Consider the following 274,909-nt stretch of genomic DNA (forward strand, 5'->3'; position numbering starts at 1 on the left):
CCCCATTTTAGCAATAATAGTTGATTTTCGTGACAAAGTAGGGTTGAGCTTGATTATTGTCTGCACTTCAAGCCCTGCTGTCAATCATGGATCACGGAAAATTGAGGTTTGTTCAAATTCTGCTACACAATAGTGCAATAGCACCGACCACTATAGCCACTATTTGATGACATTTTGTACCGATGGAGAACATTAACAATTTGTTTACTTTCCGCTACGCTATAGCGCTATAGGGCCATTGACAACACCAACTTCAAGTCAAGAGGACGTATGAGAGGGTGTGTTAAATATGCCCATTGTTTTATCTTTTCTACTCAATATCGTAAGCTTTTCCTTTAAAAATAATAGCTTAAGCTTTCAGTATAGTTGATTCATATCACTTGCATTTCACCCATGGTTGGAGAGGAATTACTTTAAATTTCAATTTTTGAGAAAATGTGCATTTCTTAGTTTGCTATGTTAAACATGCATCTCTAACTTGACCTGCATAAGATTGGTTTTGACTAATAACAATATACCTCCTCTAGTCATTATTATAAGCAAAAATCCATATTTTAGATTTATTCAATAAATGATGTATGTGAATTATATTATAAATCACATACTTAATTTATTCAATGAATCTAAAAATTCATATTTATATTAGTGATTGGAGGGTGTATAATATTGTGGTTGTTTTGTTCTTTGTCATCCATCACTTTTTTAATGGAAAATAAAATTTATGTCTTTGCATTCTTGCGGTATATCCTCGCTGTGCTTGCTCGTTTCTCAATTGAAAATTTCTTTTTAAAGTGAAGATCTATATTGGTCGTTCACAATATTTGTGCGGGACAATTTAGTCCATAAAAAAATAAACTCAAAATAGTCCTCAACAATTTTATACCGAAGACAAACTAATCTCTTTGTTCTACTGAGTCAGGATAATTTGTCATTAAAATATAATTATTAAGGACTGCATACATCATTTATTCATTCCTGCATACATCATTTATTCATTCTTTTAGGAGTGAACTTTTTCTGAAAAAGGTCAAAGTAATCTGAAATGGTTGAAAGGAGTAAAATTCATATTTTTAATGGTTTGTAGGAATGAAAATTTAAATGTAAGATTTTTTCTTTTCTTTTCAATTTCTTCATTCTTCTAGATAATTCTACTTTTGCTTGTTGGGCCGGGCTATCTCTTCTGTTCTATAAAACTTGCAGGCTTTAATTTAAGACTATTACTTTTTCCATCCTGTGGCAATCTCACGCACCCTGTAAAATTTTCAAATTTACCTTTTGAAGTTCGGATTTTATAATCCGGACGAGTTTGGATTTCATAATCCAAACTATGCTTATGTATAACCAGCAATCATAATCTCTCCCATTTCAGCAATTTTGAATTTTGCTTTTAAAAACAACCAAAAAAGGGTCTATCCATGTCAAATAAAATAATAAAAACACAAGGATGGGAGTTAGGAAGATTAATATTGTCCTTAAAATGGCTATCCATGCTACAAACATGTTCAGGATTGGTGCTGATGCAGTTTGGATTACGTAATCCGAATTGCATTAGCACCATGAAAAAAGGGTCTAAACGATGGAATTTTAGATTTTGAGGGGCAGAGTCCCGTAAGAAGTCCCTTCTAAGGGAGTCTTGATCATAAAAACACAATGATGAGAGTTAGGAAGATTAATATTGTCCTTAAAATGACTGTCCATGTTAGAAACATGTTCAGAATTGGTGCTGGTGCAGTTTGGATTACGTAATCCGAACTGCATCAACACCATGAAAAGAGGGTGTTTAGGTGGTTTTCGAATTCTATAATATGAAAAAATCAAATAGCGCTCCCTATTTTTTGAGATTTTCGGATCTTAAAATCCGAATTGGTAAAAAACTCATTTTTTCACCCTATAACAAAGGAAAACACCTGTTCGGATTTTAAAATCCGAAAATCTGAAGGACATTTTTGGAAAAGAAAATAGGGCGCGTGAGAAATAGATGAGATGGAAAAAGTAATAGTATTAATTTAAACACATATCGGACTTTTCTCATATCATTGTTATTGATTTTTTATGGGTTTATTGATTTTATTTATACTATCATATTTTTTAATTATTTTAATATATAGTTGGAATAAATATAATTTTTTTCGTAGGATCTTATGTTTTACGATCTTGCAATTTACAATTTTCTTATATCCAAACGATTGTAGGTGGGATCTCGAGTTTGACAATCATGCTCCAAGTCACTTATGAACTTCTCTCATAATCCAACTTATTATAACCTATGGTTTGACGAAGGTTATCAACTCCCTGTATCAGAAGTTTGTTTGACAATGTTGTCAAGAGGTGTGTTTCGTTGGAGAAATTCTTTCTTGGTCACAAACACAGGAAAAAATTGTTTAGACACACACACATAATTGAACAAAATTAAAGAGAAAATAATTGTATGATATGACTAAATTCTTTTTCATTTATTTTTCTCTATTTGTGTGAGTGTGTCCAAACCTTTTTTATTTGTATTTGTGCTCAAGCAAGTCTTCCTCGTTTCGTTGATATTGAGTGCTAATGATGGTGTAAGTGTATATCAATGAAAAACTTCAGCTTCAAGGGGAGTAATTAATCCCAAATGAATAGATTGATTCACACGAGGGTAAGATTGTTAGTATGTCAAGCGTAAGCGAGAGTTTCCACATTGGATGGAAAAGTGGATGTTGATCATTATATAAGTGAGAGAACTCTTATATTCATTTCCGGAATATTTTGGGTTAAGATGTTATATACAAGTCACTTATGTGCTTGCTCAAAATTCAATGCAATGATTTATCATACTCCCTCACAACCCAACAAAGCTTAGTTTTTATTCTTGATTTTGGGTTTGTTTGTGAATGATGGTTAGTGTTTGACTTGTTAACTATATGGTAAAATGAAAATCTGAAGCATGTTAAAGATGGGAATGGTTGATGCCATGATGTTTATGGATGGCAATTAATAAGGGTGGGAAGGGGCACCTCTCTCTCTGTCATAGTCCTCACTGTGATACCTTTTGGTTGAGTTTAACTTCAAAACAAAAATCTCCTGAATAACTTATGTTTGTTGGATATTTTCTTGTTTTTTTTTTTTTTTTGAATAAGTGGATATTTCCTTGTTGATCCTTTATTCCTTTTTTACCACAAAAACTGAGGATATAACTTCAATAACAGCACTATTCATTAACTTACTGTTTTCATATGTCCTCTTGTACAATTATACAGCTGAGTTATTAATATGACACATCACTAATATTGAAAGTTAGCTCAACCAATAAGATTGAATTTCATTTATGCAAAACCATCAGGTTTGTTTCTTGATGTATGTCGGCTGTTTTATTATTTCACTATATTTAGCCTTTGTCAAATCATATTTGGAATATAAAAATGTTTCCCTTCACCTCTAAAAAAAACAAAAAACGTTTCCCTTAAAAAAATGTGGGCCAAGATAGTTAACAGGGTGGGTGTTGGTGTTTTTTTGAATGTGGAAGTAGGAGTTGTTTTCATTTTTGCTATTTCTTTAATACACTGCGCATAGTTTGGTTTTATGTTGTGTCAATATTGATTTTACTTCTTTATATATCAAAGGTGATTGTTTGGTTAGTAGGGGTGGGGATATGATTAAAAAATTTAGATATTTTAAATTGCTTTCAAATAATAAGTTTCGATCGACTATTTTTATGTGTAAAATTCGATTGGATTATAACTTCTGACCGGTTTTTTTAGATAAGGTGAAAAATTGTAGGGTGCCTAAAGAGCAACCATAAAAAAATTCAAGGCTGAGACTTGTAGTCTTTCAATGACTTATTTCTAAGTATGAATGACCTTTTCAAGATTTGGATGTGATTTTTATTTTTATTTTTGCATGGATAACACTTGGCTTTGTTACATGCATTCCTCTTGACACTTGACTTGTTGCATGTATTCATGAGTCATAACACTTGGTTTATTGCATGAGTAACACTTTGCTTGCTGAATGCATTCCTATTGACACTTGGTTGATTGCATGTATATCTCGTGAGTCATTACACTTGGTTTATTGCATGGATAACACTTAACTTGTTACATGTGTTCCTCTTGACACTTGACTTGTTGCATGTATTCATGAGTCATGACATTTGATTTATGAGAAATGATATTTGTATAACCATTTTGGTACAACTTTTGTACAACTTTCTCTCTCATACTCACATTATGATTTTATTCTCTCTCTTCATTTTTCTCTCTCTATTGTTTTTGACCAATGAAAAGAGAGAACAACAAAGTTGTCTCAAAGGTTGTAACAAAATGGTTGTCAAAATATCACTACTCTTGATTTATTGCATGAGTAACACAGTTGACTTGTTGCATGTATTCCTCATGAGTCATGACACTTGGTTTATTGCATGGGTAACACTTGACTTGCTGCATGTATTCCTTTTGACACTTCGAATGCATTTTAGACTCCCAAGAGTACAAATTGCATTTTTTTTTGCCAAAGGATAAAGAAGGGTATGATTGTCATTTTGTTATTTTAAGAAATCTGCATTTGAACGCCTAAGGAAAACCATTTCGGTAAAATGGATTGTGGTTGACATAGGGTTTTGCTAGGGTTTATGGACACAACTTTCTTCCATAGCTTATTTGTTTGAATAGTATATAAACCTTTTACCAACATGTGGTTGGTCCAAGTAATAATAGACTTGAACATCATAAGCATGTGGTTAGTTTTGAATTTGTGACTCATGCATATAAAAAAACTTGATTGAGAAGAGATAACTCTTCTTGTGTGTTGAACAATTTTTTCGAAAAAGATTAGTCATTATTAAAAGCGCAAGATACTTCCTAATTATAACATGGTTATTTTAAAAAATAGTACAAAAAGTTTATAACGTTGGAAAAAAGTTACTGTAATTCTTACTCTTTTTAAAATAGGTTTAATTAAAGTTTTGAGAATATAAACGTTTTTTTTCTTTGCTGATTTGGTTCGATTTGTTAGAAAAAAAACTACAAAAATTAAATCTCAGCGGTTATTTTTAATTGGTTTGTATTTTTCTCTCTCCAAAACCAAGGCAGGCCCTAATGTAATAAATCTAGGAAGAACAACGTACTCCGGCACTTTTGGATTCCTTTTTGTTGTTGAGCCCTTATATGTTTCATTTGATTCTTTTTGTGGAAAATGTTTCATTTGATTCTTGTTTGGCAACGTGTGAAATGTTATTAAATGCTACTAAATGTTGCATCAATGTTTCCTATAGGTTAAACTTCTACAGTGACGTGGACTTGTTTTGACGTGTTTTTTTTTATTAATAAATAAATTTGCAAATAGAGTTAAAATTTGTTTATATTACCATTTGCAAATTTACTTATATCATCACTAATGCTCATTAGTTGTTAGCTAAATTACCCAAAATTATTTAAAACTAATCTAAACTTCAAGATTTTGAGCTGTTGTTCTTGTAGGGAGAAAAAAGAAACATATCATGAGATTGAGAAATATCACCATCCTTCTCGTTTTTCCTACTATACAACAGTAAGGTTATTCATTTCTAATTTTCTAGAGATTTTAATCCTAGCTCAGTAATGGTACATTAAGTAGGTGAAATATTAATCAATTAATCAATAAAAATTGTACTGAAGTACAGACAATAAGCCTTTCTGAATTCACGTAGGTAAATCTGTTTTTTTATTGGGAATAAATTCTTTCTTCAATTGAAATTTTTTCAATTTTTCCAATTGTTGCATTTTACTATTAAACATGTGAAAGAAAATGAGAAATAAAATTACAAAAAAAGTAAAGATTAACTTTGATGGTTGAGATACAACAATTAAAAAAAATAAATTAGAGAGAATTCCAACTGACATAATTCATTCCCCTTTTTATTTCAATGCAATAACGTACAAAAGACTTTGTTTCATGCACCATTATACAACTTACTACACTCTATCAATCCTAAATTATAGTAGCTTTGAAAAAAAAAATTGTCCAAAATTATAAGCCATTTTATAATATCAATGAACCATTAATTTTACTTTTCTTATTATACCCTTAACTATTTATTACTCTTTATTCTTTCAATTCTTTAATTTATCTCTTTCCCATGTAAAATTAATTACATTTCTTAATACGATTGAAATGCTCAAAACATCATTCTAGCATTATAAATGTCGTTTAATCGTATTAAGAACATTTATAATACATGGATCAAAACGTTGTCTTTTAAAAGCTCCAGGGTGTCAAAACGTTACGTTTAATCGTCACAAATGATCATTCTAGCATTATAAATGTCGTTTAATAGTGCTAGAAAGGCATTTGTTGTTGTAAATAGTTGTCTTTCTAACACTATAAATGATTATTTGTGACCATTAAACGTACCATTTTGACACCCTCGAGCTTTTAAAAGGTAGCGTTTTGATCCAAGTCTACAACTTAACGGCTACATCAACATCAGTTAAACGGAGACTGACAACGGGGGTAATGGTGAAATAGTTTATCAACTAAAAGGATTTATTTGAAACTTTTGAAACGTAAATGACTAACTTGAGAATTCTGTCAAACTAAAAAAACCTAATTGAAACTTTCGAAACTTAAATGACTAATTTGAGAATTCTATCAAACTAAAAGGACCAAAAGTAGTATTTAGCGTAAAAATAATAATTTTGTTTCATCTTCCTTCAATAAATAATAAAAACATGCCATCCCTTCCACCCATGCTTAGAGCCACCCCAACAAGAAAACGTGATTTGCTTTATGAGGTTGAATCTCTCTTTCCTTTGTTAAATTTGACTATTTTCATATTTAGTTGATATTTCAACTCTATGACGTAAACTTTTTTTTATTAGATGGCGGAAACATACATGTGAAATTTCATCACCATTATTAAGGTAAGACAATTTTTAAAGATAAATATATTTTTGTTTTGTTCAAATTTCACATCTATTTTAAACATAGATGTGTTTATTAGTAGTGAATATGTATGAGAGTTTCAATTCATGTGAAGACGGGGGACAAAGTTACTGACGATTTTCTCATAATCATAATAATTGGATTGCATCAGAGTCAACCTTAAGCTCTTATTTTTATTTTTACTTTAGTTTTAGATGTACTTATGACACATACCTAAGAACTAACACCAAGATATGTGCTTTTTTGCAAATGATGTAATCTTACTTTGATGTGAGGCAAGAATTAAATGGAAGGTTGTAGATCATTTGGAGAGAAGTCATAGAAGTGCATGACTCTCCATGAGTAGAAGAAAGACATATTATATATAGTGTAAAGGTTAAATTACATCAGGGGTCTTTTAAGTTTGAGGTTTGTAACAGATTGATCCTTTAAGTTATTTTTGTCACACATAAGTCCTTTAAGTTTGAGGTTTGTAACAGATTGATCTTTTAAGTTATTTTGGTCCCACATAAGTCTTTTAAGTTTGTAAACGTTTTTGATTTAGTCCTTCAATCACATCATCTTAAAGGATCAATCTGTTACAAATCTCAAACTTAAAGGAATTATGTGTGACTGAAATAACTTAAAGGACCAATCTGTTACAAACCTTAAACTTAAAGAACTTATGCGTGACCTAAATAACTTAAAGGACCAATCTATTACAAACCTCAAACTTAAAGGACCCCGGGTGTAATTTAGCCTTTCAGTAAAATGTCAAAGATCTATTGCACTTCGTGATACCAAGTTATCACTATCACACCACCCATATCACGCACCGAATGTATGGTCCACTCGGGTCACACTTCGAGTGTCCGGTCCTCAATGTGATCAGGGTTGTGTTTTGAGAGAGAGAGAGTCTCAAAATATGTTTATTAATGGCATAGGTGGAGACACCACCCGGCGAGCCAGGGCACTCGCCCGGGCTCAATCGATACTTTCTTTATACTAGGTCCAACCCAATAGCCCATTAACCCACTTAAAAAAAATAAAAAATTGGGAAAACTCTTGTTCAAAAAAAAAAAATTGGGCAAACTCAAATATTTTTCACATGCGAACAACAAAAATCACTTGATGATGTTGATATTATTCGAACATTCACCGCAAAGAGGTCTTGGAAAGGCCATTTACCTCCTAATTTTTTTTAGCACACTATTGGTAGGTTATATTTCATCTCACTTATTTCAAATTGTACTTTTATTGACAAAATGACAAACCTCTTTATTTCTATTTATGACTATTTATCTATACTATGACTATTTCAAATAATAACATAAATAATATCAAAATAGTTGGTTTTTTCTTTTCCAATTATACTCTATAACAAATTTCGTTATAAGAATACCATATTTTTAGGGTCATTCAAAAAGATAAGAATTTATGTTATATGTTATTATATTTGTTTCATTGTTGGTGTCATTGAAATATATGTTAGGTTTTTTTAATAAGAAAAAGATATGCATAGTTTGTTACAATATAAAGGTGCAAAATATATATAAATATAATATTTTTAGGCATTTATACTTGTATTTTTAATTAAAAACAAAATTTTATAAAAATAATTATACGCATTGTGCAACACTAAAAAAAAATTATACGCATTAGCGTAACAAAAAAAAAGACAAACGGACATAAAGTATTACTCTAAACGCATCCCTAATATGTGTGTGTGTGTATATATTTCATAAAAAAGTATCGTTTATAACTTTTAAACGTTAGCGCAATAAAAAAAGCGGAAAATGGACACGTGCCCGTCTTTTCGTTAGTATATATTATGTCACATGTGAAATTCCTGGCTCTGCCACTAATTAATGGTGTATATTCTTTATCTTACAAACCAGTTTTGTAATATTTGAGTTAGACACAACATAAATTCTTACATGCATGTTTCCCTCAACTCTCAATGCCATAATGCAGTAAAAATTATAATGACCAAAAAAACAAGAATTACAAATGATGGAATGAATGCCCTTCAAAAAAAAAAATATTATGGAATGAATGTGTTGGTTACATGAAGAAGTTAGATTATTTTTTAATGGGTGTCATGTAGTGTGAGTTGTGTCTTTGCAGGTCATCGTACTGGGTTTGGAAATTATATATCAAATAACACACAGAGCTGGTTGCATTCTAGAAGTGGATGGTGGTTGTTTGGTTTCATTAAAATCTACTAGAACTAAAACGTATAGCATGTGCAGAACGTGTGAAGGTAATGACATAAATTTTCCTCTAGTCTTTTCCAAATTAATTCTTCTGCATAGTACTATTGTGGTTCCTTTGGTTTTAGGGTTTTGTCATTTGTAATTGCAACTGTGGCTTTTAGGTGTCTGGTGCGAAATTTATTTTGCTTTCAAAACTCTATTTGATTAGGAGCAATAAAAAGTTACTTTTGTGTTAGATTAAAAATTTATACTAAACTTTCCTTCGAACTTGTACTGAAAGTAAATTAATTCAGAAAAAAAATATTTTATTTTGAATTTGTTTTCGATCAAATTAGTTTTATATTTGAATGTTTAGTAATACATGTTATGAAGTTTGTGTACATTTTCCCCTTGATTTTGTGGACGGTTATGGCCGCCACAAACCCTCTTTGTATGTTGTTTCTTCTTTTGTTGCACGTCTCTCTGTTGGTTTGTTGGTTTCTCTCTTTGGTTGTTGCTCCTGTATTTTAGTTCATCTATTTGACTACTACTATCTTTATTGGTTCATATTTGGTTGTTGCTCATTCTTTGGTTGCTCTTCTTGTTGATAATGAGACTCAGGGCCGGACCCTAGGGGGCGCAAGCAGCGCTATTGAACCGGGCCTCCAAAATTTAGGGGCCCAATATTTTTTTTTTATTTGTAACATGAATGTAAAATAGACATATATATTAATAACGCTGTTAAAATTACAATGGTGTAGAAGCGGCCTAGTGGTAGTGCGTTGTGTAAGAAGCCTTGAGGTCAATGGGTTCAACTCTCTTCATTTAATTTTTTTTTACCTCTTTCATTAATTTTTTTCCCAACATATAATACAGCCAAAATACTCATATGTCCTCTATATTCTCTATTATCTCCTTAATCCAGTTCACTGCTCAACCTATTAAACTACATCTTTACAAATAAAAACACAATATTTTTTTATTATTTTAGAGCACTTGTAATTTTGGGCACATAATTATCGTATAAAATAGCAAAGTTTAACAGCAAACATTATAATTATCCTCTCAAAAAATAAAATAAAACAAATAATATAATTTTTTTTCTCTTTTTAAAAAATACATATTTTTAATAGGGGCCTCTCTTGTTTATGAGAACCGAGCCTCCATTTTCCTAGGAACGGCCCTGATGAGACTAGTAGGTTTCATTTGATCTCTTATTTTCAAGACTAATTTAAAACAAGCTTAAACCTTGGAAGACTTTAAATTGAGGTGGAGTGTTAGAATATTATATGTTTTTTTTTTGTAGAAATATGTCAGATAATATGCTAACTTGTTATAGCTAGATTAAGAAGGTTTTTTTTTTCTAGATTACTCTCTCTTGTTTAGAGGGTATTTACCCCCTCATGATATCAACCAATCAAAATGTAATATACATTGGCAACATTAAATGTCAAATAAATGAGTCAATTTTTTCTAAAAGAAAATCATAAGGTAACTTTTAATACTTTTAATTTTTATTTAATTATAGACAAGATTATAGTAGAGGTCCTTTATCTTTATTTTTTTCCGTTTAGGTCTTTTATCTCTCATAAAAGCACATATACATCCTTTTTCTCATTTTTTTTAACAAAAACTACATAATTTTATTTTTTAAAATATATTTTTATTAAAAATGAAAAAAAAACCCAGAAATATGATGAAGATGTTCATCATCTTCATCTTCTTCCATTGAATCTTTATCATCTTCATTGAATCAAAAAAATTTCTACACCAATATATATCAAAATATCATGAATTAACGTTATGTTCACCTTAAATCTTCTTTTAAACACAAAAATTAAAACCCTATAGAGAAAGAGATTTAGTTTCATCACCAAAAAAAAAAAGATTTAGTTATATAAATTGTCACACCGTATATTATTATTATTATTATTATTATTATTATTATTATTATTATTATTATTATTATTATTATTATTATTATTATTATTATTATTATTTTCTAACTCAATATTCAAACACAACATAAAAATAACCCCAAAATTGAGAGCAGCTTTGCACATCAATTTTGTTGTTTCCAAAGCAATCTTAACTTTCGTAAAGCCCATCACTTCCGCCAGTGACTAAGCCTCCACCACCCGCCTTGCAACATTTGTGAAATTAAGGTTTTGATTTTTGCGTTTAAAAGAAGATTTCAGGTGAATATAACATTAATTCACGATATTTGGAGATATATTTTAGTAGAATTTTTGTTGATTTAAAGAAGATGATGAAGATGAAGATGATGAACATCTTCATCATATTTCTGGATTTTTTTTTCATTTTTAATAAAAATATATTCTTTTTAAAAAAATTATGTATTTTTTAATAAAAAATGAGAAAAAAGATGCATACGTGCTTTTAAGAGAGATAAAGGACCTAAACGGGAAAAAATAAAGATAAAGGACCAAAGTGTTACAAATAAATAAGATAAAGGACCCCTAATGTAATCTTGCCTTAATTATATTTAGGTGTTCAATCTTAATTAATTTACACTACATGACTGGCTTAGAACAATTAAACTTTCACATCAAATTTCTTTCATCTGAATGTCCTTAAATTTTTCAGTTACATTCATAAAATTTCTTCTTTCCATTTTGATTGTTCAATTTTGTCATTCCAAATTGCCGCATTTTTCAATTTTCGTGAGAATCGTCGTCGTTCGTTTGATTTCAAATATCAATGAGAATTGCCGTTATTTCCATAACCACGTCAGGTATAGTGACTTGATTTTTCATTTTGATTTGATTTTTCTTGGTTGTGAGGTAGTTAATTATAACAATTGGGTAAGTCATCCGTTGTACTTTGAGGACTGGTAGCAGGTGTTGCTGTTGGGATGTTGTGGGAGTTTGTTAGCATATTTTTCGGTTGCTGCTGAAATGGTTATGTCATGAGGCTTTTGTTCTTTTGTTTGGACTTAAAGGCTTTGGCTGATAGTGAGGCAGGTCTATGCGTGTTAGCAGATTTTATTAGGTTGGCTGCTTAAATAAGAAAAATCAAGTCACGATACCTGACGCGGTTCTAGAAATAATGACAATTCTCACTATAATTGGAAACAGCGGCAGTTTGAAACGACAAAATTGAACAATCAAAATGGGAAGAAGAATGAAAAAGAAACAAGAATTGATCAATATGGTAGAATAAAGAAGAAGAAATTTGAATGAAGGAGATGTTTTTGTTCTCACGTTCGGGGTTCTGGAATGGAAGAAATTTTATGAATGTAAGTGATGAATTTAAGGACATATGAAAGAAATTTGATGTAAAATTTTATTTGTTAGAAGCCTTGTAGTGTAAATTAATTAAGATTGAACAGCTTAATAAAATTTAACAAAAATTAAAAGTTTTTTTTTTTAAGAATACTATTAATTTTTATTTAATTAAAAGTAAAAAGTAAAAGTATTAAAAGTTACCTTATGATTAACTCTTCTATTTTTAGAAAAAATTTACTCATTTATTTGACATTTAATGTTGTCTATATATATTACATTTTGATTGGTTGAAATGAGAGGGTAATTACCCTCTAAACAAGAGAGGGTAACCCAGGCCTCACCGATTAAGAATAGTCTAGTGTTCCCGTGAGCATAACTCAGTTGGTAGATTGTTATATGCATGGACACATTATTTAAACTGTAGCCTCTATTATTAACATGCATGTACAATGGTTCAAATCCAAAGTGTTGCATTTTTTCGCCATATTTGATATTTAATACATTAAAACTAAATCACGGATAAAAAACTGCTGGGCGCCATTAGGCCATTTCCATCCTTGTATTAGTTATACAAAGTTACATCAATTAACAAGCAATTTTTCTCTGATTAAAAAAAAAAAAAAGCAGTTTTCCAAATATATACTTTGAAAATTTCTCACATTCTCACTGCCATAATGTAAAAAATATACAGATAATAAATGATGGAATGAATGTGTTTGTTATATGAAGTTAATTAGATCGTTCTTAATGGGTGGTGTGTGCGCAATATAAGGTCCGTGTATTAGGGTTATTGTTTCATACGCATAGCTGGTTGCATACTAGAAGTGGATGGTAGTTGTTTCATAAAATTTACTAGAACGTGCACAAAGTGTCCTTGGGGTGCACCGTGTGTGTGTGTGTGTGAGAATAATGAGACAAAATTTCCTAGGTCGTTAGTTTTTTCCTAATTAATTCTTCTGCTCATAGGTTGGTTTTGGTTGTGTCAATATTGATTTTACCTCTTTATGTCAATGGTGAATGTTTGGTTAGCGTGTAAAAAGTACCGATGATTTTGATTTACGTACGATCATAAAAAGTGTCATCATAAATCATAAATCACATTACAATACAATACAATAAGTAACTTTGGTTTTTACAGGTCCATCCATGCCCATTGAACCCTGAGTTGTGCATGTACTACACCGACCAACTTTAAGGGATTCAATGCTATAAAAACCCTAAAACAACTTGGTTGAATTCTTCAATATAGAAAGAAATACAGTTGGGTGGGAGTTTTTTTTTTTTAATTTTTTTTTTAATAAGGTGACACAGAATAAACTAGCTTTTATTCGTGGATTATACACATAAGTTTCTAGATTTACTCTTGGTTGATTATTGTTGCATGGATTGTTTGGTTGCTGGTTGTCATTATTGTTTTTATTATTGGTTTGAATTCACAACATTATCAATATGGTCCGAATAACCATATATTTTGCACATCCTTACCCTTCATCTTACAAGTTGATTTTGTAACAATGTGTTATGCTCAGTTTAAAAATCTAATATGTTATGAGAGATATCGAATATCGATCGAGCTATACACCATTTATATCCATGCACCTAGTCCAATAATGTGGAACTTCGGGGACCGTATTGAAAAAAAAATTCTATATTAAACAAAGATAAGGGCATACCGATCGAGTCATTCATCAATTTACCACCATTTATATCAACACACCAGACACAATAGAGTTGAACACGAGATGGTGTCTTGAGAAAAGTTCATGTTTCACATTGAACAAAGATAAAGCATGATGAAATGAGTTTATAAAAAGTGACACCACTCCCCTTACAAGTTTTTTTTTTTTTTATATATTTTTTTATTTTTTTACGAGGATTAGTTAAATCCAGTGTTAAGACATAAGGAAAATAATGTAGATGCATTTCTTTAGATGATTTTGGTATTGTTCCTAACTAAACTACTCATGATTTTTTCAAATTCACAATTTTCTTAAAGTTTGTTACAGCCACAAAATGTGTTTTTAGTTAAGAACCATAGGAAAAACAGATAGTGTGATCCAATGTGTAACTGCGTCATTTTTCAACGGCAACGGATCCTGATCCATATATGTATAAGACCAATAGTGCCGTGTGAGTGTATTGTTAGATAAAATTCAAGTCTCATATTGGTTAGAGATATTAAGAGCTTATAAATTTTGGAAATCAGTGAAAATCGGTAAAGCTTAAACATTTCTCACACCAAACCCAAATTTTGAGTACATGAACTAAATTTAGAACGAGAGAAATGAGGGAAAAATATCTTCAATGTCACTATCATAAGGGCAACTTCAATTTTATTTGCTGTTCATCAAATCTTGACTAGGATAGTGAAGAAATTTGTATTAGATATGGTCCCATTTGTCGTTTCGTTGACAAATTTTGGCCCGGAAAGTCAGCAAAAACTTTGCAACTCAGACATTAATTTAGTACTACACATGATGTCAGTGACGTAGGGAATTTTACTGGTGATGATGCACAAAATTAAGCTCAAGAAAAGATTCTACTACCATTGTTAGAAGAAAACTCTGGTCGGAGCTTTCTTCATTGTACTTTTCTAAATAGAGATTTTCTTTTCTTTTTCTTAGATATGTTCATATTTATTTAGATACCTCACACACTTGGTTGAGTCTCATACTATACGTACTTTATGATTTATGAAGAGAGAAAAAAAAAATAACAAATGTAAATTAGTTTTACATCAACATTTAATCAAAATAAAACACGCGTTAGTTATTTTAAAAAGAATTTAATTAGTATATCATATTCATTAATTGATGTGACAACACATCATTAAATACATTAAATACATGTATAAAATAAGTGTATGGTGACATATCATACTAATTAAACTCTTTTAAAAAACAATTACAAAATAGATTCACATGACAAAATGATGAGTTTCCATTTTATGACAGTATAGTCCTCGTGAGTTTAACTAAGTTGTTATGGACAATGCATAACATATGTAAGATTGTGGTTCAAATCCCGGCAAAAAAAATAAAAACTTGTTCATTAACATTTGAATGCATTTGCTTGAGTTTAGGATACTTTTGTCTTTACATCCCACGAAGACATATACACATCAATAATTTCTTTCTCTTGACAAAATTTTGTTTAAATGCACTGAAATTTAGAAAACTCAAATGCAGAGAATCAAATTTTAGTCTTTTAGTTGTTGTGTTTTCATGACCTGAACTCGAGATACCCATTCAAAACTTAAAATGACAGAGACCTATGTCATCAAAACTAAGTGCTTTTGAGTTATCAATAATATAATGATTGTGCGTATATACATTTTTTTTTTGTCTTAGGTTTCTTCGACGGAAATTCAAACCTTAGTTCATCACGTTGTGGAGGTCTAGCATTTTTCACTAGATTCAACCCCAATCAATCTATTATCTTTAGTTTCTTGTACCTCATATCAAATATCTTGATGAATACTATTATTTTTATGAGGTGTGTTATTTGAACACCTATTTTTGTGACAACTTTTGAGACAACCATAAATTTATAAAGAAAAGTAGGCACCGACACCGAAACTAAAACAATAGAAAGAGAAGTAAAAACATAATGTAAGTACGATAGATAAAGTTGTTACAAAATTTGTCTCAAAATAATTGTACAAATATCAATTCTTTATTTTTATTATTTTGATTTCCTGTAGATTCTCTCCATCGGAGGTAATCTTCTTATAATGAGTGTCAGAAACTAAACGTGGATACCTCTCGCAACCGAAATTTAAATTGTTTAGTTCACCACGTTATAGAGTTTAACCCTTACCACTAGATTAAATCACCGTTGGCTAGAAGATGGTTTATTGACAAACTACTTAAAAAAACTTAAATGCTGTCTGTTACTCTTAATTAAGAAGAAAAAGATCCAACTTGAATGAATATGATCAGAGTTCATGGTGTTGGCCTATCTGTAATTATCTCATTACGTATGTTATTATATTTATGGGCATGCTTGTTTGTTACAACCAATGGTTTTAACAGTCATGAATATTTAATTTCTAAATAACTGACAACTTGACATTATTGATAAGAATCTTATGCTCAATAGCTATGAAGAAGGTTGCGTTATACGAGTTTGCAAGATTCATAATAATAAGAATAAGAATATTTTGTTCCTTATTCATTTCAATAACTTAACCAACACCAAGTCTTCCCCTTTTGTGCCTTGTTCGATTCACTAACTCGACCAACACCAATTTTTATAATTCATATATTCTTATCACGTAGAATATTTTCGCACGATCATACATCAAGAAAAAAAAAATATAAATACTGTGGAAGAGAGACCATAAATTGATAGACATTAATATGTTTATTTTTAAAAAATACTAAGGGAACTATCAATCATTTAACTAACATACATTTAAAGTAAACTATAAAACAAAAGTTGCCTCGTTAGCATCTTATTCACGAGAAGAAAAAATTATTGTTAATAAGATATAAATTGATGTAGACTTTTTTGTGTTCATACTTTTATTCCTTGAACCATATATACTAAGATTTTGAAGGAAAAAAATAATAATCTACTTTGCTTATATCCTCACTTTCTCAAAGAAGAATATATTTTTCCCTCTAATAAAGAATTTCATAGATGGAGTATAGAGTTCTATTGAAAGAAGGATGCCAATCAAATCCATGTGTAGATGCTTGCATACTTGTGGTGACGCTTGTTTGCTTAACCAAAGGGTATGCTTATTTTCATAAAAGTTATGATTAATTATACAATAAAGAACCTTTTTCTTCTTTCTTTGGGTGCCTCCTTTTATTACTATTATTATTATTATTATTTTGAGGGGAAAATATAATAATTAATATTATTTTTCATTGATTTCGTTAATGACTAATCTTTATCGGTAATCTGATTGACCACATTTAGTTGAAGCCTCCTGTCTCAATCAGGAACGATGAAACCTTACTTAAGGAATCCGAACTACCATTATTTTGGTCATAAAAAACCATTTGCCTTTTGATCCTAATTGAAAGCTCTAAGCAACAATCAGCATCACTTGGAACAAAGATGTTTCACCCACACAACAATTATTCTCAATTTGACAAAAACAAATAATGTACATAATTAGTAAAGGACACTGTCTAAATTTTAACTAGTTGCTTACTAGTATTATTCAAATGAGTCCAAGCACAAACCTCAATTCCTGAAAACTAGAAAGATAAAACATGTTTTTTTGTCCATAGGACTTACAACTAAATTCTTTAAACTAAAAAAAAATATGATGGATGTATCACAACTATTCTAAACTCAAAGAAATGAAACATGAGTTCATGGAGAGGGAGGAGGGGCAGAGACACTTGCATCTTCCATGGTGAAATCAATCACTGTTGGTGTGGGGGCTTTCTTCTCAGCTTTTGCCACCTTCATCTTAAATATCCGATAGGCACCTACAGCTGAGTACACCTACATTAATTTGAGTTCAAAATTCAGTGACTATAGTAACTGATTAATAAACAAACAACACAAAAAAATGAACCACTTTTTGCATAAAACTAGCATGATTTTCAGCTGAAAATACCAAAACACATTATTACTTCAAAAAAAGTCCTCATAGTGATAGCAATACTTCGAGTTTAATTAGTATACTTTGTCAGTATACGATTATTTTACGCATCATCTGATGCATACCTTAGTTTGATGAAAAATTGTACCGATGACAAATTCATGCATCCTCCATTGTGTCATCAGAGCTTGACTTCCTCCTTGCATTCTCCAGTAAACAAATGTGTTCTTTCTCGCAATCAATTGATTGTTTGAAAGAGCAAACTCCTCGTTCCTCTCATATATTCTCCATTCACCATTTCCAGCTCTTCTTGCATCCATATTTTCGAACCTACGGTTCCTGATATCAAAGAAATAGTACCTCATATGCTTTGAAGAGGTCCTATTATCTGCAGAAAACAAATTAGATTGTCTAAAACACAATGTTCATTCACAAGATTAATTAAAATCCATCATAAGATTAATTAAAGGGTTTCAAAGAACACAAGGAAAATTTTAAAAGGGTCATGTAAAAATTTGATTTTTATTGATAAAACACTATGATCATAAGAAAAAGAATGAAGGGCTATAATTTCACAAACCTTTTGGCAGCTTCCATGGCTCAGTTTGAAATACATCGAATTCTGACAGGACATTTGGAAGAGGTTGGTTACAGACTTTCCTCGTCAGATAATAATCTACAAGCTCATGATCAGTTGGATCAAACCTGAATCCAACAGGTAGTTTCATACCATCTTCCAAAACTAGCTCACTATGCTTTTCATCAGCAGCCATGGTTGTCACCAAAAGTTCTTAGCAAGTGAAGAAAGAGTTGTGTGGATGAATCTCAAGCAAAAGCATTGTCTTCAATTTATAGGTAGAAGACATGCATTGTCTTGAATGAGAGAGAGAAAGAGAGAGACTAGGATGTAGAGAGAGAAAATGTTTATATTTGACTTAAGTTTTTTTTTTTTTTTCCTTCACATATCTAATGGAGAAATTATATTTTTTTTTGTATTTATCTCTTTCATGTTCATACTTATCTTATATTTTTACTTTCTATCCTTTTTTTTTACTGTTGGTTTTTTTTTATTTTTAAATAAAGGGTGAAAAAAGGATATCTAAAAAATTGTTAAAAAAAATGGTCATGGAAATATCATTTCTATATCTAATGTATGTATTAGATTGAGATAATGATATTTATACAACAATTTCTGTATAACTTTTTTTCTTGGACAAAAACAATAGAGAGACAAATAATAGAAAGGATAAGAATACAATATAAGTTTAAGATAGATTTGTTTAAAAAATGATTTTTAAATGGTTGAACAAATATCATTTCTCTTCTTTTAATGCTATAAGTAACAAAAAATAAATTTAATTTATAAACTTGCAAAAAAATTATTAATTTTACTTTTGATTAATGCAATCGGTGATCTTTTGATTTACTTAGTGGTTCAGTTTTTTTTTTTTTTTTGTTACAAATACTAGATAAGTTTAATACTATATTTCACCTAAAAAATGTTTAATACTAAAATATTTATATTTATATTTCACTTAATGATTTTGTACTATCTATCTGCATCAATTTTTGTGTGAATGAAAAGTTCATATTTAATTTATCACTTACTCTCTCCGGTCACATTATAAGCAAAATTTCACTTTTTAGATACATTGCATAATTAATGTATCTGTACGAATTAAATATAATTTTTAGGGAAATGCTAACTTGTGCGATTAAGGCATAAGTTAATGATTCAAATATAGAAATAATTTATTGGAATGTGCACACGCATTTAATATTTAACTTTTTAATAAATTGAATGTACAAAATTTTAGAAAATATTTCTTCTTTTGAGTTTTTTAACATGTGCCTTAAGAGCACAAGTTAGCACTATCCAAATTTTTAAGTGTTAGTAATTTAAAAATTCATATTTAATTTATCCCTTGTTAAAAATATTTAAACTTTTTAAGAGACATTTCTATAATGTATTAAATATGACTATTAAGAAGTACTCTCCCTCCGTCCCTATATCTAAACTTTTGCATTTTTCACATTTTTTAAGAAAAGTTGTTAGTGCAATTAATGTGTCTATTTTGTGTGTTAATATTACCAAATTGTTCTTTGATTGTATGTGTATTAAATTTGACTTTTCATATTTCAAGACAAGTTAGTAGTAGTATTAATTAGACGTATGTTTAGGAAAAATAATAATAAATACATCTAGTAATTTGAAAAGGAGTTTACATTTTGGGAGCAAAATAAAGTTAAATGGATGCTTAGATATATGGACGGAGGGAGTACATCAAAATTTTGAAGGAAGCGCATAAATTTACTTAAATGCATGGACCAAAAGTTATGATGAAAAATCAATTTTAGAGACCCAAAATTTGATGAAAAAATTTAGAGGGAGCAAAAACTTATTTTCCCCTAAAAAATATAGTCAAAGGAAGTACTTAACTTATTTACTTTATTAGTTGACCGTTTCTACCATTAAAAATATTGTCTCTCATTATTTAATAAGGTGTAAAGACCAAACGTTAGATCTTGACCAAAAAAGAAATCAAACGTTAGATGAGTAACACAAAAAGTAAAATGCATTTGGTCTAAATTTAGATCAAATACATTTGACTTTTCACTTTATTTATTTTGTATATATTTAGTTTATTTGTTTTTATTTTTAGGTTAGATTTTAGTTTTATTATTTTATTTTATTTTTAAATTTCGTTAGATTAGGATTAGGTTTAGATTTTTATTTTTAGATTAGTTTTTATTTACACCACCAAAAAAAAGATGAGTTTTTATTTTCATTTTATTTAGGGTAGATTTGTTTTAATATATTTAAATAATGTATGTATTAGTTTAAAAAAGATGATATTTATATAACCATTTTGGTACACTCTTTGGGCCAACATTTTCTTTTCTTCAACAATATAATCTTACTGTTGAGTAGAACGGCGGGGGGGTATATATTTGTGGACACTCCGACGTTCAAGTTAATGTTAAGTGAGAATGAGGGGTAGAGAGAGTTAAGAGATTCTAACCTTGGGAACTGCTCATAGTCCCTTTTATATATAGTGTGGATGTTGCAGGGTCGTTGTGTCTCGGCGGTTACAGATTCGTGGGAATTGTAACCACGGAGCGAGATTTGAGGGAGTCATGAGGGAGATGTTACTATTCAGTTTGAACGAGTCTCCGTTGCTCCATGCACCCCCTCCTGGGGTCGCGGTGTGTTGCGAGTAAAATTGTCCAAATGCACGATTTGGGCTAGTTGGTATTGGACTTATGTTAATGGGCCTTTGAGCATTTACTCGATCCAAAACAATGATTTTTTTAAAATATTTTATTTTCCCACCCTCTAGGTTTCTCACACATCCTACAACATTTCAGATTTTATAATTCAAACAGTGTAAAAACACGTTAATAACATCCTACAATATTTCAGATTTTATAATCCGAACCAGGTGAGAAGGGTGGGAAAAGAAACTCTCTGTTTTTTTTTAATGGAGAGAGTATATGTAAAACAAAAAAAATTCCCAGTTATGTCATGCGTCATATTTTAATCAGTATTTACTCTGTTTCATCTTAATTGTTATTTAAGATGATGTACACATCTTAAATATTTTTTTTAAAATTATACTAAATTTCAATACAAAATAATATCGTAGGATGCAAAAATCCTTGAAACTACTCAAATGATAAAGGGTAACACTGGAAACAGACAATAAATGTTTATTAGTATTTTAAAATGACAAATAATATGAGATAATGAAATTTTCAAATGCGGTATTTAATATAGACAAAGGAACCAATAATACATTGGTTAAAGTGGCAGAGTGACTAAGCGACTTGGGGAAAACTTTGTGGCATGAGACTTTTAATAAAGTTGAAACTTCGTACCAAATAACATGATAATTCTACCAATAAAAATAAATGGGTTAAATATGTTCTTCATCTCTACAAAATTTTCAAATTTATGTCTTAATTTTTCTAAAAAAATTCACGATTTTTTAAGCGCTAAAACATAAAAATTCATATTTAATTTATCCTCGTTAAACATGCAAGGCATTTTGATAACTCATCTTATATTTTTTTGTATTCAACAAAGAAGAAGAACAATAGCTTTTTTTTTCTTTTTCTTTCAAGATAGGCTCTTATGCCAAACTAAACAAGGACTCTATGAGTAAAATAAACACCGACACAATCATGCCATAAGAGGTTAACACACCCCTTCACTAGACGACTAAGAACCCGTAGATAGATGGAGGGTATAACATGTAAGCTAGTCAACGACTTGGTTTGCTTGCCTATAAATGTTTGAGAGAAACCTCCCATTCTTGTATCCTAAGGGGATTGATGAGGGTAATGATTGAGTACATTGTTGACGTTGATGACGGGTAACATTTTGGTGACATTGTGGTTAGTGATATTGGTGACCAACCACAATGTCACAAGTAACTTTCTTCTTTCTCTTTCACACTTATGACAATGTGGTTGATCAATATCACCAATACCACCAGCCACAATGTCACCCAAGTATTATCCCATTGATGACACCCCTTCACAATAATATCTAATATAACCACTGAGTCGGATTCAATCAAATTGCGTATATCCTTTATGTGTAGCAATTTGACGAGCCAAATCCTCCATAGCACTGAGTGGCTCCCAAAGTTCCTCGTAAAACCACCCAATCAAACACCTGATTAAACTCTAAATAGGAGACCCAAAGATAGTCTTTAATTATGTGAAGTTACTGATCTACGTATTTGTGTTGCATTTGATCCAACCACGCCTTGGGAACACCCAACAAACACTACAAGAAAAGTTTCAAATACCCATGGATATATACCGAGTAAATAGTCAATTACCCTCCTAAAATTGTAAGTTTCGTCAATTACCCCTGAAATTAACGTTGTGCAATTTCAGGAGGGTAATTGAAGTTTTGTTAATTTCAGGAGGGTAAATTGACGAAACTTACAATTTCAAGGGGGTAATTGACTATTTACTCGATATATACCCATGACTCATTTCCGTGAGTAATAAGTACCCCTGACAAATCCCTGTGTAATGTAAAAATAAAATAAAAAACATATAAAATTTTCGTATAACCAAGTCGTGAGTAATATATAAACTAAATTTATCCATGGTAAAATCACGGATATGAAAATAGAGAGTTTGTTTCCATCTTCTTTTTAAACAAAATAATTTGCGGTCCTATAAGTCATAGCTCAACTGGCAAAAATGTCGAAATTGTTAAATCGGACATCATGACCGAGGTTCGGACCTCGATGCCTCTACTTTGTGTGTGTGAGTTTATATGGTTTTGTCATCTCATCTATCTACCAAAAAAAAAAAAGAATTCGTGAATAAAGACATTTCCCCCAAGAAGGTAATTCAACGCCTAACACTAAAAATCTATTCATGGTTCAGCTGTGGGTAGTTCTAAAATAAAATTTATTTATTTAATTTTTATCTATTTTTTTTATTTTAGTACCAATAACAAAATAAAAAAGAACACTCCTTCAAAAATAAAAATAATAAATAACACATAACAAAGAAAAAAAAATAGTACTTATAACAAAAGAAAAAAAATAACGAGTAGTGCTAGCACCAATCTCTTTTGAACACTCCTTTTTGCATGTTGAAATAGTAGAAGAATTTTCTATGGTATAAGAATTATGTTCGCGAAAAATGGAGGCCTTTTGAAGTCTTTGGATGGGGTGGATTTGTTTTGAAGGAGAACTTGAAAATGATTAAAGGTTAGTTTGCGGGAATGACATTAGTTTTATAACTTTAATATTGATGGTAAAATTAAAGAGGTTAAGGAAAGATTGTTACATCTTAATAATAAAAGGGATGCGGTAGATTCAGATGACAATGATCGAGAGGATGTGTGGTCTACCTCTGCAATGGTGCTTTCTCTTGCAAAAGTTAAGTGTAGTATGCAATGGTAAAAGGCTCATATTTTGTGGTTTAAAGAGGGATATGCTAACTCAAAATTCTTCCATGAGTGATGTCTAGGAGAAGAAGGAGTAGTGTGATTATTGGTGTCCTTATTAATGGTTAAAGGATTGAAGGGGTGAATAATCCTAGAGAGAATAATGTTAGAAATATCGTTTTTTCTCACTTTTCAAATCACTTTAAGGCGGTTCCTTTAGAGAAACCAAGTGTGGAAAATTTCCCTTTTAAAACTCTAAGCTTTGTAGATGCAGGCCTTCTTGAAGTTGCTTTTGCAGAAGTCGAGGTTAAGCAGGCATTGTGGGACTATGCTAGTTTCAAGAGTCCTAGTCTGGATGGTATTTATTTTGGTTTTGTTAAGGAATTCTTAGACAACTTTACCTATGACATATGACATATGATTTCTAGTTTCACATTTTTAGCTCTAATCCCTAAAGTAAGTAACCCTCGGAAGTTATCTGATTTTCATATGATTTCCTTAGTCGGGTGTATGTACAAAATTTTAACAAAGATGTCGGCGAACTGTTTAAAGTAGGTTATTGACAGTGTGATCTCCGAAGCTCAAACATCTTTTGTTAAAGGTAGATTGATTCTGGAAGGTGTAGCCATTATAAACGAGGTGGTGGACGATGCTAAGAAAAGGAAAAAGGAGCTTGTTATGTTCAAAGTGAATTTCGAGAAGGCTTACGATTCTGTCGAGTGAGGATACCTACAGACGGTTATGAGTAAAATGGGGTTTCATATGCGATGGCGGAAATGGATTATGGAATGTGTAAGTACAACTACTCCATTGGTTAATGGTAGTGCTACTAACAAGTTTTCGATACGCATGGGCTTGCATTAAGGCGATCCTTTGTTGCCTTTTTTGCTTCTCATGGAGGCAGAGGGTTTAAACGTGATACTTAATTCCTCTTTTGAGGCTGGTCTGTTCGTTGGTAATAATGTGGTGTTATGTCTTGCCCTTAAAAATTTTCATCTCCAATTTGTAGACGATACATTGATTTTGGGAGATAAGAGTTATGGTAATATTAGAGCTCTGTAGGATAACTTGATTCTTTTTGAGTTTATTTCAGAGCAAAAAGTGAATTTCCATAAGAGTATACTTGTTGGCGTTAGTTAATGTGCTTGAGCCATGGTTAGGAGAAGCGGCATTGGTTCTAGATTGTAAAATTGGTGATATCCCTTTTGTGTATTTGGGTCTTTCGAGTGGAGAGAATCCTCATCGTCTATATTGTTGGGCAACTGTTACTTGACAATATTAAAAAAAAAATTATCGTTATGGAAGAGTAAAAACCTATATATGGATGGCCGGCTTGTGTTTATTAAATATGTCTTGTCATCGCTACCAGTTTATTTTCTTTCCTTCTTAAAAGCTCTCGTAGGTATTGTTCCTCTGATTGGAGAGAATCCTCGTCGTCTATATTTTTGAGCAACTGTTACTTGACAATATTAAAAAAAAAATTGTATTGTTATGGAAGAGTAAGAACCTGTATATGGATTGTCGAATTGTGTTTATTAAATATGTCTTGTCATCGCTACCAATTTGTTTCCTTCTTAAAAGCTCTGGTAGGTATTGTTCCTCTGATTGAATCGCTTTTAAATCTTTTTTTATTGGGGTGTGGGGTTGGGGGGGCTCACTAATATTCATTGGATTAATTGGGACAAGGTGTGTTCGATTAGGGAGTCAGGGGGGTTTGGTGATTATGAGAATTATGGAGTTTGATTTGTCGTTGTTGGGGAAGTGGTGTTGGAGATTTTTTGTGGATGTCATGCCTCTTGTTTTTCAAATTTTTTTGTCTTTTAGTTTTTGTCATGCCACTTGCAGTGGCCGAGACAGAACGAGGCCCCCATGTGATCTGAAAATTGCGAAAAAATAACCAAAATGGCTCTCAAGGTGAATCAAACATTTGATTTCACAACACAACAATATGAGCTAGCGAACGCTTGTGTTATCTTTTTCCATCGAATAATATAAATATTAACATTCAAAAAAATATTTCAACCAGGTTTTTTTTTTTTTTCTGTATTCCTTTATTTTAATGGGGGTGTGTAACGTGGACCACCCTTTTTTTTTCTTTTTGTTTTTTTAATATTATTCTTATCCAAAAAAAATAAAAATAGGAGATTTGATAATTTTAATTGGATTTTTTTTATAAATAAAACAAAAAAATTATTTTCGTAAAAAAAACCAATCTAGTAAAACTAGGACTTTTTTTTATGGATAACAAGAGGGCCTAAGTTCAACAAATAAAAAAAACTACCGCCTAACATGACGCAGAGTAAAAATATTAACTAAATGAAATAAAAATAACATATTAATCTCAGCAGACAATGGTCATATAATATCAAAGTGAAAGAAACCTCTATCACAAGTTATATTTACAAGCGTCGACACAATTAACTTCTATGTACGAATGACAAATTCGAACCTCCTAATTCATATCTAACAACCAGTCTAATATTATGCAATAAACTCCAAGTTGTTTCCATTCCCGCTTTTGAGGAATAGAGAGTAGTGGTCATTACCCAAGAATCAAACATGAAGCTCTGCTCTATTAAAACCACGAGTTCTAGCAAACTTCAAACCTTGAACGTTCCCTAAAGCACAACTACATACACATCACAACTCCCTAGTCTTTTTGACAAACCGCAAATCCACTCCCCATTTTTACCCTGCAACACTCCTCTACAACCATCTATATATCCCTCTTTAGACGCGCCATTGGTATTGAGACGGATCCATCCTATCTCTACTGGCTTCAAGAAATATTCTCCACCACTCTCCTACTAGTAGCGATCAGAGGATGATTATATTGATAGTCCATTAACAATTAACCCTCATTGTAATCTCCTTCCATGAGTTAAGAGACATCATAGCTTCACTATCATGACTCAACTTGTTTCTCCAAGACCACAAGGCATGACACTCCATCGCCCAATACTCGGCCCAACAACCTGTATCATCCATGCCCAACTCCATGTTCATATTTAAGCCAATCCAATGCTGCAAATCTGCTTCAAAAAGTTCTCTCTTTGATTAATACTAACTGTATTCAACCATACCCACCGCAAGCGGACAATCTCGAAGGACATCCAAGGTATTTTCAACAATATCTCCACAATGAGACGGTTATGTTGTAGCAGCCACATCAAACAAAGGAATTCATTCTGCAACCCGGAGCTTCCATACACGAGACCAGCAATGATCACCACCAATTCGGTTGAAACATCAGGTCCGCTATCTGTGCGAGGAGGAGGAATTGCTCTCATCCAGTAACAGTTCCGATGAAACTTTTTGCCTCCAGCTTTGTTTTTGTCAGTGGCGTTTGGTTTTATTTTTTATCATTATTTTCTTTTTTGGGTTTTCCCTTTTTTTAAATATCAATGTGAATGCCTGACTCTATCTATGTTAGGGAGTCTTGATTTGGAAAAAGAAGGCAGCAGAAGTATTGCTAGCAAGTGGACTTCCATACACAGTACAATCACATGAAATCTATTGCTAGCTTGTAGTGTTTTTAAGAATTTAGGAATTACCACTAGTGCACAAAATCATATTTATCTGATACTTATTCTTGAGTATTTGAAAACTATTGTAGCTTTTTTCATTATAACTCATAGTTTATGAATTAAGGTCATTGGAGCTGTAGACTTGCAAATTTGTTTAATAATGGATACTGGTTCTTAATTATAGCTGCTGCCATTCAATTTATCTGACTCAAGGAGATGCATGCTCTCAGCCTTTATGATGTGGAACTGCAAAGAAAAAGGTATTTTACGCACTTCCAATCTTTAAGAATAATTAATAATGCATAATAGTATTATAGTATTTATAAATACTAACTTCTGTAGGGTATTAATATCCGAGTATGCTTAAAAATGGGCTAGAAAAGGTTGACATCATCATATTTTTTGCTAAATCATTTCATAGAAAGTTCCTAAAGTTTTTTATATGCCCCCACGATCTTGATGGTATTGCATTACTTATTTTAATTGCAATTGGCATATAGTTGGAAGCAATATGTTAGATATTTATGCAGCTAAGTCGTGTAGGTTCTGTACACAACCCAAGGTTATTAAAATCGGGACTTTACTTCAAGTCGAAAGGGAGTAGAAAAATCGGGACTCGTAAAATCGCAATCAAAATCGAAGGATTTTACTCGAGGACTTTTGTAGAATCGATATAGAATAGCAAAGTCGAGACTCGTAAAATCGCAATCAAAATCGAGGATTCTACCAAAACAAAAATAATGTTAAATATATGTTATATGAGTAATATTAATAATACAAACCCAAGGACTTTAATCAACTAATTGCAATCACTAGAGTAACTCCTGCCTACCCGACTATAATCTGGATTTCCTACAGAGTATCTCATTCCCAAAGAACTTTGCTGCTCAAGAATCCGGCTTTAACAAGTACGCTGAGTCTCATGCAAAAATCCTGACTTCATTTGAATTGACTCCGTCTTCTTAAATATCATGACTCACCTGAATACTTTAACTTCTCTCCGAACCCCTTTTGGACGAAATGTATTTGCCGCTGCTGACCAATTACACACGGAGGAATGACTTTGCATCATTTCATACAAAGTATGAGGATTTTTTTTATAAATATCACCCTAAGAGGATATTACATTACAATCCTATATCAATTCAAGAGTACAACGATATCTTGATTAACGATTGATATACAACATGATCTAATTACTCTCCTTTGAGAGGATATACAATGAAGTTCTACGTACATTCATTTTCATGAATTTTTCAATGACGATTCTTTGCATATACGAACATAGCCTTTTTCATTCTATTTTTCTTTTGAACTTAATGTTAATGATTTTTTGTGATTGACACTGGGTTCTTTTTATTTTTAATCTCTCATGGTTGTGAGTAGATTCTGCAAACTTGTATTCATATCATTTTCTTTACTTCTATTGTTGGTGTTTCTTCACACCTTTTCACATGAAGCTCAGGACTTTACTTTTTTATTTGATACGTTTCTATGGTACACTATGTTCATAATGTATTTTTGATTGATTAAGCTCTTGGTGTCTATTCAACACATACAATTTCACACATGTTGGCGTAGTTACATATACCACTATATTTTACTGACCGTGCAATCACACACACACACACATCAACACAAAGTTTGTTAAATTGAGAGAACAATATTGTATATTACTATCCATAATTACTCTAAATTCAGCGATGTCTACCTTGCTTCGGTTGAATTAGTCTGCTACCCGCTTCGATTCGACTTCAAAGTTCAAAATCAACATTTTATAGCCTTAAATTATGTATCCACCGAATAATAATACAAACCCAATGCCTCACCTACATCCACTGGACATACAGGGGTCAACCACAACGTTTTTGCGCGTACAAAATGCTCCTCTTCGTCACGGATGCACATACCTATACTCAGGCTATTTGTGGAGGTCGAAAATGAAGCATCGACGTTGCATTTGAGCGCGCCTTCCACGCATTGGCTTCTTCCATCTCTGTCCAACATTCCTCTTGGCCGAGCCTTGTCCGGCTGTTTGTAGCGTGACAGCAGCTGCATTACCAGACTGTATGTGTTGCGACTGTTGCTTCTTGTTGGCGTTCCTCCGAAGCTCAAGCGTGTGTTTAGCTCTTGCAACAATATTGCTATTATTCTCTGTCACTTGCTGCCACAAATTAAGGTTTCTACTCTTCCAAATACTCCACCATATCGTAGCAATTAATTCTGCTTGCATCGCTGTTACATGCTCCAACAAATGGAAGATAATCTCCGGCGCATCATCTATTAGGAAAGAAGAGAAATGAGAGTAAAATGATTTGTTATTGATGAATTGATCATTACAACTGGTATATATACAAAACTGTAAGTGCATGGTAACCTATCATAAGCATGCAATATATGATAAGAACCCTAACAGCTGTAACTTGCTCAGCAAGGAATTGTAAACTAAGTGATATTATGATCACTGAGTAATATCCCCCCACAAGTTGGAGGTTGATAGATGTTAATCAAGCCCAACTTGGATAATAAGGCATGAAATGTCTTTGGAAGTAAAGCTTTTGTAAAGAAATCAGCTACTTGGTCTTGTGAAGAAACTGGTAGCAGCTTAAGTATGCCAGAATGCAGCTTCTCTCTGATCAAATGGCAATCAATTTCTAAATGTTTTGTGCGCTCATGAAACACAGGGTTAGAGGCAATGTGAATGGCACTCTGATTGTCACAATAAAGCACAGGGAGCTTGGTACAAGAGACATGCAAATCTCTGAGAAGATACAGAATCCACTGAAGCTCACAAGTAGCAGATGCAAGAGCTCTATATTCAGCCTCAGAAGAAGATCTGGATACAGTGATCTGCTTCTTTGTCCTCCATGAAATGAGAGAGCTTCCTAAAAAGAAACACTGACCAGAAATTGATTTTCTAGTGTCAAGACAGCCAGCCCAATCTGCATCTGAAAATCCTTGGAGGGCAAGAGAAGTGTTTCTGGGAAAGAACAAACCATTGCCTGGACAACCCTTGAGGTACTTTAAGACTCTGAGAGCTGCATGGTGATGAACTTGAGTTGGTTTAGAGAGAAATTGACTCAGTTGCTGGGTGATGAAAGTAATGTCTGGCCTGGTAGTGTTAAGATATAGCAGTCTACCTACTAATCTCCTATATGCAGGAATATCATCATAGAGAGGGCCAGAATCATGATGAAGCTTAACTGATGAATCTGAAGGAGTGGATACAGGTTTGGAACCTATAGTACCTGAATCATCAAGTAAGTCCAAGCAATATTTTCTCTGACATAGAGAAATACCTGATTTGGAATGTGCAACTTCAATGCCTAAGAAGTATTTTAACTGGCCCAAATCCTTGATTTTAAACAATGAATCCAAAACACATTTGATGTGAGTGAATTCCTGAAGAGAATTGCCTGCAAGGATGATGTCATCCACATAAACTAAAAGAATAGTAAATGAGGATGATGTTTTCTTCACAAACAAGGAATGATCAGAGGCTGCCTGAATGTAATCATGTTGCATGAGAGTGGAAGTTAATCTTTCATACCACTTCCTACTGGCCTGTTTCAAACCATACAAGGACTTCTGCAATTTACAAACTTGGTTTGGTTTATCAGTCTGAATGCCAGGTGGAACTATCATGTATACATCTTCTTGAAGTTCACCATGAAGAAAGGCATTATTAACATCAAGCTGATGAATGTGCCAGTTATGAATTGAAGATAAAGCAATGACCAATCTCACAGTTGTAAGCTTGGCAACTGGAGAATATGTGTCAAAGTAATCCAAGCCTTCAATCTGATTGTATCCTTTGGCCACAAGCCTAGCTTTGTATCTCTCAATTGAACCATCAGCATGAAACTTGATTTTATATATCCATCTGCAACCAATAGGCTTGACATTGGGAGGTAAATCCACAAGCTTCCAAGTACCAGTTTTCTCAAGAGCTTGAAGTTCAGCTTGCATAGCATTCTTCCAACAATCAAATTTACTTGCCTCAGCATATGATGTGGGCTCAGATTGAGAGTGAAGGGACATAACAAAAGAAGAATGAGTGTTAGATAACATATGATGAGAAACATAATGTGAAATGGGATATGTGGATGCATGAATGTTATTGCAAACATAATCTTGCAAATAAGAAGGAGTAGTAATATTTCTGGTAGAATGTCTGGGAACAAAGGGAACAACAGTTGAAGAGGAAGGGACAGATTCAACAATGGGAGAAGGCTGTGAAGAAGAAGTAGTAGTAGGTGGAGAAACAATGTCATCAAAAATGGGAGGTTGTGAAGGAGAAGTATCAATAGAAGGAGAAGGAGAATGATGAGAGAAATACTCCCAATCAGGTGAAGTAGAAGAGGGTGAATGAGGATAAGGGATATGATTTTCATGGAAAGTCACATGCCTAGAAACAAAAATTTCTCTGGAATGGAGATCATATAATGTGAAACCTTTATAACCTGTCTTGTAACCCAAGAAAATGGATTTTCTAGCTCTAGGCTGTAACTTTGTTCTATGAGATTGTAAGGTGGAAGCATAACAAAGGCATCCAAAAACTTTAAACAAAGAAATGTTAGGAAGTTTATGATGAAGCATGAAATAAGGTGAGTGATTTTGTAATATAGGTGTAGGAACTCTATTAATAAGGAAAACTGCATGATGAATAGCATAAGACCAAAAAGAGGGTGGAAGTTTGGATTGATACAATAAGGCTCTTCCAACATTTAAAATATGTTGATGTTTTCTTTCAACCCTACCATTTTGTTGTGGGGTTTCAACACAAGATTTTTGATGAATAATACCATGAGATGCATAAAATGAAGGTAAATTGAATTCAGGACCATTATCAGATCTTATGAACTTGGGGGTTGTATGAAAATGATTTTTGATCATGAGAATGAAGTTCTGGACATGACTAGATACTTCAGATTTGGTTTTAAGAAGAATAACCCAAAGGAATCTGCTATGGTCATCTAAAATGGTAAGAAAGTACCTATGTCCATGCACAGAAGTGACAGATAAAGGACCCCAAATGTCCATATGTATAAGCTCAAAATTGGTAGAAGCATATGAAGAACTAGAGATAAAAGGTAAATGCTTATGCTTGGCAAAGTGACAAAGATCACAAGTATCTTTATTATTGAAAGTAATATCAGGATACAAAAGAGACATTTTGGAAAGTCTTTGATTAGACAGATGACCAAGTCTAAAGTGCCATAAGGCATCATTGGGTACAAAATGATCATTTTTATTACAACTGAAAGGTAAAATAACATTGCAAGAAGCACTAGAAACAGAAGGTGACTCAATATTTGAAGCCTTGCATGTAGGATAAAACTTGTACAAGCCATCCACTTGTTTAGCCAAACCAATCATCTTCAAAGACTGTGTGTCCTGTATGATACATTTGTCAAGATAAAATTGAAAGAAACAAGACAATGATTCACATAATTTGGCTACAGAAATGAGATTGAGTTTAAAATGAGGGGAATAAAGAACATGATGCAAGGTAAACTTGGAATTGAAAGAGACAGTACCAGCATGATAAGCTAATACCAAATTACCATTAGGTAAAGAGACATACATAGGTTTGATTCTATAAAATGAACTGAAATATGAAAGATCACAACAAATATGCTCATTTGCACCTGAGTCAATGAGCCAAAAGGAAGGTTTACTTGTGGAAGAAGAAACAGAAGCAGATATACCTGCAGAAGCATCAGGTGTTGCAATGCTGGTGGAAGTGACATGATTTGAAGTAGCTTGTGAAGGAGGAGATGCTGAAACAACTAAATTTGATTGTTGTAGCATGGATACAAGCTGAGCAAGCTGCTCTTGAGAGAAACCAGCAGATGAAGAACTTGCAGAAGCACCTGAACTAGGAGAAGATGAAGTACCAGTTTCCACATCTTCTTGACAAGCAGCATTTGCATTGGCACGAGGCATGGATCTATTGTTAACATTGGGGTAACCATGCTTCATGTAACAAAAATCCACAGTATGATTTGTACGGTTGCAGAAAGTACAAAACCTAGTTGGTTTATTACCATAGGAACCTTTACCACGCCCTTGAGGTTTCCTTGATTCAGAAGCATTAATTTGAACAGAGGAATCTTCAGAAACACTTAATGAAGTGAGAGAAGCATGATTACTCTCTTCTTGAACAACCAAAGAGTAAACCTTGTTCAAAGAAGGAAGAGGATCAAGAAGAAGAACTTGAGTTCTCACCACAGAAAACTGATCATTCAAACCAGTTAAAAACTGCATTATTTGATCTTCATTTCTATGATACTTAGCAGTTCTTGAAGCAACGCAACGACAGGGATGAACACAAACACAATTAGGGATTGGTCTGTGTGAAGATAACTCTTCCCAAAGTGATTTCATTTCAGTGAAATACTCTAAAACACTCTTAGAACCTTGCTTCAAGTTGTTAATTGATGAACGCAAATTTGCAATACGAATACGATCAATTTTGGAAAATCTTTCTTTCAGATCAAGCCATACCTCAAGAGCAGTGTCACAAAACACAATAGTTGGTGCAATAGATTCTGACACCGAATTGATGAGCCAAGATTGAACCAGATGATTACAACGTTCCCAAGCTGAACGGTTCAAATCATCTTCATCAGGAATTGGAATTGAACCATTGATGAAACCTAATTTGTTCTTCGTTCCTAAAGAGCGCTCAACAGTGCGGCTCCATGCAATGTAATTAGAACCAGTGAGCTTAGGAGTAATAGAAAGAGAATTAGGATTCTCACTAGGATGAACGAAGTAAACAGATTCAGTATCAGGAGATGAATTACGAGGCGCCATGGAAATTCAGAGAAGAATTTAAGTTGCAGAAAAACAGAGTATGAAGAAGCTTCAATGAAGAAGATGAAGAGAAGCAAGAAATTGGTGCAACTGTGAAAATCAACGGCGTAACAAGGTTGAAACAACCACAAGAAGCAAAAATCACGGTGGAAAACAAGAATCAACACCAGAAAGAACAAGAATCAACGATCAAAATGATGATCGGAGAAGAAAATGCAGCGGAGAAAAACGGTTACAAAACCGTTATTGGATCGTAACAACCTTTCTCCTATGGAGAAGAGGCGCATGATACCATATTAGGAAAGAAGAGAAATGAGAGTAAAATGATTTGTTATTGATGAATTGATCATTACAACTGGTATATATACAAAACTGTAAGTGCATGGTAACCTATCATAAGCATGCAATATATGATAAGAACCCTAACAGCTGTAACTTGCTCAGCAAGGAATTGTAAACTAAGTGATATTATGATCACTGAGTAATATCATCAAACCTATTTATCAACGGCTCAATTAAGGACCACAGATCGACCTGCTGTGCGCCACACACCTACTGCCGCACAAGCTCTTCGTTCCACTTTTGTGTGTCTTGGTGACGGGAGGTGTACTAGAGCTAGCACCCAACCAAGGATCCTACTCTCTATCGCGCGCCATGACCAACAACCAATTTTGCGCTAAAAATATTCCACCAAACAAAATTAGGATTATGTTCTAACTTTGAATCAAGGTAATTATTATGAGGATAATACCTTGCCTTAAACACCTTAGCAACGAGAGTATCCGGTTCAGTTTGAAGCTTCCATCCTTGTTTCCCAAGCACTGCCCGCATACGTATAATATCAGTTATACTTTGTTGGAGTTGCTGCTGGAGATTTCGGCTATAATATATCTCAGATTTGGGAAGCTGGAGACTCTATCTTGTTTAGCATCTGCTTCCAACACACTTGAGCATACAATTTGTGGACAAATTAACTGTTTATTTGCTTTGTTATCGTCAAAATATCAACTAAATATTGCATCTTGAACCAACTTGATTCTTAAACTCTCCATTACGTAGAAGAGGAAAATACGAAAAAAGGAGCCATGCCATCATGATTGAAATGTGAAATTATCTGATATGTGTCATGTTTGTTCTTTAATGTTTGATTCCTTACACTCCTGCATTAATAAAATTTGGTTGGACGGAGAGAACTCACTTTGTGTGTCACCATTGACTCACTGACACCGAATAATATGGTAATCCAGTCAATAAAAAAATGCAGATATATAAAGTACTTATCTCGTCATTTAATACGGCGTAAAGGTCAAACGTCAGATGAGTAACACTAAAGTAAAATGTATTTGGTTCGAATTCAGATAAATACATTTGACTAACTACTTAAGAAAGTGGACATATGTTTGATTCCTTACACTCGTGCATGAATAAAATTTGGTTGGAAGGAGAGAACTCACTTTGTGTGTCACCATTGACTCGCCGACACCGAATAATATGGTAATCAAGTCAATAAAAAAATACATACAAATGGAGTACTTTTTTTTTTGAAGGAGTACTTATCTCTCATTATTTAATAGGACGTAAAGGTCAAAGGTCACAAGAGTAACACTAAAGTAAAATATATTTGGTTTGAATTCACATCAAATACATTTGACTAACTCCTTAAGAAAGTGGACATATGTTTGATTCCTTACCCTCGTGCATGAATAAAATTGAGTTAATTGTTTAAATTGACCCAGTAAAATACACGATGTCTGAAAAATGATCTTGTAAAATAAAAAATACATATTCTAACTCTGTAAATTGAGATTCTTCTTATTTTTGACAATATACATGTGGTCCAAAAAAGTGATCTAGAGATTGAATTTTTTAGGCATCTTTAGGATGTTCAAACACGACTTTACACAAAAAAAAATAGATTTTTCCAACTGGGGACGAATTTATTAAAAAAAATTATTCCCCATAATTATGATTTTTTTAAACAATTCGCAATTAATATGTATCTCGTTTAAAAACTCCAAAATTTCATGGTGAAGGTTCTTATGATGTTCTAAACATGCCTACGAAATTAGAGAACGGAATTTGACCCGTGAGTATACGTTTACTCAGAACAAAATTTCAATTTCACATGTTTTGGTTGAAAAATTAAAATAAATTGAAACGTCTTTGAAATGCTACGAAACTTTGTAGATCCCTTTTTATGTATTTTTATAGATGTCTCTACAAACAATCAGCTCAAAATTCAATTTTTAGGTTGGGGTTTTCGTTGTTTAATTTTTTAGTTTTTGGCGCTTTAAAAATTCATTATCAATTCGTACTTAGTTGAAATTTTTTAATTTTTTGTGTAAAGCCTTATTTTAACGTTCTAAAAATGGCTGAAAAAAATCATGAATAAATTCAATCTTTAAGTAGCTTTGTTGGACTTCACATATGAAAAAAATCATGAAAAAATAATAAGAATCTCAAATTACATGGTTAGAATATGGGCTATTTATTTTACAGAGTCATTTTTCAGACTTCACATATATTATAGGGTCAATTTCAAAAATTAACCCAATAAAATTTGGTTGGAAGGATATGAATCACTTTGTGTCTCACCATTGACTCACCGACACCGAATAATATGGTAATCCAGTCAGTAAAAAAATACAGACAAATGAAGTATTTATCTCTCATCATTTAATACGGCGTAAATGTCAAACGTTAGATGAGTAACACTAAAAGTAAAATGTATTTGGTTCGAATTCAGATCAAATACATTTGACTATTTATTTATATTTAATTTAAGACCCAATTGAATTGCATCATTTTTTCTTCAAATGTTGATATTTAATTGTCACAATAAGTAATTATAAAAATATTTTTTTTTGAAAGGAATTATAAAAATATATATAATACAAGTTTATACATATTTTATTTATATTTAAAAAAATGGAATTATAAAATTGATGTAATTATAAAATTTCTCCATAAAGTTAAATGTAATTATGAAATCTTAGTATTTTCAATGTTGATTCCTTACTCTCGTGCAAGAATAAAATTTGGTTGGAAGTAGAGAATTCACTTTCTATGTCGCCATTGACTCACTGATACCGACACTGACAGTTATTAGTAACTGCTAAACAGTGGTGGAAACTTCATACCAAATAATATGGTAATTCAGTCAATAAAAAACACAGACAAATGAAGTACTTGTGTCTCATTATTTAATAGGGTGTAGAGGTCAAACGTCAGATAAGTAACACTAAAATAAAATGTATTTGGTTCGAATTCATATCAAATACATTTGATTATTTATTTATATTTAATTTAAGACCCAATTGAATAGCATCTTTTTTTCTTCCAATGTTGATATTTAATTGTCACAATATGTAATTATCAAAATATATATAATATAAGTTTATACATAATTTATTTATATATTTTTAAATAATGGAATTATAAAATTGATGTAATTATAAAATTTCTTCATAAAAATAAATGTAATTATAAAATCTCAGAATTTCCAATGTTGATTCCTTACTCTCGTGCATGAATAAAATTTGGTTGGAAGTAGAAAACTCACTTTCTATGTCACCATTGACTCACCGACACCGACAGATATTAGTAATTGCTAAACAGTGGTGGAAACTTCATACCAAATAATATGGTAATTCAATCAATAAAAAATACAAACAAATGAAGTACTTATCTCTCATTATTTAAAAGAGTGTAAAGGTTAAACGTCAGATGAGTAACACTAAATGTAAAATGTATTTGGTTCGAATTCAGATCAAATTTGATTATTTATTTATATTTAATTTAAGACCCGATTGAATAGCATTTTTTTCCTTCCAATGTTGATATTTAATTGTCACAATATGTAATTATGAAAAAATATATAAATACGTTTATACATAACTGACATCGACACTGACATCGACACTGACAGATGTTCGTAACTACTTCAATATGTTGATATTTAATTGAAGTAGAGAACTCACTTTCTGTGTCACCATTGACTCACCGATATCGTCACTGACAGATGTTCGTAACTGCTAAACAGTGGTGGAAACTTCATACTAAATAATATGGTAATTCAGTCAATAAAAAATACAGACAAATGAAATACTTAATGAAATACTTATCTCTCATTATTTAATAGGATGTAAAGGTCAAACATTAGATTTGTTGTCTAAGAAACTTGTCGAGTTACGTAATTTTGATGAAGCTGTGTAATTGCTGATGCCAGTCTCTGATTTATTTGTCATTATCTGATCAGTTTTAATGCATAATTTCCTTGAATTTAAATTTGTGATGTTTCACGTGTAGGATATATAATCTGATGTTTACAAGATGGAAGACACTTGCATCAATGAAATACTGAGATTTAGTGGCCATTATCTCAACAGTTTTTATGAGTAGGATTAAATGTTTCATTTTAGGTTATAATAAGTGTCCAACCTCCACTCTGAATTTGGTGGAGACACAGGAATAAGGGATTTGAATTGTGTTAACTATTTTCCTTCAATTTTTAGTCCCTCAAAAATTTTCCATCTTCACTTTTGGTCCCTCCTTTAAAGTAAACTCATATGTAGAATTGATATTTTTGAATAAAATTTTGCAGAAAAATTTATAATATTATAAGAATCTCTCCCAAAAAAAATTAGAATTTTTTAATAAAACATGAATTTAATATGAATTTTTATATTTTTTATGGTTAAAAATTCATATTAAATTTATGTTTTGTTAAAAAAAATTATTTTTTTTTGGAAATATTTTTACAATATTCTACACATTTCTTCATAATTTTATTAAAAAAATACTAAAATTAACTTAAAAATAGGGACCAAAAGTAGTGATTGAAAATTTTATAGGGACTAAAAGTTGAAGGAAAATTTTAGAGGGACTAAAACGAAAAGTTGATATATTTATAGGGACCAAAAACATATTTAACCCTAAATTAAATTAATGAATCTTTTGAAGAATTTTGCCTATATCGTAGTTATGGATCTAGTTGCACATATTCAATAAAGGGCACAAAACTAACCTATTTTCCTAATCTAAATAAACAATTAGCAAGAAAAAATAATGAGAAATGAAAGCTTAAAAACCCTTGCTAATATAGAGGTTCTTGTCATTTATCAAGAGTAACTCGTATGTATGTACTATGCTCATTTTAAATCCATTTTATGCAGCAATATTCTTTAAAATTAGAGAATAAGACTACTCGTATCAAATATACAACAAAAAAGTATTAAATAAAAATTGAGTTGTGTGTGTAATTTGTCAAAAAATCACATAGGTTATGCTTGGGATTTTAGGTGTTTATGTGTGTTAAAGTGATGATGGGTGTTGCAATTCATTTTTAATTCAACAACAATACAATCATGCTTTTTAAAGATATATATCGGGTAATTTGACAATGTGGGAATCATATTTTTTTTTGTCAAGTATCATGCTTACGGGGATTGAGATTCATACTTCATCATGTTAATCGAATGTTTGAAATTCCCATGCATTCACAGAATATGCTTGTTTGAGGGTTGCTCTTGTAGTTTCTGGTTTTAAAAATAAGGTATAATATGACAGATATGTTTTTGGTATAATATGACAGATATGTTTTTGGTAAAAGCATTGGTTTGCAGATCACATGTGGTTTGAATTCCACATATTTACAAATTAAATTCTTGTCATATAACCTAGTAACTTTTCGTTAGATAAATACGTTTATGATTTTAACTTCGAAGGTAGATATATGTAATATATATATCAGAGTTAAATTTGAATTAATTAAGTGAAAAGATCTAGTTACTTTAAATGTGAATCAATGACTAGATATCTTGCATATGTTTTGTGTTGTACATGTGATATATTGTTTTTTTTTTTTTTTGAACAAGTACATGTGATATATTGTTATATACACTATACAGTGTTGTGTGCAATTGTATAGGCCAAAGTGAATTGATGTTTATTTAACTGTGACTAACAAGTACCTGCCATGCAACAACTTTGATATTGTATTAAGTTGGTTTTAATTATATCTATCTGTTTAAATGCTAGAATAGTTAAGTTGTTAGTCAAAAATGGCAAACAGTACCAGTTTTTTGCATCGGTTGTAAAATGCACCAATGGTATAGCTTTATATTCCTAATCGAGTGTTTACTTCCCCCAATGTGGCACCTACATATCTCACATTGGCTTTATTCACAATTGATGCGAAACCTTTTTTTTCTTAATCTATTCATATTGTTGTTGCTGCATATAAAAAAACATATCATGATTCATGACGAATCTTAGAAATGATGGCAACCAGTCAAGTTAACTATCTAATTCAACATGTTATGCTCATCCTTACCAAATAGACTAAAAAACCATGCCCAAAATTCTTCCCAAGAGAAATAACAAGCAATATCAACAAGCCAAGAGTAAATAACTTACACAGAACGAGTCTTACATAATTACACTTTACTTTTCAAAATTAGAAAACTTGACGTTTCTTGTGCCATTAAATTGGGCATAAAGGCGTAAAGGCCAAATACATTAAGGTCAAATACATTTGACTATTTATTTATAATTAATTATGATTCAATTCATTGTAGCATCTATTTTCCTCAAATGTTGATATTTAATTGTCACAAAATGTAATTAAACAATGGGAGTCTTTTGTTTGAAAAAAAATACAATGGATAACATATAAGCTAGCACATAGATTATAACTAATATCTGATAGTTTATTGCCGATGGCTATAAAGATTAAAGATGTTTATTGTCCATAAGACTTACAAAGAAATTGTTTAAACTAAAGATGGATCTATTAAAACTATTCTAAACCCTAGGAAATGAAACATGAGTTCATGGAGAGGGAGGAGGGGCAGAAACACTTGCATCCTCCATTAGTGTGGTGGCCTTCTTCTCAGTTTTGCCACCTTCATATCTTAAAGATCCGATAGGCACCAACAGCTGACACCTACATTAATTTGAGAGTTCAAAATTCAGTGAATATATATAGTTCCTGAATAATATAAACAAGACAAAAATGAACCAAAGTTTACATAAAACTAGCATGATTTTCAGCTGAAAAAGTCCTCAAATTTTTTGATATTGATAGTGGTCAATATTGTATTCCTTACCCTAGTTGGATCAAAAATTCTACCGATGACAAATTCATGCATCCACCATCGGGTCATCAGAGCTCGATTTCCTTGCCCACTCCAGTAAACAAATGTGCTCTTTCTCACAATCAATTGATTGTTTGAATGAGCATACTCCTTGTTCTTTTCAACTACTCTCCATTCACCATTTCCAGCTCGTCTTGCGTCCATATTTTCGAACCGACTGTTCCTGAGATCAAAGAAATAATACTTCCTATGCTCCAAAGAGTACCTATTACCTGCAACATATAAAAACAAATTGAAATGACCCAAAATGAATAAATTAAATTTTGTTAAATTGTTAATTACCCACATAAAATTAAACATCATATAACCATTTCATGGGACATAAAAATATTGAATTTTTAAGTCTCCTCCCCTCCAATTGCATGTCTAAGACACAACGTTCATTCTCAAGATCGATGAAAATCCATCAAAGAACACTAAGAAAATTTGATTTTTATTGATAAAACACACAATGGTCATAAAGAAAGAGAATAAAGGGCTAAAAAAAACATTAGAAAAATAACTTTTGTTTTCTTTCACAAACCTCCTGGCAGCCTCCATGGCTCAGTTTGAAATATATCAAATTCAGACATGACATTTGGAAAAGGTTGGTTGCAGATTTTCTTCGTCAGGTAGCACTCAACAAGTTGACGATCGGTCGGATCAAACCTGAATCCAGCAGGTAGATCAAGCTCAGCATTAGCTACAGCCATGATTGACACCAAAAGTTTTTTTTTTTTTTTGGAAGAGGACACCAAAAGTTCTTGGCAAGTGAAGAAAGAGTTCTTTGGATGAATCTCAAGCTAAAGCATTGTCTTGAATTTATAGGTGTAAGAAGACATGCATTGTCTTGAGTTTATGGTAAAATTACACTTTTAATCCTTTAACTTTTTCAGGTAATCATTTCATATGAATTTTTAAGTTAAAGGACTAAAAAGACAAAATTGAAATGAAAAAAAGATAAATGACCAAATTTTTACCTAAAATTAAGTTAAAGGACCAAAATTGTAATTTTGCCAAATATTATTCTTAAATGATTGCACAAATATTATTTCTCTTATTTTAATGATGTATGAAACAAACAAATAATTTAATTTATAAACTTGCAAGACAAATATTAATATAACTTTTTGATTTATGCAATTGGTGATATTTTGATTTACTTAGTGGCTAAGTTGTTTTTTTGGACATAGTGGCTAAGTTTAATACTTAAATAAATAAGGGTAACATTGGAAACATACAATAAATATGTAATGGTATTTTAAATGGATAAATAATACTATGAGATGATGAAATTTCCAATTAAGATATTTAATATAGACAAAGGAATTAATAATATATTGGTCTAAGTGGTAAGAGACTTGAACTCCTTAAGAAAGTGAACATATGTTTGATTCCTTATACTCGTGCATTGATAAAATTTGGTTGCACGGTATTACCAAAAAAAAAAATTGGTTGGACGGAGAGAACTCACTATGTGTGTCACCATTGACTCACTGACACCGAATAATATGGTAATCCAGTCAATAAGAAAATACAGACAAATAAAGTACTTATCTCTCGTTATTTAATATGGCGTAAAGGTCAAACGTCAGATGAGTAACACTAAAGTAAAATATATTTGGTCCGAATTCAGATCAAATACATTTGACTAACTCCTTAAGAGAGTGGACATATGTTTGATTCCGTACACTCGTGCATTAATAAAATTTGGTTGGAGGGAGAGAATTCACTTTGTGCGTCACCATTGACTTACTGACACCAAATAATATGGTAATCCAATCAATAAAAAAAATACAGACAAATAAAGTACTTATCTCTCGTTATTTAGTACGGCGTAAGGGTATCTTTCTTTCAAAAAAAAAAAAAATTACGGCGTAAAGGTCAAACGTCAGATGAGTAACACTAAAGTAAAATGTATTTGGTCCGAATTCAAATCAAATACATTTGACTAACTCCTTAAGAAAGGAGACATATGTTTGATTCCTTACACTCGTGCATGAATAAAATTTGGTTGGAAGGAGAGAATTCACTTTGCGTGTCACCATTGACTCACCGACACCGAATAATATGCAAATCAAGTCAATAAAAACAATACATACAAATGAAGTACTTATCTCACATTATTTAATACGACGTAAAGGTCAAACGTCAGAAGAGTAACATTAAAGTAAAATGTATTTGGTCCGAATTCAGATCAATACATTTGACTAACTCCTTAACAAAGTGGACATATGTTTGATTCCTTACACTCGTGCATGAATAAAATTTGGTTGGAAGGATAGAACTCACTTTGTGTGTCACCATTGACTCACCGACACCGAATAATATGGTAATCAAGTCAATAAAAAAATACATACAAATGAAGTACTTATCTCTCCTTATTTAATAGGACGTAAATGTCCAACGTCAGAAGAGTAACACTAAATTAGAATGTATTTGGTCCGAATTCAGATCAAATACATTTGACTAACTCCTTAAGAAAGTGGACATATGTTTGATTCCTTACACTCGTGCATGAATAAAATTGAGTTAATTGCTTAAATTGACCGTGTAAAATACACGATGTCTGAAAAATGACCATGTAAAATAAAAAATACATATTATAACCATGTAAAAATGAGATTCTTCTTATTTTTGACCTTGTAATATACACGTGGTCCAAATAAGTGATCTAGAGATTGAATTTTTTTAGGCATCTTTAGGATGTTCAAACACGGCTTTACACAAAAAATTAGATTTTTCCGAATTGGGACGAATTTATTATGAATTTTTATTCCCCATAATTATGATTTTCTTAAACAATTCGTAATTAATTTGTATCTCATTTAAAAACTCCAAAATTTTATGGTGAAGGTTCTTATGATGTTCTAAACATGCCTACCAAATTAGAGAACAGAATTTAAATTTCACATGTTTTGACCCGTGAGTATACGTTTACTCGGAACAAAATTTCAATTTCACATGTTTTGATTGAAAAATTAAAATAAATTGAAACGTCTTTGAAATGCTACGGAACTTTGCCGATCCTTTTTATGTATTTTTATAGTTGTCTCTACAAACAATCAACTCAAAATTCAATTTTTAGGTTGGGGTTTTCGTTGTTTATTTTTTAATTTTTGGCGCTTTAAAAATTCATAATTGATTCTCACTTAGTTGAAAAATTCTAATTTTTTGTGTAAAGCCATATTTTAACGTCCTAAAAATGGCTGAAAAAATCATGAAAAATTTCAACCTTTAAGTAGCTTTGTTGAACTTCAACTATATTATAGGGTAAAAAATAATAAGAATCTCAAATTACATGGTTGGAATATGTGCTATTTATTTTACAGGGTCATTTGTTAGACTTCACATATATTATAGGGTCAATTTCAATAATTAACGCAATAAAATTTGTTGGAAGGATATGACTCACTTTGTGTGTCACCATTGACTCACCGACACCCAATAATATGGTAATCCTGTCAATACAAAAATACTGACAAATAAAGTATTTATCTCTCATTATTTAATACGGCGTAAATATCAAACTCCAGATGAGCAACACTAAAAGTAAAATGTATTTGGTTCGAATTCAGATAAATACATTTGACAATTTATTTATATTTAATTTAAGACCCAATTGAATAGCATTTTTTCTTCAAATGTTGATATTTAATTGTTACAATAAGTAATTATAAAAATCTATACAATATAAGTTTATACATATTTTATTTATATTTTAAAAAAATGGAATTATAAAATTGATGTAATTATAAAATTTCTTCATAAAAATAAATGTAATTATAAAATCTCAATATTTCTAATGTTGATTCCTTACTCTCGCGCATGAATAAAATTTGGTTGGAAGTAGAGAACTCACTTTCTATGTCACCATGGACTCACCGACACGGACAGATATTAGTAATTGTTGGTGGAAACTTCATACCAAATAATATGGTAATTCAGTCAATAAAAAATACAGACAAATGAAGTACTTATCTCTCATTATTTAAAAGAGTGTAAAGGTCAAACGTCAAATGAGTAACACTAAAAGTAAAATGTATTTGGTTCGAATTCAGATCAAATACATTTGATTATTTATTTATATTTAATTTAAGACCCAATTGAATTGCATTTTTTTCTTCCAATGTTGATATTTAATTGTCACAATATGTAATTATGAAAAAATATGTAATATAAGTTTATACATAATTTATTTATATTTTTAAATAAGGGAATTATAAAATTGATGTAATTATAAAATTTCTTCTAAAAATAAATGTAATTATAAAATCTCAGTATTTCCAATGTTTCATTCCTTACTTTAGTGCATGAATAAAATTTGGTTGGAAGTAGAGAACTCACTTTCTGTGTCACCATTGACTCACCGATACCGACACTGACAGATATTAGTAAATGCTAAACAGTGGTGGAAACTTCATACCAAATAATATGGTTATTTTGTCAATAAAAAATACCAACATATGAAGTACTTATCTCTCATTATTTAATCGGGTGTAGATGTCAAACGTCAGATGAGTAACACTAAAAGTAAAATGTATTTGGTTCGAATTCAGATCAAATACATTTGATTATTTATTTATATTTAATTTAAGACCCAATTGAATAGCATCTTTTTTTCTTCCAATGTTGATATTTAATTGTCACAATATATAATTATGAAAATATATATAATATAAGTTTATACATAATTTATTTATATATTTTTAAATAGTTACATTTATTTTTAAATAAATGTAACTATAAAATCTCACTATTTCCAATGTTGATTCCTTACTCTCGTGCATGAATAAAATTTGGTTGGAAATAGAGAACTCACTTTCTGTGTCACCATTGACTCACTGACGTACACTGACATCGACGGATATTAGTAATTGCTAAACATTGGCGGAAACTTCATACCAAATAATATGGTAATTCACAAATGAAGTATTTATCTCTCATTATTTAATAGGGCGTAAAAGTCAAACGTTAGATTTGTTATCTAGGAAACTTTTCGAGTTACGTAGTTTTGATGAAGCTGCGTAATTGCTGATGCCAGTCTCTGATTTATTTGTCATTATCTGATCAGTTTTAATTCCCTTGAATTTAAATTTGTGATGGTTCACTTGTAGGATATATCATCTGATGTTTGCAAGATGGAAGACACTTGCATCAATAAAATACTGAGATTCAGTGGCCATTATCTAATCAGTTTTTATGAGTAGGATTAAATGTTTCATTTTAGGTTATAGTACGTGTCCAACCTCCACTCTGAATTGTGTTAACTATTTTAATATCTTTTCGTCAAGACATAAATATGAAAACTCTTTTTCATAACAACTTTTTCCACACACATTGTTTATCAAATCATTTTACTTCATTTGATGACACAATTAAGATTGAGTGAAACTAGAAAGAAATTGTGTATAAAAAGTAAAGATATAATGAAAGAAAGAAAGACAAGGAATGGTATACTAGTTCACACTCTACCTGGCTACTACCTAGTCAAGGACTTAGTCCACTCATTTATTTGTCATTATCGGATCAGTTTTAATGCGTAGTTCCTTGAATATAAATTTGTGATGGTTCACTTGTAGGATATATCATCTGATGTTTGCAAGATGGAAGACACTTTGCATCAATAAAATACTGAGATTTAGTGGCCATTATCTCAACAGTTTTTATGAGTAGGATTAAATGTTTCATTTTAGGTAATTATAATAAGCGTCCAACCTCCAATCTGAATGTGTTGGAAACACAGGAATGAGGGGTTTGAATTGTGTCAAGTATTTTAATATATTTTTGCCAAGACATAAATATGTAAACTCTTTTTCATAACAACGTTTTCCACTCATATTGTTCTTCATTTGATAACACAATAAAGATTTAGTGATATTGTTCTTCATGTGAATTGACTCCGTCTTCTCAAATATCATGACTCACCTGAATACTTTAACATCACTTCGAACCCCTTTAAGATGAAATGTGTTTGTCGTTGCTAACCTATTACACTTAGAGGAATGACTTTGCATCATGGTCATTCAAAGTATGAGGATTTTTAATAAATTTCATCATAAGAGGATATCACATTAAAATCTATATCAATTCAAGAGTACAACGATATCTTGATTGATATACAACATGATCTAATTACTCTCCTTTTAGAGGATATACAATGAAGTTCTACATTCATTTTCATGAATTTTTCAGTGACGATTCTTTGTATATACGAACGTAGCCTTTTTATTTTTCTTTTGAACCTAATGTTAATTATTTTCTATGATTGTAACTTTGTTGGTCTTTGGTCTTCAGTGACTCATTTATCATCTTGTGATCAGCGCGACTAAACAATCATTAACAAACACTGGTTTCACTAGAGTGAGCTTGTGACGGTGTAGGTTTCAAACAATGCTTTTGTTTTAGATTAGATGAAATTGCTTTGGTGATAGCGTTGATTTGCTTTCCAGGATTCTTTTTCATTTCCAGACAATAGACTTGATTCTATATTGGAATATAACCTCTTACAACGTTCTATTATCTTGTTTAGCATTTACGTCCAACACTTGAGCATACAATTTGTAGACAAATTAATTGTTTCTTTGCTTTATTATCATCAAAAAACAAAAAGATAAAATACGAATCCAAAATGTTAAATGTGTTAGTTAATGAACCTTTTGCATAATTTTGCCTAATTGCAATCTAGTTGCACATATTCAATTAAAGGCACAAATCTAACTTATAATAATCTAAAAAATTCTAAAAAATGGTATTCGGTCTAATTTAGGTCAAATACATTTGACTATTCATTTATATTTAATTTAAGACCCAATTCAATGTAGCGTCTATTTTCCTCAAATGTTGATATTTAATTGTCACAAAATGTATTTAAAAAATTGGAGCCTTTTGTTAGTAAAAAAATGCGTTGGATTACACTCATAGATTATAACTAATAGTTGACGGTTTATGGTTTATGACTGATAGCAAATAAACTAATTAAATTTGATAAAACTAGTGTTCAATTAGTTGATAAATGTAAAATGACACAAAAAGACATTCTTAATTTTAATAAAAAATTATCTATTAATATTTAAGATACTCAGTAATTTAAATTTATTAAGTGTGTGTGTGTCTATATATATATATATATATATATATATATATATATATATATATATATATATATATATATATATATATATATTACCATACATATATTATTTAATTGGTATTTTTTACTAAAATTTGATTTCAACTAATATTTATGTTTGATTTCTTAGGATCAGCTTGATCGTTGACGGAACAGATAATTAGCATAGGACACTGTCTAAAATTTAAATAGTTGCTTACTTCAATGAGTCCATAAGACTTACAAAACTCAATTCCTAAAAACTATGCATATTAAAGATTGTTTATTGTCCCCGTGAGTTTAACTCAGTTGGTAGGGACAATGCATAAAATATGCATGGTTCGGGGTTCGAATCCCGGTCAACAAAAAAAAAAAGACCTACAAATAAATTCTTTAAACTAAAGATGGATCTATTAAAACTATTCTAAACCCAAGCAAATGAAACATATGATATATGTGGTATTATATTAGAGTTAAATTTGAATTAAGTGCAAAGATCTAGTTACTTTAAATATGCACCAATGACTAGATATCTTACATATGTATTGTGTTGGTAATGGATTGATTCAAAAATCATAAAGTCCACTTTGTACATGGACGGACATACCAGCGGATACATGAAATATGAGTGCTACGTGAAAATAGAAATGATAATAAGACATGTGTTGTGTGCAATTGTATAGACCAAAGTGAATTGGTGTTTATTTAACTGTGATTAACACAAGTACATGAGCAAGTACCCTGCCATGCAATGCAACTACTTTGGTATTGTATAAGTTGATTTTATATGTATTTGTTTACATGTAAGAATAGTTAAGTTGTTAGTCGAGAATGGCAAACAGTCGAACTCAGAGTCAACTGAATTTCCTTTAGTTGAATGAAGGATAATCGAATTTAAGATTGTCGAATACCAAGTTGGCAATTCTTAACAAGTCGATAAAGATTCACGCAGACTATGAGAGTGGCATAAACAGTCAAAGACACATGAAACTTGACAATTCATCAATTTCCTTATGTTTTGTGTTTAATTATAACGCCATCAATCGAAACAACTATCTTCACATAGATCATTTAAAATAATGTAGCACATGTGGATAAGGAAACAAAAAAAGATGTGAGATACATGAAACATGCCAAATGTTTGTCATAAAAGGATCCAACTTTGCATAAAACGAGAATGAGTTTCAACCCAAAATACTACTTTGCTTATATCCTCAAGCTTTCACTAAGAAGAATATGTTTTTCCCTCTTATAAAAGAATTTCATACATGGAGTATTGAGTTATATTGAAAAGCATGTCAATCAAATTTTTGGGCAGATATGTTTGCTTACCGGTGGTGATGCATGTTTGCTTAACCAATTTGAATAAAGGTTATCACTTTTTGTTTTGTTCAATTAAGAGCAAGACATAAAAAAGAATACGAGACATCCTGACTATATATGTTCTTTTTCGTATCGATGTATTTTCCACCGATGTGATATTCATATTCCTAATCGAGTGTTTACTTCCTCCAAGGTGATACCTACATATCTCACATTGGCTTTAGTCACCATCGATGCGAAACCTGATCTTTTTTGTTAATTTATTCATTTCGTTGTTGCTGCATATAAAAAAACAATCAAAGCATATAAAAAAAATCATGATGAATCCTAGAAATGATGGCAACCAGCCAAGCTAAATATTTGATTCTACACGTTAAGCTCTCCTTGCCAAATGGACTAAAAGACCATGTTCAAAATTCTTCCCAAGAGAAATAACAAGAAATCTAGCAGCCAAAAGAAAATAACTTACACAAAATGTGTCTTACAAAATTACACTTTACTTTTCAAAATAAAACTATTCTAAACCCTAGGAAATGAAACATGAGTTCATGGAGAGGGAGGAGGGGCAGAAACACTTGCATCCTCCATTAGTGTGGTGGCCTTCTTCTCATCTTTTGCCACCTTCATATCTTAAAGATCCGATAGGCAGCTATAGGTGACCCCTACATTTAATTTGAGTTCAAAATTCAGTGACTATATGAAACAAGTTTACATAAAACTAGCATGATTTTCAGCTGAAAATACAAAAAAACATTATTACTTTAAAAAAAGTCCTCAAAAATTTTGATAGTGATAGTGGTCTATATTGTATTCCTTACCCTAGTTGGATCAGAAATTCTACCGATGACAAATTCATGCATCCACCATCTTGTCATCAGAGCTTGATTTCCTTGCCCTATCCAGTAAACATATCTGTTCTTTCTCACAATCAGTTGATTGTTTGAATGAGCAAACTCCTCATTCCTTTGAACTATTCGCCATTCACCATTTCCAGCTCTTCTTGCATCCATATTCTCGAACCTACGGTTCCTGAGATCAAAGAAATAGTACTTCCTATTCTCCAAAGAGTATCTATTTTCTGCAACAAAAAAAAAATAACAAATTGAAATGACCCAAAATGAATAAATCAATTTGTGTTAATTACCCACATAAAAACATCATATAAGCATTTCATGGAATTTTTAAGTCTCCTCCCCTCCAATTGCATGTCTAAGACACAACGTTCATTCTCAAGATCAATGAAAATCCATCAAAGAACACTAAGAAAATTTGATTTTTATTGATAAAACACACAATGGTCATAAAGAAAGAGAATAAAGGGCTAAAAACACATTAGAAAAATAACTTTTGTTTTCTTTCACAAACCTCCTGGCAGCCTCCATGGCTCAGTTTGAAATATATCAAATTCTGACATGACATTTGGAAAAGGTTGGTTGTATATTTTCTTCGTCAGGTAGCACTCAACAAGTACGCGATCGGTTGGATCAAACCTGAATCCAGCAGGTAGATCAACCTCAGCATTAGCTACCGCCATGATTGACACCAAAAGTTTTTTTTTTTTTTTTTGAAGAGGACACCAAAAGTTCTTGGCCAGTGAAGAAAGAGTTCTTTGGATGAATCTCAAGCTAAAGCATTGTCTTGAATTTATAGGTGTAAGGAGGTATGCATTGTATTGAATGAGAGAGAGAAAGAGAAACTAGATGTAGAGAGAGAAAATGTGTGATTTACAACAATAAAGAAAATGGTATTAGGCACTTGTTAATGAGACAAAAATGAAAACAATTGATAAATGGTAGGAAAAAAATTTCAAACGTTGTCTCTATATATTTTTTTTTTATTGCGTGAAATTAATACGAAGCTCAAACTTTGAAAAGAGTAAGAACATAACGAGAGTCTGAAAGAACTATTCAAAATATTATGAGAAATTACACTTTTAGTCTTTTAACTTAATTTTATGTTATAATATTTGGTCTTTTATCTTTTTTTTTTATTTCAATTTTGTCCTTTTGGTCCATTTTCATATGAATTTTCAAGCTTCAAATCTAATATTCTTATGTAAACATAGATGAAGACCATAAATTTGAAGATTGAAATGTCATATATAAATAAAACCATGAACTTGAAGCTTGAAAATTCTTATGCAAATGGACCAAAAGAACAAAACTGAAATGAAAAAAAGATAAAGGATCAAATTATTACCAAAAATTATAATTTTGCCAAATATTATTCTTAAATGATTGCACAAATATTATTTATCTTATTTTAATGATGGATGAAACAAACAATTAATTTAATTTATAAACTTGCAAGAGAATTATTAATTTAACTTTTTGATCTATGCAATTGGTGATATTTTGATTTACTTAGTGATTAATTTTTATTTTTTTTGCACTTAGTGGCTAAGTTTAATACATAAATAAATAAGGGTAACATTGGAAACATACAATAAATATGTATTGGTATTTTAAAGGCATTAATAATATAAGAGACATGAACTCTTTAAGGAAGTGGAAATATATGTTTGATTGCTCACACTCGTACATTAAAAAAAATTGGTTGGAAGGGCGAACTCCCTTTGTGTCACCATTGACTCACCGACACCGAATAATATGGTAATTCAGTCAATAAAAAAATACAGACAAATGAAGTACTTATCTCTCATTATTTAATACGACGTAAAGGTCAAACGTCATATGAGTAACACAAAAGTAAAGTGTATTTTGTCCGAATTCAGATCAAATATCCTTAAGGAAAGTCGATATATGTTTGATTCCTTACAATCGGGCATGAATAAAATTTGGTTGGAAGGAAGAACTCACTTTGTGTGTCACCATTGACTCACCAACACTGAATAATATGGTAATCCAGTCAATAAAACAATACAGACAAATGAAGTACTTATCTCTCATTATTTAATACGGCGTAAAGGTCAAACGTCGTATGAGTAACACTAAAGTAAAATGTATTTGGTCCGAATTCAGATCAAATACATTTGACTAACTCCTTAAGAAAGTGGACATATGTTTGATTCCTTACACTCGTGCATGAATAAAATTTGGTTGGAATGAAAGAACTCACTTTGTGTGTCACCATTGACTCACTAAGATCGAATAATACGGTAATCCAATCAATAGACAAATACGGACAAATGAAGTACTTATCTCTCATTATTTAATACAGAGTAAAGGTCAAACGCCATATGAGTAACACTAAATTAAAATGTATTTGGTTCGAATTCAGATCAAATACATTTGTCTAACTCCTTAAGAAAGTGGACATATGTTTGATCCTTACAATCATGCATGAATAAAATTTGGTTGGAAGGAGAGAACTCATCACTTTGTGTGTCACCATTGACTCACCGACACTGAATAATATGGTAATCCAGTCAATAAAATAAATACAGACAAATGAAGTACTTATCTCTTATTTTTTAATATGGTGTAAATGTCAAACGTCATATGAGTAACACTGAAGTAAAATGTATTTGCTCCGAATTCAGGTCAAATACAGTTGACTAACTCATTATGAAAGTGGACTTATGTTTGATTCCTTATACTCGTGCATGAATAAAGTTTGGTTGGAAGGAGACATCACTTTGTGTGTCACCATTGACTCACCGACACCGAATAATATGGTAATCCAGTCAATAAAGAAATACAGACAAATGAAGTACTTATCTCTCATATTTAATACGGCGTAATGGTCAAACGTCATATGAGTAACACTAAAGTAAAACGTATTTGATCCGAATTCAGATCAAATTCATTTGACTATTTATTTATATTTAATTTAAGACCCAATTGAATAGCTTTAATTTTTCATCCAATGTTGTATTATGTTATTCTTCTGTCTTAGTTATTTTCCTGAACATGATGTTACTATAGGTTACATATGTTGCAACTGCTTTGGTGGATTCTAAACTCTGCAGAAGAGCGTAATGATCTATTTGATTTGTTGATGGTGCACAATTGTTGATGCCAGCCTCTTTTGCAATGACAGTACGTTCAGGTTACTCAATTGTGCCCTCATTTGTAGGATATATCATCTGATGTTTGCCCTCATTTGTAGGATATATCATCTGATGTTTGCAAGAAGGAAGAGGCTTGCATCAATGAAATAATGAGATTTAGGGACCATTATCTGATCAGTTTTAAGACCCCGGATCTCCATATCCAAAAAGAATGTGTCTATTCTGATTTCTCAAGTAATTTTCCAGCTGTAAATGTCATTTTATTGTTTCCATCAAAGATAAAGCCGAAGTTCTTGCAGTTCTTGCAGTTGATAAGGTATAATATCAATATGTGATCGATATATGGTTTGATGAATACCACATATTTACAAATTAAATTCTTATCATATAACCTTGTAACTTTTCGTTAGATAAATACGTTTATGATTAAATTTAAACTTCGAAGGTAGATATATGTGGTATATATTAGAGTTAAATTTGAATTAAGTGAGAAGATCTAGTTATTTTAAATATGCATCAATGACTAGATATCTTACATATATGTATAGTGTTGGTAATTCATTGATTCAAACAAAAATCATAAAGTCCACTTTGTACATGGACATACCAGCAGATACATGAAATAGGAGTGCTACATGAAAATAGAAACGATGATAAGACATGATATGATGATTTGTTTGATCATGCAAATAAAAAAACTACTTGCTGGAATTTAAATAAAAAGGGGAAATAGGATAAAATACTAATCAACGATTGATATATCGTTATATACGGTGGTGTGTGCAATTGTATAGACCAAAGTGGATTGGTTTTTATTTAACTGGGATTAACACAAGTATGTGTTTATAACGCCATGGAACTTGACAATTCATCAATTTTCTCATGTTATATGTTTATAACGCCATCAACCAAAACAACTATCTTCACCGAGACCATTTGAAATAATGTAGCACACGTGTGGATAAGGAAACAAACAAAAAAAGATGTGAGTTGCTGGAAACAAGCCAAATGTTTGTCATAAAAGGATCCAATTTTACATAAAACGAGAATGAGTTTCAACCCGACATGCTACTTTGCTTATATCCTCGAGCTTTCACCAGGAAGAATATGTTTTTCCCTCTTATAAAAGAATTTCATACATGGAGTATTGAGTTATATTGAAAAGTATATCAATCAAATTTTTGTGTAGATATGCTTTTTAACTGGTGGTGATGCTTGTTTGCTTAACCAATTTGAATAAAGGTTATCATTTTTTGTTTTGTTCAATTAAGAGCAAAATGACATTAAAAAGGATACGAGACTTCCTAACTATGGTCTTTTTTGTATCGGCGTATTTTTCACCGATGTGATATTCTTATTCCTAATCGAGTGTTTACTTCCCCCAATGTGATACCTAAATATCTCACATTGGCTTTATTCACCATCGATGCAAAACCGGATTTTTTTTTAATCTATTCATTTGTTGTTGCTACATAAAAAAAAAAAAAAAAAAAATCATGATGAATCCTAGAAATGATGACAACCAGCCAAGCTAATTATCTGATTCTAGATGTTAAGCTAATCCTTACCAAATGGACTAAAATATCATGCTCGAAATTCTTCCCAAGAGAAATAACAAGCAATCTAACAGCCAAAAGGAAATATCTTATACAGAATGAGTCTTACAAAATTACACTTTACTTTTTAAAATTAGAAAACTTGATGTTTCTTGTGCCATTAAATTGGGTATAAAGGTGTAAAAGCCTTAAAAATCTTATCATTATTTAATAGGGCGTAAACGTCAAACGTCAGTTAACTAATACAAAAAGTAAAATATATTTGGTCTTTTTAGGTCAAATACATTTGACTATTTATTTATAACAAACGTCAAAAAAAATTATTTATATTTAATTTATGACTATATTTTTTTTTTGAAGAAATATTTTACTACATATATTATTAAATTGGTATTTTTTACTAAAATTTGATTTCAACTAATATTTTTATTTGATTTCAACTAATATTTTTATTTGATTTCTTAGGATTGACTTGATCGTTGACGGAACAAATAATTAGTAAAGAACACTATTTAAATTTTAAATAGTAGGGTGTAAAATCCAAACTTTAGTTGACTAACACAAAAAGTAAAATGTTTTTTTTTTGAGGTATCACAAAAAGTAAAATGATTTTGGTCTAATTTAGGTTAAATACATTTGACTATTTATTATTTAATTTATGGCTACATTTTTTTCAGAAATATTTTGCTACATATATTATTAAATTGGTATTTTTTACTAAAATTTGATTTCAACTAATATTTGTATTTGATTTCTTAGGATTGACTTGATCGTTGACGGAACAAATAATTAGTAAAAAACACTGTTTAAATTTTAAATACTAGGGCATAAAGGTCAGACGTTAGTTGACTAACACAAAAATAAAATGTATTTGGTCTAATTTAGATCAAATACATTTTACTATTTATTTATATTTAATTTATGACTACATTTTTTTAAGAAATATTTTACTACATATATTATTAAATTGGTATTTTTTTACTAAAATTTGATTTCAACTAATATTTGTGTTTGATTTCATAGGATTGACTTGATCGTTGACGGAACAAATAATTAGTAAAGAACACTGTCTAAATTTTAAATAGTTTCTTATTAGTATTATTCAAATGAGTACAAATATTCCTATATACTACACAGATTAAAGATGTTTATTGTCCATAAGACTTACAAATAAATTCTTTAAACTAAAGATGGATCTATTAAAACTATTCTAAACCCAAGCAAATGAAACTTATGATCCATGGAGAGGGAGGAGGGCCTTCTTCTCAGTTTTGTCACCTTCATACCTTAAATATCCGATAGGCACCTACAGCTGTCTCCTACATTGATTTGAGTTCAAAATTCAGTGACTATATATAGTTCCTGATTATAAATAAACAAGATAAAAACGAACCAAGTTTACATAAAAACTAGCATGATTTTTAGCTGAAAATACCATAAGTCCAAAACACATTACTTAAAAAAAAAATCCTCAAAAGTTTTTTGATAGTGATAGTGGTCAATATTGTATTCATTACCCTAGCTGGATGATGAATTGTACTGATGATGAAGAATTCATGCATCCACCATTGTGTCATCAGAGCTTGATTTCCTTGCCCTATCCAGTAAACAAATGTGTTCTTTCTCCCAATCAATAGATTGTGTGAAAGAGCAAAATCCTCATTCCATTCAACTATTCTCCATTCACCATCTCCAGCTCTTCTTGCATCCATATTCTCGAATCTACGGTTCCTGATATCAAAGAAATAGTACTTCCTATGCTCCAAAGAAAACCTATCATCTGCAAAAAAAAAAAAAAAAAAAAATTGAATTGACCCAAAATGAATAAATCAAATTGTGTTAATTACCCACATGAAAACATCATATAAACATTTCATGGGACATAAAAAAAAAAAAATGACTTTTTAAGTCTCCTCCCTTCCAACTGCATGTCTAAGACACACGTTCATTCTCAAGATTAATGAAAATCCATCAAAAGATTAATTAAATGGTTCAAAGAACACTACAAAAATTTAAAATTTAAATGGCTCTTGTAAAAATTTGATTTCTATTGATAAGACACAATGGTCGTAAGAAAAAGAATATAAACATTAAAAAAAGAGCATTTATTATTCTATCAAAAACTGAAATTTCACAAACCTCTTGGCAGCCTCCATGGCTCAGTTTGAAACACATCGAATTCAAACAAGTGAGTTGGAAGAGGTAGGTTGAGAATTTTCCCCGTCAGGTAGTACTCAACAAGCTCGTGATCAGTTGGATCAAACTTGTATCCAACAGGTAGAAGAAGCTCAGCATTAGCTACAGCCATGATTGACACCAAAAGTTCTTAGCAAAGTTAAGAAAGAGTTCTTTGGATGAATCTGAAGCAAAAGCATTGTATTGAATTTATAGGTTTAAGCATACATGCATTGTCTTATTTTAATGTGTGAAAATGAGAGAGAAAATTGGTAGGATTTTTTTTTTAAAAAAAAAAAAAAAAACATATCTTATTTAATTTATAAGTTACCATCTCTATGGTAGACCAACATTTTTGTGTTCCACTTTAGACATTTAAATTTAAAGTTAACATGGAGAGACCTTTTTGACGAGAGACCTTTTTGACTAACGGAGCAAAAGAGAGACCAAAATGTTGCTTTTACAAGTTATAGGACCAAAATGTAAACTGGAAATTACATAAGGGACCAAAAGATCAATTAAACCTTATATATTTTTCTTATTTTACGTTGTTATGGATATTCATGTGTTGTTTAACTTCCTTCAAAATAACTTGAGTGATCTCATTCCTTTCTCATGATAATAAATTTATGATGTTGAGATATCTATATATACTTTAGATACCTTAATATCATATATGTGTTGTTGCAGAAAAGAAAAATATCATTTGTGTTATTTTGAAAGGAAGTCGAGCAAGATACAAATACCTATGACAAGTAAAACAAGAAAAGTTAGAATTTCAACTCATGTTTGTGTTTGATTTCTTTGAATTGGCTTGAACATGGGAGCATGTGTGCTACCAAAACTATGAAAATGGATTCATGTTATGTGATTTAGGAAAGGAGGATTATAAACTTGTTTCATCAAAATATGATGTGTTTGGTAACAAATTTCTTTGATGAGTTTATAGTTTTTCTTGAGATACTATTTCAAGTAGTTTTTGAACTTAAAGCTTATAGTTTCTTACATTTTCTTTCAATTTTAACCTTCAATATTATTTTATTTTTTTGGTAGAAACCTTCAATATTATTATATTATTTTTACTATATTTTACGATTTTTTATAAAAATTAAACAATTCCCACTAAAAAAACCACCCACGTTATTAGAAAAGTAACAGCACTACATTTCGTTCAATTTTTATGGGTGCACTACTTTCTTTTTGTTACGCATTAATAAGGCGTAAATGTCAAACAATGCAAAGACTCTCTTTGATTTTTATACATAGTGACATTGTTTTCATTTTTCTTATTGATTTTTTTTTTTTGAAGGAATTTTTCTTATTGATTGTACAAGGCATATTCATGAATCATATTCTTAATGTCAATAGAGTTTCCTGGTTTTGACGGAGAAGGATAACCCTAATTTAATGAGTGTAATGTCATTCTTATTGTTTTAGTAGCACACATGATGTTTTCATTCTTATGTTGTCATGGATATTTCCATTTTCATGTATTGTTTAACTTCCTTCAAAATAATTCAATGGTCTCATTCCATTTCTGTGGCAACAAATTTATGTTGTTGAGGTAACAAAATACGCCTTAGATATGCTTCACCGTCGTAAATATGTTGTCATATATATTTGTGTTGTTTTGAAAAGATCAAAAGAAGTTAAACAATATATGAATATCTAAGATAAAGCAAAACAAGAAAAGTTAGAATTGCCACTAATCTATGTGTTCCATTTCATGGGATTGGGTTGATCATTAATGAAGCCGGAATGCTACCAAAATAATGAGAATGGATTCATGTTATTTAACTTAGTTTATTTAGTTCATATTCTTGGACAAATCTTCTTGATTCACATATGTTGATTGTCCTATTATTCGTCAAATGATGACATATTCTCAAAATTTATGATTTTTGAAACATATCTCATTAATGTTGTTGATGCCGCCATTGTTTATGATATTGTGGATGAACCAAGAGTTCAATGCCCGATGTGTGATTGTTATAATTAGATTGTTTACATAAATAATAAATTTATAAAATTGTTAGACAAATGAAAAAAAAAATGATTTAGTTGGTCACCATATATAGTTTTCACTTTTCACGCTGGTGGTCATTGCTATTGTTTATGATGTAAACGTTTCAATTGAAGCAATGAAATATTAAGAAAATCTAAATTTATTTAACGATGTTGAGGTATTTAAAACGCTTTCACTATTTTAAGAATTACATATCCAATGTGAAGTCCTAAAAAAGAAAAAATGAAGTATTTAGATAGCGTTGTGTGTGAATTTGTTAATGCCTCTAGAGCTCTTGGAAAATACTAAGAAAGTGGCGTTCGAGTCGGTGTGGAAAAGTCCGGCGCCTTCTAAAGTGGTGGTTTTCTCTTGGCAATTACTCCTCAATCGCATCCCGACAAAAGATAACCTCTTGAGACGGCGTATCCTAGCACCGGTGTCCTTGGGGAGGTGTGAGTTTTGTGACCAAGTGGGTGAAACAGCGGCTCATCTTTTCCTACATTGCGAGTGGATGTTCAAAGTGTGGTCGAAGGTTGGTGGTTGGTTGGGGATTAATTTCATTACACCTCAATCTCTTTTTCAACATTTTGAGTGTTGGAATGGGGAGATTGGGATGCGCAAGCTTCGTAAAGGTTTTTGGATGATTTGGCATGCGGTTTTATGGACGATTTGGAAAGCGAGGAATGATAGGATTTTCAATACTCTAGTGAAAGATTTTGGTGAAATTGTTGATGAAATTAAGATGCTTTCGTGGAATTGGGCGATTTCTAGACTTAAGAGTCTTCCTTGCCTCTATTACGAGCGATGTTAGAACCCCAAGGAATGTTTATTGAGATAGGCGGGGTAGTTTTAGAGGTGTCCGGGACTTTTGCCGTCGTTAGTTGCTGGTTTCGGTTGTGCCTTCTGGCTTCTGTTTTACTGCAGTAGTTGTCTTTTGGCTGCTGGTTTTTCTGCTATAATGGGTTGTTCAGGGGTTTTTTGTTTTTTTGGCTGTGTGCTGGTTGGCTGCTGCTACCAGCAGTGTTACAACTTCAGCAGCACCATTTTTCTGTTTTGGCGTTTTTGCCGTCGCCTTGTATTTGTACTTCTCGTATAAGTTGGTGATAATAATATAAGCTGTTTCAAAAAAAAAAAATAGTGTTGTGAAACACCTTGGATAAATCATTGAATCTCTTGGATAAATCATAGAAACTATGGTTTGTTCTAGCTTGTTGGAGGCCAACTTCTTGTAACCTTTGTATCTTTTAGTAAGAAACTCTTTGATTGAAGAAATATCTTTCCTCCAAACTTAGATCAAATTTAGGTCAAACTGGGTGAACAAACATAATTGTGTTTTTTCTTCTTCTCCTTTATTTTCGCTATCGGGCATTCAAAAAAGACATGCATACCATCTTCGCTATCTTCTTTAGCCTTGTCGAAATACAACCTCTACAAATACGCCAAAGAAAATGTGGAGTTTTTTCAGGCTCTTCCAAATTCCATTTCAATCACCTTCAACATGAACTCGTTAACCTCGAAACATATCCCTTATAATTAAGTTATGTCCAGATTTCGCCGAATAGCATCCTTTCCTTTCTTCCAACTAAATTAATTTGTCTTGTTGAATCTCCAAAATACGTATTTTAATAACATCCCAGACTCCACTTATTTACAACCCTTTAAAGATAAAAAAAATGTTAGAAGCATTCCCTCAACAAAACAAAAAAATTAATAATTTTAGTAGCAAGAAAAATGTTAGTAGCAAGAATTAATCTGCGGACCTCCTAAGAATTAGTTGCAGTTTTTTTAAAAATAATTTTAAAGTATTTCATCTTTTGTTATAAGATAAAGTTGATAGGAGGAACTTAAAAATAAGTCTTCGGAGATTAAAAATAAGTATTCCATATGTCTTACATATTTATGTCTTTGTTTGAAGTTTTTTTTTTTTTTTTTGAAGTGTATTCTATTTGTAACTTAAAGAATCTGGTGCACATTTTATGTTATCCTCATTATATTTTGCTTTCAAGAAGCAGATTCTGATTCTGGTTGTAATTGCATATATAAATTGAGGTTGCTTAGAGATGAAGGAACAAATGATTCAATAAGCAAATCATAGGCCCAAATTCACCAATCCAAAGTAACTCTTAATTCAATAACATTAACTTTTCATATAACCAAATATGTATATGTAGTCTTGAATCTCCAAAGGCATGCCAATCCTTAAACATCAAAAGATATATGCTCCATATTGATTCATGTTTTTGACGGATTTTTGACGGATGGGGTAGAGACTGAGATCATCCCTTATGAGCATTCTTCTTCGTAAGTTTTTATCTATATATATAACAACGCCTCGATAGAAACACTTTGATTTTGCATAGGATCTTCAATTCTTCATATCCATTTTCACAATTCTGTGATATTGATACTGAGATATTAGATAGACTTTGATTACTTGATTCCCTAATGATAGTAACTTAGTAAGACTCTGTGATGTAAGAATTGGTGTAAGGCAAGAATATCAACGTATCCTTCCCTTTTGTGACTCTAAATGGAATGTGCTATACCCCATTTTCTATTTCCTTTGGGAGAAAACTTCTCACCTTATTGATATCCCTTTTGTAATGATTCTTCATTCTCCTATTATCCAAATCCATGCGTCTTTCAATCTCCTATCGTTGCAATCCCAGGAAGTTCCCTTTGCCTCCAAGAAATCCTCAAATCATTTGACCTAGTATGCATAAAAAAAAAAAAATGACCCTTTCCATTATACTTATCCATGCCGCTTTGCTGAGAAAGTTGTGCTCATATGAACAATATCTCTAAGCCTATAGCAGCTGAATGGGATTTTAGGTCTAAAAGTGTTATTAATGAGTGAAACATTTGTGAAATATCGACCACTCCTAACTCCAGACATATCCAGAAATATCAACAATCGATGCAGGATCGTAGAAAATGGAGTAAAAAACCAAACAAAACAAACAAGACGTATTAAAGATTAATAACCTTGCTGTGAATACAATATACTGCCTCAAATTGTTAAATTAGTTCTCTGTGCTAAATTGTCATAAAAAGGCAGACCCTCTCATCCTTGCAGAACTATTTTGTTCAGCTGAGCAGTGTGCTCACCTCAAGCATGCACACTGATAAAAATGCACGGAAACTAAAAGACAAATATGAAGGAAAAAGAAAACAAAAAGCAGAATCAAATTGACAAAATAAATTGGAAAATTTCTTGAATTGTATGTGTCATCCTTTTGCCCTTTTGCATAGAGGCCGATGGTTTTCCTCAAGTCATCCACCAGACTGTGTTGTTCTAATTTTAACGGAACGGAAAAGAATGGTTGAGCGACGAGATAGAACCAGGAAATAACTTCAATACTTTTTACACAATGCAATAAAAGACGAGAATGTCACACATGTAATTTGTGCATAAATGAGAGCATCTATCAATAAATTTCAAATATATTTCATTTCAATAGAGGGGCCTCCAAGCTAATTTTCATACATAATCACCATTTCCTTCATCCTCAAGTGAAAAGAAGAAAATCTATATGTACAAATGATTAAGCATTCATGGTACTGTCCCCAAATTCTACTATGTGTCTAATAAAAGAGTTAATGTAAAAGGAGAGGATTAAAGCTCCTAAACTATCATCAGTGTTCCCCAAATCAAATTAAAACCCATCTCTTCTTCTTTAAAGCAATAGCAATTGTGGAATGAGCTTGTAAAGAAAAGAAAGCTCCTGCTGGGAAAATTGAGGCTTTGAGTTCTTCCCAATCCCTTCAGCCAAACCCTCTTCCTCCCCAATCTTTGCTGGCTTCATCATATCCGCAACCGCCTCTGTTATTTCTTGCACAAAATCTACTATCACCCCATCAATCCCCATTAGGTGCTGCATGTAAACCGCTTCTGGAACATTACTGTCATCATGACCAAAACAGCAAATATCAGTATCAAAAACATTACATTCAACACAATTATGGAAAAAACAATTGGACCAAAAAAGACCAATAACATGTAACATGAGAGTGGAAAAGACCAAACATACTTTAATTTTCCATATGTTAGAAGAGAGAGATTGGACTCCTTGATCTTGCTTACAGCTCCAGGATTCCTAAATATCCCTTTAATCTCAGAAACAATTCCTTTCAATCCATTCTCCAAACTGAGTTTCAAAGCCTCCTCCAAAGAGTTCCTTCTCAAATCTTCATAGATTTCACACCCTCCATTAGTTAAAAAGAAAACCTGCCACCAAAAAATCACCAACCCATGTTAGAAGAATCTCACATAATAACCAAAAAAACAACTTCCTCATAGTTTTTTTTTGAACAAACAACAACTTCTCATAGTTAAATTTGTTCTAAACAAAAAGGCGGAAAAACTCACCGGATATGTGCTTTGCAATTTATGAACAAGTATCGCTGCATCAGGCTGAAAAGTTGAGAATATAATAGGCCTATCCTTAGCATAATCAGTAACAACCTGTCCCAAAACATTCATCAAGTTAAAAACTTACAAATACCAAACATAATAATCGAATTACCACATCACAATTTCATCAAGAATGGTACTACAAATAGCAATTTTATTTACCTTTAAAATGGCTTGAAGGACATGAGTGAGATAAGCTTGTTCATAAACAATATGGTCATCAAATTTCAACTCAATGTTAAAACCCAAAGAAGGTTCAACTTTGAGAAATGCTTCTTGAAGGGTACAAAGTGTGTCATCTTGTTCAACTTCCCAATTATATATCTTTCCATCTTTTGTTTTTCTCACCAAAACTTTTCCTTCCATTCCTGCCTCTCTTTGAAGCCCATAGGAAAGAAACTCTGATAAACACAACTCAGGTATTCTCTTCCCAAACACATTACCCTGCAAAAACCCCAAAATGCCCTCACAATTAACTCAAAGCAATCAAATAATAATAACATGGTCAACAGATCACAATCAGTTAGGGTTACACCATCAACAAATCACAATCATCATATGTGTGACGTTAGAAATAATTATAATAACATCTACAACTATCTGACGATTATGACCAATTGACGGTGTAAAAAACATTAATGACGGTGTATAATAGTAATGAGAAGAAAAGGAGCTTACATTGTCTTGAGAGTAGATGTAATCATCGTGGAAAATGACTGGGCAGTCATCTTTGGTCACCTACAAAAAACCACACGATGCACTTTTGCTTTAACTTTTTTGTTCTGTCTTCATTCACCTTCAAACTTTTTTAATCCAAAAACTATTTTTTTTTTCTTTCATTTTTTAAAAAATTCCAAACCCAAAAGGAAAAAAATTAACAGATCAGTATTGATTCAATTGAGAAAACCAAACCACAGAAAAACCCTTAAACCCCAAACTTATTTACGACAAACACCATTGGGGTAAAATAGGAAACCCGGAAAAAGCGGCATATGTTCAGATCAGATACGCGGCGACCGAAACTGGAAAAAGAACATGTGTGTGCGTGCATCTAAATCTAATCTAATAATTTTCGTGTTTTTCGGATAATGATTTTTATTAAAAAAAATAAAATGAAATTATTGTGAAAGAAAGAAAATAGAAAGAAAGATGAAAGAATTGAAATATACCTGAACATCAAATTCAATGAAATCAAGAGGAAAAGAAGAAGCAGCATTAAAAGACATAATGGAGTTTTCTTTGATGGCTCTCATTCTCCGATCCGTAGATTGTAACACATTCATACCGTTTCCTCTATGTCCAATTACAACGAACTTTGGCATCTTTAATCCATCACCATTGCTCATCTCCAAACCTGATCAAAAAACAAAATCATATCAAATAACAATATTTTACGTTGCAGTTGCATGCAGAGGATATCTGATACGTGATAAATAAAATAAGAACGTGCATGGATGAATGTTAATGTAATGGTATGGTACGTACCGCTAGGAAAACGGGGGGAGAGGAGGGAAAGGGAGGGATTTTCAGGGACAAGATCGAGGGAAGGGACATCGGAGACGTGGACGGCTTTGAGAGCCATGTTAGGTGAAAGAGAGAAAGAAAAAGAGAGAGATTTTGGTAATGAATTAAGATTGGGTTTGTGATGATGATGATGATGATGAAGATGAAGGTGGGAGAGAAACCTTGGGGTATTTATTTGAGGGAATTTGGAAATATCCATTGTGAGAAAAAGATAATGAAATGCCAACGGGATCTCCGCAAGGAATATTCTTGTTATATGTCATATGCTTTTGGATATTCCTGCTTTTAGTATTTGTTTGTTCAATCAACTTTGGTTGACACTTGACACGGATACAACTCATGCGTTTATGGATTAGAGTCAACCTTATGATATGATTTATCCAATCACAACATCTTATTGTTTTTGCTCAAAAAAAAAACATCTTATTGTTTCTTATTCAGCAATTAATCTCATCTTGTTTGAAAGAAAGGAAAAATATTTACATATATGGATCATGCTAATGTGTGCTCAAAGTAAATATTTATTGTAAAAAAATAATTTTTAAAATTTTGAGAATCTCGTCTTGCTAATGTGTTTGATTCAGATTACCAGATCAGTATCTATTTATAGGTGTTTCTTCAGTTCAGATTATCAAATTAGTTTTAATTCAATACAGATTTAATAAATGACTTGGATGTTATCAACGTTGTAGAGATGGTTATTTCGAAGACTTGAATAATACTCCCTCCGGTCATTATTATAAGCAAAAATTGACTTTTTAGGTTTATTCAATAAATGATGTATGTGGTCTATATATAGACTACATACATTATTTATTGAATGAATCTAAAAAGTGAAATTTTGCTTATAATAGTGACCGGAGGGAGTAGTTATATTTTTTTTTATTAAGAAGAAATGATAAAAACAAAAACAAACTACAATCTCATGCGAGCAACACCAAGAGCATCATCCAGAAGGGAATGATGCAGTTGAGGAGGACAAACAATCCAAGTCTTAAAAGCATCCGAAGAAGAAGCACCATGCTTAGCAAGCCAATCCGCACACTCGTTGCCTTGACGGAGTGTACTTTGTATGCGTGTGTACTTTGTTGTTTTATGTTATGAACATAGATGATGTGAGTGTGAGTCTGTTCGTAGATTCATCTTTTTTTTTTTACTAAATTAAGAGCACACTTTATCAATACACTCTTTCACTTAATTTCAATTACTAAATTAAGACAATAATTACAATTGATAACATTATGTTAATTCTTTCACTTAATTTCCCTTAATGCTAATTATTTCATTTATTTATTAGTCAAAGAACCAAATCAATTTCTTTTAAGTGGTCATGCGTTTTGTCTCATGTTACACCCAGCACTAATTTAATTTACATTGATTCAACCTTAATTCTCATTTCCTAAAGTGAATTTTTCTACCTTAAATTTACGGCCAAGAATAAGTTTCATATGCCTCTCCTTTGTCTTCCACAAGGCCACATATTTTCTAGCACATAATCATCTGCCTCACGCCCTCATCATCATCAATATCGTCCTTTGTTTATTTAATCTCTTACAATTTCATTCACGCCACCAACGTCTGTAGCAACTCTTAAGGCTCATGTAGTTTCTCCTTAGTAGTTTCTCCTTAGGATGAAGAAGCGGCCTAAGGTAAGGGCTTTTTCCCCATACGTTCTTACTAAGTGTTAGGACAGTGTTAATAAATAGTGGTAGAAATTCTTGTCTTTTAAAAAGAAAAATAATTAAAATATATAATTAAAGGTAACTTTTCCACGACCCATATGATATTTTTGTACGAGAATGTGTTGTAGATTTTTATTATGTTTTATGGGCTTTGTGATGCTTGAGAATAAAAAGAAGTCATTTGTTTAAGACTTAATTATGTGGATGCCTTAGTGGCTGGATTTTATTTTGCATTTGCCTAAGTGGCTAGAATATATATTTTTGAAATAATTATCATGACATGGCATATGCATAGCTTGTGTGGCTTGTTTCATTATCATGACATTTGCATAGCCTGTGTGGCTCGTTCTTAGCCTGTGTGACTCGTTTTAGCCTGTGTGGCTCGTTCTTAGCCTGTGTGGCTTGTTTATATCTGGATCATGTAGTGATTAAGAGCATGCATCTAATGCATAAATTCATTTGAGTTCTTTTCTTAAAATATGGCTTGAGTGTATTTTTATTTATTTCTGATCGATAAGTTTTATACTATCTATTTTGGACATTGTTTCTTGTGTTTTGAGTATGAACCTATTTGGATAAGGAAATTGACCCTTACATTAATATAATGTTCTAGGTACAAAAGTTTGATATATGAAGGTTGACGTGTGATTGAAGCGTACTCGGGGGACAAAAATGGGTTTATTAAAAGTATTTTTGAAGTGTATTATTTTCTTATAATGGAAAATAATGAATTGTAAATAGAAATTTTCTAACAATTTATTTAAACAGCTTATCTTTCTATTAGTTTCATTTCTATAGTTTTTTTTTTAAAAAAAAAAATACCAGTATCATATTTTTTAAAGAAAATGAATATTTTTAAATAATGTCTTGGATGAAAATCCGCGGCGTTACAATACCCCTATTTAAATGTTATGGTGTTAGAACCAAAACAATAGTACCCCTATTTAAATCAAACATCAATCAAAGCCAACCACACTATTGGTTCCAACTTCAAGTATTGATTTCATGTCAATATTTTTAAAATAATCATTAGTTTTCAAAATTTATGTATATCAACTTTCACATATCGATATATATAAAATTTGATTTTTGAGATATAAGCACATAAAATCTGCAACGAGTGCGGTACAAATATTTAACGATATCTGGTATATAAAATAAAAAATATTTAATAGAAGCATTATATTAATGTTGATATTTTGAAAATAGTCACGAGTTTTCAAAATTTTATCATATTAATTATCGCATATTTGTACAATAAAATTTGATGATGCATATATATAAGCATTTAAAATTTTCAACAAGTGCAGTGCAAATGTTTTTTTAAAGGAAGTGCAGTGCAAATCTTTAACGGTGTTTAAAATATAAAATAAAAATTTATTTAATAGAAACCCTATATTAATGTTGATATTTAAAAATAATCATGAGTTTCTAAAATTTTATCATATCGATTTTCTCATATGTGTATGTAAAAATGTGTTTATGCATCTAAAACACATAAAATTTGCAACGGGTGCAGTGCAAACATTGAACGGTGTAACGGGTGCGGTGCAAACATTGAACGGTGTTTTGCATGTGAAATAAAACATTATTTAATAGAAACACTACATTAATGTTTATATATATTTTGAAAAAATAGAACCATTACATTAATGTTTAAGTTTTAAAAATAGTCAGGAGTTACCAATATTTTACCGTATCGACTTTCTCGTATGTGTTTATAAAAAAAATCGTAGATAACAACATATAAAATATGCAACGAGAGGAGTGCAAACATTGAACGGTGTTTTGCATATAAAATAAAAAGTTTTTAAAAGAAACACTACATTAATTTTGATATTTTGAGAATAGTCATGAGTTTTCAAAATTTTATCATATTGACTTTTTCATATTTGTACACAAAAATTTATTTTCGCATATATAAGCAAATAAAATTCACAATTGTGTGATTCAACTATTTATTATACGCATGATCACGCCTTCAAAAAAACAAAAAATAGATGCATGATCACCTTAATTTTATATGCTTAATACTAGTCATTTAATAAAAATTTAAAACCAATTTGTTTCTTATATTTTCTCTTTATTATCCAATTCCCTTAAATATAAGAAGAAAAAAAAACAATGTATTATAATATAAATATAGAGAAAAACAATTATTCTATTCTTTTTACCATAAATTATTAAATATAAGAAAATGATTTATTCTCATCTCTTTTAATATCTGTAATACAATAAAATAAAAGGAAAATAAGGAGATATCTAGTTTTTTTTTTTTTGTTGACAAAAGGAGATATCTAGTTAAGTTTAAATAGATAAATTAAAAAATGAGTAATGATATTTTGACATCCATTTGATGACAACTTTGTTGACAACCTTGTTTTTCTCACTTCTTATTGGTCAAAAACAATGGAGAGAGAAAAAGGAAGAGAGAGGATAACAATATCATGTGAGTATGAGAGAGAAAGTTGCTTAAAAATTATCAAAAAATGGTAGTCAAAATATCATTTCTCTTAAAAAAATAGTGGTGTGAACTGATTTGGCAAGCATGAGTAACGGGGAAGGGATAGGTGCTGTGTCATAGATGACGGTGCTTTTTATTTTGGTGGTTGGTGACAACTTTCTTTGTGATATCATAGAAGGAATACTTAACCATTGACCTGATAATAAATATACACAGGGATGAACGTTTTGGTCACAGGCCCACATCATGGTGGAACGTCCAAGCATTCTGGAAGCTGTTCCCCCTTGACCAAATACTCCATCCTCCCTTTCTTGTATACAAATCATGGTTATTTTACACAATTTAACAAGAGAAATGATATTGGGTCAAAAAATTAAAATAATATTTGTACAACATAATTTTTGAAAACTCTCTTTTACTCTAATTGTGTTTTTACCTTTGATGTTTTTGCTCCAAAAGAAAAAGAAAAATATATATGTTAGTTGATATCTCAGTAAGGATTTAGCTCATATCATATCATATAAAGATCTTAGTTAGAATCATGTTGCTTATATGAAAATTTTGTAGGTGGATAACAGGTAACTATTTTCCTTCAAAATAAAAAATAAAATAAAAAGAACATGTCACTATTTATATGCAAGCAATTACTCTGTTATAATCTCATAGGTCGGGTTTTCTGTGACATAGTGAATCCATGAGACTGAACTTGCTTGAATCTTTTCTTAAAAATAATTAATAATTTTTTTAAAATTTTAATTTGATTTCTCAAAATCAGCATTAACTTTCTTTAGGAAGTTTTCTCTCAAACAAAACAAAAAGCTTTCTTTAGAAAATGGGTTGAGGATTTATTTTAATTGATGTATATTAATTATACACTTCCTCAACAAAAAAAAAATAATTATACACTTCGTTTGTTATTATTGATTGATTTTTAAACTGAATCTCTTTTATGGGTGACTCTGCAATAAAGTGCATGCATTACGAGAAATAGAATATTGCTATAATGACGTGGTGACACAACTGCACCTACACGGTGAGTACTGATTGGATAAGCTAAGGAGAGGATTTTAGATTTTTTTAGTTACAAAAGGAATTGTTCTAACTTCATATTTGGAAACACATGGATAGCATGGTTAATATTAATCATATAATAAAACATTTTAATAATATATATGATATGATCATGATTTGCTTCAAGATCAAATAGATTTTAAAGAAATTTATTGTTTTTTTTTCCCTTAACCCTTCGATGTCAGAGAAAAAAGGCCTACTAATCCGAAGTTCGATCAAAAAATAAGTAAAATCTAAATGATCGTTATTTAGTGAAGCTCATTAACCACTTGATTGTTTGGTTAAATTATTGTAATTTGATAGTGTAGGAACCTTTTTCCTTTCTTGTTACCAAATCCACTTGTGATGCACATCATCATCATTTTTTAAAAACGAAATTGTATTATATTTGTATAATAAATGCTGCCCTGTTTGATTGGTGTGGGGATGAGTTGGATCCACAATGCAGTTATAATTGCTGAGGATTTGGGTCATGGACGTGTCTGGCAATTTGGTGAAGAAAAATCTGAATGATACGTATATAACACCAAAAATTATTGGATAACAGCAACTACTCCTTTGTTGTTTTTGTGCTGTCAATTACTTGTTTGATTGGATGCGAAACAGGACATAAAATAAACTATTTTATTTTGTATTGGGCAAAGGCTCAATCCGTGTAATGATTCCGTCCAACTTGCTTGACGGATCATCATATGGACACGCCTAAAATCTCACTGGATAATGGTTCAATTTAGTCTAATTCGGATCCCATGTTGTGAATCCGTCCAGATCATTATAGTTGCCCCTGAGGGACAACAGTCTAGGAAAACCATATTTACTTCCTATATATACAGCAACGTTGGATCATATATGTCACATTTTACCCTAAAGTTGTCTCACTCTCATGGTATCTCACCGGCTTAAGTGTCAGAGCACGTGCATGCACATCCTCTCCGATGGAGAATGACTTGTTGCGGACTACGGCGGAAACTTCCATGTCAACATCTTCTATCAACTCACAGACCATTTGACTTAGGTCCGAAAGTATCAAAAACAAATTGTGGAGAAAAGGAATTTTTTTATTTATTTAGCTGAATAAGGAAAAGTAAATAATTTATATTCTCGATGGATAAGAAAATTCACTTTATATTCTTTTTTATATTCCTACTAAAATCTCATAAGAATTTTTTTATTTATTTAGCTGAATAAGAAAAAGAAAACATTTACTATAAGTAATTTATATTCTTATCACTGTTAGTAGTGAATTTTGCATGTTATTTGACAAAGGATGGGAGACTTAATGGGCCTTGGAGCCAGTGGTGAACTAAGAAGACTTAAGAATGCTATTTTTCTTATAAAAAGAACTAAAGAAATTTTAGACATCAAATTAGTGCAATTTTAACAATTGTAATACAGAAGGTCAGTAGGTTAGCCACAGGATCAACAATTTTTGATTGCATATCAATTGATAGAGCAATGTAAGAATAAAAGAGTAACTGAAAGGAAAAAAAATCATCAATAGAGCTTTAATCCGATTACAATGAATATACACGAGTTTTATTCGATTCTGTAACATTGTTTCAGTTACTCAGTTGTTGGTATTCAGCTAGATATTCTTGTATTATCTTTTCTAAGAAATACATGAGCTTTTTATTCAATTCTACCCCAATATAGTATCAAATTTCCTCTTCATTGAGTCAAAATCTACATTATTATATCCAGCTGCAAACCATGTAAGATAAACCGAACCATTAATGATTCACCCGGAAACAAACTATCATAACAGTACGGTGAACTGGTTCAGTTTTTGAACTGAACCAAAATCAGATCCGAACCATTGACAGTTTGCTTCTGAACCAAACTGGCTTTTTCTTCATATATCAGTAACAATACATATATCAGCAATGACATAAACACAGTCGCCGGGATCATGAAAGTTTGACAAAAATACTGAACCAGTTCACCGTACCAGTTTGGTTTCTATGATTCTTTAGAAGTAACCAAAGCAGCATGCAAATGTAGATGCTCATTGTAGAACACCTTCAGAATAATTAACTTGAACCAAATTATCCCCAAATCAAAGAGAAATTGTGAAGAAAAAAAAATGTCAAAAAAAATTTGGACCATTTCTCGATTTGTGCGTGTCATCCTTGCGCAGGGGCCATGCTAATCTTCTCTGTATCGTTCCAATTTTATCGGATGTCCCCGAAGGGACAAGCCGTCTGGTTCGCTTGTAGTATATAAACGCCGAAATATTTTCTGTTTCAGTCGATGTGGGACTAAAAAGCAAGTGTAATAATAGTAACATGCAAATCCTTCTCAACTTTCACCTGAAGCAAGCCACTGGGATGCATCTTCCTCTCAGTGAGTTGTGTTTTATTTCAGATTAAACCAAAGTTTGTAGCAGTACATGTTGTCTTTGCAAAATGAACAAGTGATACAATCATCACATCCCAAAAGGATGTGGTGAATTTAAGACCAATTACCTCATGAGTCATCATTCCCAAGCCAGGAGCAGCACCTTTTTCCACCATCATCTGCACCCAATTAAATGCCTCATTAATCATTTAAGCTAGGCATATTCCAAAAACAACATCATTGTAAACTGACTCTGCAAGTGTAGATCTCATTGATAGCTCATTTGCTTCTTCAAATAACCCAAGTTTAGCTAAATCAATATAAGAGGTAAAGGAAGATAATACTTCAATTAAAACAGCTAACACATGAACTTTGGCTCTCAACTGTTCCACTCTAGCCAGTCTTGAGTCAACAGTGCTAAAATATTGGTTTGAATTTAGACTCGTTCTCAATATGATGAAAATATTGTCCTATAACAATTACATGCTTAGAACTCAATACATTGGTCAGCTCAATTTTGACTTGATTGGATACCCCACCAACATAGCATGACACCTAGTGCATGATTTAAGAACAAAAGACATTACAAATGAATTATGACCAATCATTATCTTAACCTCATTTGTTGTTTCAACCAATATGAATGTTACTCTCATAGCCAACTCTTTGATTGAAACATCCCCAATTATAACCCAGTGAAGCAATAGATTCCAATGACCACAACCCTTCCAAATATTTGTAGTATTGGATGAGATACAACACATTTTCACCATCGACCTAACAAATTCATCTCTAGAGGCCATATTTTGAAAGGACTTTGAGGAATGCACTTGAATTGCTTCACCCTTTGATTTAAAAATTGTATTGAACAGACACAAGACCTTCCTCAACCATACACATCTGTATGTTTTTAACACCAACTAGATTTCTCAACATTATACAATTGCACAGCAAGGCAAGGATATCACCATGATCAGAAACAGCCCAAGCATAGGCTAAATTCTTAGAAAACTTCATCAAACACATAACAGGCACAACTTTTCTACGTACATTCCCATATATCAAAACCAGAATTTGTGGGACAAAAACGCTAATACCAACTAAATCCCCTTTATAGCAGTCAAAAATTGAAACTCTATAAACCACTATAGCATTTTCCTCTTCCTCATAACCCATACAATGTAATACTTGTACATCATCTGAAACATTATCCTCGACCACAACCAATGCCGAATGAAATTTGGAAATGTCATGTATTCTATCATTTAACATTAGTGTAAGGATTTTATGTGTGTGAGGACGAAGGAAATCAAGCAAGGATGCCAAGGAGTCAATGATTCGAAACATACCGTTAACACTGACATTTTTCCAAACAGGTAGTGGGCAAACTGCTCTTTCCAAACAAGAAAGCGAAAGTATGGAGTTCACCGCTCTGGGATTGGAATCAGGTTGGTGTGGCGGTGGTCGAAGCATGGTGAGATTCTTTTATCTTTAGGAATGTGAAAGTCTACTGGTTGTGCTGGAAATAGTATATCATACAATACATAAAGGGCTTATATGTATCCTTTTCAATTAGAAATAGAAGTATCCAGAAATTCCAAAGAAAAAAAATGTCAAAAAAAATTTAGTAAGAAAAAAAATGTCAAAAAAAATTTGAACCATTTCTCGATTTGTGCGTGTCATCCTTGCGCAGGGGCCATGCTAATCTTCTCTGTATCGTTCCAATTTTATCGGATGTCCCCGAAGGGACAAGCCTTCTAGTTAGCTTGCAGTATATAAACGTTGAAATATTATCTGTTTCAGTCGATGTGGGACTAAAAAGCAAGTATAATAGTAACATGCACAATGCACATCCTTCTCAACTTACACCTGAAGCAAGCAAGTGATATCTTTCTCGCAGTGGGTTGAGTTTTATTTCAGATTGAACCAAAGTTTGTCATAACATATACTAACTGTAATACAAAGCAAATTGTACTATGCTCATTACCCTATTGATCACTATAACGGATATCGATTCCCTGTTGTCAAGTAACCACACATCCGTGCGGTCAGTGAATATATATCATCTGATTTCACACAAATCTTTAATTCAAGAGAAAGATGCGATTCATCAAACGGAATAAATTAATTAACGACGTGAAAGCATGATCTCTACTATCTAGACAGCTAGATTTCTATAAAAAGAGCCAAAGTATGTTAATTGTACAGGAAGATATTTAAGGATGAAATTGATGCAGTTTACCACAACAGCTGCATCAGATTTTACACTGACCCTTTGAAGTTTTAGTCATTTGCTTTTAGGAATCACCATCTCAGTCCCAATGCTTCAGCAAGCACAGCTTCAACTGTCATAGGCTCCCAATGGGGTTAGCTCCATGGTGCTTGAAGACAACATGATTTCTAGCTTTCGACAGGATTATACAGAATAGTTGAGTTGCATCTGAGTCTGCACATGTTAACCATTTCATTTCAGTGAACCAAAATTCAAATCCATGAAATGGAGAACATGGTGATCCAACACCGTAATTCTATAAATAATTATACTAGCAACACACTCATCTTCTATAATTATATTCGCTCTTTAACAAATACAGGCTTGATGCATTGACCTAGATACGATTACCGCCAAAAAGTTGCAATAATAAATCAACGGGGAATTAGTCACTTTAGTCCCTGAATCGGAAGGGATTCGTCACTTTAGTCCCTGAATGCAGATAAATTGCAAAATAGTCCCTGAATGTAGACTTTGTTAGTCAATTTAGTCCCTGAATGCAAACTTCGTTAGTCAATTTAGTCCCTGAATGTAGACTCCGTTAGTCACTTTAGTCCCTGAAATTGACCATGCAGGGACTGTTTTGCAATTTCTCTTCATTCAGGGACTAAAGTGACGAATCCTCTCCCATTCAGGGACTAAAGTGACTAATTCCCCTAAATCAACATTGGAGTAACTAATTATACAGTAATCTTAACCCTTTGATTTAAAAATTGTATTGAACATAGACACAAGACCTTCCTCAACCATAAACATCTGTATGTTTTTAACACCAACTAGATTTGTCAACATTATACAATTGCACAGCAAGGTAAGAATGGCTTATCTGTATCCATCTGTATCCTTTTCAATTAGAAATAGAAGTATCCAAACCAGCATGCAAATGAAGATGCTCATTGTAGAAGACCTACAGAATAAATAACTTGAACCAAATCCAAATTATCCCCAAATCAAAGAGAAATTCTGAAGAAAAAAATGTCAAAAAAAAATTGGACATGCAAATGAAGATGCTCATTGTAGAAGACCTTCAGAATAAATAACTTGAACCAAATCCAAATTATCCCCAAATCAAAGAGAAATTCTGAAGAAAAAAATGTCAAAAAAAATTTGGACCATTTCTCGATTTGTGCGTGTCATCCTTGCGCAGGGGCCATGCTAATCTTCTCTGTATCGTTCCAATTTTATCGGATGTCCCCGAAGGGACAAGCCTTCAGGTTCGCTTGAAGTATATACACATTGAGATATTTTCTGTTTCAGTCGATGTGGGACTAAAAAGCAAGTATAATAGTAACATGCACATCCTTCTCAACTTACACCTGAAGCAAGCAAGTGACTCAGATGTATCTTTCTCGCAGTGAGTTGAGTTTTATTTCAGATTGAACCAAAGTTTGTCATAACATATACTAACTGTAATACAAAGCAAATTGTACTATGCTCATTACCCTATTGGTCACTATAACGGATATTGATTCCTTGTTGTCAAGTAACCACACATTTGTGTGGTCAGTGAATTTATATCATCTGATTACACAGAAATCTTTAATTCAAGAGAACGATGCAATTCAGAGATCATCAGACGGAATAAATTAATTAACGAGATTAAATAGGCAAGTTACTAGATTAAATATCCACTAAAACAAAATCTTACACATTCATAAGAGTGTTCATCTTTCACATATGAATTACCTTCTAATTACATCTCCAGCTGCATTAGATTTTACACCGACTCTTTGGAGTTTTAAGTCCTTTGCTTTTAGGAATCACCATCTCACTCCCATTGCTTCAGCAAGCACAGCTTCAACTGTCATAGGCTCCCAATGGAGTTAGCTCCATGGTGCTTGAAGACAACATGATTTCTAGCTTTCGACAGGATTACGCACAATAGTTGAGTTACATCTGAGTCTGCACATGTAAACCATTTCATTTCAGTGAACCAAAATTCAAATCCATGAAATGGAGAACATGGTGATCCAACACCGTAATTCTATAAATAATTATGCTAGCAATACACTCATCTTTTATAATTATATTAGCTCTTCAACTAATACAGGCTTGATACAATGACCAAAATACGACCGACTACCACCAAATAGTTGCAATAATAAATCTTGGAGTAACTAATTATACAGTAATCTTAACCAAGACCAAGCATTGGATATACAATGAAATTCCTAACTAACCACCATGAATAGCTAAATACTAAGTACAATTTCCCAACAGAAGTAATAATACCGTAAGAATAATAGTCACTCATTACTTAGCAACCGCCCTATTAACCAAATCAATAGAGACTATAAACAAGGGTTCCGGCATTATGATTAACAATCGATTTCCTGGAACATCCAGGTGCTGCCATTGACAGAATAGAAGTGTTTTGATCACAACAAAGTTATGATATGAATGTTTTAAGGATTAAATATGGCTCTAGTCTCAACAAAATATATTTCATCTATGAGATATTTTATTTACATTTAGTCTCTCATTTGATAATTTTAGTGAGAATTTTCATCTATGTTTAGTAGCTGAAATCATCAATCAGTAGATTAAACATAAAATGATTTTTATGTAAAACTTGAATCCAAACAGCTGTTCATATAGCCACATGAATCAGCAGTCTTTTAATATTATTAATATTAATGCATGTAGGCTGTAGCATCAATGTAAGATCGGAAATGAAACTATGCAAAAAAAATGATAGAATAAAATTTTGTAGACATCTTAAACCAAATCAGACTATACATAATACATTTAGAATCAGCAAAAATAAAAATAAACAAGGAAATGTGCTGTAATACTTTCCTAAGACACCCCCAGTTTCAAAAGTGACATAAAAACCTAACCTGGAAAACAAAATGCAGAAAGAAGACACCTACCCGAACTCAGAAAGAAAAAAAAATTTTGGACCATTTCTCGATTTGTGCGTGTCATCCTTGCGCAGGGGCCATGCTAATCTTCTCTGTATCGTTCCAATTTTATCGGATGTCCCCGAAGGGACAAGCCTTCTGGTTCGCTTGCAGTATATAAATGCCTAGATATTTTGTGTTTCAGTCGATGTGGGACTAAAAGCAAGTGTAATATAACATAACATACAAGTCCTTCTCAACCTTCACCTTAAGCAAGCGACTGAGATGCATCTTCCTCTCAGTGAGTTGTGTTTTATTTCAGATTAAACCAAAGTTTGTATCTCACTCTCCAACCATGTTTACAAACATGGATACTAGTATTTTATTTTATTTTTTATTTAAGTTCCTGAGCGTATAGATAGCTACCTCTAGTGTAGCCTTTTATCGATACTCTTGCAGACTTTTCATAGCATGTCACGTCAATTCATTTCTACTAGTACTATTTTACTACTTTATATAATATAAATTACTTTTTTTTTAACCAGTTTTACATAAGAGGTGTGTTATTTGAACAATCAATTAATTGACTACCATAAATTTACAAAGAAAAAATAGGTTTTAGTTTCAAAATCAAAGTAATAGAGAGATAAAATTAAAATATAAATGATTATAAGAGAGAAAGTTATCACAAATTATAAGATTATTTAAAAAAAAAATTGTTTTTAAATATAAGATCATTTACAAATTTTGTAACGAATATATATTTTTAGACAAATTTAATACTTTAACAACTTTTTTTGATACGGCTGATTTTTGTAAAGTACTCGTATACCAAGAGAGTGGGACTATATTGTGTTTCTTTTTCTTATGAAAATTACCATTAGTTTCCTTATTTCTTTTACTTCTTCCATAGTGTCCCATACTCTGATGCCTACCATTATTGGATTCCGTATGTTTGATATATCACATTAAGTAGGATAAAATTATGGTAGTAATATGTTAGAATTATTATGGTAATCCGCAGTGATTTTTTGCAGAAACTATGTAGTGTAGCTTTGAAAAATCACAATGGATTACAGGAATTCGAATACATCCACATTGACATCAAAGTTTCATTTTCGGTAGCATCAGCATTTGAGATTATAGCAGTATTTCAGAAGTACTTTGGTACAGGTATTGACATTCAAATTCACAAAATAAAATTGGCATTTACATCATCAAATTTTATAAAAGTAGTAGGGAAATGATAATCCATATTATTTTGGATGATCGCTTCAAAACAAATAACCCAGAATTGAATTTTTCATATATTTGATTTCAAGACACGGGCTTTTTCTTAACAATTTTTTGTTTTTAAAATGAGCTATTATATTTTAATTAATGAACCCTAAATCCATTGGATGTGTCGTTACTACATGGTAGACACAATCTTCTTGAATATCAACAATGCTAAAATGGTAGAGGAACAAAAGAAAAGATAGTGAGGTTTTAAAGTTCTTGACAGGTTTATTATCCTACACACCAATTACATTTCAACAATTCAAGCACCAGATATAAGTTGGCAATAATAATTTCATTTGACAAAGTTCACCCATGATAGACTCTCAATAATACTCCTTGCCAATGGCATCCAGCAGCAGCAACTTCCCAGGAAGTAAAGGCTAATTGATTGGTAAGCATAAATACAACAACATCAAGCAAACCAGAACAAAGCTCACACTCACAACACTCCAAACAATTCCTTCTGATAAGCAGAAAAGGCTAAAACAACACTTACAATACAAACACACTGCATTTACCTACAGCCCTCCATTTTGCACATACAATACATTTGTTGTATATTTACCACATGAAAATGGTAAACTTTTTTTTTTTTTTTTTTACCATAAAATCAAATCCTCATGTCCCTTTTGGCCAGGCAATTTGCTGCAACGGCTGCTTAAGACTGATCTCGCGTACTACTACTGTTACCTTCACCGGCACGATTTTGCTCCCCAACCCTGGCTGCCAAGGCTAACACTTCGGGAGACATTTCCCAGCTTCCACTTTTTCTTCCCCAGCTAGATCGCCTAGGATGAATTCCAACACGGTCAACTGCTTCATCTACTGTCGTCCTAATTTCAGAAGATAACTCGCCATCTTTTATAGTCACACGATCATTGTTTAATTGACTATCCGATTCATCCATTCCGGCATTCATCTCCCATACTGCTTTCCTTCCCATTTCTATGTCATCCCCAGATTTTCCCAAACTTTGGTTCATATATCCTCCACTCACTGATCGAGCAAGTAATGCCGGTTCATTTGGCACCATTGCCCTGAATTTGTTCTTTGAGGGGGCTATGCTGATGCAGAATATCTCTTTGAAATTATTCAACACTCCTTTGTTGTATGGGTTTGCTCGTCGATCATATCGGTATCTGAAGTTCTCATAAGTAGTCTGCCAGAACAACAGAACATACATCAAGTAATTTGTAGATACATTAAGCTAGATTAAAATTTGAAGCATGTGGATTAAAAAAAATCTTACCTGATTTGTACTAATCAGGTATAAATGGAAGGCAGTAAGGCCACCAACAAACCACATTGATATGAAGGTGTAAATTATTAAAACTATGGAGGCTGGGGTTTTGATCATTGCCTTCCAAATATTTGTTTCCTCTGCGTCCATAATTTTTCTGATATAGATCCAACAAAATGCAAAAACATATACACAAAGTAGTGTAGTTGTGAAGACAAACATGAAGAAGAAGCGATAGTTACGCTGCATAACAATTGTCCAAGCATTAACATACATATCAAGTATCCAAGAGTGTCTTGAACTGGAAAGTAATCAGAAGAAAAAATAATGAAAAATGAAGAATTCGTTAAAAAGAGAAAATTTGCGAAAGATCCAACTTACCAGCCCAATACACTGGCCAACCCATGGACAGTGATGATCAAACCGTTCCACACAGTTATTACAGATTGAGCAGTGTGAGCATCGAGGAGGCCTATAAAGCATGCAAGTATCACAATACTTGACCTTGACAACAACGCCATTGACCTCAACCTCCTTAATCCGTGGCAACCGCAATTGAGGAGTCTGACCGGCACCAACATCTGTATTACTATCGAAACCTTCTGGTTCAGGAGGGTGTGCGTTGCGTGGTATTATGCCAGGATCTCGACCAGATGTTAACAAAAGAAGAACCAAGTCCTGAAAAGATGGTAGCATCAGCATTTGTGTGGAAAGAATATTTTTAGTGTGCATACTGCATAGCAATGGAAAATGGTGAATTAATGTCCCCGTCTTTTCGTGATAGGGTCATCACCACTAACTACACAATAAAAAAGAGCAAACTGGTGCTGTAAAGCTCTCGTCTAGGCAGGGTCTAGGGAAGGGTCAGATCCATTGTAAGCAGCCATACCTTGCATTTGCAAGAGGCTGATTCCAAAACATGGACCTACGACCTCCTAGACAAACATAGGTTACGCGGCAGCAATTTCAACTTTTGCGCCAAGGCTTCCCTTCACCAGTAATTAAGGAATAAAAAATAAATAACAGGAAACCGAACTTCATTTTGACAATTAGTAAGCCAAACACCAAAATAAAGAATTAGCATGAAACACCAAAATTAACCTTTCAAAATTAAATTCTTTACATGTACAATTTTAAACTGGAAACATAGATAAAAATAACATAACCCAACTGTAGCATAACATATCACTTTGCATTAGGTAGAGTGAATATCATCCAAGCCAATGTCATTATTAATCTTCTATTATTTGCTCAAATTAACCCCCTAAACCCTGTGATTTTATAATTTTCCAGACATATGAGTCAAGTATAAACACTTAGAGTTGCAGAAAAAACTGTTATCCTATTGCTAAAAACAAATACAATCAGTTATACAGAAGATATGGCTGAAAGTATGGTCTTTGACCATAAGATCAAGGTTATTTAACAGATTGGACATAAAGTATTTTGAATCAAGATTAGAAGGATTAAACAAGAAAGTAAACAATTAGAACAACCAAAGATGACGTCAAGAAAATGAAATCTTGTTGGCGGGAATGAGAAGAGGCCAGACAGAATGTCCAGCGGAATTTGCAAGGATATTTCTAGATAACAGTGGAACGTTTGAGACTGTCGAAATATCCAGGAAGAAACACAAGAACATGGCAAGTGTGAATCTCAAGGGAGAAGCGAAGGGGGGATCACAAATTAAAAGAATCCCAACAGTCTTAGAGGGTACTTGAGCTACCGAATGCAAGGAAGTTCCTGGCAGGGAAGGGGTCTTCAAACGAAATGGAGCTGTGGATTTTGACATGCAGCGGAGAGTCCCCCGCTGGAGTAACTTAGCTGTGGCACTCGCAACACGTTAGCCGCCGTTTTGTGGGTGGGTGAATCAAGGAGGTTTGTTGTTTCAGAATTGCAAAATCTTCAAGTGGCATCATACCATGGTAGGCAAGCTTCCGCCACCAAACCCTTCACATGGTACAATGACCGTGGAAAGTCTCATGACTGAGATGTATGGACAGTGGATTGTGGTGTCACTCTCACGTAACATGGTAAAGAGCAGAGTGCAAAATTTGGAACAGGGTCTTGGCCATAAAACCAACTTGTCATCCTAGTGAATCAGGCACATACGATGGCCAAATGGTCACAAACCCAAAATAATTAGACGAGTTTAATTTTTAGTCTGGATAAATGGTCCACAGCAGTTTGATTGACACAAACCATTTGACTATAAGGTGCGGTTCAAGGTGAGTGTTTCGGGGAGGAGTATTGATAGATAACCTTTGTTAGTTGGTTACTTATGAGATAATTTGGGAGTCAATTAGGATAAGGGAGATAAAGCATGTTGCCTATAAATGAGATGAGAGATTTAAAGAGCGAGGTATTTTTCAATTGTATAGACTCGAGGACCATTAAGGTATTTTTCAATTGATTCCTATCAGAATCATATCTTGACTTGTCCAGCAAGACACACACTCAAGCTCAAGGGGAATCAAACGGAAGAATGTACCAAACCAGGCATGCACTTATGTTCCAGTTTCCCTCTGTCACTAGAGCTTGCAAAATTTGCTATTGCAAGGGTGTAAAATATCAGTTTTTAACTAGATATTAACAAACTCATGTACCAAATGAAAAAATAAATTGCATATAATCTATGCAACTTCATCTTAGCAATTAAATTATAAGGTTTTCGTAACCGGAATCCATCAACAAATCCTAGCGGCTCAAGGTCAAAAGTCACATTTCCAAGCAAGATCCACATACACATTGCTCTTCCCATGTTCCCCTGTTCTTAAGGCTTTCTTAAAAAATGCCTATCTAAAAGGCCATGCCTATTCCTCCCCTGTATCACCTTTGTTTTCTACAGTCTGCAATGCATCAATCTCCCATTCAAAATTTATTGCCAAAAAAACTCCAAGGTTTCTTAAAATCTTCATATTTTCCGGTACTTCATTTAAAAAGGAAATCTTATGCTAAAACCCCTGTAGCTTTTGGTTGATTACTTGATTGTATTCATTTAACATCTAACTTCGGTAAGTGGATGTCGACCATGGATTCATTTGATATAATTTGTTTGTCCTTCTCTGAATAGAAAAACATTTCACCTTTAGAAGTAGAAAAGGACACTCTGGAAATTCAAAACTGCCTCATAAATTAAAATCCTACATATGGATAGCAAAACTCTGTAGACTTGCTTGGAGCATTTTATCTTCATAGGCTTTGGCAAGGAGTTTTTTTTATTTTTTATTGCAGCATGCTACTATAAAATGTTATCATTTAAAGTTTCTAATTAACTGAATATTCGGATATTTTAGGGGAAACATCTATCTGTAGACTTACTATGGATAAATTTGTTCCCATGGCTTCACATTGGTCCATGGAATTTTTCTAGAGAGATCCACTCATAATAGCTACGGAGCAGAGGATGTTCATATCCCTTTCCTGAACAAATTATCACCCTTTCATATTAAAACGGACAAGGACAAGAACCCGTGCTATGGCATAAGATGACCATGGAATCCACTTACTACTTATGCTTAGGATTGTACGATTGTGTTCGCTGCGTGTATAGCATATTAGTTTGCAATAGCTACAGCTAGTTTTGTTTTTGTAATTATACCAAAATGAACATGTTAACAGAATAGCTCAATACTAACATATCATCTGTTTCGTGAGGTTGAAAGCAATGCTTCTCATTCTTCTAATCACCATGGATTATCAATGCAGTAAAACAAAAACAAAAAAAAACTTGTAGCATATAAAGGTAAAAGACTCACATAAATTGTGAAAATAACTGCAACAGCCATTATGGATACCCCCCAATGGTCAGAAAAATCATCCAATAGTTTACTGGCAACAAAGACACAAAAAACTGCGACAGGAGCAACAATGAGTAAAATTGTAAGCCCCAATGATCTCACATCTGGTCCAAATATGAACCTACCCTGAAGAAAAAATTTCTGCAAGAAAAAGATAAAAGCAACAAATAAGAATCTCCATATTTATGATAGATCAGAATCACCTATAATCCAAAACATAACTGAGATGGCAGATAAAGACATAACAGCAAGTAAAGAAGTGTTTTTTTAATACTGAAGATTCTCTACAGTTTCAAAAAACTGTAGAAAATTTTGATCCTTTCCCATCATGTCCAAACTCCAAAGCAAGTATAGCTTTCAAACTATTTCAGTAAGAGTTAAAAGCAAAACAACAAAACAGAAAAAACACCTTCAAATATATGAATCATAATAAATCAATTCATTGGCTAAGCAATATCCAATATTCATCCATTTTCTTTGTAAACATTATTTCTCTTAATAAAAATACATAAACTCTTTCCCCTAACATATGTTATGTACACAATACATCTGTAACACTGACACTTTTGATTGAAGTTTTGTCTGGTGTCAGACTATGACACCGACACGACACATGTACTTACATTGAAATTGAATTGTTATTTTTTCAAATTTTTATCAGTGTCGACGTGTGTCGTGTATGTGCTTCATAGCACAACACTAGCATAAAGTAAATTCACAGTTACACACACACAAGTTCAACAAAAGAAAAGCTACTTAAAATCAAAAAGCATAACAAATAATTGCAAAAAAAAAAAATGTGAGAATTTTCTGAGAGCTGAATTATGACAAACCAATAGCAAATTCAATAAGCAATTAATAAAAGTAAAATGGGTGAATCAAATAACAACAAAAAGAAAACAAAATCCAGAATGAGAACTAACATTGCTTCCTTTCCATGCTTGATAAACCCGCAAACCATCGGATCCTGAACCCGGATCAGATCGTTGAGGCGGAGGCACCACGTACATACCGCTCAAAGTTCAAAAACCCTCAAAAATTTCAAAGATTCAGCACCCAAAATAGCTCAAAAAGGTGACAGTAAAGGTGAAAACTTGAAGAGTCTCTAAGGTTGAGAATTGAGAGCCATGAGTGAATTGGGTGACCCTTTTGAGCAAAGTTTCCGGCGAAGTTGATGGGTTGCGCCGGTGAGGCGACAACGCATGAGGGGTTAGTCGGGACAGAACAGAAGGTGCTGCTGCAGTAATGTAATAATAATGCAAGTAATGTGAGTCTATAATCTAAAGAGTTTTCTTTTTCCTTTTTTTTTTTCTCTCTGTGGTGACTAGTGATTGGGGTGTGTGTGAGAGAGCTGGTTTTGTACTTTTGTTTGTGTGGAAAAGGCAATTGCAATTTGTAAGGGATTTCCTTCACAATAGTTTTTTTTGGTAGTATTTGGACAATTGCATTTTATTTTATTTTTTAAAAAATATAATAGAGTATATTGATATAATACAAATTTAAAGTCGTTAAAAAAATTATGCATTTGCGAAACAACTGACATCATTTATGTTAATGGTTTAGAACAAAAAAGTACATGCCTACAAACATGATGATTATATTCAAGTTTTTTAAACATTCATGTCTCTAAATCTGCAATGTTGACGGCATCAAAATTATTGATGAGATATGCACTTGATCAAAGTTAATATTTCAACATGAATCAAATAAACAACACACTATGACGGAAAAAAAAAAAACATACCGAACAAAGACGAGAAATCAAAACAAACAATGGTGTGCTAAGACGAAGAAATCACAAAAATAAATGAAAGAAGACTGAAAATATGTGGAAACCGCTTATTTGACTAAAAGAAAGAAAAACAATTTAGAGGAGTAATTTTGGGTCAAAATTAACTATAAATTATCCATCTTCGATAGATCGAGAAGAAGAAGAAAAGTGATGGGCGCTAGGGTTTAAGAAAGAGAAAAGAGAGAAAGTTTATACGACAATTACATTTTTAATTATCATGTTATATTATATATATTAGCATATAGTATTAATACTTCATTTTTAAAAGTATTTTTTGAAAACTTGTTAAACACACGATGGGTAACATCCTCTATATTTTTTCCCAACGTTTCAGTTGGAAGTTTTGTTCTCAAAGAAGTTAGAGATTAATAGTTTGAAATTTTGAGATTTATGACACATTTTTTATCATGTAATCTTCCACATGTGTTAGCCATAGATCGAACATGTGACGACATGCTTAAAAAATTTAGTTATCTGTCGATCATACTATGTTGATAATGTTACTAAAAAATAGAGAACTATGTGTTGTTTCTGTATGAACCGTGGTTGGGTGGGGTTGTTTTAAAGGATCGATTCAGTAAGTTGTTTGCTTTAGCATTGAATAAAAAAGTGTTTGTGGAGGATATGGTGTATGAGTGTGGTTTAGAGGGTGGATCTTGGAGTTTGAGGAGAAGAATTAATTTGCTTAGGACGTAGAGCTAGTGGAGGAGTGTAGGACTTTGTTATCTAACATTACTTTTTAGGATGATGCAGAAGATGTATGGATTTGGGATATTAATTTTGGCGGTCTATTTTTCATAAAGAAAAGTTTGTGTTGAATTTAATTAAAATGTGAAGATGCATTTGATTGTCCTCTGTTTAGATTCAGGATCGTATTCAAAGTAGGAGGAAGAGCGTGAATGCTTAAAGAGAAAGAGGAAAAATGGTTCCAGCAGCACCTTCTTCGGTGAGCACGATTCATGTACTATTATTCTATTTGTTTTGTCACATTATTTTATCATATAATGTTGTCGCAAAAACATGCATTTAGTAGTGAAAAAAGGAAGAAAAAAATGAGCGTTAGAATTAACATAATCACAAATAGAGCAATAGATAAATTTGTATGTAAGCAAGTTAAAGAGTCTTTGAATAATGATGGATTTGTCGTAGATGAAGATAATCTTGACCAATATAATGAAAATTTGAATGATGGCAATCTTATCAATTTACAACGAAAATGATAATGTTCTTCAAATGTCAAATGTTGATCTATGCATCGATAACTACTTTATCCCTTCTTTAGGTATCTATGATCCTATAAATTGGGGTACTCTTGATGCTAAAATTATAGACATTTTTATTGAAAAATGACATGTTAGAGAATTTAATTCACATTTCCTATAGACAAACTTTCTAGGCTTTTTTTATATTCTTATTTTTCCAAAAAGTTGGGTAATAGAGAGACTTTCAAAAGAAAATGGTCAGTTTGTTTCAAACATGTGGATAAAGTATATTGTTTTTGTTTTAAATTGTTTAATTCTCAAAATAACAGCCACATGAGTCATCTAGCTATTTTATGTATTGAGAAAGATATGATAAATCATAAATATATTGATGTAGACATAGTTATTAGTGACTTTCTAGAAATACTCATAAGAATTGTTTTGTATGAGAATTTGAATATTAAATAAAAACATAATGTTTTTTGTATGAAGTCTGATGTTTTTATTAGATTATTTCTTAACGTAATAAAAACTATCATCTTTGAGCAAATTATTTTCACAATTTATGAATTCAAATTTGTTATATACTTTTTAGTTAGGGTCCAAGTTGTAGATCCACCCTTAGGCCATCAAATCTTGGAAACTAGCATGTTTAGAGTTACTCGAAATAATTTGGCTCCATCAAAGATTTCGTTGTTTGCTTCGAGATTACTTAATAATCGCCTTCCAACTAGAACTAATTTAATCCAAAAAGGGGTGCAAAATGTAGCATCCCCTTTGTGGGTGGAAGGGTGTAATGTGAATGAAACATCCAAACATTTGTTTTTCTATTGTTTTGTTATTGGTAAATTATGGTTGGATGTGCTATCTTGGTTAGGAATTCACTGTGCATTGACAAACGATAGTTTTGTCATGTGATGCAATTTATAGATTTGGTGTTTCCTGGAAAGCAAGTAAAGGATTATCTTCATTCAATTCGGTTAGCTTGTGTGTGGTCAATCTGAAAGCATCGTAACCGTGTGATTTTCGGTAGTTAGGAACGTCTTTCATGATCACCTATTATTGGTATGGTCATGAATTAGGTCTAAAGTTAAAGGTTTTTCATATGATTACTATCAATGAACATTTGACCACTCAAACATTTATGAGCGGTTTTACGGTGATGTTGTTTTGACTCCTTTTATATAACCTTTGAATTTTGTATTTTTTCAATCTCAGTACTCCTTATGTTTTTACTGAGTTGTTTTATTATATCATTTTTTGGCTTTTTTATTTAAAAAAAAAACATGTTGATAACATGTTCTATATTTTTAAAAGAAATACAGACTTTTATTACTATAATTTTGATATATAAAATCTTTATACTTTTAGAAACTTGTTTTTATATAAGTAAATTGTGTTATTGTATCCATTTCGAGCAATGCTATACATCAAGAAAGATTTTATCAAGAAAGCTTCAAGAATGACATGGCAGAATAACCACCCTTAGATTTTATCAAGAAATTGTTCCGAAATTAATGTTAGCCAATAAAATCTCAGCCTGGCCGGAAATCATGGGATGATGGGTGTTATGTATTTTTTTTCCTGAAATCTAAGGGTGATTATTCTGCCATGTCATTCTTGAATCTTTCTTGATAAAATCATTCTTGATATCTAGCATTTTCCATTTCCCAATCCCAAATTCATTTTACAAATTCGAATAATCTAAACTCGCATGAATTGACTCCATTTAATGTATCTTTTGATATTTAAATTTTATTACCCTTAAATGTTATTTAAATAAGGGTCTTGTTAACGAGTGCCCCTGAGGCATTCTTTAAGCATCCTAAAATTAGTAATTATTCTTTTAAAAAGTCAACTATTACAATTTTCAATGCATTCAATACACAACTTTTCATTAAAAACTTGCTATTTAAAGTGTTTAAAGAGTGCCTCGAGGGCACTCGTTAACATTTTCCTTTAAATAATATAAAAATAATGTATTCTAGAAGGTTATTATACCATCTACAAAGAGTCATTTTTCTATTTCGCACCATACTAAATATACGGAATTCTGCTCTTTACCCAAACAGTTCTGCTCATTCCCAAAGTAAAATACAAATATACCCCTACACAACTTAACTTGCGCTAGTGTATTTTGTACGCATGTTAAGTCACGCTACGTGACTCAACATGCGTTAGTGTAATATGAACGTGACTTAAGTCACGTACCACTTAGCACTAGCGCAAGTTAACTCACGCTAGTTGGCCGGTGAAGAACAAACGTTTTTCCAACTTTGGTCAGCTTTTCAACATTCAATGTACACGTTTTTTACCACTTTCACACGTTTTTTTTGACTACATTTATGTTAGATACAACCTAGGTTCACATTTCTACCTATAAATACCCTCACATACTTCCCATATTCCTCACATTATCTCCTCCCACTCTCTCCCTCTAATTCTCTTCTTTCTTTGTTTTTTTTTTTCAATATTCTCTTTGGGGTAAAAAGGGATCAAAATTCGTCGGGAAAAATAGTGAGTAGCCGACTTGGGAAAGTGATCGACCGTTGGGATAATTATAAATCTGCTTTTTTAACCGCAAAAACTTTTTACCGTGGGTAAAAGAACTTCTTGTGGTAAAAAAAAAAACCAGATTTAAATTTAGCCCAAGGGTTGATGATGTATTTTCCCCAAGAAGGCTGCTCACTATTTTACCCCACGAAGATTGATTACTTTTTACCCCAAAAAGGAGAAAATAAGTAGATTTAGTGAATAAGTTCAACATTATTGTATGACAATTGTTGTAATGTACGAATTATTAATAAAATAAAATATTGTTATATTTACTTTTATTTATATTTAGTCCATTTGCTTTTATTTATATTTAGTCCATTTGCTTTTATTTATATTTGTATTTATTTAAAGAATAATATCGAATCAATAATTTAGAATAATGTTAACAAAATAATTTCGGAATAATGTTAATAAAATAATTTAGAATAATGTTAAGAAAATAATTTAGATTAATGTAAGCAAAATAATTTAGAATAAAGTTAATAAATTAATTTAGATTAATGTGCACAAACTAATTTACAATAATGTTAAAAAAATATTTCAGAATAATGTTAATAAAATAATTTAGTATAAAGTTAAGAAAATAATTTAGAATAATGTAAACAAAATATTTTAGAATAAAGTTAATAAATTAATTTAGAATATAGGCCTTAAATGTAACCAAAAAAAAATGAAGGCCTAATTGAAAATTGTTTAGTGCATAGGTTTTATATGCACTAAATTCAGTCAAAAACAGTAAAAAAAAACGTGTAAAACACAATAAAACCATGGTTGAATAACCGACCAAAGTCCAACACGTGTTCTTGAGTTGTGACCACCGGCCTAACTAGCGTGAGTTAACTCACGCTAGTGTTAACCTGTGCGTGAGTTAACTCACGCTAGTGTATATCCTGGGCGTGAGTTACAATCTCCCCCTATAAATACACTCCTAAACTTCCTCATTTCCTCACACCATCTCTCATTCTCACTCTCTCCCCCTATGAATCTTCTTCCTTTCCTTATTTTATTTTTTTATATTTATTTTATGATTGCGTATTGAATTAATAAATTGTATTGAATTAATAAATTCAAATAAAGGAAATTAGAATAAAAATTGCGATAGCGTGAATTCGAATAAATATTGCATATCGAATAAGTAAATTATAATAAGTACACAACATTAATTCAAATAAAAATGGCGTATTGAATAAATAAATTCGATAAGTACACAACATTAATTCTTAGACAATTTTATTTAGATATAATTTCATTTACGTTAAATTACATTGTGGTATCATTACATTACATTACGTAAAAGACATGTACGTCAACTATCATTACATTACATTCGGAAATGTACCTTCCAACTACAACAATTATCTTACCACTGAATGGGGTCAATTCAAACTAGCTAAAAAGCAGGACTCCGACATTCGTCCAGAAGTGCTTCTGTTCCATTCCAAATGTTAAATTCTTGTTGGTCTTGGTTTAAAATGATAGTATCTAAGTGCCAACGGAATGAAGTCCAGACCTTGACACTTCGATACCATCATTTAAACGAAGCCAACAAGAAATTAACACTTAGAATGGAACAAAAACACTCCCGGACGAATGCCGGTGTCCTGCCATTTAACTAGTTTGAATGACCCCATCCAAAGGAAGACAATTGTTGTAGTTGGAATGTGCATTCCAACTACAACAATTGTCTTACCTCTGAAATGGGGTAAATTCAAACTTGCCAAACAACAGGACTCAAGCATTTCGCTCAGCATTCATGCCTTCCTTTGAAAAGAATAAATTTTTGTTAGGCTTGATTTAAATGAATGTATTCCAGTGCCACCGAAATAAGGTCCATTCCTTGACACTTAATACCTTCATCTAAACCAGCCAAACAAAAATTTAATCTTTTCAAAGGAAAAACATAAATGCTGAGCGAAATGCTTGAGTCCTCGCCGTTTGGCAAGTTTGAATTACCCCATTTCAGAGGTGAGACAAATGTTGTAGTTTGAATGCACCTTACCCTAACTAATGACGATCTTCTGGCGGAATCAAGCTGTTGATGATATCTTCAGTTGATCTCAGCAACGTCACCCGCATATCGATCCACTGGAACTTGGTGTGCTCCCAAAACATACTCGTCACGTTTTCGTCGTTCTTTAAATCCACCCAAGTGAATGATATGTTCCCCTCGTCGAGCTTTGGACGTTTATACAAAATATTTTGCACCCTCCTTGTGTCTGTGGGGTTGACTCCTTGGTAGAATTCATTCAGTTGATCCTTGAGACCTCTTAACGTTACATCAAGGCACCGAACCTTCAACCTCTGAGTTTCTCCGCCGTTGAATTTTGCATGAACGTCGATCCACCCGGCCATTGCTTCAAATCTACACAATTACAAATTAAACACAATCAATGAAAAACTCATTCAAACATTTCATCAAACACTTGGAGTGCAAATTATACATAAACCCTAAAAATGATAACTACAACATAAACATGCAAAGATCAAAATAATTAAGCAATATTACTCATTTGCATGTAACATTGTATCATATATTGCAAAAAACAAAATAACCAAAAAAACAAACCCTAAATCTAAAAAAATCTAATCTAAGTGTAAAAAATCTAACATAATCATGCAAACATCTAAACATCATAAGAATTAAACACTATAAGTCATTTGCATGTAGCATTCTATAATTTCTTGCAAAAAAATTTAAAATTTTAACAAAACAATAAACCTAAAAAATTCTAGATTAAGTGAATTTTTTTATCATAACAAGATAGTTTAAGTGAAAGCTTACTTGTTCTTGTTGTTGTAGTGTTGTTTGATTTGAAGTTGAAGGAATTTTGAAGTTGGGAAATTTGAGAGAAAATTGAGAAGTGTGTGTGTTGTTTGATGAAAATGAGGCAGAATGAGGTTCTGCCTGGGTTAATAATATCACGTAGCGCAACTTAAGTCACGTAGCGTGACTTAAGTTGCGTAAACATTGAAACTAGCATAAGTTAACTTACGTAACGCATGTTAACATGCGTAGGAGTATATTTGTATTTTACTTTGGGAGTGAGTAAAACTGTTTGGGTAAAGAGCAGGATTCAAATATACGCTCCTATTGTAACACCAACCGTTTGGATGCCCAAAAAGATGAGTGTTTGGACCTTCTCTTTCCTATTTAGTTGTGGATCCCACTCACACGTTTGTTTTGAAAAAGCTAAGTTAGTTCATCCTAATTGACATCGGGGAGAATCGAACCCAGACCTTGAGGAGGAGCACACGAATCGAACCCGGGATCTTAAGGAGGAGCACACTTCAAAGTATCAATCCAACACCACCAGACCAACCTAAGTGGGTTATCCCTTAACTGTGTATTGTTAATAAAATAGGCACATCCACAATTTGAATAACTGATGTATATGGTCTTCAATAAAATTTAGAAAGGGTTTTTCGCTTATAATATTGACCGGAAGGAGTATACATTAAAATGTTTGGTTTTTTCTTATAAATAGGACTAAAATAATTTTTGAAAATTTTCTTATCATAAAGGACTCGAGAGAGTATTTACCTAATAGATACTCCAACCTATTAAACACATTCATTGAAAGAAGAAAAATGGGATATCTATTAGTCTCTCTGATGACAAACGAATCACACAATTATGAATGAATATAGGTGAAAGTTGATTCCACAATCGAAATGTAATGACTTAAAATTGTTAATGAGAACCATTTAATTGGTTTTTTAGAGGTGTTGGTTTGTCGAAAAAAAGTATTTTAATTAAAAAAATTATAAATAAGTGATGTGTATATGTGAAATTTATTTAATAATTATTTTTTGCTTACTATCATTGTGGAGCTCTTAATAATATGTATGTCGATTTATAAGAATAATAATACATATATACATACATATGTCAGATTAATTATTTAAACATGTTAATATGAATTAGATCTTTTTGTACCCAAAAAAAAATATGAATTAGATCTTTAAATAGATTAATATGTACCCTAAAAAAAAGATTAATATATTATATAAAACTTTTTAAAATGTTGAATTTAGACTTAATAATAGTCCTATGACATGATACAGATTAAGCCTAGGCATTGAATTTTCTGAAGATGTCAAATTTAAACCTTATAAAATTTAACTAAGTCAGGTTTGTTTTCACCCCACCTATATGTACGCATGGCAATGAGGTGGGGTGGGGACGGATTTTACATTCTCTGTCTCCATATCCGATTTTCATATACTTATCTGTTACCCTACCCATATCCAACAGGGATGAGAAATTTAACCTCATTCCCGTCTCCGATGGGTTCGAGTTCCCCGCCCCATCCCCGTTCTCGCATTGAATAATTTTTTTTTTAATAAAAAATAGAAGTTTTTTTGCAACTCCAAGAGAAATGTTTTAATGCATTATCTAGCAATATGTTCACTTTAACATTTGTTACACTGATTAATTTAGTTGTTCTTTTATATATCAATGATAGTTTGTATAACACGGCAATTATCAAACAAAATAACATGACATATCAACATAAAGTAATTTTCTGCATTCGGGACGGGTTTGAGTATGGGTTCGGACAGTGACGGACCCAGGAATTTTAAGTAGTGTAGGCCACATAAATATAAGTAAATAATTATTGGAAAATGTTAACCGGTGCCCCGGGGCACTGATTAAGGAAGCAAATGTAAAAGCTTTTGCATTGAAAATTGTGTAATCAAGGCTTCAAAAGTCAAAAAAGTGTCTTTTTATTTAATACTCCATCCGTTTCAAAATGAGTGTCGTTTTAGGTGTTTACACACATATTAAGAAATGCAATGATTAAGAGAAAGAGAATAGTTATTTTACCAAATTATCCTTATTAACTATTGGTTAGTTTTAAAAGTAAAACTTTGGAAGTAGTGTGCAGAGTATTAATTGAAGGGTACAATTGAAAAGAAAAAGTTATTATTGCATTGGAAACTGAAAGCGACACTCATTTTGAAACATTTTTTTTTTTTGCTAAAGCGACACTCATTTTGAAACGGAGGGAGTATTTCCTTTTTTAGATACTTTAACCAGTGCCCCTGGGGCACCGGTTAACACAACCCATAATTATTTAACCATTAACCATTCATCTTCCATGCAATTTTGCATCCAATTTAATAAAAAAAATTATTTCATTAGTTGCAGTTGACATGTTTTCTAGTGGATTGGGGTTTGCAATTTGGGAATTGAGATATACACTATTTGGTTTTTAATTTATTGTAAAATTACATAGTTCATCTCTTAATTTAATTTTTTCGTCCTTCATCTTTTTTCGTCTCAATTTAGTCCTTTATGTTATAAAACGACAACACCTTATCAATTTTTATGATATTTTTCAACATAATCTGATTTTCTAGGTTTGCATGATGAAGATTTGAATTTGTTTATGAATTTGATTATGCGTTTGATAAATTCTTTTGTAGTTTTTAATTATTTTTTTCCCATATAAAAGGACAATTATGTTGATATTTTATAACATAAAGAACTAAATCAGAACTAAAATGTTACCTAAAAATTAAGTTAAGGAGCAAATTTTGTGTAATTTTGTTTTAGTTTATTAAATGTAAGCCTTTTATCATTCATCAATTTATTCATTAATGTAGTAGTATATATAAGTAAAAAAATGTTGAAAAAGTTGTGAGGGCCTTGGCCCTCCATGTGTTTGACGTGGGTCCGTCCTTGGGTTCGGAGTAGGTACCTATATACCTGTTATCCGTCCCAAATCTGTATTTTGAAATTGGGAAAAACTCAAACTCATATCCAAACCCAATAAAAACGGGAAAAACCTGTCAAATTAAGTTTAATTTGGACGGTTTGATTTGGACGGGTAACCACAGATATGAGTTTTGTTATCATGCCTAACTACCAACCTGTATAAGAAAAACAAATGTCCCGCCATAGATTTGAAGATTAATCCAAAAACAAGTCAAAAATACTTCAACCATATCTTAGAACGTCGGTGAAGTGTCAAAAACTCTTATCACATGTAGTTAGGAAAAAAAATGACTCAAAAGGATTTATTTTAGAAAGATTTTCTTTCTTCTCAAAGTTATAAAACCGAGAATGAGGTACAATCAATGTAAGTAAGGACTCTCATGCAGATATTTGTGAAAGATTTGAGATGAACATTGAGTGGGGCTCTTTCTACTTTGTACTCCAACTGAGTTAGATCGCCATCGTTTAACTAACCTGTCCCTCGTCACTGTTCTCAATGATCTAGTATATCAATACCAATGAAAATGAAATTTCATTTAGGTAACCTATTGGCGTTTTTTTTGTTTTTTGGTTACATGAGAAAAAGAAAAAAGGAAAAGAAAACAAAAAAAAAAGAGGAAGGAAAAAAAAAACTAGGTCCTTGGAAAGGACACACCTAAGGCATCAACCATTAAAGCAAATGATAAACAGGAGGGAGGCTCATGGACCGTGACAAGATGATCTGAACTATTAGCTCTCAACTTAGCGAGAACGTCTGCACATGAATTTCCTTCTCGAAGGATATGGTGAATAGTAATTGTCCAATCCTTAGCAAGATAGAAAAAGCTTATGTGTTACTCTGACTCTCTTCATGTGGTACAATTGGTGTCGAAGGATACTCCACGTTTCTATCACTATGCAAATATCTTGAAACTCATCCGAAACCTATTGGCGTTGTTTATTTTGCCATTTAGAATAGAAAAAGAAAAGAGAATTATCCTTGCATTCAACTACTATTCATTTTTAGGAAATAGGAGTATAATGATTGTCCAACAATTGTTAAGAAAATAAATTTAGAAATTTTGTCTTTAAAAATTAAAAGTAGTGTAGTCAACAAGTCAACTTTTTGAAAATGCAAAAAATGTTATATTTCTAATTTAAAATTTTCTTCTTTAAAAACATTGGTAAGCATGACCCTTTATTTTTTTACTAGCAACCTTTTTTTTACAAATGTAGTAACCATAATTAGAGATATTATTTTGATTTTTTGGCAGAATATTTTATTTTGATTCTTTATAATTAACTTTGTATATTAAATTATACTTATGAAGTTTCATAAAAAAAAAAAACGCTTTAATTTGGAGGTAAAACTAATGGAAGTGATGGAAGTGTGCATGATTCAGTTTTGATGTTTAGAGATGATGCGATGTGATGTGTGCGATATGAAGCATAACGCATAACTAATTTTACACTGACGTTATTGTACACTAACAGAGTATACTAATTAAATTCTTCTTAAAAAGCGGTTATAATATAGGAATACATGACAACCTTCTTATAGGATGGTGGTAAAAAAACTATTTAAATTGTCGATGCATCTCTATTAACCTAATACACAAATAAAAAGATTGTGTGTGATTGGTACAAATTGTTTTTCATTTTTTAAAAAAATAAATGGTTTTTGTTATCAAAATTCGGATTAATATTTTTGTTTTATTAGATTTCCATCCAGATAAACTTCCCCCTAGGTATACTTTATTTTCACAAATAGTTTATTTAATCAATACTCATTTTTTTCAATAAATATTGTAACAATTTTTTTTTTCATAGTTCCTTTTTTTCTTATTGGTACAAAACTATTTTTCATAGTTCTAAAAGTTTATACTCTTGTATTGTTAAATTTTTTTGTTATATAATATTCTCTTAAAAAAAAGTTTTAAGGTTGCTATGTTAGGCAAGCAAACCTGCAAATTTCAAACTGATGATGATAGTCTTGTGTGTCGCTTGTTTGAGGCTCGTTATTTTCCATGCATTGATTTCTTTGGTGCGAAAATAGGAACAAACCCAAGTTATGTTTGACGAAGTATCTTTAGTGCAAAGGATGTGGTGAAATGAAGCCCTAGATAGTGCATTGGTACATGTACACATATCTTGTTAAGGGATCCTCCTTGGTTAACAACATGAGAGAGTATCTCGCCAACTCAGTGAGCCAACACGCAATTTTGCTCCATTTGTGTGAGTGAACTAATTGATCAAACTACCAAGACGTGGAAAGGTTCCTTTGTCTCTCATCTGTTTGATATGTATGCTAAATATTTGATCCTAAATACTCCCATTTTCCCCAAGTTACTAATGATATATTGGTGTGGAAGGGAGAAAAGAACGGGTGGTATTATGTTCGTAGTGCTTATCAAATTTGTGCAGAATCCATTCAAGATACTACTCATTTACACAGGCCAGGAAGTTGGAATTCTATATGGAAAATCGAAGCACCACCAAAGATGAAAAATCTTCTTTGGAGAGTATGTGTGATTGCTTTCCTACTTGTGCTCGTCTTCTGGGTAGAGGTGTTACATGTCCCTCTGAGTGTGTTATGTGCAGTGATAGTATTGAAGATACTTTACACGCTCTTTTTACTTGTCCCCGATCAATTCAGGTATGGCGCGCAACACACTTTTGGGCTGATGTAGAGCAAGCCTTAATGGATTTTGCAACCATCACATACTGCTTTCTTTTTAATTGTTCTCTGGAGCCTCTGGAAGCGTCGAAATATGAAATTATGACAACAAGTAGATGAAACGAATACCCAAGTTTTCGAATGTGTTGTGCATATGATAGAAGATTGGAAGCTTGCACAAAAGTTGTGTAGAATCGCAAGAACAACAACTACCGTTGTTCCACCAGGACCAGACAATATTCACAGCGCACGATGGCAGGGACCCGCCCCAGGTAGACTTAAATGTAATCTCGATGCATCCTTCTCCTCTATTGATAATAAGGCTGGCATCGACATGTTTATTCACGATGTTGAAGGGTGCTTTGTGTTAGCAAAAATCATCTGGTTCTTCGCATTGTGTTCGGTTGATGTCGGTGAAGCGTTAGGACTCTCTCAAGCACTGTAGTGGGTGGTTGATTTGGGTTTCGATAACACGAATTTTTCTCTTGATTCGAAGAATGTCGTCAATGCTTTTAATGGTGACAACAATAATAACAACGAGTTCGACAGGATCATTCACCATTGTAGGTAGTTGTTCAACGCATCTTTTAACAACTCAAAGGTTGTGTTTAGCCGGAGGCAAGTAAAAGAGGTCACTCATGAATTACCACATGCAACCCCATTAAAAGTTAGCTTTAAGCTATTTATTGATGTACCACCTTGTATTAACGTTTTATTATCTAATGAAATAGGATGAATGTTTTTTCCTAAAAAAAAAAAGCTTGAATTAGTCAAGAAAAATAAGCTTTAAGTACATAAAAGAGGCGAAAAAATCTGGCAAATTTTCTATTTTCAAAAAACATATGTCCCCAAAAGAAGCAGAGTTAAATTGAACCCATACCATAAACTTGTGGGTATGCTAAAATACACATGTCCTGATCCAAATTTGTAGAGCTCTTTCTGTTACCCAACAATGAATAGTATAAAACAAATTCCAATAAAAAAAACTCATCATTTTATTAACATAGTTTGCATTCCTTCAAAAAAAAAAAATTAACATAGTTTGCATGGCTCCACCAAGTGGCATAATTTATATCCACTAGTCAAGGAAAATTGGCAAGATGCAGGAAAAAGACCCGAAAATTTTTAAGTTCAACCTGTTAATATAAACACTCAATATTCATTGCATGTGTTTGATTCTATTTTACTCTATTTAAAATACAAAATGGTGTATTTTTAGCCCTACCAAATGACTGAAAAATGTGTAAATAAATTATTTGTAGGACTAAAGTTGAGCTATAATAATTTTATAAGAACAAAACATATTTAACTCTACTATCTGAACATTTTTTAAATGTTACTGAAAAGTTGAAATCAACAATGATACAGATGCATAGGAGCAAGGATATTTTTGTGAATATCCACTACCATGGTCTCTCTATAGTTGAATAGAACTTCAGCTGGAAATTTCAACTTTAGCTTAAATGTCTCATCATATTAACATGAGTGAAACTCGGTAATATAATGCCATCAATTTGCTATCTATTTCATGTTAAAGATGAAGAAAAAAAATTGTGTTTTCCTAAGTACTATTATGTTGGAAGTTGGAACATAGAAATATTAAGAAAAAAAAATCATATTTCATGTTAAATAAATACTAAAAAACCTCATGTCAAAACATGTAAAATTGAACCTCTAGTTCACAAGTGCCTAAACAACACATCTAAAAATAAAAAATTGAACCTCATATTTGTCAAAAAAAAAAAAAAAAAAAATAGCTGGCCACCAACCTATTTTATTTAGCTTCAATTAAACTTTGAAGATTGTTCACATTTTTCTTATACCTTTATTGACACCAGCCACTTCTAATCTGCATCAAATGACTACTTTTACCTCCTTATTATTTCCTCAGGACTATTTTGGCCACTTTGTTTTCTCTTTTCTCTCCATGTCTCCCCCCACTGTTTGGCCTCTGCAAGAGCTTGCTCTCTTAGTGAGTCTTTAGCCAAAATCAATGTTGTTTCATTGGGGGATTCGTCGTGCTCCATCTCTCCTGGGCTAACTATTTCGGATGCTTTTGGAACATATTTCTTGGATGACAAGTAATCTAGGGCGAGTACTATATCGCCTGCAGAAGGCCGGAGACGTGGATCTTCTCGAAGACACATGCGTGCCATTTCAAGGGCCATCCTTAGACCTGATATAGGGTAGTGACCTTGCAAATGTGGGTCTACTAATTTCGGAAAATTCCTTTTGTCTCTGAACAATGGGCGTGCCTATACGCATTAGGAAACCGAGTTTTGTTAACAATGTTAGTTTTGCAATTAAAAGCGAAAACATAAAATAAAAACATAAACCGATTTTTGAAAGTAAGTTTTGCTTATAGCTGATTAACGCAGCAATTCAAGAAATAATATATTCATATCACTCAAATTTTGAGAAAATGTTTGCTATTAAACAAGGCCAAAAATGGAAAATTATAAACATATATGTAATTACCCAATCAACAAGATGCTTGTCATGGGCGCGAGTTTCATCATACGCTCTACGTCCAGTAATTAGCTCCAATAACACAACTCCAAAACTATAGATGTCAGATCTCATTGTTAATTTTCCAGTAGTTGCATACTCAGGTGCGCAATAACCATGTGTTCCCATGACTCTAGTAGCAACGTATGATTGATCTCCAGTTGGACCGAATTTCGCAAGGCCAAAATCAGAAAGCTTTGGATAGAATCCTTCATCCAATAATATGTTGGATGACTTCAAATCTCTATATATAACAGAAGGCTCCGCTTCATGGTGAAGATAATTTAGTCCTCTTGCGGCCCCTACAGCTATCCTCATTCTTGTATTCCAATCAAGTGGTTCATTATCTGGCAAAAGATCTGCAAATGACCGCAACAAAATTGTAACTACTACAGTATAATATAAGTGGAAAGGCCTTCAAATAAATTTCCTTTCATTTTGATTTGTGAGGGGATTGAGTAAGCGTAGATAGATGGAGAACTAGTAATAAGTAACATTTTGATGTAAAAAAAAAGCTAAATGTTGCATTACATTACCATGGAGATGAGATTCTAAGGATCCCATAGGCATGTATTCATAGACAAGAAGACGTTGATCTCCTTCCGCGCAGTAACCAATCATACTAACAAGGTTGGGATGGTGTAGAAGAGAGAGCATGAGAACCTCCACTAAAAATTCTTTCTCACCTTGGAAACCAGTTGTATCAAGTCTTTTAACAGCTACAACCTGATCATATGTTTCAAACCTTTTATTTTGGTAAAAAAGTTAAACAACGTTGCGGATCAATTTATAAGCATTTCAAATAAGAAGCATGTAAAAAACCATCCATCCTTTGAATTATACCTGACTAGTTCTATCTAGTTTTCCTTTGTAAACAGTTCCAAATCCACCTTGGCCAATAAAGGTTTCATCCCTAAAATTCTTTGTTGCCGTCGCAAGTTCTCTGAATGTAAATATTTGAGCCTTATTAGAAATGTCGGTATTCTCTGCTGTAGTTGCTTCTGATCTTCGTTCTGTATCAAACCATGTTATGTCAACTCCAATACATGTGTGTATAACTTTTCAAATTCAATCAAGCCCGCGATTGTCTAAGAATGAAAATTACATACACCTCTAAAGTCTAAACTACTGCAACAAAAGTCTAAACATGCTATTCCTCCTTCAATGCAAAGATAAATCATATCAACTGTTATAAAAAGGAAAGATAACTTGATAATCTAAATCGACATAAGATGTTTAAACTTTAAACCACTATTCTGCAACTGGACAAATTATATGTAATGTGTCCACATATCTCGGTGACACTTTTTGGAAGCAAAATATATATTAGCTTTAAGTAAAATTGAAAATCCCTAATCAATTTGTATTATTAAGTAGACATTTAAAATACATAACATCTAGAACCAGATATAGCTGCAGGGGCGAGGGGTAGAAAATATGCAGAATATATCGTTGGAGTTGTCTTTCACCTCAAAACAAGCACTATATATGATTATCTTCGGAAAATGATCATGTGAAAGAATGACAGTAAAGAAATGTAACTAGAGCAAAGCAATGATAAACTCGGCAGAGGAAATTGAGAATTGAAGCAACCAATGAGTTTCCACATTAAGCAAACAAACAATTAAGCAATTCAAATGACAAAGTTTCCTTCAGAATTGATAAAAGGCATGAAAGTCGAGGAGCTATAAAAGAAGGAATTTCTGATAATGAGTTGAAGCAAATATGTGCTCAATCACTAGGAGGACTATATTGAAAAGATTTCAAAAATGTACCTATGACTTTAGAGCCATTGAAAAGATTTCAAAAATTCGCAAGGACTATTTTATTTTAAAACGAGAAGCGAAAAATACATTATTGTAGAGATGTGTTATTTGAACATCAAAATACTAACACTGTTTGTTTCTATCTCTATCTTTCTCTAACTTTTCGTCCAGTATAACTTACACACATTTCAAAAATACACAAAAATCAAAGGACGCCGTATTTGACATCAAAATTTTGATGTTAAAACATCATTTCTTTAATTTTATCCTGAAAAGTGTCAAATGTTGTGTGATGATTCACCTTCCCATAAAGCGAAAACAATTTCGAAAGACCATCAGAACACTACTACCGCTTCTAGAACTTGATATTATGCTAATGCTTCCTTTAAATTGGAGTCAAAAGAGCATGTTAACCCAAAAGGAAGCCTTTTAAGTGGTATGAAATTGGAACCTAAACCCTAATTTGTTAATTTGTGTATATGTATATTCTTTTGCAAAATGTGTGCTTTATCAACTCTAAACAAAAAATTACCCTAAGATAACAACAACCAAGACCATTTAAGAACTATAAACACAAAATGTCATTTTTCCTATTACTCAAACTTAACAAGCCAATTTGTCTAAAATATTAACATATTAACATAGTAGATATATGATGGAACACGCATAAAAATTGGAATTAATGAAGGATAATCTAACATAATAAACAGTTTAAACCTAAACCCATCAAAATGAAATTAAAAACAATTATAAACAAAATGAACATAATAATTAAACATATTCTGAAAAATGTACCTAAAGATCTTCCAGAAACAGAAACAGTACTCGCAACAGATTTAAGGTTCTTTTCATCTTCCTGATCATTGAGGTTCTTCCCTTTTCCCTTCTTTCTAGACCCAAAACATGGGCAACGACCCATCACCTCTAATCACTAGAATTCAGCACAAAATTAAAACAAAACTTTTTCTTGTGTTATTATGAAACAATGCCACAAATGTGAAACCATGAAGATACCAAACTCTGATCAGAGGTTAAAACATCATTGATGGTGTTGAATGTGACATTGTAACAACACATTATCATTACCATAACAATGTATGATATTCGTATGTGTTTGTGTTTTGGTTAATGTGGTTGTTTGTAAAAAAGAGAAGAAATTGTAGATTATGATGAGATTATTTGTAGAAATAGCAAATTTTTTTGGATTTGGATAACAAGGATTTGAGAAAATATTTAGGATTAAATTAACTGTGATGATGATGTGCATGCTCTCTAATTGTTTCGTGTCTCGTAATTTGTTTCCAAATCTGTCTTGTTATAGGTACCATATTTGTCTCTTTTAGTTGTTGATCTTCATTGCTGAAATTAAGGTTGGTGACGTATCATATTTCCAACATGTTTTTTTACTGGAAAATAGTAATGTTGTTAATATATCTTCTGTTAATTTGTTAAAAGTATGTTGTTATCTTTTGTTATTTGTTAGAAGTAAGCTGTTATTTTGTTAATTTGTTAAAATAAATATGTTGTTAATATAACAAAAGTGGTTTCTTTTACACTACCAAAAAAAAAGTGGTTTCTTTTATAAAAAAAAAAATAAAAAATAGTTTCCTCTAAAAAAAACTAAAAAAAATGCACCATAAATAAACTTGATTTTGGTTCTATTTTAATTTATAATTTATCTTATTTTTAAGGTCTTGCTAACGAGTGTCATATGACACTAATGACTTTTAATAAAGAAATCATTCTTTAAAAAAGTCAAGAATTTCAATTTCCAAGACAATAAATACTTAGATTTTGATAAAATTTTACAACTTTTTTTTTCTTTTCTCCAAAAGAGTGCAAAACTCAAATAGAAAGAAAACTACTCCCTCCGTTTTAAAATGAGTGTCACTTTAGCTAAAAAAAATTGTTTCAAAATGAGTGTCGCTTTCAGATTCCAATGCAATAATAACTTTTTCTTTTCAATTGTACCCTCCAATTAATACTCTGCACACAACTTCCAAAGTATTACTTTTATAACTAACCAATAGTTAATAAGGATAATTTGGTAAAATAACCATTCTCTTTCTCTTAATCATTGCATTTCTTAATATGTGTGTAAACACCTAAAACGACACTCATTTTGAAACGGAGGGTAAGAAATTAAACGGATGTTCCTAGACATGTAAGCTCCAAAAATATGTCACCTAATTTTTGCAAATTCACCGTGAATCTAAATATGTACGAAGTAATTGCTTATATGTTTAAAAGTGGGTATAATTCCTTCAAAAAAAGTGTGTATAACATATATTTCAATTTATATCAATTAATTAGTGGGGATCTCGATTGACCCATTTCGGGTCCCGTTAGCAGAAAATTTTCCTTGCAGGAATGAGGATGAGGGAGAAAATCCCTCTGATAGTCGTTTGAAGACTAAGACAGATATATCTCCCTCGCCCAACGAAGACCCCGTCCCTTGTTTATTTTTTTAGCAACCCAATCCCTGATTTTAATAAAACAATCTTTAAAATGTTTATATTCAAGCATTTTCTATGTTATAGTATTTAAGAAACTTTTAAACAAGTATTTATTAAAAGTCGATCTTCATTGATGAATTTAAGGGTAACATATGATAGTACGAAGTATTAAACATGTTTTTTTTACCGGAAAACGTGTCGATATGGATGATTTATTTCTCAATGTTGATATTGCTACATTTTATATGAATAATTGTGTTGAATTCTTAATCTTCCAATTATATACTCCACCCGGTCACATTTATAAGCAAAAAAGTATTTTTCAAATTCATTCAATACTTAATGTATTTGGTCAATATATAGACCAAATACATTATGTATTCAATGAACCTAAAAAGTACATTTTTGCTTATAAATCTGACCGGAGGGAGTATGAGTTTTTAAGTGGTGTTTGTCGCTACGTCTACAGAAAATTAAACTCTAATAAGTAGGTTATTTATTAAAAGAATACAGTTGTATACTTGTATTACAAAAATTACTCAAATGATATTTTTATTAAATATTAATCTATACTTAAAGCATTTGAAAAAATAAACAACATAAATTTTTATCAAAAAGAACAAATAGAAACTAATTTTTTCTAAAAGGTAATAGAATAGCTTACCAAAATAATATTTTAGAAGTTGATTTCACTATTCATTTAAAATAAAATAAAAAAAATTGGTTTCACTCAAAATAATGACAAAAAGGTAACTCCAAGGGTTTGAACTTTGAAGTTATGGCATAGCTTAGACATATGTTTAGAATGCGAGCCCGCTAATATCTACACCCTCCGGTCACTATTATAAGCAAAAAACAATATTGTAGGTTCATTCATTTAATGATGTATGTGGTCTTTATTATAGACCACATACGTCATTAAATGAATGAATCTAGAATGTTGATTTTTGCTTATAATAGTGACCGGAGGGTGTATGGAGAAAGACATGTAAATTCATTTTTAAGTGCTATTTGAGCTAAAATTCTTTGTTGTTTTGATATGGAGTTTTAAGAATTACTCTTTGCAGTTGTGCACACAAAATATCTGGCTCTATTGATGAATAGTATAATATCACTATCGTTGGAATAAATCTCACTATTATATCAAATTAGATATGACAGGAGTTATGATAGATCAATAAATCTCAGTTCTCGTGAGTTTAATTCAGTTGGTAGTGACAATGCATAATATATGCAAGGTATGAGGTTCAAACCCCAACCACCACCAAAAAATATCAATAAATCTCACTATTATATCAAAGATATAACCGGAGTTATTTATCCAATAATAAAAAACAATGCAAAATACAAAATTATTTTACTAGACAAAACTGAAAGATAATGCTTGTAGATACATCGAGTATTTACAATGCAATGAACCCAATTTTTATGTCTTTCACTCTTGTTTTCGATCACTATTTGGATTGCTATATCAGGTCAATGTTGTCCTAGTGAGCTTAGCTCAGTTGGTAAGGACAGTGCATAAAATATGCAAGGTCCAGGGTTCGAAGGATACCACCAAAAAAAATATGAGGCCAATGTTCTATGTGTTAGCAACATCATTATGTAAATTGCTACGCTTCTTTTGTTTTCTCATTAATTCTTGTGGTTTGGCATGTTCTTATTAGAATTTATATAGTTTAATAGTTTTGATGCTTCTGCTTACTGCTTCCTTTTCTTACAAGTTATTGCTCCAAAGTTTTCTTTTGGATAGGTCCATGTGATTTTAAGCATGTTCTTATTAGAATTTATTTAGTTTAATAGTTTCGATGCTTCTGCTTGGGTACTGCTTCCTTTTCTTACAAGTTATTGCTCCAAAGTTTTCTTTTGGATAGGTCCATGTGATTTTAAATAACTATAGTTGGACTGCAATCTACAAAGATTAAAGTTTTTTAATTTTTCTGTTGCTTTCTCAGACCTTGCCTTTGAATATAAAAATGCATTAGCCTCAGCGTTGTTTCTTTATTCCTGTGGCAAAGGACCCAAAACAATACGTACAGGAGAGAGGAACATAAAAGCATGGATGTGTATATTATTATTTCCCATATTATTATTATATTATAAAAACTTATTCGCACTTCACAATTCATTTTGATATATTATAGAAACTTATAACACTTTGCTCTGTCAATATCAATTTTGATTTTCCTATTACATCAGTAAAATCACATAGCAGATCCTGCAAGCTCAAAACTACAAAATCCATTAAAGATCAAGATGCTGAATAAGTATTGAAATTATAATTACAATAACTATAATAAAGAAAACTGAATGAGAAGAGTAAAACATTTTGTGTGTATGTTTACACAACGAAAACAAAGCAAACACACGTCCAGTCTCACTACAATTGGTAGCTTCAGGAAATGCGCGGCAGAGAATCATCAGGACGCGAGATTTGGAGTCCAAACAACTGTTTAGTAAACCACAAACATGGAGGAAAAAACATTGACAACTTAGAAGAGGTAGCGAATACAGGGTTGAGCTAGGACAACCCAATGGTGAGTGAGTTAGCAAAAGAGGAGCATAGGTCCTCCAAGCCCAATGATGAGTTGATCAGGTTTAGGTTGGGAGCCCAAATACGCTAGTTTGTATGAAAGTCTAAACTGAAAGGAAGAAATGTGTCGAGGTGGATGAGAGTTAACTGATAATGTGGCAAGTGTGATGAGATGGTTAGAGGAGTGTTGGTTTAACGACTCAGCAAGTTTATAGGTAGAAATGGAGAAAGTTTATAGTCAGTTGATAATGTGGCAAGTTTAGTTACTAATGAAAATTCATCTAAATCACTTTCCAAGAAAGAATCAAATCAATAAATCAATCCTGACAGAATTCCTCATTAAAACTAGAACCTGTTATATATATAATATTATAGGTATACACATACAAGGGAAATGCCATGGGATGAGGTTTCTTGGAAGGAACTCATCCTTCTTGAATATCATCAGTTGCCTTAACAAATCGCCCTCTCACTCTCTTTCTCGTATCAGCCCTAGCTTTCCTTGATTCATAGCGAATGTGCTTGTCAAACCTGTGCAAAGTTTGATGCCACAAAATAAGCACATAAGTAAGCATATTCCAAGTGTATTATTATTTTCAACTTGGGGTTCAATTTTATATTATATTTTTTATTTTTTGTAGTTGGCCCCCCCAATCATTCAATTTTGGATAAGTAATCGTATAGGTTTCTATACATATTCATTTGTATTTGCTTATGAGGTTTCATCTAGTACATGAAATAGTACCTTCGAGTTTTCTTCTTCTCCTTGTACCGTAACATGGCATCCCCTCTATTCCTTGTGTGCTCTTCCAAGCCAATCTTGGCATTTATGTTGCTAACATTTTCACTGCCACTCAAAAGATGTTCCATAACTGGTACACTGTCGGCGCCACTGTATGTTATGGATTCAATCAATTTGGACTCAGAAGACAACCCATCTCTAGTTTTCTTGTTGCTTTCTACTTTCTTCTTCACATGGCTTGATGATGACTGATCCGATTGATTCTGCAAATTTTGCAAAGACAAACAATTGGTCAAGCATTGGTTCCCTATAGATAAACCAAGCATGACAGCAATATATGACAATGTAGTAAATAAAGGCCAAATCATATGGAAATAGTGCTTATAATAATATAATATGTTATCTAATACTTAACAGTGCAGTTGATGTAGCTTTAATGTTGAACTAGGTACAACTAAAGTTGGAAGATTTGCTATGAATCTTGGGCAATAAAATCTTGCCGACCTCTATTGTCCCTCCCCACCCCATGTGAACTCTGTACATTGAATCAAAGCAATGTAGGCCCACAGTTTTTTCTGTATGTATAGGTTTCCTTTTCCAAGCTATTAAACCCACGCAACTTTCTTTTTCAAAATTGGTTTTTTTAAAAAAAGAAAAATTCAAGATTTCATTATAATAAAAATGTTTAGAACCTCATACTAGTATATTACTGTAATAGAATAGAACATTTGAATATTCCATCAAAGTCCTTACATTAAAGAGCTTGAATCAATCATGCAGAGTCACTACTATGCCTTTGCATCATCCACTCAACCATTTAAATCACATTTCCTTAAACAGTTTGCAATTCAATGACTCTCACTTTACAGCAATTGACAAGTAGTAGGGTAGTATTAATTCCTTGGTAGACTTTTGGTGATTCCTAATACATTAAGCACAGAGATGCACATAAAAAGAGAGCACATATGCAGCCTTGTACCATATTAAAAGTTGAATTAATGCCAGAAAAATTGTTAAGTGTGTTAGAATTTCAGACGCCAAAATTTGAGATTATTTTTTCTGTCAGAAATTGCAGCTCGCAGTTCAACTTTTTCTACATTATAAATTGGCACGAATTGAAAAACTAAAATCTACAAAGAATGGCTTACATTTCTTGATAGAATATCATCACCAAATGTTGAGCAATTCATATTGTACACATCTTGCAATGATTTTGGAATCGATAAGGAAGCATTTTCCACACCATCATATGTCATATCTCTTGATTTCTGTAATTGAAAATCCCAGACCTGCACAAACGTACAAAGACTAATTATAACATATATCATGATGTTAGTTGAAGCAGTACACCGTAATAAACTCAATTAATGCAGAGTGAAAAATTCAATGACCTTAAATGGCCCTAACTTAAGGACAGGCAAAAATATTTCAAAAGAAGGTACAAGGGTAAGATAAACAAAACAACATTTTCCAAGATCTCAACTGAGATTTTACATTGAGAATAATGCTCTTCCTGCATATGTTGGTTTGCTTCAATCACGCAATCACAGAAAGCTGCAAATAAGATGGTTATCAAAATGATAATGCAAGATAACAACACATTAGGCTAAAAAATGACCAATTTCATTGTCAAGTAGGAGTATTATATTTTTCAAGAGATTGACGCAGCCCTACATCACCCTTTAACCAATTAAAATTAACAATCTTAATAAAAAAGTAAGACTAAACGCAAGTACCAGATAGAGAGGAAGGGAAACTAGCAAAGAATGGTAAGGAGGTGCAATGGTCCTAGTAACCGAAACTAATGAGAAAAATTCATTCCAGTAAAATTAAAAGCCTATTAACAAGAGTAAAAGTTCAGAACAAAATCATACATTATTAATCTATAATCACAAGAAAATAAACCAAATTTTCATGTCAATGCTACCTCATTCACCTAGTAACCAACAATGCAGCCTAGTTTACTCAAATTCATTATTTACCCATCAGTCATTAAAAATGTAATTAAACAATTTTCCTAGAGATTCCCTCCACCAGAGGTAATAACATTCAAGGCACCGTGGGACAATAAATATGAATATCTGTGTTAAAATTTGAAGTTTTCTATCTCGATGCAACGACCACAGATATGCCGACCTTGTGAATGTGTAAAATATTTGACTGGCAATCCAGGTCTCCTCTCCTGACAAGGATTGAACCTTTGTTTGCCACGCAGTCTAACCCCTTCCTCTATATCTAACTCCATCGAACCTTGGTAATGTAACTAAACCTTTTTTTAGATAGACGAAAATCGACGAAATGACAATCACGTTTGGAAACTCACACACACAAGTGGGGAAACCAGGGGGTTCAAACCCTCGTCACATCGTCTAGCCTAGCCATTTCGGCATTTTTGCCAATTGAGCTAGGACTTCCGTCTTAATGCAATTAAACTTTAACCACAATGAAAGGAACAAAACTTCATTTATCATAGCAAAATCTATATTTGCTTCTAGAAGCTTCTAATTAAAATATATTCTCGATTTATAAAAAAATAAATAATACTCCCTCCGTCCCTTAATGTAACCACCCATTTGATTTTATTTTTGTCCCTAAATGTAACCCCCTTTTCAAATTACTAGATGCATTTATTACTTTTTTCCTAAACATACCCCTAATTAATACTACTAACTTGTCTTGAAATATGAATAGTCAAATTTAATACACATACAAACAAAGGATAATTTGGTAATATTAATACACAAAACAGACACATTAATTACACTGACAACTTTTCTTAAGAAATGTGAAAAATGCAAAGGGGGTTACATTAAGGGACGGAGAGAGTAATTCTTATAAAATTACACTTATCGCTTAATTTTAACAATTATCCCTTTTCAACTACTTATCTTCCTCTAAAAAAAACTACTATTATCTAAAAAAAAACATTTTTTTTGAGGGAATCTTAAAAAAAACATATATTTATAAGAAAGATTATAATATATCTTAAGTTGATTAATCTAAAAAGGTTAACGTAAATACAAATTAACAGATGTAACAAAAAAAAAAAGAAAAACACAAATTAACAAACCTGGGGAGGCTGATACGTGGGATTACGATCCCAAAGAAGAAGACCAGATTCATTTCCATAATCATTACTATTTCTCTTAGCACCAACATCAAATTCAGACGAAAAATTAAGCAAAGAAGTAAACGGAGTTTGCTGAAGCAACAACAAATCATCAACATCATTACAACAATCATTGAATCTCAGTTCATTTTCATCTTCCTCCAAATTCCTCTTCCTCTTCGCAACTTCCACCACCTGTTCATACACCTCATCCCTATTCTTCACAACCGGAACCACCGGACCTTCAAATTCCGCTACGAAAACGGAGTCATTCGGCTTCAAATCAAGTCCCAAAGTAGAAACGATCTCGTGAACGGAAGGACAACCGGTGAGACCTTCTATACGGCGGCGGTTGTGGTGGTGGAAAGATGAAGAGGTGGGGTTGTCGTCGTCGCCGCCGTGAGAGTTCCAATCGCAGCGGTGACATTGAACTAGGTTTTCGGTGAAGCAACGAACTGAAGCGGCGTCGTTTTTGCAGTTTTGGCAAATTTGGAAACGCACGTGCTTGAGTGCGAGTGCGTTTGCGGAGTGCACGTGCTGGTCGCAAACTAAACAGAGTTTCGCGGAGTCTGGTTTGCAATATAGCACTGCGTTTCTTGTGTCGCAATAGTCACACGGAAACGACATCGTTTTAAGAGAATACTTTGGTTGTAAGAAAGAAGGATGAAGAAGATTTTAATTTAGTATAGTGAAGTTAGTTAGATTTATTTATTTATTTTATGTGTGTATGAAGATGCATAAGCATGGCACATGATAAGCATGAGGAAAGTGAGTAATGTAATGTAGGTAGGACTAGTGTGTAGTGGGGACAAGGGTAAAAGATATTTTGGTCACTTTTTGGATATGATTTGATGATGAAGTGGAGTAGTAGTGAATCTTTGATTGCATGTGCGTTTTCTTACTATTGCTACTTGCTTCATGTACAGAAGAGATTCAGTGTTGTCTGTGTGGTTTTGTTTTGTTTGTTGGATTGAGTGACAGTGTGACAGTTTTTGGGACTTTGGGCCTTTTGGAAGGGAGTTGGTACTTCTTGGTGTTTGGGCTGCCCGAAACTGTTTGGACAGGTGGTCGTAGTTAGACGTATGAGCGTTGATGACTGCTCACATTCTGAGAGCAACCACATCCATGCCACCCAAATGGATGGTATAAATGGGACCCACATACTCCCTCCGGTCCTATATATATAAGAAAAGATTCTTTTTTTAGATACATTTAATAATCAATGTATCTAGTCTTCATTGTAAACGAGATACATTAATTATTCAATGTATCTAAAAAAAGAATCTTTTCTTATATATAGGACCGGAGGGAGTAATATATTATATTACTTTACACTTTCCAATTATTTAAACCACTCAACTATATTTTCTAAATATCCATACCACCCCTCTAAAACTCTAAAATGGGTCCACTTATCTTACAATAACAATATAATACCCTCCGTCCCGGAATAACTGACCCATTTTCTAAAAAAAGTATCCCAAAATAACTGACTCATTTCAATTTTCAATACAACTTTCACAATTCCCAATAAAATATAACACTAAATAATACTACTTTTATCATTCTCAATACAATATATTCCACTTTCCCCTTTATTTATACATTTTTCTTAATATGTGTGAAAAACAAAAACAAAATTGTGTCAATTAAATTGGGACGGAGGTACTAATTAATAATCTCACTTATCAATTGTTAACTGTGTTTGGTTGAGATGATTTTGAAAAGAGAGAAACAAAAGAGAGAGAAAGAGGGAAGAAAGAGGTGACTTCTCTTGTTTGGTTGAGCAAAGAAAAAGAGAAGAGAGAATAAAATCGGTGGACCCCACCAACTTTTTGGTTCTCTCCTCAACAGCGAAGAAAGTCCAAGAAGTGAACATTTTTCTTTCACTTTCCATTTTTACCCTTGCCTTCTTGATTTTCTTGTGTTGATGTACCATTTTTTTTTTGCCAAAAAGAAGTGTTGGGAGACGCGCCATTTCTTTTATTTTCGGTAATTGGAGGCTCACCATTTGAGCACTGAGAAAAATGTGAAAGTTTATTTTAATTAAATTTCTTCTTTTTTTTTTGGTTCAATTGAATAATTAAGTTAATATGACTAAAAAAATTAAGTTGTTTAACTTTTTATATCTAAGGGTAGTTTTGTACTTTTTGAAACAATCAACACTTCTTTCTTTTCAATTTCTCTTATCTTTCTCTTATACCAAACAACCTATCAAATCTACTCTATTTCTCATCTATTTCTCTCTTCTAGTTCTCTTTCTCATCTCTTTCTCTCTTTCCACTTTCTCTTTGCTGCCAAACACACCCTAAAAATAATCAAAAGTAATACTTTGTCGGTTAAAAGTTGATGGTAATGCATTGCTACTATGCTAAGCTTTGCTACTTGCTTTCATGCCAAATATCAATTGCTTTCTGACACATATTCATTTTGCTCAGTAATACCACGGTGATTTTGCACCGATAATCATGCTCTTAGACCTCTAGTCCAAAAGAGAAATGATATTTGTACAACCACTTTTGTACAACTTTCTCTCTCATACTTACATTATCTTCTTATTCTCTCTCTTTCTTTTTCTTTCTCCATTGTTTTTGACCAATGAGAAGAGAGAACAATAAGATTGTCCCAAAAGTTGTATCAAAATAGTTGTTCAAATATCATTACTCAATCCCAAACGGATGAATCTCACCTATTAATGTGAGGTGTTGGATTTGAGAGATTGAATATCTACATCTATTATTATTAAGAGGAGTGTTATTTGAACAACCATTTGGTTGACAACTTTTGGGACAATCATAATTTACAAAGAAAAAGTTGGTATGTGCACGAAAACCAAAGCAATATAGAGATAAAGTAAAAAGTAATGTGAGTATGAGAGAGAAAGTTGTCACAAAAGTTGTCATAAAATGGATGTTCAAATATCATTTCTCTATTATTAAAAAGGGTCTTGCTAACCAGTGCCCTAAGGGAAATGGTTAAGGATTCCATTAATAGAAACTTTGTCTTGAAAATACAAGTCTTTACTTTTTTCTTATCAATGATTACACCACTTTTCGATGTAAACTTATTTATTTTAGTACTTTAACCAATGCCCCAAGGGCAATGGTTAACATTTCTCTATTAAAAATTATAAATGAGTGATGTATATGCATGAGACTCAATTAAGTATAAAAAATAGATATGTTCATTGTATATGCTCTTAAATTCGAACCAAAATCAAATCATTGAGGCAAAATTATAAATATGTTTTTATTATTGATTTTTATGGTATTGCATTGTTGATTTTTAGTGGTGAAGATTATCTTTTTATTATTAATTTTTATAATGCCAATTAAACAAATTAATACACGAGACAAAATAAACGTTTCATTAAAAATAAAACTTAATACAATATCAAAATAATATGAAGATAAAATTACATTAAATTAAATAAACAAACATAAGATAAGTTAACGGTAGAGACTTGTTATAATCTACTCAAATGTAACGTGCAAAAAAGTTGTTCTACTTCAAACTATTGTTCTGTATGCATGTCTTGTACTCCCTCCGGTCCTTATTATAAGAAAAAGTTGACTTTTTAGGTTCATTTAGTAAGTGATGTATCTAGTCTATATTTATAACAAAATACATTAATTATTCTATGAACCAAAAAAGTCAATTGTTTCTTATAATAAGGACCGGAGGGAGTACAATGGTAACCGACATATATGTAGGTTATTATCTTACATCTGTCTTTCATTATATGTGATCCTCAAGTGCATGCAAAGCCTATTTATCTTTTATTTAGTTTAATTAGTCTTTTATTGTTTTAAGAATCTTTATTTCAGTTTTTTTTTATGTTTATTTGAGTTTTATGAACATTTTATACTTTCTAGTGTTAGTTTGAATGACATGTCGTGTGAAGATATTCAAAGATATAACGTTGTGAAGAATGCTAACGATGTAAGAAGATGCAACGCTGGAAATGAGTCTGGAGCACTAACGTTCGAGATCTCTCGGTACGGGTCATACAATGTACGACCTTGGGTCCATTGTTTGTAAGTCTTAAAGACTAAATTTGCATGAGTTGGTTCCAATGAATGTCGTAAGAGGAAGAATGAATATGTTGATTCCAATAGATAAGGCCGACAGCTCGTAGGAGAAAGCACTGAATGACACATCTTGACAATGTAGGAAGCTACAACGCTGCGACATATAAGACTTAGTTTTTATTAGATGTGCACTAAGTGGGCCCAAAACATCTTGCGCTTGGAGAGGAAGACTAGGGAATCTCAAATAGTACACCAAATGAATAAGGTGGATTTTTTTTTTTTTTTGAGAGAAAATGAATAAGGTGTATTGATATGCTTAATGGTTAAGGCAAAGACCATCACATGGAAAAGACCAAAAAGACACTAAGGATAAGAAATGACTTGTACAATAAAAGGACAACATGCCTTCATTTGCAAAAGTGTGCAAGTGGTTTAATGTGTTCAATAGAATAGAGATTGGAGGCAGCAGCCTCCATTCAACCTTACCCATCATCTTTAGAGATTCAAATTATCCCTCTTCATTTCATACCTTCATCCATTTCATATAAAAAGCATGGTAGTTAAGTCTTAGAGTTTTAGAGTCATTGAAGTAAATTGTTGAATGAGTACTGCAAAGACTCGCCTTCATCCTTAAAAGATTTTAATTTCTCTTTTGTAAACTCTAATCTCGTCTAATGATTTATGCAATTATGTTTTTACCTCTTATCTTATCCATTTATATTTTTGTGTTTATGTTCATTATAAACTAAACCACTTTTGTGGTTACAGAATGGTTGTGTGATAATTATGTTGGCAAGTTCAATTAGTTACAACCTTTAAAGGATCTTTTAAACAAACTATTTTAATGATAATCTTTGTAATCAAAACTTGGCTACTTTTATATTCATTGCCAAATTTCTTAAGACCGAGAAGAGACAGGAATAACATTGTTTGTTTAATATGAGTTACATGCCTAAGTACCGAGAGGAGATGGGAACAAGAAAGACTGCTTGAATGCAAACTATATCTTGGAAGAGACTGGAACCACTGAGATCTAACAAGGATTGATCTTGTCATAGGTCAAGGCTCGGTCTCTCCCAAGATGGAGAGCTATTGATGACCAACCTATTGATGTTGCATGTTAAGTACTGTGTTTGTACCCCGAAATGTGTGTTTTCACATGCTTAACATGATGGCTAAGTTGAGAGACCCCAAAGGCCACCTCATAAAGTTTTGCGAAGCTATAACTCTCTACATTTTTCATCAGGAAGTTGTACAAAACTGTAACTTCTATCTCAGAGTTGTAGCTTTCTAAATTTTACAAACCTCTATTTTTATTAAGTTAATTCCTTAACCACACTTTTTTCACTTGAATCTCTAAATCCTTTTTACATGCTATCTACTTATGCATTCTAATTTAGTATCTTAAACCTTATCTTTGTTATTTGTAATTTGGGATCTTAAATAACTAAACTTAGCATTTAGAAACACTTAGAACTTATCCACTCTAATTCTCGTGGGATAGGTACTTTATGTACTCTTTATTACTTGTTGCGATAATTTATACTTGCACTCTAAACGACAAAAAAAGAAAAGAAAAAGACCCTAACTAAGGTGTTTTGATAAATAAATGTCAAATTGGGTCAGACAAATATTTTTTTGTTCAAGGGGCAAAAAAAAAAAACATACAAGCAAGCTGTACTTAAAAGCGCATTGATTCTCCCTTGTTATCTTTGTGTTCATGGGGTAACACAAAGCTGTACTTTGATTCTCCCTTGTGCCATGTGGTTGGCCAATATCATCAATATCACCAACTACAATGTCACCCAAGTGATATCCGTGTTCATGATACATCCCACCCACAAACTTTCAGCGTCTCCTCTCATCTTCTTTTGGCCAATTTTTTTCTAAAGAAAAAAAGTTTCTTATCATCATTTCTCAAATGAAGTTTCAAATACAAACAATGTTCAAACCACATTCTACCACCCCAATTCTTTAATTACACACAATTGTATCTCAAAACCCACCACAACTTTTTGTTTTGTTTTTTCACCTTTGTTATTCTTCAAAATTCTTTTCCCCCCTCTTAACAACACTATAGAAACCAACCACAAATGGTTTGTCGAAACAACAATGACTTTTAATGTTTCAAACATCTAAAACAATAAACCCTAGAGTCATTTACTGTAATAGATGCCTTCACGACATTGGAAACCACAAATGCACTTATTACAATAAACAACCGTTAACTTGTTTTAGGCGTTTGAAACACTAAAAGTCCTTGAAATTTCGACCTACGGTTATGGCCATTTGTAGTTGTTTTTCTATAATATAGTTAAGAGAAAGAGAAGAAAAATTTGAAGAATAACAAAGGTAAAATGACAAAGAAAATAAATTATGGTGTGAGTTTTAAAATACACATGTATGTATTTAAGGAATGATGAAGGTAGATGTGATGCTGAACCTTGTTTGGATTTTAAACTTCATTTGGGTATTGATGTTAAAAGACTTTATTTTATTTTTTACAAAAAAAAAATGACGTCAAAGGGAGAAGAAAAAATTAAGAAAATTTGGTCTATTAAAGCGTATACAATATAATGATGATATTTAGTCAACATTTCAACAAGGCATAATATAATTCTTTAAAAAAAAAATGCATAATATAGCGGTAATAAAATAAAATTTTACGTCCCTCAAAAAAAAAAAAATTTACTATAAATTCATAAAAGAAATTTAAAAAACTAAAAGAGAAATAAGCATAACAAAAAGTGAAATCTATTTTTATTTATAAAAAATAAACCTATTTTGTGTTTGTGTATCATGATAAAATTCACTTTTTAAAAAAAAATTTGTTTGGATATACGATATAAAAATGATTTTTTTTTTTTATAAAATAATCTTCACCTTTTGACATTTATTTTCTCTTTGCTAAAAAAATTTATTTTGTGAGAAATTGCTCTTAACAACTTATCATTTAAAGTTGTTTTTTGAATTTTTTTTAAAGTCATAACTAACAAATGCAATATTCTTGAAAGTGATTTTTTTTTCTTAAAAAAGTTATAGCAAATGATCTCTCAGTTAGGCTTGACTCTCTAAATATCCTTTCATGGAAGTCGCGAGTAGTCACGACTTAATATTCGAGGGTTGTTCAATAACAACTAAATCGTCACCATGCCTTCAGGTATCTCTCCTCTATTAAATCTATTTTAAATTGATTTTTTTTTTTGGTGGTGGGGGGGGGGGGGGGGGGGGGGGGGGGGGCAAGGAAAATAACTTGGGTTGATTGAAACTCTGTTTGTTTGAGAAAGGAGGTTGGTGGTTTGGGGGTAAGGAGAATTGGGAAGTTTAGCAATGCTTTATTAGGGAAGTGGTGTTGGTGGATAAGGAGAGTTTATGGTATAGGGTGATGTTGGCGAGGTATGGTGCGGAGGGAGGGCGGTTGTTAGATGGTGGGATGGATGCTTCGGCTTGGTGGCGCGACATCGCTGCCTTGCGTAGGGAGGAGTGGTTTAGTGATCATGTTTGTCGCCTTGTGGGGAACAAGAAACATACCTTTTTTTGATCGGATGTGTGGGTAGGTGGTGTGTCTCTTAAGGAAAAATTCAGTTGATTGTTTGAGTTGCTGGTGTCTAAATGGATGTCGGTGTTTGATACGTATCAGTTGGGGTGGGGGGAGGACGGTGGGGCGTGGAAGTGGAGGCGGATGTTGTTTGCGTGGGAGGAGGAGCAGGTGGGGGAACTTAGGTTATTACTCCAAACTATGACTTTGCAGGTTGACAAGGAGGACACGTGGCTTTGGAATTTGGAAATATCTAATGCCTTTTATGTTTGTAGTGCATATATTTTTCTGACTGTTCAGCCTATTGTTGACACTTTGGTGGATGTGAAGTTGCTTTGGCATAAGGATGTCCCTTTGAAGGTTGTGATTTTTGCTTGGCGGCTGTTTTGTAATAGGTTGCCAACAAAGGATAACCTGAATCAGCGGTGTTATATATGATGATTCTTGTCTGTGTGCTAGTGGGTGTGGCTCTCTGGAGAATGCCGCTCATTTATTTTTACATTGTTGTTTTTTTGGTTCTGTTTGGCACTTTATTCTTTGTTGGGTTGGTATCTCTTCGGTCCTCTCGTATGGTGCAACAGATCATTTCACTCATTTTAGTTTTGGCGGTGGTGGCTCTAAGGTGCGGTAATCTATCTTGCATGTTATTTGGTTTGCTACTATTTGGGAAATATGGAAAGAAATAAATAACAAGACTTTCAACGGTAAAGAATGCTCGATAATGCGATTAGTGGATAAAATTAAGTTACTTTCCTTCTCATGGTTGAAGGCGAAATTTATTCATTTTCCCTTCAATTACCATGGATGGTGGCTTAGTCCACTCGCAGGCTAGTTGTTATTTCTTTGGTTGTTTATTTGTCGTTTTTTTGTCCATTTTCTGTTTTGTAAATATTGTTCAGACTTTTATGTTGTTCCTTGGCATGTCACACCTTGTGTTAGGAAGAACATTTTGATTTGATAATATATTCAATTTTAACATCTTTAGAAAAAACTAAGTCGTCACCAAATTTATTAAAATGAGTTACTTGTGGCTATCCAATAAAATTGTTGATAGAAAAGAAAATTGGTGCAGGGCTCAAATAGATAAATGCAAGACAATAATTTAGTTTGAACCACCTAAAGTTTTGGTCCAAGTTGGACCACTTTTTTTTTACCATTAGATTTGACCATCCACCATATCTTATTATGGTTCACCCACACAAAATACAAGCCATCAACCTATTCTCTCTCATAGTCTCATTGCAAACACTCTTTCTTTCATCTCTTCCTGCTCTCTATGGTGTTCTTCACAACATGTTTTTCTTTCACCAACCATTATAAAATTAAATGTGTAATGGTATAATGTAACACCCCGTTCTCCCAACACACGTAATATTAATTATTATAATCAGAGTAATCACACAACGGAGTGTCACACTACTTTTCAAAAATTCATAAATAGAAAATATCTATTTATTTAAGGCCAACATAAAGAATCTTAATAAACTGCAGCGGAATAATTCTTTAAAATATAATTTCAACCAAAATTCAACATTAATGAAAATCTTGGCACAAAGGCCCCAACATAATTCAACTTTATTTTCAACAACGATAAACTCTAATAGCAAGTCTTTTCCAAAATATGTGATACACAAAAGAATGAGAAGACATTCGCAACGATTTCCCCATCCTAGTATGTATCAGAGCCCTAGACACTTGAGCCGACCAAACCTACAAGTCATCAGTACCTGCACATTACCCACGGTCGAGGCAACATATACGCAGAAGGGGTGAGAAACTTATCCAATAATAATAATATATAATTCATCAAATTAATGAAAACAACAAAGCATATCACAACAGGCATCATTAATAATGTATTTAAATAAACACATAAGCAACGACATAATTATTTTCAGCAACAAGGTACAGCAACAACGACAACAACAACATTATCCACAACGACACCGACAACTCGACAATGCGACAACGACAACAACTCGACAATGCTACAACGACAACACAACCCAACAATGCTACGACAACAACAACTAATGCATCATGCAGGTGGTACCAATCTACGCGCGTTGAATGCTAAGCATTCCAGGGCATAAGCCCCCAACGATTTGGATGGTTAAAGCATCCCAGGGCATAAGCCCCCAACAGGTGAATGATAAACATTCCAGGGCATAAGCCCCCAACGGGTTGAATGATGAACATTCCAGGGCATAAGCCCCCAACAGATGTGAGTATGCAAATGGACTCAACTTGTGTATATCAACATACAACTTCAACAGCGACTACAACAACAACATATGTGCCTAAAACAATTATGACACACTCCCCAACTTTGACATTAGATGATGCAACAACGTCAACAACGGAAATCAACAACATAGCATATATATAAATCAATTACATTCATCTCAAAGTCTAAAACATCCCCCAAAAGCAATTAAGTTTTGATCAATAGAACATAAGTCAAATATCCATAAAACACCTCAACTAAATCCCTAACACTTAAGTTTGAAGTTGGAAAACCAACCATAAGTTTTTTGGACTAACTAGAGATTAGTTATGCTAAGTTTTCTTAAAATTTTCTGAAGACCCACCTGAACTATTTTTATCATAACTCAAAATCTACAAATCTTTTCCACTCCAAACCAAGGCCATTATAAAGCTAACTTAATTATCTACAACTTTCATGTTTACACCGAAAGCTAATTCAACACAGAAACGGGTGAAAATCAGTGAACAATCGAGGAAAAAGTTTGCAGAAAACGTGTCACGATTTTGGAAAACGTGCCACGTTTTTACGACCAGAAAAACCCAACTTTCGACATTTTAAAATCGTGCCACGATGCCCAAAACGTGCCACGTTTTTGACAGTACCAAGTCAAAAAAACAGCTTTTCAAAAGTGCGATTTCAACATAGTTTCACCCAAAAATCCCATCTTTGATCCCTTAATCACCCAAATTGTCTTAGAAACATGTTTACAGGTTTAGTATACAACATAGGGAACAAAACAACATATAATTATGCAATTCAACAACAAGTTTCATCATCTATCATAACTTCTCAAACCCTAGAAACCAAGAACAACAAATTCATCAATTTTCAAATTATATATCACGATTATTGAAAGGAATCCCACCCTTGCCTTAATTCAGCAAAAATGAACGAATAGCTACAACAATCGATTCCTTCCTAGCTCTCTCTTGGTTCTTCTCCTCTTCCTCTCCAAAACCAGTTGTTTCTCAATTGTACGTGAAAATGTTTCTGTTCTCACTTTTCTTTCTTTTACTCTCAAAAATATAACTCTTTCCTTTTCTCACTTAACTCCCCCTAAACTCTCATAATTATTTACTTAATTCTCATTAACTAAAATAAATACTATTTCTACCTATTTCTATTTCTCCTATTATTTCAACAAATAATAAGACAATATTCATTCAAATAAAACACAACTCTATAAATCATATAATAAAATAGCATCACACCATATATCACATAAAATCACCCAAAACACATATTTCACATAAAATCATATATTTAACAAATAATTCATATAAAAATACTCACACATCTACTAAAAATAATTAAATAAAAATGGGGTGTTACAACTCTCCCCAACTTATAGAATTTCGTCCTCGAAATATTACCTCAAGCAAACAACTCAGGATATGACTCCTGCATCTTACTCTCCAACTCCCAAGTAAGACTTTCACCAGTTGCTCCTCCCCAAACAACTCTCACTAGAGGTATATCTTTGCCTCTCAACGTCTTCACCTTGCGATCATCAATCCTCAAAGGTAAAGTCTCCACCGTAAGGTTGTCTCTAACTTGCACATCATCTCTAGGAATAACATGTGAAGGATCCGCTACATACTTCCGAAGTTGCGACACATGAAACACATCATGCAAGTTCGAAAGATGTGGTGGCAACCCGACTCTATAAGCCACCGTGCCAATTCTCTCAGATATTTGATAAGGACCAATAAATTTTGGAGTTAACTTCTTGGACTTCAATGCATGACCCACACCGGTCATAGGAGTGACTCTCAAGAACACATGGTCACCCTCTTGAAACTCAAGGTCTTTCCTACGCTTGTCATGATAACTCTTCTGTCGACTCTGCGACTCTTTCATATGCTCTCTTATCATCTTGACTTTCTCTGTAGTCTGCTGAACTATTTCAGGTCCCAACACAATACTTTCACCCGACTCAAACCAACATAAAGGAGTCCTACACCTTCGACCATATAAAGCTTCGAAAGGTGCCATACCAATACTCGAATGGTAACTATTGTTGTACGTGAACTCTATCAATGGTAGGTGACTGTCCCAAGCTCCACCTTGCTCAAGTACACACACCCTCAACAAGTCTTCTAATGATTGAATCATTCTTTCTGACTGACCATCTGTTTGCGGATGATACGCTGAACTCAACTTCAGCTGAGAGCCCAAAGCTTCTTGCAAGCCCTTCCAAAATCTCGAAGCAAACCTCGGATATCTATCCGACACAATACTCGACGGGACACCATGCAACTTCACAATATTATGAATATAAATCTCCGCCAACTGAGCTACCGAATAAGTGATATTAATTGGAATAAAATGTGCCGACTTCGTCAATCTATCGACAACAACCCAAATGGCATCATGCCCTCTTTGAGTGTTTGGTAAACTAGTCACAAAATCCATGGAGATGCTATCCCATTTCCATTCAGGCACATCTAAAGGCGTCAACAAACCAGCAGGCTTCTGATGTTCAACTTTCGATTTCTGACAAGTCAAACAAGCATATACAAATTGTGCGACATCTCGCTTCAACCCAGACCACCAAAACAGTTTCTTCAAGTCGTGGTACATCTTTGTAGCTCCCGGATGGATACTCAAGTTGCTTCTGTGACTTTCTTCTAAAATCAACTTTTTCAATTCATTATTATCAGGAATACAAATCCTACCTCGGAATCTCAACACTCCTTGATTATCAACCTGAAAATCACCATCTGCATTCTGATTACTAGCACTCATCAAGTCTACAAATTTCACATCAACCTCCTGGGCTTCTTTGATACTCTTCAAGAAATCATTATTAATTTTTAGCATTCCCAACTGCACACTCTGAGGTGCCAATTCACAAACAAGACTTAAGTCTCTAAACTGTTCCAGCAATTCAAATTCTTTCACCATCATAGCCGACATGTGCAACGTCTTCCGACTCAAGGCATCTGCAACCACATTAGCTTTACCCGGATGATAATTCAAACCAAAATCATAATCTTTCAACAACTCTAGCCACCTTCTCTGTCTCATATTCAACTCCTTTTGATCAAATAAATATTTCAAACTTTTATGATCACTAAACACTTCAAATCTGGAACCATATAAATAATGTCTCCAAATTTTCAACACAAAAACCACAGCAGCCAACTCTAAATCATGTGTAGGATAATTCTTCTCATGAATTCTCAACTGTCTAGAAGCATAAGCCACTACCTTACCATATTGCATCAGCACACCACCCAAGCCCAACTTGGACGCATCAAAATAAACAACAAAAGGTTTATCTGGCTCTAGCAAAATCAAAATTGGAGCCGTCGTCAATCTTCGCTTCAACTCATTGAAATTACTCTCACACTGAGCATCCCACACAAAAGCTTTACCTTTACAGGTCAACTGAGTCAATGGAAGTGCCAACCTCGAAAATCCTTCGATAAATCTACGGTAATAACCAGCCAAACCAAGAAAACTTCTAATCTCCGTAACTGACTTAGGAGTCTCCCACTGTGATACCGCTTCAACCTTCGATGGGTCCACTGCAATACCACTACCAGAAATAATATGGCCAAGGAAACTTACTTCACTTAACCAGAACTCGCACTTTGACAATTTTGCATACAACTTCTTTTCTTTCAGCACCTGCAACACAATCTTCAGATGTTCTGCATGCTCTTCTTCAGTCTTAGAATAAATCAAGATATCATCAATAAATACAACAACAAACTTATCCAGAAAAACATGAAAAATTCTGTTCATATACTCCATGAACACACCTGGCGCATTAGTGACACCGAAGGGCATCACTTTATACTCATAATGGCCATACCGTGTCCTAAAGGCCGTCTTCTGCATATCTTCATCCTTCACCTTAATCTGATGGTAACCTGACCTCAAATCAATTTTACTAAACACGCGAGCACCCACTAATTGATCCATCAAGTCGTCAATTCTCGGAAGTGGATACCTGTTCTTTATCGTCACTTTATTAAGCTGACGGTAATCTATGCACAATCTCATGCTACCATCCTTCCTCTTCACCAACAATACCGGCGCTCCCCAAGGTGAGACACTCGGTCTTATAAACTTCTTATCAAGCAATTCTTCCAACTGCTTCTTCAATTCTGCCAACTCGGAGGCTGACATACGGTAAGGAGCCATCGACACAGGCTTCGTACCCGGTACAAGATCAATCGAAAATTCAACCTCCCTCTCTGGTGGCACATCTGGAATCTCATCAGGAAAAACTTCAGGAAATTCATTCACCACGGGCAATCTATCAATTATCGACTGACTCTCTACAGACAAATACGCCATCAAGGAAAACATTAAGTTTCCATCATGCTCTAACCGCTTCAGCTGCTTGGTAGATAAAAATTCTGCTCCACTCTCTTCTTCAGCAGAAGAAAAGTACACCGTCTTTCTAAAACAATTAATATGCACATGGTTGTATTCCAACCAGTTCATACCAAGGATCACATCCATACCCGTCAATGGCAAACATACAAGATCAACTTCAAAATCTCTACCATACATGGATATAGGGCAACTCTGACAAATAAACGATGTGGTTACTGAACCCTTAGCTGGAGTTTCAACAACCATTTCCACAGGCATACTTGACATAACTAAACCCAACTTATTTGCACAATCAACAGCAATGAAACAATGTGTAGCACCAGTATCAATAATAGCAATTAAAGGAGTACCATTAAAGAAACAAGTACCTCTGATAAGTCGATCTTCATTAGCCGTTTGTGTACCGGCCAATGCAAACACCTTCCCACTAGTCTGAGTCTTCTTAGGCTTCTTGCACTGAGAACTAAGATGACCCTCTTCATCACAATTGAAGCAAACCATGTCACCACGCTTGCACTCAGCCATGATATGCCCTTTCTTGCCACAACGATGACACTTCTTCTCATCCCGTTGAGTACATGCATTACTCTTGTGGCCTTTCTCACCACACTTGTAGCAAACTATCTCAGCTTGAACATCTCTTCCCATCCTCTGTTTGCCCTTGTCAGCAGGGGCACTGTAAGGCTTCGGATGACTCTGTTGTCCCTTACCCCTACGGTCACTCATCACCTTGTAGTGAGCTTTGGTATCATCTTCATAGATTCTGCATCTGCTCACCAAAGCAGAAAAGTCACGGATCTGCTGGTAACCAATGGCCCGCTTAATATCAGCACGCAGACCATTCTCAAACTTTATGCACTTGGAAAACTCAGCATTATCTCCAGTATAGTGTGGATATAACTGAGCCAGCTCCACAAACTTGGCTGCATACTCTGTCACCGACATGTTTCCTTGCTTCAACTCAAGGAACTCAATCTCTTTTCTTCCGCGAACATCCTCAGGGAAATATCTGTTTAGGAACTCTCTCCTAAACACAGCCCAAGTCACAACTGCATCACCTTGCTCTAATTCAGGTAAGAGACTCACCCACCAGTCATCAGCTTCCTCAGCTAGCATGTGCGTACCAAAACGCACCTTCTGGTCATCAGTACATTGCATAACCCTGAAAACTCTTTCAACTTCTTTGAGCCATGTCTGTGCTCCATCAGGGTCGTACCTTCCTTTGAAAGTAGGAGGATGATTCCTTAGAAAGGCCTCCAACATTCTTACATCAGCATTAACACCAGCACCAACATTCTGTTGTTGTTCTATAGCTAGGGCTACATCTTCCAACGCAGCAGCCACCGCAGCATCGTTTCTTCCAGCCATTCTATTTCTCTTGTAACAGATAATATTCGCAGCCTCCAGGTCTTTACTCTACATAACAACAAAAATCAGCACAACTAAGACAATATAAATTGTCAAACAACTCTACATGGCTCGACACGACTCTACTAATTGGCCGGACGGACCGACCTGCTCTGATACCAATTGTAACACCCCGTTCTCCCAACACACGTAATATTAATTATTATAATCAGAGTAATCACACAACGGAGTGTCACACTACTTTTCAAAAATTCATAAATAGAAAATATCTATTTATTTAAGGCCAACATAAAGAATCTTAATAAACTGCAGCGGAATAATTCTTTAAAATATAATTTCAACCAAAATTCAACATTCATGAAAATCTTGGCACAAAGGCCCCAACATAATTCAACTTTATTTTCAACAACGATAAACTCTAATAGCAAGTCTTTTCCAAAATATGTGATACACAAAAGAATGAGAAGACATTCGCAACGATTTCCCCATCCTAGTATGTATCAGAGCCCTAGACACTTGAGCCGACCAAACCTACAAGTCATCAGTACCTGCACATACCCACGGTCGAGACAACATATACGCAGAAGGGGTGAGAAACTTATCCAATAATAATAATATATAATTCATCAAATTAATGAAAACAACAAAGCATATCACAACAGGCATCATTAATAATGTATTTAAATAAACACATAAGCAACGACATAATTATTTTCAGCAACAAGGTACAGCAACAACGACAACAACAACATTATCCACAACGACACCGACAACTCGACAATGCGACAACGACAACAACTCGACAATGCTACAACGACAACACAACCCAACAATGCTACGACAACAACAACTAATGCATCATGCAGGTGGTACCAATCTACGCGCGTTGAATGCTAAGCATTCCAGGGCATAAGCCCCCAACGATTTGGATGGTTAAAGCATCCCAGGGCATAAGCCCCCAACAGGTGAATGATAAACATTCCAGGGCATAAGCCCCCAACGGGTTGAATGATGAACATTCCAGGGCATAAGCCCCCAACAAATGTGAGTATGCAAATGGACTCAACTTGTGTATATCAACATACAACTTCAACAGCGACTACAACAACAACATATGTGCCTAAAACAATTATGACACACTCCCCAACTTTGACATTAGATGATGCAACAACGTCAACAACGGAAATCAACAACATAGCATATATATAAATCAATTACATTCATCTCAAAGTCTAAAACATCCCCCAAAAGCAATTAAGTTTTGATCAATAGAACATAAGTCAAATATCCATAAAACACCTCAACTAAATCCCTAACACTTAAGTTTGAAGTTGGAAAACCAACCATAAGTTTTTTGGACTAACTAGAGATTAGTTATGCTAAGTTTTCTTAAAATTTTCTGAAGACCCACCTGAACTATTTTTATCATAACTCAAAATCTACAAATCTTTTCCACTCCAAACCAAGGCCATTATAAAGCTAACTTAATTATCTACAACTTTCATGTTTACACCGAAAGCTAATTCAACACAGAAACGGGTGAAAATCAGTGAACAATCGAGGAAAAAGTTTGCAGAAAACGTGTCACGATTTTGGAAAACGTGCCACGTTTTTACGACCAGAAAAACCCAACTTTCGACATTTTAAAATCGTGCCACGATGCCCAAAACGTGCCACGTTTTTGACAGTACCAAGTCAAAAAAACAGCTTTTCAAAAGTGCGATTTCAACATAGTTTCACCCAAAAATCCCATCTTTGATCCCTTAATCACCCAAATTGTCTTAGAAACATGTTTACAGGTTTAGTATACAACATAGGGAACAAAACAACATATAATTATGCAATTCAACAACAAGTTTCATCATCTATCATAACTTCTCAAACCCTAGAAACCAAGAACAACAAATTCATCAATTTTCAAATTATATATCACGATTATTGAAAGGAATCCCACCCTTACCTTAATTCAACAAAAATGAACGAATAGCTACAACAATCGATTCCTTCCTAGCTCTCTCTTGGTTCTTCTCCTCTTCCTCTCCAAAACCAGTTGTTTCTCGATTGTATGTGAAAATGTTTCTGTTCTCACTTTTCTTTCTTTTACTCTCAAAAATATAACTCTTTCCTTTTCTCACTTAACTCCCCCTAAACTCTCATAATTATTTACTTAATTCTCATTAACTAAAATAAATACTATTTCTACCTATTTCTATTTCTCCTATTATTTCCACAAATAATAAGACAATATTCATTCAAATAAAACACAACTCTATAAATCATATAATAAAATAGCATCACACCATATATCACATAAAATCACCCAAAACACATATTTCACATAAAATCATCTATTTAACAAATAATTCATATAAAAATACTCACACATCTACTAAAAATAATTAAATAAAAATGGGGTGTTACATATAACTTAGAGGTTTTAGCACTCAATTAAAAGTGTAAAATCTAATTGTGAGAGGAAGCACTCAAGTAATCTAATTAGATGTAAAATCTCCTTGATTAATTAATAATTTGTTTCTTTTGGTTCATCAACAACAACAAATTTGTTTTTTTGTTCTTGGTAATGTAGGAAGACATATAATCTTAAAAGAAAAAGAAAATATTGAAGTATAAACATCCATTTTAGACATCCTTGCCATTGTTTGATCACTAGAAACATAAGCTAGTCAATATATTGATTCTCAAGTTAGCAATGAACTGGAAATTTCTGAAATTTAATCCAATATATTGTTGATTCCTTTCTGTCACACCAACAAAGCTAAATAAGAAGAAGGAACAAAAAGAAATCGTTTGCATTTTTTGAACCATTGTTGAGGAAAGAAAAAAAAAACCACCATTGTTGAAGAAGCTCAAAGGAGAGAGAAGAATGGAAAAGTGAGGAGTTCATTTTGGTTCAGGAGAGAGAGTTGCAGTGAGAGAGATGGAGTTAATGAGTTTGATTTGGTGTGGATGGACCATAGCAAGATTTTGTGGTATAATCTAATCTAACCATAAAAAAATATAGTCCAAGTTGAACCCATCTAATTGGTGGTGCAAACTAAATGCACCCAAGGAGTAATAATAATTAGATAATTTGCTCAAAAAAATAATAATTAGATAACGAATTTTTATTCTCCCTAAAAAAAAACTAGGGGAAAAAAAGGGACTCAATAGCCCTTTATCGATTTTATTTTTCTTCAGAAAACACAGGAGAATGGAGGGTGGTGATGATTTTCTTTGTGGGTTGCAGTGATTGAAAATTGAAACAGTATATGTGATAATGGAGTTTCATGGTGGTGGTTTACATATGAGTGAAACTGGAGTGGTGATGTGTGTAGCTAGAGGTCTATGACTTTTCTACATTTACTCCTCTTTTTCTTATCTCTTCCCCTCTAAATTTTTATGGTTCTCTTCTCTTCCCTCTTTTTAGCCTCCTCTCTTTTATGATTTTGCGGTTCATATTTATAATTAAAATCAGTCAAGGTACATTGTAACCAAAGGCTAAACCAATTTAATTGACGATTTTGTTTGTTTGTTGCTTGAAGAGCAGTGAAACATTGAAGAGGAAAGAAACTAATTCAATTCAAGGATGGTGCTAAGTCAAATTATCTAATTTTCTCAAAAAAAATAACTACTTCCCCTTAGAGGAAAGCCTTAACCAAATATAATGAAGGGCCGGATCCCAATAGCAAGTGGGGATTAGTCTTTGATGGTGCTGTCAATGCTTACGGTAAGGGGATTGGAGCCATTATTGTAACTCCGCAGGGGCACCACATTCCCTTCACTGCTCGAATAACTTTTGAATGCACGAACAACATACCTGAATATGAAGCATGCATCTTGGGCATTGAAGAAGCCATTGACCTGAGAATTAAGCACCTTGATGTCTATGGAGATTCAGCGCTTGTTATTAATCAGATAAAAGGTGAATGGGAGACTCATCATGAGAAGCTGATCCCTTACCGTGACTATGCAAGACGTCTGTTGACATATTTCACCAAAGTTGAGCTGCACCATATCCCTCGGGATGAGAATCAGATGGCTGATGCTCTTGCTACCTTGTCTTTCATGTTTCGTGTGAATCACTGGAATGATGTGCCCGTAATCAAGGTGCAGCGTCTCGATAGACCCGCTCATGTTTTACTATTGAAAATATGCCAGATCAGGCTGATGAAAATGTGAATGACAGAAAACCTTGGTATTATAATATCAAACAGTTCTTGCAGAATCATGAATATCCACCTGGTGCTTCCAACAGGGATAAAAAGACCCTGAGAAGATGGGCTAGCAGATTCCTTCTGGACGGAGAAATCCTATACAAGAGGAACTATGCCATGGTCTTGTTGAGATGTGTTGATAAACAAGAAGCTGAGAAATTGATGCATAATGTACATGATGGTACTTTTGGGACCCATGCTACAGGTCACACCATGTCAAGAAAACTGTTAAGAGCTGGCTATTACTGGATAACTATGGAGCGTGACTGCCACAGACATGCCAAGAGATGCCACAAATGTAAAATTTATGCTGACAAGATCCATGTGCCTTCGCATGCCCTCAATGTTATCTCTTCCCCATGGCCTTTCTCCATGTGGGGCATTGACATGATCGGAAGAATTGAGCCAAAAGCTTCTAATGGACATCGTTTCATTCTAGTGGCGATTGACTATTTCACCAAGTGGGTTAAAGCTGCTTCCTATGCAAATGTAACCAAGCAAGTGGTAGTAAAGTTTATCAAGAATAACATCATCTGTCGATATGGTGTTCCCAACAAGATCATCACTGACAATGGTTCCAATCTGAACAATAGCATGATGCAAGCTTTATGTGAAGAATTCAAAATTGAACATCACAACTCTTCTCCTTATAGACCTCAGATGAATGGTGCAGTTGAGGCCGCTAACAAGAATATCAAGAAGATTGTTCAAAAGATGGTCACTACTTACAAAGACTGGCATGAGATGCTACCTTTCGCCTTGCATGGTTACCGTACTATAGTACGCAGTTCAACCGGGGCAACACCTTTTTCTCTGGTATATGGTATGGAAGCAATTCTCCCTCTGGAAGTGGAGATTCCGTCTCTTCCAGTGATCATGGAAGCAAAATTAACTGAGGCTGAATGGTGTCAAAGTCGGTATGATCAGTTGAATTTGATTGAAAAGAAACACATGGATGCCATGGCTCATGGGCAGTTGTATCAAGTACGAATGAAGAATGCTTTTGATAAGAAGGTCCGACCTCGAGAATTCAAGGAAGGCGAACTTGTATTGAAAAGAAGGATAAGTCAGCAACCTGACCCAAGGGGCAAGTGAACACCTAACTATGAAGGTCCTTATGTTGTCAAGAAGGCTTTCTCTGGTGGTGCTCTGATCCTTACACACATGGATGGTGTTGAACTCCCAAATCCTGTTAATGCCGATGTAGTCAAGAAATACTTTGTCTAAAAAGAAAAGAACAGCGTGGTAGGTCGAAAACCCGAAAGGGCGGCCTAGGCAAAAATGCGCTTCCCGGTGGATCGAAAACCCGAAAGGGCGATCCAGGCAAAAGTTAGGGACAAAAAAATGAATATGAAAAAGCTCGCTGAGATTGTGCACAACTCAGGCAAGAATGAGCGTCTCGATGAGCCGAAAACCCGAAAGGGCGGTTCATGCAAAAATGAGATTGATAATAAAAGACAGGTAACTATATCTGGCAAATCACCATCACTCCTTGGGGCATCTGCAACTGTCAATGATCGTCTTCATCAGAAGCTTCTGTACTTGTGAATTCAAAATTTCTATGAAATGTAGCGGTCATCGTGTTCAATGTACCACCAACCAATAAAATTACCATTTTCCAAGCTTTGTAAATCCGTGGAGTTATGCCTTTGGCTGACCCTCACTCTTCTACATCAATTTGAGCCTGTGCTATTGTTTGAAACTCTACTCTCTTTCTACTTTCAATGCTATATACAAAATATTTTCTTTCTATTTGATAATGTCAATGTCTGAAACAAACATTTTTGAAAATTGAAAAATCTTTTTGTCTATTTTGAAAGCAAACCTGAGCAATAGAGTGTATTCCAGCGAAGCATGCATGAATAAACGAGCGTCAATGTTTATTCCAATACGTGTTACAAGCAGGTTGTTCCCCCAGGATGATCTGTGGTCAATGGCAAGAATGAAAAAACAAAATGAAAAAAAATACAAATGAAAAGCTCGCTAAGTTGAAAACCCGAAAGGGCGACTTAGGCAAAAATGAGCACCCCGCTGATTGACAACCTATGAAGGCAATTCAAGCAAAAATGGGGCAGTGAAAAGAATCTATTCCCGGTGAATCGAAAACCCGAAAGGGCGGTTCAGGCAAAAATGGGATTGAAGAATAAAAATGAAAGAACGAAAGAATGAAAAGCATTGACCACAGATGCGAACATCCAATGTTTACCCAGCACTGACACGCCTAACAACAGGCAACTTGTATCCAAGAATCTTCCAAGGGTCCCTCCTCTACAAGTTTTTATTGCCCTCAGCCATGGGTTTGATACGTCTTTCAACGCTGGTCTCTCCAAAGAGGATTTCTATATGTATATATTACAGCACGAGCCACTACGTGCCCAATCTTCCAATGTTTCGACTGTCTCTGTGAAACTTCCCTGTCAAACTACAGACCAATCATGCATTTCAGGCATTCATACATGCATAATCATGCATTTTATGTGCTCATACATTTAATAATCTTGTTATACCATACATACATGTCGCATTCCCAATCTCAACTTTCAATTTAACTCAATCTTCACTTTCAATCCAGTTTAATCTCAGCTTTCAACTCAATTCAATTTCAATTTTCAATTCAACTCAATTACAATCTCCAATTCAACTCAATTTCAACTCTCCAATTCGATGTCTATATCTCTGATTATTTTCAACTTTCAATGTCTCCCTCAATATCAACTTTCAATGCAATTCAATGTCTGAATCAATGCTAATTCACTCTCAATTTGCTTTTGGGCCAACAATAATGGTCATGTCTATCTTCAAATCAAATCAATCTCAGTCTACCCTCAATTTGTATCTTGTTAAATCAAACTTTCAATGTATCTTGCAATATGTCTTGTTATGGATCATTTTACTGACTTTAACTTATTCCCCTCCTCTTAAATAGAGTGTCTAAAATCAAATATTTTATACAATACAAGAATAAAAAAAAATAATGTATTTGCGTAGGACTAAAGAAATACAAAAATTTACAACAATAAAAGCAAAAAAGAGTATATTTGCAGATATAAGAAACTAATTAAGAAATTTATCATTTATTGAAAGAATTTTTGTATATAAGAATTTAACTCTTATGAAAAATCACAGATATAAGAAACTAATATGTATATTTCTTGACAGTCTTTAATAGTTTAACCCTTTCATTTATAAATTTTCTAAAAAAAACCTTTTCATTTATGAATTTAACATTCAAATTAATTGAATTTTGACTAAAAAAATCAATTTGATTGCTATTTACATATAAGGGTATTTATGTTTTTTGCTAGAAAAATTAATGTAATTAGAATCTGTCACCCAATTGGCTCTAAAATGTATCTCGAAAAATTTATATCCTTTAAATTGTTTTTTATACTAATACATGCTCAATTGTTTTCTTTGGGTCTTAACCCTTCGGGGGATGATATTTTAGTGATTAAGAGTTGGACCGTGAGTTAAGTAAAATCTAACCGATGACTATTTCAATCAAGATTCGAAATTTTAGTTTTCTCAATGATTTGTTCTTGACTAAAGTTGACAAATATCACATCACATTTGTAAAAAACAAAATTTTCCAGAGTTAATGTTATTTTTTAGTTTTTATGGAATATTATTACTCTTTGAATTGCACCATTGATACGTATGTAAAAAATTTGTCCATAGTGAATGCCACATTTCTTCTTCTTCTCTGAATTGTATCATTTAATCAATATCATGTGCATCACTCCCTTTGTAAAAAATTGTTAATCACTCTCAAACTATTAATCACTTACATTTATATTTTGACCAAATATTTCATTTTATATTTATGATAATAATTGTTACTTTTTTTTCTTTCACAATTGCATCGAGCATACGGTAGAAATATTCGTTTGCACTCAAATCACTTGGATGAGAATTAAGTAACTGAACTCAAATGATTAATACAAATCGTTCAAGAGAATCCCAGTATAATTCTTATTGAGAATAATTCTTAAATATATTTTAGTTACTTTTTAATCGAACTTCCAATTGCTAGAGATTTTTCCTTAGAAATCAGATGGTTAACACAAAAAAGAAAAACCCCGAATGAGATGATAATATGGTAAACATGTCTATACAGTTGCGCGCGGAGTACACTTAATTACATGCTTAGTTGTTTGCACCTATAATACGAACCCTAGTGGTGGAAGTATTTGTCTTAGGATCACAACTTTATAATACACCACACATCAAAATAACACTCCCACGAGATCTCCTCTCTCTCTTTCTCCCTCATTGACTCTTCATCTCTCTCTCTCTCTCTCTCTCTCTCTCTCTCTCTCTCTCTGCGAGTATCAATGGCGGATCCAATCTCCAAACCTCTGATCGCATTTCTCCTCATAGCTTCCTTCTTGCTATGCTCGCAAGCTTCTTCCGATGTCCCCTTCATCGTCGCTCACAAGAAAGCCTCTCTCAACAGGCTCAAGACTGGCGCTGAAAGAGTCTCTGTCACCATCGATATCTACAACCAAGGAACCTCGTATGCTCCGATCTATAACCCTTTATCGTTTTTTCTTTTCAATTTTTCGATTTCAGATCCCAATTTTCTCATCTGCATGCATGTCTTGATTATTCATTTCTGTATCTGATTTTGCTTGAATTAGGTTTTTGAGGATTTTACTCAATTTCGTATATGTTTCTATGGTTGCTGTGTTTATGCTGTTTGGATGCTGATTAGATGTTGGTATAGATGAGAAATCTTTGCTGGATCTTAATTTTTTGATTTAGATTTACTAGTGACATTGAAAATTAGGTAAAATGGTTATCTTTGATCATGTGGGTATGAGATGAATTGATAAAAATGTTCAATTTTGACTACTGATTTTTCTTGCTTGCATGCATTAGTAATTGGAAGGAAATGAGTTTGATGCTAGAGTTCTTGCTTGTTTGAATTTGATCTTGTTGAGAAGAGATGTGGATTTAAAAGTTTCTGTGTGATTTGGTGATACATGAACTTGATGTGGAGAATTGAACATTTCAAAGTTAATGCTACCTCTGATTTCACACGCAGGTGATTCGATTTGTGAATTGCATTTGCATTGCTTGTTTTACTTGTTATAAGAAATGGTTTGAGGGTAGTTCCAAAATGTAAAATTGAGTTTAGTTATTGACATTGATTATGGTAGGCTAGTAGTTGAGGGTGTAAATCGTTAACATACGACTTTGTGTGCTGTTCTTGTGTTGAATTGAATAATGATTTTGTTTCCCAATTGTCTCAGAACATGAGAGGTTAACAAGCCTTATAATTTATTGTCTTACTTGTTAAGTTTTTGCATTTAGTATTGTATGTTATTCAAAAACAACTTAAATTTTTGTGGTGTATTTTCATTTGGTAACCTTCTATGTTTTGCAATTGATATTCACTTATCATTTTTCTTACTCTTTTTTAAAGGACGGCATATGACGTGAGTCTGTCAGATGATAGTTGGACAAGTGACCTTTTCAGTATTATCAGTGGTACCACTTCAAAGACATGGGAAAAGCTTGACGCGTGAGTTTCCTATTATTCGCTTTAACAATTTTTTGCCACTCTTCAATTACCACTCTGCTGCATTTTTGTTTATTTATTTTTACTAACAAATCATATTGTTTGCAGTGGCGGCGTCCTCTCCCACACATTTGAGCTCGAGGCAAAATCAAAGGGAGTATTTGCCGGTGAACCAGCTATCATCAAGTTCCGTGTCCCCACAAGCGCTGCTTTACAGGTTTAATTTGTTGGCATTGTTGTATATTGTCCGTTTTCTTTCTAGTGAGTGAACTTTTTCCCCTCATAATTGTTTGTTGCTTTTAGGAGGCATACTCAACTCCCATATTGCCTTTAGATGTTCTTGCTGATAGGGCTCCTGAGAAGAAGTTTGAATGGGTATGTTTCTTGTTTACTTGACATTTACATGGATCAATCTAAATTGCCTGCATTGACTGACATATTACTTTTTTGTTTTCATGTATATTAATATTTGGTTGGATTGGCTTTCGCAGGCTAAGGTATGGACAATTATTATATACTCTGTAATTTCAAATTTTGAATTTTTTTGTTGATTATATAAAATTGAGTTTAGCATGAGGGCTGCCTATTTCGGCAGTTGATTTTGTAAGTTACCGGTCAAGCATGATGACTAGGACAAAGTGGGTCTCATGCACATTGCTGTTGCAAGTTTTTATATTCATGAGAAACGGAGTACTGATGCGAAAAATAAGGGTCTGTTTGGTTTCAGGAAACATATATTGTTTTCACTTTTAAAGCGAGAATTGGAATTAGAAAACCTTTTTTTCTTTGCAAACACCCTAAACTTCATCTTTATTTTTACAACTGTACCATATATGATTTGAACACCACAAATGATCACCCTAAACTTCATCTGTGTTTTGCTTACCAACCTTTCTCTCCTAATGGGTTTCACAAGGAAATAACGCCACAGCTTAAGATCTTCTCCATGATGCGTTTTTTTAACTGCTTTCTGGATGTATCATCCATCATAGTATAATTTCTTTCCCTTAATGTCAAAATGTTATTGTCTACAGAGGTTGCTGGCTAAATATGGATCTCTAATCTCGGTGATCAGCATTATCGTCATGTTTGTGTACCTGGTAGCTACACCATCAAAATCAGGTGCAAAAGGAAGCAAGAAGAAGCGTTAATCTTTGACAAATCAGTACCTTTACAATCAAACATCAGAGACTAGAGTGTGATATTCTGCCAGCGGTCAGTTTTCACCTAGATAGAACACATGTTATTGAACTTTTTGAATGAATGGTTAAATGAGTTAGTGAGAGAACAATTTTAATTTCTTGACGGCATAGCCTGAACAGTTGTTTTCAGTTTTTTACATGAATGGTATGGATCTTAGTTAGCAAAAGTATATCAATTGATCATGTGATCTCATAGCTATTTTGTACTGATTTCCATTTATTATTATGTTCTAATGATCCTCCAATCCATGGGTGAAAAATTAGCCACTTTACCAAGTCAATTATCTACAAGTTAGTACTCTGAAGTTTATCATGTCAATTAAAAGCTTGTAGATAGAGGAGACAGACTCTGGAGTTTGTCTTCATCGCGTATCTCCGTTTGCTTCTTGCTCCCACCTTAGATATGAACATCATTCTTGTTCACATTTTGACTAGTAGTTAAAACTTAAAAATATCTCCTTCGCTTTTCCATTCCATAACTTGCTGTCCAAAAAAGTTGTGTTGTTTTTGTTGGCTGTCCAAAGAAAAATCACAAAATCTTGATTTAAGAAAAACTAACAACCTGCGTTTGCGAGTATCCTTTTGTTCTGGGATTATTTGATTATTTGCTTATAGAACTGATCTTTGGTCCAATCAGTTTTATCTTAAATTTGTTTCCCATTGTGTATGTGTATGCACAGAAAACCTGATATGAATGTAACCAAAAAAAGAAAACCTGATATGAAAATCTTACATGTGAGTCCAGCTTACTTGGTTGAAAATCAACATTTTGAATAACTTTAAATAAATAAAATCTACTGTTATAAATTATTTTCGATTGTTCATTTGTGCCTTTTATTGTGAAATTGGTTTGGTCGAAAAATTTAGTGGTTTTTAGTAACAGTTTACGAATTTGCTTACAATATTTTTAGGATGCTATTTTCAACATCTGAATTCTAAATAGATCAAAGAACGCTTGATTGCAATTGCACCAAGTCCCTTGATTAATATCACATCTTTAGTTATCTATTACTAACACTTGTAAAAATCGATGTTTTAAAAACATTCATTGAGACATATTAAACATCTTATATACCAACGTTTGTCTTCATACATTAGTAAAAAAAGTAGATTATGTGAATAGTGAACATGATCAAACTATCTCAATTAATATGAGACGAGGGTATTATTAGAAAGCTATACTACTAATCAAGGGATGTTCATGCGATTTTCTCCATCATGCTCGAAGTTTTTTTTCTTCTTACATTGGGTTGGTGACACTGGTGACATTGACCAACCACAATGTCACAAGTGGTTTTCTTCTTTCTCTTTCACAAGGTTATTTTGTTCTTTTGTACACTTGTGACATTGTGGTTGGTCAATGTTACCAATGTTACCCACCACAATGTCACCCAAGTATTATCCGTAATGTAACCTGCCAAATTTTTGAACATGAAATATGGGTTGGCAAATTTGTTAGTTTTATCCATTGTTTCTAATCTTGCAAATTTTTCTTCTGTTTTTTCGGTGCCATGATGGTAAAATGATTGATACAAACTGGTTCCAACTTCAACAACTTAATAAAACACTAATGAAAACTAAAAAAAAAAAAACTATAATTGTTATAAATATTAATAGTGGATGTCCAAATAGCAAATTGGTTAATGGGCCATACCACTAGGTTATTGGGCTTAGTTCTTATGCTACTCTATTTCCCTATAAATAGAGTTCATTGTAACATTCATAAAGACATGAGTGAATAAGAATACTACTCCTTATTCTCTCTTCTTCTCCTTCTCTATATTTCTGTCTCTATTTACTTATATTCATAACACGTTTTTTTTTTGGATATCATGTAGTTGTGTATATACGTGAATAGGATCATTAGAATTTGATTTTTTTTTCTTTTGGTTGTCGACAAGTGTATAACCATGATATCTATGTGCTTATTTAATTGTTGTGATAATTATACTCTTGTATCGATGATTATAGGTGACTATTATAATTCCATCAAATGGAATCAGTACCTTATAGATACACACAATTTTTGTTATGCAAATTATAGTGTTTATTTATTTTAATTCAAAATTCATGCATCTTTGAAGGATCGCTTAAAAATAAATAAAGAAACTCTAATGAATTCTTGAAGAATTCAATACTAATGCATCCCGGAAGGATTGCACATGCATAATTTTCTTAATGAATTCCTGAAGAATTCAACAGTAGTACTAATGCAAAATTTTCTTAATGAATTCCTGAAGAATTCAACAGTATATTAATGCATCCCTGAAGGATTGCACATACAAAATTTTCTTAATGAATTCCTGAAGAATTCAACACTATACTAATGCATCCCTGAAGGATTGCACATACAATTTTTTTTAATAAATGCCTGGAGAATTCAACACTATACTAATGCATCCTTGAAGGATTGCACATATAAATTTATTTTTAATGAATTCATGAAGAATTCAATACTAGTGCATCCTTGAAGGATCACTTAAAAATCATTTTTTTATTAATGAATTCAACGTTGATCAATCCCTGAAGGATTGGGCAAATGATTTATCAAACTTAGTAGGGTTAAATATGTTTTTAGTCCCTACATTTTGCGCTCCTTTGAAAAATAGTCCCTACATTTCATTAAATGTTTTTAAAATCCTCACATTTTACTCCGTTAGTGACATTTGGTCCCTGCCGTCTAATTTTGCTGATTTGGCAAACGGAGGATGCCATGTAGACGCCACATCAGACGCCATGTGACCTCATTAATGACGTGGCATGCCACATATTAAAAAGATTCAAATTAAAATTTTAAATTTTATTTTATTTATTTTGTTTTGAGGAAAAAAATTATTTTATTTTATTTTATTTATTTTTTTTGCAATATACTACTTCATCTAACATTTGCCAAAGGTTAGTTGATCAAATCAGTGAACTTCCTTCTAGGAATATAACAACAATTGAAGAACTCAAACTATAAAATCAAAGCTTCCATTCTTTTATCATAAAAAAAAATATAAATAAAAAGGAAAATATCTAGACAGCCTACCCCAAAACACTCAATTCAAGGTTACAACATTATACCATCTCATTTTTGCCTCTTCTATCCTCATACTACGAAGGAGAAAATGAAAATTACTCCACCATTGCATCAGTTGAAATTTCTGCGGCAGGAACATCAGATTCTTTTGTTCTTCCCTTTGCCCTTGAGCTGTTTATGTTTGAAGCCCTTTTTTTCAAGTGAAATTTAGCTGAAGATGCAGCACTCTTATCTTTGGTTTCCGCTTCTGCAACAGCCATTTGAACATCTTCCATGCTAACCAAGCCACTCTCTACAACATCTTTTTGTTCACGAAGCCATTGTTTGAAGAGCTTGCGCTTGCGTTTGCCGGATAGATTAACGGGCTGCTTCCTAATCTTAAGCTTGCCGCTGGTAGCGAAGAAAAAGAAATTGGATAAGCTTAGATTTGGGTTGGAGAGATAGCAAATGGAGGAAGAGGAAGATATGACGTGAATTTAGGGATTGGAATCCAAATTGAAATGGGTTGGATCCATGTGGGACGGGTTATTTTACCCATTTTGTTTGACCCAATCCGTTTAAAAGGACAAAAAAAAATTAAAAAATGCCACATCAGCATTCCGTTTGGTGACTGGATGGAAATTGACGGCAGGGACTAATTATGGTAACGGAGAAAAAATGTGAGGATTTTAAAAACATTTAATGAAATGTAAGGACTATTCTTCAAAGCCACGTAAAATGTAGGGACTAAAAACATATTTAACCTATAGTTCTTAGAGCATCCACAATGGTAGATTCATAACAAGGACTCCTTAAATGGACCCCACGTGACACATCATTTATTTATAATTTTTTAATAAAAGTACCTATTAAGGACTCAATGACTCCAATGACAATACACTAATAAGGACTCCAATGAAAAGTACTTAAATATGTCCCACAATCTTTACATATTAAACAAAAATAATTTATCTATTACTCATTTTTACAAGTGGGACCAAGTAGTACACATTTTATTACTCCCTCCGTCTCTAAATAATAGTCGTTTAAGGTTTATGCACGATTATTAAGGAAATGATTAATTGTGTTGATTTTGATGGTAAAAGTAGTGTCATTTACTAAAACACCCTTATTAATTGTAGTTAGTGGAGTAATTAAGTTGGATGAAATTCAATAAATAAGGGTATAATAATGGAAAATAATAATAAATGCTGCATTGGTATTCTAAAGTGACAATTATTTTGAGAAAAAGAAAAATTGGTAAAGAGACAATTATTGTGAGACGGAGGGAGTATTTCTTTATGCAAGTGGGACCAAGTAGTACACATTTTATTACTTCTTTATGCAAGTGGGACCAAGTAGTACACATTTTATTACTTTTTTAAACGTGGGACCCGTTAGTTACCCAGGAGAGAGAGGATCCTTATATAGTTGCCCGTTCCTTAACGGGGACTCAATTTTTCTTTCTCCAATGGAGGGTCCTTAACGGGGAGTGGTCCTTATTAAGTAAGGACCCCCCATTGGAGATGCTCTTAGAGCATCCACAATGGTAGTTCCCTAACAAGGACTCTTTAAATGGATCCCACGTGACACATCACTTATTTATAATCTTTTAATAAAGGTACCTATTAAGGACTCAATGACTCCAATGACAATACACTAATAAGGACTCCAATGAAAAGTACTTAAATATGTCCCACTATCTTTACATATTAAACAAAAATAATTTATCTATTACTCATTTTTACAAGTGGGACCAAGTAGTACACATTTTATTACTTCTTTATGCAAGTGGGACCAAGTAGTACACATTTTATTACTTCTTTATGCAAGTGGGACCAAGTAGTACACATTTTATTACTTTTTTAAACGTGGGACCCGTTAGTTACCCAGGAGAGAGAGGGTCCTTATATAGTTGCCCGTTCCTTAACGGGGACCCAATTTTTCTTCCTCCAATAGAGGGTCCTTAACGGGGAGTGGTCCTTGTTAAGCAAGGACCCCCATTGGAGATGCTCTTATAGAACTCAAATATTTAATAAATATACATCCGTGAAGGATTGCAAAAGTACTACCATTTTCATTATTATTATCATCGTACAATTGTCCTTGATATTATATTTGATCATTTATTTTGTGATGAATTTTGAATATGCATAGATAACTGCCATTGTAAAATCTAATGGTTATTATACTATGCCGGTTGCATGAGTAATTGAATTCTCGTATGATAATATGAGTAACAGATTGAAATTTTTCTTTGATAAGCATGAGACAATAAAGTTAACGCGTGTATCATTTTCTCAACTAATTATGAGAATTATACTTCTCAATTTTTTTTTCAAAAAAAGGACATGTAGTCATTCCTGCATTTATCACGTAAGAAGTGTTTATCTCATATTCTTGCATCACTTATTTTTTTAGTAATTATATTATAAATTAATTAATATTAACTCAAGAAGTGTTTATCAATAGTAATGATAGGAACAAAACAACAAACAGTTTTTTTATGGAACAAATTAACATACTATTACACGTAATTAGTATACAGGAGAGACACCTAATACAACACATATTTAGGAAAAATCAGCATTATTTTTGCAAACCGATGGCTGTATATCTAACACAAAATTTTGCATGGTTATATAACACAGATTAGCATTCTCTTTCATTTCACAGCGTGTCGATCTTGCCAACCTTTTATTTACTTTGATACAATCTTGCCAATAGTTCAACTACAAATAAGCATGATAAATGTACTTAATTTTCTTTCCTATTAATGTTGTACTCATTATATTTAAACTAACTTGATTAATCTTATAATTTGATGATAGTAGTAAGAATGTCAAATCTCTCAAAACTCCACTTTGAGGCCCTTAACATTTCTGGAGACAACTATTTGACTTGGGCCGTAGATGCTGAAATGTACTTAGCTGCTGAAGGAAATGGAGATGCCATAAAAGAAGGAAATATGGCATCCGAGCAACAAAAAGCAAAAGCATTGATATTCCTTCGTCACCATATTAATGAAGCACTTAAGAATGAATACCTCACTGTGAAAGATCCACTTGTGCTCTGGAATAAACTAAAAGAAAGATACGAGCACTTGAAAGCCATTATCCTCCCAAAAGCTAGGTATGATTGGATGCACTTGCGCTTACAGGACTTTAAATCTGTAACTGCCTATAATTCTGAAGTATACAAAATTACTTCTCAATTAGAATTGTGTGGTGAAAAGGTAACAGATGCGGATCTGTTAGAGAAAACATTTTCAACCTTTCATGCATCCAATATGCTCCTGCAGCAGCAATACCGTGAAAAGGGGTTTCAAAAATACTCGGAATTAATTTCTTGTCTTCTGGTTGCTGAACAGAATAATGAGCTATTAATGAAAAATCATGAAGCTCGCCCTGCTGGTGTAGCTTCATTCCCTGAAGTGAATGCATCACAACACAATCATTTTGGAAAAGCTCGTGCTCGTGGACGCGGTCGTGGTCATGCCCACAATCCTAATGGAAATTTCAAAAACCCATTTTTCCACCAGAAGTGGAAAAATAATGAAAAGAATGAAAAGGAAAAAGGTGGACAAAGTAGTAAAACAAATGAAAATATCTGCTATCAATGTGGGGGCAAAGGTCATTGGTCTCGTACATGTCGTACTCCAAAGCATTTGGTTGACCTTTATCAGCAATCACTGAAAAACAAAGGAAAAAAGGTTGAAACTCATTATGTTTATAATGATGGTGATGATGCTGATTATGATATTTATGGTGACATGGATACTACTCCTTTGGATATTGGTGATTTCTTTGAAGATCCAAATGGAAAAATTGATCACCTTATTGGAGATGGAACCGTGAAGAAGTAGTTTTTTTTATGATAGTAATAAAGTCTTATGTTTTAGTGTGTTTTGAATTTCTCCATGTTAAGTGTGTTTTTGAATTTCTCAATGTTATTGACAATGTCATTTTATGATAATAAAAGTTATTTCCTCGTCGTTTAAATAATTACTTATCATTCTCATTCTTCTTGTTTATGTATTTTTTTTTCTTTCTATTTTTTATAGAATTAGTAGCTGTGAAGCCCGGATACGAGATACGATACGGATACGATACTGCACCGATACGCCGATACTGAAAAATTTCAAAAATCAAGATACGATACGGCTGGGATACGTTAATAAAAAAAATTATATAATTAAATGTACAATATAATTATAACCATTTTTTTAATATGCAAATATATTAACAAACACAAGAAACCAGGCTCGTAGCACATTAACATAAATATAAATAATATTGACGATTAAGAGAGTGGTCATTAGTCAATTACATACGCAATATATACCAAAGTCGTCCGATACCAAGACTTCGACGGTGACCAAAGTGGACGGCGACCACTTTGGAAGAAAAAGTTGAAACCCTAATTTCTTAGAAAGGGAAAGATGCAATTGTTTGTGTGGTGTGGTGTGGGTCATACTGGCACCAAAGAAAGATAAAGGAAACGTGTATATATATATATATATATATATATATATATATATATATATATATTATAGTAATATAATGTTTTTATTCTTATTTTTTACAAAAAAAAAACAGAAATCAAAATAATATAAAAAAACACAAGTATCCGTGTGTATCGGGACGTATCGGAAAGTATCCGATAATTAATTTTTAAAAAAATAAAATTTAATATTTGGATACTCTCCGAATACGTATCGGGAAGTATCGGGCAGGTATCGGTGCAGGATACGCAGGGGATACGGTACGTCATCCATTTTGAAGTATAGGGGCTTCACAGATGAGTAGCTACGGTGAAATGTGTCTCGCTGATAGTGCAACTACCCACACAATTCTCAAAGATAAAAAATATTTTTCTTACCTATTAAAAGGAGAATCGAACGTTAATACCATATCTGGTACTACTAAGATAATTGAAGGCTCCGGAAGAGCTAATATATCATTATGTGGAGGGACAAAATTATATATTAAGAATGCGTTGTACTCACCTAAGTCCCATAGAAATTTATTAACTTTCAAAGATATTCGCCTAAATGGATACCATCTCGAAACAAGAAACGAAGAAAGTGTTGAATATCTTTGCATTACAAAACATGACTTAGATAAAACACGTGTATTGGAAAAACTACCTGCTTTTTCCTCTGGATTGTACTACACTTACATTAGTACAATTGAAGTAAATGTAATTGTAAACCAGAAGTTTACAAATCATGATAACTTTGTGGTTTGGCATGAACGGTTGGGCCATCCCGGATCTATAATGATGCGAAAAATAATTGAAAATTCATGTGGTCATCAATTGAAGAGCCGGGAGATTCTTCAATCTAATAAATTTTCATGCACTTCTTGTTCACAAGGGAAGTTAATAACTCGACCATCACCAACAAAAATTGGAAATGAATCTCTAAATTTTTTAGAACGTATACATGGTGATATTTGTGGGCCAATACACCCACCATGTGGACCATTTAGATATTTTATGGTTTTAATCGATGCATCAACTAGATGGTCACATGTTTGTTTATTGTCAGCACGCAACCAGGCGTTTGCGAGATTGCTAGCTCAATTAATTCGAATAAGAGCTCACTTCCCTGATTATCCTGTAAAGAAAATACGTCTTGATAATGCTTCTGAGTTTTCATCTCAAGCATTCAATGAGTATTGCATGTCCATTGGAATTGACATTGAACATCCTGTAGCACATGTTCATACACAAAATGGACTTGCAGAATCATTTATTAAGCGCTTAAAGTTAATTGCAAGACCACTTCTGATGAGATGTAAACTCCCAATTTCCACTTGGGGACATGCAATTCTGCATGCTGCAACATTGATTCGCATCAGGCCAACCAGTTATCATGACTCTTCCCCTTTGAAATTGGTTTTTGGTCAAGAACCTAATATTTCCCATCTACGAATTTTTGGATGTGCGGTGTATGTTCCAATTTCTCCACCACAACGCACTAAGATGGGTCCTCAAAAAAGGTTGGGAATATACGTTGGATATGAATCTCCATCAATTATAAAGTATCTCGAGCCCACAACAGGAGATTTATTTACAACTAGATTTGTTGATTGTCACTTTGATGAATCAAATTTCCCAACATTAGGGGGAGAGAAAATGCAGCTGAAAAAGGAGATCAGTTGGAATGAACTTTCATTGTCTCATCTTGATCCTCGAACTAAACAATGTGAACTAGAAGTTCAAAAGATAATTCATTTCCAAAGCTTAGCAAACCAATTGCCAAATGCATTCACTGATCCAAAAGGTGTGACTAAATCATACATACCAGCTGCTAATGCTCCAATAAAAATGGATGTTCCTGTTGGACTATCTCATATTGCAAACGAGTCTCAAGCACGCATGAAGCGTGGTAGACCAGTCGGTTCCAAAGATAAAAATCCTCGAGCAAGAAAAGGAGCTAAAAGAAAAGATGGTCCAAACGAGGATATAGAAACTTTAAAAGATCCTTTTGACATAATCAATATTTCAGAAGAAGCTGATCAGGTACCTGAAATACATGAAAATCAAGAGATCTCAATAAATTATGTCACTAATGGAATACAATGGAACCGACATGAAGTCAACGTTGACGATATTTTTGCATATAATATAGCGCTAAATATGATGAATGATAACGAGGATCATGAACCTAGGTCTATTAAAGATTGTAGACAAAGCGAGAATTGGCCAAAATGGAAAGATGCAATTGAAGCAGAATTAAACTCGCTCAACAAGAGAAAAGTCTTTGGACCTGTCGTCCGAACACCTAAAGGAGTGAAACCAGTTGGGTATAAATGGGTGTTTGTGCGAAAACGTAACGAGAATGGTGAAATTGCAAGATATAAAGCAAGACTCGTTGCTCAAGGATTTTCGCAAAGACCTGGGATTGACTTTAATGAGACATATTCACCTGTAGTTTATGCAACTACTTTTAGATATTTAATTAGTCTTATAGCTCATGAAGGGCTAAATTTGCACATGATGAATGTGGTTACTGCCTACTTGTATGGCTCACTTGATAGTGACATCTACATGAAGATCCCTGAAGGATTTAACTTACCTAATGCAAATAGTTCAGGATCTAGGGAAGATTACTCCATAAAATTAAATAAGTCTCTCTATGGGCTAAAACAATCTGAACGCATGTGGTATAATCGCCTCAGTGAATATTTGCTAAAGGAGGGATACAAAAGTGACTCTGTTTGTCCATGTATTTATATGAAAAGATCTGAAAATGAATTTGCTATAATTGCTGTCTATGTTAATGACATAAACATTATTGGGACTCCCGAAGAGCTTCTAAAAGCCATAGATTGCCTGAAGAAAGAATTCGAAATGACAGACTTGGGAAAGACAAAGTTTTGTCTAGGATTACAAATCGAACATTTAAATAATGGAATTTTTGTGCATCAAGAAACTTACATAGCAAAAGTGTTAAAACGTTTCTACATGGACAAATCTCATCCATTGCCTACTCCAATGGTTGTTAGATCACTAGATGTGGAGAAAGATCCTTTTAGACCTCGAGAAGATGGTGAAGAACTACTTGGTCCTGAAGTACCATATCTTAGTGCAATAGGAGCACTAATGTACCTTGCTAATTATACGCGTCCAGATATATCATTTTCTGTCAACCTATTATCAAGATACAATTCTTCACCTACACAAAGACATTGGAATGGAGTCAAGCATGTATTTCGTTATCTTCGAGGTACAATGGATATGGGTTTGTTTTATCCTAAAGTACCCAAACTAGAATTAATTGGTTATGCAGATGCAGGTTATTTGTCAGATCCTCATCATGGTAGATCACAAACAGGTTATTTGTTTACAAGTGGAGATACAACAATTTCATGGAGATCTGTGAAACAGACAATAACAGCAACATAATCAAATCATGCGGAACTTTTAGCATTACATGAGGCAAGTAGAGAATGTGTTTGGTTAAGATCCATGATTGAGCACATAAAAAAGAATTGTGGTTTATCCTCCGGAAAAATGGATGCAACTATTATTTACGAAGATAACACGGCATGCATCACTTAGTTGAAAGAAGGATACATTAAAGGAGACCGAACAAAACATATTTCTCCAAAATTCTTTTTCACTCATGATCTTCAGAAGAATGGTGATATCAGCATTCAACAAATTCGGTCGTGTGATAATCTTGCTGATGTTTTTACAAAGTCACTCCCATGTAAAGTTTTTGAGAAACTTGTACTAAAAATTGGTCTTCGTCGTTTAAGAGATATTTGTCTTCATGAGGGGGAGAAATAAATGTGTTCTGCACTCTTTTTCCCTTCACCTAGGCTTTATCCCATCGGGTTTTCCTGGTAAGGTTTTTAATGAGGCAGCTCACACTCAAAAGGATATTGTACTCTTTTTCCTTCATTAAATTTTTTTTTCCACTGGGTTTTTATTTTAGTAAGGTTTTAATGAGGCATATCCTCAATGGACATCCAAGGGGGAGTGTTATAAATATTAATAGTGGATGTCCAAATAGCAAATTGGTTAATGGGCCATACCACTAGGTTATTGGGCTTAGTTCTTATGCTACTCTATTTCCCTATAAATAGAGCTCATTGTAACATTCATAAAGACATGAGTGAATAAGAATACTTCTCCTTATTCTCTTTTCTTCTCCTTCTCTATATTTCTGGCTCTATTTACTTATATTCATAACAATAATGAAAAAATTTAGTGTAGCTCGTAGGAATGTAAATGGATATCCACGGCACCTATAGCATTACATCCATATTCATTATGCGGGTAATGCAAGAATAAGAAAAGAGTGATTTGAAGTGCTAATAACTCATAAGTTGTTCGAGGTCATAAAATAGCTTCTGAATTCTTCAAAAAAAATTGCTTCTACATTCTGATCAACGAGTAATATTTAAATTTTTAAATCAACAAAACATATATTTTATAAATAAATTTTATATAGTGTTGCAAAATAATTGGTGTTGAAACACTATCAATAAACTTTAAGAAATAATATAAGTTAACGTGTTCTTTTACGGAAGAAATAATTATAAGTCACATCAAAAATCTCCAAACCAACCCCAACTTACCTTGCCAAACCAACCCCAAATTCAACCTCCATTCTCAGCTAGAATAGAAAAAAGACATCCAACTAACTCCACTTCTACCTTTTTCTTTCTTTCTTTCTACAGTTGAAACTCTTTAAATTAATACTCGGTAAATTAATAAACTCTTTAAAATAATAAATTTGTCCGGTCCCGACTTGGGCCAATGTAAAAAATTGAAAAACTCGATAAAATAATAAGATAATAATTTTTGGAGAGATCTCTTTATAATTTTCGGTCCCAAGAAAATCATAAATTAATAATTCATAGAAACTGAAAAATATATATTAAGAATACATTGAACACATTTGTTCATCTTGTTTACATTTATTGTACTTCAAAAGTCATTATTGATTTCCAATGCATATGAACACAGTAGTTACTAATTTACGTTGAGACCCAAGGTTCGCTGCAACGTAATTCTAAGAGGCATAGACTAATATGCCTTTTTGTTTGGTATGTACATTATAATTACTTAAAAACTCTTTAAATTAATAATTATTAATTTATCGATAAATTAATAACTCTCTAAATTAATAAATTTCTCCGGTCCTAACATTATTAATTTATAGAGTTTTAACTGTACTTACCCATTTATATAATTAAAAATGGTGTGAGTAATGTAATTGCAGATGTCTTTGCAAGAGTATGGACACTGTTACGTGCATGCCGTCTAACAAACAAAACTTAAAACTTGTTCTCCAAAAATAAGATGGTCCTACAACAAGAGATAAGCAACTTATTTACTATCTATGGAATCATAATCCAGTCAATATCATAGAAACGATCTCATTTTAAGCTTGAATTGCCCCAAGCCTCACCCTATGTTGTAGTTTGGCACCAAGTCGAATATGAACTTCAAAATGGCTGTTAATTCCGAATACAAGCACTCAAACTAACCCTTCAAGAAAAAAACTACGAAGTAAATTATAGTATATCAATTAACTATTATATTTTTGTCATAGACAAATGTCAATGAAGTTAGTTAGTGATTATATGTTAATTTTTAAGGTTTGAACCAAATAATCGAACTAGTGGTATGATCTGATCATATCCACAGTAGGTAACACTCTTGAACTTGCCCCCTGTCCCATTATTTACTTACTGGCTATTGGCTAAACATTCAAACGAAATTCGGTCAAATAACTCAAATCAAACTTCTGTTTATGAATGTAAATGTAGTATGAGTGAGTGAGTATCCCACAACCCTTCCCTCTTGGTTTCTTTGTATTGTTGGAGAAAACCTACACAAACAAAGGATGTCCATGGATCTTTGAAAAACATGCACACCTACTCTCTCTATAACATGGTTAGGGATGCTCAACTCTTCACATGATCACCCCAAAAGTGGGGATATCTTATCTTTTCGCAAGTCTCTCTATTTATAGGAAAGAGACGCAACTCACAATCATGATCATGAATATGACAAAATAAGCAAACATTAGTTGTTCCACCCCTCTTCATGAGTGCCGAGAGTGTCAAAATACATTCATCCATCTATTTCTTAAACCCTAAGCAATTATCTATCTAACCAATGACAAAATGTAAATTATATTTAGTTAGAGCATTGCAATGAAATTGACTTTTGCAAGTTGGAGCATACAAGTAACTGAAAAGTAAAATTGCAATAACACCTTAGAGGAAGAAATGATACAGAACATATATCAATATTAACTGTGGAGTAATGAAATTTAACATACATGTCCCTACATAATTTACATAATCAACTACTGATTCAAGCATAAAATACAAAATTATACCCTTTCAAACAAGAAATTAAAACAATCACAAACACATTCCAAGAGAAATGGGGAAAATTCCAGCTTGAAGAACTAGTTAGTCGTTGGTACGGCTACGCCGGGCGCAACAAAATGTGAGATGCCTTCCGATAGGTTCTTTACTGCTTTATCATAATTAACAAAACCCATGAACCAAAAATCATGCCCGTCAACTGTCACAATCTGGATATACTTCTCTGATTGATTCTCCCTCATGATCACAGGATTAACTGTTCCAATCTTCGCTAAAGGCACCATCACCTATTACACAATATAACAAGTCAAATTTCATACACCATATCAAACATTCATTTCAATTTTCATAGTTTAAGGCTCTTTACCAAAAGGTGTAATAGAAATTTTACAGAATCATGTATTTATGTTTTATATTATGGCTATTTGTTGAGTATGACTCACATATTGACACAAAAGAGGGACAAGGGGTGGTGAGCTAGCATAGCGTAGCGAAGCTGGTATTGTTGTAATCTGGACCGTAGTACTACATATATGACGTGTAACACTGTAAACCCTAATCCACTCAAGTAATTTACGGAACTATAGCTGCTCTATAGTCGCAAAGGTAGACACAATTGGCAGAATTGCGTAAACAAACGATCGTGTTTCATTGCTTGCAATTTACATTTTATGCTAACAATATTGCTGGTAAGATACTTCAAAAATAGCAAATCCAGTTTTGAAGTTAGAAAATGAACACATGAGAGAACGGGATTAATCACCGAATTCGGCCAATTATGTCTACCAACAACAAATTGACTATTGTACTTTACTATTATGCATTGAACTAGAGTTACAAAGTACAAAACACTAATAATACTATGCTCGTTAGTCGTAGACTTTCAGCTCCACTTGTTCCATTATACTACCCTCAGGTGTCTACCTACTTATCAATGCTCGATATATAATCATTAAACTCTATATAGTTATCCCTCTAATGCTCTATTGAACAAATTTTGACAAGGACTGTTCATAAATATAATAAACGGAGTACCTTGTAGTAGCTCCAAGTCACTTGGCCGGAGGGTGCAGTGAAACTCAAAGGGCGATCACTGCAAAATGCTAGATGAATATCTGATAAGTAAAGGGTTCCTGCAACAGGCCCTGTTGTTGTTGAAAGGTAACAAGCAAATGTCTTTTTCAGCTTCTCATTTGGATAAGTAGTGAATATTTGTTTGTAAAGTGACTCAAATCCACCCTCTGATATCGCTTTTACAGTCAGATTCATCTTCCCCATTGCAGCTGAAGACAATGAAGGCCCTGTTTTAACTGCAAATCACAGTAGTAACAAAAACATCATATAAAAATCGAAGATTTAGCCGCCCTTCATGTGTATGTTAGGCAAAATCACATTGACACTATAATTTTGTCGAAGCTCGAAACTATAATTTTTATTAAAAAAATTGTGGTGGCTCAATGACATCAAAGTTCTGATAATATCCACGGTGGATCGAATCATGCTCTAAGGCTTACCCAAAAACTCTCATAGATATATAGTAAGGAGCTTAGGATATACAATTTAATGACTGAAGTAAAATAATTTACCAACTTAGTATAAAATATGAAAATAGTTTTGGAAACTGAAAATACTAGTAGATCTTAGTTCTAGATGATAATTTCAATATTAAATTGACTCACGCAAAAAACTAACTTAATATATTGACAATTTTTAATTTCAAATACTATTTTATAATTATTAATTTCAATACCAAATTATGAGATGCTAGACTATTAGGTTCCTATCTGGATAAACAAACTTAATTTGCAGCTTATAGCATAAACACTTATTAGTATAAGGTATTTCTATAACAAAACATAAAATTCAATTAAATTGTTTTTTGCATAAGTTATCCTCATAAAATTCAATTAAATTATTTTTTGCATAAGTTATCCTAGAGAGCTTATGAAAGTAAGCTGAAAACAATTTTCATAAAATATCACAAACGATCTCACAAGTGCTTCTGTGAGTAGAAAAGATCAAATAAGTCAATCCTTCTAGAAGTAAGGAGGGTTATTAATTAAAATCAGTCTATCAATCTATCTAAATATAGAGGAATGAATAAAAATTAGTCACTCACGATTGTGCCAGATGTTATTGGCGGTAGCTTCAGCTTTTTTACTCCAAGAATCAAACATATGAAGAATTGATTCCATAGGACTACCGCTAGGCTTATCAACAGGACTGTGTTGCACGTAAGGATGATCTTGCTGGTAGTAATGAACCTGAGGTTGTCCTTGTCCATCAGCAGAAGCAGTTTGTAAAGCTGCTTTTTTGTTGTCTGGATGACTACTTGGTACAGCTGGTGCTCCCATCATATGTGTTCCCCAGTTCTCAGTTGTTGCATGATTTTGTGGTGGAACAGATGATGATGATGATGATGGTGGTGGTGCTGGTGATGCAAATGGGTTTTCATCAGGTGATGATTGGTTTTGGTTGTTGTTCATGTTTGTATGTAAGAGGAAGAGATAAAAGTGATAAAAGTTTGTGATGAGAGAGAGATTCAGAACAAGGTTGAATGAATTATGTAGGAAACAGAAATGGTTGGATTTGAAGGGTATATATGTAACATGTTACGTGTTTTTAAGGAGACAATACACTGTTGTTGGAACAGAGTTCAAGCAATTGATCCACACCGACTATGCTTCTTTGCTTAACCGCGTTATCATCATATTTTTTTAATGAAAAATAATTGTCAAAATAGGTACGTATTCTGGTTGTAGCAAATCTCTCCTCAAGATGACATCATGTGATGAATAAGTGTTTTCTTCCAATGGTTCACCAAAAGTCCACAATGTTCTATTTCATGGCTATGTAGTTTGAAATTTAGTAAATCTTTAGATTGAGGTGAGTTTGTTAAGATGATGGTCGTAGCAGATTGTGATTTTTTTTAGTTTAGCTCAATTGGTTGCGCATTACATTTTTCAAGTAGAAGTTGGAGTTTGAACTCTGGACACCATATTTTTTCACATTTAAAATGCGTGAGTTATAACCACTAGTTTGTTTGACAAAAAAAAAACGCATACATTTGCTGTGGAATTTAAGTTGACGCAAAGTTGACTTAAAAAATATTGGATTTACGGCGAAACCATTCCACTGTAAACACTGAGGGGAAATTTTTTTAATTTGTGTTGAACTAAAAGCCACACAAATGTCCTGCTTGGTCTAAAAAAAATGGGATCTGCAGCAGAAAAAATCCACCGCAAAGGCTGAGTGGGAGAAAACTGGGTCGGGATGATGACCAACACAAATGTCCAAGTTGATAAAGAAATTTTTGATTTGCGTCGGTCCTTACCGACGAAGATGTCCAACTAGCTGAAAACTTTTTTGCTCTATATATAGGCTCACTCAACAATCACTTTTACATCTCTTCTCTCTCCTTCATTCTTTCTACCACCTTCTCCTCTCTGTATCTTAATATTTTTAGCTCTCTATATATACCTTAAAAAAATGTTAGAGATAAAAATCTTAGATATATTTAATTTAAAAGTATATTTTGTTTTAGATTAAATATGTTTTAAATCCTTATAAATATGTTAACTTTTCGTTTTAGTCCCTCTAAAAATTTTCTTCAATTCTTAATCCCTCAAAACTTTTTTATCTTCACTTTTGGTCCTTACTTTAAAGTAAATTCATATGTACAATTCATATTTTTGAATAAAATTTTGCTGAAAAATATATAGTATTATAAGAATCTCTCCAAAAAAATTAGAATTTTTTAACAAAATATGAATTAAATATGAATTTTTTTGTGGTTAAAAATTCATATTTAATTTATGTTTTGTTAAAAAATTCTATTTTTTTGAGAGAGATTTTTACAATATTCAACACATTTATGCACAATTTCATTAAAAATACAAAAATTAATGTAAAAATAGGGACCAAAAGTAATGATTGAAAATTTTATAGGGACGAATAGTTGAAGAAATTTTTTAGAGGGACTAAAATGAAAAGTCGGTATATTTATAGGACCAAAAACATATTTAACCATTTTGTTTTTGAACGAATATCCAAGTTAAAGTATGTTAAAGACAAAAATTTATAATCAATAAAGAATTATTTATTAATGTTATTAATGAAATAGTTTTTAGCATTTTTTTTTTGACAGAAAATAGTTTTTAGTATTTAAATATACATTTTGAATAGTATCTAATGGAATAGTTTTTATTTAAGACAGTTATTTTTTTAAAAATAAAATTATTAAAATTAATTATATATATATTTCATATATCTTTTTGAAATATCGTTAGAATTTGTGTCGACCTTTTTTTTGCCGCTAATATTGGATAGCATTTGCGGCCGTCCTCATTCCGACGCAAAGGAAAAAGGAAAAAGGAAAAAACTGAACATGTTGGACTTTGCATTGGCTTTTAGTCCGCCACTATGGTTCCTTGGAATTTGTAGCAATCTCAATTCCGCCGCAATCAATTGCGAGACGCTTATTTGCATGGGATAAATATCCATCACAATTTTGCCGTTTTGTTGCCTTTTTTTTACACTTGCGTGGGCATTTGGCACATGCAAATTCATTGAATTCTTGTAGTGAACGTCTTAAAATTGATGGAACAATAGTTGAAAAAATAGTTCAAAACATTATTTTCGGTCACCGAAAAGATTACTAGGTTGAATCGCAGACTTGGTCGCTCTCTTTAAGACGTTTCGTGACACTGTCTAAAATTATGTAATCAGACTATCAAGCACGACGTCTAGAGAATAAAACAACCCAACAATGGTATCATAGTCTTACCGCACTATATGATCCATTCTAGAAATATACCTTTAATATGGCACATGACCACTTGAATGTGGTACCGTGGCCATTTAAATAAAATGGAAGGGAAAAAACAATCTAAAGAGATGAATTTGGAGAAAAAAATTAACCCAAAACAAAAAAAAAGAGGTTGTGCGGATGCTAGCACTAATGAAGTTCATATTAAAAATTTGGTAGTCAATCTCATATTTTCTTGTACTGGAGCACCGAACCAAAACAATTTGGTTTACTTTATTTTTATACTGTTTTGAACCGGATCAAAGAAGGTTGGGTAAATTTTATGTTTGATTTATTTTTTTGGTTTAATAATTTTTGTCCAAGCCCTTTCCATCCTATAAATGATGCTACAAAAACTTTGACTTAGTAAAGATTAAAAATTATGATTATAAAAGCTAGGTCTTTGTTTTTTTTTTTTTTGACTGAATCATCAAAGCTAAAATTAATTTTTTGACTAGAGTAAACAAAACTTAAATAAAAAGTTACTTTTATGAAAATGCATACAAGCTTTAACTCCACCACCTTTCTATATAAACTGTTCTCCAATACCACAATAGTACAATAAACCTCCATCATAATTCCTAGCTAAGAGCAAAGAGATACTTAGCATGGGAATTAGATACTTAGGCTTTGCAATATTGGTGTTTGCTACAAGCATCTTAGTGTTAGGGATCACTGCGTCTGATGTTGATAAAAAAGGATGCTCATATCGTACTAGGGCAGCCATTTTGCTGCAATGTGCTGAATACATCCAAATCTTAGGGCCAGAAATTCCACCTTCGTCAGCGTGTTGTGCGGTCATGAAAACTGCTGATATCCCTTGCCTCTGCAAACATATACCCAGAAATATTGAGGTTATTATCAGCATGAAAAAATTTGTGGATGCTGCTCATACTTGTGGAAGTGAAATTCCTCCACCAGGAGGCATGTGTGGAAGTAAGTTAAATTTCTATTTTTATATTGCATTGCATACACTACAACAACAAAAATTATTGATCGATTTAGTGATCAAAATTTTTTAATTTAAATACTCATAGAAAAATGGTTTGTTATACTATTTCAGGTTATACTATTCCTCCTTCTTCTCCTGAGGAACCACCGGTTCAACCTTCACCTCCGCCACCAGAATCCGAGTCTCCTCCGTCTCCTGAAGAACCTTCTCCTCCTGAGGAACCACCAGTTCAACATTCACCTCCGCCACCAGTTTCTGAGTCTCCTCCGTCTCCGGTTGAACCTTCTCCTCCTAAGGCACCTGTAGTTCAACATTCTCCTCCGCCACCGGTTCATAATTCTCCTCCATCTCCTGTTAGTCGTTCTCCTCCTACGTCCCCGGTCCGTCCACCTATTAGTCGTTCTCCTCCTAAGTCCCCGGTCCGTCCACCTATTAGTCGTTCTCCTCCTAAGTCCCCTGTAAGTCCACCTATTAGTCGTTCTCCTCCTACGTCCCCTGTCCGTCCACCTATTAGTCGTTCTCCTCCTAAGTCCCCTGTAAGTCCACCTATTAGTCGTTCTCCTCCTGCGTCCCCCGTCCGTCCACCTATTAGTCGTTCTCCTCCTAAGTCCCCTGTAAGTCCACCTATTAGTCGTTCTCCTCCTACGTCCCCGGTCCGTCCACCTATTAGTCGTTCTCCTCCTAAGTCCCCGGTCCGTCCACCTATTAGTCGTTCTCCTCCTAAGTCCCCTGTCCGTCCACCTGTTCGTCGTCATCCTCCATCTTCTCGTCGCTCTCCTCACATACCTTGAACGATAATATTCAAGGCACACAACTTGATCAATTAGTTTTGGCATCCATTTATATATAACAGTGAATAAATTGATCATAGTTTAAATAATAAAATGTAATAATCTTTTATGTTTTTTAAAAAATGAATAAATAAATTGATCATACATATGTGTGCGTCTTTTGTCAAAAAAATGTGTTCGTCTTTTTAATTTTCCTTTTTACCTTTTTAAATTGGTTTGTATAATTACGAGGTTGGACTCGAGTTCAATCACTAATATTTTCATAAATGTTGATGTTTTAAAAAAGTTATATATCTATTAATTAATGATATATATTAAACTTTGGTTTAAGATCTCTCATTCAACCCATAAAATGATGAAAAAAGTTTGGATGAAATAAGCATATAAATGAATTTGAGATTGAGATAATAAAGTAATACTAATCAAAACTCAGCCACCCCTGTTGCTAAATTTTAAACAAATGTCCAAACCAATAACTGCACTTGAAGCACTCATACAACACACCAAAACAATCCTTAATTCATAATTCAAGCCCAACCCATGCAGATTAATTAACAGTAATTTGACAATGAACAACAAAAAATGCATCTGATGATGAACAAGCAATCTGTGAATTAACAATGCATAGCACCAGCTCCCGCTAAGACAACTTCGATGTAACCTTTTCTACCTTTTCCGATATCAAGGCTCCCCCATTATTCAATCTTTATTCCAAAACATTCCAGGGGTTTTAAAGACCTTTGATTAAAAATGTAGATGAACCCCTGCAGCTTGCTAGATAACCATTTTCATGACAGTAATTTAATTTCTTCAAACCAAGTCTTCGGCGATCCATTTTTGTCTTTGAATGTTTTTCATTGCGACCAGTTGACTCTGAGCTCTATCCTCACTCTTCCGCAATGTTTTTTGAAGAATGATATATATATATATATATATATATATATATATATATATATATATATATATATATATATATATTTAACCAATTTAAAATTTGCTGCCAAACCTATTCTCCTCCTTTCCACATCCAAACGAACATAACTTTTGTGATTTGATCAAAATTCCTCTTTTAACTATTCTATTTTGCATTATTCTCCACACCAAAACTGAAACTTTTAGAGGTATCAAACCATTCCAAACAAACCAGCATTCGCCGGTTTAAACCCCATCAAGGTCTTTTTAATAATTTTTTTTTTTAAAAAGCATATGAAATTAAAACAAGTTGCAGACAAGAGTCAAACATGGTACATGAAGCATGGGGAATCTTGGCCTAACCGCTAAAACATGCTACGGAATTATGATTTCTAGCACAAGATAACATATATAATATAACTTCATATTCTAATAGGTGTATATATACTTATTAAAAATGATTTTTTTAAAGCTTGGGTGGGTTATGGTTCACCGTAGCCCATGAGTGGCTCCGCCACTGCAAACAACCGCAAGCTCACTTCAACCTTCTGCCACATATCCTTCTGCAATCGATGAATACACTTCTTTTATCGAGTATCCAATTCGAGATCAAACCCACCTCTCTTCCTCATCTTCTTTATAGTGAATCCTCTGTAGCTTTTCTATTATTTCCAACTCTAATATTTTTTTCTTCTTCCATCAAACTCATCCTCCACCTAAATGAGCCATGTCGTCTCCCCACTCCTCCTTGCATAATAGTATTGAGCTAAAGTCAACTGACTTTTGTTATTATAATAAAGCTGTAGGTTGCTTAACTCCTTTATAAAAATATATAAAGTATAAACCGCATATTCAATTTGTCAAAAGAGAGAAATATTTATATGGTTACAAAGCCAAAATTATTTAAGAACATTTGGTTTAATTGTAACAAAAATACATTTTATTAAATTGTTTTTTATGGCACCTTTTTCAAGTTTGTGTGACTATCTAAATGAATTATATATAGAGTTGTAACTGTTCATCTCCCAAACATAAAAAATAAAACATGAGGAAGCTGCTACTAATAATCAATTGCAATCCAAACCTAAAAAATAAAACACGAGGAAGCTGCTACTAATAATCAATTGCAATTTATCTATATAAAAAATTCACATCAAAAGTTGGTGTGTCCACCTTTATTTATTTGTATAGTATAAATAATTAAACATCTCTTTGCCTAACATTATTGATTTCAATTCTATTCACAAGTCAATGGCAGCTCAACTCTCAGGACACCTTGAGCCATGGCACAAGCTTGATGACAAAGTCGTGTTGGTAACCGGCGCTTCCTCCGGCCTCGGCCGTGAGTTCTGCCTCGATCTCGCAAAAGCCGGCTGCAGGATCGTCGCTGCTGCTCGCCGCCTTGACCGTCTTCACTCCATCTGCCACCAAATAAATAGTCTATATGGAACCCTCCGTGCGGTGGCCGTTGAACTCGACGTCTCTGCAGATGCCAGCACCATCGATAAGTCTGTGCAGAAGGCATGGGATGCCTTTGGCCATATTGATACTTTGATTAACAATGCTGGTATAAGAGGTATAATAAAGATAATTTTCAACTAAGCAAATTATTTTTCCACCCTCTCTGATCCTATTTATAAAAGACATTTGGGTTAACCGATGTTGATGTATCTGGTTCAAAATTTGAACTAAATAAATCAGCTTTTATTGACTCAAATATCTCTTATCAATTTGACCGGATAAAGTATTTTCTAGCAAACCTCCAACAAGCTTGTCTTGTTTTGTTTGTGTAGGAAGTGTTAATTCTCCATTGAATTTGTCTGAAGATGAATGGGATAATGTTTTCAAAACAAACTTAACTGGTTGTTGGTTGGTGTCAAAATATGTATGCAAACGCATGTCTGATGCAAAGCAAAAGGGATCAGTTATTAATATTGGTTCAACTTCTGGTTTAGATCGGACTCAACAACGTGGAGCAGTTGCATATACAACTTCAAAGGCAGGCCTCAACATGCTCACAATGGTAATATTATTTGACGCGTCTGATTTTTATTTTCTTTTAAATAAGAAGAACATCGTTTTAAATTTTCTCCGTGATCCACTTAAAAATCATTCTCATTATGATCCACTTAAAAATCAAATATCACACCTCTCCTGTAAAGCGACCTACAAAACAAGCGGTCCTCGGGAAACAAGAAATTAATAGAAAGTGAAAGAAAGAACAAGAAAATTAGAGAAAATATGAAAGAATTCTCGTTAACTAGCAATGTAAGCAACTACAAGTATATATAATTGGTTAGTGAAGGATCATAGTAAACTACTGTGATCTCCACTTCACTTGATTATAACAAACTATTATTACAGCTTAGCAAGTTAGTTACAATTAGTAACTAACTCTAAACTAACTCAGCTCTAATAGCTTGTGTCACAAGTAACTAAAGTCTATGGTGTTCATCTTCTTCATTATTGAGTAAACTTGTTTCTATTCTTTGTGTATTATGTTTCAACACACGTCAAGATTTTCGAGACACCAAACACAATCCGAGCTAACCCCTTACAACAAAACTCTCCTTATCAAAATTAAATAATATCATTTTGTGCGGATATTTGACAGGTCTTGGCTTTGGAATTGGGGGTTTACAAAATAAGAGTGAATTCAATATCCCCAGGAATTTTCAAATCTGAAATTACGGAAACTTTAATGCAAAAAGCTTGGCTGAATAATGTGATCGCAAAAATAACCCCTTTGAGAAGTTTGGTTATGTCGGATCCTCTGCATTAATATCTTTGGCTCGTTACCTAATTCACGAATCATCTGAATATGTCACCGGCAATAATTTTATGGAAAATGATAACATGTGCCCCAAGGGCATATGATAAGAAATTTAAAATAGAAACAATTGTCTTAAAAGTTGTGCATTCAACTTTATTCAACTTTTAAAAGTCAAAATTTTGTTGTTTTCTATGTAAAGTTTCTAATTTTGAATTCCTTAACTTGTGCCCTAAGAGCATCCACAATGGTGAGGTCTTCACCATTTAAGACCTAGTACCTAATAGGTACCCCCATTGTGGAAAAAAAAATTGAGGGTCTTAAAAGGTGCAAGGTCTAAATTAAGACCTCATGCTTAAATGGACCCACATATCACCTTTTTATTAAAATAATAATTTTTATGGTTTGTTTTTATTAAAAGATGACCGTTGCAATTTGTACCGTTGCACCATTGCTCTGCACTGTAGACATATATATATTCATTCCTCTCCGTACAGTACACATACTTGTCTTGTTTAATTCCTGCAAAATATATTCCTCCGTATTGTACAATTTCTACAATGAATCCAAACCAAAATAATTTCTACAATTTCATGTCTAATTTTCAATCTCCTCCTAATCCAAATTTTCAAAATACTCCAAATTTTCAAAATCCACCCTTTAATTCAAATTCACAAAACAACCTAAATATTGGCAACTTTCCATTTTGTACACCTCCATATCAAATTCCTATGTTTCAATCCTCACCTTCTATCCCCACATTTGATCAGGGAACTTCAATGAGTATTGCTACAGAACAAGAAACAACATCTCAAGCGTCTCAACAAATTCAAAATCCATCATTTTCCTCTCAAGTTGGGTTAGATAATATTGAGGTTAATGATGAAGAAGAACCAACAGCTCAGATTTCTTCAAAAGAAACAAAAACAAAGGAGAAAATATATAGAGAAAGGTTTACCACGGAGGAAGATACACTTCTTATCCAATCATGGTTAAATATTTCTAAGGATCCAATTGTGGGGGCAAACCAAAGAGCAAGTTCTTTTTGGAAGAGAATTACAGATAATTATAATCAATACCGTGGTCATTTGAAAGAGAGAGAGTTGAATCAAATTAAATGTCGATGGTCAAAGGTGAATTTGATGGTTCATAAATTTGCAACTTGCTACAAACAAGCCTATTCAAGAAAGAAAAGTGGTAGCTCTGAAGACGACATTATGCAAGATGCATTGGCAATTTATGCTCATGATAAGCGTTCACGTTTTATGTTAGTGCCAGCATGGAAATTGCTAAAAGATGAACCTAAATGGTCATGCCAATTTACTGAAGAATCCAACAAGAGAACAAAGAATTCTGCTTCAGGAGCCTACACATCCTCTTCTAATCCGGACACGCCTACAAGTGGTGACCCCGGACAATACAACTCAAGTGAAAGTAGAGTGGTTCGTCCGATTGGGACAAAAGCAGCTAAAAGAAAGGGAAAAACAAAAGCAAATGAAACACCTACTGTTCATGTGGATCTAACTAGGATGGAAGATGCACAACAATCAAAAGCTCTAGCTTTAGAAGATATTGCACGTGGTGTGCATGAAGGTAACAAGTTGAAGGAAAAAGAATTGCAAATTAAGGAAAGAAATGATGAGCTTCACTATCTCTTGATGGATACATCTAGGATGACAGAGGAACAAGTGCAAGCTCACAAAGTGTTGTGTAAAATTATTAGAGAAAAATATGAACTTGTGTAAAATTATTAGAGGAACAAGTCCAACTAAGTCCAACTAGCCGTTTCATCATAAAAAGAAGTCCAACTAGCCGTTAGAGGAATAGTGTAGAATTCTTATTAATTAATGATGTTTATTTAATTCCAACTAGCCGTTATGCCACACTAGCCGTTATGTAATTTCAATTTAATCAATGATGTTTATCTTTTAATCGTTGTGGTCTATCTCTATATATATTCTTCACATGCTGATTCATTTCCTCACCTCTCAATTATCCCAATTTTTCCACAAAGTTTCATTACTTTTATGACAGAACATAGACTTTTATTACTACCTCTTAAAAATTATCCTTCATCCCAAATTCTTCACAAACTTTTGTTACTGTTTCGATAGAACAGAAACCTTTACTACCTCTTGAAAGTTATCCTTCAAATGGACAATCTTGATTGGGAGCAATTTCAAGATTTGATAAATGACGAGGAAGAAGACCAGTATATGAAGATTGTCATGGAGCAGCTACAACAACAACGAGTCTCCGTGCGTTCACGAACTTACATTGAAAGGAATCGTGAAGAAGGACATGCTCGATTATTCAATGACTACTTCTCTGACAATCCGGTATACACAGAGGAGCAATTTCGTCGAAGATTTCGAATGAGGAAGGATGTTTTCCTTCGCATTGTAGAAGCTCTTGGCAATCATGATGCATATTTCCTAATGAGATCTGATGCAACCGGAAGAATGGGACTTTCCCCGCTGCAAAAATGCACTGCTGCTATACGTATCTTGGCATATGGATCACCGGCTGATAGCGTGGATGACTATGTACGAATTGGTGAAAGTACGGCAATGGAATGCTTAGATAAGTTTGTAAGGGGTGTCCATCAAATATATGGAGCTGAATACTTAAGAAAACCCAACAACAATGACATTCAACGTCTACTACAAATAGGGGAGGCACGTGGTTTTCCAGGTATGTTAGGTAGCATTGATTGTATGCACTGGGAATGGAAAAATTGTCCAGTGGCGTGGAAAGGTCAATTTTGTCGCGGTGATCATGGAAAACCTACAATAATGCTTGAAGCAGTGACTTCACAAGATTTATGGATTTGGCATGCTTTTTTTGGGGTTGCGGGGTCTAACAATGATATCAATGTGTTAAACCAATCTGATGTATTTGCAAGTGTTTTAGAGGGACAATCCCCTAATGTGCAATATACGGTAAATACAACCCAATATAATATGGGGTATTATTTAGCTGATGGTATTTATCCGGAATGGGCTACACTTGTCAAGACCATTCCTTTGCCACAAGGAGATAAAAGAAAATTGTTTGCACAACATCAAGAAGCGGCAAGAAAGGATGTCGAGCGTGCATTTGGAGTGCTTCAATCTCGATTTGCGATTATACGTGGCCCTGCGCGTAATTGGCACATGGATACAATTAAACATATATTATATGCATGTATCATATTGCATAACATGATTGTGGAAGACGAACGACACACATATGCCGGTCATTTTAATTATTCTTATGATCAACATCCCAACAATGATTATTCTACAAGTGACATATATAACGGTCCTCATCCAAGTCTTGCACCATACCTACAAAGGAGATCACAAATTCAAGATAGGCAAACTCATCTTCAACTTCAACATGATCTTGTGGAGCATATTTGGCAACGTTTTGGACATGATAATCAACCAAATTAGTTTGAGAGCAAATTAGTTATTATTTTAATTATGTAATTTTAGATTTTAGAAAATTAGTTATTGTTTGTTTTAATTACGTAATTTTAGATTTTAGAAAACTTGTTATTGTTTTAATTATGTAATTTTATCATCATTTTAAATAATTTGTAATTTTTAATATTTGGCAATATTATTATTAATTATTTTTCAAACTTTAATTATTTTTCAATCTTTTAATAGACTACGGTTCATATAAACTTTGTAACTTAACATTTTAATCAATTTAATATGATAAAATAGATAATAATGTATTAAATAAATAATTATTGATGGGACCCATTTAAGACATTTTGTTAGAGGGTCTCCATTGGAGTGGTTGAGTACCTATTAGGTACTATTATTAAAAAACAATAAAAAAGTGATGTGTCAACGTGGGACCCGTTTAAGACCTCACAATTGAGTGTCTCCATTGTGGATGCTCTAAGGGCACAAGATAACAAGACCCTAATTTTATTGTTGATTGCGGGTTAACTTTACCCGGTTTGCCGATTTATTCTTCTTTGTGAATAACAAGGAATTTTGTTATTATTTACTTCCGTTGTAATTATTTAGTGATTTTATGTAGTCGAAAAATCCGTTGTAATTATTTAGTGATTTTATGTAGTCGAAAAATATGTGTTCTATGTAACACTAGGGTTGGGGTCAAACCTTAATGTTTAATTCTATGAAGTTTAAGTCTTGTGAAACTTTATGTTATTTTCCACAATAAATGTTGAGGATCAAACCAAGTAGTTTGGGCTCCAATGGCAAGGAGCTCCTTCCAAGGACGTACCCGGTGAATACCAGGTTCGATTCCCAGGGGGACAACGCTTGGCCAGTGCGCATGCCTCTACGCACGAGCCGGATTAGTCGCCCACCTTTGGTGGGTCGGAAACCGGTGCGAAAGCAAAAAAAATTGTTGAGGATCATATTCTTTTATTTATGAAATATTTTGAAGTATTCTCCACTGCTGAAATACGAGGCATTATTTATTTATTTAATGATAGATTAATGAGTATGTGTAACATCTTTTTATTTAAATATATTCTTATTATTTTATTTATTTTTTGGTACAAGAGAGGGCCGAAGCCCAAATATATTCTTATTATTTAATAAATGAACGTCGGGAATTAAGGTGTTACAATACTCGTCATCTTATGTCCCCTCGTATGAAGAAGAAAGAATTCCATAATGGGTAGTTTAGATAAATTAGATCAAGAAAGGAAGGGTCGATCTTTAGCTGATTTTGCCCAAACGCCTACTCCAACAAAGGTTATTATCCTTGTGAGATGGTTCAAAAAAATATTTGAACTAACTTATTAGGTTGTTAATATGTATAATATATTAACAAGTAGAACATGACCAAATTAATGAACAACATTAAAACAAAACAATACAAGATTCATACCTGCAATCAAAATAAGTCTAATTGTTGTTGTTTTAGATCGATCACCATCATGCGAAACCATTGCATTTTGTCCTCCACCTAATTGTTCATAAAAATTCGGCCAAGTAATGCATTGCCTCCATTGGGAGTTGGTCCCAGTAGATTATGGCTTATAACATCTTGATTCAGCTTTGGGTACATATTTTTGGCCAAAACTTTTCTATTTTTAGAATTGTGTGGTTTTGGAGGGTTTTTTGTTGTTTTTCTTGTTTGCAGTGTTTCTTGTGTTTAGTTGTTGATTAATCCTTGTTTGGTTTAATAGATTAGCTAAGCTATAAGTTGTTTTTATAATAAAAGATGAAATAAGTCAATCCATTTTCATATAAGTTATAAGCTGTTTTAATAAGTCATTATGGAGAGTTTATGGAAATAAGCTGAAAACGGCAAATAGATATGTCATAAGCTCTTCCAAACCGTCCCACAAATGCTCTATCCACAGATAAGATCAAATAAGTCTTTTTCATTAGCTATCCTAGAGAGTTTATGCTAAAAACAACAAATATTCCATAGGCTAATTCCATAAGCTCTCCCATGGTAAACTAGTTGATGTTACATTTGAGCAAAGATCTTTTGTTAGACAACATACCATCAAGCAGCGTGCATTATGAACTTGGTCTTGATAAAGGATTTGAATATTAAGTTACCTATGGAATAAGTCAGTTATTTTTGTATATTTTCTGCTATCCTGATTTATGACTAGAAGAATTGATTTGAATTTCCTCTTAAGTCCTTAACAATACTAATATCCTTGGACTGCTTGAAATTAACTTTTATTCACATTGTATGTTTTACAATTCATTTGCCATTACATATTTTAATTCGTTGATTGATTTATTAACTAACTAAAGTACCATTGTTTAAAGAATCATGTTACATTAAATATGTATTGAGAATTTGAAATTCATAGGTATCATAATACCAACACCTAGACTCCACCATATTACTAACAAACACAAATCCTACAAATTTAATTTATACCATATTGAATTGAGAGAAGAAAGAGTGATTTATCTGAATATACCTCCAAGGCTTTCCATTAATGTTAAAATGTGATTACAAATTATGAATTGGGAAAGATAACCCAAGAGTAACACGAGAAATCCTAACTAACACATCTAAAAAGAATGAAACTAACCAAACTGAATAACAAATTCAAGGGAGAAGATTCCCTCCAATGAAATCATCTACCGTTTTCTCCGATCAAGGATTCAAACCATTAAATACACTATCTCTTTTAATTTTAACATTTAATTGCTCATGTGTATTTATTATTCAATGGTTAGGATTACACTGCATCCTCCAAAGAGGATCCTTTCCCACATATCCAATACCCTATTTTTTTTAAGGTCACGTCAACATTTTATGATCGTTTGATCTCAATCAAACAACTAAAAAACACATTTTGATTTTCTCAAAAGGTAAAATTATCAACTTTAAATCTAAACCGTTCAATCTCAAGTTGACGACCTCTAATTCATAATTTACGTTTCATTTTCTTATACCTATCCTCCAACCATATACAGAGAGGCAAGAAGAGGTACCCACAGAGGCCTTCCCTTCCCTTCTCTGAATCCCTAATCCCACAAAAATGAGCGACTACCAGAGAGCACCGCAAGACCCATACCCTCCACAATACGGGACTCCGTATCCACCACCACAAGGCTACCCTATAACACAACCGCCACCGGGTTACCCATCTGCACCACCGCCACCTTCCTATGAAGGCTACCCTCCTCCACCACCACCTGGATACGCAACCTACCCACCGCAACATCCTCCTCAATATCAAAGCTACCAGGGCTATTTCAATGATGGATATCCTCCTCCACCTCCTCCTCCAAATTATCATTGCCATCATGTTCAGCATCATTGTCATGATAATGATCATGGCTCCGGTTGTACTTCTTTCTTCCAAGGCTGGTATGTTTTTTCTCACCATTCAATTCAATTATGTTTATTTTTTTTTTTCTTTCAATTTGATTTATTTTGGGAATTATTTTTGTATGTTGATTCGTTTGATATTTGATTTTGATAGCGTGTGCTTAGGGTTTTTGTTTAATTGTCATGGAATATTATTATATTTCATAGATTAGTAAATATTTCAGAGAAATGATGAGACATTTGGTTTGATTTACATATAAATATTTGTGATTGATTGGTTATACCTACATGGCTGTGAAATTAATTCATAGGATAGAATTGTGGAGTTTATGGCTTTGGCTACCGAAATCGAGTTAATTTGATTAAAAATTGGTTTGTGTAAATTTGGGTAGGACTCGTATAGACTTGCATTGCATAGAATTTTAAGTTTATGGTCGATTGAATCGATCCATTAAAACGGTAGGCATGTAGGATACAAATAAATGAAACAAACAGAAAGAACAAAGCTAACTTCTTACCCAACACAAAGTTTGTTAATTATAAATGCCTTAGATACAATGTGAAGTCAAAGATCATGATATAATATAGAAGGCAGCTCATCAAAAAACCATTGACAGTAGCAATTGAGGAAGCGAAAAGCTAGAGCTAATAAGAAAAGATAGGGATTCTATTTTTGTTTGTTGGCCAAGGAAAAGTAAAGAAATATTGAGCGAAGTAATTTTGCAGTAATTAAAAAAATTTAGAGCTAACACAATTTTCTCAAATCCTAAGTAATGAATAAGAAAAATAGGATGGCGAGCTTCTAGTTTGGAGAAAGTACTCCTATTATGAGCTTCTAGGATGGCAATGATAAACTACCCAAGAAACATGTGAAGTCAAGGATTATAATATCGAACCACGATGATAGCATGTAACTAATAGAAGGTAGCAACAATGTAATCAGTAGCACTCAATAGTGGCGACACAAAGTGGCACCACGGGACGTGCAATAGCGGAGCTGTTTGGTGTAGTGCCACGCCATACTAAGAGGCCCAAAAACATGGACGAAGGAAATTATTATTTTTTTTTGTGGGGGGGGGGGGGGGGGGATCAATGACCAACACTGATGTGATTGTCATTGCCTGGTCAACACTCTGGTGGCAATCAACTATTAACGTTCAAGCGAATGTAGTAGGATTCCACTGACCACAGTGCTTGTGTTTCAGTTTGAAAGAGTTAACATACATTTTAGCCAAACCACCAAGACAGACATGAGTTTGAGTTCTTTCAAACTGAAACCCACTAGTCATTCATGTAGGAAGAAGCAATGTCCCAAGGGGTGTCTAAAGAACACACAAATTGGTAATAGCATGTGGGGTCACATCTGATATTTGATTGCTGCAAAATTTTGCAGCAGGGAAAAGAAGGGCACCTAACCCAGTTGCAGAGTACCTTTCGGAAAAACTGATAACTTCAACAACTTCCTTTTGTTGTTTGGGAAGGTGCTTCTGTTTGGGAAATTTGTCAAGGGCACGAAAATTGTGGGCAGGAACAATAGTGCAGTAGCTGGATCAAAAGTTAGACCCTGATATACGATCTGGTGCAAAACAACAATCCAAGGTTACTCCTCTGGCTACAGTTTCAGAGACCATCTTTATAGTAAATGAAATCCCGATATAACCAAATATAAACTGGTGTCAGTGGTTTAATAATGGTTTATTTACAGACCGAATATAACCAAACATCATAATATGATACCTTTTGTTTATTGGAATGAGATAGAATAAAATCTCCAAATAGCAAATAATCTTGAATTAAAAACCCTATATTCAAAATTAAATCTGAATTAAAATTCAAAAACTACTTCCCATTTTACATTACTCGCCTTGGAATGGATGCCAACATGAAATGAAACATGTTAAACATATACCATCAATTGGGTAAATATTAACTTAAGCTGCCAACTCATTCCTAACTTAAGAACTGTGCGGGAACTTCTGAATGTGTAACCATTGTTGTTTTGGGAGAACAGCAGTGGATAAAGTATATGTCACCATATACTGTTAACTGGAGTCTGCATTAGTGAGGCAAAAACAGCTTCCTAGACCACTTGAAATGGCTTTCTTAATTAATGTTAACATCAATCATGACTGAATTCTTATTTCTAACTGTATAGGAAACAAGGTAACTTGTAGCCTTGTAGATTAGCGTAAAATAAAACTCACTGGCTGGATCAATGTCAGCCATTCTGTACTACTTCAGGTAGACCATAGATATATCCCCTCACGTTCACCTCCCATCACCAAGGAATAATAACTTTTAGAGGTCCACTTAACAAATCTTTGATTGGGTAAAATTTGATAACATTAAAATAAAACTGGGTAATATTACTTGAGATTCTCTAGATAAATACTGCAAAATTTGATAACATATAAGTAAACCATAAGTAACATTACTTTAGATACCATTTGCTACCTTTTACTGTATCGCATGTTGCTCAGAGTTTTATTTTTCTTGATTTTATTAATGTCTAGTAAACCTATAGCTTCTGGGAATGCTTTGGTAGGTACCATAATTTCTACTCAAGAAATATGGAGTACAACCCCGTCCCAATATGAGATTAAGCTCAGAACTACAAAGAAAGGAAAGAAGAAGAACCTACAGACTTAGGGTTGGTAACCTCCCTAGCCAAACGACTCCCAACCTTTTGCCTACCCTTTTCTCCTCCTTCCCACTATTTTTAATCATCATATATTCTTCTCCTAACTAACTTGCCATGTGACTAGTTTTGTACCAAAACCACCCTATCCTCTCTCAGCGCAACCAAGTGTCTATCAATACTCCCTCGAAAAGTTTCACATTGTCTTCAAGGTGAATGATTACGTTAGTGTCCACTAGGGTTCCATAATTTGAAACGGAGTGACAAAGTAATTTGTGAAACATGAGGACTTATGCCTAGATCATATACTCTGTTGCTGGTGGGTTTTTTTGGCCCAAAATTCGAGTATGACTGCAGTAGGTCTTGTCTCCACCAAAGCCCACTTAGGTGCCCCTTTACCATCCAAAATCAAGACAATCCCCAATTGATTAGTATCTAAGCACTTGGGAATCCTTCCTTAAAGTTTGTTATCAAGGGGGAAGAATCAAGTCACTTAAATACACCCCAAGCATCCCATACTAATTGATGTAGGATTTGGGCACCCCCATAATTCCCAAGTCTCTGTCAAAGCACCGCCTGTGAGAGCCGACGTCCTGGTGGCTGGTACTACGACACTTTAGTCGTCTTTTCCGGTCATCCCCTTCGTAGGTACTAGGTAGCCATTTTCGAACCACTGGAAACTAGCTTTAGTATCAATTGATAAAGTATCTAAGCATTTGGGGAAGGGAACTCTCCCTTAAAAGCTAGCTATCAAGGGGGAAGAACTAGGCCACTTAAATATACCATCGAGCATTCCATACGACTCGATGTGGGACTTGGACACCGCATAATTATGCCCAGGTCTATATCATTTTTCAAGCAAATATCTAGTTTCTGTAAGAAATTTGATAAAGAGTAGAATGAGTAGAGTCAGATTCTCTTTATTCACTGATGAAGTCAGCTTCATCTATTGTCTTCAGTAATTTCATGTTTCACTTCAGATTTTTTTTTATCAATTGTTTCACTTCAGATTTGGGTGACATGAACAATTATATCAAAAAAATGAAGGGTCAAATATAGCTAAAAAGTTGATTTTCCAGATGAGACTGGCTCTTCTTTTCTAAAAATTATGCAAATTTTGCTCTATTAGTTTAATTGAGAATTTATATTTGAGTCATTTGTTCAAATTTATGACAAGCTTTGATTCGGCAACTCTGATTAACAATTGGTTTAACAAACAATCTATCAAATTATAGGGAAAAATATTGTCTCGCTACAAGCTTTCCTTAAATGTGCATAATCAGTTTGTTTCTCTAATGTGTGATTAAGCAAGAATATTCTATGGAGTTGTTTTATTTCAGCTTCAAACATCAACTTTTAATTAAATAAAAGTCACATGAAATCTTTTTAGCTTCATTTTCATATTATTTATCCTTTTTAAACCTTCATGAGGTAAATTCAAGAGTATGATTTCTTTGTTCGTTTATATGTGCAGCTTGACAGCGCTTTGCTGCTGTTGTCTGCTAGAGGAGTGTTTTTGATGATCACATTGAAAGCTGTGTCTTCTTCAGTTTGGTTCACTTGGTTGGTTATAGCTCTCTGGGTAAATGTTGCTCAAATGTAATGTCTTGCTTGATTTGTGCGGGATATGGGTCAGTAGTGTTATTCATTCTTGTAACCCTTGGTTTTTACCCTTGCCCTTTTTTGGGTTGTTCATAGTTTTTGTGGTGTGGTGGTCTTTGTGAATCTACGTGAATGGACGTTTATTATCTATTGGAAACTGTAAACAACAGTTGCTGTGTGGAATTGCAACCTAAATTTTTAATAAACCTTGATATCTTCTGTAAACACCACTTTTTTCTTTCTGACTAGATCATTTGGATAACCTTCGGATCTTCTCCATTCAATTATCTCAATTATCTACTAAAAAATGAGTGCGTGTGATAATTCAGAAGGGTAGACTTCATCAATAATGAAAACGTCGGTAGAGGAAAGAGTATAGTATAATTCAGATAAGTTTTGGTCGACCGTACACCAATTTATGGTAACCATTTATATATTAAATAAATATTGGTTATTTTGTATATCGATTTTATTAGAAACTTAGGATATAAGCTACTATTCCTTTTCTCAAAAAAAAAAAAAAAAACAACTATTCCTTTGTAGACCAAAACTTATTGAAAAATCACAAGGTTTATCTTGAAAAATCAAGACACATGTTTATCACAAGGTTTATACTATTCAAGCGTGTTTTACCTTTATGTGATATATGTAAGTTTTTGTTCTTTACAGTGTTCTTTACAGTGGGATAACATGTGAATCTTTCTCATGAAATCGAGCATTTATCACTCCCCACTGGGCAGTTCTTGGCCACTATTATGTGAAACTAGGAACTTTCCGTCGATTGATTTTAAATTTTCAAATGAATTGTAGATGAAAATCACTGCAGCTATGCACCAACGCAAACAAGAATAAGATGCTAGGACGAACTTATAAAAGTGGATTAGAATAGAAGATGTATATGGAGAGATGAATGATCATCAATTTCATGTGAAATATATATATATATATATATATATATATATGGGTAATGCTACAACACACCCACCAATTTTGATGAAGGTGTGTTTTAGCATTGAACACCTTCTTGTTTGGACTAAAAAACCACAACCTTCCTTTTTAAAAACAAGTAAAGTTGAAGGACAAATATGTAATTCACACTTCATTATTAATTAAGGGATTTGCTAGAACACACCCACTAGTTTTTATGTGGGTGTGTTTTAGCAAGCTACACCTTAGGGTGTATTTAACTACTTTTTAGTTATAACTTGCTAAAACACACCTTCTAAAAAATAAGTGGGTGTATTCTAGCAAATGCCTATAGGAGTTGCTAACATACACCCACTTATTTTTTAGAAGGAGTGTTTTAGCAACATTCACCTTAAGGTGTATTTAACAACTTTTTAGTTATATCTTTGCTAAAACACACCTTAATAAAAACTAGTGGGTGTATCCTATCAAACCCCATATATATATATATATATATATATATATATATATATATATATATATATATATATATATATATATATATATATATATATATAAGAGATTTAGAAAGTCTCTTTGAAGAAAATTTCTATACAAGCATAAAAATGGTAAAACATCAAATATCATCCAAAAACTAGTTAATAACGTGGGCAAAGAACTTGTCCTTTGCATGAAGAGTGACACTTGCAAAGTTGGTCATCGAGGCAATGCCTGTTTATTGTATGATGATTACTACTATACCTCAAAGCATCTTGTTGGATGTCCAACATTTACAGCGTAACTTCATTTGGGGTCTAACTACCATGAATAGTGCTTGTTTAATGAAGATGGGTTGGGAGATGAAGGAAAGGTAAATGTAGCTTCTGGTGCAGTGTTTTGAAAGGTAAATATGGGTGTGGGATGATTGATTATGCTTCCATTATTGCTAAATGTAGCTATTCGGTCTTATATCACTCTTTTTGAAGAGTGGGCTATCGGTGATGGGTGCTCGGTCAAGGCTTGTAATGACAGGTGGTTGGGAGACTCAACTTGCTTAGCTGATAGCATGGAGAAAATTCATCACGGCGTGATCCATTGCAAAGTGCCTGATTTGGTTGATATTGATGGTAATTGGAAGGTGAACACTTTGTTGAACGTGCTACTGTCGGCTCTGGTTGAGAGGCTTATTTTAATCCCTCCACCTAGTAGCGATGATGGTGTGGATGTTGAGTGTGGCCGGGAAATATGCCTGGTAATTTTCAGTCTCGAGTGACTACAATATGCTTCAAGGTCATCATCCGAGCTCTTCGAACCCGGGTTGGAAGTGTGTGTGGAAGATAGATGTTCCGGAGAGAGTCGGTGTTTATTTGGCAATTGATGCATGGAAAGCTGCATGCGAATAAGTTGTGCGGCAAGTGGGATCATGGAACAACTTATAGTGATCAATGTGTGGGAGTGGAGGAGACTATGTTACATGTCCTTTGAGATTGTAGAGTGGCGAATAAGTTTTGTTTGGAATCATTTGGTTCCTCTTCATGGTAGGTTGGATTTCTACTCAGGTATCTTTGAGTGGATTATCAAAGAACATTGGTGCTAATGTGTCCTTGGACGGAAGGCTTGCATAGCGTGTTGTGTAGATAGTTATGTGTTATCACCTTTATGATATGGAGGAATAAAGGTAAGTTTGATCTTTATTTTGCAAGTTCAGTATTCCGTTATCGTAGCATTTTGCAGTAAATGAGCTCATGAAGGATAAGGTGAGTATTGGTTTGGTGATGTAAAATCCTTGTGTATGTGTTCAAGCGAGTTGGCAGCCACCAGAGGGCAGGATTTGCATTAAAGGATTTGCATTAACGCCGATGGTGCTTCACATGTATGAAGCACGTTTGCTGGTTGTGGAAGTGTGATGAAATGAATATGGGAAATAGTTGGGAGGTTTCGCTAAAAATATTGGTTCACCGGGTGCTTATATAGCTCGGGCTAAAAGTTACGCTATTGTGGAATTGCATATGGATTCGTTGGTGATGGTTAAAAGTTTCGGAGGGGGAGATATTTGAAGCATGATTGGTAGAAGTCTGATTAGAAAGATTCGGTGTCTGCCTCTGAAGGATTGGCATGTTAGAATTAGCCATATTTACGAAGAGCGATCAGGTTAGCTAATACCTCGGAATGCACTGTGGATGGGATTATCTTCATGAATAATCCTACTTTTCATATTGAGCAGTTGTGTATTGTTGATCTATGTTTTTCTTCGAGTTTATTAGATTTGCTTCTTGTTTTTTTTGTAGTGGCCGGGGTTTGAACCCCGGACCTTGCATATTTTATGCATTGTCCCAACCATCTGAGCTAAGCTCACGATGACAGATTTGCTTCTTGTAATCACTCTCTCGTGTTGTCCTAGAACATCTTGAAAGTCCCCGCAAGTTATCACAGCATTAAGTTAACTTAACACGCATATTAACTCCTCAAGAAAGCAAGTTTTCATTACTTTATGTGGCCCAACAATCTTAGTTAAATGTACAAAAAGTGAGCTCAATTATGAAACTGTCCATACTTTTACAGACTTGATATTTGGTATTCCCAAAATATAGAGTCGCCAGCGATGATGTTGTATACAATTACTACACACAGAATCTCAATAAAACAGGCATATTTCGCACAATCCACACAATTGTTTGTAAAGGTGGATTCTTGAGCATTCACTCAGAAGACTTCACTACTGGTTTTGGAAAAGCAAGCCAGCTTGTCTCATCATATGCTTCAGTTCAACAAACAAGATGAACGGAGAAGATAGAATAGAATAGCATTAGAGAGCTCTTGCATCATCAATCATGGATAAAAAGAACACATTAGCATATTAATGAAGTGAAGTGGCGTCTAATATTTATGTATAAAAACTAGTAAAGTGCAAGAATACAACAAAGTAAAAACCACTAAATATCCGGAGGGACTAAAATTGCATTAATCAGTCAGCCTAAACAAAGTACAAACAGCTTAATAATAAGAAAAATTAAATAAAACTGAACCTAAAATGCACCTACAGAGTCCATACATAGTCGGGTGCATCTTCCCTTTTCCCAGCCACTGTACGATACAAATACATCTTCTCCACTCTCTGCCCATCTTCCACATAACAATCTGCCTGTTCACTTTCACTGAAGATCTCCACATTCAACCTCGGCATCTTCTTAGCTAATGTCTTGCATGCTTCTACAGTCACCTCGCACGACGACATCCAAAGGGATCGCATTGTTTCATACTTCCCTATGTCTGTTAGAAGCGCCGTGTCTCCGAATGGACAGTCTCTAATCTCAAGCTTGCGAATCTTTTTGCATCCGTTCAATACATAGAGCATTCCCTTGTCACTCTCGCCAGCAAATGCAATAGACAACATTTCAAGCTGCTCAGCGTACATTCCAATGTAAAGGAAGACCTGGTCCGTCAACTGACCTGAGAGTGATAGCCGCCTCAGTCGCTTGCAAGACTGCACGATTGCCCCAAAACCTTCATCTAGCGGCTGCATTGTGTCAGGGTCAGGTTTTGTTGCGTCAAGGATACATAACCTGAATCGGATAAAATTTGGGCAGTTTTTGGCTACTGTTATGAGAGCAGCATTGGTCATCTGGTGACAGAAGTAGAGTAATGAGTGGAGCTTAGGACATCCCATTGATATCGCTACAAGTCCTTTTTCGGTAACAGCTGCTTGGTTTCCAAATGGAGCTGATGGGAAAACCCTTAATTCTTGCAATTCTTTACATGTGCTAGCTACAACACCTAGTCCCAAGTCTCCAATGCGATCCATTATCTGCAACATTAATTATTGTTGTCAATAATACCCTTGAGTATTTACTGGAGAGAGAGCAATAAGTGGATTGGAACGATAAATTATTAAGATTATTAGAAGATAAAAACGATAATTTCATCAAATCAAGAGTTGCAAATTTATATTAATTGGTATGTGTAAATAACCTAAAACAAGTAAACGACAACTAAAACTGAATGGATGCTGTAACAAGTAAAAGGAAATGACTTTAAGCTTGATATAGTTACCCATAAGCGCTGTAGTTTCCCGCAGTGGCGAATAAGTTTTATCAGCTCGATGCCCAGAATGCCTGCTGCATAGCTCAAGTTCAAGGATGTTAAGTTCTGGCAAATTGGATAAATAGCTGCAAGGCTAAAAGGAGCCACTTCCAAAAACCCTGACAGACTGGTTATTGACTTGCACTTAAGAATGGTGGCCTTAAACTTAGCATAGGCATCTGAATTGAGATCATGGAAAAACGATCCAATTCCCAAATCCATTAGTTGAGGTGCTCGCATTAGTATCCTTTGCAATGCATCGACAGGCACAGATCTGTTTAACCTTAGACTCTTAAGGTTAGGAGATCTTGCCACAAGTCTCTCAAGTGCTCCCAAATTAATATCGCCTTTAAGGCAAGCGAAATTAAGAGAGACAAGTGATGTGCAGCTTTCTGGAAAGCAACTTAGCCACTGTCCTTTGTGATCTTCAACTTCATTCTCTTGCAGGTCTAGCTCCCTAAGAGACCTACATTTCAACAAAAGCACAAGCCATTCGATATGGGAGGTCAAGAACACATTCTCAACATGCTACAGAAAACTCTCAATCAGCAAAACAAAACATTTCTCAACACAATTATCCCTGACCAGATATTTTTCACATACAAACAAGATAATCCCTAGGAACACATTTTCCAACTAAAACTGCAAGTCATAAATCATTCACAGCTTGATAATAAATTGAAGAATTATCGATCAAAATTTCAAGATACTCCCTCTGAAATGTAACACAAGCAAAAAAAAAAAGCACATCTATTTGGTCTTAAAAATAGTACTTTTTATTTCATTCTAAATGGAGAACATTACAAATGCCTACAAAACTAGACATAGGGTAAAAGTTAAGTCCAAAGTCATCCAACCATTTTGCTGAACTAAGTGTACTTTTATTCTCTAACTGGATGTCACAGAAATCACAAGCCAACAAAAATCCATCAAAAAATAGAAATTTGATAGTACAAGAAGATAAAAACAACACTAATCAGAACTTAACTGCAATATACTTTGAACCGTACAGCTATCCTAAAAATAAAAACCATCAAATCAAATTGTACGGATAAATCCAAACACCATATGGTAAAAACAAAGTCAATAAAACCAAAAACAAATTCTTAAACATACTTAACATCAAAACAGTCATAATTAGAAATTAGAAACACTAACAACACAAGATTTATAATTTCTAACCTGCAATTAGCAGCAACAGCAGCAAGGCCATCAGTAGTGAACCCTTCACAGCTAACAAGAACTAAAGACTTAAAATTCACAAAAGAACGAGAAAGTAGCTCAAGGCTCTCATCTGACACAACCATCCTCTTCAACCTAAGTTCCTCCAAACCAACCTTATTCTTAGCAAGTGCTTCAATCCATGGATAAACAAAACCACCCCAACCATGAGGAACCAAACTAAAATCAGCAAAATGAGGTTTTCCCTTCAAAGTTAAAGATTTCAGATCAGGAAACCTCTCCACCAACCTCTCAGGACTAATAGAGTAACAGTTTCCTATGAAAACTCTTTGTCTTGTAAATCTCTCTATTCTATACCAACTTTTGCATACCAAAGACAAAGAGTTTCTGTCACTATGTGAAACCACATAGTCAAAAACATGTTCTATTACCTCGTCTGGGAAATAATTCATGTTTTTTTCTCTCTCACTCACTCAAGAGATCCAAATTTCACAACCTTTGTGGAAAATTTTCATTCTCTCAACAATAAAAAACAAAGATAGAAAACACGTGGAATTAACCAAGATCTAAACAAACACAGAGATACCCTTTTGAAATTGAAGTGGAAAAAACGGATCTTTACTCAAATCTAGAACATGATGAAAGATCTAGAAGAAAAAAAGTGAAAATAATTTAAAGGGGCAAAAGGGTACTAATAAAAATTGTAAAAATTACATTTTTCAGCGTGGATCTGCATGTTAGTTCCCAAATTAACGCAAATTTTCTCGAGAAAATACGGTTGCAGATGAAAAAAATTAAAAATTAAAAATTGAGATGATGAAATTGGATTTCTGAAAGATGCAATTGAACTTGGATAGAATATAGATCTAAGAAAATCTAAGCTTTTGCAGAAACAATAATTACATTATAGAACAAAAACCAGAAGATGAGATGAGTTCAGAGAGTGAGAAAAAGAAGAAAAGCACTTGCTTTTTAGAGAGAGAGAGAGAGAGAGATGCGAAAATGGTGGAGTGAAGAATTATTTAACTAACCATGGTTAGGGTTATAGAACTAGGTTAAAAGAAAGAATGATAGAGAGATGAATCGAACGGTGGAGATGGATTATAATGATGGGATACAGAGAGAATCTTGACCGTTGAGTGGATGAACATGCATGTGTCTTTGTCACTGCTTTCGAAGTGAGCCACCCCTCTGCCAAAAGTATAGCACTCTGTTGCGAAAAGAGAGTTTTCAAAGAGAGAGATTAGGAAAAATTATAGCAACAGACAAATAGAAAACGATTGTTGGATTATAAATTATTTTCTTGTTACTTGAAAATATTTTGATGTTGAATTTTGTGGTGGTCGAGGTTCGAATCCGGACTTTGCATATTTTATGTATCATACCAACTAAATTATGTTTACCAGGGCATTTTGATGTTGAATTTAATATACTACCGTATGAGTTAGAATGTTTCTATTTTCCCTTTCCATTGTTATAGTTTTGATATATTCAATAATTGGACATCAATCAATATAATAGACAAAATGAAAAGAAAAAAAAGGGTAAAAAATGGAGAAGATCGGCTAGAGTTAGAGATGTCAAAAATAGGTCGGATTAATGGCTCATTAGCCCGCATTTTGGGTCGGATCATACCTCAAAATGCACTTGGTTTTTTTTTGTTCCTAGCTCATTTGGTCCATATAAAAACCGGGTCAGTTCGGGTTTGCTCATCGGACTTCAAGTTGGCCGCTATCAATATTTTCATGAGTATTATTTTTCTCACCCTATGTTATTCTCGCGCGCCCTATTTTTTTCCACTTTTACCCCTGGTCTGGATTTAGTTTTCCGAACTGATTGTTAATATTTTCCAGATTTATTTAAAATCCGGAACGATCTTTTTCCAGAATTTTTTCATTTTAAGCTTTCAAATTCGTAAAATAACTACAAATAGAAATATAAAACAGAAATGAAAAGAACACAAAGATAAAAAGAAGTCATTTTATTAATATACGAATAATACATTACAAATGTTGAAACTTTTTACATAAGAACCTAAACCTATTTTGAATCTTATTACATAAGAACCTAAAACTATTTCTAAGGGGGAGGGGGTAAGCTATACCAGTGGCTCCAGCCACTGGTGGAGAGGAAAGAGGGGTGGAGGAAAGAGGGAGGATGGGAAGAAGAAAACAACGCTACTGATAGGACATACCAATAGCTTTGCTGTTGAAAGGGAAACAGAGGGGCCACAAAGGGCCTCCAGGGAGCAAGAGACCATGATGGTCAAACTTACACCGAGACAGACCAACTTCTGACCCAGACTGACCCCTTCCTCGTTGACCGATCATATAACCCCTGATGGATTTCCAAATAGGCCTCTTTCTATGAAAGTCCAACGATAGAAACACATCGTTGTAGAAGGAAGAGGAGAAGAGGGTGTGGGAAATTGTGATGAAATGAAGGCTATTTATAGGGAGGAAGGGTTAAAAAAAAGGTGGGAAAGCCATAATTACAGTCAAAAACGTGCAAAAACACGTTTTTCAACTTGACCACCGCTGAAAACGTTTGAAAAACGTTTTCTTTGTGGTGCAGACCACCGGCCAAAAGCTTATGATGCAGTCCGGAATATGTAATCCAAAATTCATACGTGGATTCCGGATTATATTTTCCGAAAAAATACGATCATGGTGAAACAAAGGGAAACTTGGCCTTTCTGTAGGGTGATGGATGGTTCAAATTTTGAAATCCGGAAAGCATCAACATTGGATTCTTTTGTGTGATCCACATTGCACCAAGAGTTTATGTGGTCCACAACGCCCAGATAACTTTATAAATAGGGGTCCCTGTTTTCATTACAAGTAAACTACACCTGAAAAAAAATCATGGAATTCCTTGGCTTTGATCCGAACACCAAGCTAGCGGCAGTCTACTACACCGGGGGAAAACAACCCCATTTGTTTAGGATTCGCAACGATGTCACCCTCTCAAGGCTGAAGGATAAGCTTGATCAAATCAACCGTCAACTCAACCACAGAGACACTAGGAATGTGGTCAGTGTTGAATATCGATGTCCATTCTCCGACTCAACCGGATCTTTTCGGTTCAGCCGGATGAAACTCACAAACTACGACGACGTGAGAACCATGTTCTCTGTCTTTGGTCAGCACAGTACTAGAGGACTGATCGAGTTGGACGCCTCGTTGGTTAGATCTGCTGAACAAATTCTGAAAAGTTTGAACCAGACCAAGAACTTCAAAGAGATCAGGGCTCTGTTGGAGGGACCAGATGAAGAAATCAGTTTAGATGATCTGTGATAATGTGTCATGTTTTAATTAATCATGTGGTTTATGTTGTTTTAATTGTGTGTTAGTTATGTGTTGTTGAATTATGTTGTTGCATTATGTTTTGAATAATATATATATATATATATATATATATATATATATATATATATATATATATTATTTAAACTTTCATTATATTTTAATTTACGTCAAAGATATCGATAAAATAACCAATGATATGCAGTCCGGATTATGAACTCCAGATTCCCATAGGGCGTAAGTGAATTCCGGATTACTAAATCTGGAATACTTCAGCATAGGATCATTTTGTATGGACCACATTGCACCAAGAGTTTATGTGGTCCACAACATCCAAGGACCTCTATAAATAAGTGATCTCCGGTTTTCAACTTCGATACCATCAAAACACACAACCACACCAAAGAAAACCATGTAATTTTTTGTCATTAAGCTGAGGATCTTTCTCACGGGGTCGCAAATAGATAGCTCTCTATTTGACCGCATCCGCATGATGAAGATCCTCCGCATGCTGGCAAAAATATATAGATACAAAGAGGTTGCTCTATATTTGAATATCAAGAGGTTTCTATGAGATAGATCCTGTTGCCTGCCAGATGAATATGTCATTTGGCAAGGCAGCAGGATCTAACTCAAATAAATCCTCTTGAAACACCTCGCCTTTCTTCATTATGTTGCAGATCTAAAAGATTCATCATTTCTGTTATTATGGTTTTTTTAACTTTTTATTTGTCTTATGTTACTTCTATTTATGTTATGTACCTTTGTTCTATTTTTTTCCATGCCATTCGCCACGAAAACAAGGGCCTGATGCAGTCTGGATAATAAAATCCGGACACACTTCATGCATTCCGGAATATAAACTCCGGAATACCTCAGTTACATTTTGGCCGATGACGTTTCTCCAAAGGTTTGGACGGTTAGTGGGGTGTTTAATGATTTTTGCCTGGTTTAAGTTGTGAAACTTGTTTTATTTGACTGTAATTAAGACCAATGACTGATTCAAGGCTATAAAAAGGCTTGGATCTTCACCAATTTCCTTCATTCTTCTTCACCTCCTTTCTTACATTTTCTTTAAAAAAAAATAGTTTTTTAGGTAGCTTTTAGGTGTGTTTGTGGTGTCATGGTCATTGTTGACCGTTCATACGACCCCTGCAATTGCATTGCAGCTTATGCGGGGGTTATATGACGGTCAACAGATACCTTTGACATCAAAGAAAGACGCAAAATTTTATATTGTATTCGTCCATATTTTATTTTTCGGAAACACTAACAATATGGTTCGGAAAACTAAATCCGAACCAAGGGTATTTTTGAAATTTTTGCAGGGCGCGCAAGAAGGCAGCAGGGTGGAAAAAGTAATACTCTATTTTCATTTGATTTTTGTTAAAAAATATTATACTTTTTGAAAAAATTATCAACTAATTTAAAATTTATTAATAAAATTAAATAAATAAAATATACTTAATAAAAATGGATGAGTTTCTTGACAAAAAAAAAATGGATGAGTTTAGCTCAGAGAAGACAAAATATCTATATATTTTAAATGATATAAGAATTATTCATTTAATACCCATGTTTGTTTTAAGAGTCAAGATGATTCGAGGATGTTCATCAAACCACAGCGATATGTAGGAACTCTAGGAGGACATGGAGAAATCATATCATTAACTAATTTAGCTCATCTTGTCAAAAAAAAAAAATGAGGGTAATTTTGTCCATATACCAAATGATTTATTTTATCCTTTCTTCCCTCCCCTCCCAAAAATTCCAATTTCGAGGGGAGTAAAAATTGATGCTAGGAGAGATCTGCCCCCCTTCATTCCCCTCCCCTCATAATAATTGAACCAAAAACAAAAAATTAAAATGCTCCCTTCTATTTCCTCTCCTCCAAAACACCCGAACTAAATAATTAAGGTACAAAGAGGTTTATTAGAGAATATAATGGGTGAGGGTTTAGGTATATTAAATAGGGATGTTATATGATCTCTAGCTTGCAAGACCACTAAATTGTGTTTCTTTTGAAGGAACTAAATTGTGTTTTTGTATACCGTTTTGGAGAAGGCAAATTAGAATAATTTTAATGTGTTAGACAATCTCTAATGATGTGTCGATAATTTGAATACCATGTTTATTATGGTGTTTGCATGTGTGTTCATGTTAATTCTCGGATGTTGCTATAAAGTTGTAATTTGATGCTTTTAATGTATGAAATTTGTGCTATACATTTGATGTGTCGTGAATAAGTTGGATATCGATTATGTTGCTGACGTTTGGGTTTATGTTTAGATTCAACAATATACAATGTAACAAACTATTCAGGGTTACACTCTTTGAGATTTTATGATATTTCAAAATCTTACTCTTATACTTGCACCGTCGTTGTTACAAGCACCGATGTGACACAACGCATGACCACCACTGTCAGAAAAACTTTCGATACAAGAAGTTGATTAAACTCTTGTCGAATAATCATATATAATACTGTTGTTGGATCACGAGTAGAGCTCGGGGGTTATCCACATTAGACCAAGAACAACTACACAAGTGACTTGAATTTCACATATTAACCCAAAATATATAAGGTTTTGGATAGAGATGTGTCGTCTCGCTTGTTTGCGGTTGTAGAGCATTGACTTGTTGTTGCCTTCGATGCCCCCAGCTGAGACTACCAAACAAGTGGCATCATGCCCCAATTTGACTCTATGGGGAACAAGAGAGAATTCTTAGGTTGGATGAAGAACGTAGAGAGTTTCACACTTAAGGAAGAGATGTTGTAATATGTCAAAGTGTGTGAGTTAAACTCTCACATTAGATGAAAGATTTTTTTTTTTTGGTTACACATTAGATGAAAGAGTTGAGGTTGAACAACATATATGCCTCGTTTGTTTAAGATTTTTTTTTTTAAAAAAAAAATCACTTTTTTCATTTTTAAGTGTTTGTTTAGGATTCTTAGAAAAATCATTTTAGAAAAAAAAAATATATTTTGATCCTAAAATGAAAAGCTATTAGGATTAGTTTTTCTCAAAATCTATTTTTTTTTCAACAATAAGGAGGTAACACATATACAAGTTAAAACTCATTTTAAAAAAAAAAAAAATTATGGATGGTAGACAAACAAAAATAACTTTAATTTTTTTTTAAATTTCTAAAAAAAATCTCTAGATTCTTTTTATCATAAAATCTATTTTTTTTTAAAGTTGAAACAAAAGCATCCATAATGAGAGCTCACCGTAAATCCAATTATGGTTTTAAATAAGGGTCATGTTAACTTGTGCCCTAAGGGCACATGTTAAGGAACCTAAAAAGATCAACTTTGCATTAGAAATCATAATATTTTGACTTTTCAAAAGTTGAATGCACGACTTTTGATACGTATAATTCTATACTTCCTCTGTCCCATATTAGATGACCTAGTTGACTCTGACACACATACCAATGCATATGTTTTATCTTTAATATCTTCAATTCTCTACTAAATAAAATTAAGAAAATTTAATATTTTAAAAATATTCATCGAGACGAATCCAACGACATTTTACATGATATTATTTATCTTTGTGAATTAGTAGAAAAATATGGTCAAAGTATGTTAAGTCAATGATGTATATTGTCAACTAGGTCATGTATTATAGGACGGAGGGAGTAATAAGTTCCTTAACATGTGTCCTTGAGGGCACAAGTTAACATTTGTCTTTAAATAAAGATGTTATACAATTCACTTATGGTTTTTTCGTATTCTAACATGACTGGTCAACTTAAAAAGACTCTTCTTCATGGTCCAACAACTATAATTATTATTGCATGATCAGAATTCAGAGCTATTTAATCATAAAAAAAAGTCTTTGAAACTAAAGACTTTAGGTTATTATTTTTCTTCTCTAAAATAAAAAGGTTATTTTTCTCATACAGCAGTATCCTTATTTATTAATTTTGTTACGTCTGCAGCAACTTAACCTAATTTTTTTCCGCTCATTTGCTTTATTAGGTTTGCAATTATTTAACCTAACAAATTTCATCTAAAAAAATACATTGCACACCAATTTCATTCCTATCCGCTTGCCTTTTTTTTTTTTAAGAAAATATTTTCTATCATATCAATGATCACGTATGATCCTTCTATTTTATTTTATTTTTTGGTCAAGAATTTTACACTTTTTTTTTGGATTTTTTTTTTAATTTCATGCCTTTTTTTTGACATCCTTATTTATTAATTTTGTTACGTCTGCAGCAACTTAACCTAATTTTTTCCCGCTCATTTGCTTTATTAGGTTTGCAATTATTTAACCTAACAAATTCTATCTAAAAAAAATGCATTGCACACCAATTTCATTCCTATCCGTTTGCCTTTTTTTTTTAAGAAAATATTTTCTACCATATCAATGATCACGTATGATCCTTTTATTTTATACTTTTTTTTTGTCAAGAATTTTACACTTTTTTTTTTATTTTTTTTTTAATTTCATGCCTTTTTTTTTGACATCCTTATCCTTATTTATTAATCTTAATTACTAAAGCTTAACCCTTCAAGCTATTGTTGCCCTAATATTTTCCCCCCATTTTCCCTCCACTTTTCTGAGCCATTGGATCTAAGACATTTAGGCGCCATTCAATTTTAGCCATTGATCATCTTACTTAATGCCAGCCGAATTTTGTTATCAAGTCTGCTATAATTTGGCCATCCGAATCCTTATTTTTTAACCTAACAAATTTCATTTATATCCTCCTTTTTTTTTTGAATCAAATATTTTCTACACTTTTAGGTTTGCAATTATTTAACATAACAAATTCCATCTAAAAAAATGCATCGCACCAATTTTATTCCTATCCTCTTGCCTTTTTTTTTTTATGAAGCAAATATTTTCTACCCTAACTTACTAAAGCTTAACCCCTCAAGCTATTGTTGCCCTAATATTTTCCCCCCCATTTTTCCCTCCACTTTTCTGAGCCATTGGATCTTGCACATTTAGGCGCGCCATTCAATTTTAGCCATTGATCATCTTACTTAATGCCAGCCGATTTTTTTTTATCAAGTTTGCTATAATTTTGGCCAGCCGAATCCTTATTTTTTAACCTAACAAATTTCATTCATATCCTCCTTTTTTTTTGAATCAAATATTTTCTACACTTTTAGGTTTGCAATTATTTAACATAATGAATTCCATCTAAAAAAATGCATCGCACCAATTTCATGCCCACTAATTTCATGCTTTTTATCCTTATTTATCCTTATTTATTAATTTTATTAGGTCTGCAGCAACTTAACCTAATAATTTCCCTCTAAAATTCTGCATTAGATTAGCAGCAATTTATCCTAACAAATTCCATCTAAAATGCAGCGCACCAATTTAAACTAACAAATTCCTTCTAAAATGAAGCAATCCCTAATATTTCTCCTCGCTGATAAGCTTTTTATTCATATCCTGTTGTGTCATCGTTTGTATATATCTATTGTTTCTGTAGATTTTTTTTTTGACAAGTTGTTGTACACTTATTAATGATATTTTTTTTGTTACAATCTTATTTACTAAAGCTTAACCCGTAAAGCTAACCCTAAACCTAATTTTTTTTCCCCCATTTTTTCCTCCACTTTTCTAATCCATTGGATCTTGCACATTTAGGCGCCATTCAATTTTAGCCATCGATCATATTTCATATTTATCTCTTCTATTTTCCGAAACAACTATTTCATATTTATCTCTTCTATTTTCCGAAACAACAATTTCATATTTATCTCTACTTCCGAAACAAATTGGCCATACAACTATTTCATATTTATCCATAGCCCTATTTTTCCGAAACAACTATTTTATATTTATCTCTTCTGTTTTCCGAAACAACTATTTCATAAAGCTATCCCTAACCCTAATATTCCCCCCCCCCCCCCCCCATTTTTCCCTCCACTTTTCTGAGCCATTGGATCTTGCACATTTAGGCATCATTCAATTTTAGCCATTGATCATCTTGCTTAATGTCAGCCGAATTTTGTTATCAAGTTTGCTATAATTTTGGCCAGCCGAATTTTGTTATGAAGTTTGCTATAATTTTGGCCGAATTTTGTTATCAAGATTATCAATCTCCACACATCCCTCTATTCTATAGTGCGCTTCTTCCACAATTTAGAATTTTGTATGACATCTCAATTTCACTCTTTCATATTCCGAGGCATCTCAACAGTTTCTACTGAAGTTTCAATAGACCCTTCTTTCTCTCAGTAACCCATCGTGAGTTGAAAACAATGGATGAGAGGACAACCTGCTGCAACCCTAAACCCATATTTTCTATTCCTGAAAATTCCACTTTTCCATGGCCACCCTTGATATGCATACAATCTCTTCTGTACACTCATGCCAAGTCTTGATTATCCTATCTATGAAGTTGTGCACATCACTAAGGCTTCCTCTCAAGCTTTCTCATTAGATGTAGTTTAGATTCGGAAACTTGAGAAACATGAGTAATATTTTTTTTGCTCATCTTCAAATTCTGATTTAGAGTAAGTTTTTTGGTTCAATTTCTTCTCCTTTTACATGTTTGATGAAACGTCTCGTTGGATTTCACCACTCACGTTAGTTTTGGGTTAAAAATGTGTGTTTTATTAAATTTAGGCTTTGAAATCATCTCCACTACTGTCACATTCTGCATTGATGTCTTTTCTTTTCTCTCCATTTAGAATTGTTCACGGCAATATGTATGATTTTTATGTTCTATGTATTCAACCAAATAAGGTATAGAAACAATGAAATTTTGTGGTTTTTTATTTATTTAAGAATTGTATTTACTTTACTAATTTCGTTTTGTGTTTTCCTTTCAGATTTGGTGCTGCAATTTTGTTCATTTCTATGAGACTTAGATGACTAATAACATAATAATAAGCTATGTTATCTTAATTGTTGTGCCACTGTATTGTTGTTTGGTTCTTTTCATAACTACATATTGATCATAGCAAGTTATGGTATTGGTATCTAAGCCATATTGTTGTGCCACCATAAAGCAAGTTTTGTTTCTCTTTTTTTTAACTTCGATGTTCATCTCTTTTTCTTCATATGTCACAATCTATATTCTTGGCACTGATATTTTTTTTTTGTTGCATTTTTCAGCTTTTTTTTCCTTCAAATGTTTATTGATATTACATACATATGCTTATTGATGCTTATTCACATTCTTACTTAGAAGCTAAAATATGTTCTGTGTAATTTTGGTGTCGGTGTTGCGGTGGTTTGAGGTGTTGTGTTCCCATGGTTTTATTTCCCACAGAAGTTTTTGATAAGTTGTATTAGTATGGTTTCATTTGTTTCATTAACACCCCTGTAACAAATTAAAAAAAATCTGATGCTGGTTATGAAAGATATTGAATTTTTCCATGTCCTAATGAAAGCAAATCAAATGGTTGATTGTCTAGCAAAGGAAGGATCTTCGATGACAAGACGCGGGTGGTGTGATTTGTGAATCAAGCTTTGTTTGGTTTCTGCAATGCTGTTGTTGATATGTTTGCAGGAGGTTTTCAGGTTATTGTTTTCTATCATATGTTTCGGATAACCAAGAATGTTGGTAGGTGTCAGTTTGTGTGTATTATTTTTTGGTTTTGGTGCAGCAAACATATCTGCCGACTGCCATGCTGCTAATTTTCTGGTTTTGGTGGTGTTTTGGTGCAGCAGAAAGTTCAGCTTTGCTTTTATTTTTGTTTGTTTGAGTCCTTGGGTGTGTACATGGTTGCTTTATGGTTCATGTATTGGTCTTTATGGCATATCTTTGGCAGAAAATTTTGGTATTTTATTTGCTCGCCTTGCCATTGGTTGACTTTGTGTGGTGTATTGTTCCTTTCGAGCACATGATCGTGTGAGCCCTTTGTAACCCTTCATATAAGGTGGTAGACGACTAGACGTGTCTTTCTATGATGCATGAGGCAGAGTTTTTATTAATATTTTAATTCATTCAAAAAATATATTGTTTTGAATTTCAAGTTACCCTTTGTCTTAGGTTTCTCTTATCATATCATTTTCTTTTCATTCCTTCAATTTGACATGATTGGATGGAATTATAGGTTTTTTTTTTATGGGCTTTTACTTTACCTTTCAAAATTAATAGGTAGTCAATTATTGTATTTATAGGATCGAATGATATTTGTTTTTCGTTCAGGCACAATCGACTTCATTGTCTCTATGGAGTGAATTTGCTGAAAAACTAAATTCCTATTTTGCAACGCATGTATGTTGTCCCCTGTAATCTTAATCCTTCAGTTCTGCAAGTTGAGAAATTATTTAGGTACGTACCAAGCATGTGTTTTACTTTTTTTTTCTTTTTTCGAGCAAATGTGTTTTCCTAAATATGCAGTAACTTTGTTTATCATGAAGGATTTATTAAAAACTAATACGTTGAATCTTCTGTATGTGTTTTAGGTGCTATGGGTGTTTCAAATTCCTTTTTTGGTTCAAAAGTCATGATAAATGGTAATTTACCTAAAGTTGAGGACTATAAGAATAGGTACAATCAATCATGATATCCACCGTTAGTTTTACAATCTTGCTGTTTTCTATAAGAAAAATAAATTGATATTTCTTTCATAACCTTTCATATATGGTAGGATGAACAATGGAGACATTGAATTGACTCAGGGAATCAATCAGATGTATGCACAATAATACAGTAAAAAAAAACGTGTTAGGTTCAAGCTGCACATAATAGACGATAATGGATCAACAACTTTTGTGCTTTTTGCTCAATACAAATGAGAAGGTAATTGATACCGATATTTTTTCCTTTAATATGATTAAGTTATATTATTATAAAATATTAATACGATGATTCTCATAGCTAATATATGTTGTTTACGATTGTACCTTATTTTTAGACAAATCCACAAGGTGACTATCCATTGTTTTTTGGACAAGGAAGTGATTTTTAGAGTGGAGGTTAGCAAAGGCAATGTACACAATAAATGGCGTAATTATGTAGTCAAAAAGGCTATGACTAACATCTATATTATTCAGAAATATAAATCTATATGTGAAATAAAATTTACAATGAAAAGTCGTTGGAGACTATTTTATAGAATTTCTAATAAGAGATAATGCCTTTTTGTGTGTTTTTCATGATGTTAATGCTCGATTGTTAATTTTTGATTTGAGAAATTTTGAGCTTTAGTTAGAAATAGGTAAAGAACTAAATGAGGTTGTTAATTTCTGTTTTATAGAATTTCTAATAAGAGATAATGCGTTTTGTGTGTTTTTTATGTTGTTAAGCTTTGTACTTTACTTTTTTTTTTTGTTACTTATGCTGGTTATTTTAGTTTCTGTTCTAATAATGGCAAATAATTTGAGTCTGGTATTGCAAAGTGAGCTTGAAAATCTATAGAAAGATGCTATGAGAACATTGAACTCACTTCCTTTTTTTATTTTTCTTAAGAGTTTGGTTTTCTATGTTTAAACATTTTAAAACCACTACCATATTATGAAGCCGGAGTTTTAGAATCAAATGTTGTTTGATAAGAAGACATCTTTGTAGTCAAAGACAACTTATCTGATGCCACTGCGTTTGCTGTTATTTTATTTTATTTTACTTTATCAGATTCTATGATTAATTGTTTCCTTCCAATTTTTATTATTGAAAATTGCAATCTCTGTTTGTTGATTCTCAAATCTAAAGTCTGCTCCTGTGCACAACAAGAATTTTGCTAATTGAATCTGCTAGATAATTATTCATCTAACTCACTGGCTGTTCACTCCTTTTTCCTAGGAGTCGGTTCACTCCTTTTTCTCCCAACTATAACAATATATGTACCGATCCTCTTTCTCTCTGCAACTCACTGGATGTTTTCATCTATTATTTTTCTTTCTTCCTTTGGTCGATTTATTTTCCAAAATGATTTTTGTTCTCTCATGTTTACTTCTCTAAGGTATTTGTTTTCTTTTTCTTTGTTGTTGTTTTAAATTTGTTCAAATGTATTGTTGATGTTTCAGTGAATCTTACATGTCTGATTCAAATTCATGACACTGCTTTATATTTGAAATCGTTGGAATAAATTATTTTGGTATTACTAAATTACCAGATTTTGAATTGGCAAGTTATCCCGCCTTTAACAGGGCTTTATCATCATATCCACATTCATTACATTGGTATATCATTGCTTACTCTCTTCTTTCATTGAATTTTATTCTTTGTGTGAGGTTTCCTAAAAGTGCAGGTAAGGTAATGTGGGTTTGTGAGTTATTTTTTTAATGACTTATCTTGCCAATCACACAAGATTTGGAGTTTATTTACGATTGGCAGTTCACATAGTCATGTCTTCACTCATCAGTTAATTTTGGATTGGATTACGTACTTTTTGGTTGATTTCTTGATATGCAGACGATGTTTCAGTTCCTATTGTCCTATCACTGCTTGACATCTGATTTCACTATCTTTGATTAGTTTTTAACACTTTATGATGTTACAGGTCCTTTGGTGAACAATCCTGATTCAGACATGGGCAAGCCATCATTTATGCTGCATTAAATTCATCCAATGTAATTTTGAAGTTTTAATGTACATTCTAAATCTAAAACTAATTGCAAATAGTAAATGATTGATATAACTCAGGTAATGTTTGATCAGATGTGATGTAAAGAATTGGTAAATCATCCCAAACCTCTCTTTTCTATTGCAATTTTGTTGTTGTCATGGAAGCACCAATCAGATGTTGTAATTTCTAAACTTAAGAGAAGTTTGGATTTCCATTAAATTGTATGTTTTTTGTGTACCTGAGTTTCATAAGGTTTATTTTCTATGAAACTATTAAAAGTGCATTACTATTGTTTGAAAATTTCATCCATCATGTTCTTCGTTTGTTTTCTTTTCTCCTTAGCTTCATTATGAGATTGTTGTTTTTAAATGATATATATCTGTTTAAAAGGTAGATTCTAAGACGGAGAAGATTACAGGAAAGAAAATTCCAAAGCAGGAGTGGGCTAAAAGTGATTGCAAAATTTAGAGCAGAAGCTAAATGAAGGGTTATTCTCTGTATAGGTAAACAAGGTCCTTCACACTATATCTTACCTTAATCCCTTTTCTATAACTTTTTTCTTTTGATATTAGCCCATCAGTAGAATATGAGTAATGGTTTCTGTTCAAAATTAAGTTGACTTAGTATACTATTTAACCCTTATTGCAGGAGAAATTACTTATGGATTAACTGGAGCATTTAAGCAAATGATGCATTCTGCAAGGCTACATGTTTTTGAGTATTTATTGATAAGATATCAACTTTCATTCAATGTATATATGTTAACTCCTACCTTGGAGGAAATATGGCGAGCATGTTAACAAGATTTCAACTTCTGTGGTTGCAGAGTATTATTATTTTATTTTTTTTAAGATGGTTGTGAGTATTTGTTAATAAGATATCAACTTCCATTTATTTTTGTTAGGTTTGTGTTTTCTCAATAGGAGGTAGATTCGTCCAATGGTTTTTTTGCCACAAATGTGAATGTTATCCAAAGAATATACACGCCTCCGTTAAGAGGTCCTCCACAATAGTCATGACACAATCTGAAAATGAGCATCCCAACCATTCAATGAACGGAAGAGAGACATACTCGCTGGACTCAAGAGCTTAATTGATCATAGAAACAGTCTACCTAGCTCTGCCAGAGACACTATTGATTTTTTTAGGTTTGACTCAGTTTACTGATAAGTATAGGCAAGTTGCTCGAGTTGAGCTTCTCTGATAAATTGTACTATGTAAACATTAAGTGACTAATACAAATGTACTTTCTTTTCGCACAATTGGCCGAACTTTGTGATCCAATATAATGTGTTTTCTTTTTGCAATTTTCGTAGATGTTTTGTTTTTATCATGGGCAAAGTATGTTTGGTTTATCTTCTCTATTTTAAGATCCATAATGTAATCTCACTTCCTTTTTAAAGTAATCTTTGAATGTTTTGGATGAGCTAGCTATTTCTGTTTTTGTTGTACTTATAATTTATATTATACTAATCTTCATAGCTATTGATTACTAAGTAGATCTAAGCGGAGCATACGTATAAATTCAAAAGTCACCGCAACACCAAGCAATGGTGTGGGATGGTTCAAAGTCTAACAAGCCACTAGCGTACCAATTTGGAGGTAAACCGAACAGGAACAACGGACAAACATCGAAGACACAAAGTCAACAATGAAAAATGATCAGGATCATATGCAAACCGTTCAAAGCCAAAGCATTGAGCCAGCAAGCACAAACATCCACGCTACCACTCACATGCCCTCGCGTCTGCAAGAACCAACATCGCAGAACATCCCACACCCCACAATGCCAAGGCACGCAGGCATATGGAAGCATCCAACAACGCCGACTCCGCTTCACTAAGCATGAAAATTAAAGAGACGCACAAGTTTTTCTGATGAGGGACCAACACGGCTATGTTTATTGACCTGCACTGCTAGTAAGCAAATGCTAGTCGCCCCGCAGCGTTACAAGGGCACAAGTTTTTCCGAGGAGGGACCAACACGGCTATGTTTATTGACCGGCACCGCTAGTAAGCAAATGCTAGTCGCCCCGCAGCGTTACAAGGGCACAAGTTTTTCCGAGGAGGGACCAACACGGCTATGTTTATTGACCCGCACCGCTAGTAAGCAAATGCTACTTGTTTATTAAGATGCGACTGTGTTTTGCCAAAAACAACACCACTGTTTGTCACAATGGTTCTTTAGATGACATTGATGATAAATCTAAATTAGGTGTACGTCCCTTGGTTAGTTATTTATTATAGTATTCTAAATTACAGTCACAAGAATATGCTAAACAAAAAAATTAAATGGTCACATTCCTTTGTTGCACGGTCTCTAAACATTGATTTTTTGAAATCATATTAATTATTTCAAATCTATCCATGCTTTTTCAATTTTTAGAAAAATACTATCATTTTAAATCTAAATGACTCATGTATTACAACTCATAAGACCCGTGCGGCGCACGGGTCATCAGTCTAGTTATTAATGATATATTTGTACTATATTTATAAACAATAGAGGATTTTAGGCTGACTTTTGTTATTCAAACTATACCTTAAACAATTTTGTTTGTTACATTTGAAATTCATAAATATTTATGCTTATAATTTTAATCTATATAAACTTTTTTATATAAAATATGGTTCATAATCTATATGTCTTAGCGTAATAAAAAAAACGAAAAGACGGCTATGTGAATGCCCGTCTTTCCACACGTTGACATAATGTAAATCAATATTTTTCTAAATTAAAAATAAATCAAATTATTACGTGGTATATCCCGTGAAAATAAAACTATCACATACCTCCCTAAAAACAAAAGAAACAAAAAACTATCACATTCCTTAAAAAAACAAAAAAAAAAACTATCACATGCTTGAAAAATTCTATAAAAATCCTAACGAATCTTTTTCATTTTTATAAATGAACGAATATATATATATATAAAGGTTAGATATTCTCCAATCAACCTTAATTAACCCTAATCCCGCCCTTTTTGGCGGGTCTAAATATATTTTTTTTTAAAAATTGTTTTGCAAGGAATTGAACCAACTACCCATAACAACACCTTAGAGCTTTTACCACTAGACCACTAACATTTTTATTGAAATATAGTTGCTTCTAAAATGGATATGTAATCTTAAAGGCCTTTTTTTTAAGCCACTAACACTCATTTTTATTGTGTTTATTTTCATGTTTGATTAATTTCACATAATTTAATTTATTACTTTTATTCCATGTTCATTTTTGTTGATGCAAACTAATGTTATAATTTTCTTTTTTGAGATTTTGCATGTCGATCACTCTCAAACATCACTTAGTTTCATTGTTTCTATTACTTTGAATGTAACTCTAAAATTAATAATATAGTCACTTTGATGCTTATATAAGAAACTCTACAAAACCCGTACATCGTACGGGTTAGAGTCTAGTTTTGTTAAGTATGCAGCAACTTAACCTAATTTTTTCCCGCTCATTTGCAAATTAGGTTTGCAATTATTTAACCTAACAAATTCCATCTAAAAAAATGCATCGCACCAATTTCATTCCTATCCTCTGGCTTTTTTTTTGGAAGCAAATATTTTCTACACTTTTAGGTTTGCAATTATTTAACCTAACAAATCCTTATTTATTAATTTTGTCAAGTCTGCAGCAACTTAACTGTATTTTCTCACGGACAGTTGGTGTATGTTGCTGTTTCAAGAGTTACATCCTGAGAAGGACTAAAGATATTGATCACCGATGAAGATGATGAAGATATCAATCTAACGTCTAATGTCGTATATGAGGAAGTATTTCGCAATGTGTGATGAAACTACATGCCAATGTACTAAATATTTCATATTTCTTTTACTGAATTATTGATAGGATTACCGAATTTTCTTTTATAATATTTTTAGATTTCATACATTTTATGAAGTGTTTTATTTTGTCTACTATAAATTAACACGTGTTATTTTTTTCACCCTTACAAATTATATATTGCATTTTATTATTCGTATATCAATTTCTTTCCAGTAAACCCGAGCGGAGCACGGGTCAAAAATCTAGTTTATTTGCAAAGAAAGGAAAATGAGTTTTTTTTTTAAAAAAAAAGGGAAAATGAGTTGATTTTGTTTAAGTGGATAGGTTTCTTTTTACGCAAAATGTTCCTCTTCTCTCAAATGAATTCCTCTAAAAAAAGTATGGAAAATGTTAACGAGTGTCCCCGGGTAGGGGTGGGAACAGGCCAGACCGTCCGACAGGGGCCTATGGCCTAGCCTATTTAAAGCCTAGCTCGGCCCAGCTCGTTTACTAACAAGGTCAGGCTCAAGCTTTTTATAAAGCCTATTTAATTAAATAGGCCAGGCTAAGGCTTACAAAAGAGCCTATTAAGCCCGTCGGGCCGGCCTATTAAGCTTTTTATGTATAATATATCTTCCATTATTAATATCGTTGAAGTTTTTTTTCTCATAAACTCAAGCCTTCATAAGATTAGTTATTTAGTAGCACATATATTGTTGTGATTATACCTTCATAAGATTTCATTATTTAGTTGCAGATATATTCATGTGCTTTAGGCCTTCGTAAATTTTGGCCTATTTAGTAGTAGGCTTACATGTGTTGCTAGGCTTTGGTGTAAAATAGGCTTTTAAATAGACTTTCAGGCTTCATCGGGCCTTTAAATAGGCCAGACCAGGCCTCAAAAATGAGCCTATGACGGGTAATAGGCCAGGCTCAGGCCTATAATTTTTGAAGTAGGCCAGGCTTAGGCCTTACAAAGCCTGGCCCGGCCTAGCCTATTTCCACCCCTATCCCCGGGGGAAGCTAAAAGAAGAAAGTAAAAGTAAAAAAAAAAAACACTTTTTAATCTTTTTATGCATTGGTTACACAACTTTCAAGACAAATATTACTATATTTGCTTCCTTAACCAGTGCCCCGGGGCACCAGTTAACAAGACCCAAAAAGTATTGAGTGAAAATAATTTTTTTTTGATGAAGACTTCAATTTACCCTCCAAAATTGACCTCAATAAAATTTGAGATGAACACACTTTAAAGTTTAAAACCAACACAACTAGACCAACTAAAGTGGATGGTGAAAATAAATATCTTAATGTTACTGTTTTGAAATGATAATTTAAAGATAAATATGTTTTGAAAGAATTTAAAGATAAATATTAAATTGGTAAAAAAAATAGATTCCGATTAAAAACTATTTTTGCAAACTTTAAAATCATTGTTTTTACTGGAACTTTTAAAATACCGTAACAACTTGTTAAGTTCTTTTTCGAATGATTAGAAAATTAAAAAAATTAAAAAAAATGATTAGAAAATTGGTATAAAAAATTAATAAGGACGTGTTTATATGTATATAATGTCATATTTTTCTTTTAGGGGATATATAATGTCATCTTTTTCTTTTGGTACAAATAATGACATATTTTTAATGGCAAAAATAAGGACGTGTATGATGTTGTTGATGTTGACAATGACAAAATCTATATACATCAGTCGCTAGTTGGTTTTTGCATGAATGCCAAGTAGTAAATGACAATATTAATTGCTAGTTACAGATCAATAAATATGTTAACACTGCGCTCCTTCACATGATTTCTTGTTCCTATGTATTTTATTTGCCTATTGAGTCGAAAAAAATGTGTTTTCATCTATAGGATCCTTTGATTATTCATTGTGTTATGGTACAACGTACCCATTGTAACAGGTCCACGTAATTAGTTACATCACTGGTTGAATTCTCAGTCCAAGTCCATGATATGATAGAGACCATATAGAACCACACCACAGAGGATGTATGAGGAGAGAGAGACTGTGCATTTGTTCGTTTGTGATTGGCCAATCCATAAAAAACGAATTGTTTTAGAATAATACGGCAATGATAGTAGAAAAATAAAGAGGGCAAAAGGTCAAAAAATGGGAATGCTTGATGAGGAGTGTTAGGGAGTGTTTGTTTCTCGAGAAAAGGCATTGCGGAATATTTCCACTTCATGTTTTTTCTTAGCAAATGATGATTACACTATGTTTAGGGCTTAATGAGTTAAAGGTGCTAGCCTTGACATAGGTCACATATTCCACACATTTAGTTTAGTTTAGAGATAGTTGAATAAAGATATGACGATTTCGATGTTAAACTCAGTTAAATTTTAGAGTCTCAAGGGGTCAAAATGGACTCTATGTTTTGTTAGAATTAATTATGTCTTCGTAATTGATTCTACTAAAAGTTAAAATTTGTAACTTTTGATTAGAATTGATTTTTACATCAAAGTTTATAATTCGACTCACTTTTACAATTTAAGCATAAATGACAATACTTTCAACTTACTTTTAGTTTGAATCTATGAAGCTCCGATACGGATACGGATACGGGTACGATACGATACGGGTACGCGAATACGTCAAAAATTTCAAATTTAGGATACGATACGGCTTGGATACGTTTACAATTTTTTTTTAATATATATATATATATATATATATATATATATATATTAGACATAAACGCACAAAAAATAAATAGCGTGAAATCTTAAAACTAATTACACCAAGTCAAAATACAATGGACCATTCACCAACTAAGATATCCTTTAAACCAAAACATACCATATAAACAACCTGCACTATGATGATACCAAGGTAGTATGAAGATAGTCACCCTTTTCAAGTAATGGCCAATATAATGATCCCAATTTACAAAAATTAATACTTGTGATCAAAATACAAAGAAAAATTTTAAATAAAAATTAAATTAAATCATTCGGATACTTCTGGGATACGTATCCGGGAGTATCCTTAACGTATCCTTAAGGTATCCAATATATTTTTAAATAAAAATTAAATTAAATCATTCGGATACTTCTGGGATACGTATCCGCAGAGTATCGGTATCCGATACGTATCCGACACGGGTACGGCACCATTTTGGAGTATCCGGGCTTCATAGGTTTGAATCAATCATGGTCACCACATAAATCTTAAATACCCCAAGTTGTTTGATTTTGATTCAACAATTTAGTGTGTGTTTGATCCGGATAATTTAGTGTGTGTTCGAAACAAATGATTATGGGTTCAATTTATGACTTTTATGTATCGAGAAAATCCAATTGAGAAATGAGAACCCACTTCATGCATTCTGCACATTTCTAGACGTAGATTAGTTATAGTTAAATGACGGTAATAACTTCGTATCAATACCATGCATCAGTAACATGGAAAAAAACTACAATCAAACACTTAAATATCTATCTATAATAACATGACTTTTCTTCAAACTTTTCCCTTCTCTTAAAATCCAACACAGTATGTGTTAAATATAAGGGTCTTGCTAACAAGTGCCCTAAGGGCATTGTTTAAAGAACCCAAAAAAAGAAACAATGTCTTGAAAATACAAGTCAAACACTTTTTAGAGTCATAACCGTACAATTTTCAATGCAAAAATTGCTACTTTTAGATACTTAAACAATGCCCTGTTTACGTTGGATTTTCGTAAACAACCGCTGGTTTACACATGGTAACTTGCAAGATCAACCAGTAAATCTTAGGACATATTGTGTTTGTTCTTGTTGTTAGAAATTCTGTGTTTTGGTGTCGAAAATATAAGAAATACAATAAAAACAATCGAATTCAATCCACTTGAACTCAATCGAACTTAACAAAGTAAAGTGCAAGAACACTTAAAGAAAAAAGGGTAAATTGCATTGATTAAATAAGAGTTGGTACACAGATTCATACATTGCAACTTGTGACTCGTTTCTCGCTTCCATACGGATACTTTGAATGTAAGTTTGTATGATGGAATTGTGACCCGTCTTTCCTATGAAAAACTATTATTTATACTAAGTCTAGAAATAACTACACTTCTTTGAAATTCAAACTACAACTGCCACAAGTCGACAGTTTTACTTATTTGAAAACAAACTTAAAATACAAACTGACTTAAAGAATAACCGTTGATAACCACCTTCGAAAACTGCTTTATCGAAGTCTTCTACCATCTTCGAACCCATATTTGCTTTCAATACAACACTCTGTTCGAATCTTCTTTAAATCTAGGTCAACTATACTTTGACCACATTTATTACAGCTAGTAAAATATATTGGCTAACAAATTGCCCCCCAGAAACGCCATTTTCGATTTCACCGAAGAAGAAAAAGACGTTTTTGAAAAAATAACTAACATTCTCCATCGAAATGAATGATGTCAGTATTTAATTCAAAACTAATTCAAATTTCCTTTAAATACTGACCCCACAATCTTAGTTAGTGGGCCACGTTCTCTAACATTGGAAAAGACAACACTTTAATGGTAAAAACTGTCAAAATAAGATCTTGACATGTGTCATGATCAAAGGTCCATATAAAAACAAACTCACCTTTACTCTTCTCACTTTTCACCATTTCATTTTCACTTTCACTGTTCCTCTTCTCCGCCAAAAATTTTCTCGAAGAAAACACTTTGAATTTTCTGCAACTTCTATCTTTAACCACGAAATCTTCACTATTCATCAAATTCTCACAAAAACACTTAAACAATGACGAACGCAGCAGGAACTTCTCATGTGAATCGCGAAGAACCCATTGATTTTACTAAAGAAATCGCCAGTGCTGCTCCTGCTTTTATGAATGAACCAGAGATCAATGAAGCTGAAAAAGCTATCTGGAAAACCCAGGTAATCATCCCTTGTACTGATACTCCACATGCATTCTTAGGCCCCATTTCTCTAGAACCTGAAACTCCAGAGATTAACTCTCTTTTCCCATGCATCGAAACTCAACCTCCTTTAATTTTCACAAAAGGTCCTTTTGACCTAAGTTTTGTAAAATCCAAAATTAGGACTGAACCAAAAACTTATCCAGAATACATTGCTTGGTTAGACAAAGTTCAAAAACAAAAGGGACAATTCTGGAAGGAGAAAGGGATTTTTGATCTCATCCAAATATCTCGATATGGTCCAAAATACCATAATGAATTGATATTTGCTGCTTTACATTTTTGGAACCCATCGAACAACAGCCTTCACTTGAAATGTGGAATGCTCACTCCTACCCTTTTAGATGTGGCTGGACTTACTAGCTTAAAACCAACTGGATACACCTTTAATCCAGATGTTACCACCTCTCAATACTCAGTAAATTTCGATAGCCCTGCCTATGGTTTGTTTATAGCTAACAACCATGATACCGAATGTGCTGAAGTATCTGCAGATGAACATGTAGCTTTCTTGACCTACTGGTTATCTATGCATGTTTTTTGCTCAAGGTCAGTACAAGTCCCTAAGAAATTCATGTGTCTAGCTAGTCAATTACATGAAGGAACAGATATCTGTTTAAGCAAACTGATTCTAGGTTCTTTGTATGAAACCCTTAACCATACAACTAATAATCTTAGAGATTATCCCCAAACTGGTGGGAATTTAGTTGTATCAGGACCCATATGGTTGTTCCAACTATGGCTTTTAGCCATTTTTGGATCAAAACTTGCTTCGATCCTACCTTCCTCTTACACATCAGCATACTCAGACAAGACCACTGAAGGTATAGGCTTAGCTATGTTTCACCTCGATGGGAATAAGTCTTCACAACAACTTTTTGAGAATGCTTATGAAACCCTGCTTGATTGTCCCATTTTCACCCCTATGATGGCACCATTTACCACTAGGAAATATGGACCTAACTGGTTCAAAGAGGACTTTCCCACTACTTCGAAAGCAGCCAACAAAACAGAAATCAATGCTATATGGGAAGCTTATTTGACCCCTACCTATCTATCTAGCAGACTTACACCTGGTAGTCCTTATGGAGTATATGGTTATCAACCTAACCATGTAGCTAGACAGTTTGGTATGGTTCAATCGAAACCCAGCTCTTTGTTCAAAAGTATAAGTGAATGGAAAATTCCTCTGATCGAACCTGTGTGGAAATCCATAATTCAAGCCAGGAAAACAACTGTGTTCGAGCCTACATATTTCTCAACATCATTTGCATGCTCTGAAGCATTCTTTCGATGGTGGCGAAATTATTACACACGCCAATCCAATCGAGGGAATCCTGATGAATTGCTGCCTCAACTGACCAGTACTTTTCACACTTTGCAGAACAAAGACAAGAAGACTAGAGGTACGCACATTAAAGAAATTCAGCAATTTCAAAGATATTATCAAACAACATATGACCCTTTACATCCAAAGAGGACAGTATATTATGCTGCTCAAACTCTGAGAGATAAAGTTCGAGAAAAAATTCCAGAAACAATTTTTCCCCCTGGAACACCCAATAAATATCTTTATGTTTTAGAAAAGAAAATGAAACTAGCAAAACTTCCATCTTGTAATCTTGCTTTGGCCTTTAGGCCACCATACCCAAAATGGTTACTTTATAATTTCAAATTCCCACAAAATAATTTAGTAACCTATGCTAAATGCCATTTATACCAATATAATGGTGAACTTGGCTATGAATTATCCCAAGTTCGAATCGAAACTCCCAGTATCATGGGTATGATTTTTCTTTTACTAAAATATATTAATACTATTTTTAGAAGAAATAGTACTTATCTGTATAATCACATATTTCAGCTTTGCCTTTAACTCCAGGAGAAGCAAAGCTCGATGATGCCAGCACCCAGAACACTTCGAAAAGCAAGTCTGACAAGAAGAAAAAGAAAGCTTCCCAAACTAAAGAAGTTGAATCGAAGAAATCTGAGACTGCATCAAAGGAACCTTCTAAATCAAAGGAACCCAAAGTGAAAACAACTTCATCAAAAAGATCTTCTAGATCAAAGAACAAGAAAGAACAAGCAACTGTCGATCTCTCTGATGATGATAGCGAGGTAGAGATAACTAAAGAACAGATTGAAGCTTCCAAAGTAACACTTCCCAAAGTCCATACTGAAGGAAGAAGGAAAAGAAAACAAGAACAAATTTCACTTGTCCAAGAAAAGGAAGTCGAAGTGGAAGCTTCTGAAGGTTCTCCCCCCATCTCACCATCTAAACCATTCAAACGTCTTCGAAAGACTTCTCATTCTAGTGCTCATTCACATGTTAGTGATAATGGTTCGAAGGTATTTTATCAAAACCATATTTTATACGCAATGTTTCTAAGTATCTTGTTTTAAGCATTGATCTTATTCTTTTTAGGGTATCGAACAAGAACAAACTAATCCATCACAACATGGGCAAGTTCTTCCTTCTTCGAAGACCACTTCACCAATTGCTGAAGACAAAGAAGATGAGCATGATGATGCTAGCAGTCCAGAAGGTCTTAAAGTGGATCCTCCTCAACAACAACAAACAGAAACACCCACTGATGACTTGGTAAATGATGAATCACTCAACAATGATCAATCTTATTCTGCACCCACCCTTGGAGATAATGTATCAAACTTTGCTACTGAAGATACAAACATAACTACTCGACAAAATGCTCCTGGTGATGCAGAAATGATTGCTCAACAAGATACCCCTATGATCGATCTAGAAGAAATCGATCGATTGGCCAAAGATGATCCTTTCAATGCCTTTGCCTTGATAGCTAAGAGTAATACTCTTTTCTCAACTAGCACTGGCCAAACTTCTGATTCATCCAAGGGAAATCCCTCTGAGACTTCAAAGAACAACCTGCTAGCAGAATTTCAAAAGAAGATCATCGAAGCCAACTTGCTAGAGTTGATTGAAAAAGATGCTGGAGCTCTTGCTGAAATCAGGAGTTTATTTGAAAAACTTGGTGCTCTCCCAACTGGTTGGAAATTTCGAAACCTGTTTAATTATCTTGAACCAATGTTGGAGAGTGCTAATCAAAACTTCCAGAAGAGGAAAACTGATCAAGCTCAAATGGCAGAGAAGAAAGCGCATCATGATCAAATTGTAATCGAACTGTCATCCTTCCAAGAGAAATTTAAAACTCTTCAGCAAGAAAGAAACAATGCGAAGCAGCAAGTGGTTGACATCGATGCCAAAATTAAAGAACTGGAAGCTCAAAAAGCTGAAATTTTGGCTAAGGATGAAGCCAGAAATCGAGAAGCCAATGAAGCTATTAACAAATTCAAGCTCTCCAAGGAACTAGAGTCTACCATTGCTCAACTTGCAAGTGACAACCATGCTCTCGATACTCAACTGGCTGAATACAAGAGCCAAATCGAGAAACTCATCTCATCATTTGAGATTTAGTTCTGTTTCTATTTTATTCTCTAAGACTTTTATTTTATTTCAGCCTTATCGAATATCTTGGTCTGTAATGTCTTTATAACAATTCGTGGACCATTTTCTATTTCGAACGACAATTTCTTTTCAATCATCGAAATTCCTTTCTTATTTTCTTATATCGAATTTAAATTTTATTTAAATCCAAATAAGATTGGAACAATTTCCAAGACATTTTAATGATGAGGAAACAAAAAAGTAACTTTTTTGTTTAACCCAACAAGTTAAACTTGCCTAGGAAGTTGAAAAGAAATAAAACAAATAAATGACCTTTTAACACAGATTAATCCTTTTTTTTTTTAAAAAAAAAAACCTTTAAAACTTCCCTCAGGTTACGAAGTTAAGTAACCATTGGCCATCGGAATAACTGTTCCCACGTGTCATCATCTTCAAAGCAAGAAGAACCGTTTGATTGAGCCACTTCTTTCAACTTCCCTCCACTATAAATATGATTTTCCTTTTTATAAAAATCACTCTTTTCTTTGTTTCGTCTTCGTCTGAAAAATCCTTCTTACTCAAAGCTTTTTCTTTCTTAAATCATCATGACCACCATTGATAATCTGAGTGATGATCTTTTAGTCAAGATTGCTGCAAAGATTGCTGCTCAAAGCAGGAAAGATCTTTTCGCTTTTCGCCATACCAATAGCAGGCATTGGCGCGTCAGTGAGGATTCTGAAGTTTCTAGGGCTTTTGGAAATGATGTCCTCTACTTCCTCTACGACCCCAATGAATGGTACAACAATGCTATGGTGGCTCATTCTAAGTTTGCTTTTAAACTTAGACTCTGGAATCATGGCAACGCCATGTTCTGTATTCTTCGAAGCACTCAACACATGTTGGATGCTAATCCAAACATTGAAGAAATAAAACGCCTCCTTACTACTGCTATCAACGCCACTGGCTCTCTGAGTGCAAGGTACTACCTTCTTCTCATCAATGCGCTCTCCATGCCTATGCCAGAAAACATCCTCGAAAACTTCGAAGATCTTGCATGGACACATCGATTGGCAGAATTTCGAAGCGACATTTTGGGAGGAACTTCAACTTATCGATTTCGCTGTCCTTGGTGGAATAGGCCCATGCCTATTTGGCTTACTAGGCGTCGTTTTTGCAACAACTACCACAACTGTGCAGGAGATGGGAGAATTGGAGGTTGGTATTCACTTCTACCTGGGCCAGATCATGAATACTACTTGGTCAATGCTTGCTTCAAGTGTCGTCTCGATACAGAAATTCGCTGGTTTCTCGATCGTTTTGGGATTGTAACTGAATGGTGAAAACCATCTTTAAATGCTTTTAGTCTTTAAGTACTTTGTGTTTTCTTTTGTAATGGTTTTTCCATTTTAAGCATTTCGATGTAACCAGCCCATCAGTTGGCATTTTTAAATTAATGCCAAGTTTTTATTTCGAATCAAATTACTCTTGTGTAATTTTAATTTCTTGTAACATCGGTCTATATTTTTTCAAATATTTACCGTTTATGCGTATAATTCTCTGATCTTCTTGTAATTCTTCGATCTCATACGCATTATTCGAAAAAACTCTTAGAATTTTCCATGGTCCTTCCCAACTAGGAGACCATTTTCCTAAACATCGATCCTTTTTATCCATCGGCAAGATAACTTTCCAAACTAAGTCCCCTTGCAGGAATAATTTCGATTTAACTCTTTTGTTATAGGCTTTTGCTATTCTTTCTTTTTGCTTTGTAAGCACTTCTAAAGCCATTAATCTTTCTTCATCAATATCTACTAATTCATCCAACATCATATCCAAATATTGATTTGTTGGAATTTCGATTTGTCTTTGAATTCGAGTAGATTGAAGTAAGATTTCTGTTGGCAATACAGCATCATGGCCAAATGTTAATCGAAAAGGAGTAGTATTTATAGATTCTTTAGGAGAAGTTCGAACTGCCCATAAAGCTTCATAAAGAAACTCATGCCATTCTTTGGGTTTTTTCTTTTGGCTAGCTTTTCTTTTGATTATAGTAATCAAATTCTTATTTGCTGCTTCTACCTGACCATTTGCCTGAGCATAATATGGTGTTGAAGTCAACAACTTATATCCTATTTCTTCAGCAAATTTTACCATCTTTCGACCAGTAAATACAGATCCTTGATCCGTAGTAATAGTTTCTGGTATGCCAAATCTATAAATAATAAATTTTTGAATGAAGTTTATAACTTCATCTTGAGTAACATCTTTTAGTGGAACAGCTTCTATCCATTTAGTGAAATAATCTATTCCAACCAAAATATATTTGTAGCCTTTGGATGACTTAGGTTTGATTTCCCCAATTACATCTAAAGCCCATCCTCTGAATGGCCAAGGTTTCACTATTGAATGTAATTCACTAGCTGGTACTTTTTGAATTCCAGCATGTTCTTGACATTCTTTACAACCTTTAGCAAAATTTATGCAATCTTTTAACATGGTTGGCCAATAAACACCTTGTCGAAACAAAAGCCATTTTATTTTATGGCCTGCTTGATGTGTACCACAAGCACCACTATGAGTATTCGATACAGCCAAATATGCTTCTGCTTCACTAAGGCATTTAAGTAAAACTCCTTCTGGAGTCTTTTTAAATAATTCATTGCCTATTATCACATAACTCAAGGCTCTATACTTGACTTTCCTACAAGTTGTGCCATCTGGATCTTCCAAAAAATTGACTATGGGTTTTCGCCAATCATTATCATCCAAATTGTTAATGACCAAAATTTCAGAAAATTTTTCACTCTGAAGGTATCCTTGAGATGCTTCCATGCCCCCAAGTTTTGGTCTTAACAATTTGTTAGGCACAATATCTATCGAATTACGCTTTGTTTTAATTTCAATAACCTCTTGCTCTTGTTCCTTCGAAAGTTTGTACCCAGAAGCCAATTGAGCTAAATCATTAGCTTCTTGATTTTCTGCTCTAGGAACATGTTGAACTTCAATTTGAGCAAAATGTTTAAGTAATGCATTAACTATAGTGTAATACATTATCAAAGTTTCTTTGAGGCATTTATATTCTTTTGTTATTTGCTTTATTACTAATTCAGAATCACCTCTAATAATTAAACATTTCGCCCCCAGTTCGAGCAAAATCTCTAAACCATTTATTAAGGCTTCATATTCTGCCTCATTATTCGAACAATATTGGCTAATTCGAAATTTATATTTGGTTACCTCATTTGTTGGTGAAACAATAACTATACCTATTCCAGAACCATTTTTATGACTAGACCCGTCGAAATATAATGTCCATGGAAATGTTTCGATGCCCCCAGTCACAGGTTCTTCAATGGAATGATCAGCAATAAAGTCAGCCACTATTTGGCCTTTCACAGTTTTCAAAGATTGATAAGTTAAAGAATATTCTGTGAGTGCCAAAGCCCATTTACCAACTCTACTATGCAGAATAGGTTTAGATAACATGTGCTTAATAATATCGAAATGGGAATAAACATAAACATCAAAAGGCTTTATATAATGCTTAAGTTTCATACATGAAAAATATAAACAAAGACATAATTTCTCACTAGGATGATATCTTGTTTCAACATCACTTAAAACTCTACTAAGATAATAAATGGCTCTTTCTACACCATTTTCATCCTTTTGTGCTAACATACTCCCTATAGTTCTTTCAGATGATGCTATGTATAACTTCATCTTTTTGTCTTTCAACAAAGGTGAAAGAATAGGAGGATTAGATAAATATGACTTTATGTCTTCAAATGCCTTTTGGTGTTCAGGCTCCCATCTAAAAATTTCCTCTTTCTTTAATCGAAGTAATGACGAGAATGCTTGCGCTCTGCCACTTAGATTAGATATAAATCTTCTGAGGAAATTTATTTTGCCTAATAAAGACTGCAACTCTTTTTTGGTAGAGGGTGCTTTAGCCTCCATTATAGCTTTAGTCTTATTTTGATTGATTTCGATGCCCTTTTTATGGACAACAAATCCTAAAAAATCACCTGCACAAACACCAAACGCACATTTTAATGGATTCATTTTTAATCCATATTGTCTCATCCTTTCGAATGATAAACGTAAATGTTCTAAGTGTTTGTTTTCAGAAGATGATTTCACAACAATATCATCAATGTAAATTTGCATAAAATCTTCAATAAAATCATGAAACATTGAATTCATTGCTCTTTGATATATAGCACCAGCATTTTTAAGACCAAATGGCATTACTATCCACTCATAACATCCTAATGCCCCTGGGCATCGAAATGCTGTTTTAGAAACATCTTCTTCAGCAATAAATATTTGATTATAACCTGAATAACCATCAAGCATACTCAAATATTCGAAACCTGCTGCAGAATCTACCAACATTTCTGCTACTGGCATAGGATATTCATCTTTAGGAGTGGCGAGATTTAAATCTCTAAAATCAATACAAACTCTTATACTTCCATTTTTCTTTTTAACAGGAACTACATTAGCTAACCAATCAACATACCTTGCAGGTCTGATGAAGCCACATTTGAGGAGTCTTTCGATCTCTTCTTTTATTTTTGGTAGAATCTCTGGTGCAAACCTTCTTGGAATTTGCTTCACTGGTTTCTTGTCTGTCCTGATTGGCAATTGCAACTCTACTACCTTTCTACTCAAACCAGGCATTTCATGATAATCCCAAGCAAAGCAATCCTTGTAATTTTTCAACAGCGCCACAATTCGATCTCTGAAGCTCTTAGGAATCTTTGAACTTATGTATGTTGGTCTTTTTACAGAACCATCTCCTATATCCACTTCTTCAAGAGGATCTTGGGCCTTCATTTTTATTGTAGATCCCATTGGATCTTCTTCAAAACCCAAAGGTTCATCATCATAAATACAGTCTAATTTTTTATCATCAATGAGGTCATCAGAATTATTTTCTACTGAAGCATCGAAGACCTCTTCTTCTTTGGCTGTTTCAGCCAAATCGAAGTTTTTCTCGGCTACATAAGCCGTAATCTTTTCCCATATGCTGGGCTCAACCATCGATCAATTATTGATATCCCACCCAGTTGGTGAGATTCCATTTGCTGAATATTCTTGGTCATCAGTAACCCTCTTGTACGAAGTACTTCTTGTCTTCAGCAAATCTTTTTCCTTTACAGGTATCTTCTCATGGCAATCTTCATTGTTCACCACTACGAAGTCATCATCGAATGCAGTTTTCCAACGAAAACCCCATTCTGGTGCAAGTTTTACAAAGAATTTTTCTTCTTTAGTCATAGAACTTGATGCATCATTTTCCATGAATGGTGCAATATATTGAAGCTGTTTGTCAAAGTTCTTTTTGTTGATATCTTGATTATCAACTTCAGCTTTGAAATAATAACTCTGATCAGCCTCAATATTCTCTACCAAACCATCTTTCCTCCAAATCACAATCCTTTGATGCATTGTAGAAGGAACTGCACCTACAGCATGGATCCATTCCCTTCCTAATAATGCATTGAAATTGGCTTTAGAAGGAACTACCAAAAACACAGTTGCTCTGGTTATGCTTCCTACTACCAATTCTAATTCGATAGCACCAAGAGATTGTCCAGTAGAGCCCTCATAATTAGTGAGCACTACATTATGTGGTTTCAAATCACATTCAGAAATACCAAGTTTCCTTAGAAAAGATTGTGGTAGGAGATTAACAGTAGCACCACCATCTACTAACACTTTGTTAATTCCAACACCATTTAACTTAGCTTGAATAAACAAAGGCTTTAAATGAAGCTTCATGCTATCATCAGGTTTCTCGAACACTGCATGTTGATCTTCGATGCAGCCATTATTCATAACATAATAACACAGAGGCCTATGACGAGCCATTTCCTCAGTGAAATCACATTCATCATCATGATTGGTCTTCGAAGATACATCATACTCATATTCAATTGGTAGTACAGAAACCACACATATAATGTCAAGACTTGGTTCAGAATCTGAAAAAGTAGAAGTTAGAATATCATCATCCCCTTTGGGGATGTTTAAAGCAGAAGATAATGGCGGGAAAATTCTTTCAGTAGCTGGTTTTTTAACCATTTCGAAAACTATCGGTTGTTTTCCCTTACTTTTGTCATCATTAGTGACATCTTTCAAAACTCCTTCCTTTTTCTGGCGTTGAAAACGGCGCCATTGAGTTCTAGTCATAGGATTCTTACCTTTATAGTTATTTTTGTAAGCATACTTGTTAGGATTAGAACTCTCCGGTTGGTCCGGAACTTTGACAGCTCTTTTTACCCATTTTGTTGGTGGTGCTGGAGGCGCAGAATGACCAGTTTTCTTGCCCCCAGAGAAAACCCAAGTATCAATAGGAGACTTCGATGAAGGAACGAACGTCTTCTTATGATTCTTCACTTGATACTTCTCTGAAGTTTTCATCTTGTAAGGAACACCTCTTTTGTTAAAGCCAAATTTAGAACGGTTCTCGAACCACCCTCCTTTACGTTTTGTTTGAGGTTGATATCCTTCAACTGCTTTTGCAGCTTCTTTATCGAACACTGCACTGCATCGAGGACAAAGCATAGCATTGGTGTTAGATATTTTACATCGGTTTAAAAAATCAACCAAATCTTCTTCAGCCTTTGGATATGCTTTCTCCATTTCCTTGGCCAATTGATCTTCAGTAACCACTGGCTCTTCAATTTGATGGTCCTCAGTAACCATTTTTGTATCAATATTATCTGAAATTTCCACCATATTGATAGAAATACCAGCAAACATGGATTCTGCCACATTGGCAGAAACATCAGCAAACATGGACTCTGCCTTTTTCATAGGATCTCCATCCACTTGCTGTTTTGATTTCTCTCCAAATTTCAGCCTCCCTTCGTCAAGAGCTTTTTGTACAGAATCCCTGAAACGAGTACATCGAGATAAGTTATGACCTAAAAAACCATGGAATTTACAAAATCCTCTTTTCTTCCTTTGTTCCAAAGGAGGCAACTTCATATTAGGTGGCACTAATATTATGCCATCATTAACTAAAAGATCAAAGATTTCATCACTTTTAGTAATATCAAAAGTATAAGTTTTAGAAGGATATTTGTCACTCTTGGGATCTTCAGGATTTTTTCCATTGGATGGCCTCAACATTTTACAAGCATATGGAGGTCCATCTTTTAATTCTGCTAGGTTTATATCATTGTCTTCAATGATATCTAAACCCCAATCGAATTCGGATTCACTATCTCCTGTTTCTATATAGGCAATTTTTTCCTTTTTAGGAAATTTGTTATGAGTTCTAGTTTTTTCAGCTTTAAGTCTTTCAACTTGTCGAACTCTGTCTGCCAATTGGGCCATGTCTCTTAGGTACTGGGTATCTAATTTCTTTCGAACAGAATAATCGAGGCCACCAGCAGCCATTTCGACCAATTCATATTCTGGAACAGAAGTAAAACATCTAGCCTTAAGGAGACGAAACCTATTGAGATAATCATCGATTGTCTCATGACTTTTACGTCGAACACTGGCCAATTCTTTCAAACTAATCTTAGATTGACCCATGTAAAATTGTTCATGAAAGGCTTTTTCTAATTGGTTCCAACTATAAATTGAGTGAGGAGGTAAAGTTGTAAACCAAGTAAAAGCATTTTTTGTCAAAGAACTTGGGAAATATTTCATTCTCAAATTTTCATTTTCTGCAATATTTCCTGCTTCCATGAGAAACCTAGCAATGTGTTCGACAGTAGATTCATTAGTTTCTCCAGCAAATTTGGTAAACTTCGGAATTTTCCAATTTCTAGGCAATTCAGCGTCTAAAACATACTCAGACAAAGGAGACACAAAATTTGGTCTATGTAAACCCATATTCAAACCATTTTGGGCTAACAAAGCCTCGACAATACCCGCTATATTATTCTGACCATCGAAATTGTTTCGACGGGCTTGTAAAACCACTTGATCGGCATCTTGGTTTCTGTTAACCAAAATGGGTTGTCTTTCAGGTTCTGCCTGAACTTGTGGTTGTACTACTTGTGGTTGGACAATATTTTCATGATTTCGAACCACTGGTTCATCAGCAATTATTTCAATTGCCCTCAAATTTCGATTTTGAGGCAATTGGGTATTTTGGATTGGTGGAGCGCCAAAGAAATTGGCAATTCTTTCCATTTGATCAGACAACCGTTGATAACTAGTATTGGTGTCTCGAATTAAAGGATTTATGACAGTACCAATTTGTTGGGTCATCATATTAACCATATCATGATTAGTTTCTTCCATAGTTTGCCTAATGGCAGCCATAGAAGCGTTGGTTAAATTTTGTTGGGAACTTCTATATGTTGTAGATATCCCAGGACCAAAAAGTTGTGGTAATGATACATTTAAATTCTCTGAAAACATATTACCACTAGTTTGTAAGCCTTGCATCAATGATGATGGCATACCATATGGCATTGATCTATGATCCCAAACTCCTTGAATAGAAATATTATTTGGATAATCATGGGAAGTTTGGGTAACCATCGAAGGTATGGCTTGAGAAATTACTGTGGCCATCGAAGGCATGGCCTGAGACGATGTTTGAGTGACTGTATTACTAATCGGAACAGCCTGTGATGTTCTAACATTCCCTGGGGATGAAACATCATCTTCAACCGTCACTTGATCCACATCTTCATTTGAAGATGTTGGATTTGTTTTCTTTTGGTTGTTAGCGCGTGTCATATTAAGAAGCAATTTCTTGTTTCTTAATTGCATACACAACAAAACAAACCAGAATTAAAAGAAACTCCAACAAAAACTATAAACACAAAAAAAAAAAAAAACACAAACAGTCCCACTGGGCGTGCCAATTTGTTTACGTTGGATTTTCGTAAACAACCGCTGGTTTACACATGGTAACTTGCAAGATCAACCAGTAAATCTTAGGACATATTGTGTTTGTTCTTGTTGTTAGAAATTCTGTGTTTTGGTGTCGAAAATATAAGAAATACAATAAAAACAATCGAATTCAATCCACTTGAACTCAATCGAACTTAACAAAGTAAAGTGCAAGAACACTTAAAGAAAAAAGGGTAAATTGCATTGATTAAATAAGAGTTGGTACACAGATTCATACATTGCAACTTGTGACTCGTTTCTCGCTTCCATACGGATACTTTGAGTGTAAGTTTGTATGATGGAATTGTGACCCGTCTTTCCTATGAAAAACTATTATTTATACTAAGTCTAGAAATAACTACACTTCTTTGAAATTCAAACTACAACTGCCACAAGTCGACAGTTTTACTTATTTGAAAACAAACTTAAAATACAAACTGACTTAAAGAATAACCGTTGATAACCACCTTCGAAAACTGCTTTATCGAAGTCTTCTACCATCTTCGAACCCATATTTGCTTTCAATACAACACTTTGTTCGAATCTTCTTTAAATCTAGGTCAACTATACTTTGACCACATTTATTACAGCTAGTAAAATATATTGGCTAACATGCCCTTAGGGCACTTGTTAGCATTTTCCTAAATATAAAAATGTTTCCTCTCAAAAATATATACAAATGTTTTTTTATTACACAAATATAAAAGATTTACTCCATTCGTCCTAAATTATAAAAGATTTACTCCATTCGTCCTAAATTATACTAGTACGACATTTCTATTATATCGTACAGATTAAGACATATAATTAATGTTATATGAGAAAGAAAAATTGTAAGTCATTTTACAAAATTATTCTTTATTAATGATACATGAAAGATAAATTAAAAAATTAAAAGAAGAGGGGGTAATAAATATTTGAGGGTATAATAAGAAAAGTAGCATCTAGTATTTTATTAGTATTGTAAAACGACTTATAATATGAGATAATCTTTTTCTACAAAACGATTTATGATTTGAGACGAAGGGAGTATTATATTAGAAGTTATATACTTAACTTTTTATACTCAATGTATTGTACTATATATAGAGGGAGCAAGGGTAGTTTGGTTTAATAAAAAATATTAATCATACTATATATTGAAAATTACATAAAAATGGAAAACAAATGTAAAAAAAATGCGTCACTAATTCTTTCTAGATTACAAAATTAATCCTTTTAAAATAACATTTATGGATGTGAGAGACACAACAATGTTACTCCCTCCGGTCCTATTTATAAGAGAAATTTTGGTTAACAAAAGTTAATGTATTTGGTTAAAAAATTGGACCAAATACATTCACTTTTATTGACCCAAATTTCTCTTATAAATAGGATCGGAGGGAGTATTATACATGAGTTTTTGAACTTTTTGTAGAATATTAACAACCCAAAGTGTTAAGAAGGCAAAAATGTCAAACCAAATGGTAAAAAACATGTTGATTGTAAAAATACTATGTCATATTTGATCACTTTGTTTCAAACGGCTTTGAAGGTTGTTCCCACAATAAAAACCTCGATCTTCAATCTCACAAGTGAGAAACCTCAGTTAAATCCACACATACAAATTTATCTCTCACCCATGCGTAGATAGTACACCAAAACATCAACTAATCTAAGAACTCGTACAAAATTTCTTGAAATTATATAAATTATCCTATTCAAAAGAAATTCCATTTTTAATTAAACACATGTAGTTGGATCCTTAATTAATTTGTAACCTATATGGAGTACCTCCCACGTCAAACCTCTTATTACCCCCTCTTTGTTCATGTTAATTTTTGTTTTTGTAATGTTCCATTGGGTGCGCCACTAATCTATATCATTCGCTAAAGCTTTTTTCAAAGTCACGAAGGTATTCTCTATAATTAATTAATCATTCCTCGATTAAGCAAATCTGTACTTGTAACAATTCTTTTATCGCTGATTTTTTATCGTTTGTGTGTATAATCATGGACCAAAACAATATTGTCCAAATGTATAATTGCTGCTCTCCCTTTTGAATTCAATCTCAATGCCACGTCAAATTATGCTTCATTATTATGGTTCAAGCAAGCCAAATGCCCCGCTTTCCTACTAGGCTATCTTATATAGTTTAATATTAAGTTCGATGTAACACATTTAAGTTGGTCTAAAGAAGGTGTTGACTTAAAACTTTATAGTATGTTCCTCTGCTCAAAGTCTCAAGTTTGATTATTTTTATTGTTAATTTAAGTGGGTTATTTAATTTCTTAAAAAACAATATATTATGTATGTTTAATGTGTAAACTATTGAAAAAAGTATTTCCAAAATCAACATGTCGTATAATTTATCAAAGATGAATTGTTCTAACTTTGACAAATATATGTACAAAACAAAATATAAATATTATAAAAAAAAATAATAGTCGATCACAAGTATCTTTATCTTTTTGGTGGTGGTCGGGGTTTGAACCCCAAATCTTACATATATTATGCATTGTTCCTACCAACTGAGCTAAGTTTACGAGGACACAAGTACCTTTATATGTGGTTAGACTAATAGGCACCAAAGGAGTGTTAAGGAGCTTTTTTAGAAGCAAAAGAATTTATTGATACTAGGAGAAAGACAATTAGTTGTACGTATTCTATCGTGCCCTAATTAACTCTAGCGGCTACTTCTCAACGAATATATTCTCAAGTGATATAGCAGCATTTGTTCTAAACTAGCATGGAAATTACTGTCTTTTATCCATCCCTCCTCTTATCCTTATCTATAAACATTCTTTATGTATTATATTCATTAAACTTTTATTAGGATAACTTAAGTAAAATATAGAAAATCTCTTTGATAAAGAACACATGGAAAATCAAAATTTGTCAACATAGTTCAAACCCCATGTTTTTGTGTTTTCAAAACCTTCGTATAGCTTGCTAAACCAACGCCCGTTGGTTACCTTACATTTTTTCTAAGATAAGATTTTACTTTTAATCTTATAATAAAGTTTTATTTTACTTTCAGTTTTTTATTTACTTTCAGTTCTCGTTACTTTATTTATTTTGGTATATAAGCAAAGTAAAAATATCACTAAAACTCATACACATAACGACAATGTGTCTCGAGTTCAAATTTAGATAAAGGTATTCAACCTAGCAAAACTGATACCATCAATTGAACTAGCTTTACAATCTGCTTTTTTTTATTGTGAACTTACATATTCGAACATTAAAATGATACGTCAATCAAAAATAAAATTTGACCTAATGATATTTGAATGAGATGGTAATTTTTTTCTTCAACTTAACTAAATATCTTGAATTCGAATTCAGTTACCTGAAAGCTTTTGAGAGATAACTTTGTTATTGATTGTAATTCTACTCTACTCAAAAGATTAATCTTGACGATTGTACGCAGAAGATTATCAATAATTTTCGTTATTGAATTTAACACTAATGCATACAGTCACACACAATATACTGGATTTGATATTATAAATGTTGTTAAGTAAAGCACATTTTAATAACATAAAAAAATCAAAGACACGTTTTCATTTTATCTTAGATATTTGTTTGGAAATTATGTTGTGGTTGTCACAATCAAAATGCAGGAATTAAGATTGACTCTCTCGATGGAATCCAAAAACATTGAGAAAATCCAAAGCATACTACAAATGCAAGTCTGCATGTAGATCTGTGAAAGATGACTACTCTCTATATTTTCCTGGCAATATGTCTCTTTGAACTTGAGGCAGTTAGTTATATATGAATATGATTATATTTTACTATTTATATTTTAATTTAACTAATTAATTGGCAGGTCAAAGATTCTATTCCAAATCATTTTAATTTCACCACATTGGAAGAAGACGAATGCTGACTGCAATCTGCAAGCCCAGACATTCCCAAAAGGCTCGTAAATCTGCTTCTAAAATGACTACTCCCAAATTAACCATGACCAAACAATGAAGTGACTTCGGGTATATGCAATACTGACGTACATGACATGAAGGATAAACTTTTGTTCTTCTTGTTAATTTCTCTCAATTGGAAGTAATCTTTTTTTCCATGCGCATTAGGAAAAAAGAAATATAATGTAGGTTGTTCTACTTGAGAACACGGGGCCGCGCGAACGCAGGCCCCCCAGTGCAACAAATTATGATGTAGGTTGTTCTACTTGAGAGCACCTTAGGCAGACACCCCTCCTAAGTGCAATGGAGGTCACCAACCTAGGCCATGGACCTTCTTGATCATCCATTTAAGGGTTAAATATGTTTTTGGTCCCTATAAATATGTCAACTTTTCGTTTTAGTCCCTCTAAATTTTTTTTTTTTCAACTTTTAGTACCTTAAAAATTTCCAACTTCACTTTTGGTCCCTCTTTTAAATTAAACTCATATGTAGAATTCATATTTTTGAATGAAATTTTGCAGACAAAGTCATAATATTATAAGAATCTCTCCCAAAAAAAATTAGAATTTTTCAACTAAACATGAATTTAATATGAATTTTTATATTTTTTAAGGTTAAAAATTCATATTTAATTTGTGTGTTGTTGAAAAATTCTAATTTTTTTTTTAGAATTTATTATACAATATTTTACACATTTCTGCACAATTTCATTAAAAAATACAAAAATTAAATTAAAAATAGGGACCAAAAGTAGTAATCGAAAATTTTATAGGGACTACAAGTTGAAGGAAAATTTTAGAGGGACTAAAACGAAAAGTTGGTATATTTATAGGGACCAAAAACATATTTAACCCTTCTTTTAATTGAGTTCAATTTTTTATTGGCTACGTCGTGGAGTTCTAACTCTTTTCGTTAAACCTAACTCCACTGGTGGATAAATGACTTTATTCGTGAAGATAATAATAGTTTTCTAGATCTTATTATTATATGATAATAATTCATTCAAAAATATAGATACTTCTTTCAATCGAAGTTCAATTTTTGATTGGCCACATTGTAGAGGTCTAACTCTTTTTGCAAAACCTAACTCCACTAGTGGATAAACGACTTTATTCGTGAAGACAATACTAGTTTTCTAGATCTTATTATTATGTGATAATAATTCATTCAAATTATCCCTGGACACCCTACTCAGTTGATAGGAATATTGCATATTATATGCAGGGGTCGGTGGTTCGAACCCTGGACACCCTACTTCTCTACATTAAAATGTGTGAGCTCTAGCCACTAGACTACTTAACAAAAAAAAACATTTAAATTATAAAATAAAAAATTTAGATTTCTTAAATAAATGTTCAATGTTCTATGTATAATTTTTATGTATGGAGAAAACCCTAAAAAAAAAAAAACCATTCAAATTAAAGTTAAATGTTGCAGCCTCTATTCTCCACTAACAACCATTTTTATATTTATATACTCCTATCTTTAAATTTAGACAAATGCTAACTTATGTTCTTAAACGCACATGATAAGGAACTTATTATCGAAATATACATATTAAAAATTGTGCATTCAACTTCTTAAAAGTTAACATATTATGTTTTACAATGTAAAGTTAACATAAGTTAGCATGACCCTTAAATTATTATAAAATGACAGAGAATATTTACGTTTTATAATAAGTCTATCGTAATGAAATTTTCTAATTTGAAAAAAGAGAGTTAGTGCATTTAAGCTTTAATTTTTAAGCACTCCGGACTACTGTTTCCTCCCATATTCCCATTAATGGGGAATTAGTCACTTTAGTCCCTGAATGGGGAACGATTCGTCAATTTAGTCCCTGAATGCAGATAAATTGCAAAATAATCCCTGAATGTAGACTTTGTTAGTCAATTTAGTTCCTGAATGCAGAATCCGTTAGTCAATTTAGTCCCTGAATGTAGACTTCGTTAGTCACTTTAGTCCCTGAAATTGACCATGCAGGGACTGTTTTGCATATTATCTGCATTCAGGGACTAAATTGACGAATCGTTCCCCATTCAGGGACTAAAGTGACTAATTTCCCCCATTAATCCTCTATTTCCTTAGAAAAATGTGTTCTAAAAATCTATGCAATCCGACCAAATGTAATGCAAAACATTTCATATTTTTGATTTGTTTTGAAAAGGTCAAACATTTCAACTGTTTAACACTGTATAGTGTATGATAGTCACAATTCCCCATCTTTTTTCTTCCCCTCCTATTTGCTTTATATCTTATCCATGTTTGGACTACTGGGCAATAAGCTTCATTCTGCCAATCACACAACAAGAATCCTGTTTTTGAATCCCATTCATTGTTAATTGAGGTATATCTCATTGACTCTATTACTATATATTAAAGCCTATAAAATAAAATGCCTAAAACGTGACCCAGAAAGTTCCTTTCCATTTGATAATGAGAGCTCAAAGGGTAACAAGTCATCAACATTACTTTTGTATTTTCTTATCGAAAAAAGTTGTAGAAAGTGTGTATAGAAGCTGGCAATTTTGTCTTTAACTTGCACAATTCAACCAACGGGATACGTAGGAACGTGACTTTTATATAGTACTGTCGTATCACACTAATTATGCATCAAATAAGAGGATTTCAATTTGCAGTTAATTGGAATAGTTAGGCCAAAACATTTTAGAATCTAAGTATAGTTGTAGTTCCACTTACAAATATTGTTAGTAGAAAAAGATTTTAGAAATTCTTGAAGGAAAAAAAAAGAAGAAGAAATTAATTGGAAAATGAAATGCTAAGTACATGAAAAAGAAAATACGAAGGTCTTGATTGTTTTCATTTACATATTGCGCCCTCAATGATTGACAAGAATTGTAGCCATGTGAAGTACATATATCTAATTTTTTTTTTTCTTCTTATGATTATTTTCTCTTAGATTAATTCTTTTTTTCCCTTGTAAATATCTCTTTGTAAAAAGAAAAACTTGTAAATATCTCATTATATATCAGATTACTTGAAAAAAGTAAGTATTATTAAAAGAAATTAAAACTAATTTTTTGTACTACAATAAATTTATAAAACTATTTAAATTAATTTCATTTGATTTAATATGAAACTATATATGTAAAAAAAAATGTATCATAAAAGAGAGTACGTAGCTTACTTATATAGTGATCTTATTCTCAATAATTGAACTGATAAGTCTCTCTCAATCGTATATGGTACTTGATGTTGCAGCAAACCTGACTGATTGTTGATTGAATACACACGAAGATGATGAGCAATAAAATCAAATCAAATATCGTAAATTGCTAATTAAGCAAAAGGATGACGAAGTATTATGTATGCACCTCAAAATAACCACACCAAAAGCATTTATATAAATTTTTTTGTTACCGAATCAAGCAAAAAGAAAAGGAAAACAAAATGCCAAGTGGTATGTATTTAATTATTCTAGGGATTTAGACGAACAAGGTTTGAGTGTTTAACCAAAATACTTCCTCATTTGCTAGACATTTTACAAAAAAAAAAAAAACAGAGATATTGTAATTTTACATCAAAATTCAGTGGGTACCATTTAATTACGTATTTTTGAAATGCACGTAAATTTTAGAAGATCAAGATAAATAAACTATACTATCATACAATTTCTCTATTTTTAATTTTCAAAAAATATAATGATAGCACATGAACGTTTTTTTGGTCAGTTCAAGTCTCACATCACATCTGAGAATATGAAATCAAGTTAAGTCTATATGTTAAGTCTAACTAGTTAATTTTTTTGGATGATACACCTGCCATACTTGAACACTAAAACCAGTTATACTAAATCTACACTCTTCAGATTAGACTGGTGCGAAAATTCATCAAAGTATTAAAACCAAAATGCATATTAGCATACTGACTCAATTCACCTATAAAAAAGTTTGAAATAATTGAATTAGACAAGAGAGAAAGTGGTGGATGAAATTCTACATTAGAAAGTGGTTAAAGGTTTATCTTTTTTTTTTGATGTTCGGGGTTCGAATCCCGGATATTGCATATATTATGCATTGTCTTTACCAACTGAATTAAGCTCACGAGGACGGTTAAATGTTTATCTGATTTTATGGTAACAAAAACTAATTTCAAATTAATTAATTTTTTAAAGTTAATTCTACATTGGGTGCTCAATAGCAGAATGGGCAGCTTGCCATGACGTATGACGAATGCATAATGCAATGGTCCTACTTCTATGAGGGTATAAACTATTAAATCGGATATCTGAATTATATTACCGATACATTTTTTAACATACATTTTTATCGGTCGAAATATCGGTCGAAATTCCTGAATCCCACTAATTTTATGTGGGCTAATTTTGAATTTCAATAAATAGAAGAATGTGCGTTAAAAACAATAAAGGAAAATGAAACACAAGAAGTCTCTGTTGGGAAAGTTCCCACTTATGTTGCCACCAAATTGTATCACTCTCCAACATTCAATTTTGGTAGTAAGGATAAACCCCAAAGCCAAATCCAACAAATACAAATGGATGGTAGTTTCAATTTCAAACACTGAAAAGTAAAAAAGGTGAAGGAAATGGATGGATAGAATGGGGGAGAATATAGGACCACATAAATGATCTAGTGATGTCACCCACTTAGTCCTTGTATTGTATAATCATGAAGAAAATTAAAAAGTGTGTCAAAAGCCAAACCCACCATTGCATATCTTTGTTGCTCATTTCAGCCGGTCTAAATTAAGAATTAGAGAATATTTTTACATGCACGAATTAAGAAAAGGGGGAAAAATATAAAGCTTAAAAGTCAGTTTCTCATTGTTTTTTAAATATAGTATGAGAGTGATACATTTTACACATAAATATTATCTTTAAATATATGAATAATAAAATGCTTAATAGTTGTATAGGAAACTTAATAGTTGTATAAAGTAGCTATGAAAAATAATGAAATTTGATCTTTAAATTGCATTACTTTGTCTCTAAACAATAAATTAATACGTGGAAAAGCTCCACGTAACGTAAGCCTTCCATTTACGAACCTAACCACATGTAGCCCATTTGTTTTCCGGTGCTTTTTAACTTAGTGCATAGAATTCCCATTTTTTAATTACTGTACCATATTCATATTTCATGGTCAAACTATGAACAGGAAAAAAAGCACATAACACATAAATGGCCGGTTCTTTTCCTACCCTTAGCTTGAGTTTGAACGTACATATCCAAAATACCACTAATTTGTGTTTCTTTTGACTTATGTCATCTAAAGGCCTAAACATCAACGATAGTTTTTTTCCCCTCAATATATTTCAAAACACGCAATGTTTCGAATTATACAATCAGAACGTGTAAAAAAAAATGCGATTTTGTTTTACATGTCCGGATTGTTTAATTGGAACAAATTGCTTGTTTTTGATAGATGGCGAGGGAGGAGAAATCATCAACATCTATATCCAAAACAAAACAAATCAAATTGGCTTTAAGTGGAGTTTTACCGAACTTCTCTTTAAGTAGGACGACTTCAAGAGGCACATGTTGAAACAAGCATGCAGTAAAAAGCTGATATTCATCCAACGTACCAACAAAAATAAAAATAAAAAAGCTGCTAGCAAGAATAAGAAGGACCACGAAATGTACAAATAACTTATTTTAAGACGTATACTAGTTTTTTTCTTTTTTCTTTTTAGAAGACTAATACTTCTTGTCTTAAACTTTTCTTCTCTTTTTTGGGAAAAAAAATACTAGTCTTGTAGTAACATGTTGAAATAATATTATGTAAACGGTAAACCAAATTTGTATATCAAGTTATAAAGATAATATTATGTGACCAAATTGATTTCCAAAGAAGTATAAAATTATCAAATTTAATACGAAACATGTTATATATCATCGTTCAAGCATAAACCCTAAACCCACCCCCATTTTGTCTAAAACGTGATGAAGAGAGTTGAAAATTTTACTGTCTTAGATTGCCAGATTTGCTCACCAATAGAATACTGCAACAAAAACATATAAAATATATCGATGGGTTTATGTGGGACGAGTCAAGGAGAGTTGGCATTTATACCACCACATTTGAATAAAAGGCGTTTTCGGTTATTTAAACGTTTTTGAGGGGTATAGGTAAAATTGTGGGTGGATAAAGTCCAAATCTCCAAGGCAGATTTGAGGATTGGACATTCCAACCCACCCAACAGAAAAGTGGGTTAAGAAACAACTCAACAGGTCGAACACATTTTGTCACTTCTTCTCATTGTATGCCTGGTAAAAGAATTACCTTGGTCAAGCATGTTCCCTCCTAGCATATATGTTCCTGTGTTTCGGAGAGAGTTTGAGTAATTGTAAACCAGAGCATTAAAATCTTGCATACAAGTTGGAAGATACCAACCAGCATGAAGTGTAATCATCCATGATGTGTCATTTGTCCTTATAGCCAAAACAATACCTGTTCTATTTAACTAGCTTGTCTAAATAGATAGATAAAAAGACACACTGGGGCATTTCAAAATGAGTAGTGTTTGTCTCGCATAAAAATGTTATATACTGTAAACACCAACTCTTTTATGATTAGAGGGTTTCAGTCCCAGCACTACCTCAACATCTGGTGCAAAATAGCCAAGCAAATACAATTCAGATATCAATGAAATTCCATAAAGTGGGTAAATCATCCAGGACAAACGTTTTGGAGTATGAAAAGGCTTCTAGTCTTTTACATATAAGGAGGATTATCCCAAAAAAAGAAAAGAAAATGGATGGTACACAATGGAAAACAAAAATCACTGCAAGTCACACGGAAGTTGGGTAACTTCAGCCAATATAACCCCTTAGTTGATATCATCGCCATCCTTCTTACACAAGCTCAAACCTTCAGCACAGACCAGAGTCAGGAGTCCTATAACAAACAGAAACATGAGAAAGTTGAATATACTATTGCTCAGTAAGTTGTAATACTCAGAGAAAGCCAAGTGCATCATATTAGATGATTTCTTAGTCAATATCAACTCCTCTACCTCTCACACTCTCCTAATGTGCCTCCTTTACACATGCACTACATTTTATAGCCGCCGAGTTAACTACTTAATTACACTCTTATTTTGAAAGATGTACACATTACCCTGTCTACCATTCTGTTTAAAATAATTACACGCTCCACCCCAGAAAAATTACACTCTCCTCCCCTCCAAACTCCCAAATATACCCTATTAGTGTTAATGCAGCTGTTACTATTAGAGAAATCCCTCAAGTTGGTTTGTTGAAGTTACATAGCTCACCACTTAAGTCCTCCAAAAAAATCCATTAACCGTATTAGTCCCTCAAAATCTAAAAGGTCACAAAATTAGTCCGTCAAAGATTAAATTTGACAACAAATTCATATTTTCTTGTCAACAATTTAATCCTTAATAGTGACAAATATGATGATAATTTATAACTTTGAGAAACTAATTTGGCGACAAACTTCTAAAAGACTAATTTGGTCATTTTTTTAGGTACTAAACTGATGGCAAAAAATTTCGGATGATTGATTTTGTGATGAGTTTAACTTCAGGGGAGCTTGAAGATTTACTCTTAACATTATCAGCAACTATATTTGAACCACAATTGTTGACTCTGGAACTTTAGATATGAAATTAAGATTTGGGCAATGTTTGAAACTTTGATTTTGTTTACGAAGTACCAAAACTGAGAAGGTATCCAAAACTAGTAGTTTGTGACAGGACCTGAATAATGAATGCAAAGAAACATAAAATGCCAAGAGGTCACTCATTGTCACTTACCACCACCAATGGGTTAGTTAACATTAAAATGGAGAGAATGTAACACATTTTGAACTAGCAAGAGGGAAGTGTAATTTTCTGAGATAGAGGTGAGAAGAGTGTAATTTGAGTATCCATAAGAGAAGGTTGTACTATCTGCCCACAAACAGGTGATGAAGGTTTCTTGTCACCAGAAACAATTAGAACAGCCAAAATGCAGTCAGTAGCTTTATGTAAACCTCCGTACCACGAACATATTTTTGCTTGGAAATAAGTAAACTGTACACAAGTCTATCCCCTTTTTCGTAGCCGCCCTCCACAAAATAATGAATTTGATAGGAAATTAAGATATACTCAAATGCAACATAAATAACTAAATACTTTGACAAAGCTATCCCACACTATACACTTTCCTTCCCTTAAAAAACTTAATGCAGAAACCTTCAAAAATTATGTGTTTCTGTTTGTACTTCTGGAGGGTGAGGCTTGGCATGAAAACAAGGTTAATACATTGTGACTTTCATGTCACTAATCGGTTCCAATGGAAATAGCCACTCAGATACGTGAGAACGTTACAAACATCTCAACACTTCATTAACCACATAATGATGGGGTTTTATGAAGTAGGCTCTATGCTTCTTTTATCCTGCTTCTACTTTTACTTTCCAACAAGAAAAGCATCAAGCCATGCTTCTATTTTTCCCCCTGCTTCTGCTGTCACAGTAAACAGTTGACATTTTGGCTCCTTCAAGGAGAAAAAAGGTGTTTTTGCAAAAAAAAAAAAAATTAACTCACAATCTATGTTGTCAATAGCACGCTATAGCGAAATACCGTAGCGCTGGTAGGGTTCGGCAGGGCACTTTTGGCCTGCGAGAGCTGCACTCAGTAATAGTGCTTGTTGTGGACGCTATTTGCGGCCCCAAGCCACTATCGCGTCTGATATTACAGTTTCGGGGCAAAATTCCTCAAGTATATTTTTAAACCGTTTTTTAAGGGTATACATGTCAATTCAAACCCTTTTTATGTTCTTGTTCACAAACAATCGTTTTGTTCTTCTTCCTACTTTAGTTCAGTTCTGTTATGTTCTTCTCTGTTTAAGTTTTATAACTTATATACTTCTGTTCTTTAATTAATAAGTATGATGTTCTTTTTAATTTTGCGTATTTGTCAATTATAAAATTTGAGCTATTTTTTCTTCAATCATATAATTGGAAGAATCACAACTGTTATGCTTGCAAAAACCTCTTCTATTTTAAAATTAAATTTTGAACGGGATACAATTCATGATTGCTTATTATGAATTTAAAGCCCGATTGTGAATGCAGGTTACCCAAAAATCAGGTTTTCCATGTATATAGTTTATTGAGCGATGTATTACAGCCTGGATCCCAAAAGTAGATTCCACACGCCTTATAAAAGCCAGCATTGAAGATAGCAAGCCACGCATTGTTATGAACTTCATAAACAATATAATATATTCCATTCACGATCTAATTCTCTAAAACTTCAACACAAAGACCAGACACGACACGATACGACACTGACACCGATAATTATTTCACTAAGACATTGGACACGCCTTTGATCAGACGTTTCGGTGCTACATAGCATCATATCACGACAACCTCCCTAGCCCGAGGAATAGCAATTCATAAAATAAAGCACACAAAGAAACCGATTCTTGGAATCTACCAACAACAGAACTAATCCAATAACACTGTAACAAATTAACAATATCAATAATTTATCTAAAACCTCACTAACCTTAGTAGAATCTAATCAGCATTCGGCGTGCCACCAGAAATGTGCACTCCAGTCTGAGCAGTTCGCCGCCGAGTCCTAGACGGAAGAATGTTATCCAAATCAACCTCCGCAAGTGGATCATCAGAAAAATCACTGTCACTACCCGAAACATTGCCGTCAGAATCATCATCGCTATCATCACTATCGTGACTGTCATCATCATCCTCATCTTCTTCTTCAATCATTTTCCCTTTTCCCTTATCATCGCGCATAATCCCTTTTCCCTTCCTGTCCACCACAGGCTCTTCATCGGAATTCTCATCCTCGTCGTCGTCGTCATCATCGTCATCGTCAGTGTTGTTTTCGGGTTCGTTGTTGGGAACGGCGTCGGAAGAAGAATTGACGGTGGTGGGAAGTTCGGCGTCGATGAGGTTGGATTCTTGGTCTACGGTGGTGGGAGTAGTTATCTTGGGGGTTTTGTTAGGAAGGTGATGGGTTTCTTCTTGATCGGGTTTGCGTTTGGTGGGGAATGTGGGTTCTTCGTGGTTGTTGGTTTCGGGTTCAGCCATGAGTGAGGGTTTAGCGCAGGTTTGTCTCTTCTTTGTGTTAGGGTTTTGTTTTGTTAGAGAAGGGCTTGGAGAATGAAAGGAATATTCTTCTAATTTATATTTGTTCTTTTCTTTTTGGTGAGGAAAGAAATTTATTTATATTTTATTAATCAATAACTTTTTTATTTTGTTAAAAATACTATTTGAGATGGAGCTTGAATGTGATAAAACAGTTCATTTTACGTCCTCGTGAGATTCGTTCAGTTGATAAGGACAATGCATATTTTTTTTTATAGCAGGACAATGCATAATATGTGTAAGGTTTGGAATTCAAACCTCGACAAAAAAATAATCATTTTACATTAAAATCCAATGAGCACTCTTGATAATTTCTACTTAAATCCATTTTGTAACCAAAGTTTATTAATAACTTTCTTGAATGAATATAGAGATTAAAATACAAAAATAAATGCATAAAATGTATATATAAATAGTTATTTATGTCATAGTTTTAAAAATCGGATCGATGATCGGCTCGGTAAGGGTACTGAGTCACTAATTTAGTGGTTGAACCACTAGTCATCATGTTCATAGTTAAGAGATATGAGTTGTGGAATAAAAGAAAAGTAGTTCAAAAGTTATTGTGATAAAAATGAATGGATTGGAGTTTATAATTTATAAACACAGAAAGAATGTGTGAAGCATTTTCAGACGCGCCACATCATCACAATTCTAGTTCATGGATATCTCAAGTTTAGCTTACAAATATAAATAGTGTGTGTATAAGGTTTTGCTAGAAGACACCTTTTATGAAGGTGTCTTTTAGCAAAGTTATAACTAAAAAGTGAAAATCACACCTTGAGGTGTGGATTGCTAATAGACACCTTAATGGGTGGCTTCTAGCAAAACCACACACACACGCATATATATATAATAAATAAGTGTTTGATTTGAATTTACCTACCATATATAAGAAAAGAAAATTATATTCTACATTCCAACAATTATACTAATCCTACAAATATTTGAGGTCCCCGTAAATATGAGGTCTAACTCCATAGAGCTTGATTCACATGCTTAAAAACGGCCATGGCAGGAATAGTTAAATTTTACCAACCTAAAACAATAAGTCATTTATCTCCGGTATTCGGCGTGATGAATGAACATCTGAATGATAATCATCTCTAATTGTGCAACGAAACATGTGGTTCACATCATTATAAAATATAACATAAATGACTACGATGCTACAAGAAGGTAACTTTTTATTTTTGAAAGAAGAAAAATAACTTAAAAACGAAACACATTCATAAATGTAGTATAAAGAAACCAAATCGAACAAAAAAGTAGAACTTAAATAACCAATCTAAATAAAGGTTATATATCGTTAATGATTCAAAAATAAAAATAAAGAAAATTGATGAATTTATATACAAACGGTTACTTTTTTTTTATTATTTCAATAGGTTGAATGCATAATTATCAAATTAACATTTTCATTTTAAAGTTTTAACAAGTGTTATGAGGGGGGCACATGTATGATTAAGAGTTTGATATAGATATATGTATAAATAGATAGAAAATAGATAAGTATTTAATTTAAATTTACCTAGAGAAAATTATATCCTACATCTTAACAATTATACTCTTACACCCTACAAATATCTGAGGCTCTCATAAATTGGAGGCATTGTTCTATAGAGCTTGATGCACATGCTCAAGAACGACCACGACATAAATGGTTAAATTTTACCAGCCTAAAACAATAAGTTATTTATCTCTAGTATTAGGCGTGATGAATGAACATAAAAACCTAATTGGGTTGGCCCGATGATATTGGCCTGCGAACTGAGAGTGTGCTTCTCCTCGAAGTCTCAGGTTCGATTCTCCTCAATGTCAATTTAGGTGGACTGATTTAACTTCTTAAAAGTAAAAATAAAATTTAACATAAATGACTACGATGCAACATGAAATTTTAAAAGAAGGAGGATAACCTAAAAACAAACAACACATTCATAAATGTATTATAAAGAAACCAATTCGAAAAAAGTAGGGGAAATTGCATTAACTTCCCCTGGGATCTTTTTAAGTATATAAACATCGCCTCTAATTTAAAACAGACACTAATTTCTCTTAAGTTTTAATTAAATGAATAGAAAGACCCCTCTTCCCTTCACACCGTTTGATTTCCCATTTAGTGACCCATTCTTCTTGTTCTATATATTATGGACCTCCATTTGTGATCCCTCCACTATATCCACCCAACATAATTGCGACACAAAACTTGACATTAAGTATTGCAATTTCAGAAAATAATAAAAGAAATTGAACTAAAAGAAATACTCATGTGTGCAGAACAAAAAAAGGTGAGGATGATATCAATCAACCTAACCTATAAGGAGAATGAAAAAGTTAATTAAATTAGTTCAGTTCATTTGTACTAATTCTAAGTTTTGAAAGCGGACAAGGTTTTTAAGTTGTGCTTGTTGGAGAAAATGAAGACATTATAAATTGGGTTAATTATGTTTCTAGTCCCTATAAAATAGCGACCTTGTAAGTTTAGTCCCTACTTAATTTTAATAGCATTTTTAGTCCCTAATTTTGTTTTTCTGCACTGAGTATTAGTCCCTACTCAATTCAAATTTGTTTAATTTATGCTTAAACTCTTAAATTTTTGAACAATTTTTTGCAGACATGTTTAGAACATTACTAAAAGTTCGTCCGCAAAAAATTATCGCAAAATTTGATTTCTACATCCTGATTTTATTACTTTTTATCTTTAACTTTTGTCGTTTTAAAAAATTCATATTTAATTCATTTCATGTCAGAAAATTCTAAATTTTAGTAAACGAACCTTTCATAGTGTTCTAATCTTGTCTCAAAAAAATCGTTCAAAAATTTAAGAGTTTAAGGATAATTAATCAATCTTTGTTTTAGCAGGGACTAAAATTATAAGTAAATTTTTTTTTTATAGGGACTAAAAATGTTATTAAAATTAAGTAGGGACTAAACTTACAAGGTCGCTATTTTATAGTGACTAGAAACATAATTAACCCTTATAAATTTGGGTCTTGTTAACGAGTGCCCCCGGGGCACACTCTTTAAGCAACCTAAATTTAGTAATAATTCTTTTAAAAAGTCAATTATTACGATTTCCAATGCATTAAATACATAACTTATCATTAAAAACTTACCATTTAAAGTGCTTAAAGAATGCCCCGGGGGCACTCGTTAACATTTCCCCTATAAATTTTAGAATATTGAGAATGATAAATTATTTTGAAAACTAATATTGACGGAAGTTTGACATAGTGAAATAGTAGGGGAAGTTTGTGATGAATAAGAAAATAGAAAGGGTGGGTTACATAGACAAACCGGGAGATAAGTATTTTCTTAAAAAAAACTTAATTAATGATTTGGTCTTTTAAGTTATTTGTTGGTTACATTTTGGTCCCATAAGTTATTAACGTTACCATTTGGTCCTTTAAGTTATTTGTTGGTTACATTTTGGTCCCATAAGTTATTAACGTTACAATTTAGTCCCTTAACTTATTTTTTGGTTTCGTTTTGGTACCTTAACTCTTCCTCCGTCAACCACTCTGGTCCTTTATGTTATTAGAGTTAAGGGATCAAAACGAAACCAAAAAATAAGTTAAGGGACCAAATCGAAACCAAAAAGTAAGTTAAGGGACCAAATTGTAACGTTAATAACTTATGGGACCAAAATGTACCAACAAATAACTTAAGGGACCAAATTGTAACGTTAATAACTTATGGGACCAAAATGTAACCAACAAATAACTTAAGGGACCAAATCATTAATTAAGCCTAAAAAAAAAATAAAAAATTGGGATTCTCAATTGATAGGACAATGCATAATATATGCAGGTTCCGGTTCAAACCCCGGACACCAAAAAAAAAAAACGAGGTTTAAACATCGTTGATTATTCAAAAATAAAAATAAAGAAAATTGATGAATTTATATAAAAATGGTTTAATGGGTTGAAACACCTGAGTTTTTGTGCTTTTTTGAAAACTCAGTCTTGCCCATGATGAACAAGTTGCAGTGGCAGTGAAGTGAAGTGAAGTGAAGTGAACTGCCCGTAAAAACGCAGTTCGGGGAAAAGGCAACGCAACAGAGCTCCACTCCACACCGCAATTCCGTGATTACGCTCTAAAGCTGTGCGATTGACACCATATATAATAGGTATTTTTTGAAGAAAGTAATTCATACATATTTCTGTAGTTAAGAAAACACCCTGTTTTTCATTTCCTTGTTGGATAACCATTCCTCTACACTTCTTTAATCATTACCTTTCAAGTTTAAGCATAAGTTGTAGCTACTTGGGTTCCCTTGCCTTGCACGCCATGTGTTTGATTTATTGTTTATATGGTACAGTTTTGTATTTAACTCTATTACTCGTGAAATTAGTCTCTATAGTTGCGTGCGAGAATACACTCAATGTTTCTTTTATCTTGGATCACTCTACTTTTCCCCCTCTTTGAAAGCTACTCAAAGAATTGTTAATGGTTTGGCTTGTTTATGAAAATTGATTTATTGTTCAGAATTGCTTATTGTTAGAAAATGGCTTATGGTTGTGTTATGTACACAAAGTGTTAAAGTTTATTATATTTTTCATTTGGTTGCTGTTGCTGTTGCTCAATTAATTTGAAGTTGGAGCCTGTTCTTTGCGATGAAATTCTGTCTTTTTCATTGTGGTTTCTTTGTACAATTGTGTTTACAAAGTCATTTTTCTGCTTTATTACGTGCATTGTTTTGCCCATCAACTTCAATTGGCACTTGTTGCTTGTGCTAAGACTCATAACTATGTTAGTGTTTTTTTGGGTAAGGTCAATATGCTTGTTAATTTCATACGATCCTCTAACAAGAGACAAGAATTGCTTCAAGACTAAGTAGCTCAGTTTGCTAAACAATCAAGGCCAATATGTTATTTCTTATTTTTAGTATAACTTAGTTTTTAGTTTTTTTTTTCCTTCGCATTTTAGCAACACCAATATGTAATGTCTTCGCCCCTGACGTTAAGCATGTGGTACTAGTGCTAATTTTTGGCTTTGATCGAAGATTATCTTCCATGCATTTCCGCATTCTTCCTCTTCCTTGTTCCAGTGTCTACAATAATCCCACTCCAAATACATACGTCAGGTCATATCTAATCTTTATGGCTTGCATCTGACAGCACAAGAACGTGCTTGTATTGTATGTTTGTTTATTACATGTCAGAAGTATGTGTACTTGCATGTCTGCTGCAGTTAGTTCCTGTATCTTGAAATTTAGATTTTACTAATACTTTTTGTTTGTTTGTTAAACAGCAGATTTTATTCATACTTGAATGGAGCATCTGTTTTTAACCTTGATGATAGTTTTCCTGTTAATCATTAATGTGATTCTTCTCAACAAACTAAAACAAAGAAATCGTGAAATGAAAGAAAAAAACTGAAAGAATTAACCTCTTTGCGTCAAGTACCTGAATTCCTTTCCCTTTAATATGTGGGAGTATGGGACACTACCTATTCTGTCATTGTTTTTTCCTTTCTGTTTTTAGGAAACTGATTTATCTATCATGTGCTTGATTTTAAACCCACTTATCAGATGATTGAAGAATGACTTTAACGAAACGGTATGTGCTGAGATTGTTCATATCAATAAAGTACATTACTGCAAACGTGGTTGATCGAAACAGTGGACGAATAGTAGCAACATCATCCACCGCAGAACATGACATCAAACAGTCCCTTGAGTGTGGCCGGTCCTGCAATGCAAAAGCAGCTGCTATTGTTGGAGAAGTATTGGCCAGACGGCTCAAAGTTGAGGGGCTTAATGAAGGAGAAGGAAGAGGTATTCATGTAAATTTAAATAAGGAAGTAGAAAAGAAAGGATTTAAGAGCCAAACCAAGATTTTGGCTGTGGTAAATTCTCTTAAGTACAATGGAGTTAAACTCGTCCATGATGATGAAGATGATGGAAATAATCCCTGACCTCATTCATAAGATAGGAATGGAATCTTGTGCTAAGAACATCTCTGATACAACAAAAGTGCTTGGAAGTATGGATAAGTCTCGTTTCTTAGAAGCATTCTTAGAAGCATCTGAGTCAGATGTAATTGAAAGCTCTTTAATTTAATTAGTCCACACCATGAATTTATTGATAATATAATTTGTTGTGACCATTGTAACGTTGTACACATTATTGATATTCTTAATTTGAGATAAAACTGGAAATGATTGAATTGGTTGGAGATGTTTTTACCTCTGGCTTAGTTGTTAGTCTCTGTTGTGACTTGTGATAACAGCCTAATTTTAATTTAATTTTTATAAATCTACCATTATTATAATCAGTACTAGCAAGGACACCCGTGCCAAGCACGGGCTAGAATGTCGTTATATTTGATGGAGGGAATATTGTGATGTATCAGGTGTTACTTAAAATTTTAGATGGAGTTTTGGTTGTATCATTATCACTTGTGCGGTTTCTCTTTATCCAAATTGTCGATCTACATCAACGTAGGCTCCCACAGAAAGCCCAACGGTGGTATCACATCCGGGTTCGACGTTGTGGGGGATCGAGAGTTGTTCTTGGTGATGGACTACAGACACAAAGATCCTAACACTTAATGGAGAGATGTTAATGTCTCAAGTGTGAGTTAAAATTCCGTATTGTATGAAAGAGTAGATGTGAGAAACATATAAGTGAAATATAAGTGAAATGACTCATATACATAATGCCTTAAGACTTTGAAAGAAGATAGGATGTGAATCTCACTTCTGTGATTGATCTTAGCTTAATGTGATAATACAATCCATTGTAGGATCCTAGCCTAATGTGATGATTTGTTTCGTTATTTTTTGAGTATCATTTGTTTAATTTTTCATCTTAAATTTTAGTTTTTGAATGTGATTAGCTTTCATGCACAAAAAAAAATAACCTTTGTCATTTCAAATTCCTTCACTTATGGTATTTCATGGGATCTTGCAATGGAAAAATGTATATGTATGATGAGTTGACAAAATACATATTCGTTAGACATTTTAAATAGATGTACATATTTTCAGTAAATCTAATATTTTGGTAGCATAATTGCCCAGTAATATTCAAATTCTTCAACAAATCCATAAAATCACCAGCAATTCATTATGTTTCCTATGCTCTCACGAATAAAACGCACACTCCTTATTTTTTTTTCTCTTTTCATTTCTATCAAGATCAAATTCATTTTTAGTCTTCTTTTCTGTTATAATTTACTTTATCTCTTCTCATGAAAGAAAGAAACAAACACCCCTCTATGAAACTGCCGTCAACCCACTTTTTTTTACCATGTCGTGTCTCTGACCTTATGTGATATATCACCAGATCACATACATAATAGTCTCACACTTAAGGGAGTGATGTTTATGTTTCATATGTGAGTTAAACTTGTGTGCAATAATATACATTGAGTAACATATAAGCAAGAAGAACAATATACCTAATGTCTTAAGATTTTACGCAAAGATGTGATGTCAATCTCACTTGTGGAGTATCTCATAGTCAAATGTGATGGTCCAACCCATTGTAGACTCCCTCAGAACTCTAAACATTATAGTGAGTTAAACTTGTGTGCAATAATATACATTGAGTAACGTATAAGCGAGAAGAACAATATACCTAATGTCTTAAGATTTTACGCGAAGATGTGCTGTCAATATCACTTGTGGAGTTTCTCATAGTCAAATGTGATGGTCCAACCCATTGTAGACTCCCTCAGAACTCTAAACATTAATTTTTTTTTTTTTTAGTTTTTGAATTTCATTTGTTTAACTTTTTATATCAAGTATAAGTTTTTGGATGTCATTTGCTTTCATACAAATTTTTTATCCAATCAATATTATATCAAATACCTCCATATTTGGTCTTTGGGTGAACGAACATGCGAATGGAAAAATACAAATGTGTTATGCCGAATTGAAAAAGTACATGATTATTAAACATTTTATAAAGATGTGGCGTTTTTTTAACCGAGTCTATTTTTTGGTGAAATATTTACTCTTAAATTTCCAACACTCTTTAATTGACCCATAAAATTGTCAGTAACTCGCTATATTTCCGATACTTCCATGAACAAAACACACACTATTTTTTTCCCTTATCATTTCTTTCATGTTCAAATTTCTTTTCATATTCTAATTTAATTTTATTGTTGCTAAATTTATTTCTCTCGTTTCATGAAAGATGGGAACACAAACTTCCCTCCGCAAAAACACCATTAATCCATTTTTTTTAACCATGTTGTGCCTTCGCCTAACCTTATTTGACTATCAACAAATTACAGACACATTGAGTCTCACACTTTAGAGATATATGTTCATGTGTAAATTGTGACTTAAAGTTCCACATTATTGGATGCCAAAGTAGACGTTGAGAAACATATAAGTAAGATGACCAATACACCTAATGCCTTAAGGTTTTGGATAGTGATGTGATGTCAATCACAATTGTGTGGTTTCACTTAGCCTAATGTGATAGTCCAACCTACTGTAGACACCCTTAGAACTCTCAACATTACGATAAACGGTTTCGTTAGTTTTGGGATGCCAAATATTTAATTTTTATATCAAATTTATGTTTTTGGGTGTTGTTCACTTTCATGCAATATTTTTTAATCAATCTCTAAGATATTAAATTCCTTATCCTTTGATCTTTGGTTGAATTTAACCATAGATAAACACTTAAGTGTTATGCTGAGTTAACAAAATATGTGCTTAGTAAACTCTTTATATGTTGTTGCGTTTTTTTTACCCGAATCTAACTTTTTGGTAAATTAGTTTTTTTAACGCAATCTAACCTTTTGGTAAATTAATTACATAAAAATCTTCAACTCCTTCAACAATTTCATAAAATCACTTGCAACTTACTTCGTTCTTTATAACCTCATGGACAAAATACACAATTCTTATTTTTTTTTAACCGGTATCAGTTCTCTCAATCTCAAATTTATTTTTCATCTTCTAATTTCTTTGATCTCTTCTCATGAAATAAAGGAACAAAAACACACTTTTAGTAAATTACCATTAATCTACCTTTTTGATCATGTTGTACATCAGTTTGACCTTATTTGGCTATGTCACGTAATTACGGACACAGAGAATGTCACACTTGAGGGAGATATGTTATCGTGTAAAATAAGAGTTAAAGTTCTACAATGAAAGGAATAGTAGATATTGAATAAGATATAAGTGAGATGACTCACAAACGTGTGCCTAAATAATTTGGGAGAAATTGTGGTGTCGATATCATTTGTCTAGTTTCTTTTAGCCTAATGCAAAGATACAACCCAATGTAGGTTACACTTGCAGTCCCGAAATTATGATGATTTGTTTTGTTAGCTTTTGAATGTCATTTGTTTAATTTTTTTATGTTAAATATTATATTTTGGAAGTCGTTCGCTTTCATGCAATTTTTATTTGTCAAGGCGATAAATTTTTTTTATTTAACCTCTATTATTTTAAGTTCCTTCACTTTTAGTCTTTAGTGGGATATGACAAAGGAAAAACGTTTATGTGTTATGCTGAGTTGAAAAATACATGTTTATTGTACATTTTAAATTGATGTGACATTTTTAATGAGTCTAATATTTTTGGTAGAATAATTACTCAGTAATATCCAACTCCTTCAACAAACTCATAAAACTACCCACAACTCACTCGTTTTCCTTGTCATTTCTTTCTAGTTCGAATAATTTTTCTAATTTAATTTCTCTCTTCTCATAAAATAAATGAGAAAAAAAAGAACACATCTCTATGAAACCATCACCAAGCCACCTTTTTTACCATGTCGTGCCTCTGGCCTTATTTGACTATTTCATCATATCATAGACATAGAGAGTCTCATGTTTAAGGGAGAAATGCTAATTTGTCATGTGTGAGTAAAAATTCTATATTGCCAGCAAGATTTGATATTTATGAACATATAAATGAGATGAGTAATATACATATTGTCTTAAGGTTTTGGATGAAGATGCGGGGTTTCTCATTTTGAAACACAATACCTTGGTATATGTTCCTCATCAATATTATTGGACAACCAACTTTAAATCTTAATTTGTGGTTTGAAATATGCAACTGTTAATATCATTCAAGAACTCAATTGAATACCATTTGCTTTGTAGCTTTTTATTTTGGTCAGATTGACAAACCAAATCAAAGCTAATATTTTCCTTCTCGTTTTCTGGAAACAACGATAGAATAATATTGTTAAAGTGCTCAAATGGGTCCAAAGTTTGAGCAAGTATCCCTCGCTCTTGATTTTTTTGGAGATCTATATATTTTCCAAATTATTTGGATAAACAAAGTCAATAAGGGAACACAATGAATAAGTTTGATCTAACCCACTTGTTTTGGCCTGGGACTACTTTTAAGGTCTCGTGTTTGATTCTCTCTGCTGCCTTCATATCAATTTTAAGGTCTCGTATTTTCTTTTCAAATCCATGTATCAATGCTTCATTGATTTTCAATGGAATATTGAAGGATGAACTGATTGTACGAACACTTGGAATTAACATGTAAGCTATGACCCTAGGAAAAAATGGTCAAATTGATAATAGATTAGAGCCTCGTAAGTATGTGGATAGCAGTTCAATTTCTGCCTCATGTGTATGGAAAATATTCGGCTGAGATGAGAGAACTCGTCTTATGTATCCCACATGTTTTCCAACTAAGATTAGTCACTGCTAAGCGGTGATGTAAGCTTTATACCAATTTCATGATAACTCGAAAAAATATCAAATATAAAATTAGTTACCAAACTTAATTGATACATTTAATTAGTATATCTAATAAACATTAAAAATTAATATTTATTATTATTAATAATAATATAATAATAATAACAATAATATTTAAAAATTGATAATTTCAGCAAGCATTTATTTTGTATTATTTTCGACCAAAAATTTTCATCAATAAGTTAATCGATTGTTAGAGCATCCACAATGGACCTCTCCTTTTGGTTGCTTAAATGAGTCTCTATGTACATGTCACTTGCTCTTATAGTTAATACTTAATAAGATTTAATCTTTCAAACTCTAGGAGTATATATGTTACCAGAATAACTCAAGGACTTTCTCTTAGTTCGTTCCTTTTGTTTTTCTTTTGGTTTTCTTTACTTTTTATTTTCTTGTTATTTACTTTTTTCTTGGTTTGGTGTTTTCCCCTCAGCTTTTTGCTTAGCTTTATTGAGAAGGTTTTGGTCCATCCCCCAACTCCTTTTGTTCTTGTTTCCTTTTATTTATGCATTTATAAAGTGATGCAGCTGGTTCATAATTGAACCCCATTTAACTAAAAAAATAAAAAATCTCTCAAACTCAACACTTCAAAAAATATTAAATGGGTCTTAGTAATAAATAATTGTTGTGCATTTTATATTAAATGTGTAGTTTTTTAATAAATAATAGTTGTTTTCAATAAGAAGTTATCACTTTCAGTTGCTTTAACATGTGCAATATTGCATCTAAAAACCCATAGGTCTAGCCACTGTATATGTTCTACACCTAATTTTCTAGTTCTATCTAATGGAGGTTCGGTTTAAAATTAACATATAAAAAAAAAAAATACACATTTGTTGGCTAGTGCCCCTTTTAAAATAGATATATTTTGATTAATGTGTATATACACTCTTTACAACTTTGTTTGTATGAGAGGTAGTACAATACTTATATTATTGAGTAAACGTGTTTTATTCAAAATATTGATTGTTATAATGATTTTTTTAAATTACCATTTACATGCTCTTCAAAGTCAAATGAGGTTTGGGTTTTTATCATTTTTTAAAAGTGAAAACGAACCAAACTGAATCGATGGTGTACGGTTTGGTTCGACCAAAACTGCATTTAAATAAAAGTGGAATTTTTTTTCTTCAAATGTTTGTATTTATTTAATACTGAAAATAAAATATATGAAATTCCGTGAGAACACATAATTCAGAAATAAAGTTGCAATAAAAATTTAGATTTTTTTTTTAGCAAAATTCAGAAATAATCATAGTAATAAAATTCAGAAAAACTTTTGCAACGTAAGAATCTAGAATATGTCAAAAAAGAAACTTAAGAATCCAGAAGAGAAGCTGCAACAAAGAAAAATGAAACCCTAATTCAAAATTCTTATAATGTAACACTAATCCAAACAACACAAAGAAGAAAAATAAACAAAAGCCTTAAAAAGACTAAAATACACACTTATTACATATGATTCGTGGTATAAAATGAGTAAATGACAAATTACCAAAAAAACTAAAGTTTGGCCCTGACAGTTAATATAGTATGCGCGACCTTGAACTGAATATATAGATAGGAAACTACTTTGTTCTCAATATTATAAAGGTCTCTGCAAAATAATGAACACATTGTAAACAAAACCGATAAAAGAAATTTCAATAATGTTGAGTTTCCTCCCAATTAGAAGAAACACAACCAAACTGGAAGGAATTAAAGTCGATTAAACTGAGGTATATTTTAGTTATAAATCCGATAAGTTCTTTGTAATTTTGAGGAACATTGAGTAGCAATATGGTTATTCGCAAACAAATATATGGGAAAATAAATATGTTACATTAATAGCAAAAGAAATTTAATGAATAAGATCATATCGTTATATGATGAAAATAATGTCTCAAATGAAGCATTTTCAAAAATGATATATAGTAGACAATTATTTGGAACATAATATAAATCATGAGAGAATTGGAACAAAATATAAATCATGAGAGAAAATCAATTTCGTTTATGCCTTTCTTCAGCTTCAAAATCAATTTCTCAACAAATTATTTGATAACTAACATTCTCCCTCTTATTTTCTCCTGTACAGCTAAAAATCCAACTATTAGCAATAAAATCCTAAACCATGGTCACAAACCATGATGAAGGGGAACGGTCTGATGCAATCAACAATAAAATTTGATGAAATTGTAGGAACTAAAGGTGTTCTTGATCTTCTTACCGTTCTCAAAATCATTTTTGAAAAATAGTAATAGTGATGAGAATAGGATGGTAGATAAAGATCTGAGCTATTTTATTTCCTTTTTGTGACAAAAAGAATCATTACCTTTCACTATTTTATTTTGGTTTTAATTTGATTTTAATAGGTGAGAAACAATTCAACGATAGTCTTGAATTAGACCAATTGTCAACATTCTTTTTTAGGACTGTTATAAGTGTTGAATAATTTGAATTTAATTTCATTAATTGGCAGTTGATAGTTTCTTGTTTGATTTTTTTATGGGCAGTTTCTTGTTTGATTTGATATCAGGCAATTAAATTTCTAGATATCAGTTTGATCATAATAATAAATCGAATGATTTCTTAAAATAGAGGCAGTATATGGAAGTATGTGTTGAGACTGAAATACCAGGTGCTAAGCATATGCCATGTAATGGAAATTTGAATTTTTCTAGCATTAATTAGCCTGACATTAATTAGAATGAGACTATAACATGCCACATGTACTTTTGAATGAAAATGGTTTCACTTGTTTATATTGTAGATGTAGATGTAGATTGTTGATGTAGATAAGGATACGGATAGAGATATTGATAGTTTAGCCGAGATTGTTGTCTTTTTTTAATATAATTTTAAAATAAATAAAAAAATATGGGTATGAAATAAAGGCAAATAAATATTATCGATGTTGATGAGTGACTCAAACAACCATAAGTATGTGTTTTATCATGCAATATGTAAAAAAATTAACAAAGAAGTTTGAGTATGTGTTGATGGCAGAAATAAATAAATATCGGGAGATAAAAATGGAATGCTTGATTAGGTGATAAAGAGTATTTGATGCATGTGAGCTAATTTATCAAATGAAATGAATGGATGAGATTTGATGTTAAAATAATTTATGTGAAATAATATATATCAACGCCATGTTTAGTGAAAATGAGTGATTGACAATAGAAACGAAAAAACTTAATAAATTAAATCAGTTCTTTTGAATAGGAGCAAATGAAAATAATAAAGAAAATAGTGAGGTTTAGATAAAATTCATTGAAAAAAAATAACTAAAATAAATTTTCTACATTTTCGTAGGGGTCGGTCTTGTTCTACAACATACATGAATAGTTTGCACCACAAAAATGTAAGATAAAAATATAATATCTTGAGAACTATCAACTAATATGTTACCCAAAAATACTTGAGTATTCTGTTTTTTTTAAGGAAGAATTCTCTTTTATATGCACAACTTCAACGTTGGAAGAACAAAACATTGACATGCCTTTCACATATCTCTCATTATTAATAGTGGCAAAAAAAATAGTTTTGGAATGAAGAAATCTGATTCAAAACGTCTTTCAATTACGTCGCTTCAAATTAATAGAAAAATAATGAAATTCATTAAAACGTGAAGCAAACTTTTTCAAAAGATGTAAATATATATGGGGATGAAAACCCTAAAATTAACAGAGCCGACATCTAAACCTATAAAAGGGAATCAAAATTCCGAAGGAAAAAAAAAGGTGCCTAAATCAATTTGATAATAATGAAATCAATAAAATTGAATTGGTCAGGAGGTAGAAATATTTGCATTTCAAATAAATGATATTATAAACAATTTGTACGAAAGGAAGATGCATATACAAATGATGAAAGACAAATTGACTATATATAGGAAAAAAACTCAAGATTGGCTAACTTAATATGATGATGTGTTGATTACAATTTGATTGGATGATAATTAAGAATTATGTACCAACATGTAATTGGTACATATCTTGTCATAAGCCGTTAGAACTCGAGGGTATCATAGGATGAATATGTGAATTTGAACAAAATACATGGATATATACAACATGTAGTGGAGTAATATCATAAATTGAATCAATTTTTGAAATTAGAGTGATGAAAAAAATATGTTAAGAAGAAAAGTGTTTCAATAAAATAAAAGAGAGATTTTGAGAATAATTTTAAAATTTTAGTATGAATTCTAAATGTTGTGAAGATGTTTGAGACGAACAAACAATATTTATAGAAAAAAAGAAGCAAGTAAGTCACATCAATTATGCCATTAATTTAGTAATGAAATTAGTAACACATTAAATAGCAAAAATAATTTGAATAAAATATTCCATTTATTTTTTTGTCATTATAAGCCTTTTAGTCAACTTGCATAATCATGTTAATTACATAAGTCTTGCACAAATCACATAATATGTACCAATTACACAAAACATTAAATGCACTTTTCAATATAAGGATGCCATGTGTACTATCAAAATAAAATAGTGCAAATATATATAATAGAGATATATGCTTAATTATTAGCAAAAAAACATGTATCTCTATTATATATATTTGCACTATTTTTTTTTTAAAGTACACGTGGCAACCTATTGCTGAAAGGCGCATTTAATGTTATTTTTCATGTACATTTAATGTTATTCTCATGAACACGTAAGGTATGGTGGAGTTTATAATAGGAAAAAAAACAAACAAAATTGGAATCCAAATTAGGTAACCGAAAATGTTGTGCAAAAAGTCAGAATTTGAAATTTTTGTTTAATGCACCAATGTTTTCTTTTATGTTCACAATAAATATGAAAAAGTTTATAATAGAAACAACAATCATAATTTGATGAATTATCCTAAAATGTTATCTCTATTTTATAAGAGTATTTAATGCACATGATTTCAACCAAAAGTGATCAGAATTTTACGGAGAAAATTAAAAGTATTTTACGGAAATAATGAAAAAAGAGGATTATTGTTATTTCCTTAACAAAATTTTATAGGAGTATGTTATGCATATAGTGCTTATTTCCTAATTTCCTAATTTTCTAATAGTACATATCGCCTAACACCTCTGTCGCAGAAAAAAATTATTAAAATTAATTCATGTCATCTTTATTATAAACATTTCCCTTCCCTCAAATCAAAAAGTACACATCTTTACATTTCACTTCTGATTTAATGCTTTTTTATTTGTTTAATTTATTTAATTTTTAAAAATTGAAATGACTAAAAAGGAATATTCTATAATTTTGTATACACTCTTATTCAAATCTCACTTTAATTGGCCTACCATTTTAATCTCCACGTTAAAAAAATTATATTACATTGTTACTATCATCACGAAAAATCATCACTTTATTTCTCACTTTTTCCATAGAATAATTTCTCACCTTTTTTTTAAAACAAATTCCTCACCTTTTTTAGAAGTGGGTAACTTCTCACTTTAATTTGCTGTAATTTTAATCTATAAATTATGATAGGTTTTTTTTTTTTTTTTTGTAGATATAGATTATGATATGTTGTGGATCACCATCTTTTATTACCTTTTTTTTTGTCAAAAAAAAATTACTTTTCTTTTTTTAAAGTTGTTTTTGGTACAAGATTTTTAAAGTCATTTTTTTTGGTACAAGATTTTTAAAGTTATTTAGTAAGCAATCAATGTAATGACAATTGACACCATTTTTGGTGGGATTATTTCGTTTTTTTCATTTACAATACTACTCCTAATTACTAATTTCAATCAATGGAAATAATTACCAAATTCCTTTGATTGTGATTGTCCATCTGCACTCTTTTGCTATAAATATTGCTTACAATCCTCAATATTTTTCACACGATATTGATACTGCTTCTCTCAATTTTATTTTTTTTGAGGATGCTTCTCTCAATTTCTAAATATCCTACATTCAAACATTATATGTTTCTAACTATCCATTTTTTTTTAAAATTTTAGAGTTAATTTATTTTTTAAAAAAAATTGTCTTTAACCCAAACATTGTTTGTCAATATTTTTCACACCATATCGATATTGCTTCTCTCAATTTCTAAATTTCCGACAATCAAACATTTTATTTTTCTAACTATCCATTTTTTTTCAAATTTAATATTGTTATTTTACTTAAAATTTATATTTTAGTAACTCAACTTTTTTATATTCTTATCTGCAACTTTTTGTTGTTTTTATTATGATGTTACTTCTTTGGATAAAAAAATCAGGTGCCTATATGATGATTGGACAGATTGAGGTAGTAAATATATAGTATTTTTGTGTTTGCACACATATAATTGTTAGGCTTAACCTTTAACTTAATTCTTTATTTTAAATTGATCTCATAAGTATAAAAGTTTTAATTTGATCTTTTATCTTTGTTTTTGTCAGTCCATTTGGTATTATTTCATCAATTTTAAGTCTAATTGTCCATGGAGAACCAACACCGAAAGTGGTCCATCATAAATCTTATTAGTTTTTATAATTTTAAACATTTGATCTTTTTTTATATATAAAAATAGGATTGTTGGATTAAGCATGTCTATTAAAAAGATGAAGAAAGGGATTTTTTTTATTGTAAGGAGGGAATTTTTTTATTGTTGACGATTCATTTTAAGATATAATAGACTTTCACAATCTAATGATCCCTTTTTTTTTGGTATATAGACGAAATGACAAAGCCATTATAAACTCACACACACAAGTGGAGGTATCGGGGTTCGATCCCCGGTCATGGCATCCGGCCTAACAATTTCGGAATTTTTGCCAGTTGAGCTAGGACTTTTGGATATGATCCCTTTTTTATAAACAAAAAAAGGGTTGATTAAAAAATTAAAATTTATGGTTGACCACCTTCAATTTGATTCATCATAGATATTTGAAGTTAAAATTGATTGAATATGACCAAATAAAATGACAGAAGCACTAATGATGGACCTAATTGAGACCTATTTTAGTTAGGAGACAACTTTGAAAGAAAAAAAGGTTAAGGATCAAGTGGTTAATTAAGCCTAATTGTTATTTAAGTATACTTTGTTTTTTTTAGGGATTTAAATATACTTTTTTAAATATTTCTTTCAAAGGTCTCTGACGTCATCCAGAAAGTGTACTCAAATATATTTTTTAATATCGTAGACTTGATCTAATATGACAATTTGATGTAAATTTTTTGGGTGATGAATGATATGAAACTAATCAGAAAAATATATATTTTCTCCTCTTGATTTTGCAGTGTTATGGTACATAAACTATTCATCTATATGTATTATGTATTATCTCTATCTTTTCTTTATAATTATTATGATACTTAAATTAATAAACATTTTTCTTGCTTCAAAATACACGTGTCATCTTTTGTTTGCCTTGACCATCTAATATTTCTAGCATTTAATTACTTAAAATATTTGCTTTTATCATTTTTCTAATTGTTAACTGTGAACTCAATGTTACATGGTATTTTTTTAGACGAAAACATTTCATGGTTTTTGTAACATTAAAAAATTTATATTTGGTCATTTAAAACAATATTAATTGATTGGGAAAAAACCACTTTACATTATTTTTTCCTTTCACGTGAATACGTTACATTTTTTATAATAGAGTTAAAAAAAAGACGAACTTATGCCCAACAAAAAAGTTTGATAATAGAGTTAAAAAAATTGACATACTTTTTTTTTAAGGAAAAAATTTGACAAACTTATGTGCATGTTCTTATGTTTTTTTTTCGTGGTTTTTCATATATAATTACTACCATTGATTTTTTAAATCTGCAATATTCTCAAAGTTGGATATAGCCACAAAAGCTACATTTGATGTGAAGAACCGTATGAAAAGCAAGTAAAAAAAGCGTTATTTTTTTTTATGGAAAATATTATTTTTATGAATATACCATCTCTATTATATATATTTGCGCTATTTTTTTTAAAGTACACGTGGCAATCTATAGTGAAAGGCTCATTTAATGTTATTGCTCATGTACACACAAGATATTTAATGTTATTGCTCATGTACACACAAGATATGTTGGAGTTTATAATAGGAAAAAAACAAACAAAATTGGAATCCAAATTAGCACAATTCATTGTTTTTTTTAAGGAAAAAAGTTAGAATTCAATGGTATGTTTGATTCACGTATAATTACCCTTAACCGATATTTCCATAACCGAAATGAATTGTGATAAATAATTTAAAAACTATTAAAATTAATTCATGTCATTTGTACATATTCCTCCAATATTACATTGACATGTGTCAATGTCAATTTTTTAAGCCAATCATATTGCAACGATTTGATGTTATTATGTCATATTTTTTATTTTCACATTGCTTATAATAATATTTTATTTATGCAATTAACCTATATATATCAATATTTTCTTTATTTTTTTTAATGAAAATGATATGATTGATTACATCATTTATTTCTTTAAAAAAATACTATTTTGAATGAAAATATTATTTACTTTTGACCAAAAATGCTATCAAAGAAATCCAATTAATCGCCTCACTCATTGTCATTGATAGAAAGCAATCCAAAAATGCTAAAGAAACTTCTCTCACAATTTTCTTTGACAGCACGATAAATTGCACGTTTTCACTTCTTAATGGTAAGAAATGCATTAATGTATCGATATTCAGGATCAAACATTTATTGAATCAAATATTCATTCATTTATCATATGAGAAATTAAGGGTGTAATTGATGTAATTTGTTTGTGAACCGTCATAATATTCCTAAAAGCTTAGGAGCCCTTCAGAAAGGCTCTAAGACCTCCAGAAAGGCTTTAAAGACCTCTAGAAGGGCTCGAGCGCCCTCCAGAAGGGCTCCCGAGCCTCTGGCGCGCTCATCTTAAGGCACCGCCCTTCTAAGCTTCTAGAAACCGCCTGAAAGGCCCTGAAATACTTAAATACCCCTGTTGCTTGGGAACCAAGCAACAGAAACCCAAGCCCATAGAAGGCTATAAATACCACTCTTGAGAACATTCTCAAGGCATCTAATCATCAGTCTAAACCCTAGCATACGATTCCTAACCCTAGAACCCTTACCGTACTTTTTCGCAAGTACAGTTTGATTTTTTTTGCTATAAGTATAGCTTCTAACTTTCAACATTTTCACACCATTTCAAAATTCATTCTTAATTTTTTTCGACTTTTCTCAAAATCTCAAATCCCTCTTTTGTTTATTCAAACTTCGTCATGGGTTTGTCATTTCATATTTCCTGCTTCCACATTTTTTAGTTGTTTGATGATGACAAAGCGGAGTTGGTTCAACCATGTTGTTTCACTCATTTCTTGAATACTACGTGAATATGAAAGATTGATATTGGCTCCAACATTACCCGTAAATTATGAAAAATGAAGTGGTGTATCAGATCTCTCTATAATTTTTTATTCTTCACATTTGAGAGTTTTTTTTTTTTTTTTTGTATCAATGATCCCATTAGAAATATATTTGGTTACTAGGTAGAGAGAATTTCTTTTTGGTGTATCATTTGCTTTTGTCCTTTTTTTAGTGTTACAATTTTTGTGGAGTAATGTTATTAGAACATCCAAAAATCTATATATTATCTGACACCGTCTACAAATGCATAAATATGTAGTTTCAGAGAACATAATTGTCATTTTATTATTACTATTTTATGTATATGGATGGTTTAATTTTCTCACCTATCAAATATAGTTGATCTGTATTTGTACGGAATTTTTTTTATGTGAAACATTTTATTTTCTGCTTTGATTTCATTGAGATCTCAAATGATATTCTTCATCGATGATATAAACGTTTTTTTTTACTCAATGTTTGTTTGGTATAACATAAAAAAAATACATTTTTTTAAAGACAATCAGACCAATTTCAAATTACCACAAAAACTCTAAGTTTGTTCCACTAAATTTACAAAATTGTAAGTCTTCCCAACATCATTTTTTTGACAAGTCTTCCCAACATCCTGAAAACCTACAAAATTGGGCCGCTTATGAAAAAAATTCTATTAAATTTACAATTAGATGTCATTATCCCCATTTTCTTTATCATTTTTTCAAACATACAATAGCTAGAAAAGGAATAAAATATACTAACATTTACTCTAATGATTATTATTTTTTAATTTAGTTTGAAGGAAGAAAACACATTTACTTTCTCAGGGTTTCATTGGAGAGCATGTGTCTACGTTTTACGAATTCAAGATTTTCAACATCAACAATATAATTTTTAGTCTTTTTCAAAACAAAAAAAAAAACAACATAAGTTTTAGTCAGGTCAATGTTTTGTTTTTGATATAGAATCAAGATGTTAGAGTTTAGATACCTAAGGTTAATTTTTAATGAATTGATATGTCCAAAAGTTAATCTCAATAAATTGATTTAGCCTTTATCTATATTTATTTTATGAATATTTGTCTTGCACAATGGGTATATTACACATGAAATCTTATTTGATGAAACTTAATTGATGCTTTTAAACACATCTCCGTACATGTTAAACATCACCCTAAAGATTGCATACAATTGGTTCACATCATCTGAGTTGGACAAACCTTTTCTAATAAGAAGACATCTTAACTTCATCATGTTTTACTATGATTGCTTTTCACTTATCATAGTTTCTTCAATAGAATGTATCAAAACCTTCAATCAACCATTAAACAAAAATCATGCATGGTTTCTTTTTTATTTCTTTTGACCGGATAAAACATAATCCTTAGTGTCATTTTATCTTAGTTAATTGACAATCAATATATGACTTTTTCTACTTTAATTTCTCAATGAGATAGTTACTATTAAATAATTTTTTTGGGGGGACTATTAAATAATATTGTTAATTTTGTTATCTACCGTTTATTATAAATAATTTCCATTTGCACGCAATTCCACGCACCATTTAAATCAAAAATTGTATTTTTTTTTAATATTTTGTCTCAATGTCATGTCTTTTTTTTTGTCTTTCTAAATTTCACGTATTTGGTATTTTTAACTAGGAAAAATGAATTATATTAACACAAAAATATCAAGTATTTGTATAATTAATAATTTAATAATTGTCTAGAAGTCATAGCTCAACTGGCAAATGCCGAAATTGCAATGTCGGACGTCATGACCCTGGTTCGAACCCGGGTCCTCACAGTTGTGTGTGAGTTTATTTTCAGTAGATTACCACTTCATCTAAGGCAAAATAAATAAATAATAATAATTAATATGATTCTCGAATATTGATAAGCAATTTAAGAGTAGTTAATGTCACTTAAATTAAAATGATTTTATAAAGGTTAAAATGTGTCATGTAATTATTTAGAATGAAAAATGTCTTGATCGATGGATTAGACCGAAAAAGAAAAAAAAATGATAGTGTTAGTTATAGACCCTAATTAAAGGAAACAACTAAGCCAAAAAAATATGGAAACAAACAAATATTGGATTATATTATAACAAATAAATCGGAGACATTTAAAATTCAAATAGTTCATTTTTCTATCCGTATAAAAAAAAACTGAATTATTTTAATCTTTTAACATTTTTTATTAATGTTTTATATTCAATTCTTTTAAGAGAATATTTAATTTAAAATTTTTTTTGACAAGTTTAAAAAAAAAATTGTCATTAAATTTTGAAATTTTATATTTTTATAATTGAAAATAATTAAATTTTATGTGTCATTTTGATTGGGTTGATTCTATAAATATTAAACTTTGTCGTTTAATAGGTCGGACAAAAAAATAAAACGTTCTTTAAATAAGATCCTTAATTGTAACCCTTAATTAAACGAAATAAAAAATAAGAAATTATATTTCAAAGAAAAAATGATGTGCTGTTGAAATTTAAATAATTGAGGTTACTTAGAAAAAACTGTTTCTAAATAAACTAAAAAAAAAAATTATGTTTTTTATTATTGTTTGACATCCATTTTTTAAAAAGGAATACCTCATGTACTTTGAAAAATTATCACTAAATTTTAAAAAAATGTATCATTAAAATTTCGAATACTTCAATTTGAATAATTTAATATTTTTCTTTTTTTTTGTGATTTTTTTCATGTTATTAAGTATAATCATGATAAAATAAATTAAGAGTCATTAATGTGGCCATTTAAATTAAAATGATTCTATTAAATGTCTCATTTATTGGGTGAGATGAAAAAAAAAATGTTGTTTAAATGATACCATTATATGATATCATGGTTTGAATCACTATTTTTTCTATTAATACTAATAATAACATTCCTGATCAAGGTTGGCTCGGCTAATAATGAGTTGACTCAACCTCAAGGGCGCGGAGTCAATCCCCACTATTAGCTTGAGTATCTCCTTGATAGGGAGTAACTTTGTAGGTGCTCATTGAGTCATGAGACATATCTTGATTACAATAAGAAAAACAATTTTTTTTTTAAATTGTAAATTGTAGATTATGATAGTAGTCTAACTCACCTAAAAAAATTACAATAAGAAAAACATTTTTTTTTTAAATTGTAAATTGTAGATTATGATAGTAGTCTTTGAAAATCCTCAATTTATATTATGAAAAATTAAGGATGTGTTTGTTTCAAGGCAAGAAATTACATATCTTGAAAGGACATTCATACCCATGTTTGGTAAAAATTTAGATTTCCTGGAATATTTTAGAAATTAAAAATGGAAATAAATGTTAATGGTAGTGAGAATAACAATAGAAGAACAATAGAAGAAAAGATGTGTAAATAACATTCCAGAGAATATAATATGCATGGAAACAAATTATCAAAACTTAAAACAAACATGAGAATGTAGCATTTCTAATCTCACATTCCTCGGAATCATATTACAAATCTTGAAATGAACACACCCTAAAATCTCTTTGACATATTCTAAAGGAACTTTTTTTTAAAAGAAATAATAATAATAATAAACACAATTTAAAAGGAGAATTGAATGATATCCAAAATTAAATTTTAGCAATATCTCAATGGTTTTGTCAATTTCAATTTTACGAATTTTCAACAATTTTTTTATACAATTTAATTAGGGGTCCCTCACAAACGTGGAGAGATAGGGTGCTTATATAGCCATCCTTCTCTACAAGCACCTTATTTATTTGCTCCACAACGGGGGTGCTTATTTATTATGGTGTTAAATAGGTGAAGCACCCACATTGTGGATAGTCTTTTAGGTAAAAGAGCACTCCCAAATGTATTTATGTTTACTTATCTCCAAGGATAATAGCTGAGTTCGAAACTCAGAATCTCGAAATTCAAAGTTTGTCCTTCTACTGAAAAATCACAATGAACAAGAAAATAAATTTTTATTTCAAATTAATAATGACAAATCTCTCATCTTGATTTTTTACTAAAAGAGTTTTTTGGTTTAATTGTTCATGCTAATTAGGATTGCTCGGTCAAATATATTATCCGAAAGTTGTTGATAATTTTGTGGATTTTTTGAAGGAGTTGAAAACCTTAAGTCATCAGGTGTATTGGTCATCTAACTTATATGTAACATCTACTTTATCATCCAATATAGAACTTTAACTCACACTTGACACATTGCATCTCTCAGTTAAGTTTGAGACTCTTTGCGTCCGGGATATAGAGACATAATAAAATAAAGTTAGACGGATGCATGACATGTTAAAAAAGGTGGGTTGATGGTGGCTTTATACAAAGAGTTTTTATCCCTTTCTTTCATGATAAATAAAGGATTAAGCAAATGAATCCAAAATCGAAGAAAACATTTCATCATAATGTTAGGACTTTCGCGGGAGCGTAAACTAGGTTGGATAATCACATTAGACTAAGAGCAACTACTCAAGTGAGATTAACATCACATCTTCGTCCAAATCTTAAAGGCATTGGATTTATGGGTCATCTCACTTATATGTTTGTCATTATATTCTCTTGCATCAAATCTGAAGCTTTAACTCCTATAACGCATGTTAACATCTCTCCCTTGAAGTGTGAGACTATCCGCATTTGTTATTTGGTAACAAAGCCAAATAAAATTAGATGATGACATATAATGGTAAAAATGGTGAGTTGGTGGTGATTTAATGGAGGGAGGTTTATGTTCCTTTCTTTCATGAGAAGTTACGAAATAAATTAGAAAATGAAAAAAAATAAAAAAATAATTTGAAAATGAGAGAAATGATAAGGAAAAAAAAGAGTGTGCTTTTAGGGGAGCGTATAAGGAATAGAGTGAATTGTCGATAATTTTACTGGTTCGATTAAGGAGTTGGACATTTTTTAGTAATTATTAACCAAAATATTAGACTAACTAAAAAAGCGCCACATTATTTTAAAATTTCTAATAAGTATTTATTTTGTAAAATCAACAATACACATATGTTTTTTTTCATTGTCAAATTTCACAAAGAATAAAAGTGAAGGAGTTTGAAGTAGTTGAGGTGAATAACAAAAAAAAAATATAGCATGAAAGAGAATGACATCCAATAACTAAAGTTTATGATTAAAAATAAATAAACAATTGACAACTGAAAACTAACAAAATATATTATCATAATGTTGGGATTTTCGGATGAGTCTTCACCGGGTTGGATGATCGTACTACGTCAGTAACAACCATACAAGTGAGATTGACACCACATCTTTACATAAAACCTTAAGACACTATGTGTTTCGGTCATCTCACTTATATGTTGTTCAAAATCTACTCTCCCATGCAATATATAACGTTAACTCACATTTGACACATTAACATATCCTAATCAATTGTGTGACTATCTGCCTCCATAATTATGTAACGTAGTCAAATAAGGTCAAAAATAGGTGCAACATGTTCAAAAATGTTGATTGGTGGTGATTTCATGAAGGGTAGTTTATATTCCTTTCATCTATGAGAATAGAGCAAGGAAACTAGATAGAAAAATAAAACAAATATGAAGAAGAAGAAAATTGAACATGGGAGAAACATTAAGGTGAAAAATATGTAGTGTGTGTTTTGTCCGTGAGAGTATAAAAAAATAGATTGAATTATCGGTAATTATATGGTTTTGCTGAAGGAGTTGAAGATTTTTGGGTAATTAATACCAAAAAAAGTCGACTTAATTAAAAAAAATGTTGTATCATTTTAAAATGTTTAATAAACATGTATTTTGTCAATTCATCATAACACATGTACATTTTCCATTGTCACACCCCATCATATATCATATGCGAAGGAGTTTGAAAAAATAGAGTTTGAATATAAAAATAGAATGAAAGTGAATGACATCCAAAAACAAAGTTTTACGGTAAAAAATGGTTAATTAAGTAAACGTTCCTTATAATATTAAGATTTTTTTTCAGTCCCTTGAAAAAAAATTGTATATCTGGATTTTTTTGCAAAACATGAAGGTCTTGGATTTTTTTCCAAGAGCGGGGGATACTTTCTCCCACACTGGACGAAGTTAAGCACGTAAAGGAATTCCTTCTATCATTGGTTCCAGAAGACGAAAAAGAATATATCAGTTCTGATTTGGTTTGCAAATCAGACGAAAATAGTGAGGTACAAAGTGTTTATCTCCTGAGACGTCAGTTTTTCTATTATTTGATAGAGCAACTCCAATATTCTCATACTCAGTTTAATTTTATTTATAATGTCAGTATTCTTCTGATCTTTCTCATTTTTTGCTAATGTAAGTCGTACCCTTTCACTGAACATATTATCAACTATATGTTCTGCTTCATTTTTTTTATAAATCTGCTATATCTCCGATTCTCCGTCTTTTTTTTCTTTGTTCTTTGGAGCGCCTATGTCTATGTGCATGCACAAGACAATTTTGTAGTCCCTTTTTCAAGCCTTTTCTGTGGTGTCTTTGTTGTTGTTTGTTAAACTTATTTGTTACACGATTGAATAATTACAAATTCGTGTTGGATGTTAAGATGAATCAAGCGTATGCACGATATTAACTTGGTATATATAAGGGTATCCACTATTAAAATCATGGAATTTGAAAGAAACTATATATATTGTAACACCCACGGCTGACGAGAGCAGGGGAGTGATCGCCGGTGCACAAGGCACGGCAATGAGCAGCTCCCTACAGTTTATAGAGGAACCAAATCACATCGGAATAAGAGGGATCCTGAGATCGTGTAGGTATGAGACTACATGGAATTGTTAGGTACTACCTATATCAACAAGATGGATCTTCTTTTCGGTAGCTCAATCCATAAGTACTCCACAGTTAAGCGTGCTTGACTTGGAGTAGTCTTTGGATGGGTGACCTACCGGGAAGTTTCCTGGTAAGCGTGCGAGTGAGGACAAAACACGCTGAAAAAGACTCGTGTTGGTTTGTGGGGCTTGGAGTAGTCTTTGGATGGGTGACCTACCGGGATACATATATGGCCATCTGGTAGAGACGATTCGTTGGGTATGGACAATTAATTGTATATGCAGTGGTAGGCCTCGAGACTTCAACACCCTCAGTTATATGTAGAACATAAAAAAAAAAAAAAAAAGGACTCATGTCTCCGTGATTAATTTTAGGAACATAAAAAAAAGGACTCATGTCTCCGTGATTAATTTTAGTCACCCGTGTAAAATATTCCGACATTAAATACTAATATTTCGACGCTACATCTGTTAAATCATTCATGTTTAACGATACGAAAATTCAAATAACTATATATGCGTTGATATTTGTATATAATATGCAATCGAAAATACGATAACGATGCGTTCTATTAATATATTGTGTATAAAATAATGAAATTGTTGTTTAATTAGATTTTATAAAATAAAAAAATAGTCGTAATTCTAGCCCGTGCTTGGCACGGGTTTCCAAGCTAGTATACCATATACATGTTTAATCGGTATCTATAATTTTACCACTTTTAACAAATTTATATATTTTTTGATTAACTTGTTATTATTATATCTTTATGAAAGGAGCTTTTATTTTCGTAATAATTACAAGATTAAATCTCTTTCTTATTTTAGTATCAATGTTACACACTTACACCTCTTCCCAGGCCTCTTCCCATTCCAAAAACTCCATACTACCTATTTTTGACCTCGGCCTTCCTTGCCTTTTCCCTTGTTTTTTTTGTGGTTGTGCCTTTCACATTTATTTATCATCCTATTTCCATTGCTTCAGAAGAATTTCAAAACATATATATGAATTGACAATGCAATCAATCAACTTTGTTGGTGAAGGAACCATCAAACACCATGGTTCAGAAGGAACCCTCAAAATGAGGGGAACACCATGGTTCAGACATGTTAAACTCGATGAAGTCATGCATGATGCATGACAATCAATATCTTTTGGATTGGATCTCTCAAGGCTCAAAGCTTGGAAAAGTTCATGTTTTGTAGCTATTTTGGTGAGATATTGTGCAATTTTTTATTTTGTGCTTCAACAAACTCTTGCGTTGTAATTTTTTATTTCAATTGGATTGCACTTCCATGACGTTACTTTTTGTTGACATTGATGATATTGTTCATATATCTCTTTAAATCAATTATTATTTTTCATCTAAATAATTTATTTTAATCATTCATCTATCTTCATCTTTTATCTAAAATGCACTAATATCACCAATGTCATAAAAAACTATGTCATCTTACTGAAACCCAAGAACATTTGTGTCACATATTTTCATGCCATAAAACCATACGTGCATAATTTTGAAGGGAAAAAAAAAGATGCTTAGGCATCTTTTTCACAAAAGTGTCTCACACTCTCACCCATACCATCAATATACAAGTATGCTAGCTAATACACGGCCTTAATTATTACATAAATTCGAGATTTGCTCTAGCAGAAGGTGTTGCTTTCACAAGATAATGGATTATAGAGCATAATCACATCATAAACACAAAAACCATTAAAACATATAAACATAGTTATATAAACGAAAGCGCCCATATATATATATAAATAAGGACTGCAAAGAATCATCGTTTTTCTCCTCTGCAAAGCTCTATCTATTAGACAACCCCCACAGATTCTTCTACATTCTTAAAGTATCAGGGTCGTACGCCTGGAACAGTCGTACAATTTCGGCGATTCAAAAAGGAGTATATCCCTCTCCCTTAGTGTCTTTCCACTTCCCTCGTTCAGGAACAAACCCTTCGCTTTTTTTTTTTTCCAACAGGTACAAGTGAAAATTATATCCCCTAGTGGAAGCTCTCAGATCAATAAAACATGATTCCTTTAAACTAGTCTCACGGTCTCACAAAGCAAGTGGCTACTTGCAACCATAAGTTATCCATTTTTTGAAGTTAACCTTCCGATTTTCAGAGGAAGAACTCTTGATAATGTGAAGTTCAACTGTGAGGTAAATACAACTGAACAATAACTTTTCTACTCAGAAATTGAATTCGAGTTTTTCCAAACTCGTTCTTTGATGAAGCTCAATAACAAGGTTAACAATAAATTACATTTTGATGCAATCATTTATCAAATTAATATATATTTTATTGTTAACTATCGTAATAGTTACTATCATCGTCATCATCATCACCATATCATGTATTCCCTTTTAACTCTAAAATTTCTTTGAATCTATAGACATCGTAGTTGGAATATCTAATATACCATTTTTGAAACACTAAATACAAAAAAAAACATAGTATCAAATTGTGCAACGTGCGAGTCTCAATCATGTTGCTTATAAAGTGTAAGTATATGTTTGGTTCCACTTTTAGAGGGGTTAGAACTGATTTTTAATGTGTATAATTGATTTTGACATATTTGGTTGCGGTAGAGTAGAATTGATTCTGTCTCCTGAATTGATTCTACTTAAAGCTAGGATTTGTAGTTTTACTAAACAACTTAATTAGGATTTGTTTGGTAAAACTACAAATCCTAACTTTAACTTAATTAAGTTGTTTAGTTCTAGAATTGATTTTCACACACAAATTTATAGTTCAACTCATTTTATCTAAACACAAATAACTTTAAGTCAGAATTACTTTTAACCAAAATCGATTCTATAGAATCAATTCTAGAAAATCACTTTTAGACACGTGACATCTTTTTCGAAGGTTTGGAACGTTTTGTAAAATTAGGTGACCCAATTTCCTATTTTTTTTATTGGAGAGTCAAAATTGCAAGTTTTACAAAGTTAAGGGACAAAAATGCATCATTTAAGCTTAAATACTAGTGCCAAGTAGGGTATATAGTTGAAAAACATGCACATCACATGCCAATGCTTATTATCCCATTTAAATGATGTAGCTTTCACATTATGTGGCACAATGGAGAACCGCAACTTTATGCCAATCCAAGAAAGTACTTACAATGCATAAACATTAGTGGCTTATTTTTTGCATTTTTATTCAATGAAATATTACTAATATCCATTCGTAGTCATGCTATAGACAATATCAAGAAAGACTTTCAACTAATCCACCTTCTCTCTCTTTAGGTACAATTATCATGGCATGCTTCTCAACTTTTCTTCCTCTACCAACCAATAGTCAAAAATAGAAAAATACACTAAAAAATGAATACAAACAATTAATCTCTTTAAGCAAGCCATCACCAAATTCACCTTGAACAGAAAAGAAAAGCTGAAATAATACATCTCCTATTTTCTTGGTGGTTGGAAGAAGGAATTGGAGAAAAAATCTTCAAGAGGGTAGAAGAAAAATGGTTGGAGAATCAAGAAAGTGGGTGGTGCTAATAGCAACAATTTGGATACAAGCATTCACAGGGACAAACTTTGACTTCTCATCATATTCATCTGAGATGAAATCAGTTCTTGATATAACTCAGCTTCAGCTGAATTCTCTTTCAGTTGCATCAGATATGGGGAAAGCATTTGGTTGGTGTTCTGGTGTCACACTCATGTATTTTCCTTTGTGGGTGGTTTTGATCATGTCTGCTTTCTTGGGGCTTCTTGGTTATGGTTTTCAATGGCTTGTTATTCAAAGACTCATTACTTTGCCTTATTATCTGGTCAGTTTTCATCACTTCTAACTAACTAACTAACTAACTAACTAACTAACCCCTCTTTACATTTCTACTATGTTGTTATTGCAAGTTTTGGTGCTTTGATTTCTGCATTTTCTTAGCTCATGTTATGTTTGTGGTAGAAATCTTGTTGACTATGTTATGACTTTTGGCAACTAGCAACAAGTAATTTGGGTTTTGTGCGCGAATATAAATGGATGATGATCAAATGTGGGTTTGATGCGCGAATATAATTGGAGGATGATCCAATGAATATGAATAGACTCTAATACCATCTTAAAATTTTGGTTGATCATAACTAAAACCCTACAAAACGAGCTCGTAAGATGAGTGTGTCTCCCTTTATAAACTCATTTCAAACCACGTTATCTCTATTCAATGTAAGACTTGGGTTTTCACTTCTTGACATATAACTAATTGGTAAAGCTCTTAATATTAGAACCATTTAGAAACAGAGTATTTTGAAACATAAGTACACTAGGGTATTTAATTTTCAAAGGTTAAGGCTAATGTTGCATATTCTAGAGCATCCACTTTATAAAATGGAGGATTGTCGATCCAAATAATACACATAATATGCCATAACTCTTATGACCATCAAACGGATTCTAAAAAATTAAATACGAATTTTGTTGGGGTTCCTCTTTAAGTAATATATAAGTACTTATATAATTGCTTTGTAGAGTGATGAAGTTTTGGTAAGCCTCCAAGACAAGTAACAATAAGGGAAGAAGAGAATCCAGTTCTGGTGACCCACCATGATTGGTGAGAGGCCACCAATTCTTATCCTCCGCAACAAATCTCCACCATGACATTGACCAATTTAAAAAGACAATAATTATCTGTTATTTTAAAATTATTATTATAAAAGTTGAAAATAAAAACACATGTTAACCGTGGGTGGGAGTGGGAGGAGATACACTTGCACCAGAAGAAAGATTTGATTTCTTTTTTTCATATTATTTGCCTAAACTAACGTATCATAATCTTTGTGCTTACTTAAAAAAAACAAATATTTGTGCTCCTCTCTAAAAAAAAGGGAAATGTTAACCGGTGCCCCCGGACATTGGTTAATGAAACAAATATAGTAACATCGCGTTGGAACTTGTGCAATCAACTCATTAAAAGTTTAAAAAATATTACTTTTTGGTCATTTATCATACACTTACCTCTTTCCTTTCCTATCCCTTACGCGTACCTCTTGCCTAATTTAAAATTAGATTAAATGATTTGAGACTTTTTGTCAAGTAGTCTAATAGTCAAAATTTCACCGATTAAGGTAAATAAATGAGAAATTTTAAGTTCGAACCCCAATCTTTACCTATTGTAATGTTCATACCAACTAAGCTATGTTCTCGGGTAAAATCAAAACCTTTCTAATATGAGTTAAATTGACAAATATATAAATTAAACTCATTTTAGTTAGCGTAAATTTTACATGTTCATAAATCTTTTAGGAAAAGCTCAAAAACTGATTTATATATTAACAAAACAATATTCTTGTATTATACTGCAGGTATTTTTTCTGTGCTTAATTGCAGGGTGTAGCATCTGCTGGTTCAACACCGTCTGCTATGTATTATGCATAAAAAATTTCACAACTAACCGTTCACTTGCATTATCTTTGAGCGTTAGTTTCAATGGTGTAAGTGCAGCTTTATTTACTCTCATTGCCAATGCAATAAACTCAAACAATGACACCCTCTATCTCTTGCTCAATGCCCTTGTTCCTCTCCTCATTACCGCATTAGTACTCATTCCAATTCTTTACCAATCACAGCCTCAGCAAAATTCCTCCAACACCCTTCATTGTCGCGATCGCGATTCCTTAGTTTTCCTTTGCCTCAACATCCTTGCCCTTGTTACAGGCATCTACCTCCTCTTCCTATATTCCCTCTCATCGTCCCCAACCGTAGCTCGTGCTATCCTTGTCGGCGCGGTTTTTCTCCTGGCAATGCTTTTATTCTTGCCATACATTGTTTATTCAAGAGAATGGTCTTGTTTCACCCTCCCTACAAGCTTTTCTTTATATGAATCAAGTTTCACTCGTGTTGATCATAGTGATGAACATGAGCTTCACAAAGAACTAATTAGTATAGAGGATAATGATGCAATGAATAATGGAAGTGTACAAAGCATGATGATAGAGAAGAGTTTTTGTTTTGGTAGTGTGTTGGAAAAGGAGAAACTTACAATGCTTGGTGAAGAGCATACAACTAAGATGTTGATTCGTAGGTGGGATTTTTGGCTATATTACATTGCATATTTTTGTGGAGGAACAATTGGATTGGTTTATAGTAATAACTTGGGCCAAATTTCTCAATCACTTGGACATAGTTCTCTGACAAGTTCTCTTGTCACACTTTATTCTACATGTTCATTTTTTGGTCGCCTTCTTGCAGCTGCACCTGATTTATTCAGCAGGTATGTATTAGAGGTCTTTGTAGGTTCAATGATAATTTATTTGTTCCTAATAAAGTATAATTACATGGAATAGTGTTGCATAACTAACATTTTTTTGATAGAATTTGTCTAGATTCAAGGATAATTCTGTTAATTGTTGGAAAATATTATGAAATCACCCTTGAATCTAGTTCAATGTTTATTAAATATTGACAATGATTCTTCAAAAACTATAGGAAAAAAAAAACTATGATTACTTTTCCATCAACTCAATAACTAGTTCACTAATATTGTATGACAAATGCAGCAAGATACACTTTGCAAGAACTGGATGGTTTGCAGCAGCCTTGATACCAACACCAATTGCCTTCATTTTATTAGCCATATCAGGCACTAAAACAGCATTACAATTAGGCACAAGCTTAATTGGATTAAGTTCTGGCTTTGTATTTTCTGCAGCAGTTTCTATTACATCAGAACTATTTGGTCCAAACAGTGTTGGTATGAACCACAATATCCTCATCACAAACATTCCTTTAGGTTCATGTCTCTATGGCCTTCTTGCAGCATTGGTTTATGACTCAAATGCCACAAGCAGAAGACATTCAATATGGTTGCGTGAGATGTCAATGTGCATGGGAAGGAAATGCTATATGCAGACATTTATATGGTGGAGTTGCATTTCAATTGTTGGATTGGTTTCAAGCTTCTTACTTTTCTTAAGGACCAAGCAAGCTTATGACAGTTGTGAAAGAAATAAAACTAGAAACAGAATACAGGCAAGTTAGCTTTTGAGTTAGAATTGTATGATGCAGATGTTGGAATTATATGAAATGAAATATAAATATATCATTTTTTAGTAATGTTGGAAAGTAAGAGAAGAATAATGTGGTGTTGTGCAATAATCACTCCTATGAAAGCAAATTTTGTCAGATCTTTGGTGTAAATTCAATGTGCTCTCCAACTCCAACGTTTAAAAAATGATGCAATGGGTCTGAACCTATGCACTCGAAGCCACAGACAATGGTTAGAGCACACAGAGCTTGTATTCACTAGGTTAGGTAATCTTCTGATTTTTGATCTTTTTGATAAATGAATCTACGCCCTTAAAAACACAAATATCATGAAATATAATCATGCAATCCCCACGTTAATTCACAACTATATCATCCGCATACTATGTCATATATGCAAGCATTATGTTAATTCAGTAATAAAAAATATCCTCTCAAATGCAAGGAAGATGATTCCAACAGATCAAATGATTAATATATGAGCATAATGAGCAATTTTTTTTTCTTTCCATTTTTACAAAAGCATGATTAGCAAACTAGTCAACACAAATAGTCCTCTCTATAAATATGAGAAATTTTGAAATTCATTGCTTCATTCAAAAGCAAGCAATTGCACAAACGATTCCTCAAATTCTAAGGGCTTTGAGACACCACCAAAGTTGAAATCACTCTCTAACCACGTGTTATTCCAACCTTTTAAATGAGCATGCTCAATTGTTAGCACAGTTCAACTCCCGTTTAAAATTTGAACATTAATTTGGAACATTATAGAAGATTGGGTCCATTTGTTTAACCCAATTCTCATATTGATAGCTATTAGTGTCACTTTAATAAATAAATTTAATATACTTTACGATTTTTTTTGTTGAATAGTCTAACATAATCATACGCATTAAGTATGGAAAAGCAAGAATTAATAAATTTGAATCCACACCTCAATGTACCAAATATTTTTATTTTTTGGGTACAAACCCGATCCTACTAGCTTTTTAATAAATTTTTTTTTATTGAGTAAATAATATGTTTGAATTTGACCAATATGTTTAGCAAAGGACAAATATATCAATTATTTTCACAAATGTATGGTGGAGTATAATCAGTTCAGGGTAATGTACCTAATATTAACGTAACGAGAATTAAAGGGTTTAATTCATCTTTACTTGATAAATGATGTTGGAGGTTGAAGGAGAAACGTGTTGGTTATGATATAGGTTGTTGAAGGCTTGTTACAGGGAGGAAGGGAGTCAAATTGGAGATGTAGGGAGATTAGGTTCAGTTTGGTAGAAAAATCTTACTATAGTACTAGTGATGATGTCTGGGCTGGTTTAAGGATAACAAAGGGCGTGATGTCGGGGACAAATTAACCACTTTATTTAAGTGGGATCCATGGTTGGAGGGAGAACCTTAATTTGAAGGACATGTTTAGATGATTGTTTGAGTTGTCTGAGAATAAAATGTTGACGGTGGTCGAATTGTTTTTGTTAGGATGGGAAAGGGAGGGGCATCGTGACATTGGTGTAGGAGGCTATCAACCTGGGAGGAATAGCAGGTGGGGGGAAGTGTTGTGCTTTGTTGAATTTTCTTGTTTTGCAGGACGGTAAGGAAGACAAGTAGTAATTACATCTTCATCAATCACAAAAATGTATAGTAAGTTGTGCTTATAATTTACTTGTCCAAGTTGAAGAACAAAATCACTTATGTGACTACTAACATGATTTGGCATAAGACAATTCCTTTGAAAGTAAGTCTCTTTGATTGGAGGTTGCTTCAGAATCACCTTCCTACGAAAGACAACTTAATCAGACAAGGTGTGCTTCAAAACAATGCACAACTTTGTGTGGGAGGGTACGGATCTTACGAGGATGTGGATCACCCGTTTACCCGTTGTGAATTTCTTGGTACAGTTTGGATTTTGGTTTCGCAATGGATAGCTTTTAGCACAGTTCATCCAGCGTGTCTTTTAGACCATTTTCTTCAATTTTGTCATTTTCGTGGAGCTTCAAAGTATTTTCGATCAATTTTGTATCTATTATGCTTTCTTGCATTTGGGTAATTTGAAAGGAAATAAACAATAGATTTTTTCAGTAAAAAGAGCAAACTCAACAACATTTACTTGACAAAATTAAGCTTCGGTCTTTTTGGTGATTGAAATCGGAATATTCCAAGTTCAGTTTCGACTATCATCTTTCAAGGTTTAATCCTCTTATGTGTTTGAGAGCATTTACTTATAATGTTTTTCTTTTTCTTTTTGGACTTTGGTTATTGTTGTAATTGTGTAAACTTTTGCCTTATTTTTTCTTCGCAGATCTTGTGCTAGGAGGACATGGTGGGTTGATTAATATAGTTTCATTTTAACTTCTTTAAAAAATGTACTCCATCCATTTCAAATTAAATAAAAAAATTTAGAATTTTTTTGGTAATAAAAACAATTGAAATAAAAGTTAACATACCTTTTACTATTAACATATATATAAAAAAAAACAATTACATTGGTAACATCTTGAAATATAAAGATATTAAATGAAACTATCAACATTAAAATAATGTTTCTTTTCGATCAGATAACATAATGACTAAAATTTCACCATTTTAAGGTGAATAAGTGGAGAATCTTGGGTTTGAACCCCGATCCTTGCATATTGCCATATTGCAATGCATCGTCCTTAACAACTCAGTTATGGTCACGAGGACAGATTAAAATAATGTTTATATTGAATATATATTTTTCTTTTGGAAAATGCTAACAAGTGCCCTAAGGGCATTGTTTAAGCATCTAAAAGTGGCAATTTTTGCATTGGAAATTGTACGGTTATGACTTTTAAAAGTGTTTGATTTGTATTTTCAAGACATAGTTTCTTTTTTTGGGTTCCTTAAACAATGCCCTTAGGGCACTTGTTAGCAAGACCCTTTTCTTTTATATGCAAAATTCCATTAAATATATGCGCTGCGCTCGTTATGAATTTTATCTGTTTATATATGTGGAAGTAAATCTTTATGTGCTGATATAAGAAAGTCGATAATAAAATTTTGAAAATTCATTCTCTTCGGTCACATTTATAAGCAAATATTCTTTATTCGAATTCACTGAATAATTAATGTATGTGAACTATAATATAATCTAGATGATTTTTTCTAGATTACCTTTGAAGAATGGTGGGTAATTTACCCACCAACCAATAAAAATGAGCAATTTATTGGTCGAGTCAAGATATATTAAAAAGGTGAATGCTGATTGGTGGAGTCAAGATATATTAAATTACCCATCATTCTTCCATGGGTATCCTAATTCTCACCAATCTAGATAGATAATCCCTCCGTTTCAAAATAAGCGTCGTTTGAGCCAATTACACACAGTTTAAGGAATGGAATGAAATAATCATTAGACATAACATTTTTACTAAACTACCCTTACTCTATAAGAAAAAGACAAACTTAAAGTTGCATTGAAAATTGTGTAAGAGAAAAGTTGGAGTATTTATTGAGGGTAAAGTTGGAAGAAAAAAATTAAAGTTGTATTGGAAATGTAAAGTTACGCTCATTTTGAAACAATTTTTTTTTTTTTTTGCAAAAGTGACACTTATTTTGAAACGAGAGAGTAATACATTGCTTTTTGTATTGTTTAATAGTAAATCGACCATAAAGCCCACTTTTATCTATTAACTTTTATTCCTCTCTTTTACTATTTGAGGAAGGAAAATGTTAACCAGTGTCCCCAGGGCACTAGTTAAGGTTTTTAAAGGGTAACTTATCACAAAAATATGTGTAATCAATGCATCGAAAATCGAAATATTTGACTTTTTTGTAAAATATTTTCTTCTTTTAGAATCCTTAAAGAGTGCCCTAGAGACACTCGTTAACAAGACCCTTTAAGGAATTCATAATTTTTTCTCTTTTATTATTTTAGCCCACCTTTTCTCTTTAATTATTTTAGCCCAAAGACATTAGTTGAGGATTTCATAAATAAATTTTTTATCTTGGAAATAAGTTATTACATTTGATCAAATAATAATTAGACAATTTTTTTAATTAAAACTTAGTTGTTTTGATTGTAGGGTCATGTTAACTTGTGCCATTAGGGTACAAGTTAAGGAGCTTAAAAAGGTAATTAAAAATAAATTTTATATTGAAAATATAACTTTTGCAACTTTTAAGACATTGAATGCACAAATTCCAAAAAAAACTTTATACATTTACCTTCTTAACTTATGCCCTAAGGGCACAAGTTAACATTTGCCTTGATTGTATAATCAGAGTAGGAGGGAGACGGGAATACTACTTTTTATTTATTTTTTGACCAAATGTTACTACTCTACTTGAAGGAGCATACTTTGCGCAACTAGTTGGAGTTAATATGATCAATGTCATTAATTGACAAGTAAAAAGCCCCTGTGCATGTTATCCAGGCGGAGAGGCAAGAAAGTTTGGGAATCCACATATGACTTCAGAAATCAACCAACTGTATAAATCAATATTCAATAAATAAATAAAATAAACTAAAATCAAAACCAGCAATTATAATGCTACTCTGCTCCCCCCTTCCCTCCTCTCAGAGGAAGAAAACAATCACGTGGCCCATAGTCTCTTATCATATCATAATCTCACACGATTCAAATCAAATCACCATGTGCTCACTTAACACCTGACGTGGCAATCAAATATTTATACATAACATGCAAAAATAACACTCTCATCTCACTCTATGGTAATATCAATATCAATATCAATATCAATATCAATCAATCTCCAAAACTATATTATTACCTGTTTTAATTTGTCTAGTTTAGGTCTCCCCCAGTTTTCAACTTTCAATTTCAAATTATTACTACTATGGTTAACTTGAATAATGTAGTAAGATGAAAGAAAGATTCACTCCACTATAGTAGAAATGGAAATGCAAATTAAAACAAGGCCATTGAATTCTGGTGCAAGTTACAGAACTTTAGCAACACCTGTATACAAAAATGAAGCAACATATTTCACTCATTGTTTGGTCATTCTCTAACCACCACCATCACCACCACACTAACCCCTATGCAATTAAACTCAACTCATTACAACTTAACTCTGGTTTACTCACTCCCCATTCACATACAGCCACATTCATACTCATACACATCACTAACTATACCTAGCAATTAAGCTACATTATCATTATTCAAAGAAAAAGCCAAAACAAAATTAAAACAAACCAATGAATCCGGTCATAACATTTGGTTCATATTCACAAGTATACATATCTTTCTTGTGTAGTATGTACTACTAACTTAACTTACCCATTACCCATAACCCATTTACAGCTAAGAACTTGTCATGAAAAAAATAAGATGATGGTAAAAGTAAAGGGAGAGGATTGAATACAGATTGCACAAATGTCATAAAAATGATTCACTGTTTTCACAAAAATCCTTGTTGTTGCTAAAAATAGAACAAAAAACAGAATCATCCATCCACTACTCAACTTTCACTTCTTCCACTCAACTAGTTACACCATTGATCTGTTTTATTAACACCAAACCCAAAACCCATTTCGTGATTGCCGAGTTACACCATATTATCTGCACAAACACTCAGAAAAACAAGAGAGAGAAAGAGAAAGTAGATAGCAATGATGATGGATGAGGGAGAAGGTAAGAAGAAAGTTGTGGTTCAGAAAACCGAGGCGTGTGGTTTCATGGCAGGTGTTGAAGATGAACTAGGGTTTGTCAACGTGAAAGGAGACAACAACAACAACAAGATTAACGGGTCGGGTCAACGGATCCATCATGATCATGGTTTAGTTGCTGCTGCATTTGGAACTGTTCATAGGAAGAAAAGGATGGCTAGGCAAAGAAGATCTTCATCTTCAACCATCACTATTCATCTCAAAAATCTTCCTTCTTCTACTACTACTACTACCTCGCACGTGCCAATCTCTCCAATTCCACCTCTTTTTCATTCTCTCCCTCCCGCACGTGTGAGTTTTTTTTTCTCTTCATTTTCTTTTTTTATTCAAATATTTTAGATCTGTGTTTTTTATTATCTGTCCTAGTTGGATTTGCAAAAACTTGTGTTTCTTTGTCTCGTGATTCTCATACTTATTTTATTAATATATGTTTTTTCACAACAATCTTTTCCGATGTTAATTGTATAGATTTTTAATACACGTTGAGAAATGCTTCTTTGAACAAATTTAATACTAGTAGTAGTTTGATCTTAATGGAGCAGAGTTGTACGCAAATAGATCGACAAGAATTGTGCCAAGAAGTTTTTTTTTTTTTTTTTAAATTGAATATCATCTACAATCAATTACAGAAACCAAAGATTAATCTTTTGAATTGGATCAAACCACAATAGATGACGAAGTTCTTCCTAAAATGACTTAACACCGTTGTATTCTCAGACCTACACTAATTTATACACACCCACACAAGAAAATGAAGATAAAACTAAATAGAACAATCTAGTTAAAAAAATACAATAATTAAATAAAAGGGAAGTGGATGTATGGGATGTGTAGTAAACGAAGTTGTTAGACACAAGTCAAAACATTTTGATTTTCAAACTTGTGTATGTCTTGTACTAGTATAGCATTGTGTCAGAATACTGCGCATCCAAGTAATAATATGTATAAAAATGGAAAAAGGATGAGGCTTTTAACTCTTTGCTAGAAGAGGCAGAATCTATGTCTGTACGGAATTTGCCTCGTGGATCCACGGGCAATGACCAAAATAATGTTTATTCATTCACAGTAAAGTTTATATATGTAGATTTAATTTGATAATAATGTTAATTAATACTATTCATCGGTGTTTGTACGAAGCATATGTAGAAGTAATGCTTATAGAATTTTGGTGACCTTGTCTTTTTGGTTTAACTATATCAATGTGTATAGGTTACTCAATTCAGAAGTCTATTCTATGGGTCAACGATATCATGTATAAGCTACTCATTTTAGAAGTCAACGGTATCACGTATATGCTACTCATTTCGGAAGTTCAACGATGTCATCTATACGTTACTCAATTCAGAAGTCAATTTCATAGGTCAACTATATCATGTATACGGCACTCATTTCGGAAGTCGATTTTATGGGTCAACGATATCATGAATACGTTACTCATTTCGAAAGTCGATTTTATTGGTCAACGGTCACTTTGACTATATCATGTATACGTTACTCATTGAATTACGAAAGTTAATTTTACGGGTCAACGGTCACTTCAAGACGTAATCTCGATCGTTTATAGAGATCGGACAACTGTCATTCTAACTTCCCAATTTGCGAAAGTCACGTGAGTCATTTGATCTTTATCCAATAACTTAGATCGACTCGATTGAGTGATCACAAGAACTATTGACTATAGATTGTCTTTATCTTAGTCAATGTCTAGTCCTTGGAAGCTGAAAACTCCTACTTTTGGTTCCCTAAATCTTTGGTGGTGGTGTGGTTAAAATATTTGATGATTATTGGTGGTAAATAGAGCCTTTACATTTGGGAATTTATGTATTTCAAGATAAGCCATAAGGCATGCTAGACAATGCTTTGGGCACTCTGCCTCTTTACCACCGTTACTCTTTACTCGATGCTCTTATGTTGGATATAAATATAATATGGTGTTACTGTTGATGTTTTTAGTTAGACTAAAATTGTAGTACGTTTAACATATTTTATACTAATTTGTCCCAACTTTTTGCAGCATTTACTATAATGCTTTTGTTCAATGTTGTTTTTTACATTAAATTAGTTAATACCATAAATGGCCTTGACAATTTTCATTCTGTTTATAGGAAATCGATCATAGGAGGTTGAGATTCCTTTTCCAAAAGGAGTTGAAGAACAGTGATGTTAGCTCCCTTAGGAGAATGGTGTTGCCTAAGGTCTGACCTTTGCTTATAGACTTCATTTCTCTGTAGCATTATCTGTAAAATAGTTTCAATTAACTACATTTTAAAACCATCATAACCTTATAATATAATAAATTTATTATAACTTGCAGAAAGCAGCAGAGGCTTTCCTTCCTGTCCTTGAATCGAAGGAAGGAATTCTTCTCAGCATGAATGATATAGATGGTCTTCATGTATGGAGTTTCAAGTACAGGTCTGCTATGTGCATACATTGTTGGTTAATTGTCATAGCAACAAAATAAAACCAGAATGAAATTTAATGCAATTACATTCGGAACTAGATTAAATGTACAGTCACACACTTACACGGTCGCAGATCTTAGCCGTCAGATAAAGAATGATTGACTCATATTTGAAATTGTACTTTAAAGTCATTTGGGCGAATTCATACTACGAGTCATTTGATCTTTATCTAATGACAGATTATATTTCTATTTCAATACTGCAGGTTTTGGCCTAACAATAACAGTCGAATGTATGTACTTGAAAACACTGGTATGTTGAATTAACTTAAAATACTTCTCTAATTCCATTTGAGAGTTAAACTTTGCTTAAAAAAATATTAGTTTGTTAAATATTTTCAGGAGACTTTGTTAGCACACATGGTCTACGCTTTGGAGACTCCATTATGGTTTACCAAGATAATCAAAATCACAATTATGTATGAGATTAACAAGAAAACTAAGTAGAACTAATTCTTTTTCAATTCTAATATTTCATTAAGCTCTTTCTTAACCATGTATTTTTTTTTCCTGTCATATGCATTACTACAGGTAATTCAGGCAAAGAAAGCTTGTGATCAAGATGAGTATATGGAAGAAGCTAATGATACAATCAATCATATCTTCGTCGATGATTATGAGGTGAACAAAAGTTGCTTTGATGTAGCTTATCCTGCAATGAATGATACAAGTATGTCATTTATATATGACACAACCATCTCAAATGACTCACCACTTGATTTTTTGGGTGGATCAATGACCAATTACTCAAGAATTGGATCAGTTGAAACATTTGGCTCTGTTGAGAATCTGTCTCTTGATGACTTCTATTGAGGTCATTACTACATATGAAGGGCACTAACATGGTTACTAGGAAGGTGGGTTCCTCCATTTTGGTACCGAGAAAATGAAAGTGTGTTTTTTTTTGTTCTTTTTGTGGTTGTCATGACAATGGGAGGAATTGTGTAGAATAAAAGAGTAGTCAGTGGACATGTTTTTGTGTTCCTCTCTCTTGAACAAGGTTGGGACTGCTCTACGACGATGTATTGTTTATAATTTTTGGTGGATAACATCTACATAAATTATCTTGAATGTTTCAGTATAGATCGTTTAATATTAGAAAAATGCTACTTGGTACGACAATAAATTCGTGGGAAACACACGAAAGAGTCAAATAACGTGGTTTCAATTTTATAAGCTTTTTTTCTTTATTCTGACAAAAGAAACAAGCCTTTGACTCCTTTGATCTGACAAAATCATTCATTGTTTTGATGAATTCTTGTAAGCCACCGTCTTTGCCACTTCTTCTTCCCTTGCGTTTCATTGCAATATCCTGGAATATAATTCGACATTGAGATATATTGATAAATTTATCTCTGTTATTCTTTGTTTAATTCACAAAGAATTGTCATTGGGGATTAGTTTTTTCGCTTTGAGGAGACTTAGAAGACCAACTTCTCTGATCGTATATCTGACTACCAAACTGAGTATACCTTCCAATTTTACTTGAATATCTGTCAAGCGAGAGATAAGCGGCTACAGGTCTTGAATAATTTTTTTTTTTTTTTGGTACAAAAGAGGGCCAAAGGCCCAGCAGAAAACTAAACAACTAATTGAACATGCCTAGGAAAACAAGTCCCAGAAAGATCATCAAAAAGAAACCTATGGAGCTCACTAGGTGGAGACTCCAATCTAGTAACAACAAAAGAGTCTAAAGAAAGGCTAAAGGTCGCCAACCAATCTGCACAACGATTACCCTCTCTCCAAGTATGACGAAACTGGACATGCCAATCTAAAGCCAAAAGGTTACGAATACGCCGCATCAACGTGGGAATGGCTCCACTAAAGTTACAACTACCAATAACCATATCAATAAGAGTTTTAGAGTCGCTTTCCACAATGAGTTGTGGAATCTGTTCTCGCCAAGCCATATCCAAACCAAGGTACATGCCCCACAATTCAGCATGAAGCGCGTCACACACTCCAACCTTTTTAATGTAGCCTTTTAACCATCTTCCATCTGAGCTGCGAAAAAGGCCACCACACCCTGAATTTTCTCCACCACCTTTGCAAGCACCATCACTATTGAGTTTTATCCAACCTTCAGGGGGTTTATCCCAACCCACGTAGATCGTCTCTTTCTGCTGAAGATTGCGATGAGGCGGAAGGGTTGAACAAAGGTCTATCTGTCTAGTAAAGTCTTGGATCACCATGACAGGGTTGTTTGGCAGGTGAAAATCATTTTCAAAGATTGCTTTGTTTCTCCACGTCCATAAGAACCAACAAGATGTCATGAAAATTGTCTTCCAGTTCTTAGTAGTTGCACATATGTCATGCTTGCCGAGGTTGTTGAAAATCCAGTCCCTGCAATCAAAAGTAAAGAAATCAGTCATGAAATGAGATGGAACTAGGCGGAGCCATACCTGAGTTGCATAGGCACAATCCCGGAGCACATGAATGGTAGTCTCATCTGCTGTCCCACATCTAGAACAAATTGGAGATATGCCGACTCCCCACTTGCTTCTACGAAAATTGGTAAGGATGCGCTCATGAGCTGCAAGCCAGATAAAAGTTTGAATACGATGAGGTCCTTTCCATTTCCACAAAGAATTCCAATCTCCTTCCAAGGCATGAATATCTCCATGTTGCAATCTATAAGCACTTTAAATGGTAAACTGATGAATAATATTTTTTTTAATAAAAAAAGAAAGGGTTAAATATGTTTTTGGTCCAACTTTGTATATAATTTAGAGAACAAATTAGAGACCAACTTTGACAGTCTAGGGTCATCCTTTCAACAAAAAAAAAAAAAACTAAGTTTGCTTGAAGTAGTAAATGGTAAAAGGTGATAAAGGAAATATGCAAATGAGTCGTGTGTTAATTTAACATCAAAATACATACACAATATTTGACACCAATTATGTTTATTTTACTTTGTATGTTTTACAACTTACACACATTATATACAAATTAGAGAACACCATATTTGACATCGAAATTTTGATGTTAAAGTTCATTTCTCTGTTGGTGTCTTCAAAGTAATCTATATGACTACACCATAAAAAAAAAAAAAACTAGATAGACAAATGTATTTTTTAATTTTTGAATCATTTTTTATTATATTTAATTCCGGATGGATGAAGCAATTACAATGCACATGTTACATAATGTAAGATTGAGAAAATTTCTAGTTTGCTAAGCCACATACCATAAAAAGTTTTTGCAGAACTAACTTGTTGATTTCTCAATCAATCGACCAAGTCTACCATGTCTCTAATTTGATGGAAATGAGTACTCCATACACGTTTTGGATTTAATCAAATCATAATGTATCCAATCAGCTAAGGCATGAGACAACATCCACCACCTTGATTAACCGGGCATCAATTGACTATGCATGCTCTCCATATTCTTATTTTTTATTTGGTCAACTCATTGGTCATTATCTGTCTTTGATTTCAACTGCTCCAAAAATCACCTCCAACTGCTGAGATAACAAAGTTGCTGAAATTATTTTGGTTACATGGTATGCTGCACTTCAGTCAGTGTGCCATGACTCTCAACATCAATTAGGCAAGTTTGTGGTTGACGGAGTGGTGCTAACTGAGAATGTAGACAGGAACGAGGAGGAGTGTAATAATTGGTCCACTAATTCCATCTATGTGGTGGAGTGTTCCACCAGTGTGTTCATAGTTCCGTTCAAGACAAAAATCCAACAGAATTGTTTTCACCATTCATAAAAACTGAACTGAACTATTAAGGATGTATCCCAAATCGAACTATTGCTATGATTTGGTGCGTATTGGATCTATAGTTTCCAACTGAACCATACCTAACCTTTTTAAAAAGTAAAATAGATTTTTTGAATTGAATTAATTTTTTTTGGACTATCCAACGGAATTGTTTCAAATTGTTATTATTATCTTTATAATTAGTATTGAATTTTTTTTTAAAAAACGAACCAAATCAAATATTGGACTATTTAAGGAAAAAAAAACCTAAATTGAGCCACCAAGTCGAACCGAATCACACTGGTAAATCATGAACTGAATCGATGATTTAATTCGCGAACCACTACTCACAATCTAGAATAAATTAAAGCTTCTCATGATGTGAGCTTAAGTTGTCGATAGATTCAAGGATATCTTCATGTATGGTAAGAGGTGCTTGCATTATGTCCAGTTTTGTAGCCAATTTTGAACTCGACCTTGTAGCGACCTCAAAAGTGACCACCACAACCACGATTAGATCCGTTACGACCGTCGCGACCACCGTTATGATTAGAGAATTGTTGTCATTGCTTGAAATTTTACGGGTGGATTTGCCTCAATTTCTTAGACTTGAAAAACACTAACAAGAAGAGACTTAGTAGAGAATATGTATTCATCTTTTCCAATTTTGATGCATGTGAAAGAAGCATTGACTATGCTTCAATGACAAGAAGTACATCTAGAATAAATTAAAGCTTCTCATGATGTGAGCTTAAGTTGCCGATAGATTCAAGGATATCTTCAATGTTTCGAATGCGTGAAAGGTATTCAACAATTGATTTTTCACCTTTCGTGATATTCTTGAGTTCAAATAGGAGTGTCTTGACTTTTTAGTGATATGTGTTTTGTAGAACACATGAACTTTATCCCAAATTATATACGAATGAACGCTCGAACGACTCATATTAGAATAGAGTCGGATAAAGTGGTGAGAAGCCACATGAAAAGAAGTGAGTCGCGTTGTTTCCACTCAATGTTTGTTAGATTTTCAACATTATTGGAACGATCAATCTCGATAATATTACATGGTATAGTCTTTAGATTCACCACATGATGATGAAGTTTATGATTGCGAATTATTCCTTCAACTTACTGTTTCCTTGAGTGAATAAATTTCTCATTGAGTTTGATAGTTGATTGTTGAACAAAAGTCTTGAAGATATTTTTCAAAAATGACAAAACAACAGAAGTTTGATCTTGGTGCGTTTAATTATAATCACCTTTCTAAGTCATGGTTACGATTGAATTCAAACTCAAGATACCATACAGAA

The 274,909-nt window shown here is 32.8% G+C and overlaps 21 protein-coding genes, 4 long non-coding RNA genes, 5 other non-coding genes and 1 pseudogene across 32 annotated transcripts; 12 read left to right on the forward strand and 19 right to left on the reverse strand.

Annotated features, from left to right (window-relative positions):
* Window positions 1–17,461: 17,461 nt before the first annotated feature.
* LOC146909142 (NAC domain-containing protein 83-like) lies at window positions 17,462–18,702 on the reverse strand. Its single transcript, XM_085726195.1, has 3 exons — window positions 18,463–18,702; window positions 18,008–18,270; window positions 17,462–17,782 (listed from the first exon to the last, which is right to left on the reverse strand). The coding sequence occupies exons 1-3, from the start codon at window positions 18,653–18,655 to the stop codon at window positions 17,648–17,650; spliced, it is 591 nt and encodes a 196-aa protein (XP_085582321.1). The 5' UTR covers window positions 18,656–18,702; the 3' UTR covers window positions 17,462–17,647.
* A 22,243-nt stretch (window positions 18,703–40,945) lies between these two features.
* Window positions 40,946–42,028, reverse strand: LOC146909143 (NAC domain-containing protein 83-like). The gene is made up of 3 exons (XM_085723456.1): window positions 41,832–42,028; window positions 41,261–41,520; window positions 40,946–41,097 (listed from the first exon to the last, which is right to left on the reverse strand). The coding sequence occupies exons 1-3, from the start codon at window positions 41,998–42,000 to the stop codon at window positions 41,059–41,061; spliced, it is 468 nt and encodes a 155-aa protein (XP_085579582.1). The 5' UTR covers window positions 42,001–42,028; the 3' UTR covers window positions 40,946–41,058.
* Window positions 42,029–50,344: 8,316 nt separating this feature from the next.
* LOC146909144 (NAC domain-containing protein 2-like) lies at window positions 50,345–51,317 on the reverse strand. The gene is made up of 3 exons (XM_085723457.1): window positions 51,087–51,317; window positions 50,540–50,799; window positions 50,345–50,383 (listed from the first exon to the last, which is right to left on the reverse strand). Exons 1-3 carry the CDS (start codon window positions 51,253–51,255, stop codon window positions 50,345–50,347), a joined length of 468 nt encoding a protein of 155 aa, XP_085579583.1. The 5' UTR covers window positions 51,256–51,317.
* A 5,096-nt stretch (window positions 51,318–56,413) lies between these two features.
* LOC146909145 (NAC domain-containing protein 68-like) lies at window positions 56,414–57,558 on the reverse strand. The gene is made up of 3 exons (XM_085723459.1): window positions 57,390–57,558; window positions 56,768–57,030; window positions 56,414–56,569 (listed from the first exon to the last, which is right to left on the reverse strand). The coding sequence occupies exons 1-3, from the start codon at window positions 57,556–57,558 to the stop codon at window positions 56,531–56,533; spliced, it is 471 nt and encodes a 156-aa protein (XP_085579585.1). The 3' UTR covers window positions 56,414–56,530.
* Window positions 57,559–62,856: 5,298 nt separating this feature from the next.
* Window positions 62,857–65,512, reverse strand: LOC146909146 (glycerophosphodiester phosphodiesterase GDPD1, chloroplastic-like). Its single transcript, XM_085723458.1, has 7 exons — window positions 65,330–65,512; window positions 65,014–65,198; window positions 64,523–64,582; window positions 64,007–64,288; window positions 63,800–63,895; window positions 63,462–63,658; window positions 62,857–63,333 (listed from the first exon to the last, which is right to left on the reverse strand). Exons 1-7 carry the CDS (start codon window positions 65,424–65,426, stop codon window positions 63,108–63,110), a joined length of 1,143 nt encoding a protein of 380 aa, XP_085579584.1. The 5' UTR covers window positions 65,427–65,512; the 3' UTR covers window positions 62,857–63,107.
* Window positions 65,513–72,674: 7,162 nt separating this feature from the next.
* Window positions 72,675–78,420, reverse strand: LOC146909147 (uncharacterized). The gene is made up of 3 exons (XR_015017730.1): window positions 78,068–78,420; window positions 76,881–77,096; window positions 72,675–75,368 (listed from the first exon to the last, which is right to left on the reverse strand). It is a non-coding gene; the product is annotated as an uncharacterized LOC146909147 (long non-coding RNA).
* LOC146909148 (U6 spliceosomal RNA) lies at window positions 72,677–72,779 on the reverse strand. Its single transcript, XR_015020867.1, has one exon. It is a non-coding gene; the product is annotated as a U6 spliceosomal RNA (small nuclear RNA).
* On the reverse strand, window positions 74,570–74,672 carry LOC146909149 (U6 spliceosomal RNA). The gene has a single exon (XR_015020900.1). It is a non-coding gene; the product is annotated as a U6 spliceosomal RNA (small nuclear RNA).
* Window positions 76,296–76,398, reverse strand: LOC146909150 (U6 spliceosomal RNA). The gene has a single exon (XR_015020878.1). It is a non-coding gene; the product is annotated as a U6 spliceosomal RNA (small nuclear RNA).
* LOC146909151 (U6 spliceosomal RNA) lies at window positions 78,087–78,189 on the reverse strand. Its single transcript, XR_015020946.1, has one exon. It is a non-coding gene; the product is annotated as a U6 spliceosomal RNA (small nuclear RNA).
* Window positions 78,421–79,518: 1,098 nt separating the features above from the next.
* On the reverse strand, window positions 79,519–85,627 carry LOC146909152 (putative protein S-acyltransferase 7). Its single transcript, XM_085723460.1, has 5 exons — window positions 85,282–85,627; window positions 84,317–84,499; window positions 80,940–81,236; window positions 80,568–80,801; window positions 79,519–80,477 (listed from the first exon to the last, which is right to left on the reverse strand). Exons 1-5 carry the CDS (start codon window positions 85,366–85,368, stop codon window positions 79,977–79,979), a joined length of 1,302 nt encoding a protein of 433 aa, XP_085579586.1. The 5' UTR covers window positions 85,369–85,627; the 3' UTR covers window positions 79,519–79,976.
* Window positions 85,628–99,885: 14,258 nt separating this feature from the next.
* LOC146909153 (putative serine/threonine-protein kinase PBL7) lies at window positions 99,886–103,849 on the reverse strand. The gene is made up of 5 exons (XM_085723461.1): window positions 103,356–103,849; window positions 101,638–101,807; window positions 101,331–101,520; window positions 100,765–101,153; window positions 99,886–100,541 (listed from the first exon to the last, which is right to left on the reverse strand). Exons 1-5 carry the CDS (start codon window positions 103,477–103,479, stop codon window positions 100,155–100,157), a joined length of 1,260 nt encoding a protein of 419 aa, XP_085579587.1. The 5' UTR covers window positions 103,480–103,849; the 3' UTR covers window positions 99,886–100,154.
* Window positions 103,850–107,839: 3,990 nt separating this feature from the next.
* Window positions 107,840–112,090, reverse strand: LOC146909154 (zinc finger protein CONSTANS-LIKE 14-like). Its single transcript, XM_085723463.1, has 4 exons — window positions 111,362–112,090; window positions 109,440–109,580; window positions 108,295–108,554; window positions 107,840–108,080 (listed from the first exon to the last, which is right to left on the reverse strand). Exons 1-4 carry the CDS (start codon window positions 112,025–112,027, stop codon window positions 107,975–107,977), a joined length of 1,173 nt encoding a protein of 390 aa, XP_085579589.1. The 5' UTR covers window positions 112,028–112,090; the 3' UTR covers window positions 107,840–107,974.
* An 8,365-nt stretch (window positions 112,091–120,455) lies between these two features.
* LOC146909155 (uncharacterized) lies at window positions 120,456–123,043 on the reverse strand. The gene is made up of 2 exons (XR_015020310.1): window positions 122,612–123,043; window positions 120,456–120,696 (listed from the first exon to the last, which is right to left on the reverse strand). It is a non-coding gene; the product is annotated as an uncharacterized LOC146909155 (long non-coding RNA).
* Window positions 123,044–124,752: 1,709 nt separating this feature from the next.
* Window positions 124,753–126,959, reverse strand: LOC146909156 (uncharacterized). Its single transcript, XM_085729330.1, has 4 exons — window positions 126,853–126,959; window positions 125,960–126,360; window positions 125,739–125,860; window positions 124,753–124,782 (listed from the first exon to the last, which is right to left on the reverse strand). The coding sequence occupies exons 1-4, from the start codon at window positions 126,957–126,959 to the stop codon at window positions 124,753–124,755; spliced, it is 660 nt and encodes a 219-aa protein (XP_085585456.1).
* Window positions 126,960–135,370: 8,411 nt separating this feature from the next.
* LOC146909157 (translocon-associated protein beta (TRAPB) family protein) lies at window positions 135,371–138,144 on the forward strand. Its single transcript, XM_085723464.1, has 6 exons — window positions 135,371–135,689; window positions 136,602–136,700; window positions 136,806–136,914; window positions 137,001–137,072; window positions 137,189–137,194; window positions 137,732–138,144. The coding sequence occupies exons 1-6, from the start codon at window positions 135,508–135,510 to the stop codon at window positions 137,846–137,848; spliced, it is 585 nt and encodes a 194-aa protein (XP_085579590.1). The 5' UTR covers window positions 135,371–135,507; the 3' UTR covers window positions 137,849–138,144.
* A 5,595-nt stretch (window positions 138,145–143,739) lies between these two features.
* On the forward strand, window positions 143,740–144,765 carry LOC146909158 (uncharacterized). The gene has a single exon (XM_085729331.1). The coding sequence runs from the start codon at window positions 143,740–143,742 to the stop codon at window positions 144,763–144,765; it is 1,026 nt and encodes a 341-aa protein (XP_085585457.1).
* A 6,893-nt stretch (window positions 144,766–151,658) lies between these two features.
* On the reverse strand, window positions 151,659–154,332 carry LOC146909159 (GRAM domain family protein). Its single transcript, XM_085723465.1, has 3 exons — window positions 153,882–154,332; window positions 152,798–153,072; window positions 151,659–152,049 (listed from the first exon to the last, which is right to left on the reverse strand). The coding sequence occupies exons 1-3, from the start codon at window positions 154,246–154,248 to the stop codon at window positions 151,843–151,845; spliced, it is 849 nt and encodes a 282-aa protein (XP_085579591.1). The 5' UTR covers window positions 154,249–154,332; the 3' UTR covers window positions 151,659–151,842.
* Window positions 154,333–157,127: 2,795 nt separating this feature from the next.
* Window positions 157,128–158,456, forward strand: LOC146909160 (uncharacterized). The gene is made up of 2 exons (XM_085724383.1): window positions 157,128–157,505; window positions 157,633–158,456. The coding sequence occupies exons 1-2, from the start codon at window positions 157,178–157,180 to the stop codon at window positions 158,310–158,312; spliced, it is 1,008 nt and encodes a 335-aa protein (XP_085580509.1). The 5' UTR covers window positions 157,128–157,177; the 3' UTR covers window positions 158,313–158,456.
* Window positions 158,457–160,432: 1,976 nt separating this feature from the next.
* LOC146909161 (uncharacterized) lies at window positions 160,433–166,194 on the forward strand (annotated as a pseudogene). Its single transcript, XR_015017731.1, has 4 exons — window positions 160,433–160,800; window positions 161,018–161,247; window positions 161,839–162,058; window positions 165,916–166,194. The product of XR_015017731.1 is annotated as an uncharacterized LOC146909161 (transcript).
* LOC146909162 (uncharacterized) lies at window positions 162,532–163,767 on the forward strand. The gene has a single exon (XM_085727461.1). The coding sequence runs from the start codon at window positions 162,555–162,557 to the stop codon at window positions 163,737–163,739; it is 1,185 nt and encodes a 394-aa protein (XP_085583587.1). The 5' UTR covers window positions 162,532–162,554; the 3' UTR covers window positions 163,740–163,767.
* A 2,171-nt stretch (window positions 166,195–168,365) lies between the features above and the next one.
* Window positions 168,366–173,242, forward strand: LOC146909163 (proline-rich family protein). The gene is made up of 2 exons (XM_085723466.1): window positions 168,366–168,816; window positions 172,890–173,242. Exons 1-2 carry the CDS (start codon window positions 168,485–168,487, stop codon window positions 172,933–172,935), a joined length of 378 nt encoding a protein of 125 aa, XP_085579592.1. The 5' UTR covers window positions 168,366–168,484; the 3' UTR covers window positions 172,936–173,242.
* A 3,538-nt stretch (window positions 173,243–176,780) lies between these two features.
* LOC146909164 (protein AUXIN SIGNALING F-BOX 2-like) lies at window positions 176,781–180,197 on the reverse strand. Its single transcript, XM_085723467.1, has 3 exons — window positions 179,186–180,197; window positions 177,974–178,469; window positions 176,781–177,728 (listed from the first exon to the last, which is right to left on the reverse strand). The coding sequence occupies exons 1-3, from the start codon at window positions 179,635–179,637 to the stop codon at window positions 176,961–176,963; spliced, it is 1,716 nt and encodes a 571-aa protein (XP_085579593.1). The 5' UTR covers window positions 179,638–180,197; the 3' UTR covers window positions 176,781–176,960.
* A 1,852-nt stretch (window positions 180,198–182,049) lies between these two features.
* Window positions 182,050–182,481, forward strand: LOC146909165 (uncharacterized). Its single transcript, XM_085729332.1, has one exon. It carries the CDS (start codon window positions 182,050–182,052, stop codon window positions 182,479–182,481), a length of 432 nt encoding a protein of 143 aa, XP_085585458.1.
* Window positions 182,482–188,846: 6,365 nt separating this feature from the next.
* LOC146909166 (uncharacterized) lies at window positions 188,847–191,217 on the forward strand. Its single transcript, XR_015019046.1, has 3 exons — window positions 188,847–188,983; window positions 190,887–190,971; window positions 191,072–191,217. It is a non-coding gene; the product is annotated as an uncharacterized LOC146909166 (long non-coding RNA).
* A 1,462-nt stretch (window positions 191,218–192,679) lies between these two features.
* LOC146909167 (uncharacterized) lies at window positions 192,680–193,887 on the forward strand. 2 transcript variants are annotated; one of them, XR_015019044.1, is made up of 3 exons: window positions 192,680–192,992; window positions 193,379–193,491; window positions 193,637–193,887. It is a non-coding gene; the product is annotated as an uncharacterized LOC146909167 (long non-coding RNA). The 2 variants fall into 2 exon arrangements; XR_015019045.1 differs by having other exon boundaries at window positions 193,383–193,491.
* A 24,203-nt stretch (window positions 193,888–218,090) lies between these two features.
* Window positions 218,091–218,246, reverse strand: LOC146909168 (U1 spliceosomal RNA). The gene has a single exon (XR_015020856.1). It is a non-coding gene; the product is annotated as a U1 spliceosomal RNA (small nuclear RNA).
* A 6,253-nt stretch (window positions 218,247–224,499) lies between these two features.
* LOC146909169 (nucleolin) lies at window positions 224,500–228,036 on the reverse strand. Its single transcript, XM_085725891.1, has 2 exons — window positions 227,389–228,036; window positions 224,500–224,762 (listed from the first exon to the last, which is right to left on the reverse strand). The coding sequence occupies exon 1, from the start codon at window positions 227,934–227,936 to the stop codon at window positions 227,400–227,402; it is 537 nt and encodes a 178-aa protein (XP_085582017.1). The 5' UTR covers window positions 227,937–228,036; the 3' UTR covers window positions 224,500–224,762; window positions 227,389–227,399.
* Window positions 228,037–231,928: 3,892 nt separating this feature from the next.
* Window positions 231,929–234,172, forward strand: LOC146909170 (Ribosomal L18p/L5e family protein). Its single transcript, XM_085726339.1, has 2 exons — window positions 231,929–232,122; window positions 233,527–234,172. The coding sequence occupies exon 2, from the start codon at window positions 233,538–233,540 to the stop codon at window positions 233,910–233,912; it is 375 nt and encodes a 124-aa protein (XP_085582465.1). The 5' UTR covers window positions 231,929–232,122; window positions 233,527–233,537; the 3' UTR covers window positions 233,913–234,172.
* Window positions 234,173–257,973: 23,801 nt separating this feature from the next.
* LOC146909171 (protein NUCLEAR FUSION DEFECTIVE 4-like) lies at window positions 257,974–261,832 on the forward strand. The gene is made up of 3 exons (XM_085724162.1): window positions 257,974–258,551; window positions 260,083–260,990; window positions 261,277–261,832. Exons 1-3 carry the CDS (start codon window positions 258,243–258,245, stop codon window positions 261,755–261,757), a joined length of 1,698 nt encoding a protein of 565 aa, XP_085580288.1. The 5' UTR covers window positions 257,974–258,242; the 3' UTR covers window positions 261,758–261,832.
* A 4,913-nt stretch (window positions 261,833–266,745) lies between these two features.
* Window positions 266,746–270,970, forward strand: LOC146909172 (B3 domain-containing transcription factor FUS3-like). The gene is made up of 6 exons (XM_085724188.1): window positions 266,746–267,716; window positions 269,531–269,620; window positions 269,740–269,840; window positions 270,096–270,142; window positions 270,232–270,308; window positions 270,421–270,970. The coding sequence occupies exons 1-6, from the start codon at window positions 267,369–267,371 to the stop codon at window positions 270,700–270,702; spliced, it is 945 nt and encodes a 314-aa protein (XP_085580314.1). The 5' UTR covers window positions 266,746–267,368; the 3' UTR covers window positions 270,703–270,970.
* The last annotated feature ends 3,939 nt before the right edge of the window (window positions 270,971–274,909 follow it).

Source organism: Medicago sativa, chromosome 7 (genome assembly GCF_051527215.1).
Source record: "Medicago sativa cultivar Bolivia chromosome 7, Bolivia_mono, whole genome shotgun sequence".
Classification (NCBI taxonomy): domain Eukaryota; kingdom Viridiplantae; phylum Streptophyta; class Magnoliopsida; order Fabales; family Fabaceae; genus Medicago; species Medicago sativa.

Bases quoted from the DNA above. Each gene is read 5' to 3' on its own strand.
- LOC146909163 (XM_085723466.1), top strand. From the start codon at position 168,485: ATGAGCGACTACCAGAGAGCACCGCAAGACCCATACCCTCCACAATAC. The intron at 168,817-172,889 runs GTATGTTTTTTC...TTATATGTGCAG, and splicing joins ACTTCTTTCTTCCAAGGCTG to CTTGACAGCGCTTTGCTGCT.
- LOC146909152 (XM_085723460.1), bottom strand. From the start codon at position 85,368: ATGTACGTGGTGCCTCCGCCTCAACGATCTGATCCGGGTTCAGGATCC. The intron at 81,237-84,316 runs GTGAGTCTTTTA...CCATCTTTTCAG, and splicing joins CAGTTATTTTCACAATTTAT to GACTTGGTTCTTCTTTTGTT. The intron at 80,478-80,567 runs GTAAGATTTTTT...TTGTTCTGGCAG, and splicing joins ACCTGATTAGTACAAATCAG to ACTACTTATGAGAACTTCAG.
- LOC146909172 (XM_085724188.1), top strand. From the start codon at position 267,369: ATGATGATGGATGAGGGAGAAGGTAAGAAGAAAGTTGTGGTTCAGAAA. The intron at 269,841-270,095 runs GTCTGCTATGTG...TCAATACTGCAG, and splicing joins GTATGGAGTTTCAAGTACAG to GTTTTGGCCTAACAATAACA. The intron at 270,309-270,420 runs GTATGAGATTAA...GCATTACTACAG, and splicing joins ATAATCAAAATCACAATTAT to GTAATTCAGGCAAAGAAAGC.
- LOC146909146 (XM_085723458.1), bottom strand. From the start codon at position 65,426: ATGGCTCTCAAAGCCGTCCACGTCTCCGATGTCCCTTCCCTCGATCTT. The intron at 65,199-65,329 runs GTACGTACCATA...TTTTTTGATCAG, and splicing joins CTCCCCCCGTTTTCCTAGCG to GTTTGGAGATGAGCAATGGT. The intron at 63,896-64,006 runs GTAAATAAAATT...GTTTTGGGACAG, and splicing joins TCCTTCAAGCCATTTTAAAG to GTTGTTACTGATTATGCTAA.
- LOC146909142 (XM_085726195.1), bottom strand. From the start codon at position 18,655: ATGGCTGCTGATGAAAAGCATAGTGAGCTAGTTTTGGAAGATGGTATG. The intron at 18,271-18,462 runs GTTTGTGAAATT...TGTTTTCTGCAG, and splicing joins GCCATGGAAGCTGCCAAAAG to ATAATAGGACCTCTTCAAAG. The intron at 17,783-18,007 runs GTATGCATCAGA...AAATTAATGTAG, and splicing joins CAATTTTTCATCAAACTAAG to GTGTACTCAGCTGTAGGTGC.
- LOC146909156 (XM_085729330.1), bottom strand. From the start codon at position 126,959: ATGGCTGGAAGAAACGATGCTGCGGTGGCTGCTGCGTTGGAAGATGTA. The intron at 126,361-126,852 runs GTTGGAGGCCTT...TTTGGTGAGCAG, and splicing joins GTTAATGCTGATGTAAGAAT to ATGCAGAATCTATGAAGATG. The intron at 124,783-125,738 runs GTATGTTTGCCA...TATTTCTGGTAG, and splicing joins GAGATTTTGAAGTTGATCTT to TGGTATTGCAGTGGACCCAT.
- LOC146909144 (XM_085723457.1), bottom strand. From the start codon at position 51,255: ATGGCGGTAGCTAATGCTGAGGTTGATCTACCTGCTGGATTCAGGTTT. The intron at 50,800-51,086 runs GTTTGTGAAAGA...TTTTTGTTGCAG, and splicing joins GCCATGGAGGCTGCCAGGAG to AAAATAGATACTCTTTGGAG. The intron at 50,384-50,539 runs GTAAGGAATACA...AATTAAATGTAG, and splicing joins GAATTTCTGATCCAACTAGG to GGGTCACCTATAGCTGCCTA.
- LOC146909165 (XM_085729332.1), top strand. From the start codon at position 182,050: ATGGAATTCCTTGGCTTTGATCCGAACACCAAGCTAGCGGCAGTCTAC.
- LOC146909170 (XM_085726339.1), top strand. From the start codon at position 233,538: ATGACTTTAACGAAACGGTATGTGCTGAGATTGTTCATATCAATAAAG.
- LOC146909171 (XM_085724162.1), top strand. From the start codon at position 258,243: ATGGTTGGAGAATCAAGAAAGTGGGTGGTGCTAATAGCAACAATTTGG. The intron at 258,552-260,082 runs GTCAGTTTTCAT...ATTATACTGCAG, and splicing joins TTACTTTGCCTTATTATCTG to GTATTTTTTCTGTGCTTAAT. The intron at 260,991-261,276 runs GTATGTATTAGA...TGACAAATGCAG, and splicing joins GCACCTGATTTATTCAGCAG to CAAGATACACTTTGCAAGAA.
- LOC146909154 (XM_085723463.1), bottom strand. From the start codon at position 112,027: ATGTCGTTTCCGTGTGACTATTGCGACACAAGAAACGCAGTGCTATAT. The intron at 108,555-109,439 runs GTAAGCCATTCT...CAAAATTTGCAG, and splicing joins ATGATATTCTATCAAGAAAT to AATCAATCGGATCAGTCATC. The intron at 108,081-108,294 runs GTACTATTTCAT...AACTTTGCACAG, and splicing joins GAGAAGAAGAAAACTCGAAG to GTTTGACAAGCACATTCGCT.
- LOC146909158 (XM_085729331.1), top strand. From the start codon at position 143,740: ATGTCAAATCTCTCAAAACTCCACTTTGAGGCCCTTAACATTTCTGGA.
- LOC146909143 (XM_085723456.1), bottom strand. From the start codon at position 42,000: ATGGCTGTAGCTAATGCTGAGCTTGATCTACCTGCTGGATTCAGGTTT. The intron at 41,521-41,831 runs GTTTGTGAAAGA...TATATGTTGCAG, and splicing joins GCCATGGAGGCTGCCAGGAG to GTAATAGGTACTCTTTGGAG. The intron at 41,098-41,260 runs GTAAGGAATACA...AAATTAATGTAG, and splicing joins GAATTTTTGATCCAACTAGG to GTGTCAGCTGTTGGTGCCTA.
- LOC146909157 (XM_085723464.1), top strand. From the start codon at position 135,508: ATGGCGGATCCAATCTCCAAACCTCTGATCGCATTTCTCCTCATAGCT. The intron at 136,701-136,805 runs GTGAGTTTCCTA...TATTGTTTGCAG, and splicing joins ACATGGGAAAAGCTTGACGC to TGGCGGCGTCCTCTCCCACA. The intron at 136,915-137,000 runs GTTTAATTTGTT...TGTTGCTTTTAG, and splicing joins CCACAAGCGCTGCTTTACAG to GAGGCATACTCAACTCCCAT.
- LOC146909159 (XM_085723465.1), bottom strand. From the start codon at position 154,248: ATGAACAACAACCAAAACCAATCATCACCTGATGAAAACCCATTTGCA. The intron at 153,073-153,881 runs GTGAGTGACTAA...TGTGATTTGCAG, and splicing joins CAATAACATCTGGCACAATC to TTAAAACAGGGCCTTCATTG. The intron at 152,050-152,797 runs GTACTCCGTTTA...ATTGTGTAATAG, and splicing joins TGACTTGGAGCTACTACAAG to GTGATGGTGCCTTTAGCGAA.
- LOC146909153 (XM_085723461.1), bottom strand. From the start codon at position 103,479: ATGGGTCGTTGCCCATGTTTTGGGTCTAGAAAGAAGGGAAAAGGGAAG. The intron at 101,521-101,637 runs GTATAATTCAAA...ACATATGATCAG, and splicing joins AACTAGATAGAACTAGTCAG to GTTGTAGCTGTTAAAAGACT. The intron at 100,542-100,764 runs GTAATTACATAT...TAATGCGTATAG, and splicing joins ACAAGCATCTTGTTGATTGG to GCACGCCCATTGTTCAGAGA.
- LOC146909160 (XM_085724383.1), top strand. From the start codon at position 157,178: ATGGGAATTAGATACTTAGGCTTTGCAATATTGGTGTTTGCTACAAGC. The intron at 157,506-157,632 runs GTAAGTTAAATT...ATACTATTTCAG, and splicing joins ACCAGGAGGCATGTGTGGAA to GTTATACTATTCCTCCTTCT.
- LOC146909169 (XM_085725891.1), bottom strand. From the start codon at position 227,936: ATGGCTGAACCCGAAACCAACAACCACGAAGAACCCACATTCCCCACC.
- LOC146909162 (XM_085727461.1), top strand. From the start codon at position 162,555: ATGAATCCAAACCAAAATAATTTCTACAATTTCATGTCTAATTTTCAA.
- LOC146909145 (XM_085723459.1), bottom strand. From the start codon at position 57,558: ATGGCTGTAGCTAATGCTGAGCTTCTTCTACCTGTTGGATACAAGTTT. The intron at 57,031-57,389 runs GTTTGTGAAATT...TTTTTTTTGCAG, and splicing joins GCCATGGAGGCTGCCAAGAG to ATGATAGGTTTTCTTTGGAG. The intron at 56,570-56,767 runs GTAATGAATACA...AAATCAATGTAG, and splicing joins CAATTCATCATCCAGCTAGG to GAGACAGCTGTAGGTGCCTA.
- LOC146909164 (XM_085723467.1), bottom strand. From the start codon at position 179,637: ATGAATTATTTCCCAGACGAGGTAATAGAACATGTTTTTGACTATGTG. The intron at 178,470-179,185 runs GTTAGAAATTAT...GTTGAAATGTAG, and splicing joins GCTGTTGCTGCTAATTGCAG to GTCTCTTAGGGAGCTAGACC. The intron at 177,729-177,973 runs GTAACTATATCA...TTAATGTTGCAG, and splicing joins GGAAACTACAGCGCTTATGG to ATAATGGATCGCATTGGAGA.